This window comes from Poeciliopsis prolifica, unplaced genomic scaffold (assembly GCF_027474105.1).
Source record: "Poeciliopsis prolifica strain line A6 unplaced genomic scaffold, Auburn_PproV2 SCAFFOLD189, whole genome shotgun sequence".
NCBI lineage: Eukaryota > Metazoa > Chordata > Actinopteri > Cyprinodontiformes > Poeciliidae > Poeciliopsis > Poeciliopsis prolifica.
Genome location: NW_026562564.1, coordinates 1 through 237,852, shown reverse-complemented (window position 1 = coordinate 237,852; position 237,852 = coordinate 1). Strand labels below are relative to the sequence as shown.

The 237,852-nt window shown below is 41.7% G+C and overlaps 5 protein-coding genes and 1 pseudogene across 5 annotated transcripts; 3 read left to right on the top strand and 3 right to left on the bottom strand.

The window, feature by feature from the left end:
- Window positions 1-26,547: 26,547 nt before the first annotated feature.
- LOC129356740 (ras guanyl-releasing protein 3-like) lies at window positions 26,548-35,377 on the top strand. Its single transcript, XM_055026296.1, has 4 exons — window positions 26,548-26,659; window positions 27,406-27,442; window positions 27,633-27,782; window positions 35,322-35,377. The coding sequence occupies exons 1-4, from the start codon at window positions 26,582-26,584 to the stop codon at window positions 35,357-35,359; spliced, it is 303 nt and encodes a 100-aa protein (XP_054882271.1). The 5' UTR covers window positions 26,548-26,581; the 3' UTR covers window positions 35,360-35,377.
- A 12,656-nt stretch (window positions 35,378-48,033) lies between these two features.
- LOC129356739 (ras guanyl-releasing protein 3-like) lies at window positions 48,034-59,184 on the top strand. The gene is made up of 5 exons (XM_055026295.1): window positions 48,034-48,045; window positions 50,915-51,062; window positions 51,808-51,844; window positions 52,035-52,184; window positions 59,129-59,184. The coding sequence occupies exons 2-5, from the start codon at window positions 50,940-50,942 to the stop codon at window positions 59,164-59,166; spliced, it is 348 nt and encodes a 115-aa protein (XP_054882270.1). The 5' UTR covers window positions 48,034-48,045; window positions 50,915-50,939; the 3' UTR covers window positions 59,167-59,184.
- Window positions 59,185-61,770: 2,586 nt separating this feature from the next.
- On the top strand, window positions 61,771-63,356 carry LOC129356741 (E3 SUMO-protein ligase ZBED1-like). Its single transcript, XM_055026297.1, has 2 exons — window positions 61,771-61,962; window positions 62,335-63,356. Exons 1-2 carry the CDS (start codon window positions 61,771-61,773, stop codon window positions 63,238-63,240), a joined length of 1,098 nt encoding a protein of 365 aa, XP_054882272.1. The 3' UTR covers window positions 63,241-63,356.
- A 10,622-nt stretch (window positions 63,357-73,978) lies between these two features.
- On the bottom strand, window positions 73,979-117,549 carry LOC129356737 (ras guanyl-releasing protein 3-like). Its single transcript, XM_055026292.1, has 19 exons — window positions 117,465-117,549; window positions 106,263-106,414; window positions 106,059-106,161; window positions 105,712-105,774; window positions 105,301-105,432; window positions 97,935-98,082; window positions 96,713-96,886; window positions 95,972-96,088; window positions 95,512-95,790; window positions 95,160-95,240; window positions 94,563-94,676; window positions 94,334-94,449; window positions 91,567-91,714; window positions 90,784-90,820; window positions 90,445-90,594; window positions 88,762-89,132; window positions 76,936-77,386; window positions 75,439-75,804; window positions 73,979-74,100 (listed from the first exon to the last, which is right to left on the bottom strand). The coding sequence occupies exons 2-19, from the start codon at window positions 106,330-106,332 to the stop codon at window positions 73,979-73,981; spliced, it is 3,042 nt and encodes a 1,013-aa protein (XP_054882267.1). The 5' UTR covers window positions 106,333-106,414; window positions 117,465-117,549.
- A 3,625-nt stretch (window positions 117,550-121,174) lies between these two features.
- Window positions 121,175-189,975, bottom strand: LOC129356738 (latent-transforming growth factor beta-binding protein 1-like; annotated as a pseudogene).
- Window positions 189,976-193,950: 3,975 nt separating this feature from the next.
- Window positions 193,951-237,086, bottom strand: LOC129356742 (tetratricopeptide repeat protein 27-like). Its single transcript, XM_055026298.1, is given in 22 exon segments — window positions 193,951-194,190; window positions 194,355-194,455; window position 195,297; window positions 195,379-195,489; window positions 195,879-196,076; window positions 197,311-197,476; window positions 198,752-198,804; window positions 199,267-199,365; window positions 200,514-200,553; window positions 200,555-200,739; window positions 204,315-204,437; window positions 205,433-205,528; window positions 208,803-208,916; window positions 213,067-213,133; window positions 217,517-217,629; window positions 220,027-220,172; window positions 220,303-220,461; window positions 226,330-226,432; window positions 228,112-228,255; window positions 230,439-230,562; window positions 231,084-231,258; window positions 236,853-237,086. Coding segments are annotated over 22 exon segments (2,535 nt in total). The 5' UTR covers window positions 236,944-237,086; the 3' UTR covers window positions 193,951-194,064.
- Between the last annotated feature and the right edge of the window lie 766 nt (window positions 237,087-237,852).

The window sequence follows — 237,852 nt, the reverse complement described above, 5'->3', positions numbered from 1 at the left end:
GGAGCAGAGGCTGTCGGAGCAGCGGCATAATGAGAAAGAGGAGAAGTTGCTGCTGGAGAAGCGGCACGAGGAGCAGAAGGAGCAGAGGCTGCCGGAGCAGCGGCACGAGGAGCAGAGGCTGCCGGAGCAGCGGTACGAGGAGAAGAGGCTGCCGGAGCAGCAACACGAGAAGCAGAGGCTGCCGGAGCAGCGGCACGAGGAGAGAGGCTGCGGAGCAGCGGTATGAGGCTGCGGAGTATGTCGGAACATCGGCACGAGGGGCAGAGGCTGCCGGCAGCGGCACTAGGAGCAGAGGCTGCCGGAACAGCGGCACGAGGAGCAGAGGCTGCCGGAGCAGCGGCACGAGGAGCAGAGGGCTGCCGGAGCAGCGGTATGAGCTGCCGGAGCATGCCGGGAACATTGGCACGAGGAGCAGAGGCTGCCGGAGCAGCGGTACGAGGAGAAGAGGCTGCCGGAGCAGCAACACGAGAAGCAGAGGCTGCTGGAGCAGCAGCACGAGGAGCAGAGGTTGCCGGAGCAGCGGCACGAGGAGCAGATGCTGCCGGAGCATGCCGGAACATCGGCACGAGGGGCAGAGGCTGCCGAGCAGCGGCACTAGGAGCAGAGGCTGCCGGAACAGAGGCACGAGGAGCAGAGGCTGCTGGAGCAGCGGCACGAGGAGCAGAGGCTGCCGGAGCAGCGGTATGAGGCTGCCGGAGCATGCGGACATTGGCACGAGGAGCAGAGGCTGCCGGAGCAGCGGTACGAGGAGAAGAGGCTGCCGGAGCAGCAACACGAGAAGCAGAGGCTGCTGGAGCAGCAGCACGAGGAGCAGAGGTTGCCGGAGCAGCGGCACGAGGAGCAGAGGCTGCCGGAGCAGCGGTATGAGGCTGCCGGAGCATGCCGGAACATCGGCACGAGGGCAGAGGCTGCGAGCAGCGGCACTAGGAGCAGAGGCTGCCGGAACAGAGGCACGAGGAGCAGAGGCTGCCGGAGCAGCGGCACGAGGAGTAGAGGCTGCCGGAGCAGCGGCACGAGGAGAGAGGCTGCCGGAGCAGCGGTATGAGGCTGCCGGAGTATGTCGGAACATCGGCACGAGGGGCAGAGGCTGCCGAGCAGCGGCACTAGGAGCAGAGGCTGCCGGAACAGCGGCACGAGGAGCAGAGGCTGCGGAGCAGCGGCACGAGGAGCAGAGGCTGCCGGCAGCAGCGGATGAGGCTGCCGGAGCATGCCGGAACATTGGGCACGAGGAGCAGAGGCTGCCGGAGCAGCGGTACGAGGAGAAAGGGCTGCGGAGCAGCAACACGAGAAGCAGAGGCTGCTGGAGCAGCAGCACGAGGAGCAGAGGTTGCCGGAGCAGCGGCACGAGGAGCAGATGCTGCCGGAGCATGCTGGAACATCGGCACGAGGGGCAGAGGCTGCCGAGCAGCGGCACTAGGAGCAGAGGCTGCCGGAACAGAGGCACGAGGAGCAAGGCTGCCGGAGCAGCGGCACGAGGAGCAGAGGCTGCCGGAGCAGCGGTATGAGGCTGCCGGAGCATGCCGGAACATTGGCACGAGGAGCAGAGGCTGCCGGAGCAGCGGTACGAGGAGAAGAGGCTGCCGGAGCAGCAACACGAGAAGCAGAGGCTGCTGGAGCAGCAGCACGAGGAGCAGAGGTTGCTGGAGCAGCGGCACGAGGAGCAGAGGCTGCCGGAGCAGCGGTATGAGGCTGCGGAGCATGCGGAACATCGGCACGAGGGGCAGAGGCTGCCGAGCAGCGGCACTAGGAGCAGAGGCTGCCGGAACAGAGGCACGAGGAGCAGAGGCGCCGGAGCAGCGGTACGAGGAGAAGAGGCTGCCGGAGCAGCAACACGAGAAGCAGAGGCTGCTGGAGCAGCAGCACGAGGAGCAGAGGTTGCCGGAGAAGCAACACGAGAAGCAGAGGATGCTGGAGCAGCAGCACGAGGAGCAGAGGTTGCCGGAGCAGCGGTACGAGGAGCAGAGGTTGCCGGAGCAGCGGCACGAGGAGCAGAGGCTGCCGGAGCAGCGGTATGAGGCAGCATGCCGGAACATCGGCACGAGGGCAGAGGCTGCCGAGCAGCGGCACGAGGAGCAGAGGCTGCCGGAACAGAGGCACGAGGAGCAGAGGCTGCCGGAGCAGCGGTTACGAGGAGAAGAGGCTGCCGCAGCAGCGGCACGAGAAGCAGAGGCTGCCGGAGCAGCGGCACGAGGAGCAGAGGCTGTCGGAGCAGCGGCATAATGAGAAAGAGGAGAAGTTGCTGCTGGAGAGCGGCACGAGGAGCAGAGGAGCAGAGGCTGCCGGAGCAGCGGCACGAGGAGCAGAGGCTGCCGGAGCAGCGGTACGAGGAGAAGAGGCTGCCGGAGCAGCAACACGAGAAGCAGAGGCTGCGGAGCAGCGGCACGAGGAGCAGGAGCTGCCGGAGCAGCGGCACGAGGAGCAGGAGCTGCCGGAGCAGCGGCACGAGGAGCAGGAGCTGCCGGAGCAGCGGCACGAGGAGCAGGAGCTGCCGGAGCAGCGGCATGAGGCTGCCGGAGTATGTCGGAACATCGGCACGAGGGGCAGAGGCTGCCGGAGCAGCGGCACGAGGAGCAGAGGCTGCCGGAGCAGCGGTATGAGGCTGCCGGAGCATGCCGGAACATCGGCACGAGGGGCAGAGGCTGCCGAGCAGCGGCACTAGGAGCAGAGGCTGCCGGAACAGAGGCACGAGGAGAAGAGGCTGCCGCAGCAGCGGCACGAGAAGCAGAGGCTGCCGGAGCAGTGGCACGGGGAGCAGAGGCTGTCGGAGCAGCGGCATAATGAGAAAGGAGAAGTTGCTGCTGGAGAAGCGGCACGAGGAGCAGAAGGAGCAGAGGCTGCCGGAGCAGCGGCACGAGGAGCAGAGGCTGCCGGAGCAGCGGTACGAGGAGAAGAGGCTGCCGGAGCAGCAACACGAGAAGCAGAGGCTGCCGGAGCAGCGGCACGAGGAGAAAGGCTGCCGGAGCAGCGGTATGAGGCTGCCGGAGTATGTCGGAACATCGGCACGAGGGCAGAGGCTGCGAGCAGCGGCACTAGGAGCAGAGGCTGCCGGAACAGCGGCACGAGGAGCAGAGGCTGCCGGAGCAGCGGCACGAGGAGCAGAGGCTGCCGGAGCAGCGGTATGAGGCTGCCGGAGCATGCCGGAACATTGGCACGAGGAGCAGAGGCTGCCGGAGCAGCGGTACGAGGAGAAGAGGCTGCCGGAGCAGCAACACGAGAAGCAGAGGCTGCTGGAGCAGCAGCACGAGGAGCAGAGGTTGCCGGAGCAGCGGCACGAGGAGCAGATGCTGCCGGAGCATGCTGGAACATCGGCACGAGGGGCAGAGGCTGCCGAGCAGCGGCACTAGGAGCAGAGGCTGCCGGAACAGAGGCACGAGGAGCAGAGGCTGCCGGAGCAGCGGCACGAGGAGCAGAGGCTGCCGGAGCAGCGGTATGAGGCTGCCGGAGCATGCCAGAACATTGGCACGAGGAGCAGAGGCTGCCGGAGCAGCGGTACGAGGAGAAGAGGCTGCCGGAGCAGCAACACGAGAAGCAGAGGCTGCTGGAGCAGCAGCACGAGGAGCAGAGGTTGCTGGAGCAGCGGCACGAGGAGCAGAGGCTGCCGGAGCAGCGGTATGAGGCTGCCGGAGCATGCCGGAACATCGGCACGAGGGCAGAGGCTGCCGAGCAGCGGCACTAGGAGCAGAGGCTGCCTGAGCAGCAGCACGAGGAGCAGAGGCTGCCGGAGCAGCGGCACGAGGAGCAGAGGCTGCCGGAACAGCGGCACGAGGAGCAGAGGCTGCCGGAGCAGCGGCACGAGGAGCAGAGGCTGCCGGAGCAGCGGTATGAGGCTGCCGGAGCATGCCGGAACATTGGCACGAGGAGCAGAGGCTGCCGGAGCAGCGGTACGAGGAGAAGAGGCTGCCGGAGCAGCAACACGAGAAGCAGAGGCTGCTGGAGCAGCAGCACGAGGAGCAGAGGTTGCGGAGCAGCGGCACGAGGAGCAGATGCTGCCGGAGCATGCTGGAACATCGGCACGAGGGGCAGAGGCTGCCGAGCAGCGGCACTAGGAGCAGAGGCTGCCGGAACAGAGGCACGAGGAGCAGAGGCTGCCGGAGCAGCGGCACGAGGAGCAGAGGCTGCCGGAGCAGCGGTATGAGGCTGCCGGAGCATGCCGGAACATTGGCACGAGGAGCAGAGGCTGCCGGAGCAGCGGTACGAGGAGAAGAGGCTGCCGGAGCAGCAACACGAGAAGCAGAGGCTGCTGGAGCAGCAGCACGAGGAGCAGAGGTTGCTGGAGCAGCGGCACGAGGAGCAGAGGCTGCCGGAGCAGCGGTATGAGGCTGCCGGAGCATGCCGGAACATCGGCACGAGGGGCAGAGGCTGCCGAGCAGCGGCACTAGGAGCAGAGGCTGCCGGAACAGAGGCACGAGGAGCAGAGGCTGCCGGAGCAGCGGTACGAGGAGAAGAGGCTGCCGGAGCAACACGAGAAGCAGAGGCTGCTGGAGCAGCAGCACGAGGAGCAGAGGTTGCCGGAGAAGCAACACGAGAAGCAGAGGATGCTGGAGCAGCAGCACGAGGAGCAGAGGTTGCCGGAGCAGCGGCACGAGGAGCAGAGGTTGCCGGAGCAGCGGCACGAGGAGCAGAGGCTGCCGGAGCAGCGGTATGAGGCTGCCGGAGCATGCCGGAACATCGGCACGAGGGGCAGAGGCTGCCGAGCAGCGGCACTAGGAGCAGAGGCTGCCGGAACAGAGGCACGAGGAGCAGAGGCTGCCGGAGCAGCGGTACGAGGAGAAGAGGCTGCCGCAGCAGCGGCACGAGAAGCAGAGGCTGCCGGAGCAGCGGCACGAGGAGCAGAGGCTGTCGGAGCAGCGGCATAATGAGAAAGAGGAGAAGTTGCTGCTGGAGAAGCGGCACGAGGAGCAGAAGGAGCAGAGGCTGCCGGAGCAGCGGCACGAGGAGCAGAGGCTGCCGGAGCAGCGGTACGAGGAGAAGAGGCTGCCGGAGCAGCAACACGAAGCAGAGGCTGCTGGAGCAGCAGCACGAGGAGCAGAGGTTGCCGGAGCAGCGGCACGAGGAGCAGAGGCTGCCGGAGCAGCGGCACGAGGAGTAGAGGCTGCCGGAACAGCGGCACGAGGAGAAGAGGCTGCCGGAGCAGCGGTATGAGGCTGCCGGAGTATGTCGGAACATCGGCACGAGGGGCAGAGGCTGCCGGAGCAGCGGCACGAGGAGCAGAGGCTGCCGGAGCAGCGGTATGAGGCTGCCGGAGCATGCCGGAACATCGGCACGAGGGGCAGAGGCTGCCGAGCAGCGGCACTAGGAGCAGAGGCTGCCGGAGCAGCGGTACGAGGAGAAGAGGCTGCTGCAGCAGCGGCACGAGAAGCAGAGGCTGCCGGAGCAGCGGCACGAGGAGCAGAGGCTGTCGGAGCAGCGGCATAATGAGAAAGAGGAGAAGTTGCTGCTGGAGAAGCGGCACGAGGAGCAGAAGGAGCAGAGGCTGCCGGAGCAGCGGCACGAGGAGCAGAGGCTGCCGGAGCAGCGGTACGAGGAGAAGAGGCTGCCGGAGCAGCAACACGAGAAGCAGAGGCTGCCGGAGCAGCGGCACGAGGAGAAGAGGCTGCCGGAGCAGCGTATGAGGCTGCCGGAGTATGTCGGAACATCGGCACGAGGGGCAGAGGCTGCCGAGCAGCGGCACTAGGAGCAGAGGCTGCCGGAACAGCGGCACGAGGAGCAGAGGCTGCCGGAGCAGCGGCACGAGAGCAGAGGCTGCCGGAGCAGCGGTATGAGGCTGCCGGAGCATGCCGGAACATTGGCACGAGGAGCAGAGGCTGCCGGAGCAGCGGTACGAGGAGAAGAGGCTGCCGGAGCAGCAACACGAGAAGCAGAGGCTGCTGGAGCAGCAGCACGAGGAGCAGAGGTTGCCGGAGCAGTGGCACGAGGAGCAGATGCTGCCGGAGCATGCTGGAACATCGGCACGAGGGGCAGAGGCTGCCGAGCAGCGGCACTAGGAGCAGAGGCTGCCGGAACAGAGGCACGAGGAGCAGAGGCTGCCGGAGCAGCGGCACGAGGAGCAGAGGCTGCCGGAGCAGCGGTGAGGCTGCCGGAGCATGCGGAACATTGGCACGAGGAGCAGAGGCTGCCGGAGCAGCGGTACGAGGAAAGAGGCTGCCGGAGCAGCAACACGAGAAGCAGAGGCTGCTGGAGCAGCAGCACGAGGAGCAGAGGTTGCGGAGCAGCGGCACGAGGAGCAGAGGCTGCCGGAGCAGCGGTATGAGGCTGCGGAGCATGCCGGAACATCGGCACGAGGGGCAGAGGCTGCCGAGCAGCGGCACTAGGAGCAGAGGCTGCCGGAACAGAGGCACGAGGAGCAGAGGCTGCCGGAGCAGCGGCACGAGGAGTAGAGGCTGCCGGAGCAGCAGAGAGAGGCTGCCGAGCAGCGAGAGGCTGCCGGTAGCGGAACATCGGCACGAGGGCAGAGGCTGCCGGAGCAGCGGCACGAGGAGCAGAGGCTGCCGGAGCAGCGGTATGAGGCTGCCGGAGTATGTCGGAACATCGGCACGAGGGGCAGAGGCTGCCGGAGCAGCGGCACTAGGAGCAGAGGCTGCCGGAGCAGGCGAGGAGCAGAGGCTGCCGGAGCAGCGGTACGAGGAGAGAGGCTGCCGCAGCAGCGGCACGAGGAAGCAGGGCTGCCGGAGCAGCGGCACGAGGAGCAGAGGCTGCCGGAGCAGCGGCAGAGGAGAAGGCACGGCAGAGCAGAGGAGCTGCCGGAGCAGCGGCACGAGAGCAAGGCTGCGGAGCAGCGGACAGGAGCAGAGGCTAGCAGGAGCAGAGGCTGCCGGAGCAGCACGAGGAGCAGAGGCTGCCGGAGCAGCGGTACGAGGAGAAGAGGCTGCCGGAGCAGCAACACGAGAAGCAGAGGCTGCGGCAGCAGCACGAGGAGCAGAGGGCGGGCAGCGGAGGGAAGAGAACACGAGAGCAGGGAGGAGCAGCAGCACGAGGAGCAGAGGTTGCTGGAGCAGCGGCACGAGGAGCAGAGGCTGCCGGAGCAGCGGTATGAGGCTGCCGGAGCATGCCGGAACATCGGCACGAGGGGCAGAGGCTGCCGAGCAGCGGCACTAGGAGCAGAGGCTGCCGGAACAGAGGCACGAGGAGCAGAGGCTGCCGGAGCAGCGGCACGAGGAGTAGAGGCTGCCGGAGCAGCGGCACGAGGAGAAGAGGCTGCCGGAGCAGCGGTATGAGGCTGCCGGAGTATGTCGGAACATCGGCACGAGGGGCAGAGGCTGCCGGAGCAGCGGCACGAGGAGCAGAGGCTGCCGGAGCAGCGGTATGAGGCTGCCGGAGCATGCCGGAACATTGGCACGAGGAGCAGAGGCTGCCGGAGCAGCGGCACTAGGAGCAGAGGCTGCCGGAACAGAGGCACGAGGAGCAGAGGCTGCCGGAGCAGCGGTACGAGGAGAAGAGGCTGCCGCAGCAGCGGCACGAGAAGCAGAGGCTGCCGGAGCAGCGGCACGAGGAGCAGAGGCTGTCGGAGCAGCGGCATAATGAGAAAGAGGAGAAGTTGCTGCTGGAGAAGCGGCACGAGGAGCAGAAGGAGCAGAGGCTGCCGGAGCAGCAGCACGAGGAGCAGAGGCTGCCGGAGCAGCGGTACGAGGAGAAGAGGCTGCCGGAGCAGCAACACGAGAAGCAGAGGCTGCCGGAGCAGCAGCACGAGGAGCAGAGGCTGCCGGAGCAGCGGCACGAGAAGAAGAGGCTGCCGGAGCAGCGGTACGAGGAGAAGAGGCTGCCGGAGCAGCAACACGAGAAGCAGAGGCTGCTGGAGCAGCAGCACGAGGAGCAGAGGTTGCCGGAGCAGCGGCACGAGGAGCAGAGGCTGCCGGAGCAGCGGTATGAGGCTGCCGGAGTATGTCGGAACATCGGCACGAGGGGCAGAGGCTGCCGGAGCAGCGGCACGAGGAACAGAGGCTGCCGGAGCAGCGGTATGAGGCTGCCGGAGTATGTCGGAACATCGGCACGAGGGGCAGAGGCTGCCGGAGCAGCGGCACTAGGAGCAGAGGCTGCCGGAACAGAGGCACGAGGAGCAGAGGCTGCGGAGCAGCGGTACGAGGAGAAGAGGCTGCCGGAGCAGCAACACGAGAAGCAGAGGCTGCTGGAGCAGCAGCACGAGGAGCAGAGGTTGCCGGAGAAGCAACACGAGAAGCAGAGGATGCTGGAGCAGCAGCACGAGGAGCAGAGGTTGCCGGAGCAGCGGCACGAGGAGCAGAGGCTGCCGGAGCAGCGGTATGAGGCTGCCGGAGCATGCCGGAACATCGGCACGAGGGGCAGAGGCTGCCGAGCAGCGGCACTAGGAGCAGAGGCTGCCGGAACAGAGGCACGAGGAGCAGAGGCTGCCGGAGCAGCGGTATGAGGAGAAGAGGCTGCCGGAGCAGTGGCACGAGGAGAAGAGGCTGCCGGAGCAGCGGTATGAGGCTGCCGGAGGATGTCGGAACATCGGCACGAGGGGCAGAGGCTGCCGGAGCAGCGGCACGAGGAGCAGAGGCTGCCGGAGCAGCGGTATGAGGCTGCCGGAGTATGTCGGAACATCGGCACGAGGGGCAGAGGCTGCCGGAGCAGCGGCACGAGGAGCAGAGGCTGCCGGAGCAGCGGTATGAGGCTGCCGGAGCATGCCGGAACATCGGCACGAGGGGCAGAGGCTGCCGAGCAGCGGCACTAGGAGCAGAGGCTGCCGGAAAAGAGGCACGAGGAGAAGAGGCTGCCGCAGCAGCGGCACGAGAAGCAGAGGCTGCCGGAGCAGTGGCACGAGGAGCAGAGGCTGTCGGAGCAGCGGCATAATGAGAAAGAGGAGAAGTTGCTGCTGGAGAAGCGGCACGAGGAGCAGAAGGAGCAGAGGCTGCCGGAGCAGCGGCACGAGGAGCAGAGAGGCTGCCGGAGCAGCGGTACGAGGAGAAGAGGCTGCCGGAGCAGCAACACGAGAAGCAGCGGCTGCCGGAGCAGCAACACGAGAAGCAGAGGATGCTGGAGCAGCAGCACGAGGAGCAGAGGTTGCCGGAGCAGCGGCACGAGGAGCAGAGGCTGCCGGAGCAGCGGTATGAGGCTGCCGGAGCATGCCGGAACATCGGCACGAGGGGCAGAGGCTGCCGAGCAGCGGCACTAGGAGCAGAGGCTGCCGGAACAGAGGCACGAGGAGCAGAGGCTGCCGGAGCAGCGGTACGAGGAGAAGAGGCTGCCGCAGCAGCGGCACGAGAAGCAGAGGCTGCCGGAGCAGCGGCACGAGGAGCAGAGGCTGTCGGAGCAGCGGCATAATGAGAAAGAGGAGAAGTTGCTGCTGGAGAAGCGGCACGAGGAGCAGAAGGAGCAGAGGCTGCCGGAGCAGCGGCACGAGGAGCAGAGGCTGCCGGAGCAGCGGCACGAGGAGCAGAGGCTGCCGGAGCAGCAGCACGAGAAGCAGAGGCTGCCGGAGCAGCGGCACGAGGAGCAGAGGCTGCCGGAGCAGCGGCACGAGGAGCAGAGGCTGCCGGAGCAGCGGTATGAGGCTGCCGGAGCATGCCGGAACATTGGCACGAGGAGCAGAGGCTGCCGGAGCAGCGGTACGAGGAGAAGAGGCTGCCGGAGCAGCAACACGAGAAGCAGAGGCTGCTGGAGCAGCAGCACGAGGAGCAGAGGTTGCCGGAGCAGCGGCACGAGGAGCAGGCTGCCGGAGCAGCGGTATGAGGCTGCCGGAGCATGCCGGAACATCGGCACGAGGTGCAGAGGCTGCCGAGCAGCGGCACTAGGAGCAGAGGCTGCCGGAACAGAGGCACGAGGAGCAGAGGCTGCCGGAACAGAGGCACGAGGAGCAGAGGCTGCCGGAGCAGCGGCACGAGGAGTAGAGGCTGCCGGAGCAGCGGCACGAGGAGAAGAGGCTGCCGGAGCAGCGGTATGAGGCTGCCGGAGTATGTCGGAACATCGGCACGAGGGGCAGAGGCTGCCGGAGCAGCGGCACGAGGACCAGAGGCTGCCGGAGCAGCTGTATGAGGCTGCCGGAGTATGTCGGAACATCGGCACGAGGGGCAGAGGCTGCCGGAGCAGCGGCACTAGGAGCAGAGGCTGCCGGAACAGAGGCACGAGGAGAAGAGGCTGCCGCAGCAGCGGCACGAGAAGCAGAGGCTGCCGGAGCAGCGGCACGAGGAGCAGAGGCTGTCGGAGCAGCGGCATAATGAGAAAGAGGAGAAGTTGCTGCTGGAGAAGCGGCACGAGGAGCAGAAGGAGAAAAGGCTGCCTGAGCAGCAGCACGAGGAGCAGAGGCTGCCGGAGCAGCGGTACGAGGAGAAGATGCTGCTGGAGCAGCGGCACGAGACGCAGAGGCTGTCGGAGCAGCGGCACGAGGAGCAGAGGCTGTCGGAGCAGCGGCATAATGAGAAAGAGAAGTTGCTGCTGGAGAAGCGGCACGAGGAGCAGAAGGAGCAGAGGCTGCCGGAGCAGCAGCACGAGGAGCAGAGGCTGCCGGAGCAGCGGTACGAGGAGAAGAGGCTGCCGGAGCAGCAACACGAGAAGCAGAGGCTGCCGGAGCAGCAGCACGAGGAGCAGAGGCTGCCGGAGCAGCGGCACGAGAAGAAGAGGCTGCGGAGCAGCGGTACGAGGAGAAGAGGCTGCCGGAGCAGCAACACGAGAAGCAGAGGCTGCTGGAGCAGCAGCACGAGGAGCAGAGGTTGCCGGAGCAGCGGCACGAGGAGCAGAGGCTGCCGGAGCAGCGGTATGAGGCTGCCGGAGTATGTCGGAACATCGGCACGAGGGGCAGAGGCTGCCGGAGCAGCGGCACGAGGAGCAGAGGCTGCCGGAGCAGCGGTATGAGGCTGCCGGAGTATGTCGGAACATCGGCACGAGGGGCAGAGGCTGCCGGAGCAGCGGCACTAGGAGCAGAGGCTGCCGGAACAGAGGCACGAGAAACAGAGGCTGCCGGAGCAGCGGTACGAGGAGAAGAGGCTGCCGGAGCAGCAACACGAGAAGCAGAGGCTGCTGGAGCAGCAGCACGAGGAGCAGAGGTTGCCGGAGCAGCAACACGAGAAGCAGAGGATGCTGGAGCAGCAGCACGAGGAGCAGAGGTTGCCGGAGCAGCGGCACGAGGAGCAGAGGCTGCCGGAGCAGCGGTATGAGGCTGCCGGAGCATGCCGGAACATCGGCACGAGGGGCAGAGGCTGCCGAGCAGCGGCACTAGGAGCAGAGGCTGCTGGAACAGAGGCACGAGGAGCAGAGGCTGCCGGAGCAGCGGCACGAGGAGCAGAGGCTGCCGGCAGCGGCACGAGGAGAAGAGGCTGCCGGAGCAGCGGTATGAGGCTGCCGGAGTATGTCGGAACATCGGCACGAGGGGCAGAGGCTGCCGGAGCAGCGGCACGAGAAGAGGCTGCCGGAGCAGCGGTAATAGGCTGCCGGAGTATGTCGGAACATCGGCACGAGGGGCAGAGGCTGCCGAGCAGCGGCACTAGGAGCAGAGGCTGCCGGAGCAGCGGCACGAGGAGCAGAGGCTGCCGGAGCAGCGGTACGAGGAGCAGAGGCTGCCGGAGCAGCGGCACGAGAAGAAGAGGCTGCCGGAGCAGCAACACGAGAAGCAGAGGATGCTGGAGCAGCAGCACGAGGAGCAGAGGTTGCCGGAGCAGCGGCACGAGGAGCAGAGGCTGCCGAAGCAGCGGTATGAGGCTGCCGGAGCATGCCGGAACATCGGCACGAGGGGCAGAGGCTGCCGAGCAGCGGCACTAGGAGCAGAGGCTGCCGGAACAGAGGCACGAGGAGCAGAGGCTGCCGGAGCAGCGGTACGAGGAGAAGAGGCTGCCGGAGCAGCGGCACGAGGAGCAGAGGCTGTCGGAGCAGCGCATAATGAGAAAGAGGAGAAGTTGCTGCTGGAGAAGCGGCACGAGGAGCAGAAGGAGCAGAGGCTGCCGGAGCAGCGGCACGAGGAGCAGAGGCTGCCGGAGCAGCGGCACGAGGAGAAGAGGCTGCCGGAGCAGCGGTATGAGGCTGCCGGAGAATGTCGGAACATCGGCACGAGGGGCAGAGGCTGCCGAGCAGCGGCACTAGGAGCAGAGGCTGCCGGAACAGCGGCACGAGGAGCAGAGGCTGCCGGAGCAGCGGCACGAGGAGCAGAGGCTGCCGGAGCAGCGGTATGAGGCTGCCGGAGCATGCCGGAACATCAGCACGAGGGGCAGAGGCTGCCGAGCAGCGGCACGAGAAGAAGAGGCTGCCGGAGCAGCAACACGAGAAGCAGAGGATGCTGGAGCAGCAGCACGAGGAGCAGAGGTTGCCGGAGCAGCGGCACGAGGAGCAGAGGCTGCCGGAGCAGCGGTATGAGGCTGCCGGAGCATGCCGGAACATCGGCACGAGGGGCAGAGGCTGCCGAGCAGCGGCACTAGGAGCAGAGGCTGCCGGAACAGAGGCACGAGGAGCAGAGGCTGCCGGAGCAGCGGTACGAGGAGAAGAGGCTGCCGCAGCAGCGGCACGAGAAGCAGAGGCTGCCGGAGCAGCGGCACGAGGAGCAGAGGCTGCCGGAGCAGCAGCATAATGAGAAAGAGGAGAAGTTGCTGCTGGAGAAGCGGCACGAGGAGCAGAAGGAGCAGAGGCTGCCGGAGCAGCGGCACGAGGAGCAGAGGCTGCCGGAGCAGCGGTACGAGGAGAAGAGGCTGCCGGAGCAGCAACACGAGAAGCAGAGGCTGCCGGAGCAGCAGCACGAGGAGCAGAGGCTGCCGGAGCAGCGGCACGAGAAGAGAGGCTGCCGGAGCAGCAACACGAGAAGCGAGGCTGCTGGAGCAGCAGCAGGAGAGAGCAGAGGTTGCCGGAGCAGCGGCACGAGGAGCAGAGCCGCCGGAGCAGCGGTACGAGGAGAAGAGGCTGCCGGAGCAGCGGCACGAGAAGAAGAGGCTGCCGGAGCAGCGGCACGAGAAGCAGAGGCTGCCGGAGCAGCAGCACGAGGAGCAGAGGCTGCCGGAGCAGCGGCACGAGAAGAAGAGGCTGCCGGAGCAGCGGCACGAGGAGAAGAGGCTGCCGGAGCAGCGGCACGAGGAGAAGAGGCTGCCGGAGCAGCGGCACGAGAAGCCCAAGGATGAGGACCTGGACGAATTTGATTCCTTCCTCTTCAATCCTTCTCCGGCTGGAGAAGAGAGTGACGAGGATAGACTTCCCTACCAGGAAGAGTGGCCGGATGATTTCAACTCTTTTCTCTTCAGTCCTTCTCCGGCTGGAGAGGATTGCTCAGAGGATAATCTTCCCTCTGCACAATGGATGGATGATTATGATGTGATAGATGCCTATCTTTTCAGGCCTCCTCCACCTGCGACGCAAACTTCTCCAGCTGGAGAAGTTTGCGTTGCTTCAGCCAAAGATGAAGCGAAAATCATCAGTGTGGAAGAGACTCCTCAGCTAGGAGTCTCTGAACTAAACAAGGAAAAGCCGGAAGAGCCGACATCTTCAACAAAGGAGGACGTAAAAGACATCGATGTGGAAGATGTAAACAAAGAGAAGCCTAAAGAGCAGAAAGCTTCTCCTCCATCAAAAAGAGCCCTGAAAGACTGGACTCTAAAGGATTCTTCTAATGTTCTTACAAAACAAACTTCCCCGGCTGCGGAAACTTTGAAAATCAGGAAGTTTTCACCACTACCTCCCCCACCACCTGTGGAAGTTTGGGGTGAGAAGAAGAAAGTGAAGTTTTTTTTATTGAAAAACGCTAAATAAACGTGCCCACAGCACAACGTTTCGACGATTTTCCGTCTTCCTCAGGCGTTTTGGCATAAAATCCAGTTGCTGCTACTGGTTCTCACTGCTGAAAAGGAATGAGGGGGGAGAGGGCTCACTCCCATTTATAACCTCTCCCCTGCGAGGCTCCTCCCCTACGTTCCTCTTCGTCTGTTTTTCTTTCTTTTCTTTTTCAGTATCACGTCCACTCCTTTCTTTCAATTATTTAATGTAATTGTTTTTAATTTTTCAAATAAAGAAATGAAAATAGAGAAAGATAAAAAATATTTTTTTTCATAAAAAATACTGTTTTTCATGTTTTCGTTTTGTCGTTTAATTAACCGTTACCGTTTACGTATAATTTTTCGCTGTGTTTATATTGTTGTATATATATATGCATATACTGTGCTTTGTTTCAGAAAACGAAATGACTGAAACATCAGAGTAGCTTAAAGTAGAAGAAAGTATTTCCTGCATATTCGTTTTTAGAAAATCAGACGGCAGTTATTCTTTTTCCCCAACTGACCACGAAAACTTAACGTATTCCAGCTCCTTTAATTGAAACTTATTGTATTGTTTAAAATTGTATCATGACTGCAGAATAAAATCAAATGCGCCATTTTAACCAAAGATTGGAATGCACTTCTAAACCAGATGTAATCTGTGCAATAATTTTATAATTATCTTTCATTTAAAACAAAACTAGTCGGGGGAACACCACAGACATTGCGATGAATGAGCCAAGATGATTAAACACATTCAACATCCCTGATTTCAGATCAAAATGGTCCCGACGTTCCACCGACTGGACCCGATCAGTCGTAACACACCACACACTACAGGATGATCGGTTACGATTGTCGGAAGCAAAAAATCGTGTAGTGTGAACTGGGCATGAAGTGAAGCAGTTGCAAACGGTTAATAGTTTGAATGATGCAAAACTGATCTGACTGTTTCTATAGCAACAATCAGAAGCAAGACATTGCCCAGAACAACAGTAGGTATGACCTCATCAATGACATAAGAACCTCTGAGGCTATAAAAACTTGCATCTCAAAACCTCAGCTTTCAGTTGCAGTTCTGTTTAGCCATGGCTTTTGATCTGAATGCGATTGGAGCCACATTTTTTCCCCCGTGTCTTTCGGATTGGTTATTTGGCCACCACAGCCATCAGAAAACTGTAAACCATTTCCTTCCGCATATCAAATTTGAAATACCAACGAAGGATGAGGACCTGGACGAATTTGACTCTTTCCTTTTCAACCTTCTCTGGCTGGAGAGGATAGCTCAGAGGAAAGTATTTTCTCTGAACAAAGGATTGGCGAATATGATGATATCGATGAATATCTTTTCCGCCCTTCCCCACCTGTGACGTAAACTTCTCCGGCTGGAGAAGCTTTGAAGATCAGGAGGATTTCACCACTACCTTACCCACCCGTAGAAGTTTGAGGTGAAAAAAAGTGGTGTTTTGAATACATATGTCCTCCTGAGTGACACCTGGATCACAAAAATGTGAAATTAGTTCTTTCAGGATCTGGTCACGGTGAAGAACAAGGATTTTCTTAATCCCTTCTCTCTGAACAATTGGCTCGTTCAAAGAATCAAATTGTGAAGAAGAAAGCTGTGGAGACAGAGGAAGGGTGTCATCAAGACTGACACTATCTGTGTCAGAAATGTGTCCTGTGAAAAAGGTAACAGTGCCACTGTCTTCTAAAATGTCCCCATTGATTCCTGCATCTAGCTCTTGGACATTGGACAAATCACCCACGTCACCAGTAGAGTAAACTAGGTGAACATTATCACTGCTGCTGTTTGTCAGGACACTGCTGGTTCCAACATGGATGGCATCAATGCTGTCTGGTGCTTTGGATTGAGTCAGTGGTGTGCAAACTTGAGAGTGAGTAGAAAACCTTAAAGTGTCTTGGTCATTTCCACTGGGGTTGTCTGGTTCTGAGTCGCTGCCAGTGTCCTTCTTTTTGGTTGTTAGGTAAAAACGCAAAACAGGTAGTTTTGTCTGCTCATAAAGTTCTCCAACTATAATATGTTCATCAAGTAAATGTTCCTGGAAATCTGTCATGTCAACCTCAAAATCTGTAATTCTTCCATGTGAATTTCTTTGAGACGGGAAAAACAAACCCACTGCCTTTTCAATGAAGTCATTTTTTTCTACAGTCCTTTGACACATCAATTTTTCTTGATCCACCACCTTTCTTTGTCCGAACTTGAAAAAGCTTCCCATCTCAAGAATTCATCCATCCTATCTCAACTTTTCGAACAGTTTTTTTTTTTAGCATTTCTGATGCTAACATTTTCTGAGATCTGCTTTTGATCGTTGCCTTTGTTCCTTGAAATCTTGGCTCTCAATCGGTCAAAAAGTTTTGATTTTCCCTTCGTCTGCAACATCTGAGAAGTGCCAGTCGGTCACCATAAGATGGGAGATACTCCTTAAGCTGCTCATCTGTCATGAGCAGAAGGACACTGGAGTCAATCTAGAAAACAAAAGTTAAAACAGTTTTTAACCTATAAAAATGGGGGCGAAACCCAGTAAAACAGTCACATGATAAAACTGATCTGTCTTCACCATGTCTCTATAACAGTGTTGTATGATAACTTCTAAATGTACTGATTTCCTGAGCAATCTAGCTACCTTGTCCTTTTGCAGTCGTTGTATGACTTCCTCTGAAACATCCTGTGACTTTAAAAAGTCATATCTCATCCATCCTGTGACTATTACACACAATAACTAATGAATAATGTCTAATAAAACATAACATTGCAAAAAATTTATTATGAACATGAGAATAGGGTTGAATGATATTACTGAAAAACATTTCACGATACAAGCATATTTTATTTGTATTTTATATCTGAAATACTGCCAAACTGGTGATGTGACCTTTCCCATTTTATCCACCGCTTTCACACCATAATGTTTTTTATAAACATTTATGAGGCACAGTGGTGAAACATTAAAGTTACTCAACAGCTTGTTGCTAGTTCACCAGTGAGTTAAATGATGCCATCAACCTAGATGAGCCAGCCTGAAGAGGTTGAGAATAGGCCTGTCACGATAACAAATTTTGCTGGGCGATATATAGTCTCGAAAATTATTGCGATGAACAATATTGTTTGAAGACTTTTTTACAGTGATTTAATGGAAATGATGTAATAATGCATGTGACTCCCTGCCAAAGATAAATACTTTATTTTCAAAAGAACACTTAACACTGGAAATGGTTAACAAAATAAAACCATAAATAGAAATAAAATGGACTTTCAGTCTCTGTTACAAAAAAAGCACTTGAATAAAAACTAAAGAGAAGATAAAACCACAGTGGAAATAAAAACTACAAAAGAGTACAGATTATGAAGTCTGTGTATTATTAGATTTAAATAAAGATGGGCAAAACTGCCATTTTATAAACAAAAAGTGCAAAGGAACAAAAGCACATTCTTAAATAAGACCGATGCCTGAACAATCTTTAAGTAGATCTGTAGCTACTTTAGTCAGACAGATTCCGAGCAAGAAATACTAACATGTTGAGTTTGTGTGGCTTAAGGCAGGATCTCTCAGGAGTAGCAATGTTTCCAGCTGTGCTAAACATTTTCTCCGAACTGGTGCTTGTTGCACAAATACACATGTATTTCTTAGCCAAGTTTGCCATCAAAGGATATCTTCTTTGATTGTCACACCACCACATCAAGGATCACAAGAGGCATCAATAGCATCTTCTTGAAGGAACTTTGTCAGTTCTGCATCAGCCTGCTCTCTTTTTGAGTACATAGCCTGTGTCTGAACTGTGAGTTGAGCTCTTCTGTTTTGAAGAAGGTCACTTAGCCTCTTCTTTTTGGTGGGTGGGGCAGCTGTAGATTCATCTTTGTTTCCTCCAGCAGCTTGGCTGGAACCCTCACCACTTACACCTTTTTCACTTACTTCTGGTCCTTTTAAGTCCAGTAGCTCTTGCACCACTGATGTTTGATGTCAACCAATGACCCTGCCTGTTCCATGCTGCCACGGTACCTTGGATCCAAGATGGTGGCCTTTGTCAGGAGGTTTTGGATGGCAGGTGAGGTGTATTTTCCAGTCAGTATCGTGGATATGTTTTTTTTAATACTGGCAGTCAGTGTGCTGTCATCAGGGCCTGGAGAGAGAAGGTCGCCTTTAATCAGTTCTAGCACAGGCTTAACAGAGGACACTGTGACGTATCTTTCTCCTGAAAGGACATCTGTAAAGTCAGCCAGTGGTTTAATAGCTGCGTTGATGGACTCTAACACCGAAACATCCTGCCAGGTTGGGTTGAGATGGCAGTGCTTTCTGTCTTGAACCAGGACTCGTCTAATGGCTGGGAGTGCTCCCAACACCCTCTCCATCATCTTCTTTTAGTGCCCCATCGTGTGACAACATCCTGTGGAATATTGAAAATGTTTTTAGTAGAAAAATACATATAATTATTATGTCACTCATTTAGGGCCAAACTTCACCAGTGACAAGTAAAATATTATTCACCTTATGATGACAAGTAGAAATAACACCAAAATGGCTCTAGCAAAAAATATTATTACTATATAGAACTATTTTTTATTAGTTAATGAATTTCAACTTCTTTAAAGAAATGCTACCAATTCTCCTTAATAATTTGTGTTGCTGTATGTAAAATTATTGCCAGACAACTGTCTTAATTAGATTCTACAGGTCTACATGCTACAAAGAAAAATAAACATGGCTCTGAATATTTTGAGTTACAAATGAATAAATAAATGACTTTAAAAAACCACTCACCAGAATGAGATTGTGCTGAGGGAGATTAGCTTCATTCTGTGCCTTCCTCAGGTCTCTCTTTTTAAGGAAGCTCAGGTTGAAAGTGTTGACCAAGCTTTTACAGAGTCCTATGGCACGTTCTGTCCGTTCTTTGTCACTGTCTAGACCATGGGAAACAGCAAGGTGGAGGTTGTGGCCAAAGCAGTTGAGCCATGGCCAGCCAAGATTTCTTATTGCAGTGACAATGTTAGCACCATTGTCTGTTGTAATGCAGACCAGTTTGTCTTCATCCAGTCCCAGTCTGCTAAAGCAGATTTCAGGTTTTCTTCCAGGATGTCAACAGTATGGTTATCTGGGACATATCTGGTGTCTAAACATTTAGAGTGCAGGGTCCAGTCAGCAGCTATATAGTGAATGGTCAAGCTCATATAAGGGGTCATATTTGAACTTGACCACATATCTGACGTAGCAGAGTAAAATGAAATGTCTTTTATCTCCTTCAGTACGTCGTCTTTAATACTGTTGTACAGTTGTGGAATTGCCGTTTGTGATATGTATGTTTTTCTGGGGATTTCGTAATGTCTATCAAATGTTTGCAACATTTTCGAAATGTTGGCTTTTCAACTATATTAAATGGGAGCATCTCTTTAGCAATTAATCGAACTATGCTGTCTGTGAGCTCGTTCCACTTTGCGCCGTCCTTTTTGTACGCTATTTCTCGATTAATTGCTTCAAAGACAGAGGACTGTCGTGAACTTAAAGACGACACGGGCCACCGGTTGTATTTTTTGTCCCCGGCCTTAAAATCTTTGCTGGATGGTTGTGCTTCAGGTGCACGTGCAAGTTGGTTGTATTGTTGCTCTTAGTTGCTACTGTTTTATGACAAATGCGACATACCGGCTCGCAAAGGTTCAGCGGTTCGCCTCGGTCATTTGGTTTGAATCCAAAATAGTCCCACACTGCTGCAGTTGCATTCGGCTTTGAAACCGGTTCCATTTCGAGCTTTGAGATATTGTTTCTTTGCTTTGCTAACTCCTCACGGGGCTCTAAAGCAATAGAAATACAAAGCGATCCGAGCACTTACTACCTGATGCAATAGTCCACTAATCCTCCCTCCTCATTTTTTAGGAAGGGAGGGGTCAGTGGATAGCACCAGAGTTGAGGCTTCTCATCCAGCGTCATCAATAGAAAGAGAAAAATACAGGCAGAGACGATAGCCGATAAATGAAATGACGTCGATAGTTTTCATTTATCGTTCAATTTCTTGACTTACCGTTTATCGCGACAGGCCTAGTTGAGAAGCCTTGACTGTGCCTGCATCCTCCAGAATGGTATGTGGTTCTGGATCAGAGTTCAGAGAATATTCTATTGAATATTCTGTCAGACTTACTATCTATTGATATCGATCACGTGTGTATCGTGATACATAAACTGATTTATTGTCCAACTCTACAAGACAGATAGAAACTGTATTTCAGACTCAAGCTCCTGCTAAAATAAAGACAATAGACAACAAAACAGCTGTACAGATCTGCAAAAATAAACCAATACATAAAGAAACTACATAAAAGTAATAAAGAAAAATCTACCAGTGTCTCCACAACTAAATGGTAAAGTGTAGAGCTTAGGTCTGAAAGTTCTGATTACATTTTTCCCCTAAAATATTTCAATGGTTGAACAATTGTTAAAATGAAATTTCCATCTTTATAAAAGAGTCAAGTGCATGAACATCATCAGAATATTAGTTTTGATCTCAATTATTTTCATTTAAACAGATAATATAATAAATTGGATTTTCACAAGAGTTGCAACTTACCTCTGTTTAGGTTTAGGTTCAGGTGAAAGGAACCTCCTCTGTCTCTTGTAGGTATCCTGAAAGTTGAGTAAAGTTGAGGAGTTAAAATTTTCAACAGGGCCTGCCCATTTTGGGGGATTTTTTAAGTTTCTTGTTTTTCAATTTTTCTTATTTTAAATTGCTTTTGTAAATATTGTCAATGTAAAGCTGCAGATGTCCAGCATTAGCATAAGTGTACATGAAAATGCTACGAAAACAGTTTGAAAACTGATTCATATTGTACTTCCATATTTTACTCTTGTCTGTGTATCGACAAAAACAATTTAATGGGAAAGATAGTGAATCACATTATGCATATGTAACGGGTAATAGATACAGATGAAATTCTTGCTAAAATATGTTTTGTAATTACTATGTGATGAATGGTTTTTGGCGCCCCCTACTGGTTGCCTATAAATAGAAAGCTAAACCGTAAATTAGACGCAGTCTGTTCAGCGCTCTACTGTGTATGCGGAGAGCTGGTGAACCAGTAGTGGAGCTCACTGTGCTAATTTGTGTTGACCATTTATTACAGAAATTCAACCAACTGGCCTCCTTTGTGTGTATGACGGGACGGGCATAAGGGGAAGCGTTACACATAACAAAACGTACATACAACAAGCTGTGGAGCTTGTTTTAACCTACTAGCTATTGCTTGGATTAATGCCACAAAATAATTATACATATTAACTTATTGAATTTTTGGAGTACAAACTTCTTATCGCACTCTGACATAAAAACAATCTAATTAACGGACTACTTTTAAAAAACCCTGTTAAATATGCTATAACAAGGTTAGCACGATTTGACGGTTAACCTGCAGCTAGCTCATGTTGCTAAAACAACGAACGATGTACATAACACCACACGATCAAAAAGCATTCAAAACGAAGGAATCTAAACAAAATCAAAAAGGCGAACCTACCTTTACTGACTCTTAACGCAGTAGCAAAGGTTGGACCTTGGATTTAAGATCATATTTAACTGGGAGTTGGAGCACGCTGTTATTCTAAGGAGAATTGTATCCAACTGCTCCGGTATCTCATAATTATGACTTTGAAAGTCGAAATTATGACTTTGAATCTCATAATTATGACTTTAAATCTCAAAATTATGACTTTGAAAGTTGATATTATGACTTTGAATCTCATAATTATGACTTTGAATCTCAAAATTATGACTTAGAAAGTCGAAATTATGACTTTGAATCTCATAATTATGACTTTGAATCTCAAAATTATGACTTAGAAAGTCGAAATTATGACTTTGAATCTCATAATTATGACTTTGAATCTCAAAATTATGACTTTGAAAGTCGAAATTATGACTTTGAATCTCATAATTATGACTTTAAATCTCAAAATTATGACTTTGAAAGTTGATATTATGACTTTGAATCTCATAATTATGACTTTGAATCTCATAATTATGACTCTTAATCTCATAATTATGACTTTGAATCTCAAAATTATGACTTTGAAAGTCGAAATTATGACTTTGAATCTCATAATTATGACTTTGAATCTAATAATTATGACTTTGAAAGTCGAAATTATGACTTTGAATCTCATAATTATGACTTCGAATCTCATAATTTTGACTCTTAATCTCATAATTATGACTTTGAATCTCATGATTATGACTTTGAATCTCATAATTATGACTTTGAATGTCATAATTATGACTCTGAATCTCATAATTATGACTCTGAATCTCATAATATGATGAATCTCATGATTATGACTTTGAATTTCATAATTGACTTTGAAGTCAAATTATGACTTTGAATCTCATAATTATGACTTTGAATTCGAAATTATGACTTTGAATCTCATAATTATGACTTTGAATCTAATAATTATGACTTTGAAATTGAAATTATGACTTTGAATCTCATAATTATGACTCTTAATCTCATAATTATGACTCTTAATCTCATAATTATGACTTTGAATCTCATAATTATGACTTGAATCTCATAATTATGACTTTGAAAGTCGAAATTATGACTTTGAATCTCATAATTATGACTCTTAATCTCATAATTATGACTGAATCTCATAATTAAGACTTTGAATCTCATAATTATGACTCTGAATCTCATAATTATGACTCTGAATCTCATAATTATGACTTTGAATCTCATAATTATGACTTTGAAATAATTATGACTTTGAATCTCATAATTATGACTAATCTCATAATTATGACTTTGAATCTCATAATTAGACTTTGAATCTCATAATTATGACTTTGAATCTCATAATTATGACTCTGAATCTCATAATTATGACTTTGAATCTCATGATTATGACTTTGAATCTCATAATTATGACTTTGAATCTCATAATTATGACTGAATCTCATAATTATGACTTTGAATCTCATAATTATGACTCTGAATCTCATAATTATGACTGAATCTCATAATTATGACTTTGAATCTCATAATTATGACTCTGGATCTCATAATTATGACTCTGAATCTCATGATTATGACTTTGAATCTCATAATTATGACTTTGAATCTCATAATTATGACTTCGAATCTTATAATTATGACTTTGAATCTCATAATTATGACTTCAAATCTCATAATTATGACTTTGAATCTCATAATTATGACTTTGAAAGTCGAAATTATAACTTTGAATCTTATAATTATGACTCTGAATCTCATGATTATGACTTTGAATCTCATAATTATGACTTTGAATCTCATAATTATGACTCTGAATCTTATAATTATGACTTTGAATCTCATAATTATGACTTCAAATCTCATAATTATGACTTTGAATCTCATAATTATGACTTTGAAAGTCGAAATTATAACTTTGAATCTTATAATTATGACTCTGAATCTCATAATTATGACTTCAAATCTCATAATTATGACTTTGAATCTCATAATTATGACTTTGAAAGTCGAAATTATGACTTCCTGTTGGTCTTATTTTTCCTTGGCGGAAATGGGCTTCCATATAAATTACTTTTTTTTACCCATATCTTTGTTTTTGCTTCCTAAATTTTCAGCTGAATCCAGTTTTTTTATTTTTTTTTAACCTTCCTGCATAAAATTTTACAGTAAGCAGCTGGTTGTGTCTTTCATTTAACTGATTGTAACATTAAAATCCAAATAGAGCTAAACTACATTGCATAGCCTCTTTGAAAATGATTCATACAAATGAGTCTTGGCAATAATTCCCATTCGTCTGCAGTTCACCGACTATCAGAGCTACGTTTTCAGAAATTATGACTATGACCAGGATGGCTATATATCACAAGAAGACTTTGAGAGTATTGCAGCTAATTTCCATTTCTGGACTCATTTGTGTTTTGGATAAGATCAGTGAGTGTGAAAAATAACTGACGCATCTGTTTGCTGTCATAGCAAATCAATTTAACTAATTTATGAACCATTTGGTGGATTGTGGAAAACGTGTGGCGATTGGTCTATGCTTTACTTACAGTCTGCAGTAATGCTCAAGGAAGATGGAAGGTTTGCTTTTAAAAATGAATTGATGATTGGGATTTCATCCCCTCAGTTTGCATTCCTCATCACCAAACTCAAAGTAATGTTGATTTTGTGGGATTAAACAATTTGTCTGAGACATTCTTCTTTGAGAAAATGGCAAATTTGATGTGTGTTTGCAATCATTTACTAACTGGTAAACTCAGCTGGATTGAAGTTTTATTCATCAGACACAAAGTGACACTTCAACTAGAAACTAGACAGAATGAGAACAGCCTAGAAATCACAAAGGCATAACCCAATGTACGCACTTTTTATCTAAAAAATCTTTTTGTACTGTGGGAGGAAGCCGGAGTACCCGGAGAGAACCCACTCATGCTCATGGAGATCAAGAGGTCTTGGGTTTGAACCCAGGCCAGGATTCAAACCCAAGACCTCTGTTTCGCAAGTTTTTTCACTTTTCATCAAAATGAAAAGTGAAAAAACAAGATGCTACATACTTAAAATCAGGCAGTCAAGATAATCGACAACATGCCTTCTTACTTCTCTTCACTGCCTTCTTATCATCCCAAATTTCCACAGGTGGTGGGGGAGGTAGAGGTGAAAACCTCCTAATCTTCAAAGCTTCCCCAGCCGGGGAAGTTTGTTTTGGAAGAAAAACTAAAAGAATCTTTTGGAGTCCAATCTTCTAGGGCTCTTTTTGATGGAGGAGAAGCTTTCTGCTCTTTAGGCTTCTCTTTGTTTACATCTTCCACATCGATGTCTTTTACGTCCTCCTTTGTTGAAGATGTCGGCTCTTCCGGCTTTTCTTTGTTTAGTTCAGAGACTCCTGGCTGAGGAGTCTCTTCCACGCCGATGTCTTTTACGTCCTCTTTGTTACAGACGTCGGCTCTTCCGGCTTTTCCTTGTTTAGTCAGAGACTCCTGGCTGAGGAGTCTCTTCCACGCCGATGTCTTTTACGTCCTCTTTTGTTGCAGACGTCGGCTCTTCCGGCTTTTCCTTGTTTAGTTCAGAGACTCCTGGCTGAGGAGTCTCTTCCACGCCGATGTCTTTTACGTCCTCTTTTGTTGCAGACGTCGGCTCTTCCGGCTTTTCCTTGTTTAGTTCAGAGACTCCTAGCTGAGGAGTCTCTTCCACACTGTTGATTTTTGCTTCATCTTTGGTTGAAGCGACGCAAACTTCTCCAGCCGGAGAAGTTTGCGTCGCAGGTGGTGAAGGCCTGAAAAGATAGGCATCTATCACATCATAATCATCCATCCATTGTGCAGAGGGAAGATTATCCTCTGAGCAATCCTCTCCAGCCGGAGAAGGATTGAAGAGAAAAGCGTTAAAATCATCCGGCCACTCTTCCTGGTAGGGAAGTCTATCCTCGTCACTCTCTTCTCCAGCCGGAGAAGGATTGAAGAGGAAGGAATCAAAGACATCCAGGTCCTCATCCTTAGATGGCATTCCAAATTGTAGGTTTGGCAGGATAACATTCAATGTTTTCCTGATGGCTGTGCTGGCCAAATAACCAAGCCCAAAAGACACAGGAAAGAAAAATGTCGTTCCAATCGCTTTCAGATCCAAAGACATGGCTAAACAGAACTGCAACTGAAAACTGAGGTTTTGAGATGCAAGTTTTTATAGCCTCAGAGGTTCTTAGATCTATGACATAGAACTATGTCATAGATCTAAGTCATTGATGAGGTCATAGCTACAATGAGCTCACTGTAGTTCTGGACAATGTCTTGCTTCTGATCGTTGCTATAGCAACAGTCAGATCAGTTCTGCATGATTGAACTATTAACCCTTTGCAACTGCTTGACTTCATCATTGGAGGCGCCATGACGGACGTCGGCAGTGAAGGATGGGAGAACTGAACAGAGTGACTTCAGTTATTTATCCAAGTTGTTTTTACCAGTTTCTTGGTGGCTTCTTCTTGTTGGAGTGGAGATAAACTTGTCTGTGAACGTAACAAACCTGATTGGGGATCATAGACGGTGATATTTACAAAAGTTGGAAATTGCTAGCTTCCAAACCGACCCATACTTCCTCCATCCTGATGTGTTCATCAAATTATTGATTTGTCCTGAATTCACACCAATTTATTTATATCACTATGTCATAAATAGAGTTTCCCCTTACACTGGAGCAACATTAAAAACAATCAAAAAATCACCAGAGAGGAGCATTTGAAAGGTCATAAGGTTATTTTATGCAATTGCTTGGCTGCTAGATTGTGGGATGTGTTGCCTCTATTTTTATGCTGCTTAGATTGTATTGATTCCTGCATTTTCTTTCAGTGTGAAAGAAAAAATCTGATTTTTGTTTCAGTGTGAAACAAAAATCATACAACTCTGCATTGATCTAAAGAAGCAAAAGGAAGCAAGCAGAAAAAAAGACTCCCTGTCCCCAAAACAATGAATATTTATCAATTTAAAAGCCAAACACATTTAAACCCACCTGTGTCCTTGTTTCTGGTCAGGTCCCGTCTGGTCACGTCTAGTCGGGTCCTTTCCTCCGTCCAGTCTGTGTGTTGTTTTTGAGGTTCACCAGTTGCCACCAGCAACCTGGACTTTTAGAGTTATTTGTGTGCCAATCAGCATTAAAACCATCAAAAAGAAGCAAGCAGAAAAAAAGACTCCCTGTCCCCAAAACAATGAATATTTATCAATTTAAAAGCCAAACACATTTGCATCACTGCCATAAACTTTGTCCATGACTAAAAGATTTCCAGCTGAGCTGATGCTCCTGTTTCCTCCTCCTCATCTTCCTCTGCATGTCTTCCTCAGAGACGATTGATCAGCAAGGATGAGATGTGGCGTATTTCCTCCGGGCCAACCCTCTGCTCCAGTGTAAGATGGGACCAGGATTCATTCACAACTTTCAGGAGATGACCTATCTGAAGCCAACCTTCTGTGAACATTGTGCTGGATTTGTATGTATTTCAACACAAGTGAATTATGTTTATTGAAACCAAACATGCTGAATGTGTTCAAACATAATGTCATCTTTTACTTTGGAATGACTAAATTACAGAAAACCGGGTTAAAAATGAACAGCTTGTAAAAATGTAAGAAAGGTGGAGCAGGTGATGACAGGTAGGTTCTCTTCTAAGTCCAGATTCTAGCTGTGTTTGTTCACACATGTTGCTTGAAGGGAAGTGTGAACCACCAGAAGGCAGAAGCAGGACCTCTGGCGTCCAGCAGGTGGCAGACTGAATCACATGCACACAATAATCACTGCAGTTCTGCTCATCAGTGATTCTGTAAAAAGGGCAAAAACTGTGGAGATGAAAGCTGATCATCTTATTAACAGGGTCTGAGGATAGATGGAATCCGTCACATTATGACAAAAGTTTGACATATTTGTGAGTTCTCTGGATCCTACATTAGAGAGTTTTTCATTTTCTCCATAAATGACCAAGAGAAATGTTAAAGTCAAATAAGAAATGTAGCTGCAGGTTGGAATTTGGGAGTACTACACTTTGTGTAAGAAATTAGATGTTCTTCTGGGCCCCCTGGTGGCCTGTTGGTCCTAAGCAGCTTGCCAGTCCACTTGTGTTTTCTGACACCTGTTCTGGACTCCCAGAGGTTGGCATGAAGCCCAGTAGACTGCTGTGATTGTGTCTGTTTTCTCTCCATTATGTAACATTTCCATCTTTTTCTTCTTCCGTGTGTGCAGCTCTGGGGAATCATCAAGCAGGGATACAAGTGCAAAGGTGCGTCTGCTGCTTTATTCTAAGAGTGACTGTCATGGATATGAATTCACTTTTTTACATTTCCTCTCTTTTTTTGACACCAAATTTATTAGCAGTAGCTATAATTATTATTCTCTATATATTATTTTTTATTGATGCTGCTTGAATACTGCAGGGATGATTTGAGCCAGGAAATGTGTTTGCCTTGCAGACTGTGGTGTTAACTGTCATAAACAATGTCGGGAACTGCTGGTTCTGGCCTGCAGGAAGCTGATTGGCTCAGGCTCTGTAAGCAGCGGCTCTCCAGCCAGGCTGACCCACAGCTCTCTGCCCAACAGCCCAACGCTGCCCACCTGTAAAGGTTGTTTTCAGATACTGTTACTCATAAGCAATATTCTGGTGTTATCAAGATTGGACTGAATGTTGTCATGAGTTCGCCTTTTCATAAGAGTAAATAAATGTAAGTCTGTAGTGGTGTAGTCCATTGTCCTTCATTTTGCCAGATCGGACGATATTTACATATGAAGCCAATATTATCTACCGATCTGATCAATGAAGGTCTAAAATCAGCCACTGTCCTCTTTTGCTCTGCCATGAGAGGTTTGACTGTCAGCCCCGCCCACCAGGTCACGTCTGCATGTTTGCGTTCACCAATAATCAGCCCCACACCCCACTCTGCTGCCGACTCAACAACTTTCTCACTATATTCATTAACATTTCAGATAAAATTAAAAAATAAATAAATAAATCAGTATCAGAATTGGCAGGTCAGGATTTTAAATATCGTAATCAGCAGTCAGCGTGAAAACTGCAATGGGTCACTCCTCGTCCTTAGAAACAGCTTATTGTATTCAGTGTTAAGTTCCTGAATACTGAGGTGCTGGACTTTAGTTCAGTAGAAATATTAACAGTGTGGCAAAACCATCTCTCTGTTACTCAGAGTTATTTTTGTTCAGTTTGTGTTCAAATTTAATGTGCAACTAGAAAATCTATTTCTCTTTGTAAATCTGAAATATTATCTACTTGTTATCATTTGCATGATAAAAGTACATTTTTTTACATGTGGAGCATTTCAAATAGTTATTTATTGCCTTTCAAAAACCCATCAATATTTGTTTGATGTTTTAAATATGGCTGACAATCAATTAAAATATTGAAACAGGATTCATCAGTAACCTGCCAATTTGAGATCATTTCAAAACAAATAATGTACCTCAGCAAATGTTTTTTATGTTTATGATATTCTTAGCATTGCTGTGTATAAATATGCTTATTTCATTCAAAATTATTTTATTATAATTGCAACAATACCAAACATGATGAATATTGTTGCCAGAGATACTAGGAAAGAAAACAACGTGCAAAGAATGAAATGTAACACAGAACATTACATTTAAAGTGTTGCTAAAGTTAGACATATCCAACAGATCACAGTTCCATTCATTTAAATGAAGTGGACTCACATCTTAAGCTGTGCAGGTTTGGACAGAGTCACTGTTCATTACCGATTTGAAAGCTGTGTGGCACGCTGTAGCTGTATGTTGTTTTTGAACAGAACGTTTTATTTATTAGTTTGCCCCAATTAATGTGCGAGACCGCGCCGAGATCTGAAAAATATACTAATACTACCCAAAATATTCCTCCACCTGAAATTTATTTTAATGGAATCGGAAAAGGGCATAACCTAATGGCTCTACAGCAACCTCCATACTTGAAATAGGCCAACTAGTGAAACGTAAAGAGCTAAAATGTTGGACGTAGTTAAAACTAGAACATAATGTCTTTGGAGGTATTCTCTAAACCCATAAGGAAGTCGGCCACTTTAGATCAAAGGGTCATTTTTGAGCATTTGTGACTTTTTGTTAGAGTTCTCCATGAACTTTAACAAACTTTTTCATGGGACACAGAGCTATCAGTTTCATATTAAGTCAATATGGATTAGAGGCATAGAGGATGAAAAGTTATCAAGAGATTGATAACTTTTCACCAATCTCTTGATAAAAGTGGAGCCAGGCCTCAAAGTTGCTGTTGAGTTTGTGTTTTGCACTTAACCAGAATTTATTTATGACACTTGGGTTATGTACCTAGGAGGCATTTTAACTATTTTTTTTTATCAAGTAAGTTTTGGGATGGCTTTTCACTTCCTCTTGAGTAAAGATATATTGTAATAGTCACATGTAACTCTGTCTTTGTGCACTTTCTTTGAGCAATTTGTGGAAAATTTTGTTTAAAGCTGAATTGGAACTACGGTCTTCTGTGTCCTTAAGAAAGTACTGTTGTGTGAGATTGTGGTATACATAGTGATGATTTTTATACTGTTTAGTTCATTTGTGTTAGGGTTAAACACCTGTTAAACATACATTAACAAAGGCAGAAAAGACAAAAGAGTTAGATTCTTTTTCACTCGCGAGGAGAACGGACAGAGATGTGCTTCACTTACAATCTCCTACAGCATATTTTGTCTGCTCCTCTAATTTATTGTTTCTAGGATCCCTAATCACAAGGACGCTGTAGCTCTAAAGGGAGGGGGCAAACAGCTACAGCGTCAAATGTTATTCACTAACTAACACACAATCATTCTGTACTAGATAATCTCCTTCCAGGCACAAAGATTAATAAAATATGTAGTGATCTTAGCAATGATGGTTTTATTCAACCGAAGCAGAGCTCTTCACCAAGAGGTAAACCTGCAGGAAGATTTTGGAATCAGAGTAAATGAACAATACAAGAAACATTCTTAATTCTATAATGAGATTAACTTAAAGGAAAGCATAAAATAAAGATACATTATAAAGATCAATGAGAATAACAAATAATTGATTAATAATATCACAATTTCTCCAACATTTCCCCCTGTTTATCAAATATTTGTTCTAATTCTCATATCCCTCCTAAACAGCCACTCCAAACGATTTTCAACTAGGAGTTCATTTTAAGAAAGCAAACATGTTTACACTCAAAGTTTATACTCAGTCCAAAACTTAGAATCAGGATACACATCAAAAGAGTCCTCATCAGAGCTTTCTCTGTTAGACTCAGGTTTTCTCGTCAATAAGGGATACATCGGCATCATCTGGTTCCCCATGGGCTAAATTGTTGTAGTGATGAGACGATTAAACAAAGAATGCAGGCAAGGAATACAACAGCATCCCACAAGGTTAGAATGGCAGCAAACAGCCATCGACACTAAAGCAGAGGACACAAGGGTTCGGTTCTTTCCAAAAACATTCATCCAGTCGTCCCACCTGGAAGTATTCACTCCAGAGAACTCCCTCATCTTACCATTAAGGGTACGGAGCCCCTCAATGGCCTTCGTCAGGCTGCCATCAGCCGCTGTGTTGTTGGGTAGAAAAGTGCAGCATCTTTCACCAAAGATTGCACACACTCCCCCTCATTCAGCCAGCACCATGTCAAGTGCAATACGGTTCTGGAAAGCCATCAGTGATGTAGCGGCCAGCTGCTCGTGCACCGCCTCGAAGCCTGCTTGTGTCCAGTTGCCCAGTTTTTGTACATTGTAATGGATGTAATTGATTCTGTCAACGTTTTTGTTTAATGTGCACCACCAACAAATTGTGGACTCAAATCCTGCTGCAGTTTGGTCGGCCAATTTATACTCATCTGGTACACCACGGGGGACACCAATGGCATCGATGTATGTAGGATCATTATTCCACCAGGTCAGGTCTCGTTTCTGCAACTGACGCCACTGCTGAGGTACAACATTAGTTAAAGCATGAATTAAATGATCAGCAGTCACAGGATAAACGCAAACAGGCAATAATAAGAAATTAATGCACACATCCCTGTTACCTTCCTAGGTAATCTATTAAAAGTTTTGTCACCACTGCACCACCACCAGACATCTGCACGAAAGACAAGGTTAAATTCATTGTTCACAGAGAGAACAGTCCGATGTTAAAACATCATTTGTCATATATCAAGTTTAATCTCTGTAGTTTACTGATGTCATACTTGCCCAGGAGACTAAAAAAATGATAATAGAACTAGGTGGAAAACATACCTGAATACCCATCCTCATTCTGTAAACAGTGCTATAAGAAATACATTTTCATTTATGACATGAATTGTTCCCAGATGACAACACAAAATTAAAACAAAAAGATATATTCGCTTGTTATTTTCATTAATGTGCAAGTCCTTCTGCTCCTAAAGACACTACAGGGTTGTGGACAAACTTCACCAGTTTTGAGACGGAAAAACTATTTGGTTTAACCCCCTTTGTAACCTGGACTTTCCCCTGTAGGTCGGTGAGCGTCCTGAGCTTGCTTCCCAATTACTTTTGAAATTAAATTACTTTTTGCAGTGTGTTAAATGTATCCAAGTTGGCTTTTCTGCTGCATCTGGGTTTTTAGTGAAAAGTTCAATCCATTTAGAAAAGCATCAATTATTACTAAACAATACTTTTGTCCTTCACTTTTATTCAATTCTATGAAGTCCATGTGCATTACTTGAAATGGACATTGCAGAGTAGGAAATTTTCCTCTAAGTGATCTTAGATTGCCCTGAGAGTTATGTGTAGCACATATCAAACAGGTCCTACAGAAATTTTTTAAAATAAGAAATAAATCCATAAGTAGTGTAATGTCGATGTATCCTACCATCCCCCTGTTGAGACATGCAAAATGCCATGGCTCAATATTGCAGCCCATTTATACAGATTTTTTTTTTCTTGGTAAAATAGGTTTAGTTTCATATAATTTTCCAATTTTGCTCCATTTTTTTATCCATTTATCCTTTTCATTTTGAGGACTTAATTGTTGCATGTCTCTTAAAGTTTCTTTCATAACTGTTATTTTTTCATCCACATGTAATACATTTATCTCTCCCTCAGCTGCTTTTTAAAAATTATTTTGTCTTCGAAAGCATTCCCTAGGGACACCTTATCTGTCCCTGCAGTGTTCGCACCGAGGTCATGACATGACCTTTACAATCCACCATCTGAACAAAAGGTTTCGTATTGATAATCTGGTAACGCTAACGCAGCGCTTGACAGGAGGGTCTGTTTTAGTTTGCAAAGTGCTTCTTCTGCTTCATCTGCCCACAACAAAGAAGACATTTAAAAAAAAATTTTATACATTAATTTATTCAGAGCTGCCACAATTTCTGCATAATTAGGCACCCAGTTTCGACAATAGTTAGTCAACCCCAAAAAGGATATCATCTGTTTTTTGTTTTTTTTATGGTTTGGGAGATTAAGAGTCATAATTATGAGATTAAGAGTCATAATTATGAGATTCAAAGTCATAATTTTGACTTTCAAAGTCATAATTATTAGATTCAGTCATAATTTCGACTTTCAAAGTCATAATTATGAGATTCAAAGTCATAATTATGAGATTCAAAGTCATAATTTCGACTTTCAAAGTCATAATTATGAGATTCAAAGTCATAATTTTGACTTTCAAAGTCAATTATGAAATTCAAAGTCATAATCATGAGATTCAGTCATAATTATGAGATTCAGAGTCATAATTATGAGATTCAGAGTCATAATTATGACATTCAAAGTCATAATTATGAGATTCAAAGTCATAATCATGAGATTCAAAGTCATAATTATGAGATTCAGAGTCATAATTATGAGATTCAGAGTCATAATTATGAGATTCAGAGTCATAATTATGAGATTCAGTCATAATTATGAGATTCAAAGTCATAATTATGAGATTCAGTCATAATTATGAGATTCAAAGTCATAATTATGAGATTAAGAGTCATAATTATGAGATTCGAAGTCATAATTATGAGATTCAAAGTCATAATATCAACTTTCTAAGTCATAATTTTGAGATTCAAAGTCATAATTATGAGATTCAAAGTCATAATATCAACTTTCAAAGTCATAATTTTGAGATTTAAAGTCATAATTATGAGATTCAAAGTCATAATTTCGACTTTCAAAGTCATAATTATGAGATACCGGAGCAGTTGGATACAATTCTCCTTAGAATAACAGCGTGCTCCAACTCCCAGTTAAATATGATCTTAAATCCAAGGTCCAACCTTTGCTACTGCGTTAAGAGTCAGTAAAAGGTAGGTTCGCCTTTTTGATTTTGTTTAGATTCCTTCGTTTTGAATGCTTTTTGATCGTGTGGTGTTATGTACATCGTTCGTTGTTTTAGCAACATGAGCTAGCTGCAGGTTAACCGTCAAATCGTGCTAACCTTGTTATAGCATATTGTTGACAGAATTTTAAGTTAGCACAATACTGCACAGGATAGCTTTGACACATATAAAATATCACATAGAAAGTTAAAGTACACTCTAGGTTCATATAAATTTAGATGAAACTAAAAACAACGGCTCAATCTCTGAAACGCAGATAAATTCTTAAAAGGAGGATCAGACAGAAGAAACAGAAAACATAGGCCTAGACTCCTTGGATCTCTTGAGATAAGGAGCCTATATGCCAGGCAATTAACAAATTCCTGAGCATGGTTCAAAAGTTCACTAGGATCTTAAAACTTTTTATAAATAATTTTATTTATATTAGAATTAACTATATTTCTTTAAGCATGTTTTTAAATAGTTACTTATTAGATCCAAACTTATAGTCATTATTTAGCATTACATTGTGTGCAAGCTTGGTTAAAATACAAACGATTTTTTTGTGAAAAACAGCTTGGGGAAGAGATAGCGCTGCAGCTGCACTCTATATCAAACTGGACAGCGGCAGGTACGAAAAGAGCCGGGCCATATATCTGCCTTTGGGGCTCTTGAGCAGGAGGTAATAAAATTAACATTAAGACAGCCCACACAAAGAAAAGAACACACCTCCTAATGCATATATTTAAATGATGAGATTACGCATTCTATAAAATGATTTGGTTTACAGCAGAAGTTGGAATCTCTTTGTGCTGAGTGAGAGTTTCCCGGAGGATGCATCTTCTGTCTTTTTTACTCAGTTCTTTGTCTCTGTTCTGTAATGTCTTGGACTTTTGATGTTCTAGGTGAGATGATTATTGTAACATTCTTCTTGCATTGATTTTCTCTGGATAAAACTCTGAATATCTGAAGTCTGACGTCGTGCGATTGCTCTTTTCTCTCTGCACACTTACACAGACACAGGAATTCGGGACTAAGAATTAATTAACGAGCTAAATCAAGTTATTCATCTTTTTAATTCTTAACAATAATTAACAGGGTTTTTTAAAAGTAATCCGTTAATTAGATTGTTTTTATGTCAGAGTGCGATAAGAAGTTTGTACTCCAAAAATTCAATAAGTTAATATGTATAATTATTTTGTGGCATTAATACAAGCAATAGCTAGTAGGTTAAAACAAGCTCCACAGCTTGTTGTATGTACGTTTTGTTATGTGTAACAGCTTCCCCTTATGCCCGTCCCGTCATACACACAAAGGAGGCCAGTTGGTTGAATTTTCTGTAATAAATGGTCAACACAAATTAGCACAGTGAGCTCCACTACTGGTTCACCAGCTCTCCGCATACACAGTAGAGCGCTGAACAGACTGTGTGGAATTTACGGTTTAGCTTTCTATTTATAGGCAACCAGTAGGGGGCGCCAAAAACCATTCATCACATAGTAATTACAAAACATATTTTAGCAAGAATTTCATCTGTATCTATTACCCGTTACATATGCATAATGTGATTCACTATCTTTCCCATTAAATTGTTTTTGTCGATACACAGACAAGAGTAAAATATGGAAGTACAATATGCATCAGTTTTCAAACTGTTTTCGTAGCATTTTCATGTACACTTATGCTAATGCTGGACATCTGCAGCTTTACATTGACAATATTTACAAAAGCAATTTAAAATAAGAAAAATTGAAAAACAAGAAACTTAAAAATTCCCCCAAAATGGGCAGGCCCTGTTGAAAATTTTAACTCCTCAACTTTACTCAACTTTCAGGATACCTACAAGAGACAGAGGAGGTTCCTTTCACCTGAACCTAAACCTAAACAGAGGTAAGTTGCAACTCTTGTGAAAATCCAATTTATTATATTATCTGTTTAAATGAAAATAATTGAGATCAAAACTAATATCATTCTGATGATGTTCATGCACTTGACTCTTTTATAAAGATGGGAATTTCATTTTAAGAATTGTTCAACCATTGAAATATTTTAGGGGAAAAATTTAATCAGAACTTTCAGACCTAAGCTCTACACTTTACCATTTAGAGCTAAGAGCAACAATACAACCAACTTGCACGTGCACCTAAAGCACAACCATCCAGCAAAGTTTTTAAGGCTGGGGACTGTTGGAATAAGAATTTTAAAGTAGCACAATAGTACATAAGTTAAACTTAGATACAGATCCAAACTGGGACAGCTGGTGACTCTCTGAACGCAGAGGAGTAGACAGAAAACAGGCCTAGACACCTTGGATCTCTTTAGATAGGGAGCCTGTCTGCCAGGCAATTAACAAATTCCTGAGCATGGTTCAAAAGTTCACTAGGATCTTAAAACTTTTTATAAATAATTTTATCTATATTAGAATTAACTATATTTCTTTAAGCATGTTTTTAATTAGTTACTTATTAGATCCAAACTTATAGTCATTATTTAGCATTACATTTTGTGCAAACTTGGTTAAAAATACAAACTACTTTCTTGTGGAAACATTTTGAGGCAGAGATAACACTGCAGCTGCAATCATATATCAAACTGGACAGCGGCTGGTACGAGAAGGGTTTTCCGTATATCTGCTTTTGGGGCTCTTTAGCAGGAGGTAATAAAATTAACATTAAGACAGCCCACACAAAGGAAAAGAACACACCTCCTAATGCATATATTTAAATGAGGAGAATACGCATTCTATAAAAAATGGTTTGTTTCACAGCAGAAGTTGGAATCTCTTTGTGCTGAGTGAGAGTTTCCCGGGGGATGCATCTTCTGTTTTGTCTTTTTTACTCAGTTCTTTGTCTCGGTTTTGTCATGTCTTAGACTTTTGGATAATCTAGGGTGAGATGCTTGTTGTAACATTCTGAACTGCATTGAATTTCTCTGGATAAAACTCTGAATATCTGAAGTCTGACGTCGTATGATTGCTCTTTTCTCTCTGCACACTTACACAGACACAGGAATTCGGGACAAAGAATTAATTAACGAGCTAAATCAAGTTATTCCTCTTTTAATTCTTAACAGGACAAAAAAATACAACCGGTGGCCCGTGTCCGTCTTTAAGTTCACGACAGTCCACCGTCTTTGAAGCAATTAATCGAGAAATAGCGTACAAAAAGGACGGCGCAAAGTGGAACGAGCTCACAGACAGCATAGTTCGATTAATTGCTAAAGAGATGCTCCCATTTAATATAGTTGAAAAGCCAACATTTCGAAAAATGTTGCAAACATTTGATAGACATTACGAAATCCCCAGAAAAACATACATATCACAAACGGCAATTCCACAACTGTACAACAGTATTAAAGACGACGTACTGAAGGAGATAAAAGACATTTCATTTTACTCTGCTACGTCAGATATGTGGTCAAGTTCAAATATGACCCCTTATATGAGCTTGACCATTCACTATATAGCTGCTGACTGGACCCTGCACTCTAAATGTTTAGACACCAGATATGTCCCAGATAACCATACTGTTGACATCCTGGAAGAAAACCTGAAATCTGCTTTAGCAGACTGGGGACTGGATGAAGACAAACTGGTCTGCATTACAACAGACAATGGTGCTAACATTGTCACTGCAATAAGAAATCTTGGCTGGCCATGGCTCAACTGCTTTGGCCACAACCTCCACCTTGCTGTTTCCCATGGTCTAGACAGTGACAAAGAACGGACAGAACGTGCCATAGGACTCTGTAAAAGCTTGGTCAACACTTTCAACCTGAGCTTCCTTAAAAAGAGAGACCTGAGGAAGGCACAGAATGAAGCTAATCTCCCTCAGCACAATCTCATTCTGGTGAGTGGTTTTTTAGAGTCATTTATTTATTCATTTGTAACTCAAATATTCAGAGCCATGTTTATTTTTCTTTGTAGCACGAGAAGCAGAGGCTGCCGGAGCAGCAGCACGAGGAGCAGAGGCTGCCGGAGCAGCGGCACGAGAAGAAGAGGCTGCCGGAGCAGCGGCACGAGGAGAAGAGGCTGCCGGAGCAGCGGCACGAGAAGCCCAAGGATGAGGACCTGGATGAATTTGATTCCTTCCTCTTCAATCCTTCTCCGGCTGGAGAAGAGAGCTACGAGGAAAGACTTCCCTTCCAGGAAGAGTGGCCGGATGATTTCAACTCTTTTCTCTTCAGTCCTTCTCCGCTGGAGAGGATTGCTCAGAGGATAATCTTCCCTCTGCACAATGGATGGATGATTATGATGTGATAGATGCCTATCTTTTCAGGCCTCCTCCACCTGCGACGCAAACTTCTCCAGCTGGAGAAGTTTGCGTTGCTTCAGCCAAAGATGAAGCGAAAATCATCAGTGTGGAAGAGACTCCTCAGCTAGGAGTCTCTGAACTAAACAAGGAAAAGCCGGAAGAGCCGACATCTTCAACAAAGGAGGACGTAAAAGACATCGATGTGGAAGATGTAAACAAAGAGAAGCCTAAAGAGCAGAAAGCTTCTCCTCCATCAAAAAGAGCCCTGAAAGACTGGACTCTAAAGGATTCTTCTAATGTTCTTACAAAACAAACTTCCCCGGCTGCGGAAACTTTGAAAATCAGGAAGTTTTCACCACTACCTCCCCCACCACCTGTGGAAGTTTGGGGTGAGAAGAAGAAAGTGAAGTTTTTTTTATTGAAAAACGCTAAATAAACGTGCCCACAGCACAACGTTTCGACGATTTTCCGTCTTCCTCAGGCGTTTTGGCATAAAATCCAGTTGCTGCTACTGGTTCTCACTGCTGAAAAGGAATGAGAGGGCTCACTCCCATTTATAACCTCTCTCCTGCGAGGCTCCTCCCCCTACGTTCCTCTTCGTCTGTTTTTCTTTCTTTTCTTTTTCAGTATCACGTCCACTCCTTTCTTTCAATTATTTAATGTAATTGTTTTTAATTTTTCAAATAAAGAAATGAAAATAGAAAGATAAAAAATATTTTTTTTCATAAAAAATACTGTTTTTCATGTTTTCGTTTTGTCGTTTAATTAACCGTTACCGTTTACGTATAATTTTTCGCTGTGTTTATATTGTTGTAGAATATATGCATATACTGTGCTTTGTTTCAGAAAACGAAATGACTGAAACATCAGAGTAGCTTAAAGTAGAAGAAAGTATTTCCTGCATATTCGTTTTTAGAAAATCACGGCAGTTATTCTTTTTCCCCAACTGACCACGAAAACTTAACGTATTCCAGCTCCTTTAATTGAAACTTATTGTATTGTTTAAAATTGTATCATGACTGCAGAATAAAATCAAATGCGCCATTTTAACCAAAGATTGGAATGCACTTCTAAACCAGATGTAATCTGTGCAATAATTTTATAATTATCTTTCATTTAAAACAAAACTAGTCGGGGGAACACCACAGACATTGCGATGAATGAGCCAAGATGATTAAACACATTCAACATCCCTGATTTCAGATCAAAATGGTCCCGACGTTCCACCGACTGGACCCGATCAGTCGTAACACACCACACACTACAGGATGATCGGTTACGATTGTCGGAAGCAAAAAATCGTGTAGTGTGAACTGGGCATGAAGTGAAGCAGTTGCAAACGGTTAATAGTTTGAATGATGCAAAACTGATCTGACTGTTTCTATAGCAACAATCAGAAGCAAGACATTGCCCAGAACAACAGTAGGTATGACCTCATCAATGACATAAGAACCTCTGAGGCTATTAAAAACTTGCATCTCAAAACCTCAGCTTTCAAGTTCTTTCAGTTAGTTAGCCATGGCTTTTGATCTGAATGCGATTGGAGCCACATTTTTCCCCCGTGTCTTTCGGGATTGGTTATTTGGCCACCACAGCCATCAGGAAAACTGTAAACCATTTCCTTCCGCATATCAAATTTGAAATACCAACGAAGGATGAGGACCTGGACGAATTTGACTCTTTCCTTTTCAACCTTCTCTGGCTGGAGAGGATAGCTCAGAGGAAAGTATTTTCTCTGAACAAAGGATTGGCGAATATGATGATATCGATGAATATCTTTTCCGCCCTTCCCCACCTGTGACGTAAACTTCTCCGGCTGGAGAAGCTTTGAAGATCAGGAGGATTTCACCACTACCTTACCCACCCGTAGAAGTTTGAGGTGAAAAAAAGTGGTGTTTTGAATACATATGTCCTCCTGAGTGACACCTGGATCACAAAAATGTGAAATTAGTTCTTTCAGGATCTGGTCACGGTGAAGACAAGGATTTTCTTAATCCCTTCTCTCTGAACAATTGGCTCGTTCAAAGAATCAAATTGTGAAGAAGAAAGCTGTGGAGACAGAGGAAGGGTGTCATCAAGACTGACACTATCTGTGTCAGAAATGTGTCCTGTGAAAAAGGTAACAGTGCCACTGTCTTCTAAAATGTCCCATTGATTCCTGCATCTAGCTCTTGGACATTGGACAAATCACCCACGTCACCAGTAGAGTAAACTAGGTGAACATTATCACTGCTGCTGTTTGTCAGGACACTGCTGGTTCCAACATGGATGGCATCAATGCTGTCTGGTGCTTTGGATTGAGTCAGTGGTGTGCAAACTTTGAGAGTGAGTAGAAAACCTTAAAGTGTCTTGGTCATTTCCACTGGGGTTGTCTGGTTCTGAGTCGCTGCCAGTGTCCTTCTTTTTGGTTGTTAGGTAAAACGCAAAACAGGTAGTTTTGTCTGCTCATAAAGTTCTCCAACTATAATATGTTCATCAAGTAAATGTTCCTGGAAATCTGTCATGTCAACCTCAAAATCTGTAATTCTTCCATGTGAATTTCTTTGAGACGGGAAAAACAAACCCACTGCCTTTTCAATGAAGTCATTTTTTTCTACAGTCCTTTGACACATCAATTTTTCTTGATCCACCACCTTTCTTTGTCCGAACTTGAAAAGCTTCCCATCTCAAGAATTCATCCATCCTATCTCAACTTTTCGAACAGTTTTTTTTTTTAGCATTTCTGATGCTAACATTTTCTGAGATCTGCTTTTGATCGTTGCCTTTGTTCCTTGAAATCTTGGCTCTCAATCGGTCAAAAAGTTTTGATTTTCCCTTCGTCTGCAACATCTGAGAAGTGCCAGTCGGTCACCATAAGATGGGAGATACTCCTTAAGCTGCTCATCTGTCATGAGCAGAAGGACACTGGAGTCAATCTAGAAAACAGTTAAAACAGTTATTTAACCTATAAAAATGGGGGCGAAACCCAGTAAAAACAGTCACATGATAAAACTGATCTGTCTTCACCATGTCTCTATAACAGTGTTGTATGATAACTTCTAAATGTACTGATTTCCTGAGCAATCTAGCTACCTTGTCCTTTTGCAGTCGTTGTATGACTTCCTCTGAAACATCCTGTGACTTTAAAAAGTCATATCTCATCCATCCTGTGACTATTACACACAATAACTAATGAATAATGTCTAATAAAACATAACATTGCAAAAAATTTATTATGAACATGAGAATAGGGTTGAATGATATTACTGAAAAACATTTCACGATACAAGCATATTTTATTTGTATTTATATCTGAAATACTGCCAAACTGGTGATGTGACCTTTCCCATTTTATCCACCGCTTTCACACCATAATGTTTTTTATAAACATTTATGAGGCACAGTGGTGAAACATTAAAGTTACTCAACAGCTTGTTGCTAGTTCACCAGTGAGTTAAATGATGCCATCAACCTAGATGAGCCAGCCTGAAGAGGTTGAGAATAGGCCTGTCACGATAACAAATTTTGCTGGGCGATATATAGTCTCGAAAATTATTGCGATGAACAATATTGTTTGAAGACTTTTTTACAGTGATTTAATGGAAATGATGTAATAATGCATGTGACTCCCTGCCAAAGATAAATACTTTATTTTCAAAAGAACACTTAACACTGGAAATGGTTAACAAAATAAAACCATAAATAGAAATAAAATGGACTTTCAGTCTCTGTTAACAAAAAAAGCACTTGAATAAAAACTAAAGAGAAGATAAAACCACAGTGGAAATAAAAACTACAAAAGAGTACAGATTATGAAGTCTGTGTATTATTAGATTTAATAAAGATGGGCAAAACTGCCATTTTATAAACAAAAAGTGCAAAGGAACAAAAGCACATTCTTAAATAAGACCGATGCCTGAACAATCTTTAAGTAGATCTGTAGCTACTTTAGTCAGACAGATTCCGAGCAAGAAATACTAACATGTTGAGTTTGTGTGGCTTAAGGCAGGATCTCTCAGGAGTAGCAATGTTTCCAGCTGTGCTAAACATTTTCTCCGAACTGGTGCTTGTTGCACAAATACACATGTATTTCTTAGCCAAGTTTGCCATCAAAGGATATCTTCTTTGATTGTCACACCACCACATCAAGGATCACAAGAGGCATCAATAGCATCTTCTTGAAGGAACTTTGTCAGTTCTGCATCAGCCTGCTCTCTTTTTGAGTACATAGCCTGTGTCTGAACTGTGAGTTGAGCTCTTCTGTTTTGAAGAAGGTCACTTAGCCTCTTCTTTTTGGTGGGTGGGGCAGCTGTAGATTCATCTTTGTTTCCTCCAGCAGCTTGGCTGGAACCCTCACCACTTACACCTTTTTCACTTACTTCTGGTCCTTTTAAGTCCAGTAGCTCTTGCACCAACTGATGTTTGATGTCAACCAATGACCCTGCCTGTTCCATGCTGCCACGGTACCTTGGATCCAAGATGGTGGCCTTTGTCAGGAGGTTTTGGATGGCAGGTGAGGTGTATTTTCCAGTCAGTATCGTGGATATGTTTTTTTTAATACTGGCAGTCAGTGTGCTGTCATCAGGGCCTGGAGAGAGAAGGTCGCCTTTAATCAGTTCTAGCACAGGCTTAACAGAGGACACTGTGACGTATCTTTCTCCTGAAAGGACATCTGTAAAGTCAGCCAGTGGTTTAATAGCTGCGTTGATGGACTCTAACACCGAAACATCCTGCCAGGTTGGGTTGAGATGGCAGTGCTTTCTGTCTTGAACCAGGACTCGTCTAATGGCTGGGAGATGCTCCAACACCCTCTCCATCATCTTCTGTTTAGTGCCCCATCGTGTGACAACATCCTGTGGAATATTGAAAATGTTTTTAGTAGAAAAATACATATAATTATTATGTCACTCATTTAGGGCCAAACTTCACCAGTGACAAGTAAAATATTATTCACCTTATATGACAAGTAGAAATAACACCAAAATGGCTCTAGCAAAAAATATTATTACTATATGAGAACTATTTTTTATTAGTTAATGAATTTCAACTTCTTTAAAGAAATGCTACCAATTCTCCTTAATAATTTGTGTTGCTGTATGTAAAATTATTGCCAGACAACTGTCTTAATTAGATTCTACAGGTCTACATGCTACAAAGAAAAATAAACATGGCTCTGAATATTTTGAGTTACAAATGAATAAATAAATGACTTTAAAAAACCACTCACCAGAATGAGATTGTGCTGAGGGAGATTAGCTTCATTCTGTGCCTTCCTCAGGTCTCTCTTTTTAAGGAAGCTCAGGTTGAAAGTGTTGACCAAGCTTTTACAGAGTCCTATGGCACGTTCTGTCCGTTCTTTGTCACTGTCTAGACCATGGGAAACAGCAAGGTGGAGGTTGTGGCCAAAGCAGTTGAGCCATGGCCAGCCAAGATTTCTTATTGCAGTGACAATGTTAGCACCATTGTCTGTTGTAATGCAGACCAGTTTGTCTTCATCCAGTCCCCAGTCTGCTAAAGCAGATTTCAGGTTTTCTTCCAGGATGTCAACAGTATGGTTATCTGGGACATATCTGGTGTCTAAACATTTAGAGTGCAGGGTCCAGTCAGCAGCTATATAGTGAATGGTCAAGCTCATATAAGGGGTCATATTTGAACTTGACCACATATCTGACGTAGCAGAGTAAAATGAAATGTCTTTTATCTCCTTCAGTACGTCGTCTTTAATACTGTTGTACAGTTGTGGAATTGCCGTTTGTGATATGTATGTTTTTCTGGGGATTTCGTAATGTCTATCAAATGTTTGCAACATTTTTCGAAATGTTGGCTTTTCAACTATATTAAATGGGAGCATCTCTTTAGCAATTAATCGAACTATGCTGTCTGTGAGCTCGTTCCACTTTGCGCCGTCCTTTTTGTACGCTATTTCTCGATTAATTGCTTCAAAGACAGAGGACTGTCGTGAACTTAAAGACGGACACGGGCCACCGGTTGTATTTTTTGTCCCCGGCCTTAAAATCTTTGCTGGATGGTTGTGCTTCAGGTGCACGTGCAAGTTGGTTGTATTGTTGCTCTTAGTTGCTACTGTTTTATGACAAATGCGACATACCGGCTCGCAAAGGTTCAGCGGTTCGCCTCGGTCATTTGGTTTGAATCCAAAATAGTCCCACACTGCTGCAGTTGCATTCGGCTTTGAAACCGGTTCCATTTCGAGCTTTGAGATATTGTTTCTTTGCTTTGCTAACTCCTCACGGGGCTCTAAAGCAATAGAAATACAAAGCGATCCGAGCACTTACTACCTGATGCAATAGTCCACTAATCCTCCCTCCTCATTTTTTAGGAAGGGAGGGGTCAGTGGATAGCACCAGAGTTGAGGCTTCTCATCCAGCGTCATCAATAGAAAGAGAAAAATACAGGCAGAGACGATAGCCGATAAATGAAATGACGTCGATAGTTTTCATTTATCGTTCAATTTCTTGACTTACCGTTTATCGCGACAGGCCTAGTTGAGAAGCCTTGACTGTGCCTGCATCCTCCAGAATGGTATGTGGTTCTGGATCAGAGTTCAGAGAATATTCTATTGAATATTCTGTCAGACTTACTATCTATTGATATCGATCACGTGTGTATCGTGATACATATAACTGATTTATTGTCCAACTCTACAAGACAGATAGAAACTGTATTTCAGACTCAAGCTCCTGCTAAATAAAGACAATAGACAACAAAACAGCTGTACAGATCTGCAAAAATAAACCAATACATAAAGAAACTACATAAAAGTAATAAAGAAAAATCTACCAGTGTCTCCACAACTAAATGGTAAAGTGTAGAGCTTAGGTCTGAAAGTTCTGATTACATTTTTCCCCTAAAATATTTCAATGGTTGAACAATTGTTAAAATGAAATTTCCATCTTTATAAAAGAGTCAAGTGCATGAACATCATCAGAATATTAGTTTTGATCTCAATTATTTTCATTTAAACAGATAATATAATAAATTGGATTTTCACAAGAGTTGCAACTTACCTCTGTTTAGGTTTAGGTTCAGGTGAAAGGAACCTCCTCTGTCTCTTGTAGGTATCCTGAAAGTTGAGTAAAGTTGAGGAGTTAAAATTTTCAACAGGGCCTGCCCATTTTGGGGGATTTTTTAAGTTTCTTGTTTTTCAATTTTTCTTATTTTAAATTGCTTTTGTAAATATTGTCAATGTAAAGCTGCAGATGTCCAGCATTAGCATAAGTGTACATGAAAATGCTACGAAAACAGTTTGAAAACTGATTCATATTGTACTTCCATATTTTACTCTTGTCTGTGTATCGACAAAAACAATTTAATGGGAAAGATAGTGAATCACATTATGCATATGTAACGGGTAATAGATACAGATGAAATTCTTGCTAAAATATGTTTTGTAATTACTATGTGATGAATGGTTTTTGGCGCCCCCTACTGGTTGCCTATAAATAGAAAGCTAAACCGTAAATTAGACGCAGTCTGTTCAGCGCTCTACTGTGTATGCGGAGAGCTGGTGAACCAGTAGTGGAGCTCACTGTGCTAATTTGTGTTGACCATTTATTACAGAAAATTCAACCAACTGGCCTCCTTTGTGTGTATGACGGGACGGGCATAAGGGGAGCCGTTACACATAACAAAACGTACATACAACAAGCTGTGGAGCTTGTTTTAACCTACTAGCTATTGCTTGGATTAATGCCACAAAATAATTATACATATTAACTTATTGAATTTTTGGAGTACAAACTTCTTATCGCACTCTGACATAAAAACAATCTAATTAACGGACTACTTTTAAAAACCCTGTTAAATATGCTATAACAAGGTTAGCACGATTTGACGGTTAACCTGCAGCTAGCTCATGTTGCTAAAACAACGAACGATGTACATAACACCACACGATCAAAAGCATTCAAAACGAAGGAATCTAAACAAAATCAAAAAGGCGAACCTACCTTTTACTGACTCTTAACGCAGTAGCAAAGGTTGGACCTTGGATTTAAGATCATATTTAACTGGGAGTTGGAGCACGCTGTTATTCTAAGGAGAATTGTATCCAACTGCTCCGGTATCTCATAATTATGACTTTGAAAGTCGAAATTATGACTTTGAATCTCATAATTATGACTTTAAATCTCAAAATTATGACTTTGAAAGTTGATATTATGACTTTGAATCTCATAATTATGACTTTGAATCTCAAAATTATGACTTAGAAAGTCGAAATTATGACTTTGAATCTCATAATTATGACTTTGAATCTCAAAATTATGACTTAGAAGTCGAAATTATGACTTTGAATCTCATAATTATGACTTTGAATCTCAAAATTATGACTTTGAAAGTCGAAATTATGACTTTGAATCTCATAATTATGACTTTAAATCTCAAAATTATGACTTTGAAAGTTGATATTATGACTTTGAATCTCATAATTATGACTTTGAATCTCATAATTATGACTCTTAATCTCATAATTATGACTTTGAATCTCAAAATTATGACTTTGAAAGTCGAAATTATGACTTTGAATCTCATAATTATGACTTTGAATCTAATAATTATGACTTTGAAAGTCGAAATTATGACTTTGAATCTCATAATTATGACTTCGAATCTCATAATTATGACTCTTAATCTCATAATTATGACTTTGAATCTCATGATTATGACTTTGAATCTCATAATTATGACTTTGAATCTCATAATTATGACTTTGAATCTCATAATTATGACTCTTAATCTCATAATTATGACTCTTAATCTCATAATTATGACTTTGAATCTCATAATTATGACTCTGAATCTCATAATTATGACTTTGAAAGTCGAAATTATGACTTTGAATCTCATAATTATGACTCTTAATCTCATAATTATGACTGAATCTCATAATTAAGACTTTGAATCTCATAATTATGACTCTGAATCTCATAATTATGACTCTGAATCTCATAATTATGACTTTGAATCTCATAATTATGACTTTGAAAGTCGAAATTATGACTTTGAATCTCATAATTATGACTCTTAATCTCATAATTATGACTGAATCTCATAATTAAGACTTTGAATCTCATAATTATGACTTTGAATCTCATAATTATGACTCTGAATCTCATAATTATGACTTTGAATCTCATGATTATGACTTCGAATCTCATAATTATGACTCTGAATCTCATAATTATGACTCTGAATCTCATAATTATGACTGAATCTCATGATTATGACTTTGAATTTCATAATTGACTTTGAAAGTCAAAATTATGACTTTGAATCTCATAATTCTGACTTTGAATCTCATAATTATGACTGAATCTCATAATTATGACTTTGAATCTCATAATTATGACTCTGAATCTCATAATTATGACTGAATCTCATAATTATGACTTTGAATCTCATAATTATGACTCTGGATCTCATAATTATGACTCTGAATCTCATGATTATGACTTTGAATCTCATAATTATGACTTTGAATCTCATAATTATGACTCTGAATCTTATAATTATGACTTTGAATCTCATAATTATGACTTCAAATCTCATAATTATGACTTTGAATCTCATAATTATGACTTTGAAAGTCGAAATTATAACTTTGAATCTCATAATTATGACTCTGAATCTCATGATTATGACTTTGAATCTCATAATTATGACTTTGAATCTCATAATTATGACTCTGAATCTTATAATTATGACTTTGAATCTCATAATTATGACTTCAAATCTCATAATTATGACTTTGAATCTCATAATTATGACTTTGAAAGTCGAAATTATAACTTTGAATCTTATAATTATGACTCTGAATCTCATAATTATGACTTCAAATCTCATAATTATGACTTTGAATCTCATAATTATGACTTTGAAAGTCGAAATTATGACTTCCTGTTGGTCTTATTTTCCTTGGCGGAAATGGGCTTCCATATAAATTACTTTTTTTTACCCATATCTTTGTTTTTTGCTTCCTAAATTTTCAGCTGAATCCAGTTTTTTTATTTTTTTTTAACCTTCCTGCATAAAATTTTACAGTAAGCAGCTGGTTGTGTCTTTCATTTAACTGATTGTAACATTAAAATCCAAATAGAGCTAAACTACATTGCATAGCCTCTTTGAAAATGATTCATACAAATGAGTCTTGGCAATAATTCCCATTCGTCTGCAGTTCACCGACTATCAGAGCTACGTTTTCAGAAATTATGACTATGACCAGGATGGCTATATATCACAAGAAGACTTTGAGAGTATTGCAGCTAATTTCCCATTTCTGGACTCATTTTGTGTTTTGGATAAAGATCAGTGAGTGTGAAAAATAACTGACGCATCTGTTTGCTGTCATAGCAAATCAATTTAACTAATTTATGAACCATTTGGTGGATTGTGGAAAACGTGTGGCGATTGGTCTATGCTTTACTTACAGTCTGCAGTAATGCTCAAGGAAGATGGAAGGTTTGCTTTTTAAAAATGAATTGATGATTGGGATTTCATCCCCTCAGTTTGCATTTCCTCATCACCAAACTCAAAGTAATGTTGATTTTGTGGGATTAAACAATTTGTCTGAGACATTCTTCTTTGAGAAAATGGCAAATTTGATGTGTGTTTGCAATCATTTACTAACTGGTAAACTCAGCTGGATTGAAGTTTTATTCATCAGACACAAAGTGACACTTCAACTAGAAACTAGACAGAATGAGAAACAGCCTAGAAATCACAAAGGCATAACCCAATGTACGCACTTTTTATCTAAAAAATCTTTTTGTACTGTGGGAGGAAGCCGGAGTACCCGGAGAGAACCCACTCATGCTCATGGAGATCAAGAGGTCTTGGGTTTGAACCCAGGCCAGGATTCAAACCCAAGACCTCTGTTTCGCAAGTTTTTTCACTTTTCATCAAAATGAAAAGTGAAAAAACAAGATGCTACATACTTAAAATCAGGCAGTCAAGATAATCGACAACATGCCTTCTTACTTCTCTTCACTGCCTTCTTATCATCCCAAATTTCCACAGGTGGTGGGGGAGGTAGAGGTGAAAACCTCCTAATCTTCAAAGCTTCCCCAGCCGGGGAAGTTTGTTTTGGAAGAAAACTAAAAGAATCTTTTGGAGTCCAATCTTCTAGGGCTCTTTTTGATGGAGGAGAAGCTTTCTGCTCTTTAGGCTTCTCTTTGTTTACATCTTCCACATCGATGTCTTTTACGTCCTCCTTGTTGAAGATGTCGGCTCTTCCGGCTTTTCTTTGTTTAGTTCAGAGACTCCTGGCTGAGGAGTCTCTTCCACGCCGATGTCTTTTACGTCCTCTTTTGTTACAGACGTCGGCTCTTCCGGCTTTTCCTTGTTTAGTTCAGAGACTCCTGGCTGAGGAGTCTCTTCCACGCCGATGTCTTTTACGTCCTCTTTTGTTGCAGACGTCGGCTCTTCCGGCTTTTCCTTGTTTAGTTCAGAGACTCCTGGCTGAGGAGTCTCTTCCACGCCGATGTCTTTTACGTCCTCTTTTGTTGCAGACGTCGGCTCTTCCGGCTTTTCCTTGTTTAGTTCAGAGACTCCTAGCTGAGGAGTCTCTTCCACACTGTTGATTTTTGCTTCATCTTTGGTTGAAGCGACGCAAACTTCTCCAGCCGGAGAAGTTTGCGTCGCAGGTGGTGAAGGCCTGAAAAGATAGGCATCTATCACATCATAATCATCCATCCATTGTGCAGAGGGAAGATTATCCTCTGAGCAATCCTCTCCAGCCGGAGAAGGATTGAAGAGAAAAGCGTTAAAATCATCCGGCCACTCTTCCTGGTAGGGAAGTCTATCCTCGTCACTCTCTTCTCCAGCCGGAGAAGGATTGAAGAGGAAGGAATCAAAGACATCCAGGTCCTCATCCTTAGATGGCATTCCAAATTGTAGGTTTGGCAGGATAACATTCAATGTTTTCCTGATGGCTGTGCTGGCCAAATAACCAAGCCCAAAAGACACAGGAAAGAAAAATGTCGTTCCAATCGCTTTCAGATCCAAAGACATGGCTAAACAGAATTGCAACTGAAAACTGAGGTTTTGAGATGCAAGTTTTTATAGCCTCAGAGGTTCTTAGATCTATGACATAGAACTATGTCATAGATCTAAGTCATTGATGGGTCATAGCTACAATGAGCTCACTGTAGTTCTGGACAATGTCTTGCTTCTGATCGTTGCTATAGCAACAGTCAGATCAGTTCTGCATGATTGAAACTATTAACCCTTTGCAACTGCTTCACTTCATCATTGGAGGCGCCATGACGGACGTCGGCAGTGAAGGATGGGAGAACTGAACAGAGTGACTTCAGTTATTTATCCAAGTTGTTTTTACCAGTTTCTTGGTGGCTTCTTCTTGTTGGAGTGGAGATAACTTGTCTGTGAACGTAACAAACCTGATTGGGGATCATAGACGGTGATATTTACAAAAGTTGGAAATTGCTAGCTTCCAAACCGACCCATACTTCCTCCATCCTGATGTGTTCATCAAATTATTGATTTGTCCTGAATTCACACCAATTTATTTATATCACTATGTCATAAATAGAGTTTCCCCTTACACTGGAGCAACATTAAAAACAATCAAAAAATCACCAGAGAGGAGCATTTGAAAGGTCATAAGGTTACTTTATGCAATTGCTTGGCTGCTAGATTGTGGGATGTGTTGCCTCTATTTTTATGCTGCTTAGATTGTATTGATTCCTGCATTTTCTTTCAGTGTGAAACAAAAATCATACAACTCTGCATTGATCTAAAGAAGCAAAAGGAAGCAAGCAGAAAAAAAGACTCCCTGTCCCCAAAACAATGAATATTTATCAATTTAAAAGCCAAACACATTTAAACCCACCTGTGTCCCTTGTTTCTGGTCAGGTCCCCGTCTGGTCACGTCTAGTCGGGTCCTTTCCTCCGTCCAGTCTGTGTGTTGTTTTTGAGGTTCACCAGTTGCCACCAGCAACCTGGACTTTTAGAGTTATTTGTGTGCCAATCAGCATTAAAACCATCAAAAGAAGCAAGCAGAAAAAAAGACTCCCTGTCCCCAAAACAATGAATATTTATCAATTTAAAAGCCAAACACATTTGCATCACTGCCATAAACTTTGTCCATGACTAAAAGATTTCCAGCTGAGCTGATGCTCCTGTTTCCTCCTCCTCATCTTCCTCTGCATGTCTTCCTCAGAGACGGATTGATCAGCAAGGATGAGATGGTGGCGTATTTCCTCCGGGCCAACCCTCTGCTCCAGTGTAAGATGGGACCAGGATTCATTCACAACTTTCAGGAGATGACCTATCTGAAGCCAACCTTCTGTGAACATTGTGCTGGATTTGTATGTATTTCAACACAAGTGAATTATGTTTATTGAAACCAAACATGCTGAATGTGTTCAAACATAATGTCATCTTTTACTTTGGAATGACTAAATTACAGAAAACCGGGTTAAAAATGAACAGCTTGTAAAAATGTAAGAAAGGTGGAGCAGGTGATGACAGGTAGGTTCTCTTCTAAGTCCAGATTCTAGCTGTGTTTGTTCACACATGTTGCTTGAAGGGAAGTGTGAACCACCAGAAGGCAGAAGCAGGACCTCTGGCGTCCAGCAGGTGGCAGACTGAATCACATGCACACAATAATCACTGCAGTTCTGCTCATCAGTGATTCTGTAAAAAGGGCAAAAACTGTGGAGATGAAAGCTGATCATCTTATTAACAGGGTCTGAGGATAGATGGAATCCGTCACATTATGACAAAGTTTGACATATTTGTGAGTTCTCTGGATCCTACATTAGAGAGTTTTTCATTTTCTCCATAAATGACCAAGAGAAATGTTAAAGTCAAATAAGAAATGTAGCTGCAGATTAGAATTTGGGAGTACTACACTTTGTGTAAGAAATTAGATGTTCTTCTGGGCCCCCTGGTGGCCTGTTGGTCCTAAGCAGCTTGCCAGTCCACTTGTGTTTTCTGACACCTGTTCTGGACTCCCAGAGGTTGGCATGAAGCCCAGTAGACTGCTGTGATTGTGTCTGTTTTCTCTCCATTATGTAACATTTCCATCTTTTTCTTCTTCCGTGTGTGCAGCTCTGGGGAATCATCAAGCAGGGATACAAGTGCAAAGGTGCGTCTGCTGCTTTATTCTAAGAGTGACTGTCATGGATATGAATTCACTTTTTTACATTTCCTCTCTTTTTTTGACACCAAATTTATTAGCAGTAGCTATAATTATTATTCTCTATATATTATTTTTTATTGATGCTGCTTGAATACTGCAGGGATGATTTGAGCCAGGAAATGTGTTTGCCTTGCAGACTGTGGTGTTAACTGTCATAAACAATGTCGGGAACTGCTGGTTCTGGCCTGCAGGAAGCTGATTGGCTCAGGCTCTGTAAGCAGCGGCTCTCCAGCCAGGCTGACCCACAGCTCTCTGCCCAACAGCCCAACGCTGCCCACCTGTAAAGGTTGTTTTCAGATACTGTTACTCATAAGCAATATTCTGGTGTTATCAAGATTGGACTGAATGTTGTCATGAGTTCGCCTTTTCATAAGAGTAAATAAATGTAAGTCTGTAGTGGTGTAGTCCATTGTCCTTCATTTTGCCAGATCGGACGATATTTACATATGAAGCCAATATTATCTACCGATCTGATCAATGAAGGTCTAAAAATCAGCCACTGTCCTCTTTTGCTCTGCCATGAGAGGTTTGACTGTCAGCCCCGCCCACCAGGTCACGTCTGCATTTTTGCGTTCACCAATAATCAGCCCCACACCCCATTCTGCTGCCGACTCAACAACTTTCTCACTATATTCATTAACATTTCAGATAAAATTAAAAAAATAAATAAATAAATCAGTATCAGAATTGGCAGGTCAGGATTTTAAATATCGTAATCAGCAGTCAGCGTGAAAACTGCAATGGGTCACTCCTCGTCCTTAGAAACAGCTTATTGTATTCAGTGTTAAGTTCCTGAATACTGAGGTGCTGGACTTTAGTTCAGTAGAAATATTAACAGTGTGGCAAAACCATCTCTCTGTTACTCAGAGTTATTTTTGTTCAGTTTGTGTTCAAATTTAATGTGCAACTAGAAAATCTATTTCTCTTTGTAAATCTGAAATATTATCTACTTGTTATCATTTGCATGATAAAAGTACATTTTCTTTTACATGTGGAGCATTTCAAATAGTTTTATTGCCTTTCAAAAACCCATCAATATTTGTTTGATGTTTTAAATATGGCTGACAATCAATTAAAATATTGAAACAGGATTCATCAGTAACCTGCCAATTTGAGATCATTTCAAAACAAATAATGTACCTCAGCAAAATGTTTTTTTATGTTTATGATATTCTTAGCATTGCTGTGTATAAATATGCTTATTTCATTCAAAATTATTTTATTATAATTGCAACAATACCAAACATGATGAAATTGTTGCCAGAGATACTAGGAAAGAAAACAACGTGCAAAGAATGAAATGTAACACAGAACATTACATTTAAAGTGTTGCTAAAGTTAGACATATCCAACAGATCACAGTTCCATTCATTTAAATGAAGTGGACTCACATCTTAAGCTGTGCAGGTTTGGACAGAGTCACTGTTCATTACCGATTTGAAAGCTGTGTGGCACGCTGTAGCTGTATGTTGTTTTTGAACAGAACGTTTTATTTATTAGTTTGCCCCAATTAATGTGCGAGACCGCGCCGAGATCTGAAAAATATACTAATACTACCCAAAATATTCCTCCACCTGAAATTTATTTTAATGGAATCGGAAAAGGGCATAACCTAATGGCTCTACAGCAACCTCCATACTTGAAATAGGCCAACTAGTGAAACGTAAAGAGCTAAAATGTTGGACGTAGTTAAAACTAGAACATAATGTCTTTGGAGGTATTCTCTAAACCCATAAGGAAGTCGGCCACTTTAGATCAAAGGGTCATTTTTGAGCATTTGTGACTTTTTGTTAGAGTTCTCCATGAACTTTAACAAACTTTTTCATGGGACACAGAGCTATCAGTTTCATATTAAGTCAATATGGATTAGAGGCATAGAGGATGAAAAGTTATCAAGAGATTGATAACTTTTCACCAATCTCTTGATAAAAGTGGAGCCAGGCCTCAAAGTTGCTGTTGAGTTTGTGTTTTGCACTTAACCAGAATTTATTTATGACACTTGGGTTATGTACCTAGGAGGCATTTTAACTATTTTTTTTTATCAAGTAAGTTTTGGGATGGCTTTTCACTTCCTCTTGAGTAAAGATATATTGTAATAGTCACATGTAACTCTGTCTTTGTGCACTTTCTTTTGAGCAATTTGTGGAAAATTTTGTTTAAAGCTGAATTGGAACTACAGTCTTCTGTGTCCTTAAGAAAGTACTGTTGTGTGAGATTGTGGTATACATAGTGATGATTTTTATACTGTTTAGTTCATTTGTGTTAGGGTTAACACCTGTTAAACATACATTAACAAAGGCAGAAAAGACAAAAGAGTTAGATTCTTTTTCACTCGCGAGGAGAACGGACAGAGATGTGCTTCACTTACAATCTCCTACAGCATATTTTGTCTGCTCCTCTAATTTATTGTTTCTAGGATCCCTAATCACAAGGACGCTGTAGCTCTAAAGGGAGGGGGCAAACAGCTACAGCGTCAAATGTTATTCACTAACTAACACACAATCATTCTGTACTAGATAATCTCCTTCCAGGCACAAAGATTAATAAAATATGTAGTGATCTTAGCAATGATGGTTTTATTCAACCGAAGCAGAGCTCTTCACCAAGAGGTAAACCTGCAGGAAGATTTTGGAATCAGAGTAAATGAACAATACAAGAAACATTCTTAATTCTATAATGAGATTAACTTAAAGGAAAGCATAAAATAAAGATACATTATAAAGATCAATGAGAATAACAAATAATTGATTAATAATATCACAATTTCTCCAACATTTCCCCCCTGTTTATCAAATATTTGTTCTAATTCTCATATCCCTCCTAAACAGCCACTCCAAACGATTTTCAACTAGGAGTTCATTTTTAAGAAAGCAAACATGTTTACACTCAAAGTTTATACTCAGTCCAAAACTTAGAATCAGGATACACATCAAAAGAGTCCTCATCAGAGCTTTCTCTGTTAGACTCAGGTTTTCTCGTCAATAAGGGATACATCGGCATCATCTGGTTCCCCATGGGCTAAATTGTTGTAGTGATGAGACGATTAAACAAAGAATGCAGGCAAGGAATACAACAGCATCCACACAAGGTTAGAATGGCAGCAAAGACAGCCATCGACACTAAAGCAGAGGACACAAGGGTTCGGTTCTTTCCAAAAACATTCATCCAGTCGTCCCACCTGGAAGTATTCACTCCAGAGAACTCCCTCATCTTACCATTAAGGGTACGGAGCCCCTCAATGGCCTTCGTCAGGCTGCCATCAGCCGCTGTGTTGTTGGGTAGAAAAGTGCAGCATCTTTCACCAAAGATTGCACACACTCCCCCTCATTCAGCCAGCACCATGTCAAGTGCAATACGGTTCTGGAAAGCCATCAGTGATGTAGCGGCCAGCTGCTCGTGCACCGCCTCGAAGCCTGCTTGTGTCCAGTTGCCCAGTTTTTGTACATTGTAATGGATGTAATTGATTCTGTCAACGTTTTTGTTTAATGTGCACCACCAACAAATTGTGGACTCAAATCCTGCTGCAGTTTGGTCGGCCAATTTATACTCATCTGGTACACCACGGGGGACACCAATGGCATCGATGTATGTAGGATCATTATTCCACCAGGTCAGGTCTCGCTTCTGCAACTGACGCCACTGCTGAGGCACAACATTAGTTAAAGCATGAATTAAATGATCAGCAGTCACAGGATAAACGCAAACAGGCAATAATAAAGAAATTAATGCAGACATCCCTGTTACCTTCCTAGGTAATCTATTAAAAATTTTGTCACCACTGCACCACCACCAGACATCTGCACGAAAGACAAGGTTAAATTCATTGTTCACAGAGAGAACAGTCCGATGTTAAAACATCATTTGTCATATATCAAGTTTAATCTCTGTAGTTTACTGATGTCATACTTGCCCAGGAGACTAAAAAAATGATAATAGAACTAGGTGGAAAACATACCTGAATACCCATCCTCATTCTGTAAACAGTGCTATAAGAAATACATTTTCATTTATGACATGAATTGTTCCCAGATGACAACACAAAATTAAAACAAAAAGATATATTCGCTTGTTATTTTCATTAATGTGCAAGTCCTTCTGCTCCTAAAGACACTACAGGGTTGTGGACAAACTTCACCAGTTTTGAGACGGAAAAACTATTTGGTTTAACCCCCTTTGTAACCTGGACTTTCCCCTGTAGGTCGGTGAGCGTCCTGAGCTTGCTTCCCAATTACTTTTGAAATTAAATTACTTTTTGCAGTGTGTTAAATGTATCCAAGTTGGCTTTTCTGCTGCATCTGGGTTTTTAGTGAAAAGTTCAATACATTTAGAAAAGCATCAATTATTACTAAACAATACTTTTGTCCTTCACTTTTATTCAATTCTATGAAGTCCATGTGCATTACTTGAAATGGACATTGCAGAGTAGGAAATTTTCCTCTAAGTGATCTTAGATTGCCCTGAGAGTTATGTGTAGCACATATCAAACAGGCCCTACAGAAATTTTTAAAATAAGAAATAAATCCATAAGTAGTGTAATGTCGATGTATCCTACCATCCCCCCTGTTGAGACATGCAAAACGCCATGGCTCAATATTGCAGCCCATTTATACAGATTTTTTTTTTCTTGGTAAAATAGGTTTAGTTTCATATAATTTTCCAATTTTGCTCCATTTTTTTATCCATAAATCCTTTTCATTTTGAGGACTTAATTGTTGCATGTCTCTTAAAGTTTCTTTCATAAATGTTATTTTTTCATCCACATGTAATACATTTATCTCTCCCTCAGCTGCTTTTTAAAATTATTTTGTCTTCGAAAGCATTCCCTAGGGACACCTTATCTGTCCCTGCAGTGTTCGCCGCACATTTACAGATTGCTAGCTGTTTTGGTAGGTGCATGACTTATAATAATTCTTTTAATAATTCTGCATGTGTTACTTTTAATGTTAATGGGTGAAAAAGAACTATAGGAGCACTAACTTCTACTGCCATAGAAGCAGCAACTACAGCTCTCACACAATGTGGTAAAGCACATGCTACACTATCAAGTTTTGAAGAAATATATGCTATTAGTCTCATTTTATCACCATGCTGTTGGACTAGCACCGAGGTCATGACATGACCTTTACAATCCACCATCTGAACAAAAGGTTTCGTATTGATAATCTGGTAACGCTAACGCAGCGCTTGACAGGAGGGTCTTTTTAGTTTGCAAAGTGCTTCTTCTGCTTCATCTGCCCACAACAAAGAAGACATTTAAAAAAAAATTTTATACATTAATTTATTCAGAGCTGCCACAATTTCTGCATAATTAGGCACCCAGTTTCGACAATAGTTAGTCAACCCCAAAAAGGATATCATCTGTTTTTTTTTGTTTTTTTTATGGTTTGGGAGATTAAGAGTCATAATTATGAGATTAAGAGTCATAATTATGAGATTCAAAGTCATAATTTTGACTTTCAAAGTCATAATTATTAGATTCAAAGTCATAATTATGAGATTCAAAGTCATAATTATGAGATTCAAAGTCATAATTTTGACTTTCAAAGTCAATTATGAGATTCAAAGTCATAATCATGAGATTCAAAGTCATAATTTTGACTTTCAAAGTCAATTATGAGATTCAGAGTCATAATTATGAGATTCAGAGTCATAATTATGACATTCAAAGTCATAATTATGAGATTCAAAGTCATAATCATGAGATTCAAAGTCATAATTATGAGATTCAGAGTCATAATTATGAGATTCAGAGTCATAATTATGAGATTCAGTCATAATTATGAGATTCAAAGTCATAATTATGAGATTCAGAGTCATAATTATGAGATTCAAAGTCATAATTATGAGATTAAGAGTCATAATTATGAGATTCAAAGTCATAATTATGAGATTCAGTCATAATTATGAGATTAAGAGTCATAATTATGAGATTCGAAGTCATAATTATGAGATTCAAAGTCATAATTTCGACTTTCAAAGTCATAATTATTAGATTCAAAGTCATAATTATGAGATTCAAAGTCATAATTTCGACTTTCAAAGTCATAATTATGAGATTCAAAGTCATAATATCGACTTTCAAAGTCATAATTTTGAGATTCAAAGTCATAATTATGAGATTCAAAGTCATAATATCAACTTTCAAAGTCATAATTTTGAGATTTAAAGTCATAATTATGAGATTCAAAGTCATAATTTCGACTTTCAAAGTCATAATTATGAGATACCGGAGCAGTTGGATACAATTCTCCTTAGAATAACAGCGTGCTCCAACTCCCAGTTAAATATGATCTTAAATCCAAGGTCCAACCTTTGCTACTGCGTTAAGAGTCAGTAAAAGGTAGGCTCACCTTTTTTGATTTTGTTTAGATTCCTTCGTTTTGAATGCTTTTTGATCTTGTGGTGTTATGTACATAGTTCGTTGTTTTAGCAACATGAGCTAGCTGCAGGTTAACCGTCAAATTGTGCTAACCTTGTTATAGCATATTTAACAGGGTTTTTTAAAAGTAGTCCGTTAATTAGATTGTTTTTATGTCAGAGTGCGATAAGAAGTTTGTACTCCAAAAATTCAATAAGTTAATATGTATAATTATTTTGTGGCATTAATCCAAGCAATAGCTAGTAGGTTAAAACAAGCTCCACAGCTTGTTGTATGTACGTTTTGTTATGTGTAACAGCTTCCCCTTATGCCCGTCCCGTCATACACACAAAGGAGGCCAGTTGGTTGAATTTTCTGTAATAAATGGTCAACACAAATTAGCACAGTGAGCTCCACTACTGGTTCACCAGCTCTCCGCATACACAGTAGAGCGCTGAACAGACTGCGTGGAATTTACGGTTTAGCTTTCTATTTATAGGCAACCAGTAGGGGGTGCCAAAAACCATTCATCACATAGTAATTACAAAACATATTTTAACAAGAATTTCATCTGTATCTATTACCCGTTACATATGCATAATGTGATTCACTATCTTTCCCATTAAATTGTTTTTGTCGATACACAGACAAGAGTAAAATATGGAAGTACAATATGCATCAGTTTTCAAACTGTTTTCGTAGCATTTTCATGTACACTTATGCTAATGCTGGACATCTGCAGCTTTACATTGACAATATTTACAAAAGCAATTTAAAATAAGAAAAATTGAAAAACAAGAAACTTAAAAAATCCCCCAAAACGGGCAGGCCCTGTTGAAAATTTTAACTCCTCAACTTTACTCAACTTTCAGGATACCTACAAGAGACAGAGGAGGTTCCTTTCACCTGAACCTAAACCTAAACAGAGGTAAGTTGCAACTCTTGTGAAAATCCAATTTATTATATTATCTGTTTAAATGAAAATAATTGAGATCAAAACTAATATCATTCTGATGATGTTCATGCACTTGACTCTTTTATAAAGATGGGAATTTCATTTTAAGAATTGTTCAACCATTGAAATATTTTAGGGGAAAAATTTAATCAGAACTTTCAGACCTAAGCTCTACACTTTACCATTTAGAGCTAAGAGCAACAATACAACCAACTTGCACGTGCACCTAAAGCACAACCATCCAGCAAAGTTTTTAAGGCTGGGGACTGTTGGAATAAGAATTTTAAAGTAGCACAATAGTACATAAGTTAAACTCAGATACAGATCCAAACTGGGACAGCTGGTGACTCTCTGAACGCAGAGGAGTAGACAGAAAACAGGCCTAGACGCCTTGGATCTCTTTAGATAGGGAGCCTGTCTGCCAGGCAATTAACAAATTCCTGAGCATGGTTCAAAAGTTCACTAGGATCTTAAAACTTTTAAAAAATAATTTTATCTATATTAGAATTAACTATATTTCTTTAAGCATGTTTTTAATTATGGTATTAGATCCAAACTTATAGTCATTATTTAGCATTACATTTTGTGCAAGCTTGGTTAAAAATACAAACTACTTTCTTGTGGAAACATTTTGAGGCAGAGATAACACTGCAGCTGCAATCATATATCAAACTGGACAGCGGCTGGTACGAGAAGGGTTTGCCGTATATCTGCTTTTGGGGCTCTTTAGCAGGAGGAAATAAAATTAACATTAAGACAGCCCACACAAAGGAAAAGAACACACCTCCTAATGCATATATTTAAATGAGGAGAATACGCATTCTATAAAAAATGGTTTGTTTCACAGCAGAAGTTGGAATCTCTTTGTGCTGAGTGAGAGTTTCCCGGAGGATGCATCTTCTGTTTTGTCTTTTTTACTCAGTTCTTTGTCTCGGTTTTGTCATGTCTTAGACTTTTGGATAATCTAGGGTGAGATGCTTGTTGTAACATTCTGAACTGCATTGAATTTCTCTGGATAAAACTCTGAATATCTGAAGTCTGACGTATGATTGCTCTTTTCTCTCTGCACACTTACACAGACACAGGAATTCGGGACAAAGAATTAATTAACGAGCTAAATCAAGTTATTCCTCTTTTAATTCTTAACAGGACAAAAAATACAACCGGTGGCCCGTGTCCGTCTTTAAGTTCACGACAGTCCACCGTCTTTGAAGCAATTAATCGAGAAATAGCGTACAAAAAGGACGGCGCAAAGTGGAACGAGCTCACAGACAGCATAGTTCGATTAATTGCTAAAGAGATGCTCCCATTTAATATAGTTGAAAAGCCAACATTTCGAAAAATGTTGCAAACATTTGATAGACATTACGAAATCCCCAGAAAAACATACATATCACAAACGGCAATTCCACAACTGTACAACAGTATTAAAGACGACGTACTGAAGGAGATAAAAGACATTTCATTTTACTCTGCTACGTCAGATATGTGGTCAAGTTCAAATATGACCCCTTATATGAGCTTGACCATTCACTATATAGCTGCTGACTGGACCCTGCACTCTAAATGTTTAGACACCAGATATGTCCCTGTAATGAAGAGGCCTTCATTACTGAATTAATTTATTCAATGTATTGTATAGCACTGTAAAAACATTTGCACTTTCTCACTATGCACTTTATTTAGCACTGCACTTTTAAAATAGATCTATAAATTAACATTTTGCACTCAGGAAGTTTTAATTGTATTTATTGAGTATTTTAGGGATTGGTGTGTAGCCTTTGTTCTGGGCTCTGCACAGCTGCTCCTCATTGGCCAGTGGAGGTGGTTAACTGTGAAGAGAGGATAATTGATACTCAGAGCAATGAGCTATTGGTGGATAAAACTAAATAAATGATGTGCATAATTTATTAGGTATGGAATGTGCTAATATAGTGACTCACCTGTCTTTTTATGTGTCCTCTCAGGATGTTTGGACAAATATTGTCCTAAGGGGCTGGACAATGATATAGGTCCTGGGAGAGACCATTGAGAAGAATGGGAGAGGGGTGTATTGTTTTATGGTGTACTGTTTTATGGTGTTTTAGTAAGGGTAAGGATAAAACATAAAAAATATTTATAAAAAGGAAGTCGATGTGGTTGTAGTTAAATGTTTTTATTCAATTAAGGGGAACAGGGTAAGATGGGATTATCTTATGAATTTTCAGATTGTTTTAACTGTCACAGCTGGGACTATTTAAGATTGTAATTTTCACCTGTGAGACAGATATTGAGACATTGAGATGTTTGTAAGACCAAGAGTGTGGCATTGTTTGTGATGCTGGGAGGAATAAACCTGCTGTTCCACCTAAACTCTGCCTGATATCATCAATCTGCACTGAAAAATCCAGCCGTAAAAGGCCAACCTGTTACAGTCCCAGATAACCATACTGTTGACATCCTGGAAGAAAACCTGAAATCTGCTTTAGCAGACTGGGGACTGGATGAAGACAAACTGGTCTGCATTACAACAGACAATGGTGCTAACATTGTCACTGCAATAAGAAATCTTGGCTGGCCATGGCTCAACTGCTTTGGCCACAACCTCCACCTTGCTGTTTCCATGGTCTAGACAGTGACAAAGAACGGACAGCACGTGCCATAGGACTCTGTAAAAGCTTGGTCAACACTTTCAACCTGAGCTTCCTTAAAAAGAGAGACCTGAGGAAGGCACAGAATGAAGCTAATCTCCCTCAGCACAATCTCATTCTGGTGAGTGGTTTTTTAGAGTCATTTATTTCATTTGTAACTCAAAATATTCAGAGCCATGTTTATTTTTCTTTGTAGCATGTAGACCTGTAGAATCTAATTAAGACAGTTGTCTGGCAATAATTTTACATACAGCAACACAAATTATTAAGGAGAATTGGTAGCATTTCTTTAAAGAAGTTGAAATTCATTAACTAATAAAAAATAGTTCTCATATAGTAATAATATTTTTTGCTAGAGCCATTTTGGTGTTATTTCTACTTGTCATCATAAGGGGAATAATATTTTACTTGTCACTGGTGAAGTTTGGCCCTAAATGAGTGACATAATAATTATATGTATTTTTCTACTAAAAACATTTTCAATATTCCACAGGATGTTGTCACACGATGGGGCACTAAACAGAAGATGATGGAGAGGGTGTTGGAGCAACTCCCAGCCATTAGACGAGTCCTGGTTCAAGACAGAAAGCACTGCCATCTCAACCCAACCTGGCAGGATGTTTCGGTGTTAGAGTCCATCAACGCAGCTATTAAACCACTGGCTGACTTTACAGATGTCCTTTCAGGAGAAAGATACGTCACAGTGTCCTCTGTTAAGCCTGTGCTAGAACTGATTAAAGGCGACCTTCTCTCTCCAGGCCCTGATGACAGCACACTGACTGCCAGTATTAAAAAAAACATATCCACGATACTGACTGGAAAATACACCTCACCTGCCATCCAAAACCTCCTGACAAAGGCCACCATCTTGGATCCAAGGTACCGTGGCAGCATGGAACAGGCAGGGTCATTGGTTGACATCAAACATCAGCTGGTGCAAGAGCTACTGGACTTAAAAGGACCAGAAGTAAGTGAAAAAGGTGTAAGTGGTGAGGGTTCCAGCCAAGCTGCTGGAGGAAACAAAGATGAATCTACAGCTGCCCCACCCACCAAAAAGAAGAGGCTAAGTGACCTTCTTCAAAACAGAAGAGCTCAACTCACAGTTCAGACACAGGCTATGTACTCAAAAAGAGAGCAGGCTGATGCAGAACTGACAAAGTTCCTTCAAGAAGATGCTATTGATGCCTCTTGTGATCCCTTGATGTGGTGGTGTGACAATCAAAGAAGATATCCTTTGATGGCAAACTTGGCTAAGAAATACATGTGTATTTGTGCAACAAGCACCAGTTCAGAGAAAATGTTTAGCACAGCTGGAAACATTGCTACTCCTGAGAGATCCTGCCTTAAGCCACACAAACTCAACATGTTAGTATTTCTTGCTCGGAATCTGTCTGACTAAAGTAGCTACAGATCTACTTAAAGATTGTTCAGGCATCGGTCTTATTTAAGAATGTGCTTTTGTTACTTTGCACTTTTTGTTTATAAAATGGCAGTTTTGCCCATCTTTATTTAAATCTAATAATACACAGACTTCATAATCTGTACTCTTTTGTAGTTTTTATTTCCACTGTGGTTTTATCTTCTCTTTAGTTTTTATTCAAGTGCTTTTTTTGTTAACAGAGACTGAAAGTCCATTTTATTTCTATTTATGGTTTTATTTTGTTAACCATTTCCAGTGTTAAGTGTTCTTTTGAAAATAAAGTATTTATCTTTGGCAGGGAGTCACATGCATTATTACATCATTTCCATTAAATCACTGTAAAAAAGTCTTCAAACAATATTGTTCATCGCAATAATTTTTGAGACAATATATCGCCCAGCAAAATTTGTTATCGTGACAGGCCTATTCTCAACCTCTTCAGGCTGGCTCATCTAGGTTGATGGCATCATTTAACTCACTGGTGAACTAGCAACAAGCTGTTGAGTAACTTTAATGTTTCACCACTGTGCCTCATAAATGTTTATAAAAAACATTATGGTGTGAAAGCGGTGGATAAAATGGGAAAGGTCACATCACCAGTTTGGCAGTATTTCAGATATAAAATACAAATAAAATATGCTTGTATCGTGAAATGTTTTTCAGTAATATCATTCAACCCTATTCTCGTTCATAATAGATTTTTTGCAATGTTATGTTTTATTAGACATTATTCATTAGTTATTGTGTGTAATAGTCACAGGATGGATGAGATATGAATTCTTAAAGTCACAGGATGTTTCAGAGGAAGTCATACAACGACTGCAAAAGGATAAGGTAGCTAGATTGCTCAGGAAATCAGTACATTTAGAAGTTATCATACAACACTGTTATAGAGACATGTAGGGCCTGTTTGATATGTACAAAACATAACTCTCAGGGCAATCTAAGACCACGTAGAGGAAAATTTCCTACTCTGCAATATCCATTTCAAGTAATGCACATGGACTTCATAGAATTGAATAAAAGTGAAGGACAAAAGTATTGTTTAGAAATAATTGATGCTTTTCTAAATGGATTGAACTTTTCACTAAAAACCCAGATGCAGCGGAAAAGCCAACTTGGATACATTTAACACACTGCAAAAAGTAATTTAATTTCAAAAGTAATTGGGAAGCAAGCTCAGGACGCTCACCGACCTACAGGGGAAAGTCCAGGTTACAAAGGGGGTTAAACCAAATAGTTTTTCCGTCTCAAAACCGGTGAAGTTTGTCCACAACCCTGTAGTGTCTTTAGGAGCAGACGGACTTGCACATTAATGAAAATAACAAGCGAATATATCTTTTTGTTTTAATTTTGTGTTGTCATCTGGGAACAATTCATGTCATAAATGAAAATGTATTTCTTGTAGCACTGTTTACAGAATGAGGATGGGTATTCAGGTATGTTTTCCACCTAGTTCTATTATCATTTTTTTAGTCTCCTGGGCAAGTATGACATCAGTAAACTACAGAGATTAAACTTGATATATGACAAATGATGTTTTAACATCGGACTGTTCTCTCTGTGAACAATGAATTTAACCTTGTCTTTCGTGCAGATGTCTGGTGGTGGTGCAGTGGTGACAAAACTTTTAATAGATTACCTAGGAAGGTAACAGGGATGTGTGCATTAATTTCTTTGTTATTGCCTGTTTGCGTTTATCCTGTGACTGCTGATCATTTAATTCATGCTTTAACTAATGTTGTGCCTCAGCAGTGGCGTCAGTTGCAGAAGCGAGACCTGACCTGGAGGAACAATGATCCTACATACATCGATGCCATTGGTGTCCCCCGTGGTGTACCAGATGAGTATAAATTGGCCGACCAAACTGCAGCAGGATTTGAGTCCACAATTTGTTGGTGGTGCACATTAAACAAAAACGTTGACAGAATCAATTACATCCATTACAATGTACAAAAACTGGGCAACTGGACACAAGCAGGCTTCGAGGCGGTGCACGAGCAGCTGGCCGCTACATCACTGATGGCTTTCCAGAACCGTATTGCACTTGACATGGTGCTGGCTGAATGAGGGGGAGTGTGTGCAATCTTTGGTGAAAGATGCTGCACTTTTCTACCCAACAACACAGCGGCTGATGGCAGCCTGACGAAGGCCATTGAGGGGCTCCGTACCCTTAATGGTAAGATGAGGGAGTTCTCTGGAGTGAATACTTCCAGGTGGGACGACTGGATGAATGTTTTTGGAAAGAACCGAACCCTTGTGTCCTCTGCTTTAGTGTCGATGGCTGTCTTTGCTGCCATTCTAACCTTGTGTGGATGCTGTTGTATTCCTTGCCTGCATTCTTTGTTTAATCGTCTCATCACTACAACAATTTAGCCCATGGGGAACCAGATGATGCCGATGTATCCCTTATTGGCGAGAGAACCTGAGTCTAACAGAGAAAGCTCTGATGAGGACTCTTTTGATGTGTATCCTGATTCTAAGTTTTGGACTGAGTATAAACTTTGAGTGTAAACATGTTTGCTTTCTTAAAAATGAACTCTTAGTTGAAAATTGTTTGAAGTGGCTGTTTAGGAGGGATATGAGAATTAGAACAAATATTTGATAAACAGGTGGGAAATGTTGGAGAAATTGTGATATTATTAATCAATTATTTGTTATTCTCATTGATCTTTATAATGTATCTTTATTTTATGCTTTCCTTTAAGTTTATCTCATTATAGAATTAAGAATGTTTCTTGTATTGTTCATTTACTCTGATTCCTTTCTCAGAAGGCCTCACTGACAGAGAGCAGAAACAAAATCTTCCTGCAGGTTTACCTCTTGGTGAAGAGCTCTGCTTCGGTTGAATAAAACCATCATTGCTAAGATCACTACATATTTTATTAATCTTTGTGCCTGGAAGGAGATTATCTAGTACAGAATGATTGTGTGTTAGTTAGTGAATAACATTTGACGCTGTAGCTGTCAAATTGTACTCATTGAATCAGCGCCTCCTGACTACAATTTTTTAAGTGAGAATAGAAAACATAAAAAAGGAGGAGGCGTGGCTTCTATATTTAAAAATACCATAAACTGTAGTAAAATCTCTTTCGGTCATTTCACATCTTTTGAGTATCTTGGAATTCAGGGTAAAGGCTTCAAACGAACTTTGACACTAACTTTATACAAAACTCCAGCATATGTGGAAAATTTCTTTACTGACTTGAATGATCTTCTTTCTCTCATATGCATTGATTATGATTGTTTAATAATTGGTGATTTTAACATTCATGTGGACAAATTCGAAAACAGAGGAGCAAAAAAGCTCTCTGATATTTTAGAAAATTTTGGTTTAACACAACATGTTAAACAGGCAACACACACTCAAGGACACACACTGGACCTGGTTATCAGTAAGGGCGTGACTATTTCCAATGTCTCTGTAATTGATGTCGCCCTGTCGGATCACTTTGCTGTTATCTTTGAAGGTTCTTTATTCTTTGACCCACTTGGACAAACAGCTGCTGTCACAAAACGTTCTTTCACAGAAAACACAGCAGAAACATTTAATCAAATCTACTCTTCTTCCTCACCCTTAAGCTGTAATGATGTAGATCAGTTGTTAGATGATTTTCAGTCTAAAGTTTCATATATCATTGATTCCATTGCCCCAATTAAAGTAAAGGTTTTGACTGGTAGAAAGAAATCTCCATGGAGAAATGCACAAATAGTTCGATCTGCAAGACAAGTCTGCCGCAGGGCAGAACGACAATGGCGTAAAACTCAACTTCACGTTCATCACGACATCTACAAAGAAAAACTACGTAACTATCACTTAACACTAAAACATGGAAGGGAGGCTTTCTTTGCAGATGTCATAAACAAAAACATCAATAATGCTCGAACTTTATTTGCAACAGTTGACAGGCTCACAAACCCTCCTGTGACGTTACCACCTGAATTCCAATCTAATGCTGCCTGTAATACGTTTTCTGATTTCTTTTCAGAGAAAATTCAAAAAATCAGAGGATTAATCTGCACATCAACTTCAAAGCCAGAACCATTGCTGTACCAAAACAAAACAAATACAGAAAAAATTACCCATTTTCAACTACTTAATTATAAAACTCTAGAAGAAATTATAAGTCAATTAAGTTCAAGCTCCTGCTGTCTGGATGTCCTTCCCACACATTTCTTTAAGAAAGTCCTGCCTGTTATTGCTACTGATCTGATCCAAATCGTAAACTCATCGCTTACATCAGGTGTTTTCCCCCAGGCTTTGAAAACAGCAGTCATCAAACCACTGTTAAAAAAGAACAACCTGGACAAATCACTATTGCAGAATTACAGGCCGATCTCAAACCTCCCATTCATCAGCAAAGTTATTGAAAAAACTGTGTGTAAACAATTAAATAGTTTCCTCATGATGACCAACTGCTTTGACACTTTCCAGTCTGGTTTTCGTGCTCACCACAGCACGGAGACTGCCCTCGTAAAAGTATTCAACGATATCCATATAAATACGGACTGTGGGAGAACCACGGTGCTGGTTCTGTTGGATCTCAGTGCAGCTTTTGACACTGTCGACCATGACATATTACTGAATCGACTTGAAAGTTGGGCTGGACTCTCTGGTTCGGTGCTCGACTGGTTTGAATCCTACATAAAGAACAGGGGTTTCTTTGTTTCAATTGGAAACTTTAATCTCTGTAGTTTACTGATGTCATACTTGCCCAGGATACTAAAAAAATAATAGAACTAGGTGGAAAACATACCTGAATACCCATCCTCATTCTGTAAACAGTGCTACAAGAAATACATTTTCATTTATGACATGAATTGTTCCCAGATGACAACACAAAAAAAAAAAAAAAAAGATATATTCGCTTGTTATTTTCATTAATGTGCAAGTCCGTCTGCTCCTAAAGACACTACAGGGTTGTGGACAAACTTCACCAGTTTTGAGACGGAAAAACTATTTGGTTTAACCCCCTTTGTAACCTGGACTTTCCCCTGTAGGTCGGTGAGCGTCCTGAGCTTGCTTCCCAATTACTTTTGAAATTAAATTACTTTTTGCAGTGTGTTAAATGTATCCAAGTTGGCTTTTCCGCTGCATCTGGGTTTTTAGTGAAAAGTTCAATCCATTTAGAAAAGCATCAATTATTACTAAACAATACTTTTGTCCTTCACTTTTATTCAATTCTATGAAGTCCATGTGCATTACTTGAAATGGATATTGCAGAGTAGGAAATTTTCCTCTACGTGATCTTAGATTGCCCTGAGAGTTATGTGTAGCACATATCAAACAGGCCCTACAGAAATTTTTAAAATAAGAAATACATCCATAAGTAGTGTAATGTCGATGTATCCTACCATCCCCCCTGTTGAGACATGCAAAACGCCATGGCTCAATATTGCAGCCCATTTATACAGATTTTTTTTTCTTGGTAAAATAGGTTTAGTTTCATATAATTTTCCAATTTTGCTCTATTTTTTTATCCATAAATCCTTTTCATTTTGAGGACTTAATTGTTGCATGTCTCTTAAAGTTTCTTTCATAAATTTTTTTTTTTCATCCACATGTAATACATTTATCTCTCCCTCAGCTGCTTTTTAAAAATTATTTTGTCTTCGAAAGCATTCCCTAGGGACACCTTATCTGTCCCTGCAGTGTGCGCCGCACATTTACAGATTGCTAGCTGTTTTGTAGGTGCATGACTTATAATAATTCTTTTAATAATTCTGCATGTGTTACTTTAATGTTAATGGGTGAAAAAGAACTATAGGAGCACTAACTTCTACTGCCATAGAAGCAGCAACTACAGCTCTCACACAATGTGGTAAGGCACACGCTACACTATCAAGTTTTGAAGAAAATATGCTATTGGTCTCATTTTATAACCATGCTGTTGGACTAGCACCGAGGTCATGACATGACCTTTACAATCCACCATCTGAACAAAAGGTTTTGTATTAATAATCTGGTAACGCTAACGCAGCGCTTGACACGAGGGCCTGTTTTAGTTTGCAAAGTGCTTCTTCTGCTTCATCTGCCCACAACAAAGAAGACATTTTAAAAAAATTTTTATACATTAATTTATCAGAGCTGCCACAATTTCTGCATAATTAGGCACCCAGTTTCGACAATAGTTAGTCAACCCCAAAAAAAGGATATCTGTTTTTGTTTTTTTTATGGTTTGGGAGCTTGGAGAATTGTTGTTTTTCTATCCTCCACTATGGTTTGGCCTCCTTCACTCAAGTTATGACCCAAAAATTTCACTTGTCGTTTACACAGTTAAAGTTTATTTTGTTAACCTTATGACCTTCTTTAGCTAAATGTTACAGAAACACTAAAGTGTTTTGCTTACAGGTTTCCCTGTTTGGAGAAGCCAATAACATCAACTATGTACAACAAAACTTGGCTCCCTCCTGGGGTTGAAAAGTTGACATACTTGACTCATTACTTGAAAGAAAATTGTAGGGCTTTCACAGTAGCCTTGAGTAGTCTGGGTGTACGTGTATCTTTTCCCTTCAAAAGTAAAAGCAAACCAAAAATCGCTCTCTTTTTCAATTGGTATTGAGAAAAAGGCATTACTGATGTCAACAACCATGAATACTTTTGCATCTGATCTAAGAGAATTCAACAATGTGTGTGGATCAGGCACATGTTTGTGTCTGTGTACAGAGAGGTCACAGTTATCTTGGCTGGGTGACCTTGTTGAGTCTGGCTCATAGTTCCTATCAGGCCCAGGAACTGTTTGAACCAAAGTGTGACATGCAAATCATCAGGAGACATTTGATCCTGTAGGGCAGAAATGGCTTTATTGGAGGCCAGCAACTCAACCGAAGCAGAGCTCTTCACCAAGAGGTAAACCTGCAGGAAGATTTTGTTTCTGCTCTCTGTCAGTGAGGCCTTCTGAGAAAGGAATCAGAGTAAATGAACAATACAAGAAACATTCTTAATTCTATAATGAGATTAACTTAAAGGAAAGCATAAATAAAGATACATTATAAAGATCAATGAGAATAAACAAATAATTGATTAATAATATCACAATTTCTCCACAATTTGACTGGAATAAACTGCCACCATCATTATTAACATTATCTAAATCCAATCAAGAAGCTCAGTGGGAGGAAGTACTGGATTCTGTCAGGCTGACTACAGGACAGAGAAAGCATTTCTCCTCTATCAGAGCTTCTCTTCACCAGCACCAGCTTCCACCATACCTGAGAACTTCCAGTCTCCAGTGTGGATCCTTCTGTCCTGCTAACAGCAGCTTCAGTCCTGAGCCTCCAGGATGATTGTAGCTCAGGTCCAACTCTTTCAGATGAGAGGGGTTGGAGGTCAGAGCTTAGGCCAGAGAGGCACAGCCTTCCTCTGAGATCAGGCATCCTGATAAGCTGTCAACATAATTATAAATACATGGGGAGAAGTTGGAACATGACAAAATTCAGAAGAAAAACCAAGCCCCAAAACAGCGGTGCTTTATATATATATATATATATATATATATCCAGAAGGATCCATCAAAGGGTCCAGTCCCACCCAACTACCGACCAATAACCTGCCTCTCCACAACCTGGAAGCTCATGTCAGGCATCATAGCGGCCAAGATAAGCAAACACATGGAAAAAACACATGAGCACGGCACAGAAGGGTGTCGGTGTAAATACCAGAGGAGCCAAACACCAACTCCTCGTAGACCGCACAGTTGCCCGAGACTGCAAAACCCGACACACCAACCTGTGCATGGCTTGGATCGATTACAAGAAAGCCTATGACTCAATGCCGCATACTTGGATCATTGAATGCCTACAGATGTATAACATCAACAGGATTCTGAGAGCCTTCATTGCAAACTCGATGAAGCTGTGGAAAACCACCCTTGAAGCCAACTGCAAACCACTTGCACAAGTGTCCATCAATGTGGCATATACCAAGGAGATGCTCTGTCCCCGCTACTGTTCTGCATAGGCCTGAACCCCCTCAGCCAAATTATCAACAAGATGGCTACGGATACCGACTCAAAAATGGGGGCCAACATCAGTCACCTCCTCTACATGGATGACATCAAGCTGTACGCCAAGAGTGAGCGAGACATCGACTCACTGATCCACACCACCAGGATCTACAGCACTGACATTGGGATGTCATTCGGACTAGAGAAGTGTGGTCGGCTGGTAACAAAGGGGGAAGGTGATCCGCACAGAAGGAGTCTCACTCCCACAAGGAACAATAGCAGACATAGAGGACAGTTACAAGTACCTAGGTATACCACAAGCAAATGGCAAAATATATAAAAATATATATATAAAAATATATATATATATATATATAAAATATATATAAAAAAAAATATATATATATATATAAAAATTCCCTTCTCACCCACCGCGGGTGGTTCTTATCCTCTGAGCTCAGGTCCTCTACCAGAGGCCTGGGAGCTTGAGGGTTCTGCGCAGTATCTTGGCTGTGCCAAGGACTGCACATTTCTGGACTGAGATGTCTGATGTTGTTCCTGGGATCTGTTGTAGCCACTGCTCCAGTTTGGGGGTTACTGCCCCGAGGGCCCCGATGACCACAGGCACCACTGTGGTCTTCACCTTCCAGGCCCTCTCCAGTTCTTCCCTGAGGCCCTGGTATTTCTCCAGTTTCTCGTGCTCCTTTTTCCTGATGTTGCAATCACTTGGTATTGCTACATCTACCACAACGGCTTTCCTCTGTTGTTTATCCACTACATTTGTTTAATTGGATAACAAATTTTTTGTCGGATAGAAAAATAAAAGTTAAGATCGGAAATGATTACTCAAAGAATTTAATGTTGAAAATGGAATTCCACAAGGTAGTGCAATTAGTCCAATACTATTTAATTTATGATAAATTATATCTTTTCTGAAACAGAAGAATGTATAAATCTGCATTATATGCTGATGACAGGGTTATATGGATGAGAGGAAAGAATACAAGATGTTGTAGGTAAAATTAAGAAAATATTAATAAAGTAGAAAAATTGTCATATAAATGGGATCAACAAGTAATCTTGTTATATGGTTTTTACAAATAAGAAAAATATTGATATAGGGACAATAACATTATATGAACAACCATTGGAAAGGGTAACAGAATTTAAATATCTGGGAATATGGTTGGATCAATCATATATGTGGAAAACATATAAAAATCTGGAAACTAAATGTAAGACAGTTATAAATCTACAAAAGGCTGTGGCTGGAAATAACTGGGGTGCAGATAGACAGTCATTACTAAACATATATAGGGCTCTCATGAGATCAATAATAGATTATGGTAGTTTTATATATGGAGTAGCAGCTAAAACAACATTACAAAAAATAGATACTTTACAGAATAGGGCTTTACGTATATGTACAGGAGCAGTGAAAACGACACCTATTAATGCCCTTCTAATAGAGACTGGAGAGATTCCAATGGAAATAAGAAGAATGAAATTAGCTCTAACATACTGGATGAAAATAAAAAGTAGTAAGCAGGAAAATGTAAATATTGAAATATTGTTGGGAATACTCAAAATTCCAGAGTAATGGATTTGGATGGATCATAAAAGAAGGATTAAAATATGGATTAGAAGATGAAGAAATAGCTCAATTTAACCCAATTAGCGTTAGCCCTTCATGGATTTTTCCGGAAGTAAATGTAGACATGAAACTCCATAAAATGAAAAATGATTGGAATTTAAATGAAATAGGTGTAAAGACTGATATATTTAAGAAACTCATATTATAATTATATTAAAATATATTCAGATGGGTCTAAGAATTTAAAAGGACATGTGGAAATAGGAATATATATACCTGAGTGTAAAATTTACATTTCTAAAAGATTATCTGCTCAACTATCTGTATTCACGGCAGAAATGGTGGCAGTTATTATCAGTTTACAGTGGGTAGAGGAGGTTCGTCCAGACAGAGAAGTCATTTCCACTGACTCCAAAGCAGTAATAGAAAGTATTCAGGGAGAAGGAAACAACAGGAAAGATCTAGTACTAGAAATTCAACACAGCTTATTTAGATTATACAGGTGGCATCGATATTTGGTTCTGTTGGGTACCAGCACATGAAGGTGTAAAAGGCAATGAAAGGGCAGATAAATCAGCAAAAAGGGCTTTAGATCAGGCAATAACGATTAAAATACCTATTGGGAAAGGGGAAGGGAAATCAATTATTAAGAATAAAGAAATGGAAATATGGCAAAAAAGATGGAATGAAGATAAGAAAGGAAGGAAATTATATAAAATTCAGAAGTCAATATTTAGTAGAAATATTAAGGAGAGAAATAGAAGGGAAGAAATAATAATTAGATTAAGAGTAGGACATACATATTTAAATGATACTTTATATTTAATAGGGAAGAAAAATAATGACAAATGTGAAAAATGTGGAGAGAAAGAAAAAGTAGAGCATGTATTATTGAACTGTAAAACATGAACGTGAAAGGAGAAATTGAGAATAGTTGGAAGGCCAGATCAAGAATGGAGTTTGAAAGGAATACTAGGAAATGATGGAAATATAATGGATATTTGCATATTAAGGAAAGAACTATTTATTTTTCTTCAAACACAAAATTAAAAAATAGAATATGACTGATGTGGAATACTGTTGCTACACACTCGTGTACAGTAGGTGGCGGTATGCACCTTAAAGTTGCTTGCGATCCGCCATAATAGAAAAGAAGAAGAAGCTTTTAGCTTAGCTGCTAGTCCTCCGCGACAGCCGCGCTTCTGCTTCCTATCGCGCCGTCTACGACGTTTCCATGGGCGTCCTGTGTTTGTGGGAGGGACCCCTGTTTCGCTAGCCGCTTGGCGAAGCAGTCCGAGGCTAATGAGTACGGTCCGCGTTTCCGTGCAGATGGAGTCTAGAAGCCCTGATTTCCTGAGTCTAATTATATTCTTACGAGCGTACACTATTCCAACACTACGACGCTGCGTTGTCGGTTGGTTACATAGTCACTACAGCCATCAGAAAGACCATAAACATTTTCCTGCCAAACGTCGAGTTGAAAGGCCATTGCGGGACGAGGACCTGGATGACTTTGATTCGTTCATCCACAATTCTTCTCCGGCTGGAGAGGACTACGCAGAGGAAAGACTTCCCTTCCAGGCAGAATGGGTGGACGACTTTAATGCTTTCCTCAACAATCTTTCTCCGGCTGGAGAGGATTACGCAGAGTGAGACGCCCGACGCTATTGGACGGAGGTTGAGAGCGAAGACAGGAAAGTTTGGATTTGCGTTTTGACGGATAAATGGGACTTAAATTAAAGTATGGATGAGATGGATTTTGGGAAAACTGGCGGAAATAATGTGGATTGTAGTGAAGAGGAAGGGATGGATGATCAAAATGAAGGGAAAGAGTGGGAGAAGGTGGAGAAGGGTGGAAAGAAACAACGAGCTGCTGAAAGGAAGAGAAAAGATTTTTTTTATTTTTAACAAAACATTTATTTACAATAAATAATCAATTTTACAATATTCCTCTGACATTCATTTTAATAACACATTATAATAAAACATTGTTAAAAATTAATTTATTATTCTCTGAAATGATGCACAAAGCTTCGTTACATCCCCATAATTCTACAAACCTTTGCACATTCCCAGTGGCCCTGGGAAAGCAAACTCCAACCTCAGCCTCGCCTTGATATTTACCTTCCACAAAGCCACAGCATCAACTTGAGGTCCAGTCTGCATCTTGTCTTTACGAGTTATGTATATTGCTAGTTTCGCCTCGGCTAATAAATAATTTAAAAGCCGTGACTTAAAACTAGTCGCTTTACTGTGCCTTACACCGTTAATAGATAATGCACTGGTAAAAGGCGTTTTAAAAAGGCTAAAGGCGGTTGATAAAAAACTAAAAAAGAGTTAAACGTGTGCAATCTATAAAAACATGAAAAACACTCTCAGACGATTTACAAAATGGACACTCATTTATAAAACCAGAACTAATCACTGATAAAAACGCGTTAGTGGCTATAGCACCGTGGAGTATTCTCCACTGGAGGTCCCCAATCCTTTTCTTGATCGGCGGTTTGTATAGTGTCCTCCAGTGGATTGGTTCTCCTTTCAGTTTTTCAGTCCATACACTGACGTCTCTCTTTCGGAGTGTTCTCTTATTTACGATTTTCACACAATTCTTGTATAATGTCTTTGAGGCCACTTTACACAACTCCATTTCTGAGTCTATGTTCTTTAGCAGAGAACCTCTGTCCTCTTCAAAGTCTGGGCTCAGAAGAACTTTCGGAAAGGGGTCTGTTTCCTTTGGCAGACATTTCCCTTCCTCGTATGCCTGCAACAGCCTCTTTTCCTCTCCAGTCATTCTTATTTTTATTTTTAACAGGACACGTTCCATCATTCTTTTGGACTTTACTTTCATTGCGGCAGCAACCTGCTGGGCATCGCTAAAGTCCGCTCCAGACGCTCGGATCAGCCTCTTTAAGGTTACTATGCCGGCTCCAGACAGCGTCTCCGTCAGTCCCAGGAACGTGTCCTCTCCAACATCCAGTCTTGCTCCGTACACCAAGGGTTCTTCTAATAGCCAATGCAGAGAATCAGCCGTTTCCACTTTGCGCAATTTAAAAAGAGCACATGATTTAAAAACGCTCTGATAAAATTGCGGAGTTCCCCTTAACCTTAAAAGACTAAAATTTGTTAAAAACAAAGCAGCATCCAACCCAAGGAATTCACGCGTCTCAGAATGCAGCTGGCTACATCTCTCCACACAGGAGATCCTGTCAAATACTTTTGTAGGAATTGTATCCTAAACACCACAACTCTACTAGCCAGGTGGACAAGGCCCTGGCCCCCCTCTTCTCTAGGTAAAAACAATACCGACTGCGGCACCCAGTGACGATTATTCCAGAAAAAATTTACCATTTCTGTTTGAATTTTTGCCATCAGTCCTGATGGTGGATCTAAAACAACGAGCTTGTGCCATAGCTGCGATGCGACCAGATTATTGAGCACCAACACTCTTCCTCTGTACGACATTTTTTCCATGTAACCATTTCCATTTTGCGAGCTTATTTGTTATTTTTTGCTCTAGGTTTTCCCAGTTTTTTTCCACAACCTTTTTCTCGCCTAATACACTCCTAAATATTTTAGGCCGTCTTTCCTCCAGTTTCATTCCTTTGGGGAGATCCGGGAGTCCGTCGGGCCACTCGCCAACAGCCAGGGCTTCGCTTTTACTTTGGCGACGGACAGCAAGGAGAACTTTCTTATGATTTCTGTTAAAATGCTGATGTCTCTTTGATCCTTAATAAAAACCACGAGATCATCAGCGTAGGCAGATAAAACCAAATTGTCTTTAAAACCGGGTAAAACCAAGCCATGAATCTCTGCTCGCATCTTCTTTAAGAGGGGTTCCAGGGAGAGTGCATAGAGCATCCCCGAAAGCGCACAGCCCTGTCGGACGCCTCTACACACTCTAAAAGGAGCACACAGGCTACCATTGATCTTCAGCATACTCTCAATGTCACTGTACAATACCTGGATCTTGGCGATAAGACCCTCACTGAACCCAAACCTCCTCATTACTTTCCAGAGGAAGTCGTGTTCAACGCGGTCAAATGCCTTTTCTTGATCTAATGCAATCAAGCCTGTCTGTAAACCCAGTGAACCGGAGACTTCCAAAATATCCCGAATTAGGTGGACATTGTCTACCATGGACCTGCCGGGGACGCAGTAGGTCTGGGTCCCGGTGGATGACCTGCTCCATGGCTCTTCCTAGTCTCGTGGCCAGGGCCTTCGAGAGGATTTTGTAATCCGTGCAGAGGAGGGACATGGGGCGCCAGTTCTTGATCTCCTGATGGTTGCCCTTCTTGGGCAGCAGAGCAATAACTGCCCTGCGACAGGATAAGGGGAGCGAACCAGTGGCCAGACTCTTGTTATACACTTCGAGCATGTCTTGGGCCAGAAGATCCCAGGAGGCCTTGAAAAACTCCACTGTGAGCCCATCAACGCCTGGGGACTTCTGGCCCTGCATGCTCTGGAGGGCTGTGTGGAGCTCTTGTATGCCCAGCGGGCGCTCCAGATCGATATTGATCTCTGCAGAGATCTGAGGCAGTTCTTTGCAGAACTCCTCCAGCAGTTCCTCATTCTCTTTATATTCCCTCTGGAACAGAGAACGGTAAAACTCCACAGCCCTCCTCCTTATCTGCCCGGTTCGCTCAGATGCTACCCCGTGTCCGATAGCAGGGAGTGGATCATCTTCCTCTGACCCTGTTTCCTCTCTAGGCCAAAGAAAAAGCCAGAGGGAGCATCCATCTCTGTGATATTCTGCATCCGGGACCTGACCAACGCGCCTTTAACTTTACTCTCCAGCAGGTTTGCTAAAATTAGCCTTTTAGATTTGAGAGCTTCAAAATACTCTTGATTTCCTGTGGTGTCACTAAGCCGCTCCAAATCCACTATACTCATCTCCAGATTTCTGATAGATCCGGCAATGTCACGTGTGACATTGATAGTGTGCTGCTGACTCAGCAGTCTAATTTGGACCTTCCCATAGTCCCACCACTGCTTTAGTGAACTAAAATCAGCCTTTGTTCCTCTAAAACCGGTCCAGAAATAAGTTAAAACCTCTTTAAAACTCTGATCGTAGGTTAATGCAGAATTAAAATGCCAATACGCACTTCTCGGTAAAATGTTTTCAAATAAAACACTCCCTAAAAGTAACATGATCTGGCATGTTTTAAACACATTAAAATGGTACTTAAAATAATAAAACGATCTAAACGAGCTAAAGAGATTTTACCTTCCTTGATGTGGGACCATGTAAACTGCCTGGAGCCTGCGTGCATCCTCCTCCATACATCCACCAGACTGTGAGATGCAACCAGCTGTTTCAAGACGCGTTGGGCCATCGGATGCGGCTCTGTGTGATTTCGATCTAAAAACTCATTCTCAGTGCAATTAAAATCCCCCTATAAAAACGCTTCTTCTCTGCATTGGCTATTGGAGCATAGATGTTGATTAAAACCATATTAAAAAGCTCAAATTTTGTCTTTATTAAAAGACACCGCCCTTGTACGACATGCTCGGTCTCTATGCTAAGTGGGCTAAAAGCTTTAGAAAAAACAAACCCTACTCCTGAATTCTTTGAGATACCATGACTCAAAACTATTCCCCCCCCACTCCTTGACCCAGTCTGATTCTGTCGTTTGATCACTATGTGTTTCTTGTATAAACAAAACATCAATTCTTTTCTGGTTAATCATCTGATAAACAAATGCCCTTTTATTAGCCTCCCTTGCCCCGTTAAGATTTAAAGATGGAATCTTAAACGAATTCATTATGAGTAAAAGGCTAAAAACTAAATACAAAAAGCAACCCATGAGTAATGTTAAAAAGCTATTATGCATAATTAAAACTGTTTTCTAACTTTCGTCATTATTTTCTTTAACCTGTAAACTTCTGTGTCCGTGAATCCTGACACTTCTTTGTGTTTTACATAATATCTTGCTGAAGAAAAAAATATTCTTAAGTCAGGGAAATAGCTTTCTATTTTTATACCTCTAAGTCCTTTCGTTTGTTTCATGAACGTTCTGAAAGTTTCTACTGGGTATTTTGGTTCCTTATTGTCTTGTGACCGAGATCTCGCTGGTGTCAGAGAACCAACTCTCTTCATCACTACTCTCAGACATTTCTTTTCTCTCCAGTTATTTTGCTAGCCTGCCTACTGGCCTGTTCTACAGTCACCTTTTGCTTTTGTTTCTCCTTTTGCTCCGTCTCCTCGCCGGAGTGCACACTTCCAAGTCCATTTCCTCCTCTGCCTCACCCTTTTCCTTTTTTGCTCCACTTGCTACAACTGATTTTTCACTATTTTTTAATTTCACTTTCATCTGCTTGTCATCCCTTCTCCTCCCTTCTCTCCACACACTAGATGTTCTATATTCTCATTTACTCCTTCCTCCTGTCTTACCTGTACATCTCCACTTTCCCCTTCTACATTCTCACCTCCATCACCAGTCAACCCACCACCACCACACACCACCGTGCTCTCACTCTCTCCCTCACACACGCTCCTACTGCCTCCCTCTACTGACTCAGCACTCACTTCCTCCACCACTTCCCTATCTGCCCATTATTCCATTGCTGCTGTTGAAACCATATCAGCGGGTTCCCCCCCGCCGCTGTCGCGGCGGCGGGCTCCTCCGTCACTCCAGCATAAGCACTTTCTTTACCTCCAGCGGCCTCACTGCTTGTTTCTTCCTCTCCTGCAGCAGTTGTGGGCTTCTGCTTTTCGGAACCTGGCCTAACTAGTTCCGTCTTTTCAGGGCACATTTTAATTACATGTCCCTCTTTCCCGCAACCGAAGCACCTCATTTGTCCCGATGTTGCAAACAACACATAATCAAAATCATCAATCTTAGGAGAAAGATTGTAGAGGAAAGCGTTAAAGTCGTCAACCCATTCCTCCTGGAAGGGAAGTCTTTCCTTGCGTAATCCTTCTTCTTCGTGTGAGAGGGTGTGTGGAGAAGAGCGGAGGAAGAGTGAGTGAGAGTGCAATTGTATCTTTTCTATCTTTGTTTTTCTTACTGTTTTTTCACTGGGTGTCTAGTTTACTTGTTTAATTGTAATTTTGTGTTAGTTTTATCACGTTTTAAGGTTTGTTTTTTTTGTTCGTTTGTTTGGGGTGTGGCCGTCGGGCGTGCCTGGCTTGCAGGCGTCTGACGGCAACAATGGTGGGTGTTGTCGGTGGTGGGTCTTTCTCCACGCTGACACGGAAGAAAGGCATCAAGGTGGGTGCTGGCTCTCCGTGCAGCGTGGAGGAAGTTTGTTTGGCTGTGGGTGAATTGATTGGGCACGGGAACATCAGGTCAGCGGCACGAATGAATGGGGCTGTGGTTTTGTTTGTTGAGAAAGTGGAGCACGCACAACAGGTGGTGGAGAAGGGTATATCGGTTAATGGTTTATTTTTACAGGTGTCACCTCTCACTTTACGGAGCACTAGGGTGTGTTTATTACGCAGAGAAAAAACTTCCCTTCCAGGAGGAATGGGTTGACGACTTTAACGCTTTCCTCTACAATCCTTCTCCGGCTGGAGAGGATTGCTCAGAGGAAAATCTTTCCTCTGAATGGATCGATGATAATGATGGGCTGACCGCGAGAGGACATTTGTTTGACGCTGCGACGACAGAGGACGGGGTAAAAGTAGGAGGAAAGCGGAAAACAAATAACATCAAAATTGAAAAAAGACGGATTGAGCATAAGCTGGTATGTGAATGGTTCAGTTGGAAATGGAGATAGGAGATGAGGAAGACATGGGTTATGATGGTGGACGCCAGTGGGGAGAGGAAGAGGGAGAGGACATGGAAGAAAAAAATAGACGAAGGAAAGGGAATTGGTGACATTCAAGGAAGTAAAAGAGAATTGGAAGGAAGTAGTTCAGAGGAAGAAAGGATAGTTAGGAGGAAAGTTGTGTGGGAGGAATGTAAAATAATATTAAAACTTAAGAATGAGGAAGGACAAGATAACATCAGCCCCATTGTGGTATCAAAAGAAATAAAAAAGAAAATTGGAGATGTTGAAATGGTAAAGATTTTGAGAGATGGAAACCTATTGGTAGTTTGTAAAAATGAACGTGGAGAATATATGTAAAAAAAAAATGTGTTGGAGAAAAGAATCATCAGAGAAAATAAAAAAAATTAGAGGAGTGATTTATGGGATCCCTCTAGATGAAAACCTTGATAAAATCAAGAAAAATGTAGTTGGTGCAAAAGTGAATAACTTAAAAAGACTGTCCAAAACAATAAATGGGGAAAGAGTAGGGAGTTTGTCAATCCTCATTGAATTTGAAGGGAAAGAATTGCCACAAAACATAAAAATAGGTTACCTCAGTTTTCAGGTCAGACCTTATATCCCTCCACCACTTCGTTGCTTTAAATGTCAAAGATATGGACACATTGCAGCAGTATGCAAAGGGAAGCAGAGATGTCCAAAATGTGGTGAAGATCACAAATTGGAAGAATGTAAAGAAGTACAAGAAAAATGTTGCAATTGTGGAGGGAAGCATAGAGTTACATATGGAGGATGAAATAAGGAAGAAAGCAAAAGAAATCATACAGATTAAAGTGTCTAAAAACATAAGCCATGCAGAAGCAGTAAAAATGTGAAAGAACAGAAGAGAGATTGAAAAAACGGGTCAAATTTCACAGCAAGTAAGATAGACAGAAGAAAAGGTCACGATACCAGTAGAAAAACTAATATTATTCATGGCATATATGTTATCAACTGCACTGACCAAGCCAAGAATAAAACCGAGAAGATTAAAATTATAGTGAGAGGAGCTTAAAAGTTTTTGGGGTTTAAAGAAGGATCATGGGAGAACAAATAAAAAATTGGAGGTAGACGGGAAGCCAGGAACATCTGGTGGAAATAATTCATGTTAATATTACAATGGAATGCAAGAAGTTTGATTGCTAATGGACAGGAACTTAAAAGATATATTGATAGTCTTGAGGAAAAACCAGAAATTATTTGTGTCCAGGAAACATGGCTAAAGCAACGTTAGATTTTGAGATTAACGGATATGGTAGTGTAAGAAGAGATAGGCAGGAGGGAGGAGATGGATGTGAAATATTTATTAAAAAAGGGATACAGTATCAGGTATTAGGGAAAGGGAAAGAGCTTGAATATATAGTAATTGAAATGTGGGAACAAGATAGTAAATTTAAAATAATAAATTTTTATAATCCATGCAAATCATTATCAATTGAAATAATGGAGGAGTTAACTGAATATTTGGAAGGGAAAGTAATTTGGTGTGGGGATTTTAATGCTAATAGTACATTGTGGGGTAAATGTAATGATAAAAATGGGAAAATAATAGAAGAAATAATGGAAATTAAAAATCTTGTATGTATTAATGATGGGAGGGGAACTAGAATTAATGTAAGAACAGGGATGGAATCAGTTATTGATTTAACAATAGTCTCAAATGTGTTAGCTGGTATTTGTGAATGGTTCATTAATAAAAATTCAACAATAGGTAGCAATCATTATCCCATTACAATAAGAGTAGGATTAAATATAAATAATAAAAATATAAAGGTTCTGGCTCCCCTGCTAACGGGTGTCGTGACAGTGCATCAGCGGCTGAGTTACACCTACCTGGTCGGTACTGCACGTCAAAGTCCAAAGCTGCCAACTGTGCTACCCATCTCTGTTCAATAGCCCCAAGTTTTGCACTTTTTAGGTGACATAAGGGATTATTGTCTGATATCACAGTGAATTTAGAGCCCAGCAAGTAACCACAAAACTTTTCCACTACTGCCCATTTAAGGGCAAGCAGCTCAAGTTTCATGCTACTATAGTTTTTATCATGTCGCTCTGCATTTCTCAGCCGTCTACTTGCATATGCAATGACACGTTTTTTGTCACCTTGTTGCTGACACAAGACAGCTCCTAAACCTTGACCACTAGCATCCAAAATGAAAGAACAAGTGAAATCTGCATAACCCAAAATGGGAGCAGTCACAAGCTTTTCTTTCAATGTGTCAAATGCAATCTGACTTTTGTCATCCCACAATGCATTTAGTTTTTGACTAGCTTTAGCTGTAGTAGGCGCTCCTCTACACTGATTCACAAGGTCATGTAGTGGGGCCGCAATCTTTGAAAAGCCCTCAACATATCGTCTGTAGTAACTACATAAGCCTAGGAATGACTGGAGTTCCTTAACAGTGCCAGGCACCAGCCACTCCTTGGCTGCTGCTACCTTGGAGGGATCAGTTGCGATACCCTCTGCAGAAATTTGGTATCCAAGGAATTTTACTTCCTTCTGCAGAAAGTGACATTTTTCCCACTTCACTTTTAATCCTGTCTCTCAAACGCTTAAGAACTAGGTCTAGCCATTTCAAATGAGACTCCAAGCTTGGTGAGCACACCAAAATGTCATCCAAATAGACTAACATGATGTCGAATATCAGATCGCTAATAGTTGCTTGATCAACCTTTGAAATGTTGCAGGCCCATTACACACCCATGGGCATGCGCACATGCTCAAACAGCCCAAAAGGCGTAGTGAAAGCGTATGTCGGTCTCGATCATCCATGGCCACCTGATCATACCCACTGGCAAGGTCAACTGTGGAAAAGAATTTGGCACCTTTCAACGCATCAAAGCTCGCATCTTTTAAGTAGACAAAGAGGTCTTCTACCACATCACCATCAGCTTTGTGTAAACACACCTCCTCCAGAGCTGACCCTCTTAACAGTGACAGCACAAAATCGAACTGTTCAGGTGCACTGATGTCTAGCAGAAATAACTCTTTCTACTTCTTCAATACGGGGCAATGGAAATGCATCTTTTTTTGTTTTTAGATTTAGCTTTTGATAGTCTACACATAAGCGTATACTTCCATCACTTTTGCAGACTACCACAACTGGTGAGGCATAAGCGTTTTCACTTTCCTGTGTAATTCCCTTTTTCAAAAGCTTAGAGAGGTGTTGTACTTCCTGGTATTGGTTAGGAGGTATACGTCGATATGACTGTGTGACAGGTACGTCATCCACCAGCTTGATCTCATGTTTCACTTCATCTGTGTAACCCAGATTCTCGTCATCATCCGCAAAAACATCAATGTAACGGGATAGCAATGCACAGAGAGCAATATGCTCTTCCTCTGTGCCTCCCATGTCAAGTCTTTCCAAAATGGCTTGCACCTTGCTGTCAGTTTGCAGTGTTTTAGTGTCAACTGAAACTTGTTCAACGTCGGCAGAGACACGCTGAAATTTTACTCAGCATGTCTGCTCACTCTCAACAGGCTCAACCTTTGAGATTATGCCTAGCCGTGTTCTGGGGCCAACCACACTTCCTCTGCGAGAAATTAACTACCTGAAGCGGAAGAACATGGCTGGTCCTTGTGACAAGTGTTGGGATAACTGCTAATCCGGGTGGTAGAGGAGTGGTCATTGGTTCAATGAGCAACTGAAAGGCTGCATCTGAGGTTTTAGCGTGACCTTTTACAAACACGGTGGACACCCGAGGATGTAGGAACACGTACTTTGTTTCTGCCTGCAACCCGAACTGTGGCCTGTCTCTCAATGCAACAGGTCTGTACCTGTTGAAAAGCTGTCCTCCAACCAGAGTCTAAGGATCCACCCAAAGTGCGGTCAACTCTGTTGTCACCAGCTGCCTGCATCTGTGAATGACATTCATACCAATTATGCATTCTTCAGAAACAATAGGATTCGCTGAAGGCTTCAAGACCAAGAAGCCACAGTTTGGGATCTTTAAACTCATCGTCTCAACTTCCAGTTCAACATATCCCTGGTAAGGGATGTCATGTCCATTTGCAGCAGTTATTTTAAGCCAACTATTTGTAGCTAGCACGCTCTCATCATCACCAATATGCTTTCTGAAAAAACTCATCTGTCAAAGTACTGACCTGGCTCCCAGTGTCCAGTAAACAATGAGCTGACCTGCCATTAAGTGTTAGATCAACCACTGGACATTTTCCTATGGCACGCTCAATGATTTGTTCTCGTGTAATCTCTACTCTAGGGGTCTTTGACATGACCCTGCATTACCCGACTCACTGCAACCAGGGTCTCTCGTTTCCCGACTGACCGGAAACAAGCGACTCATCAGAATTTTTGTGTCTTTTCTGGGGACATTGTTTGGCAACATGACCAGCAGTTTGGCACTTGAAGCATATCGGTTTACCGTCGGAGGTAAATCTTGGAACAGTTTTAGTCGTATATGGTGTCTGGTTACTAGAGTTGCTGCTCTGAATTGTCAACTCTTTCACAGTTTTAGTGAGTTCTGTTATCACTTTCCCTTGCTCAGTGAGCATTTTAAGAACATCATCGAGTGAAACTGACTTCTCATTAGGTCCAGTTAGATTAGTGACTTTGTCTTGCTCTTTAAGTTTTCATCACATCCCCCCGATACATTGGATTTCCTATCTCTTTAACTGCACAGCACTGTGCTTCTGCTGTAAAATTACTGCAGGTCTTCACTTTACTCCTAACCATTTTTGTGCTAGGGGCTTGGTCTAAGGACCACAAGTAAGCTTCCTCACCCACCTCTATAAAAGTAGATGCAGGTTTTCCTCTTACATATTTTCGGAGTTCTCGTTTCAGTGAGAGGTCTCAGATGCCCTCAATGAACTGGTCTCTCGACACTGTGTTCTCATTAGCCATGGCATTAGGATGCTGTTTCCGTACAAAACTAAAGGCCTGAGATAATGAATGTGAAAAGTCATGTATGTCTTCATCCTCCCTCTGTTTACAGTTGTGGAAGTTTTGTAAAAGTTGGGAAACACTGCCTTTATCTCCAAACGCATCTTTTAAGTAGACAAAGAGGTCTTTTACCACATCACCATCAGCTTTGCGTAAACGCACCTCCTCCAGAGCTGACCCTCTTAACAGTGACAGCACAAAATCGAACTGTTCGGGTGCAGACTGATGTCTAGCAGAAATAACTCTTTCTACTTCTTCATTAAACTCATCTACTCCCCTTCCATCTTTGTCAATGTCTCTGCTAAATGGTGAGATGTGCCTTTCCCTGGGTACATAGACATAAGATCTGGTAGGTTCAGTATTTAGTGATTACATGACTGTCATTACTTCTTCTTGTCTTCTGGCTAACTCACTTAATTGTTGTAACACCCCAGCTTGTTCAAAGTCATTTTGTTCATTGTTCTGTCCACCATCTTGTTCATTATCCTCATTATTATTCACCTGTTCATCCATCTCCAAGTTTTCATCCTGGTAAGACATGTTCTGATTTTCTTATTTTTTAATCAGTTCACTGAACAGTCAGTAGAAATTTAAATAGCAAAAGATAAGTTGGTCGACATCCCGAGTCCACCGGATCCTCCTGGGCTGTTCCAAGACCGCAGCTGGGTGATGCTCCCTCTCCCGCCTGGAAAGTGTTCTGGACCCACGATCACCTCGGCTGAAATCTCTTACAACCACGTCCAGCAACGTCCTCCTCTGATCCCAAAACAGATGCCGCCACACAGGCCCAATACGCAGGTCCGCTCTGGTCTAGGCCACTTCTTCACCACTGCCGTATAACAAAGCTAACGCTGCACCGCCATATATACACCCTCGCGGAGAGGAAAAATGAAAACGAGACCCCACTCCTGGCACCAATATTTGAAGCCGGGAGTAATGCAACACACAGAGCTTCAAATTAAAGGGGTTCTTTATTTCTTTAGATTAATATTTTTCTTTCTCTCTCTGATGTAAACTTTAGTTTCAATTATTAGCTTCCGTGAAAATGGCGGGCTGTAGCTTTGCATCAGAGCTAAACTCTAACACCAACAAACAAACGGCAGTGGCAATTCTAAAGGAGGACAAACAGAAAAAAAACAACATTAACATCCTCTCCCTAGAGCCGTTAACGAAACGTAGCTTCGACATTTCTTTTACCGAGGACTCCGATCTTCTGGTCAGGTGGCCTGTAGTCTTCCAATAAGTGGTGCACAAAATGCCCTTCTCTTCCGTTTTAGCGCTACGATACATAAATGAGGTTTTTCTATTTCCGGTCATTTTAGACCTCTCTGTAACAACAGCACCACATGCTGGCAAAACAAGAATCACAACCAGTCAGTGAAATAAAACAAAACATGGCTTTCAAATACATTTGGCATGTACCCAGTTTTCACCTGGTTACACATACCTTCCAGATTCAGTGTTAAAGACAAACAATGTTTTTGGTGCAGAACCATCACTAAACTGTCAAAATATCATGTTTTGAGGCATGAACAGAATATTTATTACTTTGTTAAACAACGTTAAAGTAAGTTACAATAAAAGGATAGGTTTGTTTGTTTTGTCTTAACAAAATAGTAAAATATTATTAAAACACCTAGAGTTTGAAATATTACATAATAGAGCCTAATTACTAGACACTATTTACAAAGTACTTACAAATAATATTGAAATGTATTTGTAAAAATATCCATATAACCTATTTGAGAAAATTATTGTGTATTTACAATATGCATTATATATGCAGTATACCAAAATACATTTTTAAAGAGTACTCGAAGCATGTTTTATAAAAATGTATTTATTTGTCATTTTTGGTATAATCTTAATCAGCATACCCTTTGATAACACACTAAAACTGTAGTTCAGAAAAATATGGCATATTTAAAATATACTTAAGTATACTAAAGTATGCTGTCTTTACACCAGGGAAGTTGCGCAGGTCGGTTGTTTACAATGCAGGTAAGCTTCATAACACTGAACCGTTGCATGGTGAACATCAGGGACAAACGTTAGTGATTGGGAACATTTGAAAACTCCAACCCGGCCCACGCCTCCAGGAAACAAAGGTTTTCAGCAGCTGGGAGCCCAGACCCCCTGAAAGAAACTGGTTTTTACCTGGATAGAATAAAACACAAGTTTCGTTGAACCCTTTACAACTAGTTGGATTTTTATTGATCCAGAGGAAGTAGGACTGGACTGTTTGTTACCTTAACTCCGAATCTGAGTGAACTGAGTCGTCCTGGAATGAACCAAGCTTCAAAACCATCCGCAGAACAACATTGCTATTGATAAGAGTAATAATTTCCCTTTATTTGCACCACGTTATAAAGACGTTATGTACATATGTGCTCAGAGATATCAACCTCTTCAAAAGGAAACTTTGACCTTTCATTTAGGGTGTTCTCTGTCCAAAGCTTTTGAGTTTTAATTAAAGACTGATCCACTGAGTTTGTGTCCGAAGCACGCTTCTCTAGCTTCCATTTCACTTGTAAATCCTCAGGTGTGTCGTCTTTTCTGGAGCCTTCAGAGCTTTCCGTAGTCTCAAGATTTGATTCACGTCAGGCGTTCACAATCCACTGAGCTTCTCCTGGTAGCAGCCACATGCCTACCCGGGGTCTAGAAAGGGTGAGATAACTTCAAGTCACTGAATGGGGACTTGAAGCATCCCAAGGTCTTCCCCAGTGAGAAGAACCTCCTGCTCCCTGTGGTCCTGGTGGTCCTGGAGGTCCTGTGCTCCCGGCCTTCATTGTTGTGGCCAAGTCAGCTGTCCTTAAGAAAACCAAAGGTGAACGAAACGTTATTTCTCTTACTGCCATCCATATTTTCCACTAAACAGTTCTTCTGCACCCTTATCTGCCACAAGACAGTCAAAGGCGCTCATTGGTTCAATGACATACTTTGCCATGCTTTCAGAATGATCTAACTGTTAATAAGGACGTTTGACACTTCAATAGCAATATTATAAAATAGCAATAGAAGAAATATTAAGTGTAGCTCAATATTTGAATTATTTCAGTAATTCAGTTCAAAAAGTGTAATTCAGATATTGCCACATCATATTACGTTACATCTAAAATTATAGTGCATTAATATTTATATATACGTAAACATAGATTACTTTCTGATTAGTTCTATTTTATGTTTTCTTGCATCACTTCCCTTAGGGGGCGCTGTAAAACAAGAAATGAGGCATAAGTCTTGTGTGGCCTGTCGGCTCATTTTATTTGCTAGTGATGAAAATATCTGGACCGTGTGGTTTCATTACCTCCATCGTGTTTGTTTCTCCGTTTCCGTCCCTCACAGATGCCGGGCTCGTTTGATAATTCAAATAGTTCTGAGCGGAAACTCCGTGCTGCTGCCTATTACTGTGGTTTTCCCAGCTGGCAACACCTGGACGTTTAGACGCTTTTCTGTGAGTCCTGTACTTCATTTTAGGAAACGTGTGTGAGCCGCTGTCTGGGGACCCCCAGCCCACATCAGACCACAGGGGCTCGGTCTGTGTGGCTTGGCTGGTGGTGGCCCTCTGCAGGCGCACAGATATCCTTTGAGCCGAGCCGGTCATCAGGGTGATGGACTGAGGATCCGGAGCTGGACCTGCCAGGGCGACAGCTGGAAACTCAAAGACATCGTCCTCGTCTGGAGAAGGGAACATAACGGGAAATACATGAATTAGCTCTTGCCAAATAAAAGCAAGCAGTGAGGATGAGTGGATGGCCAAACAACACAGAAAACACAATAAATAAAACGTTCTGTTCAAAAACAACATACAGCTACAGCGTGTCACACAGCTTTCAAATCGGTAATGAACAGAGACGCTTTCCAAACCTGCACAGCTTAAGATGTGAGTCCACTTCATTTAAATGAATGGAACTGTGATCTGTTCGATATGTCTAACTTTAGCAACACTTTAAATGTAATGTTCTGTGTTACATTTCATTCTTTGCACGTTGTTTTCTTTCCTAGTATCTCTGGCAACAATATTCATCATGTTTGGTATTGTTGCAATTATAATAAAATACTTTTGAATGAAATAAGCATATTTATACACAGCAATGCTAAGAATATCATAAACATAAAAAACATTCTGCTGAGGTACATTATTTGTTTTGAAATGATCTCAAAATGGCAGGTTACTGATTAATCCTGTTTCAATATTTTAATTGATTGTCAGCCATATTTAAAACATCAAACAACTATTGATGGGTTTTTGAAAGGCAATAAATAACTATTTGAAATGCTCCACATGTAAAAGAAAATGTACTTTTATCATGCAAATGATAACAAGTAGATAATATTTCAGATTTACAAAGAGAAATAGATTTTCTAGTTGCACATTAAATTTGAACACAAACTGAACAAAAATAACTCTGAGTAACAGAGAGATGGTTTTGCCACACTGTTAATATTTCTACTGAACTAAAGTCCAGCACCTCAGTATTCAGGAACTTAACACTGAATACAATAAGCTGTTTCTAAGGACGAGGAGTGACCCATTGCAGTTTTCACGCTGACTGCTGATTACAATATTTAAAAATCCTGACCTGCCAATTCTGATACTGATTTAATTATTTATTTTTTTAATTTTATCTGAAATGTTAATGAATATAGTAAGAAGTTGTTGAGTCGGCAGCAAAGTGGGGTGTGGGGCTGATTATTGGTGAACGCAAACATGCAGACGTGACCTGGTGGGCGGGGCTGACAGTCAAACCTCTCATGGCAGAGCAAAAGAGGACAGTGGCTGATTTTTAGACCTTCATTGATCAGATCGGTAGATAATATTGGCTTCACATGCAAATATCGGCCGATCTGGCAAAATGAAGGACAATGGACTACACCACTACAGACTTACATTTATTTACTCTTATGAAAAGGCGAACTCATGACAACATTCAGTCCAATCTTGATAACACCAGATTATTGCTTATGAGTAACAGTATCTGAAAACAACCTTTACAGGTGGGCAGCGTTGGGCTGTTGGGCAGAGAGCTGTGGGTCAGCCTGGCTGGAGAGCCGCTGCTTACAGAGCCTGAGCCAATCAGCTTCCTGCAGGCCAGAACCAGCAGTTCCCGACATTGTTTATGACAGTTAACACCACAGTCTGCAAGGCAAACACATTTCCTGGCTGAAATCATCCCTGCAGTATTCAAGCAGCATCAATAAAAAATAATATATAGAGAATAATAATTATAGCTACTGCTAATAAATTTGGTGTCAAAAAAAAGAGGAAATGTAAAAAAGTGAATTCATATCCATGACAGTCACTCTTAGAATAAAGCAGCAGACGCACCTTTGCACTTGTATCCCTGCTTGATGATTCCCCAGAGCTGCACACACGGAAGAAGAAAAAGATGGAAATGTTACATAATGGAGAGAAAACAGACACAATCACAGCAGTCTACTGGGCTTCATGCCAACCTCTGGGAGTCCAGAACAGGTGTCAGAAAACACAAGTGGACTGGCAAGCTGCTTAGGACCAACAGGCCACCAGGGGGCCCAGAAGAAACATCTAATTTCTTACACAAAGTGTAGTACTCCCAAATTCTAATCTGCAGCTACATTTCTCATTTGACTTTAACATTTCTCTTGGTCATTTATGGAGAAAATGAAAACCTCTCTAATGTAGGATCCAGAGAACTCACAAATATGTCAAACTTTTGTCATAATGTGACGATTCCATCCATCCATCCTCAGACCCGGTTGATAAGATGATCAGCTTTCATCTCCACAGTTTTTGCCCTTTTTACAGAATCACTGATGAGCAGAACTGCAGTGATTATTGTGTGCATGTAATTCAGTCTGCCACCTGCTGGACGCCAGAGGTCCTGCTTCTGCCTTCTGGTGGTTCACACTTCCCTTCAAGCAACATGTGTGAACAAACACAGCTAGGATCTGGACTTAGAAAGAACCTACCTGTCATCGCCTGCTCCACCTTTCTTACATTTTTACAAGCTGTTCATTTTTAACCCGGTTTTCTGTAATTTATTTCCAAAGTAAAAGATGACATTATGTTTGAACACATTCAGCATGTTTGGTTTCAATAAACATAATTCACTTGTGTTGAAATACATACAAATCCAGCACAATGTTCACAGAAGGTTGGCTTCAGATAGGTCATCTCCTGAAAGTTGTGAATGAATCCTGGTCCCATCTTACACTGGAGCAGAGGGTTGGCCCGGAGGAAATACGCCACCATCTCATCCTTGCTGATCAATCCGTCTCTGAGGAAGACATGCAGAGGAAGATGAGGAGGAGGAAACAGGAGCATCAGCTCAGCTGGAAATCTTTTAGTCATGGACAAAGTTTATGGCAGTGATGCAAATGTGTTTGGCTTTTAAATTGATAAATATTCATTGTTTTGGGGACAGGGAGTCTTTTTTTCCGCTTGCTTCCTTTTGCTTCTTTAGATCAATGCAGAGTTGTATGATTTTTGTTTTATACTGAAAGAAAATGCAGGAATCAATACAATCTAAGCAGCATAAAAATAGAGGCAACACATCCCACAATCTAGCAGCCAAGCAATTGCATAAAATAACCTTTTGGCCTTTCAAATGCTCCTCTCTGGTGATTTTTTGATTGTTTTTAATGTTGCTCCAGTGTAAGGGGAAACTCTATTTATGACATAGTGATATAAATAAATTGGTGTGAATTCAGGACAAATCAATAATTTGATGAACACATCAGGATGGAGGAAGTATGGGTCGGTTTTGGAAGCTAGCAATTTCCAACTTTTGTAAATATCACCGTCTATGATCCCCAATCAGGTTTGTTACGTTCACAGACAAGTTATCTCCACTCCAACAAGAAGAAGCCACCAAGAAACTGGTAAAAACAACTTGGATAAATAACTGAAGTCACTCTGTTCAGTTCTCCCATCCTTCACTGCCGACGTCCGTCATGGCGCCTCCAATGATGAAGTCAAGCAGTTGCAAAGGGTTAATAGTTTCAATCATGCAGAACTGATCTGACTGTTGCTATAGCAACGATCAGCAAGACATTGTCCAGAACTACAGTGAGCTCATTGTAGCTATGACCTCATCAATGACTTAGATCTATGACATATTTCTATGTCATAGATCTAAGAACCTCTGAGGCTATAAAAACTTGCATCTCAAAACCTCAGTTTTCAGTTGCAATTCTGTTTAGCCATGTCTTTGGATCTGAAAGCGATTGGAACGACATTTTTCTTTCCTGTGTCTTTTGGGCTTGGTTATTTGGCCAGCACAGCCATCAGGAAAACATTGAATGTTATCCTGCCAAACCTACAATTTGGAATGCCATCTAAGGATGAGGACCTGGATGTCTTTGATTCCTTCCTCTTCAATCCTTCTCCGGCTGGAGAAGAGAGTGACGAGGATAGACTTCCCTACCAGGAAGAGTGGCCGGATGATTTTAACGCTTTTCTCTTCAATCCTTCTCCGGCTGGAGAGGATTGCTCAGAGGATAATCTTCCCTCTGCACAAAGGATGGATGATTATGATGTGATAGATGCCTATCTTTTCAGGCCTTCACCACCTGCGACGCAAACTTCTCCGGCTGGAGAAGTTTGCGTCGCTTCAACCAAAGATGAAGCAAAATCAACAGTGTGGAAGAGACTCCTCAGCTAGGAGTCTCTGAACTAACAAGGAAAGCCGGAAGAGCCGACGTCTGCAACAAAAGAGGACGTAAAAGACATCGGCGTGGAAGAGACTCCTCAGCCAGGAGTCTCTGAACTAAACAAGGAAAAGCCGGAAGAGCCGACGTCTGCAACAAAAGAGGACGTAAAAGACATCGGCGTGGAAGAGACTCCTCAGCCAGGAGTCTCTGAACTAAACAAGGAAAAGCCGGAAGAGCCGACGTCTGCAACAAAAGAGGACGTAAAAGACATCGGCGTGGAAGAGACTCCTCAGCCAGGAGTCTCTGAACTAAACAAAGAAAAGCCGGAAGAGCCGACATCTTCAACAAAGGAGGACGTAAAAGACATCGATGTGGAAGATGTAAACAAAGAGAAGCCTAAAGAGCAGAAAGCTTCTCCTCCATCAAAAAGCCCTAGAAGATTGGACTCCAAAAGATTCTTTTAGTTTTCTTCCAAAACAAACTTCCCCGGCTGGGGAAGCTTTGAAGATTAGGAGGTTTTCACCTCTACCTCCCCCACCACCTGTGGAAATTTGGGATGATAAGAAGGCAGTGAAGAGAAGTAAGAAGGCATGTTGTCGATTATCTTGACTGCCTGATTTTAAGTATGTAGCATCTTGTTTTTTCACTTTTCATTTTGATGAAAAGTGAAAAAACTTGCGAAACAGAGGTCTTGGGTTTGAATCCTGGCCTGGGTTCAAACCCAAGACCTCTTGATCTCCATGAGCATGAGTGGGTTCTCTCCGGGTACTCCGGCTTCCTCCCACAGTATAAAAATTTTTTAGATAAAAAGTGCGTACATTGGGTTGTGCCTTTGTGATTTCTGGGCTGTTCTCATTCTGTCTAGTTTCTAGTTGAAGTGTCACTTTGTGTCTGATGAATAAAACTTCAATCCAGCTGAGTTTACCAGTTAGTAAATGATTGCAAACACACATCAAATTTGCCATTTTCTCAAAGAAGAATGTCTCAGACAAATTGTTTAATCCCACAAAATCAACATTACTTTGAGTTTGGTGATGAGGAAATGCAACTGAGGGGATGAAATCCCAATCATCAATTCATTTTTAAAAAGCAAACCTTCCATCTTCCTTGAGCATTACTGCAGACTGTAAGAAAAGCATAGACCAATCGCCACACGTTTTCCACAATCCACCAAATGGTTCATAAATTAGTTAAATTGATTTGCTATGACAGCAACAGATGCGTCAGTTATTTTTCACACTCACTGATCTTTATCCAAAACGCAGAATGAGTCCAGAAATGGGAAATTAGCTGCAATACTCTCAAAGTCTTCTTGTGATATATAGCCATCGTGGTCATAGTCATAATTTCTGAAAACAGACTGTTAGAAGGAAAACAAGTAATTAATATCATATGACATTATGTAGCATCATGCAATATCAATTATCTTTGCTTTGTTTGAAGGCATTATTAAAAATGGGAAGGTTTACTCACTTCTACTAGTTTGCGAATGTGCTTACTGACCACAGAAGGATCTGGTTTGGTGGTCACCCCAGAGGCCCAGTCCAGTGGGGCCAAAGGTTTGTTGGGAGTAGTTGGAGATATAGGCTGAGGATACAGAGTCAGTATAATTTCATTCATCTCATAATATTTAAAATATAAGTTTATGTTCCACCTATATTTTGACAATTTATCTTTGGTTATAATTCCAAGTGTCAGGTGGCTCGTCCTTGAGGACTTGGAGTTTTACAACCACTAATCTATAACTCCTTTCTGATGTTTTCTATAAGACTCGAGTTCTCTAGTGCTCCAAAATGCTCATATCACTTAGTTATAAAACATATTGGTAAAATTTAAACGTTGCCAATAACCTAAATATGAGGAAATTCGCAGACTGAACATGCATGTTGACAATAGACCAGAGATAATCAGAACAACTGTTTAAATATGAATATGGATATAAAACCTTCTTTGGCAGCTGCTCACTGAGACTTGAGCCCCACTAAACTGGCCTCATCCCACCATAACAGCCAGACTTTTACCAGCATGTGGTGTGTTTCATGCAGAATCGTAGCTTGAATAGAACTTTACCTGCGATTTTGGGTTACGTGGTTCCCTTAGCAACGACAGCTCATAAATCTCATCTTCTGTGTAATAAAGGTCAAGAGAAAGCTGAAAAATATGAGCGTTCAGGTAAAAGTCATAAAACAATCACAATGATGGCCAAACCCCAACACGGAGGCTTAATGAATTACAGACAGAGCTGGTAGATATAAGAACATCATGATGCTTTTTGAGGCAACTTTGAACTGAGACCAACTATCATTTCTGGTGTTAGATTCCATTTCTAAAGTCAATCATCTCGGATGAAGCTTACTGTGAAACCTATGTTCTCTATGTGCTATATAAAATTAAGAGGTCTGAAGCAAAGAGCTGCCCTCACCGTCAGAAGGTAAATGAGGTCCATGTTGGGCTCCACTTGGGATACCACACTCTGTAGTGACACCAGCTCATTGAACGTCATGTACAGCTGATGCATCTTCACCAGGTTCACCATGGTGCCGTCACCGACCCAGTCAGGAAAGACGACGTGCACCGCGATCAGATCCTTCAGGTGAACGCCCAGGATGGGGATTTTGAACCCTCTGCAGTCATTGAAGGCCTTTCTGTAGTTGGAGTAGTTGTTGTTGGAAGAGACCAGCTCTGTCATCTCGCTCCAAATCTGGGACAGCAATAGGAAAACAGTATCATGTAATGAATAAGTCACAGTCGTTTCTGGCAGATCATGTGATATAGATGGGTAAAAAGATAGACCAGTTGCAGACGGGGCTCAAATTTTCTTTTGTTAATGTAAGTGAAGACATCGGTGTGAGGAATAGCACAGCATGGCCCGTGTTCAGTACCTTCAGAACTTCTGGCGCCAGGTAGGCCTGGGTTTCTTTTAGTCGAGAAATGGAGCTGTGGCTCAGGCCTCCCACCACCGCCATCAGAGTGTTGAAGTTCTGAAGATGCAGCAGTTTCTGAGAAACAGAGGGGAGTGGTAAGATGAACATTGTTCATCAGAGATCAGCCAGTGCCATGGTCTGTAATAAAACTCTGAAAAAGATGATCCTGCTCATCTGCTTCTCTTAGCCCAAAGTCTCATGTTAACTTGGTGTGGCAGAGATTCTGTTGGTTGTTTTAAAATATTTATCACCATCAACCAAATTGGCTGGAAATGTTTATCAGTGACAGCTGGTTTATTTTAGTGACAGAAGAACCTTATTAAGTGCACAAGTTTCATGGTGCATTCAGGTACAGTTTGTAAATAGTTTCCCTTTCATTAAACATGATCTAATACCCACTGGGCTCTTTTCAAGACAGTTCAATAAATGAAATTATGAAAAATGCCAAAAGTGTCAGTTTCTTGCTTCCATAAAATGTGCTAAATAATATAATCATGTTATCAGAAATCATCACCACATTATGCAGTAGTTAGTTGCTACTTCAAACGTGTTTTTATTCTTGCGTCTCTGGATATAACCTTCCTCTGTTTATATTGCAAAGTTTTGAATAAACAGACAGAAAATCAGCTATTCCTTCTTGTTTTTGAAACGGGTGTTAAATGCAGTTCATCTTTGTGAACAGCCTGTTGTAGGAGTTACCTGAGCCACGTGGATGTATTTGGCGATGACCTCAGCTCGGGTCTGAGGTGTGAGTTTGCTGAGCACCATCAGCTGGACCCACTGTGAGATGCCGTTGAAGAGAGCGATGGAGCGCTCCAGAGTTGGATTTTCCACAAGACAACCATGGATCACGTAGCTCTGATAGTCGGTGAACTGCAGACGAATGAGAATTTTTGCCAAGACTCATTTGTACGAATCATTTTCATAGAGGCTATGCAATGTAGTTTAGCTCTATTTGGATTTTAATGTTACAGTCAGTTAAATGACAACCAGCTGCTTACTGTAAAATTTTATGCAGGAAGATAAAAAAAAAAAAAAAACAGGATTCAGCTGAAAATTTAGGAAGCACAAAAAATTTATGGGTAAAAAAAAAAAAGGTAATTTATTTCCTTGAATTTTAGACAACAGCATTTCTTTGATGTAGCAACATCAAAGAAATGTGAGAGGATTTGATTGTCATTTTTTAATTACAATTCTATATTTGGAAAAAGTTTTATATGTGATCTGGAATGTCCCGACTTCCTGTGCAGGCGTGTAAGTTCAGTTCTGTTCACTTAAAAAGTGGATTACTCTGACAAGCAGCAGGCTTCTCTCATCACTGTTACATTTCAACTGAAAACACTCCAGCGTCATTCTAGATTGTCTCCGTTTTCTCACTTTGAATACACTAAATCCAGATATTTCCATTATTGTGGATATGATTTGTAATCAGTCAGGTCTGGGAAAATGAGCAGTTTTCCATAAGATCAGCCAGCCTTTGTGACAGGTGAGCAACTTCCCATGACGTTGCTCATGTTGACCAAAGTCCTCTTCATACAAGGTTTATTTTGCACTATGGTTGGCTTCTACCATCACAGCTGATAACATTTTCCCAAATACAGAAACTTTCTATGAATGATGAGTTCTGATGAGGCTCATCTGTCTGTAGACTGAAGTTATTTTCTTGAAAATAACGTTGAACACATTTGCCATTAAGCCCACATTAAAATGTATTAAAATTTTTCTTTTATTGGTCTCATTTAACATTCTAATCATAAATGTCATGTTTTTATTAGCTGTTATCAGAAAATCAATCATCAGAAAATTAAGGCTTGTGTGGGATTTTTTTTACTGAGTGAACCGAGTTACTGAAATAACTTTTGGATGATTTACTGGAAGAAATTTCTGTGCATCCGCTATGAGTTTCAGAGGATTCACCCACCGATATCCTCCGGATGGACTTGAACTCCAGGAAGGTGAGATGCTCTGCCAGCTCCACAGGCTCCAAGTGGTCAAACAGCAGTGATGCTTTCCCTTTCTTGGCTTGTTTCTTCCTCTGGGTCAGCTTCCGCATCCAATCATATGATGGGCTGTAAGGAGATCAGGTCAGAAACAGTGAGCTGGCAGTCTGGACTCAGTCCAATCAGCAGGAAGGTTCTGGTTTAGGGGTATTTAAGACGATGGTTACTGTAGCGTCCCGGTTGAATGGATGATCTCTCAAATTGATGGTTCACAATGTTTTATTGAATGCCTTTTTATTGTGAACACACCGTAAGAGCTACAAAACATACAAATTAAATACATTAAAAACTCAAACAGTGTTGTTTTCATATTGTACTTTAACATATAAATCATTTTTCTTACATTCTGCAATTAAACCTTCTGTCATGAAATAAAGCGCAACATATTAACTATTAAGGGTTAATTAACGAATATTCGTGCCATCTAATGAAAAAATACAACCGTCACACCCAAAGCAAATTACATTTTACAGTAAAACTAAACATATATTTACATATTAAAAAACTCTCACCTTGTTCCCCATCAACCAAGCGCCAACCAACTGACAGTCTACACTCTAATCTGAACCACTCCTTAATTAGTTTTACTCCGACCTTTTTTTTTTTTTTAAACAAACTTTATTTACAAAGAAGAATATACAGAATACAGAATAATGAATATACAGACACAGACAATAGAATGCTCGAGGTACTAGGTTAACAATTTACAGATTTAACTCTTCACTTAAAGTTAGAAGTTTTATAGCTTTAGCGTTGGTGCACATTTTCACAGAGTCCAAAAAACATCTTAAATAAGCTCTAAAAAGAGTGAGGTTGGGTTTTTTTAGCAAATTTACAAGCATGCATATGAAATTTAGCCAGCAGAATAAGAAAGTTTATAATATACTCTTTTCCAAACAAACTATTATTGGAAACAAAAAGGGTGATACAGGACATCCTTGACGAATCCCACGTTCTATTTGAAATCTATTTGTTGTTCCATTGGGTAATTTTATTGAGCTATTTCCATAAGTATATAGAGTGCGGATTGATTTTTGAAAATTCTCTCCAAAACCAAATAGACTGAGGGCTTTGAAGATAAATTCATGTTCTATTGAGTCAAATGCTTTTTGAAAATCTAAGAATAAAATAAAGCTGTTATCTGAAACCATTTCTGAGAACATCTTGTAAAGTTCTGATGCAAGTCCATCTGTGCCAGGGGATTTATTTAAGACTATTAATAGCTTCTTTAATTTCATCAAGTGTGATTGGAGAATCACATAATATTTTGTTTTGGTCACCAATTATTCCTGTGCCACTTAAGGAGTTAAAGAAAGAATTGTGTTCCTCAGGCGAATGTCTAGACTCCTATAATGATTTGTAAAACGTTTCACATATATTTGCAATTGTTTTGGGGTCATCAATAATTGTGCCATTTGAGTTAAGTTTGGTAATACCATTTTTTGATTGTCTTTGTTTTTCAAGTTTAAAGAAATAACTAGAATTTTGTTCCGCTTCCTCTAACCATTTGGCTCGTGAACATATAAATGCTCCTTTTTCTTTTTTAATATAAATTTGATCCAGTTTAAGCTGAAGGGTTTGTAACTTGGCTCTCTGTTGTTCATCTAGATTTTCAGGAGCAGAGGATAATGAAATCAACTCAGATACCAAGCCGTTTTCCTCCTTTATACTATTTTTAATTCTATTTGCCCCAGCTTTACTTAAGATCTTTCTTAACTCATATTTTAAAAGCTCCCAGTAACTTCCGTAATTGTTTTCAGATTGTGCTAGCTTTATGAGCTCTGCAATTTTGTATTTAATTGTTAAACAGATAAATTTGTCGTTAAGAAGGGATATATTCATCTTCCAATATGCAGGATTCCTTTTAATAGTTCTATCAGGGGAAATACAAACCTGTAACGAAATGCCTTTGTGATCAGTAAGAGGTGCTTGAATAATCTCAGCTTTGCAATTTGAAAGTTGTAAGGAATCAGAAATTAGCCAAAAGTCAATTCTTGATTGTTGTGAGCCAGCTTTATTTTTCCATGTAAAGTTTTTTGTGTTAGGATTAATTACCTTCCAAATATCAATTAAGCTTCGTTCATTCATAAAGTCAACAATCTGAGAGTTTATTCTTTGCCTACTAGGCCAACGGTCAACCTCATCATTCACAGTAATGTTGAAGTCTCCTCCTAAAATTATTTTAATGTTATTAAATTTTTTAACAAGTGCATCAATACTGGAGTTCAAAGTTTCAAACAGTGTGACATTTTCTTTTGCGTTGTTATACCCATAAATGTTGCCAATAAGAAAGATAGAATTATCACATTGGATAACTGTGAGAATGTAATGTCCAGCAGGGTCGGCTTCAGTGAAGATGACGGTGCTATTGAATTTGTGTTTCAATGTTAATGTACCTGCTGTACGGTGAGTTCCATGGGCCATCCATAGGTCTTCTCCCCACTGAGCTTTCCAAAGTTTATAGTCACTGTCAATGGAGTGAGTCTCTTGAAGCAAACAAAAATCAGCACCACAATTTTTTGCAAACAGAAATAAAGCTTTTCTTTTAGTGATATCCCTCAGTCCTCGAGCATTAACTGAGAAGAGTTTTAACATAGTAAAAAGAACAGAACAAAGAAAACTATAAGTGTCTTGAGTTTTAGTTGAACTTAACTGGGAACATAGAACTTTTCCTCCAAATTGGGTTGAATGGGATCCAACGAAACAGTTATTCAACTTCCTTGCGGTCCACAAAAGCTCTTCCTCCTACAAAGTATGCGATCTTTTTATCCTTGCGTGCCTGTTGGATTATTGGCCACAACCTGTTCCGTTTCTCGCGGTCTTCCACAGAAAGATCTTCTTTAAACAGGAGATTTCTTTGCTTCAAGTAGTCAGAATTCTTTGCCATTTTCCAGATCAAGATTCGGAAATGCTGCATGGCGAAATGGATGATGATGTCTCGGGGCTGTGGTTTGTTAGGGTGTTTTCTACCAAGCCGATATACTGAATCAATCACTTCCAAAAGCTTCTCTTTGTAGTCAGGGATTATATTCTGACATACCTCCATCACCTTGACCCTAACATCTTCCGACCCTTCTTCGGGCATGCCGCGGAGCCGCAGATTCCACCGTTTTTCTCGCGTGCTAGCTCCAGCACTTTGGTTTCCAATGCTTGAATCTTTTCCTCAGCTTTGCTGACTCGGCTGACCGTGGTGTGCAGTGTGCTTTTAATATCTTGTATGTCAGCGGAGAGAAAATTAATTGTAGACTTCAAGTCCTCAATGGATTTTCCAATAGCTGTTCCTTGCTCTTCAATAGCTAGCTTTAGCACCGCTATCACGTTCTCTGCTGTGGCTTGTTCCATTTTACCTTTTTGGTAGATGATGTCTTCGTAGGAGTAAGTACAAGATGACCTTCGGTTTTACGTTTTGATGTAGAGGTTGAAGACATTACAAATATACCTATTCCGGCAGGAGCTGAATAAAGTTGAATAAAGTTGGAGGAGAGTTCCGAACAACGTCTAAAGGCTAGCCGCCATCTTGGCTCCTCCTTGTACTCCGACCTGAGCGCTCTCTCTTTCTGCGCGATGACCAGCAGTTAATTGTCAGTTAATTGTCTAAAGTTGGCGTCACACTTCACCACTCTTCCGTTTCAAACCCTTTCAAAATAAAAGCATAAATTCTTATGCTAACAAATACTCGTTTTAAAATGAGGAAACACAAAATACTAATAAGGTCATTTTCAGTTACAGCCCAAAAAATAAGGAACAAATCATTTGTTTTATTTTATTTGCAGAAAGCTGTCCAGCTTACCGTTGATCTCATGTCCCAGATGGTCAATGTTCTGTTGTTCTGTTCTGTTATTAATGTGTTGTAGAGTTTTTCTATTGTACATTTGTGTTTACTGTTGCAGGTGTTGAATCTTGAATATTGAAGCAGTCAAAATAATGTTGAGTCCCGTTGTTCTGCCCATTTGGGAAATGCTGCAGTTTGTTCTCCGCTGGCTGTCAGCCCTGCGGCTCCCGGTTTACTGTCCCGGTAGTTGCAGCTGGTCTCTCAACAGCGTCTCTTTGCACCTCAACTTCCGCCTTCGGGGAAAAGCGGCTCGATCGTTTCCGATCTATTGAAAATGGCACTTTATGCTGGGTATCTGCAGGGCTTTTCCAATGTAATTAATTTAATAATGTACATCTAACCGAAGCCCCAACAAGTAAGCCGGAGAAAGGTTTTAAGATGTTCCCCTCGTTATACATTCACAGATACGAAGGTGAGTTTTACTTTCTTCAAACTTTGTGGCTAACATTAGCTTTAGCTTATGCTACTAAGCAATATTCTCAGACAGTTTTCTTGTAAAAATCTGCTATTTAAATATCTAAACATTTCTCATCCATTCTAACAGACGATGTTTGTACCTTATTTTCAAGTATATTACGTGTATTTATTGTTAACGACAATAAACAGCTTACGGTTCAGGCTTTTTGCTTGAAGCCTGAAGAAGCACAACAAGCCGTAGCTTTACAGTAAAGCGGTTCTGATGTCAGAGTTCGAGTTCAGCTGACTGTTCAGGTTCAAAGTAGTTACTTTTAGAAAAATATGGCCGTGTTGCTTAAGGCCAGAGGCTCTTAAACTGCTGGACTTCCCAGAACTACATTTCCCATCATGCCCAGGCTTTGACGTGTAAATCAGGTGATGTGGAAAAGTCTAGAAATGCTTCATTTGACCCTCTGAGCTGTAGATTCTCAGCTTCGTGTTAATATTTCTGTTGTAATTGATGGTCGACGCTTTATTATTGTTTTGTATTTTGATGTGAATCCGATCGGTTCTGAAGTCCCACTTGTATCTGGCTCTGTGGAGTTCAGTAGCCTTCACAGAGTTCAACTCTGAGATGTTTTTTGTGTTATTTTGTTTTATTACTTTTGCATGCTTCTTGTGAAGGGCTGAAATAGGACTGTTTACAGCAGTGTGTACAGGCGGATCAGTTGCTTGGCTGTCCGGCTCTGCTGACTTGTTCCTATATACTCGCTCTTTCAGGCTGAATACAGAAGCAATTTAATGGAAATAACACACAACGGCTCCTATACCTTCGTCTTCAGGTTGAAGAAGCTGCTGAGTGAAGTGAAGGCTGCAAACTTCGCTGTGCAGCATTAGCTTTAACTGGTAGCGACCAATATTTACAAGCCAACGTCTTCTTAATTCAGGACCGTTTGGAAATCCATGAAATGGTGCAAAGAGCCTATATACTGTGCAGTGAAGTTTCCCGCTTGGCCTTCTGACATGGACGTCGTTTCTTCTGGAACTGGATTCTATATGAAGCTCTTGAAGCGGTTTTCCTCTGTTGCGCCTCGTCAACCCGCTCTGCCAGGCCCTGTACCTCTGTGGCAAAACTGTCCAGCTTACCGTTGATCTCATGTCCCAGATGGTCAATGTTCTGTTGTAGCTTTGCATTATCCCCCTTCTAGACAATCTTCAGGTCGTCGATGTTTGGTCCAGTCTCTCAGCTTCTGAGCTAGCCACATGTCACTAGCTTGATACAGACATGCGTTAGCTTCAGCAACACGTTTATCCTGAGCTTTGGGCATCTTTGTCAATATTTTAATGGCTCCACATGTTTCTCCTCTTGTTGATAAGTTATTTAGTCGAAACAATGACGTTTAATGAGTTTTGAACTGGATATTGTTATACTAAGGTGTTAGAGGTTCTGACACACCGTCTACTCAGTTTGCTTCACCTGAAGTCACCATGTTGTTTTTGTAAAATAATTATTCATTTAACTTAATGATAGTCAGTTCTCATTGCAAAAACAATAATATTTTCTAATTTCAATATACTTGCCCTGATTCTTTGCATTTAACATACATAGAAAGTACATCAGTTGATGAAGAGATTCATTGTGTGCTAATGGGTTCACAGGACAGAAAACATAAAAACTGTGACGTTTCTTTCTCCAGCAGAACTGAATTTAAGGATGTGCTCAGCTTTAAGCCTCAGACATTCAAACTTAAGCTGGATTTCTATGCGCCGTTTTCTACTTTGCATTTGGGAATTCCAAGCTACTCATTCAATAGGAATTTTATTCCAGTAAAATAGTGAAATCGTAAATATAAATGTAACAGAGAAGGAAATCTTATTCTTGGCAAGACAACTTAGATTGTTGAAAAGTCTGTTAATCACCCCATAAATGACGACACATTTCTAAACACAACTCATAAAAGGTTCAGTTCACCTATTTTCTACCAGGCAAAGAAACTACTTCCTATTCACAATGTTAATGTTATGAAGTGCGATGAAGGTGGTGAGGCAAAATGCAGCGGACCCAGGTTGCAATGATGTAAATTATGGTTTTAATGTTGATTGGCACACAAATAACTTCAAAAGTCCAGGTTGCTGGTGGCAACTGGTGAACCTCAAAAACAACACACAGACTGGACGGAGGAAAGGACCCGACTAGACGTGATTAGACGGGGACCTGACCAGAAACAAGGGACACAAGTGGGTTTAAATACACAGGGAGACAGTCAGGAGAAACAAGAGACAGCTGGGGACACTCTAGGGGTAGAAGGGCCAACACAGAGACTCAACAGAACACAGAAACCTAAATAACACACAAAAAACACAAATTACTCCATTTAACCTCAAAGTATGAAAAGAAACTAGTTTTAGCACCAGATGTTGGGAATGTGGCAAGACAGTTTTTTGGTAGAGGCGGTGTGATGGTGTGGGATGGAGTTTTCCTTTCTATGAAAACAAGGCTTTCTGTCAAAATGGAGACGAAATAAAAAAACTAGTGACACTATAATATCTGTTGTCTTTAAGACTGAACTCAAGCCCACAAAATGAATGAGAGAAGAAGATCAGAGGTCATGCAAACAGTCCAGACTTTAGCCCCACTGAACACTTGATCAGCTGTTCATGCAAGAATGACAAACATAACTACATTGGGTAACTCGCAACAAATCCTGGGTGAAGCATCGGATGCAGTTTTTTTGCAGTGTGTGATCAATCTGGTAAGAATCATAGTCATAACAATTGTCCTACTGAGACCCACAGTCCAACAAAAGAGACTAGAGAGAGGCGTTAGTAACAGTGAGCTGCTGTTCATATCCTCATACTTTCATCCAAAATATACATAGAAAATTTAAAACAAATTCAACTGTAACGAGATCCGTTGTCAAGAAGCAACAATCAATCATTTTAGTTTCTACAGTGGTGTGTGTGTGCGTGGGCGTGTGTGCGTGTGTGTGTGTGTGTGTGTGTGTGGGGGGGGGGGGGTGTGTGTGTGTGGGTGTGTGCGTGTGTGTGTGGTGGCTTACATGGCTGAGATGTCGATGAGTTTGAAATGGTCCTCACAACCAAGTTGAGCGGCCGCCTCCCTGAACTCCTCTGTGATCCGAATCAGGCCCAAATCCAGGTTGAACTCTGCAGGGAAGGTCACTATCCAGAACCTACATGTGCATATTCACATTACCAGGCGTTAGGGTGCAGGAAGGGCCCGGCTGAACCTGTGCTGGACCTGCCCTCATCCATCTAAAACCCAGGATGTCTTTGACTTATTTAAACATTAATCATTAAGAAATGTTATAAAAACATTGAGAGAGACTTTAAGTCTTAAAAATACAAAGTGTGAAAACATAATTAGGTGGAGTTAAACTGAAGTAATTAAAGACAGTTTTGTGTTGAACAGCATTGTTTCCTAGGAGTCTGAAATGTGTTTATTTCTTTACCTCATGAAATAGCAAATCTTCAGCCTGGTCATCCTGCTGCTGTCTTCTTTGCCATCACGGTACGTAGACTTTGGTTAAGGACTTTATGGTAAAAATAGATCAACTAAAAGGAAACTGGTTGCAGGTCCACAGATTGGTCATTGGTACAAAATGTAATCTTACTAATGTCAACTACATATAACATGTCAATGTGCATTGAGGCCCACCAGTGTGTTGGTCCTAAAAACAAACTCTTTCTGGGCAGCTGTATGGAAAACCATCCATGATAAAAGATAACTTGTGCTAATATTTGAAGAAAAATAAAAAGCATAAGGAGTTTTGTTCTGCAAGACGGGAAGATGGGATATATCATTAGTAGTTTTCCTGCCAGCTCAGAGGATGTAACATACCAGCGATGCATTAGCAGCATGGTACGAGGGAGCGGGTTGGCATGGAGATCACCGTTATCATCTGTGACGAGAGGAAGTCACAGAATAGCATGAAATGTAAACTACCATGAAATAATGACAACCCATCACAAAACGTCAGCTAAGATGTGGTGCGTCTCTCACCGAATGCGTGAACGCATTCAACTATCAGCGCATCGAGAGACGCCGCCTTGCCCAGAGTGGAGGATCCCATCGTGCCGCAGCGGTGGGAACGCAGAGTTCAGCTCGCTCTGCCTTTCAGGGCTTTCCTGGCAACAGCAGATAGACAGCAAACCCTAAAGGTTGAGGAGAAACAAGGATCACCATGTCAACAGAAAACTTCTTTGGAAACACATGTGAAAATGTCTACAAGACTAGTGGTAAATGACTGAATCATCAACCAGTAATACTGGCTTCTAATCCAGTGGTATCCAGAGTCGGTCCACGAGGACCGGTATCCTGCGTGTTTTGGTTCCTCCATGGTGGCAGCAATAACCTCCTCAGCAGGTCAATGTTCTTCTTAGACCTTCAAATGAGCCATCATTGGATCCAGGTGTGTTAAACCCAGGAGAGAACTGAAACACGGAGGATCCGGGCCCTCGAGGATCCGGGCCCTCGAGGCCTCGAGGATCCGGGCCCTCGAGGATCCGGGCCCTCGAGGATCCGGGCCCTCGAGGACCCACTTTGGGCGCCACTGTTCTCGACAACATGCTGACCACTTTCATCACTCTGCTGTCTTTACACCCTGTTATTTAGCTGCATGCGTTGATGTTTCTAGCCTGTGTCCTGTCTGTCTTTCCTGTGGTGGAAAGTACACACCTGACCCAGCCCTCTGTGTTTGCTGCCGTCTCTCTGTCCCGGCCCAGTAGAGGCCCTTCTGCTAATGCCTAGCTAGGCTCTGCTGAACATTTCCTCCTTTTAGAAGGGAGTTTATCTCCGAACAGGTTTTTCCTTTACACTCTGCTGCCTCTGACCTAATGTTATAATGGCTTATAATGGAATGGACTTGGCTGCATGAGCTTAAATGTGAATGTAGTTCATTTCTGGACTGAATTTGTGTGGCCCTGGACAGCATGCTAAGAGCAGCACGAACCGTCTCTTCGATTTATTTAACACAAAAAGCGGAAGAGAGCAGATATGAAATTGGTTAATATTCCTGTCCATACCACAGTGTATGTCTGGTCACCTAGCAACCATAAGCCTATCTAGATTGGTCAGCCTATTTGTGTGAAAGTGTGATTGGATAACTACTAGTTATGATGAAACTAGTATTATCATAACTAGTTTCATTTTTTTTGTAACAATGTCCTGATTGTTCTGTCAGGAGTTCAGTTGTTGCTGGTGTCTTTGGATTTTCAGATGTCTGTGGTTTGTTTCCACAAAATGTGCATATTTTTAATCTTTAACATCTTGAAGGTGTTAAATCATCTTTACCCGTGTTTCCATCCAATTCTCATAAGAATTTTGCTCTAACTTTTGAAAAGCCACTAAACAAGAAAAACTCCCATCTCATCCTGTGCTGCCTCTCGCCGGCCTTCCCTCCTGCCTGGATGTTTGGACTTTGGTGTTTTTTCTAAGGGTCATGCCTCTGGTCGGCACAGACCCACCGGTGGATGGAACAGTGTGTCAATTTTTGGTCTTATTAGGCAAATGTGTTTCCATCTCACCTTTTGGAAACGTGAAAAAACACCTGACGTGAGTACAAAAACGTTTTCACAAAATCCACAAAGATTTTTTTTATTAAAATTTTTGCTATTTACATCAATGTTTTCCAACGCAATGCTTCAAAAATATGCATTGAAAGTATTGATCACAGCTACTGCCATTTAGAGAAATGCACAATCTAGTTTAAATAACACTTATTCAAACACTTGGGAGGCACTATAAATGTTGAACTTTAATCCCCGAATGGTCCTTTGACATATCAAACAACACGGTGATGTGACTCAACAGTGACATGACTGAACAAAAGCGGTTACACAGACACTTTCTAAAAACACAGCACCCGTCCTTCCCTCATGTTCAAACCCCAATACGACAAAACACACGGCAAGAGACTCATTGTTCTCATTCTGACTGAAACCCTGTTGTTTTAAACCATGTCCCAGCAGATGGTGCTTTACATGCAGCGGTTAATAAACAAAGTGCACTGGGAAACCAGAGAGCTTTGTCACTTATTCTGTGAAAATAACCAGATAGAGTGATGGAAGGGAAAACCTAGAAGGTCCTCAATGTAATAACTGCACAATCTGATAAGCTTATCCACCATTTTTATATTCAAATGAATGTGTTGAATGAATTAATCCATTCAATTTCAAATCTCAAAGGTGTGCACTTAAAAGCATCCATATTTTGAGTTGTTGAAGGATGCAGCAGCATCGATGAAAACACCAATCAGGTTATTTCTGTCTATAAAATTTATAGAGACATATATATATTGTCTCTATCATAGATAGATAGATAGATAGATAGATAGATAGATAGATAGATAGATAGATAGATAGATAGATAGATAGATAGATAGATAGATAGATAGATAGATAGATGTAAGTAATTTAAACATGACTGAATATACACTAATGAATAAAATAAGCATACACATGCAAATACGTTAATTGTTAATTTATAAATATGTCACATATAATCTACAAATACATCAATCTATGTTAATCTATAATTAGTCTAAGCTATTCAACAGGAGCAATATTCCCTCTCATGTAGGGAGGAATGAGAATCTGTTCCAACACAGTAAGGCGACCAGAACCACCTCACTAGATCTTAAGGTGGCAACACAACGTGGCCCAAGCTGCAGGGAAACACGTAAGGAAAGACTAAAAAACCTGAAACACCTGAAACAGGATCTGCTGGATCAACTAAGATCCAGTAGTTGATTATCCGCTGTTTGCATCTTGAAGATTAAACAATATTTTCTGTCTGCCAAACTGTTATCTTTCATATTCCATTGGGTATTTTCTTGACATAGCCATTGAATCAAGTCATTTCTGAGATTGATTTATTGTCTATATATCAATGAAACCCATTGTGTCTATATGCTATAAAGTCTTTTAGCTTCCTTTATTAGACATTCGCTTATGTTTTATATCTCTTCAGACGTACCAGACATGTTACTATTTGATTCATCGCCGAAAAATAGAGTTGCCTCAAAACCACTAACATCACCCTTCTTAACCAGTCCTTGGTGGATTTACTGGTCCCCACTGGACAGAATACGCACATCGAATTAAAAGGCACATCCTTTTTATTGTGTTTCATTTTCTATTTTATGTGAACTTTTGGCTTCAGCGTGGCAATAAATTGGACCTAATTGTGTCCTGCAGAGCCTTGAGATGACATAGGTTGTGTACTGGAGCTACATGTTGGCCATGATTCATCTTTGTATTCTTTGGGATCTATTTGGATTTGCAAAAACATGTTTACTGGGTGCTCCTTTTTATAGCTGATCATTAAAGTAGGGCTCTTCAATCTGTGCTTGAAGTGGATGAGAGGAAAACAGTCCAGACACACGAGCCGTCCATTCAGACCAGCGCTGGCCTCTTACCGGATCTAGACTTTCAAAAGCATTGGAAGTGACTTTCTTCAGTGAAATGTTAACTTGAGTTAAAAATGAATCCAGCCTCAAATATACATATTGTCTAACGCAGCGATTAGAATAAATGAGCAGCTCTGTGTGGTGGAACAGTGTGACACAGACTCAGTCAACAGAGAGGCTGTTTTAACAGCATTCTCTTTCATTTCCTCTGTTGCCAACATCACACACTCCGCGCAACTGTTTCCAACATTCATGCGTTTCATATTGTGTGTTGTTGCTGACTCCTGCCTCTGAGTTCACAGTTCGGCAGCATGATGTGGCGACACAACTTGGGTCTGTTTCTGCCCCGATGGAGGGTCACCGTGTGTCTCCCCGAGGCTCAGCGGCATCACTTAATGCCCCGCGGCAAACAGGAAATAAACATCTCTTATTACTGGTCCTCAGGTTCACACAAATAAACTCCCGTCCTTTCTTCTGTTCTATCAACATGATGTTCCGATGCTTGCACCCAACTGTGAAGCTACAAGCAGAAGCTTAAAGTCAAATCATCTTAAAACTTCCACTAAACTCTGTGGAGGCATCAAAGGACAGATCAACCGTCATCATTTCAAGCTTCAGAGTCGAGTCTTACCTGTTAGACCGTCACGCTTACGCAGACGTCCAGGCTGAGGATCGGTGCTGTTAGTGATACGTCCAGCACTGCTGCATGCTGCAGGCTGCTGCTGGCTGACGAGCACAAAGAGCCTCCCATGGTGGAGCCACTCCACTGTATGACCTCCTCCTCCACCTCCTCCACCTCCTCCTCTTGTTGGTAAACACAGCAGCCTAGAGCAGCAGCAGTTTTCCATGTGATCTTGGGTGCGCTTGCACACACACACACAAAGAGAGCCACGGAAAGAGAGCGAATTTGGCTTTCTCACAATATCAGACACTTTAACTCGTTGTGCTGGACCAAGTATGTGATTTAATCCGAAATGTAGGATTTAGGAAGACAGGATGGATCGAAGCGTGAGCTGTTGTTTCCTCTGTGCCCTCAGAGTTTTATCATTTTTGCTTCGAGACGCAACCTTTAGTACCAGATCTTAAGTTGTGTCACAGGATGATCTCAAGGATACATTTTGCTATTGCTGACAGTCGCCTCACTGGGCCAACGTTTCCATTACATGATCCTCCCAGCGGCGCTCCTCGCCTTTTGAGTGCCCAGGGTGAACCACCTTTCTAACGTGAAAAACTGTTGATAGATTACGTTATGACTCTTTATGAAACATCCACACAGTTTAATTACATTTTCAGGGAGCATGTCTGTGTCACTTGTCATTCAGTTTGTGTCTGACGTGAGGGGAGCGTTTATCAATACTTTCCTCCAAGTATTTAAAATAAGGTGTAAAATCTATCATAAATAATAGAAAATTACGGCAATTTTGTTACACACATAAAAGTGTGCAGCAATTATTTTGGACGTGCTTCAGTTAGGTACTGTTGAAATCCAGATCCTCTGGGTGGGGGGATTTGACAACAGAGGGAAGGGCCACCCCCAACAAGATGTCACCCTGGGCAGTTGCATATGTCGCTCATATCAGAAGCCTCACTCGTTTTTGTAAAAAAAAATCATCATACACTCAGCCGGATGGATAATAGGGGGTTTGGGGGATTCCACAAGGCTTTATTCTTGGGTCACTCCTTTTCTCTTTGTACCTTCTGAAAGTTTTAAGAAACATGGGATTCCAGTCTTACGCTGATGACTGTCCAATCTATTCCTCCTCCAGCAGCGAGATGTTCTTTAAACTCTTCTTTAACAGAAAATTACAGATGCCCCAAACAAACGCAAAACCAAAGTAATTTCATTAACCACACAAATAGTGTGGCATTAGTTTTAGATCTCAGACGTCTTTCCGAAACTAAAAGTTTTCTTCCAGACATGACCCAGAAGCAGTCATTTTTTAGAACCTGTCAGGTTCTGTGTTTTTCTGTGTTTAATTCTGAGTTTCTGTGTCCTGAGTTCTCCTCGTTGTCCTGTCTTCCCCTTGATTGTTCCCAGGTGTGTCACTGATTACCCTCAGTGTATTTAGTCCCTCCTGTGTCCTTTGTTCCTCGTCGGGTCCTTGTCTTTGTTTGTCGTTGTCGTTGTTTGTCGTACTTTTGCCTTGGTCTGCCGTTTTGTGTTGTTTAGCCGCCTGTAAGACCAGTTGCTACCGGTGTGAGCCCTGGCTTCCGCTCAGCCGTGCTGCCTGGCCGCGGACTCCGTTTATTGACTGAGTTTTTGTGGACTATTTTGTTATTAAATTACACCACCGTCAACTTACCTGGGTCTCTAGCGTCTGCCTCACCACCTCCACCACCTCACACTCCATGACAGAAGGACCCGACCAGAAATACGGTGAGGCTCGCTGAATCAGATCATGGACCCAGAGGGTTTAGAGGAGCTACTCCGTACTATCCGCGAGTATGAGGAGGCAAAGAGTACGTCCACGTTCGCCCTGAGACGGCCAGGGTTCGCGATACGCCTGTGCCTGCTACTGGACTATTGGGTTCCTCGTCTCCCGCACCCCGCGCTGGTGGAGCTGCAGCGGGAGGTAGAGGAGATACGCCGGAGAGCCTTTGCGGCCTGGGATGCTAAACCTCTGCCTCCCAGGCCAGACATCTGCTCCGCCAGCCCAGCCCCAGCTCCAGCCTCGGCTCCTGCTCCTGCTCCGCCGGATTTCGCTCCGGCTCCTGCTCCGCCGGATTCCGCTCCGGCTCCTGCTCCTGCTCCGCCGGATTCCGCTCCTGCTCCTGCTCCGCCGGATTCCGCTCCGGCTCCTGCTCCGCCGGATTTCGCTCCGGCTCCTGCTCCTGCTCCGCCGGATTCCGCTCCGGCTCCTGCTCCTGCTCCGCCGGATTCCGCTCCGGCTCCTGCCTGCTCCTGCTCCGCCGGATTCCGCTCCGGCTCCTGCTCCTGCTCCTGCTCCGCCGGATTCCGCTCCGGCTCCTGCTCCTGCTCCTGCTCCGCCGGATTCCGCTCCGGCTCCTGCTCCTGCTCCTGCTCCGCCGGATTCCGCTCCGGCTCCTGCTCCTGCTCCTGCTCCGCCGGATTCCGCTCCGGCTCCTGCTCCTGCTCCGCCGGATTCCGCTCCGGCTCCTGCTCCTGCTCCTGCTCCGCCGGATTCCGCTCCGGCTCCTGCTCCTGCTCCTGCTCCGCCGGATTCCGGCTCCTGCTCCTGCTCCTGCTCCGCCGGATTCCGCTCCGGCCTCCGTGGACTCTGCTCCTTCCGAGATCCCCTAGTGCTCCTCCAGTGTCCCCTAGTGCTCCTCCCGAGTCCCCTAGTGCTCCTCCCGAGTCCCCTAGTGCTCCTCCCGAGTCCCCTAGTGCTCCTCCCGAGTCCCCTAGTGCTCCTCCCGAGTCCCCTAGTGCTCCTCCCGAGTCCCCTAGTGCTCCTCCCGAGTCCCCTAGTGCTCCTTGGCGCCGAGGACGCCCTCCGGACCTCCCCCGTGGGGTCTGCCGCGGGCGCCGAGGACGCCCTCCGGACCTCCCCCGTGGGGTCTGCCGCGGGCGCCGAGGACGCCCTCCGGACCTCCCCCGTGGGGTCTGCCGCGGGCGCCGAGGACGCCCTCCGGACCCCCCTCGACGCCTCTGCCCTCTTTCTGTTTAGTTTTGGACTCTTGGCCCCTCCTTGTGTTTCCGCCCACCTTTTGTGGGTAGTTTTTTGTTTTCTGGACTCTGGCCCTCCTTCCGTCGCCCCTCCGCCCACCCTGGTTTTTGGATTTTGTTTTTGGGCGTCTGGTAGCCGCCCTTTAAGGGGGGGGGGGGGTACTGTCAGGTTCTGTGTTTTTCTGTGTTTAATTCCGAGTTTCTGTGTCCTGAGTTCTCCTCGTTGTCCTGTCTTCCCCTTGATTGTTCCCAGGTGTGTCTTGTTCCCCTGATTACCCTCAGTGTATTTAGTCCCTCCTGTGTCCTTTGTTCCTCGTCGGGTCCTTGTCTTTGTTTGTCGTTTGTCGTACTTTTGCCTTGGTCTGCCGTTTTGTGTTGTTTAGCCGCCTGTAAGACCAGTTGCTACCGGTGTGAGCCCTGGCTTCCGCTCAGCCGTGCTGCCTGGCCGCGGACTCCGTTTATTGACTGAGTTTTTGTGGACTATTTTGTTATTAAATTACACCACCGTCAACTTACCTGGGTCTCTAGCGTCTGCCTCACCACCTCCACCACCCCACCTCACCTTATGACAGAACCACTCTGTCGTGCCTTCAACTCGCTTAAAAAGCGGCAGAACAACATTTAACCAAGCAAGAGCACATCAGCACGGAGTTGGCCTCTTTGTAATGGATGCGTCTTCATTTTAGGATTTAGATCCTTTTACTGTTTTGTTTCCTAGCGGATTCCAAGATGAAAAATAACATGACGTTTGCAGACAAGATCAGTTTTCTACATTTCTAAATTTCATAGTACCTGGTGTAAATGAGTGTCAGTCCTACAAAACCATTTTCTAGTTGGATACATTGTCTGGTTGAACCTTTACTTGAATATATTTACAAACATGCTCACAGTCGATTTTGTTGCAGGCGAGAAAAAAACTGCAAAAGACGAGGCGTTGACAAAAAAAACCGTCCCCAGATGGAACCCAGCGACATTCTCTGGCCAGTGGCTTTCAACAGTGTGAAAGATGAGCTTCGGTCATAAAAAGTACATGTAAGCTGATTTATTGTTGCGCAAGTATAAGCTGGAAGACAAGAAAATGGAGATGATTCAATGCAGAGGCACAAGATATCATTTTGGCCTCTGGCCTGAACATGTGAACCAGAGTGAGGAGTCAGAACGCATGAATAATTCAGAGTTTTTAACCATTTGGACGTCATAGATTGTTATTTAAGAGGTGAATGCAGACCGACGTCCTCACCAGGCTGTTGTTTCATGAAAAGCATTTTCGTCTAAAGAAAGGCACATTTTTCAGATAGGAGAACCACACCTGTTAATGTCGATGGTCTAACGGCCTGAAGGCACAATGTCTGAGATTGTTGTTGACCAAGATCTTCTGAAAAATCATTCCAGAGAATCAGGACACACTTCTCACTCAAACCCTTCGGTGTGAAGGACTTCAGTGCGAGTCTTGGGACAACCTGCATTAAATCGTATTGATGCTGAAGGTAAACAGCTGGGCTGCCCCCATCTTAACCCTGACGATGTACACACTGAGAAAAACTCAAAGAATAATCAAACTGACTTTGAAAAGATTAGGTTCTAGAAAACAGATGGGAACTGAGATAAAAACATGTTGCCTGTTTCTTTGCGTATCTGTTTAATTTGCCTCGTTAGTTTATAGTTAGATTGAGCCTCAGCAGGTTGGAAAATCAGGAAATGGGGACATAATTGGAGGAGGGGTTGAGTTGATTCGGTGCAGTAAAGGGTGAGGTATAACTGGGACGTCAGTGTGTCTCACATTTACAGATAAAAACAGGCTGACCTCTGATGACCCATCCTCTGGATCAAACAAAAAAACAGATGCAGGATAAAAAGTGACAAGCAGGCGTGATTGTGACAGACTACTATTATTAATTCATGCCAAACGTGCGGCAGAGTGAGGCATATTCACAATGACGACATGTACAGTGTGTACGCTTCCTCTATCAGGCCTTTCATGCAACCACTTGACATTCGGCAGAGTGAGGACACATTGTTGTACATCGGCCTAATGGACCTGGAGCACACTGATGGACTTCATTAGTGGACTGAAGCACCGGCTCTTCACTCCACAAAGACGAGGACGCACGTCAAGAACACGCTGTGCCGCAGCTTCCTTCCTCGCCCGTGGAAGCGCAGACCGATGCAGACATGTTTTCATGAAGGCTCCACATCTAGAGCTTAATATTCTGAGCGAAAACAAATGGGATCATCCTCACGTAGACGGGCATAATTCCCAACACAGAAAGGATTGGTTTTGTGAAACATAAATACGATGTGACCAACTATATCAAAGTTTTAATTCTTGAGACAAAATTGATATATATTCAATCTGCTGCGATAGAAGGCCAACCTGTCCAGGGTGAAGCCCCGCCTCTCACCTGTTGACCGCTGGAGATGGACACCAGCAACACTGAGGACTCTGTCAGGGACAAGTGTGTAAGAAAACAGTTGGACGGACGGACGGGTGTCCAGTCTGTTCCTTCTTGGTGTTATGTAAACAGAAGATAGCAGGTGGTATTTTCAAGAACTTTCTTAACAGTGCTACTAATTGGCTTTACTGTAAATTAAGGACAGGATCAGAGTCAGATATGTCTGACAACTCACAGGGATGAATGGAAGATCTGTTTTCCTACAACTGAACTGAAAACCGATTATCTGACAAACACATTCACCAGCAGCGAAAAACATCAGACATCCTGCATATTTCCACCAACTCAAATCAGTTAATCAGTTTTGGTGGCTAACAGCTACCATGCGAACAGAGAAGGGGAACCACTCGCCCGGGTCTCTTCACACCAGCCATTTTGTTGGATTTCTTCAGGGCGACGTTTGCTTTCACAGGGGGCTCAGCTGACAAAGCCAGCGGCCCGATGAGTCAATGGACACAAAGACTCAACGCTCTAAAAGTTGGTTTTATGAAATGAATTCACTAACACAATCACGTTTCTCTTTTTATTCATCTCCACCTGCTCAGCACTAAGTAAACAATCATGTCATTGATCAATAGAGAAACTGCCATCCATTTTCTATACACCCTTGTCCCTGGTGGTGCTGGCAGCGGCGGCGGTCTGTCACAGTTGGAGCCATCCTCCTACTTGAGAAAAGAACTGCATGTCTATTTAGGAATCAATGGTCGAAAATAGTTTTAGGTGTTTCAAAAACCAAAATCGACTGCTAATCTAAGAGCAGTCTCCGACAGACTCGCTCACATGTCATACTGTGTAGCAAATGTCAAAAGAACTTGGTTCAGGTCGTAGTTGGAACATGTGGGAAAGTGGAGTCCTGGTGGGTTAATTATTAAAGGTGATAACACCAGCAACTGCTGATGACTAAATGGAGAGCTTTCAGGTACAAACAGAGAGAGGAGTCGGATTACCATCAGTTCGCTCCATGCATGTGCACAACTAACAGGTCAATGAGAAATTATTCTGATTAGTTGATGCAATGGAGTTGGTGCTGCTCTTCCTAAATGTCTGCAACTCCTGCACTGCAGGGACGAGTTGTTGTGTTTTCTGATTTCTTAAAACCACATCAGTGTGTTACATGTACAGCCTCCAGTCACAACATCCAGTCACTGTCCTGTTGGCTGCTGCCCTGCCCTGGGCTAGAGACGCAGCCAGGAGCATTTCTGCATGCATGTCGCTTCAGTTTCCATTCCACTGTCTAAAAATATGGATTCTCTCTCAACTGATCACTTAAAATTCCCTTGTGTGTTTGGTTGTTGGTCCTGTGATAGAGCAGCAGCATGTACCTGCCTCTCCCTCAAAGCTGACAGATATTCACTTTTAAATCACACTTCCATCTGCTTTTGATACCAATGTGTATCATTTGATACACATTGGTATCAATGTGTAGCATGCAGAAGAAGAAGTCCTGCAATAGTCACACACCCTGATGTCACTGCGAGAGTAAGCCTGGACTTACACAGCCACCAAGAATAAAAAAGATGTCAAGTCCAATTCAATCTTGGTTGAACTGGTTCTGGGGAAAAATGCCTGATAACACAGTAAACATGCAGATTTGAACAAACCCAACATAAAAGACTAACTGTAAAACGAAGATGTTTCTCAGTTGGTATCTCAGCCAGGCAGACTGAACTAACTGCAAGTCATAATCATTGCTGAAGTTTACACGTGCAGCTTACCTCGCTTTATACCCGGCAGCTATCCACACAAGTCATAGACGCAGCCTTTCAACATGTCCAGGGGTCCAACAATTTCCTTTTTCTCTCAGGCCTAGCTTAAAAAGCAGAATCCAGTTAAATCTAGTAGACCTCTCCATTCAGCATAGCTCCTCTCTTCAGATGGTCTCTCAGATTCTCTCATCTGAAGTCTTTGTTTTGTTCAGCTACACATACTGATGTGTATTCAGCCAGCGCAGAGCTCTGTGTGTGAGCTTTGTTTGTCTAAATGACCACTAGACTTCCTTCAATTCTTTCCCAACTTAGTTTTCCTGCCTGAGTTAAGGGAGGCTAAATATAGAGCTCACACAAGGCGACGTGGAAAAAAAAAAATGTGTGCAGGAAATGTATCACAACACACTCGTGAGCATGTTCATCTTTGTTTTTGTGTGTGTGTGTGTGTGTGTGTCTTCCTGCGGCAGATTCCAAAAACAGTTCAGGAGAACGTTGCTCTGTGAATGTGACACAGTGTTGCAAGCTTTCATTTGTTTTTGCGTTCTCTCAGAGTGATAACCGACAGGCAGGGTGGAGCCAGGCCATGTGAGCACCGCTGCATTGTTGTTGAGGGTCAACCCATCCTATATTCCACTCCGATGACGTTGTACACATTGTTTTTGTCTCTGGGCTTCTAAAAAGGTCTGCCTAAACAAAAGCACTGGCAACACATCCTGCTGTCTGGCTGCACAAAAAGAATCCAGCTCCAGTTCTGATTGTTTCACACACATTCAGCTGGCAGCACAGCCGCCGTGCGGGAATCTGGTGTCTCTTTTATGGAAATGTCTCACGGTGTTGGGAATGGGGTTCGGGTTTGATTAGATGTTTACTGGAAACTGCGGTGAGACCGAGAAGACTGGCTGGTGTTTCACTGAGATCTCCTGAAATTCACTCATGATCAATATTTGAATTAAGATAAAAGAACAGCCATGGTGAGATTAAGCTGTCGTTCTAAAGCCACTGACGGGAACCTAGATTTTGTCCAGTCGTTAATGTTGGATATGGTTTGTCATGCATCAGTTCAGCGGCTGTGAAGCCTGCGTTGCAAACAACTTTCCCTCTCTGCGACGAGAGAAGCACTGAGTCCAACTATGTCTCTTGCCAGCAATAAAATGCCTTAAACTTTCCTTTTAATCCGACTTCAGTTGCTCAATATTTGGAAGTGTGACCAACATGGAAGGAATGGCTTTGCTCATTTCCTCCGCTGCCATTAATAAAACTACAACGGCAGGCAGGCCACGTTTCTAAAACAGCTCAGAAAACCGATGCTGTCGTTCTCGACTCCTCCTCCTGTTCACTGGTTGAAATCCAAGGAGTTGAGCTCAATGGAAGAAATTCCAGATGAAGAACTGGAGAGAGATGAGAATTGAGTGGCCAGGCTAGAATAATAAGATCAAATGTATAATAGCTGTGGCAGTACTGAGCAAACCAGTGATTCAGTAAGATGTGGCAACTCTCTGGCTCCGATGATGTGACGGTTCTGTGAGAATAAGCAGAAAGCAAACATGAAAGTAATTCTGCTGTTTTTCAATTGTTTCATTTTTAATCTCGTCTGCAGTGGAAACATTCTGCATCTTTTCTTTAGAGGCAGCATCAAGTGTAACATTTATGTTGGTAGTATTGCGTTTTTTCCTCATTGTGCTGCATTAGCAATGCTGGGAATACGAAGTGAGAGTCCAGTCGGGTTTGTTATTTTGGGTTTTGCTGCTCAGTCTGTCCGTGGCGATCCACACCAACCCTGGACCTAACATGTGTTTTGTCACACTGTGACCTTTGACTCCGTTCAGCAAAAGCTGACTGCAGCTTGATGCTGTGCTACTCCCAAACCACCACTCACTGCTGTCCATGGAAAACAGAAATAGAACAGATACTTCCTCAGAAGCATGACACAGAGAGAGAACAGAGTTACTTTCTAGATACATAATCAGAGAAAACACAGCACACACAGTATTAACTCTAAAGTTGTGTGTGAACAACGTACCTCATAGAAATCCAGGCAAGACGTGCAGACCAAGATCCTGGTCTATCAGAGGATACATGGGTCACTCAGATAATGGTTAATAATAATAATAATTATTATAGCAGTAGCTCAGATGGACAGTGAGTGAGCGAGTGAGACATAGAGAGACTCAGTCTATGAATAGACTTTGAGTTTACTGGAAACACGGTCGAGGTTCAGGGGATCCAGCCAACATCTCTCAGTGACAGTTTTACTGAAACACAAAGTCTGACTGAATCTGATCCTCAGCACAGAAACACATTCAGCACTTTATTCCTGCAAAACTAAAACACACAGTAGATCCAAGCTTTGTTTGAAAGGCTCCTGCAAGCTCACCATCGTCATCAGACACTCTGGCCGTCACACACACACACACACACACACACACACACACACACACACACACACACACACACACACACACACACACACACACACACACACACACACACACACACACACACACACACACACAGCTCTCAGAGAAACTGAGGCTGACAGATGAAGTGGCAGTTCTACTTCTTGATCCTTATGAGCATCTTCATGTGGTTATGGGTCAGTGGCATGTCTTGTTCTGCCTCCATCAGACCTACAGGTCCAGAGATATGCTGAGAGCTGCCATCTTGGTTCTCATGGCTTCTTCCTGATTCTTCTTGGCGTCCATGATAAGCTAAATAAAATCTGGGGTTTTAGTATTCTGCTCCTTCTGCATGTCATGAACAACAAAGCACTTCAAATCTACAGGATCTTGTTACTTCAGACATGTTTAAATGGCTTCTTGAACACTTGGAAGCATTCTTATCTTTCAGTCTCGCCACATTATCACATTATCGCCACATGTTTTAATGGCTGGAGTCATTTTTTGTTGAAATCTTTTACTCCTGAAACGGTGCTTTTGTGCTGAGGTCTATCCTGACCAGAGCAACAGTTATTGAGCCGAAAGACACAGAAACATCAGGGAATAGTGTCCGTGTCAGGGACAGGGACTGGATTTGTCTGCGGTCATATGAACTTCGCTAAGTTGCAACAGATGTGGCAGAGACAAAACCACAGAGGCCAAGATGATGGGAGTCAGTAAGTTCTGTTCCTGGTTGACATAAAGATACATGAAATTGAACAGTAATGTTTTTTAGCTGCTTTTTTAATGAGTTTCATCAAAGCGATGTCTCTTTTGGGGAATCTATAATCCAATCATTCTTTCCGCAGAATTTTAAATAAGTCAGGGTCAAGGCTTATTCCCCACTGATCACCGAAACTGAGTATTCAGTTTGAATCCAGGGTCACTTTAAAGATGCAATACTGTGAGTTCCCCTCAGGGAATGGGGAATATTTTTTCTCCCCACATTTTTGTGATTTGTGAGACCTTTATCTGATTTTTGACATAAAGGACATAAAGTCCTTTTTATGCATTTGGATCACCCTACAAAACTACAAAACCTGGAACACTTCAAAGATGGACAAGATCATAGTATCGCACTGGATAAATAATTTGAGCAAAATGAAAAGAAAAATCAAAATAGGCAAATTTGATATGAGAAGATAGTTAAAACAATAAACATTTCAAACTTGTAAACTTTTTTATTTCACAGCTGGGTGGGTATGGCAGGCAGTTATTCAGTATATCTCATAATCATATTAATTAAATGTTTAAAGATGGGGAATAAAGGACCAAGAAGTACCATTAAATAAAACAATTTGTGGTTTATTACCAATGGGTTTAATGTACATTATGTTATGAATTCACAGAAAAAGCCATTTGTTCATGTACAAATTACAAATACACAAGCTATTCTCTCTACTCTTTAGTAGAGCTGTACACTGGGTTCTCCTCTCCCATTACTGTCCCACAACAGCATCGCAACCCGGCAAGACTTTTGACTTGAGTGAAACGGAGTCAGGAAAAGACGGTCAGAGTCTCTTGAAGACGTAGACGGAGGGAGCAGCAGCTCGCGTAGAAAACATGAAGCAGTTTAGTTCTGTGTTTTGCAGGCGTCTGATTGCTTCCGACGGCTGTTACACGTCGAAAAGAAAAACCCGAGGAACTTTCATCAGCTCAGACAAAAACTTCCAGGCTAAACGGCCTGATGGTGCTGTGGAGTGATGACGGCAGCTGGTTCCCAGAGGTCAGAGGTCGGAGACAGGAGTGGACCGGACATGAAATATTCAACGGTGTTTTCGAAGTGCTGTGAAATATGACAGAATCCCCCAGCATAAATCCATATGTTGGGTTTGTCAGGAAGCTGAAAGAGCAGATCCACCTGATGCCTCATAAAGCACCACTTAGAAACAAATTCAAGAGAAAAATAAACAAACATACTTTCTTTTCCATGTCTCACTCCCAGAAATAAGCTTCATCAAGTAACTTTATAATTCATCTTCGCCTAATGTGTTTTCTTTATACAGTGTTGAATATAGTGGATTCAATTTTGCGTGTGTGTATTTGTGTGTGTGTGTGTGTGTATTGTGTCCTGGACTTGCTGGTTTCGTTCACTCTTCTCAGATCTAAAAAGCACCTCAACTCTTTACTTCCAGGAAATCCACACTTTAGCTTACAGACAAGCCGACCGGCTCTCTGATAGTCGTCCAGGTTTTTGTAACTTTGGGAGCAAAACGTGTATTTATATAGAGGTTTTCTAAGGATTTTCAAAGCAGGTAAGTGGAAACAGGAAGACCAGTTCACTGCTCACATTGATCCCATCGACTGATTGGACTAAAACTCACGTAAAACAAAACAAAACAAGTAAATCAGAACCATCGGTCAGCCATATGCGCCATTAGAGTGGAAATAGAAAGTAATTTTTTTTGTCCGGCTGACCAATAATTTACCTCTCAGGCATAATAATTTAATTGTATAAAGACAAAAAAAAGACAGCTGGCATATATGATGCTGTTGGCGACACAATCTAACAGTCCATTATAAAAACGATACAGAAATATTTGGGATCTGATGAGTAAAATGAAACTTGGTTGGGTTATGCTGAAGGACAGGAAGCCCTTTGACCCCGGTGCTCCTCCTGCTCCGCGCCGACAGTCAGCTGCGCTGCAGGATGTTCACGATTCGATTGCTGCCGACAATTTTTCATTGGCCCAACTCGTCAGTGGATGTCCTCACAAGTATAGTGTTATGAGCTTGTGCGTGTGGTTTTTGTGGCCCTGCTGGTCTCTGCCTCCTCTCACTGAGTGTGTGTGGATGTTGCTGTTTGTCTGTCTTCACGCAGTAGTTGGGTTTGTCGGAGACCCTGTAGCCCGGCAGGCACTCGCAGCGGTAGGAGCCCACCGTGTTGACGCACTTTCCGTTTCTGCACAGCGACATCCGGCTGTTCAGCTCCGAGCATTCGTTCACATCTGCACGAGGAGAGAGGTGCCGGCGTGAAACAGAGGAAAGGTACGGCGGGTTCTTTACGTGACGGCGAGCGGCCGCCTACCGACGCAGGTCATGTGGGACAGGTCCAGGGTGAATCCCGCAAAGCAGTCGCACATGTAACTCTCCTGAACCCGGACACAGCGGCCGTTCTCGCAGCCGTTCAGGATCCCGCACTCCTCGGCTCGCAAGCCCTCGAAGTTGCTGTAGCGATCTGCAGCACAGGTATGAACCAAACACAACGCCAGACCAGTTAAACCAGGTCTGAGTATAGATTGGAGCGCTTAACAAACCCACCTGCCTTACGTCATATGATCAGCGTTGGAAAACTTAACATGATATTATCACAGAATCACCTCAGACCTAACGTCTGAAAAAACACAAATCACTGCCTGGCCACAAAAAAGGTTCCCACCAAAACAAAAACCAAAAGCTCACACTCTCATGTTTCATTGGACTGCCTTTAAATTGATGATAGCACACATTTGTGTGTTTGAGGGGATGTGGGGGAAACAGTTAAAACTAACATTAAAATGTGTTTTAAAAAGTTTTTAATGTGATCAAGCTGCAAGACCAAAAATTACTCATCCTCCTCCTTTTCCTCCTCTTCCTCCTTCTTCTTCATCTTCAACACCAACAACATTCCACAGGAACACGCAGTAACAAAAAAACAAACGTTCTGTAGGATGTGCTGTTCATATGTAACTTAATCACAACATTTAAGAGTCAAGGGAGTAACTAATGAATAAATACAGTCTGTGATACGTTTACACTCATTATGAGTTTCTAAAAGGTTTCTAAAAGACGGAAGCGGCGCTTTCACCTTGCTGTGACACAAGATGGCAGCAAACTGCTTCCAAACCTCAGTGGGTCGAGGCCTCTGAGCTGCAGCGTTAAAGACACTGGCAGGTGAATTAGTCTAATCTGATCATCTCAACCGCAGCTCAGCGAGGCAGCAGCTCTACAGGCAGCTGAGACATGAACATCCTCACATCATCCTGGAGCTTCTTGGTTTTTTCATCTCCTCTGGTTTGGAGACGGAGCCGCTTAAAGCATTCTATGGTAACTAACTGAATCCTGCAGTGTGCAAACCTCTTTTTATTTCATATTATAAAGACAGAAACAATGTTGCACTCCTCTTCCATAACATCAACTTATTTTCACTGAAATCAATTAAAGGCAGGCGTCGTTCTACCTCACCATATCCTTTAGAAAAGTGAAGTAAGTATTACTAACCTGAGATACTAGTGAATTAAATCGACGTCGGTGGAAAATAAGATGAAAAAGTAAAAGAACTGATTTTTAAAGTAGAAGTCAAACTTGAGCATTAAAGCTACATTTTTCAGTTTTTCAGATAATTTCTTCTTAATGGATTTTCTACATTAATCAACATGGAAACATACATTACCTGACACAAAACATAACTTTTCTGAAAATGTCAAATTCATTTGAAGTACTTTAGAGTTTTACATACGTAAAATTCAACCAAACATTTCCGGAACCACTGAAGAACTAGTAAAGATGAAATATCAAGTCGATATTTTATATCACATAGAACTGGTTTTAAATCAAATAGCATTATTAGCCATGTAGCGTTTTGGTTCCCTGTTTTGTTTATTATTTTTCCATTTTGTTCAAACCTGCCATCCTGTCTGTCAGTAGAAGCTGCTCCCCAAAGACAAATCCTCTCATAAAGGTTCTCAGTCATCTGATCAAACAAATGTACGACTCAAGTTGTGTCTTGAAGCAAAGGCTAAATACTTACACTCTTCGTTTTCGTAAATGTTGCGGACATGCTGCTCTTCATGCGATGTCAAGTAGTCTGGGCTCACTTCATATTCGTGAACCGGACCGGCAACCAGGGCATCGTGGCCGTAAGGCTGTCGCCTCCCACCAGAGGAATATTGCACATGGATGCATAGTCCTCTGAGGACAGAAGAAAACAGTTTGTGCAGAAGAGAAACTAAAGAGTAAGGTTCCAACCTCCTGTATGACTAAAACGGTTCGTACTTGAACAGCACTTTATCAACTGGGTAGGAGCCACAGCTGCTCTGACAGGCAGACTGACAGAGGCTCCACCTGTTCGGCCCTCTTACCACCACCAGCAGGTCAGCCGGGACTGAAGTGTCTTGCCTAAGCCGGGACTGAAGTGTCTTGCCTAAGGTCATAATGTCTGAAACCGAAGACGAAACCAGCAACCCACCGACTGTATGACAAACTTCTACCTCCGTCTCTACCATTGTCCCCATCGTCAACTAATGACAGTTATCAAGATTGCTCAGCGGAATTAAACTTAAAAATATACTGAAACTTTAAAATACAGGCAAGTAAATTTCAGCATTATTCTCCCCACTTGTGGGAAATGTTGAAACATTCTGTGAGGATGAGAGGTTCTCTGTGTGTGTTGCAGAGTGTGTCTGAGTCGCATACCTGAGTTTTTACGGGGACACAAGGCGCACTCCATCCCCCAGGCCTCTCCGAAGCGACAGCAGCACTCGGTGAAGGTCATCTTCCCGTTGGGCCCCAGGGGCCGCGTGCACGTATTGGTTTCTGTGACTGTCTGCCAGCAGATCTGATAGTCCAAATACTCCATCTGTTGTTGCTCTACAAATACAGCCAGTTTTACTATCTAAAATGAACCATACCCTACAGGCACTGTTTGAACGCAACTGTAAAATTATGTTATCAACTGGAATATCATATGCAAATAATACCAAAACTGCCAATTATTAGTACCATCTATCCATCCAGGGTTGCTAGTTTCTAGAATCATTCATTTCCTTTGTTGCTGGGGAATAGGTTTCACTTTGCATCCATAGATTTTATTTTTTATATCTTCAGACATCATTCTGCTATGGAGCATCTGTGTCTTTACAATAGAGTATTATCTGTTGTTGAGATAAGATCATAAGACAAAGAAAGCTAAAAAAAAAAAGAAAAAAGAAAGAAATAAAAAGCCTTTTGTGATGCACTGCCTGCAGCTTCTGGAGAGCAGTCTGTTTGGATCCAAAGTGGTGGCATTATCATAATCATCATTTTAATAATCATATTTTTCAGCTTTTGTTTGAATTAACTGCGTGGGTCATTGTGAAAAAGTTAGATTTGCATCACATTTGGGCAAGAAAGCAAAGAAAAAATATTAGACTTGGGCTGCATTCGCCTGCTGAGTGAACGTAGTCTATGTTGCTCTGTGATGACCTTGTGACCTCTACAGGCTGTACCCTGCCTCTTACCCAATGACCTCTGCAACAGGGGCACCAGGCCTTCCTTGTGACCTTGTAAGGATAAGCAGATGTAGATAATGGGTATTGTGGTGCATTGAGTTAATGCATTTTCAGGTGTGTAAAAAAAGTGAACAGCTCCTGCTTTCTGGTTACAGGAATAATGTAAAAATCACATGAGCTGTTCATAGTGAAACTGAAATTTTTGCTTATGAATCCATCTGCTGTATTTGTAGGTTTGTTTTGGGATGCAGAGGGCGCACAACTAGTGATTTATTGAACTATCAATATTTCATTGTTGAGAAAGTTTGATTTCAAGTTCGTTCATGTAGAACAAGTATTTTGTTGTTACTTATTGGTCCAGCTATCTACTGTCTATGGTCACTTATCTATGCAGGGCTGGAGGGGCACACACACACACACACACACACACACACACACACACACACGCGCACACACCACACACACACGCACACACACACACACACACACACACACACACACACACACACACACACACACACACACACACACACGCCAATGCATGCATGCACACACACATTCAACCTGCATAAGCAGATCAGAGCTTTACGAAATCTGGGATCAGAAATAAATCCTAAGGCTCTGATAGGTTTTTCTGAACTGATGTGTTTTGTAAAAGATGGATAAATGTCCCTTTTTTGTCCACATTTCTTATTTTGCACTAAAACTGTTTTGAAATACAGAGACTTGAATGAAAAAACTGAACTCTCACCAGCCAGCTGGGGAAGCACAACACAGCGGTTACTGTTGCGGTCCAGCACCATGGGGGGTCTACAGAAGCAGTTGAAGGAGCCGTCTGTGTTCAGACACTCTCCTCCATCACAAACGGACTCATCCAAACACTCATTGACATCTAGAGAACCGCGAGACACACAGACCAGAGTCATGAGTTAGACGATGAATCGGAGCCGTTTGACTCTCTAGCACACTTCTCAGTTTTACTGACCTGTGCACTCCAGCTTGACGGGGTCGTAGTAGTGACCGCTGGTGCAGTAACACTCATAGCTTCCCTCTGTGTTCCCACAGTAGCCGCCTTTACAGACCTCCTTATCAAACAGTTTGCATTCATCTGCGTCTGGAAACAGGACAAAACATGGTCTGTGTGATCACCTCTGAAAAACTAATCTTTGTGCATCTAAACACGCTTTCAAAGCTCAACAAGGAAGGCAAGCGGCTGTTTAACATATACTGCCTTGGGGAAGAACCTCCTTCGGCGCCATCGATGAACCCAGCCCCCACCTGGCTGGGTTCATCCACCCTTTTCCGGTTTGCAAAGATGGAACTTTGACAAACTTCCCATCTGCTTGTTGCTTAAAGCTGCAGTACGTAACTTTTACAAAAAACAGTTTTTTCCATATTTATTAAATCTGTCATCGTGTCATGAGACAGACGACCTGTGAAAACAATTGGATCTCCTCCACCTGTTTCTTGAGCTGCTATTGCCATCTAAAGAAATGCACCACTCCCAGTCAAAACAACCAATCAGAGTCAGGAGGAGTGCTGTCAATCAACCTGTCCACTTGCTGCTCAATGTGCTAATGGTGGAGAAACAACTCACTGTTACAGGAAAACTCTTTATCTGCCGTCATGGCCATGCTAACTAGCCTGAGCTTTCATGACAAACTGTGTCATGGGCCAACTTGAGCTCCATCCCTCTGGGTTCAGCGAAGTCGGCACGACCAATCAGATTTGTTCACCAACTTCCAGGAAATCCTCTCAGATGTGGGCTTAGTGATCTAACCCTTCTCTGTGTCAGCAGTTGTTCAACACAAGGGGGCACTGCCTCCTCACTGACTGCACATGCATCACAAAACCCAAGACTGAAACCCACCACTCACACTTGACCAAGGCCCAATCAGATCGCTTCACTCACAGAGGATTTCAAGCAAGTGAAACTTATTCAGTTTGCAGGAGAAAAAAAAAAAAAAACAGCTACAGAAGCAATAAGATGGTGGTTGGTGCGTGCAAAATGAAAAGAGCTGTTATTGTTACCAGATAACATCTTCAAATATATCATGCCTTTAAATTGGATCAGAGTAAACTATTTCCACTTGCCTTACCTTTGTAACTGTTTGAGAACATTACTCCATACAGCAGGTCTTCGCTGGGAACAAAACCTCTTCCAGATGGACACATCTGGGTGAACTGGTCTAGAAGAGAGCAGACATGGAGGATCCCAGGTTATGCTGCTCTGTTCGCCACAGCTGGTTTCTATAAATACAGCTACATACTGCTGCTGCTTCCTGCAGGGACCAGACTCTCTGCACATACAGTCTTTTGGAGGAAAACAGTCAAAGCTTTTGTGATGGATCTCCACGGATTGGGTTTCCATAGACTGGGGACTTGTGGATGGATATTATTGGAAACCAAAGATTCACACTGACTTCTAATCACGTTCCTCAACCGTTTTCTAATTGGGAGTTTATCTTTGTTTGATTTTAAAGCCGATCAACCTTAACAACACACTGTATGGAGGCGCAGGTTGGAAATGAAAGGCTTGGAGGGATTCTGATCCACCAGCTCACCTGTGCCATTAACAGGACAAGGGTAAACCTCACAGTTGTCCCCCCAGCCGGCTCCAAGAGTGCAGCAGCACTCCTGCAGCGTGATGTGGCTGCTCAGCACACTCTCACAGAGGTTCTCGTCACTAAGATGATAGTAGCAATCCTTTCTTTCCACTGAAGGCGCTGAAAGGAAAAAAAAAAACAGAAAAACATGAACTGAAATTGTAGCTGATCTTCAAACAGGGTTTTAAAGCCTAAACAAGCTTGTCGAGGGATTTTTTCCAGCAATCTAACTCATGATGGCAAATGTCGCTGGACGATAAGTTGTCCCAAAAGTTATTGCGATAAACGATAATATTGCTGTTTGGAGACCATTTTTGAGTCACACCATATTGATAAAGTTTAATTTTGTAAAGAATAATTAACTCTGGAACTGGAAGATACTTTAAATAACTAAAATAAGACATCACAAACAAAAACAATAAATAAAATGGAAAAAAATAACTTAAAACCAAAACCATAAATAAAGTGGATTATAATAGATGATGGAAATGATTGGGTTCATTTTAATTCATCATTAATTGAGTCATTGCTTATTGTGAGAGGCTTAATGCCAACTAGGATGGACTTTGACTGGACTTCTGGAAAACCTTTTTTGAAACATACGCTCACATATATGATATTTTAGGATAATTTCTTGAAGCTCTCAGACTGACGACCTCACAGTTAACTTTAGATTATTTCATTTAAATCATTGTGAATAAAATTAAACATCTTTAGTGTGGAGCCACACTAAAGGTGGTTCAGGCACCACGTCATAATTACATTGTACCATGTGCAGATTTTTATAAACATGTCTGGACGAGTAGAGCCTTAACGCTAGAAGGGATTACATTTATGAACCATATGTCAGTTTAACTGAGTCTGTTGTGAAGAACAGGACATGGTATAGACCAAAATGAACAAGATGAAGAAATCAAAAAAATGCATTCTTAGCCAGCTTTCAATTGGCAATGCAAGCTGACAGCAAAACTGAAAGAATCTATAAAAAGTAAAAAAATCCAGTGAAAATAAGTCACTGGATCAGGACTTATTTTCATAGATCAGGTGTTCAGCTAATGAAATCCGACCCGTCTGAGGAATGAAAGAGACGCTGTGCTGAGGGTGTCAGAGTGGGTTACCTGTTTGAGTGGGCTCACACTTGGCAATCATGACGTTGTAGTCCAGACCCTCGGGACACACGCAGAGGAAGGAGCCGTCCACGTTCAAGCACTCGGCCTCTCCACACACACTGCTCAGCAGCTCACACTCATTCACATCTGTGGGAAAACACATGGAGCTTTTGATGAAGAATCTGAACTGAAAAATGAGTGAGTTCAATACAACTTAGTTTGTGAAATAATGACGTTTAGCAGCCAGAGCCAATTGCAGGACAAGGATTGTACAAATAGGGGTTGTCTATTAGTTCCAATTGATTATTTATTTCAACTGCAAGATGTCAAACAACAGCATTTGTAAAGTTTTATTTATATATTTTTTATTAATCCTGCTTCTGTCAAGACATCAAAGTTCAAATAAATGCTTGACTGAGCAAGTTCACTGGAAAATCCTAAACATCGTGTGTAAATTTCTTTCAGTATAATCACTATGTCAATAGTGAGGATAAAAAGTAAAGTATGCAAAGTAAAAACAGAACAAGGATGACGATAAACTGGAGACATTGTTAAATAGCTTTGTTGAAAAGAAGTAAAGTTCACTTTGGTTGGAGGGAAATGACACGATTAAAGGGGAGAACAGATTGAAAACGCAGAGGAAACAGACGGTGCTGGCTGATCAGCAGCAGACCAGGCTGGAAAAGAGGAAGAAAGTGAAATAACACTCATTCTAAATGGTTAGTGGTAAACCACCGCTGTTGGCTTCCAGTCTGTGTGTTTGTGTGTAAGTGATTCCATGTGTAAAGGCCACAGTGCAGTGACGGTTTGGCAGCTGGGTGGACTGAACTCGGGTGGGACCAGGAAACTGTGCCAAGGAACAGATGGCAATTGTGTTAAAATGGGCACGCAGCAAATACTGTATTCTAAGTCTGGAAACAAAATGTGTGTTTTGGTGGCATTGCCCACTAAGCGTGCATGCATGTGTGTTAACCAGTTTTCATATCCTTATTTCTGTCTGCAATGTGGGGCCGTGGGGATCTGCTCCCTGTGGGGACATTTTCTTGGTCCCCATGAAGGGAAATGCTGTTTTTGGGGTAGGGGTTAGGCTTAGGACTCAGGTGTGAATTGACTTTTGATGAGGGTTGGGGTTAGAGGTATGTGATGGTTAGAGGTATGGGTAGGGTTATTGTAGGCGAGCGTGTGTGTGTGTGTGCGCGTATTTGTGTGTAGTTGCTGGGAATAGGTTGTGACAAACCATCCTGCTGGAGGAAATCAAATTAGATGGAAACAGCATGGAGCCTTTCAGCTTCTCCAAGTCAAATCTGAACAAAACCAATGGTTTTCAGCCTGATCTCCATGTCCTTCCAATCCACTGGGATGCATTATTATGCTCATTATTCATGCTTTCAAATCTTATCTGAAGTCTCTGCTATAGCCAAAGATAACAGAGACAAACTGCTTCAGAGATGGTTTGGCTGCTCTGCTATCCTTCCTGAATACAGAGTCCAGGTTTCACCAGGAAAGCAGTAAAGCTGTGTAGGGAGAGCAGCTTTAAGTACAGCCATTTTGTCACTTTAGAGCCGTAACTTTGAGTTTATTTTATTGGAATTTAACGTGGCAGACCGAACATAAAGCAATATGTCATTGTAAAGTGGAAAGTAAATCCACAGGTTTTCGCAATTGAATCCTAATAACATGGCACGGATTTGTATTTACCTCACTTTGCTTTCATACCCCTCAGTAAAATTCACTGCAACCAGTTACCAGCTGCAGACTTACCAAAGCATGGATCCACCTAATCTGTCAGGGATGGCAAGAGAAGCAGGAATAAGAGAAGCAGCCAAGAGGCACATATTCCACATACACAAATATTACCAGAATGCACAAAGCATTAATTTAGCACTTGGTTAAAAACATATTCACAGAACTCCGATATCGCCTAACTCACTCTTCGGTTCTCTAGCAGCAACTTGTTGAGTATCTTGCGCAGCAGCAGTTTCAGGTTTCGCCTGACAACAACAGCGTGAAGTGAAAACTGGATAAAACAGGAAAAGGTTGCACCACCACTTTGGCTGTATTTCAGATATTTAAAGCAAAAAACTGATAAATAATTATGGATATTGACAATTATCAATATGACTGATTTGGAATGCTTATATCATGATGAGTTTTTCAATCCAGCCCTATTACAAGGAGTATGAACACTGAGCTTCCCGGTGCCTTTCTGGATGTGTCAGCTCCTAATCAAACTGACACGGTCCTGACAAGTCTGCATGTGGGCCATATTTCATCTGGGCCTGGAACTGTTTTCATCGGTGAGTCCAACCCGACACACACTCGACGGGAGCCAAACACTCACCCTGGCAGGCGTGGCCGTCCTGCGACTCCTGGTAGCCTTGGTCACAGAGGCACTGGAAGGAGCCCAGGCGGTTCTCACAGTAGCCGTGGGGCCCGCAGCGCGTCTCGTTGAGCCCGCACTCATCAATGTCTGAAAACAGAAGGAGCCAGAAAAAAGCTCAACAACGGCACCGCTCACATGCCTTAACGTTAGCCTTTCAGTTTTATGTTTCGTATTTTATGAGGTGTAAGAATGAAAAATCTGACCAAACATCTGCCTTTCCTCACTTTCCCCTGGAGACACATTAAAACCTGCAGCACTAAGAGTAAAAGAGGAATAGTGCACTGTAATGAATGCTGGTATGCTTTACAACTAAAGGACCCGTCGTAAAAAATATACACTCAGACTGCTACACACGCACGCATACTGGAGTCTGAGTTTGCATAAATCACAAGAGAGAGGTCAACAAATATTCCTGCAAGTCTAGACAGCAAGCTTAAAGTCTTCCGTCTGCTTCTCTTCCTGTTCCTCTTGGGTTTTCAGAGGTAACAGAGGGAGCATGAAGCAGCTTTGACACACAGCCCTGGACTCCCTCCACGGCGCTGAAAGCTGGGGCAACACATCTCAAGGAAATAGTTGATATTCTTCTCATCTGCCGTGTCCCCCAAGTGTCTCAGAGTGATGGAGATATAGAATAGGGTGATGAAAACCAGGGCAGACATGGCGACACAGAGCTGTTGTTTGCCTTAACAACTGCTCTGGAGAGCTCTCAGCACCTGAGGCATTCCCAATGTGAATCTGAATAAATAATGGTGCCTGCAAGTCAACGGAAATATTGCGAGAAGCGCCTGAAGTGAACAACATGTGTATGAAAACCAACCGGGATTCCAGAAATGACTATTTTGAATGGAAGAATGGAGATGAATTTATTGTAGATCCACACAATAGAAAACAATATGAAGCTATGAAGTGTTCCACAATAACACTGTTCCTATGGCTTAAACTGTGATCTGTGGTTTTTCCTGTGAAGTATTTTAAGACTTTGAACAGAATTATAAGTTTATAGGCTTCTACCAACAATTTTGAGATGACAAACATGACGAACAGAAAAAAATAAAACAAACCTACATGCATTGTTTTCTAAATAAAGTGCAAAAAAATAATCATTTGAGAGAAAATCGAAGCAAAATCTTTTCATCAAGTTGAGAAATTACAATACCAAAACGAAATACAATTTAAGAGGGAAACTGAAACTAAAGCTTGCCATGCTAGTCTTGGTGCAATACTGACACACACTTAGTATTTCTGTTTTGCATCGATCCATCGACCTCTAACTTACACTGCTAGAGGATACTCAGTCTTTTCAATAGATGAGTCAAAGCTATTATTGATATCAGGTTTAATTTTTTTCACTTTTATACATCTTCTGCATTCTAAACAGAACAAGGTTCGACAGAATAACACCCCCCTTATTTTTAAAGGTAAATTAAAGTATCACATTTATTTTGTGGAACTTCTGATCTGATGTGATTTCCCAGGGGTTATAACAAAGGGCAAATTCTATTTATTAGGTATATTTACCAAGCATATTTATCCTTCCAAAACAATCGGTGTGTTTGTGTATGTACAGTTGTCTTACCATCACAAGAGGGCGCATGGAGGCTGGCGGTGAACCCACTGTCACACACGCACACATAGGAGCCTTCGGTGTTGAGACATGCACCATGAGGGGAGCAGAGCTCGGCCTCCTCCACACACTCGTCCACATCTAGGAAGTGACAGGCCGAACCAGCACAGAATAGAGTTTAAACAAGTTCATCTAGTATTACTGAGGGAGCAAAGATGTTGGAGTTCCATCCGCTCAAAGAGGAACTTCAACCTCAAAACTCATAAACAATAGCAACCGCATAAAGCAGTGTAACTCGTCACCTATACAGCTGGTGCCATTGATCTGCCTGAAGCCCTCGGGGCAGGTGCAGGTGTAGGAGCCCATGTTGTTGACACACTCTCCCACAGACACACATGGAGAAACCTCCTCCTGACACTCATCCACATCTGGATTGTAAACACAGGAGGAGGAAGTGTCAGTTTGTTTGGTCTACTTTTATCGATTGGGATAGGAAAACTCATATTTGCCGCATTATGTATCAATATGCCAGGTCCGGATTCAGATAAGCACTTGTTTATGTAAAATAAAGGAGGAAAACAGACAAAAGAAATAAAAGCCACTGGTCACCATAAGTAGTTTGCAGAGTGTACTTTGGTAAAAACAAGAAGAAGTTATTAGATTATCTAATTCAGTGAAAGATGCAGAAAAAGAGAGTTTCTGTCCACATTTAGAGATGCTATTAAAAATAAACAAATTAGTTCTAAAAACATTTTAGATTTTGATTCCTGACCAATTTATCCAAAACACAGGTGCATTTCACAAGGTCATAAAAAAATTTTTGCACTTCAATTCAAAAAGAGAAATGCAAATAATAAACAAATTATTGGAAAATCTCACTCAGTTTCATCGATTTATTTGTTTTCATGTTTAGGGTTTGTGACAGCTGTCCCTGCTGTCACAGAATAAATGTAATTATTTTCTGTTCTTCTTTAATATTACTTTATATATTTGTTTGAATAGTTTAGATTTTCATTTTTAAATTTGTCTTCATTAATTTGACCAATTTAGTTAACTATGTGTAGTGCACCCATTTAGTTAACTTTATTTGTCAGTTCTTTATAATTTTTGTTAAATGCACTAAATTTCTTTTGTTTGAGTTTACCAGTTTCCCCTGGAGCTACAGATGATTTCCAGCTGATGCCCACTGGTGGTCAACTTCCCAGTGGGCCATTCCATCTGCTCACCAGGGGAGGGGGAAATTTGTTTTTTAGTTTAGTTTCATTATTTCTTTAATGTTTTTTCTTTTGAAAGTTAGTTCAGTTCTAATATTTATTTAATTTAAAGGTTTAGTAATGTTTCTTTGTATTTGTTTGTGTTTTTTGTGTGTGTTCAATTATCCTTTTTGTGTTCAGTAGTGGTCTGATCACCCACTATTTAAGTTCTCTTCATGTCTTGTTAGGTCAGTTTTTTGATTGAGTCCTTTGTGTTGCTACCTGAGTTGTAGTTTGTTATGTTGACCTCAGTTTTGGGCCCGATTTATCATTTTGAAATTATTTGTGGATTTTTTGTAATAAATAAAAATTTATTTTGAACTTCACTCAATACTCTCTGGCTGGTTTGTGGGAAAACCTCACAGGGTTGTAATCCTCTCAAAGCTGGGTTGTTTCTGTTTCTTATCACACATTTTCCTTCCACTCAATTTTTTACTCACATGCTTCACTACAGCGTTCTGTGACCAATTGTATCCCAGCTTTTCGCTATTATTGTGTAGATAAAATAATAAATCTATATCACGAGTTTTACTCTGAATATTAAAAAAAAAAAACATTTCAGTGACGTTCTACCATACGGAGACACACCTGCACATCGACCACTGATTAAGTAGGTGAAAGCGAGAACCTGATTCAAGCTGAATGATTAGCAGTTAAGTCTAAGTGATAAATACAAACCATCACACTGGTCCCCAGCTGATGACACTCTGAACCCGGATCCACATTGACACAAGAACGAGCCGTCAGTGTTCAGGCAGTGACCTCTGACACACACTCGCTCATCACGGCACTCATCTATATCTGGAAAGACGCAAAGGTTTGCACATTGTCAACGAAGAGTTAATCATTGTTATGTGATATTGCATAAACAGTGTGTTTTTTCTGTATTTTCTTTTCAGCAGCTAATTCTCACACAGTCAATTCAGACAAATCTGAGAACTGATCCAGTTCAATGCTGAGGTTTAAACTTCTACAATCACACAAAATAAAGAACTTTATGTTTGGTCAATATTAAAGTGATGTGCTAAAGCAGAGAGCAACAATATTTAAACTCTGGTATGTTAATCCACAACAGGAAATTTTGACGTTCACATAAAGGAACTATTGATCACATTTTAGTAAGAATCAAGCAGTCCTAGATCATGTTGGTTACAATAACAGAGTATCAGTGAACATAAGGAATCAGACCTACCAAGGCAGCGACCTCCTTGCCCTACAAAGCCAAGAGGACAGGAACCACAGCTGTAACCTCCAGGCTCATTGTAGCAAATACCTGAAGGACACACTGTCCTGTTTTCACACTCATTGATGTCTGTGAAGAAGAGACAAAAGAAAAGCAGACAGCTGTGATCTTGTGTCCACTTTCAGCTCCTGTATGAATGGCGCTCTTGAAGAGCTCCTCCTTCTGCAGCCAATTAAACTGCAGGGAATCATCAGAGACACAATGCAGCTAGCATTTGGACTGGTTCTATCATTCCCAGAAGCAATCAGGAGATGCCTCTCAACAGACACTCCCACTGAAGGCACATGCATCAAAATAAAAGAAAACTTGTTCAGGACGCAATGGACAGAAAAGTTATGTTTCTGGATAACAAGGCATCTTACTATCTCACCTTGACGTTTACGTAATGTAAATCATAGAATTGATCCAGTTCAGTGTGGAGGTTGTTCACATAAAGGAACTATTGATCACATTTTAGTAAGAATCAAGCAGTCCTAGATCATGTTGGTTACAATAACAGAGCATCAGTGAACATAAGGAATCAGACCTACCAATGCAGCGACCTCCTTGCCCTACAAAGCCAAGAGGACAGGAACCACAGCTGTAACCTCCAGGCTCATTGTAGCAAATACCTGAAGGACACACTGTCCTGTTTTCACACTCATCGATGTCTGTGAAGAAGAGACAAAAGAAAAGCAGACAGCTGTGATCTTGTGTCCACTTTCAGCTCCTGTATGAATGGCACTCTTGAAGTGCTCCTCCTTCTGCAGCCAATTAAACTGCAGAGACACAATGTAGTGCAGCTGTAAACTAGCATTTGGACTACGGTAATTATATCATTGCCAGAAGAGGAGATGCCTCTCACTGAGTTCCCCCTGAGGGCACATGCCAACGTAAAAACAAAAGATAACTTGTTCAGGGCATGAGGGACATAAAGTTTATGTTAATGGAGAACTGACCCAAATCACTGATTTTGTTCTCATTCGGCTTCCAAACAAAAATGTGTTTATCTCTATCCTCATTGCCAGATGAGAAACAAACTGAGCCTGATTTTCTTTATTGACTCCAGGCCGACAGGAAAGAGGATAATGAAAGAGGGGGGAAGACATGCAGCAAAGGTCACCAGGTCAGGAACCTGCAACAGCCGCATGAAGGACTAAGGCCGCCATATGTGGGCTGTGCCACAGCTGTGTCAGATGCAAATAAAATTAGCTCCTCCAAATCTAACAATACAGAAAATGACTTAAAATTGTTCCTCAACCAAAGACACATTTTACTACTGTGAAGGGATGTGTAACAATTCAGAGAAAATCCTTCTGACACTGTTGGTGACGATAACAGTTTTCTTGTGAGATCTGAGCATGTTGTTGTTGTTGCAAATATCAAATCTTCAAACATGACATTTCCAGGGATCTGTGACTGTGAGGAAGTTATTAGTCCTCAATAGCATCATCTGTTGTTGTGGTCAAGGCTGGTTTCTAACTATGCAGTTATTGGCTTTTATAGAAATTATCTCAAGTCAAGAGAAAAATATATATAAATATATAAAAGCAATGTCAGAAATTTGCTGAGAAGATGGATGATAAGCATTCATAATGTTAGTTTATGTTCATCGTGATGGCACTCAGATATTTGTGATATAATTCTGCCGTGAAAAAAAATACTTCTACAGCCCTTAGCAATCAATTTATTCTTAAGAAAATTGATTGCTAAAATTAGATCAGCCCACAATTTTGCTGAATTCCTCTCAGAGGAAATGTGTCATCATGAGAGTCTGCAAGAAAGTTTTGTTACCTTTTTCCCTGCAATAAACACAGAGATTCAATAAATGTTGCGAGACTAAGAACCATGTTTTTTGGCATTTTCATGGTAGAGAATGGTTTGAAATGACAGCGCTGAAGTTTGATGAAGCCGGGCCTTAAAAGTGCAGGAAAAATGAAGTTTACTCATTGGAGACTTGCTACGGACTTGGACAAGGAAAAGCAGACACTCACATTTGCACCGGGTCTCAAAGGTAGAGCTGCAAAGATTGCTTTGGAAAAATCCATGATCTGCGTAAAGTGAAAAACGGTACATGGCCTGTACTTGCTTTATCCAGTCCAGAGTCCAAAAGTGCTTTACACTACATTCAGTCATTCACCTAAACACGCACGCATTCACATGCTGATGGTGGTAAAAAACAGCCCGTCTAAAATTCCTTCTATTTAGTTGATTTCAATTTAAAGATGATCATGGGATGCTGAGTGGTTGGCTGCATAAACAAACCAGGATAGAAACCAAACCTGTCATTTAATTGAAAGTTTTCACTGAGGAAAGAAACAGGTGATAGAAATCAGCGGTCAATCATAACGACTGTCAGACATCTGAGTCATTGTGGATTTTCAGCAAACGCTTTTCACAAGGTAAGAAGATTAATGTTCACATATTTTATAAGAGATCAAATATTGAAAGATATCACATATTGCTTCATGGAGAAGGTAAGCGTGTAACCATTAGTAACCATGGAGATAATCTCCACCATCATGTAACTTAGCATGTATGGAAAAAAACTGATTAGCATCAAAATTTGTGCACATTTTAATGTTGCTCCAGTGTAAGGGGAAACTCTATTTATGACATAGTGATATAAATAAATTGGTGTGAATTCAGGACAAATCAATAATTTGATGAACACATCAGGATGGAGGAAGTATGGGTCGGTTTGGAAGCTAGCAATTTCCAACTTTTGTAAATATCACCGTCTATGATCCCCAATCAGGTTTGTTACGTTCACAGACAAGTTATCTCCACTCCAACAAGAAGAAGCCACCAAGAAACTGGTAAAAACAACTTGGATAAATAACTGAAGTCACTCTGTTCAGTTCTCCCATCCTTCACTGCCGACGTCCGTCATGGCGCCTCCAATGATGAAGTCAAGCAGTTGCAAAGGGTTAATAGTTTCAATCATGCAGAACTGATCTGACTGTTGCTATAGCAACGATCAGAAGCAAGACATTGTCCAGAACTACAGTGAGCTCATTGTAGCTATGACCTCATCAATGACTTAGATCTATGACATAGTTCTATGTCATAGATCTAAGAACCTCTGAGGCTATAAAAAACTTGCATCTCAAAACCTCAGTTTTCAGTTGCAGTTCTGTTTAGCCATGTCTTTGGATCTGAATGCGATTGGAGCCACATTTTTTTTCCCCGTGTCTTTCGGGCTTGGTTATTTGGCCACCACAGCCATCAGGAAAACAGTAAATCATTTCCTGCCGCACATCAAATTTGAGATTTCGCCCAGGGATGAGGACCTGGATGAATTTGATGCCTTCCTCTACAATCCTTCTCCGGCTGGAGAAGAGAGTGACGAGGATAGACTTCCCTACCAGGAAGAGTGGCCGGATGATTTTAATTCATTTCTCTTCAATCCTTCTCCGGCTGGAGAGGATTGCTCAGAGGATAATCTTTTCTCTGAACAATGGATGGATGATTATGATGTCATAGATGCCCATCTTTTCAGGCCTTCCCCACCTGCGACGCAAACCTCTCCGGCTGGAAAAGTTTGCGTCGCTTTATCAAAAGAGAAGTTAAAAGGCAACGCTGTGGAAGCAAAGGATTCCTCCAGTCGGCCATTTTCCTGTGACTTTTCAGAGAGTACTCCAAGTTATGAGATACCTATGTTTGGAGTCATAGAACGTAGTACCAGTTCTTCAGAAGAGACTCCCTTGGAAATTTCCCTGGCTGAGGAAGTTTACCCTGATGAGCAGAGAGCCGAGGGTATAGCCTCAACTTCTGCTCCGTTGGAAACATTAGAAGTCCCTCTTAGCAGACTTCTAAGAACCCCTCCTCATTTGCAGAGGAGGCGTGCTCTTGAACGTTCCCTGGCTAGGAAACATTTAAATTTTCGGAAGCTTTCACCAAAACCATTTTCAAAAGGTTTGAGTAGAAAGAAAAAAGTTAGATTCGAAATTGATGATGATGATGCTAAACAGAGTTGTTGTAGGATAATGTGATGAACAGCATGTTACATCTGCCTGATTTTTAGTTTCCCCAGAGAAACTTAGTCACCATGATATGTTAATGGACAGTGAAAAAACTTGCGAAAAGTGTAAGAGAGCGTAATTACAACTGTCCATCCATTTTCTTCTGCTTAACCAGGGTCGTATCACGGGGGTATCAGCTTGTTGAAAACCTTGCAGGATCTTAGCTTCCTCCAGTCTGCTTGGTCCCTTTTTATAGACGCTTCACTGTCCAGTCTGTTGTCCAGATGAACACCAAGGTTTTTAAATTCTTCTCCCATGATGGAAATTCCACAATCCACCAAATGGTTCAAAATTAGTTAAATTGATTTGTTATGACAGCAGACAGAGGTCTTGGGTTTGAATCCCTGCCTGGGTTCTTTATGCATGGGGTTTGCTTGTCCTCCATGAGCATGACTGGGTTCTCTCCGGGTACTCCGGCTTCCTCCCACAGAACAAAAAGATTTGTGCACATTAGATAATAAGTGCGTAGTTCTCATGTAACGTCCACTTCCATCTTGGAGAGCAGTTGCTATGACAACAACAAAGACAGAACTAGCTCTCCCATCCTCCAAACTTATAAACAACATAAACTCATAAACTATCATTCAATAACAATTTCTGAGTTCTCTTCCCACCTCTGTGTAATATTATAATAAATATCAGTGATATTTATTGCAGTATTTATTGGCAAACTAGCAAAATGATCTAATCCATCTTTTATCTGCTAACTAAGATAATTATGTAGTCTATGTGTATGTATGGAAAAAGGTTCTGAACTAGGGTCTTACGTGCAAAATGAGTGCATACTGGCAGCTAGAATCAACTAACATGTAAAGGTAAAGGTAATTTTATTTATAGAGCACATTTTCAGCAACCAGGAAACACAAAGAGCTTAGTGCAGTGTGGTATGACTCTAACTGGCAAAAAATTAACTTTGCATAATGGTGAGAAACAGTTATTCACCTTTTAGTGCACAGACCTCAAATTGTATTTCATTTAGTATATGTAGGGGCACACACTGGTTAAACCAGTGTAAGCTGAAGTTTTAGTTGGCACATGCATATATGACAGTTGAATAAACGTTGCACCACATGTTCCACCACAGTGTGGTGTTTCTCTTTCTAGGATCCCAACTATGTCTCAAACCATCTTCTTCTCAGTATGTTTCTCTATTATTCCTGTTAATATATATTTTGGTTGCATATAAATAAGCTCTGTCCATTTTTTTTTTACAGAAAAATAAATGCAATCCCTTTTCCTCCACAAAGACGGAGATGAGATTTTACCGCAGCTGCGAGGAAACAATCATGAGGCCAGCTTGCCCAGGCAGCAATGGTTCAGTGTCGTTTTGGTGGGCAGGGAGTGCTGGGCTGAAATGGCAGGAAACCACATAATGATAGAGTGAATTGTATTTATGTCCTCACAAGAGTGGTGAGGCTAGTGGGTGCACAGACTAGTAACACCCTGATTGCTGGTTTCTTCTAAAATTCCACTGATTTATAAGTCCTGTTAATATCAAGATATTTACCTTGACTGAACATTTGTTCTTTTTGGAAGTTGTGGTTTTGTCTATCAGGAGGCAATTTGTTCTTAACTCTATTGTCATAATTTGACCATCAGATCAGTAAATTCCTCAATCACCAGACCTAAAGAACTCCTTCACCAATAGGAGTCTTCAGGGAGGAAGACAGCAAATTCCTGAAAAAAGGAATGGAGACTGGAAACAACAATGAGACATACAGGAAGAAAGTAGACAGCAAACTCCAGCAAAGCAATATTAGATGTGGATAACCAGGGAAGAAAAGAACCTCAGGCCTCAAGCAGAAGAAGGAACGGGTTGATGACAGCTTGGACAAAACCAATAAACCGAACACATTCTTCACTTGTTTCAGGTGAAGATTGTCAAGATTCTCTCATTATTTTGATTTTCAAAAATAAGATACCATCAGTCAGATGTATTGTTACAGGAGAACTGATCTTACATTGATTGGAAACAAAACTTCAGCTGCATGTGTCTGCTGATCCTTCTGAGCTCTCTAGTTAAACATGCATCCCCTGACGTGTTTCAGTCGACCTCCCTTGTTCCATCCTTACCTACGCAGGTGCTTTGGTTGCCATCCAGGTGGAATCCCCATCACAGTGGCAGATGTAGCTCTCAGCTGTGTTGTAACAAACCCCCTGCCCGCATATGTACGGGTAGATCTGGCACTCATCCACCTCTGAGAAAAACAGGCATTTATAAATTGAATGACAGACTAGTTACTGCGATAAAGAAATATCTTCGGCACATAGCATCTATTGAAAAGTAGCCTAACATTTGAATGACATTTGGCAAGATTTGTCTTTCAAAATGTTGCACAGTGAAACCGTCAGGAAACATGAGACCCAATCAGGCAGGATACTGACCAGCTAACTGAGTGGGTGCGATGTCCTGACCCGCATTGGATGGGAGAATCTCCACCGGAGCAGGAGGAGATGTCTTCTCCACAACTTCTATCAAATAAAGCAAAGGATGCACCACTATAGACATTTATCATCCACACAACATACGTATATAGAGACAGGCATTATTGGAAAATATTTGAAGTTGAACATGAGTATATTGATACAGACGTTCATGACTTTAATTGAAGACTTTATCAGATTTCTTAAATTTTTTAAAATAAATTTTAACATTGTGAAAACAATTCTGCATTTCTTATTTGAATATTAGTCAGAATTTGTTTGAATGAATGCTAGTTCAGTGTGCAGGGCTTCCTTTATTGCACACAAGCACAGGTAGAGAAGCATGATCAGAATGCCACATCTTAATATGAAAGCAAAGGTACAGAGGGTAACATAGCTTCAGGTGCAGAAACCAAGGCCAAATAAGACATTAATAGCCTTCAAACCCCATTACCCACGACAATCACAGTTGTCGGCCATGATTTTCATACTAATAACTTTCATGGTACTATGAGATCCTCATCTTTCCTTTTCTGACTGCGACTTGCAACAGAACATTCAAAGTTTGCAGGATTTTTGGTTCACTTAGGGACAAGATGTGATTTCTGAAAGAAGGTGTTTTCTTTTCATGGAGGTCGCCAAACGTGGTTCATAACCAGGGCTGGAACAGCTGAAGTTGATCTCCTCTTAGCCAGGTTTCACCGCCCACCAGCCCTCACCTGCAGGCTGCTGGGCTGAGCCGTGTTTGAACTGAGCCCACACCGAGCTAAAGCAGTTCAATCTTTCCCCTAATGAAACACCATGAGGGCTGTTTCTGTTAGGATTCATCATCCTGCTCTCATGCCAGAGGAATCCCAAATTAAACTTTCCAAAGCTACATTGAAGTTTGCCAATGTTGACAAAGTTAGTATTTAACCTATAGTACCATATTTTTAAGAGTAATAAATAGAAAGCACTGAACAAGACAGAATAGGTCTCGTAGCATCCATCCTTTAGCCTCTTTGTCTTTACTAAAAATGCAGAAATCATCTTTTTTCATTTTACTGCCAAATAAGTTTGGCTTGCCTGGTCACCTTGAAGCACTCCAAGTGGAAAACAGATGAGGCAGATCTGTGGATAACACTCGGTCTAACACCAAGTCTAGTGTCAGACTTAGAAATCAAAATTTCTCAGTCAGAGAACCAAATCTGAAGGAAAGCTTGTCTTGGTTCTGTGAGGATTTATTTTGCTTCTTAGAGACACTGCAATAACATTAATGTGAATTAAAGGACTACAATAGGAGAGAATGGAGTAAATATGATGACATATTTGTCATCATGTGTAAATGATGGATGGAGATAATACACATTTTAATCTAAAATATTGTAGTTCCAGTAACATGACCAGTCAGCCTGTACACCGTGTGCATGACAAGAAGATTCTTTCTTGAGCAGCTCCTGCTATAAAAAGAGAATGATACTCTGATTTAAGTTTTAACAATGCAAATAATACTAAACCATGCATGATCAAAGAAAAGTCAGGACTGACAACAGGACAAGACCAGCACACACAGAATGTTAGAGAGAAAAACATGTAAGCTGTCAAATTTTCACTCCTATCAATCCTAAATGAATAAACTCTGACCTGGAAGAATCTCTTCCTGTGTCCCAAACGCCTCCACTGGTTTCTCTGGTGTTGGCAGGGGTTGCAGAGGTAATAGGTCAACTGGCTCCTGGAAATCGGTGACTGGCTTGTTCACAGGAGGGTTTGGTAAAACGGTGTAGCCCATTCCACCGGGACAGATTTCTTTAAACAAGGCTACAGACGACACAAGCACAGGCAACAAAGCATCCCATCATTATTTTCAGTAAGTAAAATCATAATGTTAACTGTTATACGCAAATTCAAAACTATGTCACCAATGCTGATAGTTTAACTCCTGTTAACATAGTCAGATAAACATTAAAAGACACATATAGCAATAATTCCTAGAAAGAAAAAGACATAAGAATAGAGTAGAATAGAATAGAACTATTCCTTATTATTCCCCAATGAGAGAATTCAGGTGTTTAAGTAGCAAAGTGGCAGCAGATATGGACTTACATTAAAGTAAAAATATAAAACCAGAAAACAATAGGAGAAAGGAAGGGAAACTTCCAGCATAGGGAAAAGAAACCCATTAATAAAAAGCAAACTGAGAGCAAAGAAATATGTAATTGAATGACTTTTTTTTTAAAATTGTACAAAATGTGAACATATATTTGAATATATAAGAGAATATATAAGAGAGGAGCAACTTCCTCAAAGACATGGAAAAACAGTCCAGCTAACAGCAGGACATAAGGATGCAAACAATTAATCAACATACAATTAACTGATATACAATACAATTGACATACAATTAATGGTTTCATAGATTAAAATTAGTTCCAATCAATTAACTAGTCACATCTGCTTAAACCTTCTGTTGTAGTGTGGTCGCCATCCAAAAGAGGGCGCTGCTGGTCACCCAAAAGCAGAGCAAGTTGCAAGAGAAATAATAATGGCGGAAGCTTTCCAGAATGGGATGGTGGAACAGTCTGGTGTGGGATTCGAGACCTCCGCACCTCCTGCGGTTTCTGTTTTGAAATATAAACACTCGACAAACTCCTTTCTTTTTTCCTTAGCTTCAACTACTTAATCAAAAAATACTGAAGTGCTGTGAAGGGGAGGAGAATGAGAGCAAAGAAGAGGGGAAAACACAAAATAACTAACCTGATGGAAGAAAAAAACCTGCTGCCAATAAGCACAGTGGTGACTGAAGCTTTAACATTCATCTGAGAGTAACCATAACAACCCGCTTAGTGGTGCTACAATAAGAAAGACGCTGAATTGAAAACGCGACTACCAGCACAAAGCATCGCTCGCACCACTGACTGTAGGCTCAGGTTTCTAAGAAAATGGTTGCTTATCAAATAATCGTCAGTCGACCGATAAGATCAATCGACTTTATATGAATTTATTAATTAATGATGCTCATAAAGTCATACAGCTGCTGGGAGGAAGGACCAGTGGTAACGCTCCTTAGTGATAAATACTCTGGGAGCCTTACCTGTTCCAGGCGGGGGGCATTTGTCACAACGAGGGCCCCAGGCTTTGCCCACACTGCAGCAGCAAAGTTGCTTGCTCAGCTGGGCAGATACTGGGTGTAAGCACTGCCTCGCTGAGCTGACCAAGCGGAAGCAAGCGCCCTTTTCTTCCGGGATGGCAGGTGTGTTGGCTGAAGAGCAGAACCAGGAGGAGGACGGAGAACGTGGAGGTGTAGGAAATGGTAGACCAAAGCGTAGGAGACACATATTGAAGAGAGAGGACAAAACGTGAAAATAAAGCAGTTCCCTTCACCAGAGTAAACCTTCCCTGGCCCACAAATCCAAAAACAAGACCCCGGCACATAAACAAGCATTCTACTGGGTTCTCCACAATGACTTCTTGTGGTTTTGCAGAAACCCATCATTGTATCTAAACAATCAAAGCTAAGAAAAATAAAAATAAAAATAACGCAGAAACATATGTCCACAAAACAAAGAAAAGATTGCAAGTTGGAAGAAAACAAGAAAAATGCCATTACGTCATGCACTAACACACAAATGCTGGCTGAGTTCAAGGCATGCAGGAGGTCACTATTAAGAGGACAACAGCGAAAGAGTGGCTTTTTGAGGTCACCAGATGGTATCGACACAGCAAGCAGTTGCTTTGGCTTGCCAGGAAATACATTCCTGTTGTTTCGCCAAGAAGTGTAAACACTGAGTTTGTTAAACTCTACCGGGACCTAAACTGGAATTGTGATTTTTGCTTGGTGAACACACACTCAAGGCGGATCTAAAAGATGAACCACAAAATGGCTTTGGAAAGAAAGCTCACTAGAGGTTGTGACGCAGAACATAACAATCAAACTAAATCAGCCCAGAAATGCTTCACCAGTCATAAAATCGTTTTTTGTCATCTCAGTTCTCAGATCTGAATCTTATGCAGCAGGGGTCGCCATGTCAAGTCCTCAAGAGCTGCTGTTCAAATGTGTCCCAACACAGCTGACTCAAAAAAATGACTCATTACCAGGCCTCTGCCAAACCTAACGACACGCTGAAGAGGCAATTCAGTCTCCAACTTTGAGGATCGTTCTACAAGAATGTTCTAAGAGCTGTGCTGCTGGAAAAGGGGAACTGCGTCAAATTTTAAAACCAGTGATGATTGCCAAGATTTAAGAATGAATAGAGAAATAGATTGCTCAGCAAATCAGGAACTGTGTCAATAAATGCAACAAAAACAATAATAACATGAATCAGGAATTCACAGAAATACTAAAGAGAACAGTGATGAAAACTTAGGTTCTATTATGTCTAAATCTTTGAAAGCCACACACACACTCACTGTCAAAATGATTAGTTTTTATCTTTTTTTTACTGTAATTTGATGAACAAACCTATGTTGTCTCCATATGTTTCAGGAAGCGTTTTGTTGTCAAATTGTGGGAGGAAATATCAACTTCAAAGAGCATGGAAACAAGCCAAACTTAGAGTTCATCACCAGTTGCATTTCCATTTACCATAAAATTGCGCAAAATGAACGTGCAAAAAATAAATTTGCATAATGGAAACCTAGCAATTTAAAAAAATAGTTTTCAATGAAAAATTTTTGTTCCGGGATGAGGTAGGTTTTTTGGCCATATTTATTTAGATATTTAGATGATTTAAACTACAAAAGACACACTTTTGTTTTTTTTTTTGCATCATGTGATCACGAGATGAACAACTGGATGTAATTACTGGCAAAAACCTAGAAGAGAATGACAGGAAGTGGTGGTAGGATGATGGTTTGTTTTTGTTTTGTTTTTTCGAACAATGTGCATCTGGCTCCACCGGAGCTCTCACAGCATCGCACAGTTCATAAAAACTTGTGTGTTGAATCCATCATTCTTCTGTTAAATCACAGACTGCATTTTCCCCAAAACGCTACATACATAGCCTCTCCCAAGAATAACAGGCTTGTCGCTCCAATGACTGAAGAGATGGCTGAAGGCGGATAAGATGATGAGGGCGAGCGCCGTGGCCGAGTTATGAATGTACCTCGTTTAACTGTTCACATCCATCGCTGCCATGATTTTTACCGACTTATCCTTTGAGCAAGTGATTTTAGTTTAATTTCTCATTTAATGGGAACACAGCAAATGCGAAATGTGTTTTTAGACATTAGCAGAATAAGACCCGGACTTGCACACACTTATTATAAAAATGCAGCCTCTGGTTACGATGGATGCATCAAACAGAGGAAACCACTGGAGTTGCAGACCGGAGGACTTACGGATGCAGTTGGTGAGAGTGGCATCGGGGGCATATCCAGGTTTACATGTACACATGTAACTGCCCACAGTGTTCAGACAGTCTCCGTTAGGACAAATGACCTGCAGCTGGCACTCATCCACATCTGTGAGTCGGTAAAAATGGAAAACATGTTTAATCGAGGGAAGATAATCACTTCAGAGAACAATGAAGTGATCTGTAAGATGCAGAGTTAGCTGTTCATCAAAATGTTGAACCACTTTAGGTCTTGTCTCCCATTAGGATCCAACATGTTTAGGAAAATCCTTATGCTAAAACATGCATAAACAAACAACTCTAAAACATCATTATCTTCACACTTTGCCACATTTTTAAAATTTCATATGAAAACAATCCACACGTTTTTATATGACATTTCATTTGTCAAACACCATAAGGTGTCAGATTTTTTAAAAAGTCAGAGAAAACAAATTGGGTAAAATGTATTTGCCTTATTTTATGTCACATTCATCTTCCTGAATGAAGATGTTTTTTTATGCTTTTTCCCTATGAAACCACAGCAAAGTGATTTCAGAAATATAGAAATACTAAAAACTAAAAAATAACTAAAAGGTGAAGCTCTTACCTTGGCAGTGAGAACTGTTGATCTTCTTATATCCCAGAGGACAGTCTATCAGAGGGATAGCTGCAGAAGCAGGAGCTGGAAGTGAGCAACTTCATATAACTACACACACTAGCATATTTTATGAGCATCTAAATGAGTTTCTAGAACTGCACATACTTTCTACAATGAACAGAAAGCATCTTTAAAGTCTAGTTAAGCCACAGAGATTGTCATTCGTCGTCATTTGTAGCAATTTGTAAATTTGACCACTTTGGTTTACTGTCTTATGTCAATAGCTCATTTAGATTTTTAATGTCTTTAAGCCGAGAAAGAGAGGTGGGGACACTATAAGGATGGTTAAAAAAAGTAAACTGGTATCATCTTTGCAGTATTCAACAATCACTTTCCAATATCAAAGTTTCTGATACTGTGCAAATCTAGATCAGTTTGAGAAATGGGTATATTTAATGGTATAAAAGCTGCTTTTTCAAGAATTCCATTCCACATCGATCAGAGGTGCTGGTTGTTTGTTAAATCGTAGTCCAAAGCATGATTGAGTCTTTGTAAAAAATGATAAAAGACCCAACCTCAATAATAACCGGGACGACCTGCAACCTGGATCTGAACCTGGAACGGGGTCAGGCAGGTATGAATGACATGCGTAAATATTGATCAGAAAGTAATACGACTTCCAGTGAGTGAATGCTGCTCTGAGAAGTTCATTTCTCTGCTGTCGAAACTGAAACCAAGCTTTCCCCGCCTGCTGGATAAGGCCACCAGCAGGGAACTGGTACACAAATACCTGCAAGCAGAGGCTTTGTTCTGTGGGAGACAACAAAGCAACATTTGTTTGACCAAGAAAGCCAAATGAACTACCAGCTACAAGACACAATGGACTGTTTCACATTCTACTGTAAAACAAAGAGGGGAAAAAATGTCAGAACTTAAACCTTTGCCTTTCCAGCAGAGAAAAAATCAGACAAATCCTCTGATGTGTAATACCTCCCTCTGTATGTATTTATTGCAAAGTGCTTAAGTACTTACCACTTAAGACAAACTCTTCAAATATCCATTAGAAGAAAATGTGTGAAATCTGAATTATTCGCCTAGAGTAACATTTTCTCAGGAGTTAATGATTCCAACCTGGAAAATAGATCTTTGGTTCAAGTTGTAGCAATGAACCACAGAGAATTATGAACCAAACCTTTAGTTTTTATCAGCATCTTTATCTTTATGTTAAAATGGAACGGCCAGATTAAAATGCAAGCGCAATCAAGCTGTTTTACAACCTTGCAGGGGAAGGAGTTTTAATCAAATCATTTACTGTAGTTTCAATGGAGCCTTTCTGGGTTTACATTGTGAATGTTGGCTTTAAAGCTACCATCCATCTATAAAGGAGTAGTGTTGAATAGCTTTCTGCTACATAAAAAGACTGACAGGACCTTTCATAGCTCCCCCTCACAACTCTGTATAACGCTATATAAAGAGCTGAGAGGCCAGGGTGACACCACACGCCACCATGGCATTCAGTCCCTTTCCTCTCTGGAAATAACTCCTGTGGTCAGAGCAAACCTGTGTGTTAATATATAAAGCATGTTTCAGTGCTTTAGTTTTTATTAGGAACCAGAATCAGGATCAACTTCATTGGTCAAGATTGCGTTCACAAAATAGGAATCTAACTTTGGTTTGACATGTTCAGGCGTACAGACATTAAAGCTCTCGTTCCTCTGAGTGAACAGCAAAGGTCGGTGTGGTATGCTGTTCAGTCTGTTTCCATAGTCAAAGCAGTCAATACAAACCGACCTTTACGTACCACACCATTCCTATTCCTCCTTCAGTTGTAGGTTCACAGGACAATGGTACGATAGAGTTAATACGACAGAAAAATGTCAACAACACATATGAATGTTTTTTCTAGAGTGTGGCGGTAGAAAATGCTCTCCTGAAAACGCGTAAAATATGGAACCGAACGGCACTGACCCATGTTGTAGCTCAAGTGGAAACAAAGCATGAGGTGGCCGGTGGATGATTAGTTCTGTCCCACTGTGAAGGCGACAGTCTAAAGGTACATTTCAAGTAAAGCTTCTCCTGAAATTGCAGCTGTTGCCATATACTGAGTTTTGCCAAAATAACTGCAATAACTAAATAATTTGGAGATAAGGAGTCATTGATAAAAGGAAAAATAATCCGATTTTAAAATTATATGGAGATATACTACAAATACAGTAACCCGACCTGGAACAAAACTTCAGAGATGCACTAATAGGCGCCGTAAGAGCGGTTGAGGATGGTACCATTGGTGAGTGTTAGACCTTGCAAGGTGCAAGCAAAGCCTGGTGGTCTACTTATAGTGCACTGGGGGAAATCCTGCATAACTGCTTAATGACCCAACACCTACAAATCAGACCTTCTTCTCATCTCTTATTGTGTCTGTAAACTTAGAGTCTGTGCATCCAGGACACACAGGGTTAACAGGTCTTTAGTCTGGGTTGAACATTTGTACTTACAGGGTTTATTTGGACACTTCTGGCATTTGTGGAAGCCCCAGGAGGTCCCAATTGTTGCACAGCATTGATCAGCTTGGTGAGGCCTGGTAAAGCCTTTCCACACTGCAGATGGAAGGAATATGCATTATTTTTATCTCATAAAGAAAAGCACAAAGAGCATCTGTGCTCAACTTTCTCTTCATCCCCAGATTATTTAACGTCGAACGCATTTAAACCTCCACCTCTCTAAATCATTGTGATGCTTCTCCTCTTCTGCCCACACCAACACTTTATCTTTATGGCAAAAACAACCTCACAAAATGTGACCCGCTCATCACTATTTCAGACTTGAAAACCTGGTGGAGTGATATTTCTTTACACATCAGCCAGCGAATCTGTTCTTTTTTGTCTAGGACCTGATGTCAGTACCATCCACTGGACTCAGGTTGTATTGTTCGGCAGTGGACACAATAAAGATGTCCATTTTAACAACCTGCTGTTGTCTGTCTGTGCAACCTTGGTTTTGTAGATCACATTTCAGTGGAAGAATCTTTACTTCGTCTGGTGTGTGAAGGTTACAGCAGGTTGTAGTCTGCATGGAGCAAACTCCATGCAGATATTTCCTGTTAGTTTCTAACCTGATGTTTGCTTCTTACTGCTGCTCCTTTTACATCACCTGCTTCCACCTCAGCCTAATTGCAGAACCTTCTTTTCAGGTCTATTTGAAAATGCACACAGAATCTTGCCAATTTCTGATCACTTCAATTTGAGAGATGTTCCCTGATTTCAAAAATTTTTGCTGCCACTTGCAATTCCAGTCTCCAGTGGGGCTGAAGAGTGTAAACCCAGCCTCAAGATTAATATCAAAACTCTCAGACAAAATGGTAATCCATGTCTGTGTGTATGATTTAAGTGTGAGTTACATGTATCTGCTTGATGTGTGGTTTTATGGTGTGGATTTTCTGTTCGGCTTGTTGAATATTAATTAAACTGTTTGAAAATGAAATGCAGTTGAGTGAAGTATTGTCATTTTGAAAAAATTATAAGATTATGATGGACTGTTGAGTGTGTACCTAGAGGGATTCTACATTTTTTTTCATTTTTAAGCATTTGCAACTGAAACATCTGACAAAATTACGCTTTGCATGGCCTGATTGATTCGCTTCATACTAATTATTAAAAACATCCCTAACGAGCATTTTCTTTTTGGCGAGACTGACAGGACTGACAGAATGCAGAGACCCTATCAGAACGGGCATGTATTGAAATCATACTGCTACCCTAAACTAAATAAATAAGCAAATCTTGTTTTATCACATAATTTCTCTGAAATTAGGGTAATCTGTAAACAGTCAAAACATATTAACACTCTAGCATGCAACAACTTTTTCTGTTAGGACATACATACATACACAGACAGAGTAAAAAGCTGCCTGTTGTGTAACATGACGGTAACTCATAGCATTGGTCTCTGACAGTCTACCTGACCAGCTGCTGTTTCCTGGAAGCAGCGACCCAGGGTGTTCTTGGAGGCGACGGGCTGGTAATGGGGAACCTTGTAGCCATGTTGGTTGGGGTGAACCATGTTGTAGCCGTGCTGCTGAACCTTCTGGCTGCTTCAGAGTGGTGGTAGCTGTAGCTGCTGGATGAAGAGGAGCTTGAGTGGGACCCTTGTTGTTGGTGCCCATTGTTGGTAATTGTCCAACTGGACACTTGGTGAACCTGAACTGAGGCTTCTGGGGGGTGTTTGATGTGGATGTTAACAATGCCTGGGTTGAACATTGGCGAGATACAAGAGATGGATATTACAGTTACGGCTTTAAGGGAAAGAAGGAAAAATGGAGTCTAATAACCAACAGATATCAGGAGAATATTATATTAGCCTTTGAATATGTCTAAGTTAATCTAAAAGTCCTACACTACCATTATGAATCTTCTTCATATTGTTTGATCTAATCAAATCAGTATCCCAGCTAAATGAAAATAAATTCAACACAATTTATTCTAATTCTGCTTGGTTCCATATGTTCAACTATGGCTCAGTCAGATTCCATCCATTCACCCGCTCCCTAAATGTAGGACAGATGGCTCCAGCCACCATGGATGCATCTTTTTTCTTTCTTTTTTTTTTTTTTTTTTTACAAAGAAGCAAAGTGAGATAAAGTGAGGAAATGGGGCTGCATCAACTAAATTACCCATGATCCTTTTTGTCTATACCAGACAACTATAGTGAACAGAGAAACATACAGACGTTCCAACGCTGCACTAGAAATTTAACCAGGTAACAGAAAAGAGAATCACTTAAAGTTAATAGCATTTAAAAAATACTAATGTTTTGATAATGACTAATGTTTGAGGAAAAAAAATATTTTTTGAAATGTTTTTTCAATTTTTTTTATTCCAGGTCTGGAAGTAAAAGGCTTTGGTCATTACAAGCTGCACTTCACATAGTTGATCTGGACCACTAACCAAGGCATAGAATGAATCATTAAAATACTTGGTTCACAATCACAGAGGAATGGTCTGCAAATCAAGAGTTGAAATAAATAACCAAACACTCAGTTTTTAAAAGTAGAACTGACATAATAGTAGTGTGTACTCACCAGGCGTCTGTCCATGGCTGTATGTGAGAGGCAGAGTATGTGTAGAGACAATCTGAGTCTGGCCATAGGCCACAGACGACTGCTGGTGCTGCTGGTGTCCATTTTGAACGGGCATTGGCAAAACTTCCCAGCAAAGTTTGGGGACACTGGCACTTGTCCCTGGCGCTACATTTACCACCATTAATGCACGGCAGGTGACACACCACTGAGGACACAGAAAAAATAAGATATTAGAGCAGGAACTGTTGGTAGAACAATCCTCTCAGCGTAAAAAAAAAAAAAGATTTGATAGAGTAAATGTCTCTTAATACTGACAACCATCCAAATTAAAGACAGTTCATAATAATTAAGGATGTACATTTATCTGACACGAGAAAAGTTTATTTCTGTCCAAAGACCACAAGGCTTCTGTAAGAGCAGGTCTTCTTTAAGAAGACAGATGAAATCGATGTTTGGATTGGACATTTTGGAGCGATGTGGTGGTGGACGTCTGTATGAAAAAATCCCATGAAATTACTGAGATTTTCCCCAGTAATTTAATGTATACTTTACATTATTATCAAACATTTCTATTATTATATAGATATATATAGATATATCTATCTATCTATCTATATATCTATATATAGATAGATAGATAGATATCTATATCTATCTATATATCTATATTTATATATATAGATATATATATATAGAATCTATCTATATATATATCTATATATTTTATATATAGATATATATAGATAGATTCTATATCTATATATATATATATATTTCGCTCTATAACCTTACTAACCTCTACTAACCACTTTTAACCTTTATTTTGTATTGTTTATTTTATATGTTCTATATGTTTTATTTTATAAAGCATTTCAAAACTTTTACTTCACAACACTTTGCATTATTATCAAATATTTCTATTACACAAATATTAACTCAAATATAAGTGTTGCTTTGTCTTAAAGTTGAACTGTATGCCTCTGGCATTGCTTAACATTTATTTCATCTTAGTTCATGCGCATCCCATGCACATGAACTAAGTATTCCAAAATCACATGTAAACATGTGAAAATTTGTGTGAACCACATGTGCATTTTTTATGTGGTACATGATTTTCAGATGTGATTTTTAACCACAAAATTAATTAGATTTTTAATACATATTAAGGATAATCACCCAATCTTTACATGGAAAAAAAAATCTGATCATATGTGGTGCACATGTGAGAAATATGATTACTGGTGATCCCGTGTTGAATAAACCATGGATCACATGAAAAAAATATTTTAGATTTTATGACATGTGAAACTTGGGAACCACATGTGAATTTCAATGGGATTTTTTTGTAAGGGTCAGAACGCATCCTTTTCCCTCATTGTCGTTATGTGGTTGTCTGAAAACATAAATAGCAATAAACCTCACAGGCAACATTATTGTGAATACTATTTCAGCAACAGCAGTATAACAATTGACGCCTCTTGCTTTAGAGATTTTATATTTCCGTTTTCAAATCGTGTGTTGATACTGGGATAGTGTTGGTTTTACTTTAGGGAATTTATTTATTTTATCAAAATCACGCTGCTGAGCACAAACTTCCTGTTTGGGCCTGTTTGTGCTGAGCAGGCGCAGCCATCACGAACACAAAGTTTCCTTGAAGCAGGATCACCTCAACTCTCTGAACAGCTGTAAACATTAGCTTCCTTCTGAAAACGGTCGGACTGGAAATCCATTAAAACGTCAAAAGAAATGTTTAAAAGCACCCCAGAAAGCCAGCAGAACCATTTCTCAAGATGACTTTTAAAGATTCTAACAGGTTCTGGCTCAGTGCAAGCACAATCCTGTGGAAGATAAATTGAAGCAAAGATCAGGTTTCCACTGTCTTCCCAGTTCCCTCTGAATTCTCTACAGAGGAAACACATTTGGCCTCCATCAATAGACTTGGATGTTTCACAGGAAAGTTGTTGAATGCTGCAGTCAACCAAAAGACGTCAAGTTTTAAAGCACTATAAACACCTGACAGCTGGAGGAAGAACTGGGCTGCCACTGTTATCATTCTTCAGCTGATTATCAAGTTAAATGCCTCAGTATCAAGCCAATCTACAGGCTCACAAGATCTGGTGTGAAACGGAAGTTTACTGAACAGTGATTGCTTTGGATGAATATTAGAAGGACCATGTTAAATATTAGGCCATGTTTAAACTTTTATCACTTTCAATCGTCAAAATTTCTTGAGACTTGACAGAAATTCAGAACTTGTGGTCATAACAACTCTGACAGGAGATGTGAAGAACATTATTATGGAAGTGATATGTTCTTAGATTTTCTTTAATGGTCAATGTAAATGATGGTCAGAATAATTTTCAAGTCATAAACTATTACAGTATAAATCAAATTTCACTGATCGAAGCTCCCCAGGAGAACAGTATTTTTTTCAGAATAAAAAACTCAAAATGTACTGCTCCAAATTATTACGCACAGCAGATTTTCTAAACATTTTATAGATTATAAAAGAACTGCAAACGGTCATTCTTTGAATGTGCAGCATTAAGTGGTCACATGTATTAAGCCAAAAGCTAGTTAAGTCAAAAACATCTTAACAGTCAGAGTCACATGTTAAACATAGCACCTTTCTTTGGTTTCACCTGCACAATTCCTGCCTCCATTGAACTTGTGAGTGTGTGGATAGTTTCTGCTTGAATTTCTTTGCAGGATGTCAGAACCCCTTCCCAGAGCTGCTGTTTTGATATGAACAGAGTCCCACTCTCAGATCTTCTGCTTGAAGAAACTCCAAAGGCTCTCAATAGGGTCAGAGGTCAGAGGAGGATGGTGACCACACCATGAGTTTCTCGCCTTTTATGCCCATAGCAGCCAATGACACAGTGGTATTCCTTGCAGCATGAGATGGTGCATTGTCATGCATGAAGATAATTTTGCTACTGAAGGTGTGGCTCTCTTTTTAAACCACGAAAGAAAGAGATCAGTCAGAAAGTCCTTATACTTTGCTGAGGTGATTTTCACACCTTCGGGGCTCTGAAGGGGCCGACCAGCTCTCTCTCTCTCTCTCGCTCTCTCTTTCTCTCTCTCTCCCTCCTCATAATTTCAGCCCACCTCCTTGCTGACGTCACAACCGTGTTGGGGCGTGGTGGCCATCCACCATCAGTGAACAAGTCTGTTTGAAAATTAATCTTCATGTATGGCTGGCCCACTGCGACCGCTTTCTGCTTGTGAGTACTGGTTAGTGGTGACCTAATGGTAGGTTCATCCCTGGAGGATCCTCCACCTTGAGGTTTCAGAGGCACCAGCAGCTTCAAATAACTGTTTGCTGCTTTGTAAGGGCATTTTAACAGCTGCTCTCTTAATCCATGAATTTGTTTAACTGAAACCTTCCTCATTATGTCTTTATCTGTACAAACCCATCTTTGGGAGTACAACCAGATCCACCTTTTTGCTTTCAGTACATCATGACTCATTTCAGATTCCTCTTTCTCTCATAACCAAAGTATGATAACATAGCAAGTGTGATTTATTTTGTTGCACTCCCTTTAGCTCAGTTTAGTTTTCAGATAAACCATTGTCTTTGTCAGTTCTGCTCATTTTAAACAGATGAGAGAGACAGCAGAAAGAGGGAGAAGGGTTTTAAGGAAGGGGCGGGAACAAGAGCAAGCCTGGGCAGGAACACAAGTCATCAGCTTTGCTTCTGAACATATGCAAAGTGCAGTGTGGATCTAAACATTAAGACCAGGATATGGAGCGTGGCTAGGTAGCATCGAGGTGGTTTAACCTGGAGGGAAAACAGAGCTGAGGATGTCCTTGAAATGTCCATGTTGCTGAAAAAAAAAAAAAAAGAAAAAAACATTCTCTGCAACAGGGTGGCTTTAAAATGTATTTTGAAAAATAAAGCCCATACTTGGAATAGTTCTAATAATAAAAATGACTCCAGAACTTAGTAACTAGAGGAGGCGACAAAGACATCATCACCACCACTATTATGTTTGAATCTTCTATTATTTAAGAGTAACAGGCTGAATACATAATGCTGCAGGCAGTTTAGATTTTAGAAATTTTAATAAAATATTGTCACACAAAGAATGTTACCATGTTCATCCTGCCATGCATTCTGGGTAAATGACATATAATGTTCAACTGCGTTAGAGCTGTCCAGCCAAAACAGCAATGAGTAACGTCATTAAGCTTTTTTAAATATGAACCGGAGCACAATGAAATCAAACAAAATTTGTAATCACAAAAGGTAATGAAGATGAGGAGGATCAAAGGGAGGAAGAAGACAGAGTTGGCTATAAGAGCTGGTGTTTTTCTTCTGCTGCCACCTTTCAGCTTCCTAAATGAAACAAAAAATGACACATATCATATCTGCCAGACTGTGTGATGTGGTCAGTACTTCTGTGACCGGTCTCCCTGTGTAAACGGGGCAGCAGTAGAGCCGCTTATTCTACCGCCACAGAGCTCTGTTAACATTAAAAGAGCTTCCAGCACTGTCTGATGTTTCTACCTCAGTTTTTTTTTATCTCTACCCAGTGGCAGTGGAGTTTAGGCACTTTGTTACCTTAACAAGCTAAAAACAAGAGCCTTTGTCAGTTTTGCTTGTACAAATGACAAAGTCTTCTGGAGAGAAATGTTGAGAGCATAAATGTATGTCCTTCTCTATCAGATCAGTGCAGGCTGTCAGGCTGTGCTCTTCTTCTGTTAGAGAGGAGATTCATGTCGACACAATCACTGGATAAACAGTTGCACCACATCATGTCTGAGGACCGCAGCATGAATTATCAAGATGATTTATTATTAAAGGAATATATGATTCAACAGAACACTGAACTTCCGGTTTAATAATCTTCAATAAGAAGCAGATATTTCAGATAAATAAAAAAACAGCTCAATGAACAGCATGTATCAAAATGACACAAAAACACCTTAATGGTTTTCACAAACTATTTGTAGATTAGAGTTTGTGAACTCTAATCCACAAACTTCAACGGTCTTGGCATTTCTTAAATGATAATAATTGTTATGATATTCACTTAATGTTGTCTTAGTTTGTTTGTTTTTCTTAATGGCTTTCATTTTCTATTCTTGAATAGGAAGCTATGGAAACTGAAAACGCAAAATGTGTATACATAGAGGTGATGTAGTGGAGCTGTTGTTAATAACATTAGTTTTGCATTACATTTGGTACAGTAATATTGAACTGAACATGAAAGGGATGAACTCCCTGGTTCATCCAGGGTTAACAGCATTTTTAAACCTTACATTAATCCAGTCCCAATAATTTCTTCCGCTGAGTCAGAGCAGAATTCAGCTTGTTATGCTCCAACACTCGGAAGTCCTTTGTTCAAACAGAGGCAGGTTGAGACAGAGTTTGCTGAATTCATGCAACAGTACTCCCATGTAATGGCATCCACAGCACTGAAGCTGCTTCATGAGATCAGGTTAGAGTCAGCTTCAGGATGGTCACAGCTCACAGTTGGCTGACTAGATACCAGATCAGTTCAACCAAAAACAACTAAAATTTCATAAGGTATAGAAGTGGAGCAGCAACTTAGCCTCCAGATTCAACCCTCATCCCATCCCAAGCCTCCAACTCTGACCCCAAAGGAGATCCTCTGTGGTTGTAAAGCTTCTTGTGGCGGCTGGGGAGAAAATAATTCTCTGAATGTCTGGCCCAGTCTGCTTCGTTATGTGATCAAAGGAAAAGTTCTTCAGAAATGAATAATTCTTTCACATGGCTGCAAATACATGAATACCATTCTATCCACTTCTCTACTATATATTGTGAATACGTCTAAGCCAACATGTCCCAGTAGAGACACAAAGGCACAATGAGAGGAGAAAAATGCAGTCACCACTCATCTAAATCAAAAACACATTTCCTCCTTTTATTATCAGTGGCACAAAATAACGAAAGAATAAAGTTAGTTTCTAAAGTACTCTGCTACAAAGCAATGTAGGGAAGGCAAGGGACATAGAATCAGAAATATAGAACCACCAGACAGAAGCTAAAATATGTACTAAGCTGCTACCAATATGTCCTTCTATAAATACTCTTTCAGTCCTCTACTGTCTCTTTGTGCAGAAATCTGACATTGTGTGCTTGTATATTGTATATTGGCTTCGTTAACTTAGAAAAACAGGTGAGCTGCAGCTGATCTTTCACTGGTTCTTTGCACCCAGAACACTTGCTGCTTTTGTTGTTGAGCAGTGGAAAAGTCATGACTAATATAGAAACTTGTAAGACTGATTTTTTTGAGATGTGCCTAGACGTAGCTGACCACTTGAATCAGCATTGGGAAATGTTGATAAAGCATTTGCAAACCTGAAAATGAGGGTCTACTGACTACACAGTCAGAACGGGTAATTAGGCAACTTGCATTGATCATACTAATATCTGACATAAAACACTTAAGGCTGTTTAAGTTCTTAATGTTGCCATGGTTTAAACTTAGAATGAAATTCTTTGTAAACTCCAGAGCAGTGAAACAGTGACTGCTCTCGCTCACACACAGTGTGACTTCGCCTCTGCTCATGATAGACAGGCTGTCTAAAGCTCCCACATTTGCAGTAAGTAAAACAATGACTTTTCTAGCACAGTTTGACCATGATTTTATTGTTTGAAATTAATCCGATACAAAAAATACATATTTTAACAGAATGCACTTTATATTTTGAGGTGTGCAAATAAAAAACAACTCCTTGTCTTGGGGGTTATGACTGAACTAGTATGAAAGATTGGCTTTAGATTTGTCTGAAAACGCTGCTGGATTTGTGGTCTTAGTGTTTCACAGACGCTTTAGCATAAAGGCAACTCAATTTCTGATCCATACAAAAAGTAGAAATAATTATATTTGCATATTTAAAGTCATTGCATTTTGTTCTTAAAAAGGGAAATCAGAAGCAGTTAAAATTGATTTTGGCAGTTCACGGCTTGAGAACATCAGAGACCGCCAATCATTCACAAATCTTCTGAGCAATGTCAACACAATTCAAATACTTTTCTTCCGTTAAGCTAAACCTTTGTTTAATGATTAGAGACGAGACAATGATGGCTGATAATGGTGGAAACCAGAAGCAGCCAGAGTCAGAATCACCCACCTACTCTGAAGTTCGGCGCTGTCAGCGTGTCTGTGGCGTGGCCGTTCTCACTGATGATGGTGGTGGTGTTTCCCCTCTCACAGCTGTTGTGACATCTGCTTCCTACGCAGGTCACTTTGCAGATGGTGGGTGTGAAGACCACCTTGATCCTTCCTGTTTGGTTCCCCAGCGCTGCTGACAAAACGGAACAAACCAGAAGGCGGGAGAGCAGGAGTCTTGTTAGAGCCATAAGAAGCCGAATTACTCTCCAGTTGAATCTGCTCACTCAGAACTGCAGACACCAGTCAAAACAGTGAACTAAACTATGCTGTCGTTAACATTTCTGGAAAACTTCAGAATGTGGATCCTCCTTCAAAGAGCTCGTGTTACTCCTCCCTCTCCACTGAATCCAAAAGCGTCTCCGAAATGTGAATGAGACGCAAGGAAAAAAGAAAATATGTGGGTGAGATTAGCAAACAAAACTCTGGGCTGTTGCAAAATCCGTCATCAGAAGACTTGGACAAAACGACGAGCAACTTCTGCCCCTGTGTGCACACTTCTCCTGGTGCCTGTTCCCCCCTCTGGTTTTATTTCAGGTTCACCTAACTATCCTCAGAACTTCTTCCCCTCACATAAAGACTGAACGGCTCATCCTGAAAGACCGGGAAGAGCTTATCAACTCGTTCCTCCGTCTGCAGCGACTTTTCCCCACCCTCAAGAATACCAGCCCACAGAACAAAAGGCCAGAAGAAAAGATACCTGAAGGCACATCACATCTACCTCAGAGTTAGTCACAGTTCGTCTTTCTTCCCATTTTAGCATCAAAGGGTTCTTTGTTCTATTAAGTTTGTTTAATTCTCTGCTTATTTAAAAAATCTGTTCCCTGTGCGCGGATTCCAGGGTTCTGTGTGCCGGGTCCAAACCCCTGTCTCCACGGAGCTCTGCTGTGTCTGCGCCTGTCAGCTGGATCACAGCACAATTATAAAATCAAGTCAAGCAGCCAGAGGAACATTTTACCAAATATTATGCAGTATTTAGAGAAGGATGCCTGCAGCGTATGTGTATGAAAACACTTCCATGGTTTAAACATGATGTGTACAAGTGAGATCTTTACTAGAACAACACACAGGCCAAACACACCAACCGATTTTCATAACACACATTGGAATCACAAATTATTCTCAAGCTCATAGTTTGTTGTTTTTTTCCACTGTTTTTTTTTTTAGAGATCTCAAGCCTCTAAAAAACATTTAGTCTGGTTTGCTGTCTGTCGACTGGGATTTCAAACCTGCACTGCTTGTTCTTAAGCCTATTTTAACACTTTATAATCTTGGAAGAAAAGCAAACTAGATGCTGTGTGTTATTTTAACAATTAGTCAAATCTAATATTTATCCTCACAGGAACAAAAGTATTAATGTTTTAAGAACGATCGTAGAAGCAAAGTGCCTGTGAAGGTGACATTTCAGAATAAATCAAAGTGCTTTTTTAACAACTCCTCATCTCTACATACTGGAGTTGGAGATTTTCTCCTCACTAAGTCATTTTGGAATTTTTATCACTAAAATATGTAATTAAATTAGTTACCTAATTTTGTTTTGTTACATTCATTTATCTTCAGTGGGCAGTGATTGTATGCTTGTTAACATTTTATTTTTTGTTTTACACTTATTTACACTTCTTTTGCTTCTAGACCAGTGATTATTAGCTGAATATGAGCTTTGCATGTGGAGTTGCTCTTTATTTCTTGTTTCTCTTAAAAAAAATAGTTCAAGTTTTATGACAAAAGACAAAAAAAAAAATTAAAAATGGAAACAATTTGTTTAAAAAGATTTGTTTTTTTTATACTAAAAGAAACACTAGGTTCATATATTTTTAAAGATTATTGCCACTATCTAAAGAATATGTAATTGTTTGTAAAAGTAGACATTACTTCTCTTCTTACACATTGATTTTATTTATTTTATTTCATTCATTTATTTTTAGTTTAAGTGCATTTCAACAAAAGTTATCTCTCTGACTCCCAGCTGTCAGCCCAAAATATAAACTTTTTTGCATAACTTCGATCTCTTTACCAAAGTACTGTGCCTCCTATGTTATAATATTTAATTAATTTATTCATGACGGTGTCAACTTTTTCTGTTTGTGAACAGTAAATGTTCTGAGACCGCTGCGTGAAACTGCCAGACTTGGCTCAGGATTCTCTTGCAAAAGAAATGTTTGTTCTTAGTGGAGTTTTACTGGTGAAATAAAGGTTAAATAAAATATAAAATATGGTCCAGAACAAGATTTCATTTTTGTGATACGAGACAAAAGAAGAAATAAATGTAGGAAATCCCAATAAAAACAGAAAGGCTCACAATGAGATCAGTTTATTCATTTGATCTTTCTCTTGTCTTAGCGAGGTGTGTCCAAACTCCAGTGTGTTCTGCTCTGTCTGTGCCTCTCAGCCGTTTCACAGCACAATCACAGAGTTTTGAAGCTGGTGGCCGTAGGAGTTTTGGACCCCGGCACAAAGAGGCCAGCACCTTCTCAGGGGTCAAATACTTTCCCAAAACCATTTTGAAATAAAACTGTGTGAATAAGTGAACATTTAGCAGCATCTTTGTTGGCCAAGTCAACAAAGCCAATGTGTAGGAGACAGAGCTGACTGGTTGGGACACAATCAGAGTGGTCATGTTTATCTCTCGTACTAAATTCTGTCTGTGAAATGTGCTAAACCTCTCTAGATGAAAAATATGGAGCTGTAATTAGGTTTGTCAGCAGTTCTCCAAGCAGATTCCCGTCCTCCCAGTGACAACATGTCAGAAGTTCTTCTCACCACAGCAATGAGAAAACTTCCTCATCTACTAATTTCACATCTGTAACTGTGTAGATTTGCAGACTGTCAGCCTTGTCAAGCATATGGAAAGGAAGTCAGCAGAGTATCTCAGACAAAAACACAGACATCAGAAGTTGAGAGCAGAAAGGATCACAATGAGGTCCATCCAGTCTGCAGCGAGCAGACTTCCCTTTGCACAAGTCTGGAAGAAATGTGTTTGGTGTTCTCTGGTACGTTTATCGCTTTAGAGGTTAAAGGAAAAGTAACAGATCCGAGCCAATGCCTTCAAGTAATTGAGAATCAACAAGTGTGACCAGTTTGATAAAATGTTCTGTAAGGTGTGTTGGCAGGGTAAGACATCATCAAAGACCTGAGAAGCAAAAGATGTTTGCCATCAGCAAAAATGAACTCCACCATTCAACAGAGAAAACCAGTGAAAACATGGTGAACCTCTGCCAATATTGTCAATAGTGGACATCCCAGAAATAGACTGCATGTCAGACAATAAAATGTTCAAAGAAACCATAAAAAAAGCTAAGGGATACAGTCCAGACTCTGCAGGCTTCAGTTCTGATCTTAAAGCTGATAACAAAACATTTTAGGAAATATTGAGAGATCCTCCCAAATCATGACTGACTTAAAGACACTTTCAGGTCAATCAGCGCACAGAAGAAGTTGTGAACAATAACGTTTTTGTACAAAGCTTATTTTATTCATTTAATAGATTATTAAATAGATTAATTGAAGTGGCCCAATTAAGTTTTTTTTTCCAATTTCAATATAAAATCGAATTGCTGGTGTTCATAAATCCTGCCTCCTGTTTGCAGTGGCATTTATAAATACCAATCATTGATCATAAATGCTTGTCAATATTTCTGAAATGTTAAAAACAACAAACATCACACTGTGTGGTGCATATATGGAGAACAGCAGCTTAGGAAGCACAAAGCAAACTGTCTGATATTCCTGTTGAAATTTGGTTTCCATGTATAAAACGAACCAAAACACTAAAAGCAGAAAGAAGAGGACCTGCTCACCATGGATGGAGTTGTGTCCCACCGTCAGAGGATGGGCCGCTCAGGTTGGGGCTGAACATGCATCTGTGTGTGAGTGGTGTGTGTGTGGTAGTACTTGGGCTTTATGACGTATTGCTGGTTCTGTCCAGAGTGGATCGGCACAGGCCGGATTCTGGAGAGAGAAAAAACAATAAGAACACAAATAAACAGAAAGACAATAGTGCATAGAGAGAGTTAAAACAAATTCTACACAGAGTAACATAAATAAAACTAAGTTACATGCAGATTTTCCTCAACAACATCATAAAGCAGGTGTTTTAGTTGTGATGGTGGAGAGAAAGCAGCTGCACTCACAGCCGTGATCAGCGACCAATCCACAGCAACATCCGTTTAGTGAAACTTCTCCATATTTAAAGAATGCAGTTCTTTACCTTGAGTTAGATATTGTCAATTACTGAATAATCACTTAGTCAAGAGTTGCTAAATTCCTCTGGTTCTTCCAACAACAGTGTCACCAAGCTTAATTTCAGTCCAAGGACTGAAAATGTTATCGAAACGAACGACAGAACAGAAGCAAAGAGCTCAGTCCTTATACATAGTAAAGTATCTAAGGACAAATACCAAACCCCATAACCGTGCCAGGGTGCTGTGTGTAGTTTTTTGTGTGTGTGTGGGAGTGTGTGTGTATGATAGACCAAGAAACTAAAAATAAGAGGTAAAAAACCCATTGATTAGGGATTTAATAAAAACACGAGGAAAGGAGAGACATGTTAATGAAGTGTGAAAACATTAGGCTTTTTTGGGTGGAGGTCAGCAGCAATGACTCCATTATAAAGCAGAACTGGCAAATGTGTTGGAGATGAGGCAGAAAACATGCTTAAAGTGAATCTGGTTGTCCTGCACCTTTAACAAGGAAATAATCAGGTTACATCAACATCAGCATTAACTATTAACTCTGAGAAAGCAACAAGATCCAGCAAAGAGAACCTCAGCAATATGTTGCTCAAAGGATACATTAGAATGGCTTGAGAAGGCTGCCCTGCGACGGACTGGCGACCTGTCCAGGGTGACCTGTCCAGGGTGACCTGTCCAGGGTGACCTGTCCAGGGTGACCTGTCCAGGGTGACCCCGCCTCTCGCCCGAAACGTTCGCTGGAGATATTATTAAGCGTTAAGCGACAAGGTGTTTCCCACTCTTACTCCTCTCAGTCAGGTCACACAGGCCTTACACACACTGTCTGTTAGCTACACACTGGATGCCAGGGATTTGCTCAGCCAAACGGAGCATGTGCTCTGAATTGTGATCATGCACTCATGACATTAATGGAGATAAGCAGCTTATCTCAACTTAGTTACAGAGATCAGTCTCAGCATGTATGGTGGGAAAGAGTGATAGCCCATATTCAGGGGAACCTGCGCCGTTGCCAGTGGATGTGAACAGTGACTGGCCGGTGCATCATCCCTTCATCAAACAAAGAGGAAGTACATTATTGTGGAAAACATACAGAGATTTTCTGTCAACTCTAATCTCAACACTCAACCATAAACCCATTCACCTCACAAACGTTATGAGAGCATATGTTTCCATCAGAGTACTTATTTCATATTTCATCTCTGAATATTTGACCTAACAACACAGGAAGGTTTCACTCCTTAAGCATATTTCATATCCAATCATATGAATTATATTTAAAGGGCCTTTCATTCATCTTAAACCATTTGTAAAGTGTCCATTAGTGTACATGTAGAGTCTTCTAAGGACACAACTTCTGGTAAAGGAGTTGAAATAGTAGGCAAGGAGTATTAATCAAGTTGAATCCAAGCTCACACATCACTCTATAAGTTTCCATCCTACTGTTGTGTGAATGTTGAGCAAACTTTGAAAAGGTTGTGAAAAAAGAATATGCAAATTAAGCATTTAACTAATAAACCAGGCGATGCAAAGTGTACTTTCATCAGATGTTGACACTAGACATGGCAGCAACAAACAGGAAGTAGATGTTGGAAACTAAGCCTGGTTCATACATCTCAGACATGGAGAGAGGTTTTCCGAAATGTGTTGCTATTCGGCAAGTTGTCATGTCAACTAGAATTGGTGATGTTTCATGCTGATAAAAAATTTACGCATGACTGATGGAAACAGCTGGTCAAGATCATGTGACAGAAATTTATATTACTCAGCAAATGTATCTCCATCTCCCCTTTCGTGCATTAACCAACTAAAGAAAGCATGAAGACATTTTTGTGGAGCTGAGAAAGTTTCTTCAAATTTCGCAGTTTCTATCAACCATAATGCGACATTTCAAAACACACTGCTTTTGTTCTAATGCAAGAACAAAAGCACTGTGGGCATGCAGTTTACTGTATTTATTTTTCTGGTTACGGTATGAGGGTGAAAGATTCTATATTCAGACACAAAGCGCAGATGGTTGCTTTTATTACCTCAGTTAACAAGATAACCATTCCCTTCCCAACCGGATCTCAACACTTCAAAGCCAGCGACAGAGGAAGTGAGTAACATCGTTTCACTGACAGCCTGGTTGAGTTCTTCAGAGTTCTTCAATTTTTGAAGGTCTTTGACATGATCCAACTTCCTAATATAACCAAAAACCCTTAATGGAGAGTTTAAGAGAGATTGATTCAGCAGTCCTACTATAAGGCACTAAAGATAACCCTGGGAGAATTTTATTCCTACATTGAGCAGGTTTTAATGCTAGCACTGCAATTGGATTTCACAACTAAGAAAAGCTACACATTATTCCCTAAAACACTTACTAACCAACCTTCAGACAGATAAATTAAATGACCATCCATTTCTAATCCACAGGGTGTAAAGTAATGGCAGCCATCCCTTTGTGGCTGTAACAGCTTCAGCTCTTCTGGCAAGTGTCTTTTTTGTTTGTTTTGCTTTTTTTTCCATTCTGTCTGAAACACATCTGTGAAGCCACATACTGAAGTTGAACCAGAAGGCCTAAATTCTCAGATTTAATCATTATTAAAGGTTATCTATCAGATTGAGGTAAAGACTGTGAAGGCCAGTCGAGTTCCTCCACTAAACTGGCTCATTCTTGTATTTATGGACCTCAATTTATGCAACCATAGACAGTCAAGTCAGAACCAACTCTCCAAACCAGTGTGTTATTCTAATTGCTATATCTTGTGACCAGGGTAACAAAAAATTAGCATTATAAACTATTCAGTTGGCTAACATAGCTCTAGATTTTTGGTGTTATGTTGGAAGAACAGGTTCATAAATAGATAGAAATTGACCGAGTTTTTAACGGTGCGGCCATCACTACAGTCTGTGCGTGACATCCATATTGGATTTTTAACAATGAAGGTTGGTGGAAAATGTTATGTCAAAATTTCACCTCACCATCACTGTTTTAATATTGAATGGATCTTTGCAGCACTCCGGAGCAGCTTTCATGAAAAGCCAACTCTGCACCTTCAGACTTCTGTACACATAATTGTCCTAAAGCTGCAGGCAACAAGTCAGTGCTTTTATTCTGGTGGGAAATAGAAGCAGGTTATTCTCACCTTTAATGAATGAATGAGCACACACACACACACACACACACACACACACACACACACACACACACACACACACACACACACACACACACACACACACATACACACACACACACACACACACACACACACAAGCGCACACACACACACACACACAACTGCAGGATTTGACTCGTGCAGCTGAACCAAAGTGACAGCCATTATAAAAGCACTAGCCTGTCGCCCATGATTTATGGACTGGACGGAGATCTTTGAGAGGCATTCTTCACCACATTCACCCCCACAAGCACTCAAAACCAAATGGGAGTTGGTTTAGAGTGGCACCAATAGCTCAGTGTAATTGTCGATCCTTGTGCTGACACAAAACACTTTCCCTGGACATTCACAACCTTTCTACTTTTTCTAACTGCTGGCCAAACATTTTTTTTGTTCCCTTGACCAGTGAGTTAAAAAAATATTGTTTGAAAAGTGATTCCAAATGTTAGAAATGTACAGGCTTAAGTTACTCTTGGACCACAGAGGAAAATCTCAATGAATGAGATATGCATTAGGTAGTTATGGTAAGAGGAAAGTACAATAAAAAGCATTTGTTCTTTCCAGGTTATGAAATTATTTAAATCTAATTCAAATGTTTCTTAGCGTTATATATTAAACAGATAAAACCAAAATATAAAAAGCTCTATTAGAAGAACTAAGAGTGACTGTTCTTTGCATTTCTGTAGTTTCTGTCCAGCTCTCTTAAGGCTATTGATTTAGTTCAGAAGACCCAAGACGTGAAAGTTACCAGGACATATTCTATTTTTAAGAATATGTGATTTTTGTGAACAATAACATGAGGTTTTTTTAGGGACTGGAGTGTTGGGAATTGTTCCACATTTCTTTAAATGCTTTCTTAACTATGTTTCTGTTTGTCTTCTACCTCTGCCTCCTTCCTCCTTTAAGGCATACATTTGAGACAAATTGTGAGTTTTTGTGCCTTCAAAGACAAATCCATGGAGGAATAGATCTACTGGGTACTGAGCTCTACCTGTGGTACCTCAGGCTGCTTCATTTATTTTTTATTATTTTAGTTGGGAATTTTTATTATAAAGATTTGTATTTTGTGTTTTGCTAGCAATGTACCGAAGCAGCTGTGAAACTAAGTGTGCATTCACACCAGCCCAGTTCAAACTTTAGCTCCTTTGCCTAAGAAAGTCCAGTTGTTTGCTGAGGTGTGAACGTGCAATGGAAGTTGACAAACTCTGGCTCTCTTACAAAACTAGGTCTCAGTTGGGTTGAAGTGAACTCTGATGCGGTTTGAGGGCAGGTGTGAATGCCAAACGGACTGGAGACCCCTCCAAAAGCGCAAAGCCGACTACAGGGCATTCTGGGTTAACCCAGCCAAAACAAACACGTGTCTAGCACTAGCAGGAGAAAAGGCTTGTTGCTTTTTGCCAAAGACAAAACAACCACTAAAATGTGATGCTACTCCATTTATGTTTATATTTTCTGAAGAAGGTTGCGCTCAGTGTTTTCTCCAAAGGTCTTTGTGTTGAATAAATGTTGCAACTTCGATCGCCAATCGAACTGAGTCTATTGGACTACCAGGTGTGAGAGCTCCCTAACTGAACCCTACAAACACTTCAGTGCTCTACAGCTACTGTCCCAGACCTCGTTAAACAGCTGTTCACTCACTTATTGTACAACTTTTCTTGCAAAAGACGGATTTTAAAAGGTTAGCAACAGTAACACAGGACACTCTATGCTGGCCAGGAATTTACTACCTGGCTGAAACATTATCCCGAGGAAAGGTTTTCTAACAGTTATTGTCAGGAGTTTTTACAATAAAACACAGGGAACATGTGCTCTCTGTGTGAAATAAATCTTTTCTGCAAACAAGGAGCAGCTTTCAGCCAGATCTGGTAGCGATTACTTGTGCCTTGTACGAAACCCAGAGATCTCAGAACACAGAAATCACATTCATCCACATGCTTCACATCATCATGTGATGTGTGCCAGCATTAATGAGACACCGCGCCGGGTCCCTGACAATGTTTCCATTAACAAACTGGCTCAGAGCAGAAAAGTGGGGAATTGCTTTTGCACCCATTACGTCGACAAACTGGACCTGACAAGATGTTGGAGCATTTTCACCGTGCACACTCTCCAGTCATCTGCATTACTTACAGTCAAAACAAACCAACAGCTAACCGCAGCAGGAGCTAATGGCACTTCAGCTCCATGTGTGAAGGAGCGGAGAGCCTATTTTAGCCCTGATGGATGATGAAATGAGTTGGCAGGCTAACATAGTAAGACAGCCCAGGTTATAAAAAACTGAACTAAATATTCTCTGTGCTTCTATTAGCAACAGCTAGCTTGCATTTGCAGTAGTCACCATCTACTGGACACCATGCTGAAATCCAGAGAAGAAGCTTGATGTCAGCAAGAGGTGACATCTGTCTGTGGCAGAAAGGTTTTGAGCTGTAAATCATTTTCTTCATACCAGCTCATAAGTTCCCTGACAATATTTAATCTTCTTCTGTCAACTGCGTCTTTTAGGGGTCACAGCAGCAGATCTGCTGTCATCCCATCCTGCCCCCTCTGCATGTCCTAAGGTTTAATCCCTTCCGATTAAACCTGAACATCTTCAGCTTTGCTATCCTTTCTCCAAATCATACATTACAGTAGGTCGTATTAACATATAGTAAATCCTTCCACTCTTGCCGTTAATATTCTGTCAAAAATCCACCAATTATCATACAAATTCAAACAAACTTTTGAAATGCTGCAAAAACAATATTAGGAGTGCTTCCATTTACTGGATTGAAGCAGAACAACTAGTCTACTCAAAGCGAAGGCTCTCATCACCAAACTGGAGGGTTGAACTTAGAAATTTCTCTACGTTTCAAGCCTCTGATAAGGCACAGACTTACCAGTAGGTGGGAAAGTTAAGAACATCAGAACTTATTCCATGTCAACTTTCTTTGTGGAAAAGCCAAAAACCTCCTCAAGTCATAAATTGAGAAGTTATTTTAAATTTCTAATGCATAACTTGAAAATGAGCACAGAAAAATAGTTAATGGAAACAGCCTGCACAATCATCTTCATCCCTTATCCTGCTTTTTGCTTTATATGACTGACCTCAGGGAAAAAACCTCGTCCACCATTAACACCTCAGCCTAACTGAGGTGCCTCCCTCTCATTCACACACACTTTTTGTCCTGCTTGTCCTGCAGCTTCCTCCTCTTACTGCAGATCACAACATAATCTGTAAACATCCAAGTCTCTCTGGACTCCTGCCTGACCTCATGCTTAAACCTGCAAAAGTACACCACTCAGTCAGAAACAACCAATCAGAGCAGTCACTTTCCTGCTCTCTGCTTTGCTGCAGCTGGTTTACCACAACATAGCCTGGTACAAATGCTTAGGCTAGTTAGCAAAGCTACCGATGATGGCAGATAAGTGACCTTTCTGTTACGGTGAGTTATTTCTCCACCATTACTACATTGAGGCTCCTACAGGATGTTGAATCCTGGCTCTGATTGGTCGTTTTGGAACTCGAGTGCTACATTTTTGCAGACTTCAGTAGTAGCACTGGAAGTGCTGGATTTCTCATTGAATGAGACTGTTATTCTCATATCATAATGTCCCATGGTGACAATTTTAATTACTTTTGTAAAAGTTACATACTGCAGGTGTGAATAACTAAAGGTAACGGTGAGCATTTATTTCAGCAGTAAGTTTAATAGTGAAAGACTACACTGAATTTCTTCATGAGTCAGTAAGTGAAACTGTTGAAGATGATAAAGTACTACAAGGAACACAGCATAATAAAGCTTAAATCAAAGAGCAATACTTACTGCTGCTGGATATGTTGCTGGATGTATTGGGGTCTGACAAACTGGGGGGCCGCCTTGACGGTTAACTTCATCTGGGCCAAGTTATTGGTGGAGGTGTAGCTGTTAGGTGGCACTTGCTGAGGTATGGGCCTCTGTGGCACCACATTGTTTCCAGTTGTGTGACCGTTAGTGTGGCCATTGGTGGGTTCGCTCCCAGGCACCACTGGAATGGAGTGAGCCGGCACCAGGGTCTGCTCGCAGGCCTTCCCCTTGGAGCCCGGTTTGCAGACGCAGAGCTGGGGCCTGAGGCACATTCCTCCGTTCTGGCACGGAGGGAAGCAGTTGGCTGCAATACAGAAGGAAACAGACCAGAGGCAGAGAGAAAAAAGAACGGATGAGATTGAGTCAGGATGGTAGGAGATTGTACACCGAAAATTACAAGATACAAAACACTTTCACAATGATTTTGTACAATCTATATAAATGTGCATCTTTCTTTCTGCTGATAAAACCAGTTTGTCTTCATCAAACCTGAAAATGAAGGTACATACAAACAAACTAAATCTATTTATGAATCCACTGTTCCTAAATCATCTTGTCCATTTGATCTTTTGCAGATGGCATAGTTTGTAATAATAGTGAGATTCCCTGAGCTTTCCTTCCTATCCATCATGTACTTTCACTGTGTTCTCACCGTTTAATCAATGTGATAGACGCTGTTGTCTGACTTCTTTATACTCTAATCATATATTGAAAAATATACATTAGTCAATTTTAGAACTGCACAAGATGATGAATCACTACATTGCAAGTGACATGCATTCAGGCCTGGCAGATTTATGATATATCTGGCTACTTAGGGCCTTAACTGATTTTTATACACTCTGTTCTGCTTGTTCCTAAATTTGTGCTGTTCTGAGACCTCAGATTTTTTTTACAGGTGTCTGTTTGAACCACTTCTCCTGTCTGGGTCACCTGGGTTTCTCAGCTTTAGATGAGCCCTCTGTGTTTGGACGCTTTATGCCGTTCCCTTTCCATGACGTTTCCTACATTTGGGATGGCTGCATCGATCATAATCTCTGATGCTGATCAACGACCACAATGCCTGCTAAGGATCTCAGAAACTGAAATAAAGCAACTTTTTGATGTCAATTTTATGTACTTAACAAAAACCGGATTATATGCATCTCTGAAATTGTCCTCATCTACTGATTAATGAAAAGCATAGATCCCACAACTTTAAACCCACTACAGAAATCATAACCACTACTACTAACTGATTGTAGCTATGCAGTACCTGTTATGAAATTTTGGGCTTATGTGTGCATCTGTGTGTATGTCACGGGAGACTAGCGGAGAGTCTGTAATTACTAGCAGCTCTACTCTCCCCAGGCAGATTATAGGGGTGTCCATTTTTCAACTACAAAGCCAATCTCACCAGACGACATGGCAGACGTTCACACTCCAACTACACAAAGAAAAGATAAAAGATAGCCGCCTGCACAAACCTTACTATTCACTGCAAATGAATATTAACTAAAGCCATCATCCCTGAACTAACGGGCAGGGATTCAGGAAACCTCCTCACCACACAAGCCTTCAATGAAATGATTTTAATGAAGACTAAAACTGGGAAACACCCTTTCAAGTCAGCAACCTCTAAAAGGTATGACTGTGTGCTTGAAGTCAGCAAGAGGAATGACTCAGAAAGAGCTCGGTCTGCCTCTCTCTCCCACAGGGGTGTGTCACCCCACACTGGGCTTGTTAGCCTAATTGGTGACGTTGAGATTTGTGAAAATGATTAATGAAGGGAAAAATAAATAGCTGCAGAGAGACATCTGGCGAATGAACAAAGTTACTCCCTCTGCAGTTGGACTCCTCCTTTTCTGAAGCCTCAGTCTGATGAAAGCTGATAAATGTGTTCCAGTTTTCCCCACAGTTAACCCGCCACAGGAAGCAGTCCAACCGATGAGACGCTCTGGATTTTTGGCGTACGGTATCTGAGTGCAAAGTGATAGCAATATGGGCTGCAAGCAGGGTGGGAAGTTCCAGTGTAATTAAGCAATGAAACTCCACCCGGGTTTGTAGCCTGTATGAGGCAATTTCCCACTGAGCAGCAGCAGTGTGTCTGAGTGTGTCTAAGAACAAGCAGTGATACACCAAAGTACTCTGAGGAGGTCTGGAAGCACAGTTCCTCCTTGGTTTGGGTTGATTTGCACCAGTCAGTCTTTTTTAGACCCTACTGGTTTTCAATGTTCTCTGAAAGTTCACCTGCTGGGTCCTGATTTGGTCACTTTCAGTTTTAAGGACTATAATACATCAGCACAGTCCAACTATAACAACAGTAACTGGAACAACAAAACCCCTGATATTTAACAATAGTAAGTAAAGAACGGTGTTGCTAAACTAAAATATTTATTATTGACTCTAAATCTTTATTTATGCAACTGAGTCCAAATAAATGTTTGTCTGTTAAGACAATAATCCATTATTGTTCGCACCTCCAAAAAGGCATCCAAATTTGGAAATAACAGTGTGTGAGGCCAACAGGCAGGTGCAGGAATGATACAACGGATGCACTCCCTTTGTGCCCACTTACACAGATCGACTGTGAACCTAGCTTAATCATTTTTGTAACTGTGTATAAAAGTCCCGGTCTGAAATAAACAGCTCTTTAGCCTGGCGGGAGGGCATGTAAAGCCTGGTTTCCTGCCAGGCTTATGATACACTAGGGGAAACCCTGTTTGCATCATCTGTAATAATAGTGAGAAATTAAAATTGCCCTCTGTCACTTTAAGAATCTTTAACTCTCCCAACACTCCCTCTTCACATCATCACAACAACTCTTCTCATTAATGCTGTTTACAACCGTTCTTTGGAGTGTGGTAGTTTGGATGATGGCAAAACCAAGGGAAATAAATATTATGATTTCTAAACATAGAACCCAGTGACAGAATGTATAATTGAGACCAAGAATGGATCCCTGAGGTACTCCGCAACAAATGAGTTGTGAGGAAGTGAGGAAGAGGAATATTCTCCCATAGACACAAAAAAAAGACCGATGAGATCTGGTTCATACTAAAACTAAACTATTGAGACCAACAGCGTTGTCCAGGTTTGATACAAGAATATTGTGATTGACCGTTTCAAAGGCACCACTTTGGCCTAAAGGAGCTGAAGCAACTGAGCGTCCTGAGTCGATAGTTGAGAGGAGATCATTAAAACTCTCAGCAGTCCTGGCTCTGTGCTACAGTGGAATTTAAAACCAGATTGAAATTCTTCGCCAACCCTATGAGCATTTAAAAAAGTCTGCAGTTGATTAAAAACAGCCTTTTCTACAATCCTGGACAAAAAAGGTAATTTGGAAATTGGCCTGTAGTTACAAGGAACATTAGGACCAAAATTCAAACATGCTGCACCACAGCATGTTTGAGTGCAGCTGTTTCACAGCTGGACAGCAAAACGTGTTTTAAAATGTGAAAAATTGTCAGACCGGTGATGTGAAGAATCCCTGACAGGACAGGCAGATGTTAGGTGACACTAGTTTGTAATTTGTACTGGAAGTTTTTTAATATTCTCACGTTTGAGAGTTTGCAGTATAATGTTTCTATGTTCTGTTTGTGAGTTGTTTAATGATTACCAATGTTAGATATTTTTTGATACATTATTTAGGGCTGCAACTAATAATTTTTCAATTGATTATTCTGATGATAATCAAATTTAAAAAATGAAACATTGAAAGATTATAATAAGAAACATTTTTTGCATAAGACACAGCAACAGCTAATCCGTAAGTGTACTTTTGGTCATTTGTAGCACAGTATGCATAAACGAACCCTTCTAACATAACAGGTGAAAAGCTCAGCATTTCTTTGTTGCTTGACTTAACATAAATCCAGGGCTGATCTGTCTACTTTTCTTCTTTTTTTTAACAGTTTATCAATTGGGTAACAAAAAGTGTTTAATAGGAACTTTTTTAATTTCATTTTAGTTTTTACCAAATTTGAACCAGGTGAAACAAAACCTGCCACTTGAGGAGTTCTGGGTGAAACATTTTGGCAAAGCTTTTTTTTTTATTTTTATTTTTTTATCTTAAATGGAAAACTTGTGTATTTTTTGTACCTGATTGTGTTCTTTCAGCAAAATGGCCTCTTTTTGAGTCTGTAGTCTGTATACTCCCAGTTAAGGATAAGTGGGTGTGGATGATCACATGCGCCTAACCTGATTTATCTGTGGGAATAAATGTGAACTTTAGATAATTTGTTCATTACCGAAAATCTTCAAGTTTTCTTAATTCTTCAGTATCTGTAAATGTTGTTTTAAAAAGTGCAAATGTCCAGATACGTCAGAAAAAACTGCAGTTCCACTGAAACAGCAGGAGTCCGTTTGACCCTCTGCTTTCTGTCTTCAAATGAGAGATAATCATTCAAACCTCCGAGAGGTTTTTCTATTTTCGGTCTCTTGAAATAATCCGCACATAGTGTCTGGATGTTCTAACAAGGCTCAAACTATGAGGAGATGGACAAACACTGAAAGGTACAACATTTACAGTTCATTTTAGAAGCAGCTGCAGCTCAGCAAGAATGTCTGCTTGTGTTTTCAGGATAGTTGGGTTACACCCATCTTTCACAACAGGATTACCTCAAAAATTAAAAATGACCTCACTGCTGTGGATCCCCCAATACACCCTCTGATTTACATTAATATTTTGAAATAACAGTGCTGTAAATGTTCCACCTTGGTTGAAGCCTTTCTTCTCTGGCTAATGTAAATATTTTTCCCCATCCATCCCCAGAGAAGTTATGAGCTGCTGGGCCCAGTCTCTCAGGTCGGCTACATAAAGGCTCCGCTTGGTATTGATGGGGAACAGTATGGACTGGTAATTAGCTCGAGACAGGAAATGCATCAAGCCACTTTTGATGGTTGTTTTAAATGTACAACGGCTTGATGTTCTTAAGAACAGGAGGCAAAACTGCTCAGACTTTGGAGCAAATACAACAGCCTGTTTCACCTTGCGTGTGGCGGACAGATGTTTGCTGAATTCAAAGTAGGAAGAGGGGGGAGATATGACATCAATATATGAGGTATTGAATTCCATATTATCTGAGTCACTGCCGGCCCCCAGGAGCTCAGAGAGACCCAAAAATAAGAGCGCCTGTTGAGAATTTCTGTGCTTCATTAAAGCTCTGGATGGAGGAAATGCTTATCTTCCCACCAGACAGGAGTGACCTTATAAAACAAAATCTAAAAATAAATAAAGCTCTTCTTTTGTTAAAGACTGTACTCCCATGATGTCACATAATAACATCATGTTTATGAGACAATGAAAACCAGGATTTGGCTAATAGAGTAGTATAAACACAACAGACAATAAAAAGTAGTCTATAATCTATTTGAAATAGAATTACAAAACAGACGAAGAAGAAAGAGAAGAAAAAACCTGGAAGTGAGGAGAGGATCAGCTTAGAGTAAAAGAAAAGCTGAAAAACGTTTGTGGTTCCTCAGCAAACCTTGAGTCCCACCTTGATGCTGTTCCTACTGGGAGCCTAAACTGGTTTAGAGCCATTTTTGTCAGTGAGTATACTTTCTGGTCTGGTTTAGATTGATGGTTTACAATGTGTTTGTGTTGAAGGCCTGGGAGCAGCATTTTGTGGAATAAAAAAAAAGAAACTAACACCCAAACTATCCGAGTTAGTCTGACTCAAAAACCTCTACAAAGACCCTGAAATAAAGAATACTTTTTAATTCTCACCATAGAATTTAGAAACATCAAGAAGATGTTCCAGGGAGCTGACGCAGGACTGGAATCCATACATTATTTACCTTCAAAACAACTGTTTCAGTTCCACCACATCCAGCTTTTTTCTTGATACATGTTCATGACATGACTAAATTACCCCAATTTGACAAAGTGCTATTCTTTCATCCAACTCAAATACTTGACGCTGCTTGACTCCCACCAGTATGGAGGAGCCATCGGAGCATTTCCAGAGAAGCTTCTGAATCTGATGAGCCACATTGTTCACTGCTGCCACACAACAGTGAAGAGCAGGAGAAATAAATCTCTGTGTAGAGGAATTTTCCAAGACATATCTGTGGATTTCTAACTCATTTGTTTGGTCATGGAGGACCACTGGAAGACTCCTTCCTGAGTTCCTTTAAATGTCTGGCCATGGCGAACGTGACAACGGATGCAGCAAGCGGCTTCATAGTCCTCTCTGGCTTTATCAGCCATTTTATTTTATTTTTGTCGCATAGTTTGGAAACAAATTTTGAGCTACCTGGACTGGACTTCCACTTTCTTCCACTTGAAGAAAAACCAAGTGTAGGTGAAGGGAAGATGTAGGCGCTGAAATAAAAATGAAACCAAATCCTAGAACATCACGACTGTGAGAGATAAAGACATTAAGCGCAGTGATGTTCGCTATGGGGCGGGTATATCTGCTTTGCTTATCACATTAGGTGCTTCTTACCTCAGTATATCACCCTGGTATAAACCAAACATCAGCAGCTTTCTTCAGATAAATTCCACAGAGGTAGTCAAATTAGATTTAGACATGTAAAATAAAATCGTAACACAATGAGTTGATTATAAAAGGTGCGTGTGAGGACGACAAACATCAACCACTGCAGTTACACGCAGAGGTAATGGCTGTGCAGTCGAAAAGATCTGCAGAAAAACCCAATAAAACGATTCTATAACTGTAAATCGCTGACTGATGCATTTTTGCTTCCCACATGCACAGTCATGCAGCATCACTTTGCACAAAAGACAGCCTTTGTGCTTTCTTGTGCAAATAGGATTAAATATCTGGAGGAATTAAAAGAGCAACGCGACTTCTGTTGCAGATGTGAACCATCTCACAGCATGGTGTGGCCTTCGCATGATGGTTATCTGTCTCAGTATCCCAACTACATTACCATTATCAGTCTGCGGAAGGTTAATATCACAAAGACTGGAATATAGATAAAATGATTCCAGTTTTCAAAATACAGTGGTGTGAAAAAGGGTTTCCTGATGTTCTGTATTTTTTTTCAAACTTAAATGTTTCAGTGCATGAAAGCAATTCAAATATCATTCACAGATTAAACAAGTCAACACAAATAGCAGCTTTTAAACAAAGGAGTTAATTATTAAGGGATATGAAAACAACCTGCATTGTTGTGTGAAAAATGGATGACTCCCCGTGTTAAAACATAACTGTGATTTATCACATCTGAGTTCACTGACTCTAGGCAGAACCGGGTTGGTCTCAATCAAGACATCATTGAACAAAACTCTGAATGAAATAAGATCCTCACAATCTATATGTCATGCCAAAATGCAAAGAAATTCAGAATAAAATGAGAAAGTAACTGATATTTACCAACCTGGAAAGGTCTATGAAGCCGTTTCTAAATCTTTAGGACTCCCGTGAACCACTGTGAGAGCCGTCATCCAGGCGTGATGAAAACATGGAACAGTGGTAAGGCTGGTACACCAAAATAACCCCAACAGTGCAGCCATGACTTCTTTGAGAAGTTGCCTAAGACCCCAAACCAACATCCAACGGACTGCAGGCCTCACTTGGCTAAGACAGTCCTGTAGTGGAAGCCTCCCACTGCTTTCATTGCAAAAGGTCTCAGTTTTTCCAGAACAGATTTTGATGATTTCCAAGAATTTTAGAAAAAATTCTGCAGATTGATGAGACGATGGTTGGACTCTTTAGAAGCTAAGTAAAACGTGGTGTTGGCAGTGTGATGGTCCTGGGGCGTTTTGCTGCTTCAGGACCTTGGAAGACTTGATGTGATAAATGGAACCATGATTTGTGCTGTCAACCAAAACATCCTGAAGGAGAACATCCAGCCATCTGCTGGTGATCCCAAGTGGAAACCAACTTGGCTTCTGCAGCACGACGATGCAGAACACACCAGGAAGTCCACTTCTGAATGCCTGAAGAAAAATAAGTCATTGGAGTGGCCTAGCCAAAGTCCTGACCTGAATCTTGGAGAGATGATGTGTTGGCAGAGAAAATGGAGGGATAGCCATGAGGTAAAGAAACCGAGGACAGAGTGAAACTCAGGCCTGCCATGCTGAGTTCTGCCCGCCTCGACCACTGCACCACCCAACACCCCAAAAATGATTTATTTTTTTAAATCCTAATTTGCATTAAAATGACTCAAACTGAGATCTTTTCATAGTCCTGGGTTGCACATAATCCCACACAGAAATGCTGCAAACCCTCTGACGGTCCCTCCACTCCATGCTGCAGTTCTCCTGCACAGTGCTATTGAAAATCTGCTAGCCTGTGGTGGCAGTTTAAAACCTCGGCAACACGGCAGGTACATCTATGGCATCTATGGAAAATGTAAGAAAAACTGTTGCTTGAAGGGATTTTCCCTATAAAGCAGAAAAACAGCAAAAGCCTAAAGCCAGAAGTTCCTATGCGGGCTGAACTACGCAGCAGTGGCTGAAAAGCCAAGAAGCACTGGAAACTTGGCGAGCCTTGATGTAGACCAACAGTCTGATGTTTATGAGGAATTTAGAAAGTCAGTAAATTTCCTGTATCTGCAGCAGAGTGGGATTAAACATGCCGGACAGCAGCGGGTAGAGGGTGATTCTGTCGTGAAGTTACAACACAAACGATGGTCCACAAGTGGATGATCGTGCAACTATCCTGGATGATGGTAGCTTTTATACTTTGTTCAGAGTAAAAGTTATCATCACTGGCTTTCATACCTCCCTTTTCTATCCAGAGTCTCTGCAAGAGCATCTCCGGCAATTAAAGTATGGTTCCAATGAGGCTTGTTTGGAAGTATAAAGAAGCTTTTATAAAATACCGACATTTAAGCAGGAATAACTGTTTTTTTGTGAAATCTCCATTTCTGCATTAAAAGTGTATTTTATTAGTCTGATGTAATATTCTGGTTCTGAATGTCATGTTTTTCATTAGTTGTAAGCAGAGAGTCAGAACAGATCAGTCTGTGTGGAATTGATCTAAAATGTTTCACTAATAATACCATTTATGTGTGACTGCACAGTAAAATATGAAGTGAACAATATTATTTTGTATAGTCACATGCAATATTATTACATACTTCGTTTTTATTAACAATGTGTGAGGCAGCTGGGAGCAAGACTGAGACGATAGACAAAAGCAGCAAAGATTCTTACTTTCCAACATGTTTTTGTCTTATTACAAAGTCTGGCACTTACATGTGAATTTAGTTCCACTGAGCAACATCAGACCGTACTGGCCTGTGAAACCTCACAGAACGAACACCGTCTCTTTAGTCGGTGCATTGTGCCAGGAAAGGAGCTCCAGCTGTCGGTCATGATAGAACAATTTATATGATTTACACATAAAAATTCAACTAAGAAGGGGGCTGTGGTGCTAAACTAGCAGATGGGAGCAGCTGAATATACATCAACCAAAATGGAGCTCAGAGAATGAAATTGCAGCACCTCCAGCAGAGAAGCTGCAGTGCAACTAGTTACTGCCACAGAATGGTGAGCTCAGGAGGATACAAGCTGTTTGTTTTCCACCGGTCAGTCATGCAAGCCAACAAAGCTGTTCTTGACCGAGCAGAGCACATTCTTCAGGCTGGCTCTTTTAAATGGTTTCTGGTAACAGAACCTCTCATGGCTTCATTTCAATAACATCCTTCTTCTTGCTACTCTGACATAAAGTCCAGATTCTCCAACCTGAGCTATGCAGCTCCTTCAGAGGTCATGTAGGGCCCCGTCAATTTTTATTTTCTACCTTTTTCCATTTTTATTATTTTGAATTTCACTTTTTTTTCAATAAACCATATTTTGAGGTCCATAAACATATTTTTTACTCACCCCAAAGTACACAGTTAAGGTGTGAACAAAAAACAATTTAACATTTCCGTTACTATTATTCTGCTTCATAAAGCAAATAGCTCTGGTTCAGCAGAACATTAGACGGTTTTACAAAGGTGTTCATTTAGTTTTGAAGACCTCCAACATTACATACAAAGCAGAGAATCTTGTTTTAACCAGATTTTAACTCTATTTTAACTACATTTTTTAGAGTTTAACTCAACCCCAAACTATTTGCCACATAAAAAAACAGGAAAAAGTGAAAGCTTTGCTCATTTCCATAATAATCAGATCTTTGATCATTTTTTTTAATTCTTCCATCTGTCAAAGACACCTCCATTGAAGTAATGGCCATCGGTGTTATAAATTATTTAGAGATGTTGTAAAGAGCATGTTATGTACATTAAAAACAGCATTTAATATTGACAGGTGATTCAGTGTAGACTTACGTTTGGTGCACCGCTGCGACCCCTGAGTTTTACTCCAGCCGTGACAGCACTGGCCTCCACAGACATTCACCCTGCACACCAAAACAAGCAGAGAAAGTCACAGTGCTGCAAACACCTGGCAACAGCAGCACAGAGGAGCATCGGCTCGTTCGTGCAGAATTACGGTCATTTGTTCAGCTCTTTTTCTACAGCAGCGTTGTGTTTTAAGTCCACTGAGAAACTTCACCTCACTCTGCTTGTGTAATCTTTGACACTCGGAAGGATGTCGTTTCAGTTCCCCAGCACTGACCCGACTCACACATGACAGGATCCGTTCATCGGGTATGTTGTTAATGTATTGCATATTCACGTCTCACTGCAGGGCCCTCGGCTCGCCAGGCAAGCCGTGAAACATTTTCAAGACAGAAAAAGACCCTTACTGGATTCAGTTAGCAGGACCCCTGATGTAACTTTCCATTCAGGAGGTAATTAAAGACACAATGTTAGCGGATGTAAGACGGGGAGATCTTTTAAAGTATATTAAATAAGCACGGAATAAAAAATTACAAAAAACATAAAACCATGCTGACATTTCACTAAGACTATTTTAACATAAAACAAAAAAAAAGTCATTCTGTAAGCTCCATCATGATTCTGAACCTTTTGGAACCATTAGTAAAACCTTTACTAACCTCAAGCTCCACTGAATACATGTGGAATCAACCTGGCCAGTGTGACCAACAAAAACACAGTGACTGACCTGCAGCAAACTTTTCTTAAAGAACTGAATGGCATCCCACAGCAGTGTGTGACCATAAGGAGGAGCAGGCTGCAGTTTCTGCATTGTTCTAGTTTCAAGAGAACAAAATTTAAAAAAATAAAAATAAATCAACCAAACATCAATCGCCTCAATTTTGTTTTTCTAATTTTACTTGTTTTATGGTCTAACAAGTTGTAAGCAATAAACCTGTAAATGCAAAATACGGCACATAGTTTAAACATGTTTTGATAGTCTGATGAAATGTCAATGAGCGTCGAAAACACGTCCCAATTAGCAGAGCTACACTCCCCCAGATTTCCTTTTATTTTGTCTCTTTTAAATAAACATCATTGTTCATATCCATAGCCAAATAATAGCTTTTAATTTCTCTGTCTTGCCACGTACACTGGAATATTAGATCATATCATCTGTGTTAAATGGGTGTAAATGCAAGGAGAAAAAATTAATTTTATGTGACATCAAGCCCAATGACTTATGTATGTTTCTTCCACAACAGGATCAACAGGTGAGATGGACCAGGAGAATCATTTGAAGCTCTTAAATCCTCCACCCTGATGAGGCTGACGAGAACACAGGCGGCCAAGAGCTCTCCACCAAAGATCCTCTCTGGAAGGATGTCTCACACACACAAAACACACACACACCAGAATCCCGACTGTAACTAATCATATGAAGATTAAATTAGTTTTAAACACTCGATATGGTATAAATAGAAGCCGAGAAGATGAAGATGGACTGAAGAAAATTAAGAATTGCGGCAAGAAAATCTGTGACGAAAAGGCAATGAGACACAACAGAGCTGTTTAATTGAACTCTAGTTTGTTTGGTTAGAAAGTCTGGTACGTTTGCGGAGATGTGAATGCATAATCTGACTCTAATGCGGACCAAAAAAGCCTAACTTGTTTCCACCTGAAAACCCCGGTCTTGGCTTTATTAAAGTGAACGCTGGTGATTATGTGAACACCAAATGGGCCTGAGACCGCTCCAAAAGCAGTGAGGGGACAATAGCGCTGGGCATTCTGAGTCAATACAAACAAAACAAACGTGAGAATCTCACGCTTAACTGGAGAAATGGCTCGTCGTCTTTTCCACAGACAAAGGAGAAATTCGACAACCGCTGAAATCTGACACCATTTCTGTTTATATTTTGTGAAGACAGCTAACTTCAGTGTCTTCTTCAGGGTCTTTGTTTCATTGAATTAATTTGTTTTTGGTGCAGCGCCCCATGGGTGAGGTTTTTCCATTAGTTTGGATCGTTTGATTCAGAGCAGTGTGAAAGAAAGCCGCAGCGGCTGAACATGTAACAACTGTTGCAATTTTGGTCCTAATCAAACCGAGTCTGCTGGACAACCAGGTGTGGAATAAAAACTAAAGTATCTCAGTACATTTTGCTGAGTATCCATTCAAAACACAGTTCAAAATATTAAGCAATTATTAAAATTGTGCCCAGTATATATATAAACTGAATTGCTTTACCATGCGGTACCAGTTGCATTCTTTCATGGGAAGTCTTCAGTGAGAGTAAGATGAAGGGGAAAAGCAGCAGCAGCAGCAGGCTGTGTGTGGTCCAGTCTGGCCCCAGCTGCTAAGTCTGCAGGTAGAATGTTTTAGTGTGTGACAAGTAGACAGTCGCCCCCATCGAAGAAATGGTTGGGGTCATTACCAGCTCTGGAGGGGTGTGTTCATGTCATACCTGTGCAACAGTCTGCTTCCTGTTGTGTTCATGTGGCACTGCAGAGCCAGGGCTCGTGCTGCCTGTTGTTTCCTGGTTTTCTGGGCTGCTTCTTTTCCTTTTTCCAACTGTTTCTGTCGCTTGTGTCACATCTGAATGGACATTCATAAGTTTGGTATGTGATATCGTAACAACGCCATTGCAGGTTAGATATATCTAGCGGTCTTGAGGACATCAGGGCTGACTTTGACTGAGGGCACTGAAAGATGTTGGACCAAATAAAATCAGATTGACTTGTATGAAGGGAATAATAAAGACATCTCTGTCGAGAGGTTTGTTTTTAATCACATTACTATTACTTGAAAGAACTTTTATCGTTGTACTGAAGCTTCCTCTAAAGCTGTAGCTCAAATCTAAACTGACCGACAGAAACTTCAACCTGTTGATTGGCTGAGGAGATGTCAACTAACCAACCAGAGGCACATGGGTGGGTGTTCAAAATCCACACAATCACGAAGCACCCCACAGCATCCTATGATTCAACACAACTAGTCACGTATCCTTCTGTCCAGTGTCCATCTATCTGTATCAGATAAACGACTACACGCATTTTTAAGTTCCATTAAAAGGGAATCCAATTTTTTTTAACATTTAATGAGCTACTTCTATAAAATTGTAACTTGGTCAAGTTTTTGAAGTGGTAACTGCTAAGTAGAGATGGACAATATGGCTGAAAAATTTATCACGATATCACCGTTTTATATCAGTGGACATCGATAATCAGTGGGTTACTTTTGTTTTAAGCATCTGGAATATTGCCAAACTGGGGACATTACCTGTATTAACCACAATTTGGTCTCAAGCTTTCACTCCATGCCATTGTTGTTTTTTTTTTAAGCCGTTAGGAGGAACAATGGCAAAACATGAACCAAGCAACTCAAAAGGTTGTTGCCAGTCAGCTGATGCCGCCCACCAGCTTGTCAGGCCATGAGAGAAAACATTTCCTCTGCCTACGTCTCCCAGAATGCTGTGGGGTTCTGGATTGGTGTTCAGTAAATCTATTGAACGTTGCATCAGACAATTGACACTGATCATGTATTTATTGTAATGGAGACTGTTAGTGATGTGTTAAGCAGCCCTATTGGTAAGTATAACTAATGACTTTTTTCAGATCGTCTTGTTCAATAATGTTAAACGCTGGCAACAAAATGCAAAAACTGGGTTTTCTTGATTAAATGACAAAATTCAAAAGGATGGAGAGTTATGTTTCAAAGGTTCCTTCATTTCTGACTCAACATCAATATTTGTTACAAATTTTAAAAAACTAAACCCAGCAACACATGGAACTAATTCTGAACTGAAAGAAGAGAAGGAGAAGCAATGCTTTCTTAGACTTTTGGATAATTGTATGTTTTCCACCAGAAAATGACTCTCTAGATGCATGGTCGCCACAGAGCCCGGAGGTGTTCAAAGAAACCATTGTGCCAGCTTCAGGATTCCAGTCCAAAGACTGGTTCCATTGTACACTGGAAACAGAAACTTTAAATTCTTTAAGCGAAACTTTTCCTCTTCAAATTTTCAGATCCATTCTCCTTTCATAAATCCAGCAGCAGCAACCAGGCGGCGTTTGGCATTTCACCTTTCTGGTTCACTTTGAAGAAAACATGTAGCAGAACTGATCGTCCTGAAATCGGCTTTGTGTGTGTAAATCTATAGAAATCAAAGAGGCAGCACATCTGTTGGAGGCTGATAGTTTAAATTAGCAGAGCGGTACATACCCGCAGCACCACAGCCCGAACCACAGCCGCAGCCAGACGACCGAACCCAGCAGCTGCGGCGCAGGCGTCCCACCAGCATCTGGACACGGCATCAGATACTTTATGTCAGCGTCTCATCGGCTCTCGTTTCCATTTGCCTATTGTAGCTGTGTATTGGCGAGACTGAAAATACAGATCATAACCGACGTGACGAACCAAACGCTGCATAAAAACTACACTACTCCGATTGTTACTGGAGCAGATCAGAGCTGACCTTGGTCACAGTTGGGTCGAGTGTCAAAAGCCCCACTTCCAAGCCACAAAAATGTACTACCACAGCGCTCCTATGGTTCTACTAAACCACATATGTGTCACTAAATATGAGATCTCAGAAAAATCTGGACGCTAATGCAGTACTGCCCTTCCCCCACTTTGCTGTGACGTGAGCTGTCTGAAAGATCAAGCATCTCACACTGTTTCCATCTCTTGTGAGAGGTAATGTGGATGTTTGGAAATCTCTATGGCCACAAAAAATACAAAAACAAAAAAAACACACTTGGCAAGCCAGGAGGGCATGTCTGTCCAGGAGCCGAGGTAGAGCGGCTGCCTGTCCAGATAGTCCAAATTACCCACAGTTGAATATTGTGTTACTTTACCAAAAGCAAAAAGTTTCAATAATGTGTGCAGTGAGTATTTAGAAAGTGCCAATAACTTGGCCTGTCAGAACAACACATTTTGCTGTGTTGTGCTGGGCAACAAATGAAAATGTTGTCGTTTCGAGAAGATTTTCAAGAGATAATTATGAAGGCATAATAATGCGGGGGCACATTCTCAAAGACAAACAAACGTTCAATTCTAATGAGCATCTCACACTGAAACTGGAAGACATTTCAAATATCCAAAGTAAGCAAATAAACAGAAACAACAAATAACTCTCCATAGACAAAACTCTCCTTCAAAAAAAAGGGGGCAGTTGAGACCAGAGCACCAGACCGACGAGTTTTGTCATCCAATTTTGGGTAGAAAGAGAAACAGATTCATAGAGTTATTGCTCACTGCAGCAGGCCCACCAAAAACATCAGCGGCTGTTCATCACTGTGTTATTTTAGCGGTGCAGATGTTATCATCTCTGCTTTCCGCTTTGAACAAAGTCATTAAATGCATGTTTGGAATCTTTTTCTCAACTGGATCATACAATCATACTAAGACCATCCAGCCCACCCGGACGGAAGCCGGTTGTGTGTTGAAACACCACGAAATAGATTTGGACAGCAGCTTGCTCACAGCAGAATCAGATTTTCTGTGAGGAAGTGAATGTTTCTGCATGTTTATTTAGGTTTCTGTGTTGTGTTGAGTCTCTGTGTTGTCCCGTCTTGATAGAGTACACCTGCTCCTTGTTGCCCCTGATTGTATTTAAACCCACCTGGGTGCCCCCTTGGGTCCTGGTCAGATAGTCTTGTTGTCTTGCCTGCGGTCAGTTGACTACCAGCTGCTACCAGAAATGAGCTCCCAGCTTCTGCTCACTCTGTGCTGCCTGGATTTCTGCATTTTTCATAATTAAATCTTCATTCACTCTCCATAACCTGGGTCTACCGCGTCTGCCTCACCACTCAGATACCACAAATCATGACATTTACATTGAGTGTAAAAATACTGAAAAGAAAAAAAGTACAAATGTGAAAAACAGTTAAATATTTTTCCTGCCAGGTGCAGAAAGTCCAAGCAAAGTCACATAGGCTGAACCACGGATGGCAACATTTATCCCCCATTTCATCATTATTTCCTTCTGTACTAATGAAGTCATTTAAATTCACACCTCTTTAGTTAAGAATGCAGCCAATAGGATGTCCTTAATACGATAAATGTCGGTTGATTTGTCTTCCTGGCATATTAAGGTTGCTATTAGGAGAGATTTGACACCAATGTAGAAGGAAAAATGTGAATGACACGTGGCTCATGAAGGAGGAAGCGCATGATCTGCCGAGCGCATCAAATTTTGCTCATAAATCCAGAGAATAATCTCAACTCTGAGCTAGACTGTACAATTAATAATATATTTAAGTTGACTAATATTGTGACAGACTGGCGACCTGTCCAGGGTGACCCCGCCTCTCGCCTGAAACGTCAGCTGGACATGGGCACCAGCAGCCGTCCTGACCACACTGTGTTTGGGACAAGGGTGGGTGGGGTGATGGATGGATGGATGGATGGGTGGGTGGATGGATGGATGGATGGATGGATGGATGGATGGATGGATGGATGGATGGATGGATGGATGGATGATGGATGGATGGATGGATGGATGGATGGATGGATTGACTAAATATGTTCTAAAACAGAATTAAAACATGTGAACAAAATGCTAAAAGGTTTTATTAAACTTGGGTATGACAGTTTTTAGACACACTAGGCATTTGAGGAATTAAAATGAGCAACACTAATATTAAATAGTACTGTAAGAAATGTAGATATAATTGTAAATATTTTATTATTATTATTATTTATTATTATTATTATTATTATTATATTATTATTTATTATTATATTCTGCAAATGAAATCTTCCAGGGCAGTAAGTAAAAGCATAAGTGAATATAATGGATTGATGATTAATATGGCAAAAAGAGGGCCTGGAGTTATTTGGACAGCACAGCAAAGATTTTGCAGTATTTTAAAAACTGTTAAGAAACACATATTGATTCAAGTTCAAAGTCTTTTTTTCTTTTAGCAATGTTTAACAGCATCAATAAAGTGGCCTACTGAGAATGAAGTCTGTTTCTTTCCTGAACTGTCTGGTGGTGCTAATAAGCATCAACCTAAAAAATGTGCATTAATGGTGAATGTCATGTTACATAATGCAACATCTGGTTGACAGGAAACATGTTCAGCATTGAGGGTTTAATCTTCTGTTGATGCACTTAAGGCCAAAGAAGATGGAGATGGAAGTTCTGAGTATTGTTTGATTGGAATCTGATTGATTGGTTTTGGATCTGCCATTGAATCAGGTTGATCATTACAGATGAAAAGGAAAACTTGTTATTAATATTATGTAGCATGAATATAGTGGGTGTGATCAGAGAAACGCAGTTATCAGTGTTGCGGGTTTTTGGACCTGCTGCTCTGATCAGAACTAACGGGAACGAACTCCTTCGTTCCGACCCATGAGTCTGCACAGCTGCAGTTCTAGATGCTGCTCAGATAAAAAGCTGGGAACAAATCCTGGAGTCTCCGTGAGTTCCTCTTACCCGGACAGCTTCATCAGTGGTTCTGCTGGTTCTGGTCCTGTGGGGCTGGAGCCGCTGGGTTCCCCATCCTGCGGTTCCGAACCTGGCTGCTCCCAAAGCTTCCTGTGAGGTCCACGTTATAAACCAGGGGCTGTCCGACGGGCCGTGGCGCGTGGAGATGGAGCTGAGGCGCACCCCCCGGTCCCCAGGAGCCGAACCGGGCCCCGCCCCGGTCCCGGTCCCGGCCCCGGCCCGGCTGCAGCACGTACAGCCTCCTGAAGCCGCTGCGGCTCCCGAGCCGCTCCACCGACTCGCAGCCAGGGGAGAGGAGCGAGGAGAGAGGGGCCCCATATAACCCACAGCATGTCCACAGCTGTCCGGGCAGAGGAGAAGAAGTTCGTCCGAGTCCGGTCCACTCCCTTCACTTCAGCGAAAACTTGGCTCTTCCTCAGTGTGTCCAGGTAAGCAGCGACGTCCAGCCAAAGGTTCGGTTCCTCCAGGGGACGGGAAAGTGTCTGTTACCAGAGGAAGTTTGAAGTGAAGCAGGACATGCAGGTCCAGAAGAACTCTGGGCTGAAGAAGCGCCGCCTGTCTTCTTTAAACTCGAACTAAAGTCAGAGGAACCGAGGGGAGCCGAGGGGAACCGAGGGGAGCCGAGGGGAGAACTCCAGCAAAGTTCCAACCTCAGTTGGAGGTGAACGGTGTCAGCGGGGGCGCGCGCAGCCTGCCTCCAGACATGACGTCAGGAGGGGGGGTGGGAGCCTGCGCGCTAACCCCAAGAACCAAGAACGCTTTTTTGGGAGTTTCTTAGGGGCCCGGGAGTCAGGGACCCGGACCGAACCGAAAGCCCACACCCACACAGACCGGACCCTCCCCATCAAAGCGCCTACCCGCATGCGTCCATGTCTCTGTAATGTGATCTGACTCCCAGCAAATCGGCGAAAAAATAACTGGGAGTGAGGTTCTTCCCAAAAAACGTCACTGAAGAATGTTCTGGGTCAAGACTGAGCAGGGACAGACAGACAGACAGACCTTTGCTGTAGTTTCTTTACCTGTAAATTCTTTTCTTTCTAAAACGTCTCATGTGGCAAAGAGTCAACAACTCAAGTGTCATGCAAATCAAAATATTCTGCAGCCCTCACTCTAACAAACACTGAATCCTACATACTAGAATGATATTAGAAACCAAAGTGCAAAAGTCTTCAATGATGAACATGATTGAAGACCAAGAATGAAATGCAGGACAGAAACACAGGCAAAGCAATGGGACTGACTACAGCGGGGGGAGATCAGGTTATGTTATGGAAGGAGACAGTGAAGGCCGATGAATCCAGGGAGCTGTGCACACGCAGAGACAAGGTGGATCATGACCTGGGCAGCAGGCAGCAAAACTTGGCAGGACGATGGGAACAGAGGCACACAGGCGAGTGAACATCCTGTTCAGCTTTGCGCTTCTTTCTTGGCAGTGGAGAAAAGCAATTTGTGGTAAGCTTCATAGCGTTGAACTGGTGCATTACGTATGTCACAAGCAAACCTTAGAGTTCTCCTGACCAGACTCCAGACGCTCTGGACAAAGCAAACAGCGTAGTAGAACAAGTTGCTGGTTTTAACCAGGCTGCATTCAGGTACAACTGGTAACCAAAACCCCTGTGGGTTCCATATTGGCTAACTTCTGATATACTAAAAAAAGCTGATGGATCAAATTTATTGTCAAATTATTGTATTTTTTTGTTGTTGTTGTTGTTTACTCATCATTGACAGGTGGAGCAGATCTTTGACGGTGTGCTCAAGGCAGGACTTTCTGAACTGTACTGGGACATTTACCGACTCAGACCAAGGATGAAAAGCTTTTTTAAAATCCCACAAAACCCCAGAAATCCAGTCACCTGGACCTCCAGCGCTCCACACTCTCTACTGGACACTGGAGACAGAACGGTGAGCAGTAGAGGTGTAAATAGGTTTAACATTAAGAATTTTGTAACATGTCTGGGAAGTCATGTTGATCTGAAATACATGTCTTCATCCGAGTTTTGTAAAGCAGGTCGTTTTCTAATGGTGCAGAACAGCTCGCATCATTCGCCCTGGGTGTGAACTGCTTATCATCCGTCCTTGCATCCTATTTACTAGATGACCAGCAGTGAAGGAACAATGTCCTAGTTAAAACATAGGCACGTCTTCAACAGAAGTGTCAGCACAGCCACGTTTCCTGGTTGAAAACTGGACTCGTTTGTGCTGACCTCTCTCAGTTATCACCGTGATGTCATGGGATCTTATTTATGGCCGCATGAGAAAGTTTTTAAGGAAACAACTTCCTGTTTGCACATTCCTCCATGTTTGCTTCCTGATAGTTGGAAGCGTGTTGGGCGTATCTTGGCGGCGGGCCCGGCTGCCGGACGTGGAGCCCTGGAGGTTGAGTGTAAGCAGAAGCCGGTACCGACCGGGTCGCAGCTTTCTAGGGAAATAAGACAAGAGGCTGCACAAGCACTTTGCCAACCTCGTGTAGAAAGATACAGCATGCCTCCGAGGAAGACTGGAGCCAGATGATGAAATATTTTCCTCTTTTAAAACGTGGTCAGAGTTCATTTATTGGCTCAGAGACTAAATTCGTTCTTAATAAACATATTGGAGAAAATCATCCCCCAGAGATACACTCTGGATTTTCTGACAGTTCTACCATCTGATGGAAGATGAATAATCTGGACTGCAAAGAGGAATTTTTTTTTAGATTATCCAGAAAATATTTTTGTGAAGAAAGTGATACAGGCCTGTTTTCTTTTTTTATGCAGCCTAGTATTCCTTCTTTAGATTGGAAATATCCTCTTAAGCTGAAATTTCTTCTTTACATTTTCTTTGGAGCAGAATGAAAAAACGTCTTCCTCATGAAGTTGAATGTGTTGGACGTATCTCCCCATGCTGTCCATCTGTCCCGTTTGTTCTTTGGATGGCGTTTCTGTACAATGAGATTGATTTGGATTTCTTAAATGGTAGATGATCCCACACCGACTGGCCTTCCTCCGACTCTGACCTGCTGTACAGAAAGATCTGAGAGTGAGGATGTCAGAACCTCTGAGGGAACATCAGGAATGTTTGGAGGCTCTGTGGAGCAGAACAGGCAAAGCTTTGTGTCCTGTTATTGGAGCGCTCTGGACGATGACAGAACCGCAGTAAATCACTCTCACAGGATTTATCCAAGAATAGCCTTCAGGAAATTTAATTATAATAAGGAGATTAGTCACTCGTGCTTTATGAGATATAATGTGGCGATGAATGAAATGACTTGAATTAAGGACTTAATGAACCTTACCTGGATGTCAGAGTTTGCTGTGCTGTGATCGGCCTTAGTAACGGCTCAAACCATCGACTTCAAGCAGCATTCAGGACGTGTTTGTTGCACGGTTTTTATTTTCCTCATGCTAGAATGAGACCTGTTTCGGTTTTGCATAATGGCTTCATAAATAGCTCTTATGTCATCTCTATCAGTCAGCTGCAGTACTGTCCATCTTGGCAGCAGAGGTAGAGGCTCTGTGGACTGGGACGTACACGATCCAATAACAGAGAAATCCAGAGAGCTTCCTCCTGCCAAAGCTTCGGAAGGTGGAAGTGGATCTAACTGCGCTGGAACAGACCTCAGAGAGCAGCCCGACTGCTGGAAGACTAGAATGGATTTGGCCCAATCCTCCAGACAGAACTGGTTTTGCTTGTGACTTTTCTAATTAGTTGGGTTATATGTTCTTGCCTCTTTGGTAGCCTTTTGGTACTGGGTCCAATCTTTACCTTCTGGGTTGAGCTGTTGCTTCCATAGTCCAACATAAGTTGTCTTACTCGTGATGGTAAACATTCCAGCATCACCAAAGCAAACTTCTCTCTTGGACACAGAACCCAAGGTTTCTCCCAGTGTAATATAAGACTGGCAGGCCAACAGGCTTTACTTGGCCCCCCCCACCAGGCTAAGTTTTTTATTTTAAGTAGATTATAATTTTTTTTAAACAAGTGACAGTGACAGTAAAGACGGCTTAACCTAGGTTCATAGTTGACACATTGAACTTGACGTGAGGCTGTCGCTGCACCTCACCGTTGGATATGTTATTATATCCAAATTATGATTTCAACTTATGCACCTCAGTTTGCAAATTTGAGTATTTTAAACACAAAAAAAACACAAACTGGGGAACTCAACTAGGGAAGGTTGGGCAGATTTTGTAGCAAGTATTTAATATTCTGACATTCAGTAAAGGAAAAGAAGCTTGATATCTAAAACAGGAACCGTTTATCCTGATTTATGTTTATCCTTTCGTTTGTCAATAACTGATTTCGACTTCATTATTTGCAGAATGAAGAATTCACACAAGAAGCATTTAATTATCAAGTTTACTTCTTGACCCCTTAAAACAACCATTTACATTATATTGTGGACACGAAGGTATAAAAACGTCATGACAAAGATGCAGTTTGCGTCACTGGGGCTGGTTCCGCAGCCTCCCACTCAGCTCCTGCAGATCTGAGATCAGCCGTTCCAGAGCGGCAACGCTGTCCTGTAGATCGGCATGGACTTCGCCCGTCGCAACATCTGTGTGGATTTGCTGCAAGACCAGAATGCAGAAAGCATCAAAACATGCACTAGTCTCCTTGTTGGATTACAGACAATCAGCTGCGTGCTACGGTCATTCCAACCCACACTGCAGCTGCTGAAGTCAGCACCAACTCATATTAAGTGTCTGCTGACTGCATGAACTCAGGAAGGTACCTTGGCTTTGGTGGCCAGACTCCGGAGGCTGAGGCGGCTGGACGACAACATCTGGAGAGATTCTGCAGGATTCGTCTTCTTCTCACTGCAGCTGATGCTCACTGAGAGACAGAGGCAGGGAGAGGTCACAAATGGTATTAATGAAGCCTGTTGCATCTGAATTGGAAATCAGTGCTTGAATACAGTGGGCACAGTCTATCTGGTAAGCGGCTTTGCCTGGAGGGTGTCCATGGATTACCAGTAGAAGTGGGGACCAGAATATGTATTTATTATTCTTTTGGACTATTGTAACTTTTGATCCAAATGTTGTCAAAAGTCACTCAGGTCTTTAAAATCTTGCAGGTTTGGGGGACTTCCTGTAAAATTATTACAGGAATTAATTATATTAATTTCTAATTCGTCGGTTTACTAGTGACTGATGGTGTATTGAATGTTACAATGAAAGGCAGATCTTTAAGATTTTAAATCTTAAACTGATTAGGTTTTGTGTTCTGCTGTTGGGCCAGAGCTTCATTGATTCCTAGAAGGACCCAATCGGAAATTTCTTGCCAAACCAAACAAGATATTATTAGTACATGAGCAGATTTATCAATGCAGTATGACAGCATGGAGGCCAGCAGGTCATCATACAGAGAGGAATCCGCTAAAATAACCACCTGCCTGTTAAATAGGAACCAACACAGAAAAACATTGTAACAAAAACAAAAACTATCAATGATATTTGAGTTTTGTGATAATTAGAAGATGCCAATCTGAAGCTGAGCTTTTAGCAATAAGCCTCAGAAAGATCAATCACTGGAAAAACCAGATGAGAGAGCCAGGGATGTTGGCCACCTGGGGATCATGGATGAGTCTGAATACATCAAGTTCCTGCTGTTTTATACAGAAGAGGAAGTTATGAAAAGATGTGTGTGGAAATGAGACATTTATTTTCTCCCTGACCCTTTCATCTGCATTCTGGCCTTTTAAGGAGTGGAAAGTGTGAACAGCGGTGATGTACACACACAGCTGAGTGTGTTCTCACCTTCTCCATGGTGATTGCTCTGCTGATCACCTCCTTGAAAAGAACAGGGTCCTTCTCCCAGCCGCTGGCTTGAACCTCACAGCGATGAGCTTTGGACAGGAACTGCAGAGCCTGGAGACAAACACAAGCGGCCCCTGCTGTCCTCATTACACTTTTTTTTTTAACAAGTTCTCTCTGGCTCTCAGAATTATTGTCCGAGTATCAAGGTTGATGCCCAAAAGATTTACTTTCACCAGTGGAGCATTACAACTTTCTATCTCTCTTTATCTCTAATGGTGGAAAATACCAATCAAATGTTGTGCAGAGTTGAAATCAATGGATTGGTTGACTCCCACTTGTAGCCCTTTAATTTTAAGATGGACTACAAAGTTTTTATAATGTGATGATAAAACAAAACAAAAACAACGACTGACCCAATTATTTAACACGAAGAACAAAGAAAAGCTGAGGAAAAATCCAGCAGTGAAATATTTGGAACAAAGCACCAGCATGTAACCAACCTTGTCGTTGTCGTCTGGGTTTGAGCTGCGGCCGCCACCGTACAGCATGGCGTACTGCTGCCATATTTCAGCGTCGCTGCTGTGGCGCGCACTGACGCGGCCGAGGAGTTCCTTCAGTTTCGGGGTCAAGGTTTCTGCCTGCACCCCCTGGCTGTCGGTCAGATTCTCCACAACCGCCCTGACCAGGATCTGGAGAATCTACAAATGGGAAAAAATTTCAGGCCAAATTAGAGTATAGGGAACGCAGTATCACATGGCTGCGGGATCACATCCCTGACTTCGAGCAAATCTCAACGCCACATTCATTTGGAGTTCTGTAGTGATTGACCTCTTCGCACCATGCGCTTCAGTATCCGGTGACCTCACTCCGTCAGTTTACGTGGCCAGTAACGATCAGTGTCTCAGTCACCTTAAAGTCAAAGTAAGACGCTGGAAATGCTTTCCCAAATTTACATATTTAAGCCCAATAATTTAGCAAATAAATGAGGGGCAGAGAACAGATGTTCGGCCACCGACTATGAAGTTAACTGGTGGCCTCACCAATTAACCAATTAATGAAATGAAATAGTGAAGAAATTTCATTTCATTTCATTGTAAAGCAGCAATGAAGCTTTACAATGTGTACAACATACTACAGGGAAGGAAATAGATTTGTTTCTGTATTCTGACTGAGACTATGTCTTTGTCTCTGAGTCAATGTATCTAAGCTAAAGAGTATGTTGTTATGTATAGAATGCTCAGAATTGCAAACTCTCCAGAGAAAACACCTGGAAAACACACAAAAACTACTAAAGAACTCTCTCGGTGCTTGCCGTAAACGCGGCACGCAGAAATCGGCAAGTTTCGGTGTTTAGGAGGTCAAAGGTCAAGCTGACATCCTGGCTCTCTACAGAAAGCCGCTGCTTCTGTAGTGTTAAACACAGCAGCAGCAAATTTATCTAAAAAGTTTCCCACGAAGGCCTACATTGTGCTGCTGCTCATACTACTTACTCCCTTATGCAGTAGAGCTGTCAAGTAAAAGCACTCTCCAAAAACAACCGTTTCTGGAGTTTGGTGATGTATGCCTTGCATGCAACCGTTTCTGGAGAGCAGATGTGAATTTACAAAGCTGCCGGTTCAGGGTTTTGGTGACTGCTCCGTTTTACTTATTCGGGCGTCACAAAGTTTCCACTTAGAATGCAACCACTGTTACGGGAGTAAGAGAGGCGTCTCCTTCAGCTGCTGTTTGGCCTTTGCATCATGTAACCGCAATGCACAAGATTCAGTTAGGACAGGACACACAGCTTCTTTTCAAACCCAGGTTTCGTCTGACGGCTGAGTCACACAGACAATATGGAGGGGAACCCAAATCTAATCGCTTAGTTCAGAAATTAAACATGCAACTTTTAAAAACCAATGAGAAATCATTCTTGCTGGGGATGAAGCTCTTTACCTGGACATCTTTGTAGTTTTCCCTCAGATCCATGAGACGGTGGTACGCCTTGATGGCTTCAGCGAAATCCCCGATGTCGATGCTGACCACAATGAAGTTCTCCCAGATCTGCCAATGCTCGTAGTTGCATTTCAGGGCCTCTTGCAGGGTTCGAAAGGCTTTGGTTCTGACAGCCAATGAAAGGAGGGAGAAGAGCCTCAGGATTCAACTTGACAGGTTGGGAGAAGAAGTTCAAAACAACTTCTACAGAAAAATAATCAACCTCAACTGCTTCTTTTGTTCAAATTATGTAATCAGGATTTTTTTTTTGTTGTTTTCAATTTTTCAACCTTGAAACTACAACGGTGTATTCGGGACTTCCACCAAAAAATCTTAGAAAAGAGTAAATCACAATAAATCTTTCAAAACACACAATTTAAAAGGTTTATAGAGGTTGAAGAGAATCCAGAGAGGATCTTTAAAGATCTGCTTTGTTTCAGGGAAAACTTTCTATTGGCTGGATGGTTGTTGTGAACTTCAGTTTCAAACCTGTTTTCTGACACATTAGTGCCATTTTAGACCGAAAAAAAAAAATAAAAAAAAAAATAGGAGCAGTACATTTCCTAGAGAAAAACTTGGACGTTTCAAATGTCACGTTTTCAAAAACATCTGAGACTGATCTCAAAATTTCCCAAAGTTGTTTTCCTTTTTTTTTTTTTTTTTTGTCAGAAAGCCTTTTAAGATGGTGTATTTTGAAAACTTGGTCGTGATGAACTGTTATCTAAGAACGTGAAAGCCAAAAAAAAAAAGAAAAAAAGCCTCTTCATCATTCCACACAAGATGTCGAACAACAGCTGGTCAAAGCAAACATCTGAGGTGAGGTCAGAGTGTGTCTGACGCTGCTGAGTTGGAATTTCAACACAATGATCTCAGAAGTTTAGAGAAAAGCTGCCAAATGAACTCTTAATGCTGCTGGTCATTTGCGGGAGGGACAGCTGCAGCTTCGCTTGCATTCCAAAAAAGTCTCAAACCAAAAATGTTTTTTTTTCTTTTTGGATTACGTTTTTGCTGTATTTGAAGTTTGATCGGTTCTGAACCATTAAACCCAGACCCGTTTGCTGGATTGCCAGACAGAGACTGATCCTTTTGGTCGTTACCTTTCGCTAACAAGTATCCGAAGCCTGCTGCCGTATTCTACATCGTTTTTATTTCCGTCTCCAATTCTTCTATTAGTGTGAACCTATCTCCGTGCATTGCTGTTTTATATGCTTTTATGGAATTTTCTTCCTCATCGCTCTGTGCTGCAGCAGTAATGCATACATTCCTCCTGGGGAACAAAGGGTCATTCTATCCTATTATCTTGCCTGCCACCTGAATATCACTGATGCTCCTATGAATACTGCAAGTTCAAACATGTCTTGCCTGAGCAGACATATTCAGCAGCTCCCAGACTAATACTCACTTCATCTGGAGGCGAATGTAGGCTGTGGAAAGGTTGTTCCATGCCTCTGCATTCTGAAAAAGGGTGAGTGAGCAGGGAGAGGGATGGAGGGAAAGAAAAGAAACATTAAAGATGGTTTGAGGGCAAGGCAGAACCATTTCCCGTCTAGAACACAAATTCTGAAACAGGTTTTTGAGAATCTCAAAGGACGTTGGAAAAATAATGTGGAGGGCATGAAACCAGGAAGCAGCACTGGTGAAAACGTGTTTCAAAACAGATTTGTTTTTTATTTTTGTAGGTGGTAAATGCTTGTTGTGTTGGCTGTAACACTGCTGTAACACCTTGGGGATATCAAGGACACCTTGAACCTTGACCTCAGGGTTCACTGCAACAACTGATTAGAGCATCGGGCTGGGGTGAAGGACTTAGAAGCTCAATCACACACAGAAAATAGTCCTATGTGTATGTAGGATGGACCAGGCCTGGAGCCAGGAAACCAACAGGTCATGATCAGTGTACGATGTTTATACACTTACATCTGGCTCCAGTCCCACACACCTCTGAAAGGCTCTGGCTGCTCCCTCATAGCCCTCAAGAGCGAAGTAGGCACAGCCGAGGGAAAACCACACGCCGAGCTGCAAGAGGAGGGAGAATGGGAAATCAGAGGAGGCAGTCTGAGCGTTAGGAGTGACAGACGTCTAACGCACAGTCACCTCTGTCCGATCACTCTGAGGCTCCGTTCAAGAAGACAGAAACAAACTGGTTTTCAAAGCATGAAAGCAACGTATTTCATCGTTTGATGAAATAAGTTTTTCTAGAAACATGTTTTTTTAAAGAAATGAAGCCAAATGCAAAATCAATGGGTAAGAAAGCACCCTGTAGACGATCCTTCAGCATCAGCCGCTGTCAAGCTTTTATGTAGTAGCAGAGAAACTGGACCACCTGCTGTTTGCCCAGTCTGGTGGTATCATGTCTGCTCACTGCTCTGCTGGTGTGGGGTCCTGCTGTTGGCAGAATCTGAGCATAACATCCTGTTGATGACCCAGTTCTCGTTGTCATGGAGACAAATCACCCTGCTTTATAACACTAGAATATTTTGGCTTTCAAAGGGCATCATGGGAGACTCAATGACAGCGAGGTGACCAGATCATCACCCCTCTACCACTGTGATCTGCAGTATCTTGGTCACAGAGCAACCAATAAAAAGCTAAATAGTTCAACAACAATGTCACAAAATGGTCAACTTGAAAATTGTTGCATCATATAATTAGATTTGTTTTAGGACTTTTAAATAGCAGACAATTTGCAAAATAAGTAATTAAGCTGCATGACTAACATGACTTAATGACCACAAAAATAAAGTTTAGCTGCAAGCAAGCAAATGATTAAATGAATAATGTTTACGACTAAGCTATTAACTAAAGATTTTTACACTCCGCTTTGGAAAATGACGTGCCAGTTAGGCCTGTCGCAATAGCAAATCAAACTGGACGATAAACTGCCCCGGAATTTATTGCGATAAATGATAATATAGTTGCTTTGACACAATTTCAAGCATCATAACGGTAATGGCATAATAATGCCATCATTGTCAAAGAGGAATAAACTTGAATTTTAATGAACATTTAACACTGGAAGTGAAAGATATTTTAAATGTCCAAAACAACAGAAAAAAGCAACAATGAAATGAATTATGAATTGAACTCGTTTTAATTTATCACACGATTCATTGATGTATTGTTTGTTTGCAACAGGTCTAATGTCAGTAAATGTCTCCGATTACCTGCATGGTGTTGATTTTCAGCGACTGCTCAAAGCAGTCCACACTGCTGGAAGTCCTTGGCCCGGAGGTGGAGCAGAGCCTTGGAGCGCATGGCTCTGGCGCTCCTCCGCCCCGACAGCTCCCACGCCCGGTCGTAGTACTGGTGCTCGTTCAGGATGTCTCCGAGTAAACAGTACAGACTCGGAGTCTCCTTCTTCTCCAGCTCTCTGCGCACAATCTCCTCAGCCTGAGCAAATGGCGGGAGGAGAAATGTGATATGGAAAACAGGAGAACAATGGCTGGTCTGCAAGGTTAAAGAACCAGCGTATATTTAACAACAGAGCTTTTGTCTGATGAACATCCAGCATCGTTACAATGAAAGAGCAAAGTTAATTATAAGATGGATGTTTTCCTGTATCAGCCCCTCTGGGACTTCAAGATTGTTTTTTGTGATTTCTTTGCAACCAAAATCAATAACTATGTGAAACCACTTTAGAAATATTTGCTATAAATTTTGTCATGGCTTTTTTTTCTCGTTACAAACCCTTTCTCAAATTTACGTATAGAGGAAAAGATGTGAATAAAACAGTTTTAAAACTTAAGTAGCTCGATTTTGTCACTCGTAGACTAAAGATTTGACGTCAAGTAAGACTGAGGGAGCAGTGTCAAAGAACTAAGAAATCGTGCCCTGTGCAGGTGGGGGTTGGCATTCACTTCAATGTTTTTTGATCAATTTTTACAGGAAAATTGCAATAAACTCACAATTATGCATTAACACAGAGAAAATGTGGGATCTGTTGATTTCCACCATCATGGAATTGCTAAGAACTGGAGGGACTGCTCTTTGGATAAAGTTATGAGTTTGATGACTTTGTATGGTAAGCTGGTTTAGAATCCCTTGCTCTAAGATTTCAGACATCTAATCTTCTTAAACCTTGAGGTAAATATTTTCAGAAAAAAATTCCAACTTGTTATTAGAAGTACTGGGAAGTGGTCTTAATAGTTTCTTCTCCTTCATTGTGCCAGTATCAGTTCGCTGATTTTATTGCCGCTTTCTGGACTATCACTTGTTTGTTTTTATGAAGTTAACTTGGTTGTAAAAATCTTTTCAACAACCATATCTGTTAATACCGCAAAGATAGGAAGAGAGGAGGAGTCCCGAAGACAGAAACATGACATGACTGCAGCGCATTCACAAAGGTCATTCTGTTCCTCTGGAGTTGATCCAAACCTCCATCCAATACACAGAGCTGGAGGAAGATACAGACCGCTGAGCAGTGCTCAACATTTCTATTGTCCAGGAACATTACAGCTCGCTACCATGTGTCTGAGTGAAAGAAGAGGACAGCAGTGGAAACAGGAGAAGCAACATTGGATGGAGACCAAAGCACTCCAGAGAAATGGATTACCTTGTTGCTTTGGAGCGCAGTCGGAGCATAACAGACTATTGGCTGGGAACACCACAGCCGGGGCAAAAGGGGGGAAAGGAGACTTTCATTATGAGCCAGAGGCAAGCTGGGTAATCTAATTGGAGAGACAAGGGATGGTGTAATTAAATAAAGAGAGCTGGCAGAAAGCCCAGATGGCACCAAGGGCTCCGGACCTGAGTCGTCAGACTGAGGCCAGAGATCAGAATCAGCACTTACGTCACGTCTGCACATCTGCACTCTGAGCCTGCGTCCGACAGACAGAGCACTTCCACCACGAGCTGACAACAGCCCCACGGTCATGCTTTTCATTTAAGTAGATGTGGGAATAAAAGCCTGAATCTTTACCGAGGCCAGGCAGCAGAGCAGAGTTCAGGTTGGTCTCATATCTACCGGTCTGAGTGATGTGTAAGTACTCTGAGCTCTGCTTTAAAAACAAAAAACAGCTGCAACAGCTTGAGACCAGTCTGACCTGAACAGCTGGCACTTCAAACACAAAATCTGTGGGAAAAGATCTCACCTGTTTGTTGAGTTTTTTTTAATCCAACAGAAATCAATGTGGATTTAAAAAATACAAAGAAAAGATGGTGATGTGATTAATAATACCAGAAGAACTTCTCAGTAAGGACGTCGTTTTCAATTTCTAAAAGATCCAGAGAAATATGGGCCAAAAAAAAAAAAAAAAAAAATCAAATCCCAAACAACACCACCTGCACCGAGCTATAAGACCCAACTGCTATCGGGTCTTCCAGCTTGGTGCTTTGGATGGTTCCCGTAGCGCTGTGCATAACCAGCAAGACAAGATCGTCCCACTGAAAATGTTTTTTACTGTGAATGTCCTTCTTAAAGCCATCTCTACCATGTGGTGGCTCCCAGCAGCCAACTACAAATGTCCAAAACAGCAAAATCACTGGATGGCCACAAAATGTCACCACCTGGATTTAACTAAGCTTACATTAACAAGCCTCTGATTGGAAATCACTGCCTCTTTCGACTGGCAGTAAGTGATTTATAAGTTATTTATACAATGAGTATCTTCTCATTTCTTACACGACCCTGTAGAAAGGGTTGTGTAAGAATGTCATGGAGAGTTTCTTGGTCAGATAAATATCTAAGGAGAAGCAGGAAGTAAACAAAAAAGGTTAAGAAATATCCAGCACATTATGAGAAAATGGAAGGAAAGATGCCGACCTGCATCTTCCAGATCAGACAGCACATTAAGTTGTCTGACTTCCTGGCCCCTGCGTCTCAGAATGGGTGCGCTGAAAGCAGCAGGGTCAGGGAGAGGAGCGGTCCCGTCTGACAAAGTGTCGGGTATTAAACGCTCCTTCGGCTCCACCAGCCACGACACAGAGACAGCTCCCCGGAGGGCAGACGTCCAGCTGGGTGTGATCTGATTGGACAGGTTGCACTAATCCTGCTCAGCACAAATACCGAGCTGCCTGGGATCTGACCCATGTTACAGGAGTTCATCTAGCTTCAAACAGGAACAAAGCTTTTTGTGTGTATTCAGTGTTGCAAAACAGAAGATTATGCATGAGGTGTAGCTAAAAATAATTTGAATAAATGGCCCAATACGATCTCATAATGATGGTCACTTCAAAAATATTGACTTGTCTTCAAGCCGTTTTCTAACTAATGTGGTGGTTTGTTTAGGGTCCGTCTCCGTTTAGAAAGCCCAGCTCTGGCCAAGCTTTAATTGCCGGTGTACAGATGTCAGAGATGACGCCTGTGATGTCATCTCTCTTACTAGGTCTACCGTTCCATCCTGCACCAAAGGTCACCATGACACTGCCACCACTGTACCTCTGCGTTTTCTCTGGGTTTGAAAGTTTGTTTTTTTTATCCCCATGTGGTAATCACTTGCACATGGCTTTTAATCCTATTATGCTATTTTTTAGTAGCACAGTCAGACAGAATTATTATTTTTAGGTTGAAAAGGTGTCCCAAATGTACAGTCTTATTCTTTATTTTCACTGTTTGTGTGAATATGCATTTCCCCACCGTGGGACAATAAAGCATATTCTATTCTAATTTGTCTGCAGGGCAGTTTTTAAACACTCCTCAAGTCATTTTGAAAGTAAAGGAAGTCGTTCTATAGTTGGGTTGAGAGATGAAGATACTTTTTGAGGGGCTTTTAAATCCTTATGAGAACCTGTTTCTGTCCACAAAGTGGGGTTGTGGGAACCGTTGCTACTTGTGAGAACATTTTCTTGGTTCCCTCAGGGGAAATGCTGTTTTTGGTTGGGGTTAGATCTGTGATGGTTCAGTTTAGGATTATAGTTAGAGTTAGTTAGAGTTAGAGTTAGGCTGTAAAAAATTAATGGAAGTCAATATAAAGTCCTCACAAGTCATAAAAACACGACTACGTGAGTATGTGTGCGAGACAGCTTACCTTTCCATGCTGGCCCAGCTTCTCGTAGCAGACCACGGTGTCCTCCCAGAGCTGCAGCTCCTGGTAGAGCAGCAGAGCTGAGCTGATGCAGCCCAGGTCTATCAGCAGGCTGGCCAGCAGCTTCTGCAGAGCAAAACCAGCTCAAAGCCCATCACTCCACTCATTAAACTCTACTCCTCTTTCTGTCAACAGTAAGCACCAGTCATCCTGATCTTTCACCAAACTATCAGCAGTAATAACACATCCTATGTTGCATGCACAGAACCATGATATAAGAAAGCCAAGTGGTACAGAAAGGAATGATGTTGTCCTCTCAGCCATAAAAAGGCCTTTGGTGCTTTGTTCCATGCCTGCTGCAGCTGATTGCTGCACTGCTCCCCCTCAGCCTCTGTCAGGTCCCCAAACACCGATGCACACTCTTCCATTCCAGCTTTATTGCTGGATCAGTTATTACATGCTGCCAGTTGCTGCCTCTTCCACTCCCCACGTCCTCCCCTTCCTTTTTTAATCTCCTCGACACGTCTTATTCCATCTATCACAGATTCTGCTTACTGCTCTTATTTTACTGCCTTTCTTTATTCTGAGCAACGTAAAATTCCTCTCTGTAGCTCTGCTGCTACATTAAGGTTCAACAAATCTCTCCTTACACTTCATGTGTGCAGCAGAGCCTCATCGCCGCCTGTTAGGGTCACGAGTCAATTCAGAAACGATTTTTAACTCAGAAACCAATTTACCTGTTCAATCGGTCTAGAGATTCTGCTTAAATTAAAATAACGGGAAAAGGCAGTGTAACCAAATGTACTGATTCTAAAAGGTGCATCAAATACCATCAGATCATTTTTAAACTAGTTTTCTGCATGGAATTCTGTAACTTAAAATACCTTCGTTGCGTTAGCTTAGCTACCTGGCTTCTTCTTAAATAAATAATATCAAATAATTAATACACTGTGGGCGAGACGGTGTTCCACAGTGGCCAAGTGGACGCATTATATGATATGCATTACACTCGGAAACACGAGTGGCGAAGACGAACAACTTAAACAGATTTTAAAATGGATTTTTGAGAATTTTGAATCGATTCATATTTCAATTTGTTGAGGTAGTTTTGTGTGTGATACCTGGACGGCCCATCTGGGCGGTACTTGGCAGCAGTAGAACACTTTGAGGCGCTCGCTCACAGGACAGCTCTGCTCTTCGAAGTGATCGACTATTGCCTGCAAGAGACAAGAGCGAAAATGTTCTTCAGGGAACTGGCAGCGTAGGATTTACCCTGCTACAGTTACAGTTTGAAACAGCAGCTTATTGATTAAAGAGATGATTGAAGCAGATTGAGAACCAGTGAACTTGGAACCCTCACTGCAGTGGCTGCTGAGTATCGACGGGTTTCAGGGTCATTAGGTACTAAATGGCTGATGATCGGGAGAATCCACGGAGAAAACAGAACAGTGACGACTCTTTCAGACTGCAGCTGCTAAGAAGCTTCCATCTCATCTTTTAACACTTCCTGCTTTGGAAATGCATTATATTTTTACGGATTAAAGATCTGCTTGATCCATAAACTGCCACACAAAGGTTTCTGAGAACACATGAATTCTTCCATATGACACATGCAAATATCGGGGAATCTTAAGTACAATCATTTTGACCTTTTTGCCAATTTTTCAGAGGTGGATGCTCATCAACTCCCCTCTGGGTCAGAGCAGGTGGTGTTCAGAGCCTTACCATCTACCAGGGATGTGATGTAGGCACTTAATCATTTATTATATTTTTGTGACATTGCTAAAAATGATAACCATTTTAAAATGCTCTATTTACCACTACATTTGTCACTCCATGCATGTCATTGACTATCAAGAATTCAACAGTGAACAATTGGAATTCAAACACAGTTTACCATCTTAAAACATCTGAAATTGTCATTTAAACACGAGGTGATTTCTTCATGACTTAAACCAGTATTTCGCAAAAAAAATAAATAAATGTTCAATTTGTGCAGATGACTTGTTCCTGCTTTTGGTGGCCAGCTGCTTATTTTTCAATACGACGATGACTTGGGATTTTACTGCACCTTCTGGTCTCCATACCAACATTTTGTAGATTCAAGTACAAAGACCATCTGTCCCAAATTCAAAGTTTACAGAAATTAGATTATGCAAACAGTGAAGCTGAGTATTCTAGAGTTGGTGGTAGGCCACCATTTTTCCATAACTATATGAAAAAAAAAAAAAAAAGGAAAGTAAATAGTACATTTTCCTAACGCATGCAGTTAAAATGGCTTGGTGTCAGATTACAAGAACCTCTGATCCACCATCTTGTAGGAGACGATATGCAACCTTTGATCTGACAGATATGGACAGCAGTGTTGAGCTGCTGTTTTAGCATGCATTTGTTTATTTCATTAATTTACAGTTTAAAAGTTTTGAACAAAAAGGAGTGGTTTGAAGAAGAAATCTTGTAGTTTACCCTTCTTTTAAAACAGATAAGAGAGAAAAAAATTTATATTACCTTTGTAATCATACAGATTTCTAGTGGTATACTTCATTATACACTATTGTTTTCTTAAAAGTGAAATTTTATATAGAGAAGGCAAATGCTGAACTCACAGCTGCTTTGATAGAAGTGAGCAGGAGAGACGAGTGGTGAGCAGAAAGCACTAAGATGTGAAACAGCTTTGGGCAAACAGCTAGAAATAGAAAGCAACTGATCACTGCACACTGACAGAGCAATCACAACAAACAGAAGTGGCTTTGTTACCAATGCACTTCAACACAGAGACAACTACAATTAAATGAGTTGGAGAAAAGCATAAAGTTGGAAGAAAGTGTGTTTCATGTAATCCTGGAACAATTCTGTAATCCTGGAACAATTCTGGGAAACAGCACAGAAAACAGCAGAGCTAATCAAAAGCTCTGTGCAGCATCAGGCCTCAGACTGGACAGGTCTGAGGAACAACCCAAACCAATTTGGGCTTCACTTGATCCAACTGGAGCACTATAGCTGTAGTCCTCAGCTCTAGCCTAATAAATCCTTCAGCAGGTTTTTCATAATCCCATCCCATGTCTGCCTTCGCCATTTCTGGGATATTATTGATCAACATCGAAAATAACATTTGGAGCTGTGGGGGATTAATGATTTTGTTTGTGTGCAGGGTTGTCCAGAAACAAGGAGCAAGGTTACTCAATTACTCATCGGCACTGCTAGCCGAGCGAAGCACTGTAACGCCATTGGTAGCTTTCTGAAGCAGACACACACGTACACACCAACACACTCAGGAAAACAGATGTCCAAGAAGCAGCATTTGCTTGAAATGCACTGTGTGTCCATGGAGCATAGTTCTTTTTTTCCCTGTTATTCTGTTTTGCTGCTGAATGTAACATATATGTGTGCAAAAAGTATGCTGCACACTCACCGAAAGTATGCTCCACACTCAAGAGGACTTTCTTGTTCTGTTGAAGAAAAATGATGGAAAGAAGGACTAAAAGGACTGATCCATGAATCAGCAGATTGCTGCCATCAGGGTGTTTCACTGTGCTAAAGAACCGACCCTGATCTGTCTCACACATCTTACTCCTCTTGCATTGAATCGTTCTGATGGCTCACGATGACTTCTGATTATCAATCTCATCCAGATGTTGGTAGTAAATGACAATCAGTTGCTGAAGGATTTTACAGACATCTGCTGTCATAACCAGCCTGAGCTGAGATCTGGTTTGAGTGCCAGGAATTAACACTGAAAGTTGTCTTTTGGTAACTGAATCAGCCAGGATGGATTGGATGGCAAGTCATAGTTTGGACAAGGCATCAAATATTAATGCTGTGTTCAGACTGAATGCGTCCAATGTCTCAAATTGGACGCTTGTGCACTTTGAAGTCGGACACTTCATATAGAGTCATATTAAACTCTTCGTTCCAGACGTGTGAACGAGCAAAGTGTGGAAAGATCCGTGTTTGTTTTCCTCTGCTGGTCTCTTTGCACAATCATTTACTGAAAGAAAGAGAACGTTGTCGGGCGACTCACAGCTGTATGGATTCACCAGATAATTCAGAAGCGTTCTGAATTTTGTGAGCTTCACCACCTACTTAAGCAGCGCGCTGAAGAGGATTGCTTTCAGCTCTATTTTCATCTCATCCAAGCCCAGTTTGACATGGACGCCCATGTGTCCTGCCAGGATACCAACTATGTCACATAGTGGAGTCTCTGTGATTGGTTGATGTCCCACGTCCAGCTGCAAATGTTCATATTTTCCAACTCTAGCGACATCCATCGCAAAGCACGTATAATTGTTTCGAAATACAATAGTATCTCTCTAGAATGCTCTGTACCTGTGCTGGTAGACGGGTTGTAGAAAGTTACTGGACCGGTGATAAACCAGTACTGGCGCTCTCATCTTGATGTTATCGATGCTTCACCATGAGGCACATTAGATGTCCCAAGTCATTTAGTGTCACTTTCCTGCTGAATAACAAACCACTTGGCCGGCTCCTTACCTGGGTTTGCATCATGGCTCTCTCAACACACCGAGTTCTTCCTCTCTCTAGTTTGGTCCTGAGGCAGAGTGCTGTGACCTCCACGGACCAGAACTTTGGCTGGGACAGAATACACTGTTCCAAAGACAAAGAGACACAGAAGATTGGAGTTATTTCAGTCATTCCTCACGTGAAAGGAGGAAGTTCTGGAGTAATCTGCCGATCTGTGACAAACTAGATGAACTCTTCTGGGCATTTTTTTGTCAACGTATTTAATCAACCTTTCAAAAGATGGAACTATGAATATTTAAGTAAATAGGAACAAGCTGTTAGGGTTTCCAACAAAGAGATAAAACAAAGATATACTTTTTATGGAGCATGTTTGATGTACTTTAACCTGATGGTCACATTTTATAGTTGCATTATAATGGAAAACATGTGCCAAACTGTGGAGTTTTTACTTTTGACAAAACATTGCTACTGTTGAGTAAAAACTCTAAACACTTCCCTCCTGTCATGCTGAAGAGTAAAGAAAAAACAAAAAATGCATCAAACTCAGACACACCAAGAATTTAAGTTAAAGGGAGACTTCATGTTTGTACACAAGCTTTGTTTTTCTAATGTCTCTGAGCCATTTGGAACTGGAAGTACTTTGCTCTGTTCTAACATACTCTATATTTGCATTGCTGACTTGGGATCGTTTGGTTTTATGGTTTTGTTTTTCCTTTAATTATTACTTCTGCCTGGATTTTTTACAAAGTAATTATAAACATATTTTGTCCATGTAGGTCTTATGGCAGATTTTGTGCCCATCATGACATTTTTGCTGGCCTAATGATAACGTATTTCTCAGCTGAAAAAAACTGGATAGTATTTACTGATACCCACATTTTTTTAAAACCATCTGTCTGACAGGATTAGCCTGGACTGAACTGATTTTGGACTGACTTTGATTCCATAGAGCTGGATATTCAGTGGGAGGACATGCGTTGCGAACTGGTCTTTTGCAAACTGAACCAAGACAAAATACTTTGAATGTGTTTTCCTGATAAAATGAACAAGGAACGTTTTAAAAGGTTTGACCTGAGCTGTCCAGCAGTCAGACATCTCGCAGCTAACCACCTGACAGCACGACCAGGAAACAGAACCTAGTTTTCATTTGCTTCGTTCTCTCTGCACTAAAGTCAAAGACTTCTCTGTAGTGAGAAATCGACAAGCAAGCCTCATTTAAAACACCTAATTATTAAAAGCTATTAGAGCTGCAAAGACTTTATCTGGGCACTTCGGTGATAAGGTGGTGTGTAATAGCCGGGCTAGCTCTGGGTTTCAGCTCTCAAAGAGCTGATAAAAGGGTAACAGGGAACGGTGCCGACATCCAGATGATTTACCCACAGATAGACACGTCAGAAAAGGACTAATGCCAAAATCATCTCTAATGATCTGCACACAGATTATTGATGACAATGTGAATGTCTCATGAAAGTGATTGATGTCAGTAGCAGTGATGAACAAGCACTGATCTTGTTTGTGGATACTTAGCAGGTCTCCTCAGAGTCATTAGTGCAACAGTAAACTGTCCTAATTATGCAGTTATTCTATAGCTATATAAATCACTGAGTGATTAAAATCAAATGATGGGACATGATCAGCATTTGTCACCCTGCTGTTAACATAAATGAGAACAGGGAGCTTTCCAGAAGCAATCAGAACTTTGTGAATGGAACATTGAACGTAAAAGCCCGTACATTATAGCTCTGATTTACTGTAGCATTTACAACAATGTAAAAGTCGGAATACAAGAAGCTTTTAGCATCAAGGACTCTATGGTACACACTATATCAATAGACCAGCATTCCTGTAAAAAACAAACAAACAAAAAACATAACATATCTCTGCAGACATTTGGTTTGTTAAAAACATGAACCATGTTTTTTTCCCACAAGTAGAGTTTGTTTCTTTGACCTCTTTCACTAGCTCAGCATTGCAGTGCAAATATAACTTTTGAGTTCAAATAAAATCCAATTTTTCTAAATACTTCCCGTGACTCTTCCTTTTCATTTGTAGTATCCAAACTGTTACAATTCAGGGCGTAGGTTTTTCTGTAAACCCAACTCATTTAACTGTGTTTGTCCTCAGTCGGGTCTCATTGTCAGAATTGCACCGGAGAGCAGTGCATGATGTTGAAATCAACATTGTATTATATTCTGGGGAGGCCACAGAAGCAAAAGAAGTGCTCTGATGAAGATGGCCGGCCACGTGACAACCATCTAACCAGCCTGCAGATTCCTGGATCTACATGTAGGCTGGGAAGATGCCTGCTCACAGAGCCAGCCGCTGCCTGGCCTGCAGCAGCTTTCCTTTCCACTCAAAACACAGCAGCCGCCATCAATGACGGTCGGCTGCTGAAGACTGATGACGACGCTCATTTGAAAAGCTACTTAAAAAGCTGCTAGCGCTTTAAAATTGTTTGTTTGCCAGCTTTTTGGTAACTTCACTGGAAAAACTAAGTTGAAAAACAACACTGAGAGTACCGCAACTGGTTAGCCGTTAGCTGCTGCTTCAAAGCTCGTCAAGAAAACCAACACTTAAAAAAAATATATATTTAATGTTAATGTTTATTGAATTACCAATGAGACAAATAAGTAGTGCCTATGTTTTTCTCCGTAGGTATTTCAAATTGGGTTACTAACATAAAACATTCAGAGCCAATAATAAGCCCCTAAATGGTGAGTAGAAAGTCGAGCAATACAGAACGATATTGCCCCAACTTCCCATCTCAGTGGTCATACCGTTACGCCTGATCAGTGTATACGGCCTAAAGTAAAAGTGCTTTTCAGTAATAGACTGTCGGCGCTTTGAGGCTGCAGGTCACAGTCGGGAAACAACGGCTGCTTTTTATCCAGCTCAAATTGCTATTCATGAGTGGTGTCCAAAGCACTTTTCATCATGTTATTGTCCCAGTGTAGCATTTGTTGTGAGGCAGCGCAGCCCTGAACTGCTTCCCATTTCTGCAGCACATTGAGCTCGCCTTTTCACTGATTAGATATTGATTCCCTGATGCTGAGCCTTTGAACCAGCTCTGAAGCCTGACTTCTCCCCCTGTCCCCCGTCCCATAAGTCTTAGTGCAACAGTAACACAGACAGACACGTTAGATGGTGTTATCTAGAACAATGCTTTGCATTTGGATGATTTCATTGAATTTCTTGCTATGATTGCAAAGCATTTTGGATCTCTAAGAAACCTGTGAATACATTTTCCGGAGCCCTTGGTGTGTAGCCTTTGTTTTAATGCCTTCCAATTTCATCTCAAGCCTCAAGGTTAAGGAGGAGTAAAACAATGAAACATTGACCGATCTTGACCAAAGCTCTGTGAAATGGCTGTGCTCTTTCTGTTGGAAGCTGGTTCCAGTTCGACTGCTTTGGGCTGTTATTGTTTGGAGTCACTGAGCCAATAAACCAGAGTCTTTTTCCACCTTCTTTGCCAAACAGCTCATTTAATTAGAGAGTGTTGGGTTTTAGTATGTGGTGATGACTGATGCTTCACACCTTTACCTCTTTTATCCCAAATCAGCTTTCTTAAGACTTTGACCTTGACTTTACAGAGAAAATAACAGGAAAGTAAAGATTTAAAAAGTAAACCACTCACAACTACAATAGTCCACATTCAATTCAGTTTAGTTCAGTTCATTTCAAAATACTTTTGAATGTCATATCGTCTATCATTAAAGTATTAAAAGAGTTGTGGATGCCGATGCGGTGGATTTGAAGATTTCTGGTAGCAGTCAGTTAGGCATTGAATCTAAAGAAGCCTCTGACTGAAGACTGGTGCTGTCAGACAGTGACAGTTTCCATCCAACAGCCATGCAAATTTCAAGCACCCTCCAAACTGGAGAGCTCAAATTAGAAATATTTCCAAGCTCCGTGCCTCTGGTAAGGCACAGTGGATGAGAAGGTTCAGAACAATTGTAGGCGAATGTATTTCCACCATCTCTTTAGAGTTTATGTTCTTTTTCAAATAATCCACAATCAATCATCGTCCCAAAACTTGTTTTGAAATAATGAGAAAGTAATTTTGTATTTTGCCATTTCCATCAATTTTTTCCAACCAGAGGCGTCAAAATGTGCACAAAAAACATAGATGGAAACATAGACGGTCATGCATCAACAAAATGCATTACATCCACTTTACAAACATTCTATTGAGCCATTTTAGAGAATTCAATGTTAAATTCAATATTATTGGGAACCAATTCATTCAAGTTAAAAGAACAGTAAAAGGACTTACAGAAGTGAAGGCCAGCAGCTCTTCTGCTGTTAGTTTGTGCACAGGATTGTTCTTCTGAAAGTCGGTGCTGGAAGAGAACAGAATAGATCAGAAGGACAAACTCACCAGCCGCTCTGCAACCTGAAACGATGAAGAACTGAACTAAAATAAGCTCATTCATGAGCAAACACATGAATGAGCAATTAATCGATTAATGAAAGAGCAAAGGACCAAAAAACTTAAATGTTCAAATATTCATGTTTTCATAAGTAAATGGTCACTGTTCAAAACAGAAAAACTGCTGTCGATTAAGCCGTAAAAATGATAATGGGACAAATTCAGGACCAAATGTTCTCTGCGGCTCATATTTTAGCTGAACCCTGTGAATGATACATGTGGTTGTGAAAACCACTGTAAATACTCGATGGTTCCTCTCCCACAGAAACTGCAGCGTTAATGAGACAAAATGCAGATGTGCAGCGAGGTTCTGTCTGTATTGGAGCTTTCTGACCCAGATCAGGTCATCACACTGCAGAACATCAAATAAACCAGGCTGCATGCTAACTGAACGCGCCAGGATGATGTCACACACTTTCCCCAAGCGTTCCTCCAGCCAGCGCAGACCCAGCTGTGGTTCGGGAGCCTGGTGCAGCGCCTCCCTGTGGCCTGTTCAAGAATATATGCGTCTTCAGTTGAAAGGCCTCGAACTCCAAAAAAAAGTAAAAACCTTTGCTGGTAGAATAATATGGAGCAGCAGGTGTTCCACCTTTAAGAGCTCTGTCAGTTTTGAATGTTAATTGATAATTACATGCCTTAAAATATAAAATTAACTTCGTAAAGGAAAGAGAAAAAAAAGTTCAAGTCAAAAAACCTTCCAGTTCTCTGCAACGCGACCTCAGATTCCCAGCCCAGACCAAAGAGCTGCTTCTGATCTTGTGGTCAGGCTATGAAATGTTTGATCCAATCGCTAAAAGTCGATCTCTCTCTCACGCACACAGCCCCCTCCTGAGAAAGCCTGAGCTCACGGCTTTCTGAAACGACTCCCGTTTCAGAAGCTAAATTACATTTTTCAGTCAGCCTCTATTTGAACGTACATCAAACGCACAATAAAAAACAATCTGAATGATCGTAATTTCCCGACCCGGCTCGGTTTCCTCTGCTGCGCTGAGAAAGTCACACACACCTGAACATCGTCTCAGAGCAGGTGTTGGATTTAAGAATATCCCACATTCACATGCAAAGAGAATAATCCAGAAATGAGCATGAAAATGTCAGTGCAGCCATTTTCAGGCATATTGTCTGATGCTAGGCGGCCATTACGTGGAACACTCTACATCGACCTCGCTCAATTCTACTCCCTTTAGTTTGAGAGATCCGTGTTATAGGAGGGTTTTGACAGAACAGATTTGTTCTAGTGGCTAATGAATAAATAAACAACAGAAGCTAAGCAAGCAAGAAAGAGAAGCTAAACATCAGACATTTCTTTTAGGAAGGAGCATGAAGATGGAGCACAGCTGTGTTTAAGCTGAAGGCAGCTAAAGAAGCCAGCTCGGCTTTTAGATAAGAAGACAAAGTTTCACACCGTTTCCAACGCGCTTCAGTTCCCTTCAACCATAAGCCCCAACTCTGGATCCTCCAAGGGTTCCAGAGGCTGTTACACTGTTATCAACACAGCCAGAGGCTGAAATCATCTGCCGGTTTTTTCAGTCATACCGAGTACCACAGAGGAGGAAAATCATTTTCTTTTCTTTCTCTCACTCTCGGTGTGTTCAATGAACAGAGCGAATCGTTCTGGCAGCTCATGCTGAGCTCGCCAGGCGTTGCCATCTCTACCAACTAATCCTCCAAATCCTGACACCTTAAATGAAATCCATTTTTCAGTAAAGGTTTCTTTTTAACACCAACAAAGAATAAGGAAGCTCAACTGAAGTTCTGTCTCTGAAAAGTCAGAGTGAGAAGTGGAAAATGTTTGCAGAAACTCCAACAGGAAGGAATTGGAAAGGATCAAAGGAGACGCAAAGCACACACACAGACACACACACACACACACACACACACACACACACACACACACACACACACACACACACACACACCACACACAGACACACACACGCATATACACACACACACACACACACACGCATACACACACACACAGACACACACACACACACACACACACACCCACACACACACACACACACACACACACAGACACACACGCATATACACACACAGACACACACACACACACACACACACACACACACACACACACACACACACACACACCACACACATATACACACACAGACACACACACACACACACACACACACACACACACACACACACACACACACACACACACACACACACACAATTGGTTTCTCTAAGTCCTCCGTAGGTGTGCGTGCCTCCATGTGTGATTGTTTGTCCAGTCCAGGGTGACCCCGCCTCTCGCCCGAATCGTTCGCTAAAGATAGACACCAGCACCTCCTGACCCCACTAGGGACAAGAGTGTTAGAAAATGGATGGATAGATGGACACCATAGCAGTAATTATTAGTGTATAAGTAAACGCCTCCACTTGCCCTTTACTTCAGTTTGAAGTGTGGAGAGCTTTGCATCAACATCATCATGATAACATGAGGGTAAATCAGAGAGACAGTTCATGTTCTCAAGGCTCTCTGGGTCCAGCAATAACAAATAGGACCTGGAATGAAAAAAATAAAACGAATAAATCTGATGAGTGGCTTTTTGGAGGACTCAGAGGTCTAATCTACTCCTGTCTGACATTACCTTGGAGCTACATTCAGGTGTGCAGATAGGGCTTAATTTAAACAGAGCCCAATGCTCATCAATCATCTCCCTGCAATCTCACTGACTGCTGCGTCGCCCTTCACTTGACCCATCCGGCCTCCACCGCGCGGCGAAATTCATCACCGACAGGAACAGAGCGCTGGTATTAAACCGAGTGTCTGTTGGTCACCCTGGTTCTGGATGGAAACAGCTTCTGGTCATGGACGGGTCACTGCCCCAGGAACGGCTCTAAACACCCGTCACATCATTACAAATACAGCTTTAATGAAATCACACAAACCCTACAGTCCATGTTGCTATAACGATAACAACAATCAGTTTCTTCATAACGAAGTGTAGAGCCGGATGAAAATAAATTAGACTGAAGGATTGCTTTATTTGCATTTTCTTCTTCTGCAAAATGACCCCAAATTAAACTGTCAAGTTAAAAATCCTTATGAAAAATTTAAATGTTTGATGCAACAATATAGGGTGTAATTTGATATTATGTAATAAATAAAAGAGATTTATATAAAAAAAAACTGTAAAGAGGTATCTGGGGCTGGGAGAATTTGGTCTTCATGCATTTGTTTTAGGGTGCGATTTCTTTTACTGTGGTTTGGATGCTTGATGATCACCTGATTTTTACATGTGAAGTCAATCTTATCCACCAATGTCATCAACCTCAGCAGAGGTTTAAAAGTCAACCACTGTGCTTTTCTTTTCTCCTGTGAGAAATGTGCAGACATGACCAACTACATTTAAAAATAGTCACCCCATTGTTGCCAATTTCAGCAACGTTCTTGATATATTGAACAACATATATCAATATATTTAAAAAAATGGTATCAATCTAAATCAGAATCGGTAAGGTAGGCTTTTTAAAAGATCATTAATTGACAATCGGCCAGAAAACTACAAATGGTGTACCCCTATTTTACACATATTTTATCATCATTTTATTAGTGATCAGACACTAGATTTTAGGCCATGTTGTTAAGGGCAGACACAACCGGAAGATTGCTGATCTTTTGAAAATCACTGAAAATACTTGGATCTGCAGCTCTGCTTCTGTCCTAATCACACCCAGTTTAACAATAAAGTTTGATTTGACATTCAACCCGATTTTTTATTTTTTATTGATAACATCAGAAAAGTGACATTTGATTATATACACAGAACCCACAGGAAGACCAGTTTTCATTTAGTCCACTGTTTTGTTGGTAATGTCTCATTTTCCAAATTTCCTGTCAACTTTTTATATTTTTAACATAACCGTCGATTACCACCGCGCTAAGTTTTCTTGGGGGAAACTCCAGGAATGTTTTATTACAGTTAAACAAAACCAAAATAAAAAAATAAACATTGAACAAAACTATCTGCTGTGATTCATACGACTAAAAATAATTTTAAAAAATGTGGCAGATGAGTAAAACAAACTGGTGATTACCGTACAAAAATAACATACTGCTGAGACGCTCGTCTCTCAGAGTCAGTTCAAAGCATCACTTGAAGGTGGAAGAGATCCATACTATGCGAGAAATGCTTGGAAGTTTTTACACTCTAGTTCTGCCCCTATTTCATTCTGTCCAGATCAACAGTAAGTAGTCCTATAATCACCAGGTCATATTTTAAACACACAGACAGAGTGGGGGGAGTTGACCTACCACACGCCCAGGATGAGGGCCTGCTCTTCAGCACTCAGGTCGGGCAGCTGGTACAGATCGGGCTCAGCTAAAGTGATTCGATCCAGCAGCGTGTCGTCGTCCAGATGGTAATCCTGTCAACAACAAAAATCTCCAGTCGCATATGTCCACGTCTGATAAAACTGTGGGTTGTGAGAGAAGATTTATTTTTGCAATGCACAGCATAGGATGGCAAGGGCTGCAACAAGAAGAAAAATGTATTACATATAAACAAGTTGGGACAAAAAGTCAGCATAAGCCTGCTGTACTTTAATTGATGTGGAACATACAGAATGTTAACTGTACAGTTACAAAAACAAAACCACCTCTGTCTCTGCTAGTCCTGGTTCTGACATGCCAGATTATGGTCTTACAAACAGCTGGACAAAAGCTCAGAGACATCAATACAAATTCACATGTGATGTTTCTGGGTCTGGGTGTTAGGGCAAGACTTGCTGCTGCTGTGTTGACCTGAGCAGTCTGAGCTTGATGCCATCAGATTGTCATTCTTCTTCAGGATTTTCTGCTAGAGAGAAGAATTCATGGTTAATGGAACCATGAATATCGCCACCATGCTGCTTGACTGTAGGCAGAACGTTTTTAGTTTTTAATCCTCTGTTGGCAGCAGTTTTGGCCTCGCATGGAAGAAGTTTTTTTTTTTTTTCTGCTGTTGACTTATTAACTCTGACTAACTCAGATCTACAAGCCAGTCTGTTTCCTTTAGAGACCTCCTGGATGAGTCATCAGCATGCTCTGATATTGAGTTTTTCTTCATTTGGAGTTAATGGCTCTCCAGTCCAGGCATTATTGATTGATGCCCATTAATGCTTCTTATCCTTTCATTCATTTCCTTAGAATGAGGCGCGATGTGTTACGTTTGAGGCCTACTTTATATTAAAAGACAGATTTAAGAGGTTTGATCCCGCATCGACGGTAAATTAAATTAAACCATATAAAAATGTTGTTACTCATTGTTGACTCCTGTCTGAGCAAAGAATGGGCATGTATTTTCACATCAGGTCAGGTTGTTTTGGACTAACGGTCGCTTAATACACAAGGTTCCCTTCAGTGTGTTGCAAGCCTGGCGGGCCACCAGGCTTTCCTTGTTTATTTAAGATTATTTTTTAACAATTGACTTTTCTTAAGGACTTTATAGTTGGCGTTTAGGCATTACTGTTCCAAGTCTTTCAATAACATAATTAAGTGATATTTTCAAACTTCCCGTCAACTATAAATATTTTTTAACTCAAAACCACAACCAACTGCTGCATGACTGCCTCAGAGAATCAAGCACTGGCCTTAGAAAGTTTTCTGGGAGAAACCCTGTTACTATGTTAAATAAACCTTTGAAAACTATACTTTGCATTTGTTCAGGTTGTACTATTGACATGGGTTTGATTATCAAAATCCTCCAAGAGAGATAAAACGCAAAAGCAGATGAAAATATGAGAGGAAACCTTGTTTACAGCGCTGCAGTTTGATGCATCGCTGCATCAAACTGCTTTTGTTAAACTGCTCCAAACACTGATGTTGCCCCTGCCCTTAGAAAATTGTCTACAAGGTGACAATCCAACATCAGTGAGGATTATATAGTCCTGTGAGACCAAGAGGCAGAGCCCCTCCCTGGTTGCTGGGGTTCTGGCTCAGTGATGAAACATGACCCGTTTCTCTTCTCTCCTCCCATCATTATAAAATGAGTCGCTGAGCTCCGGCTAATGACAGTCTTGATTGAGTCCATTTACTGTCCCTCCCTCCCTTAATGGAAGCGTGATAAATTTAAGCACTGAAAAAGAACTGGAGCAAAGCAGTAAGTGTGAGACCTCTCGGGACACAGCCCAGCAACCATTAAATACATTTAGAAAATATTTAAAAGACGGACATTAAACCATCAACCACAAATTCTTTAACAATAACTTGGCAGGAGATCTGAAGAACTATTAGTTGAATTAATGTTTTAGTCCTAAAAGGCCGGATCCTTCATTGGGCTGGCAGAGAATTTGAAGATGCACAACTTTAGCATTCATAGCAATCCCTATAAATATTTATAGGGATTGCTAAATGTTTAAGTACATTTATCAATAAATGTGCTTAAACGTCGTAAACTGTCAATTCCTATATGTGGAGCCTTCTTCCCAACATCCTGGCTGGTGTGAAGGTCATGTGAAGTGATGTTCTGGTGCCTTTGATGGAAGTTTACTTCTTTTCATCTGAACTCTTCCAGCAGTTCAGATGAACATTGTTAACTGATGGATGGTAGGAGCTTCATACAAAAATCATAATTTCACTTCATTTCATGCTGATTCCAAATGGTCATGTTAAACTTGTGCATCAATTACTAAATCATTCTGGAGGCTCCAGCCTCCACAGAAACTGCAAACAGTTGAAGCTTTTCAATAAGAACTGAAATCTAAAATAGGTAAAGCAGTTGTAAAGCTAAGCTAAGGAACTCAACCAGACAAAAGCTACTGTATGTAGATAGAGACTGTTCCTACTTTGGGTAGGCTGGCCTGTGGCGTCGGAGTGGGACTGGTCTCGCTGATCATCTGATCAGCCTCCTCCTTCCCCTCTTGCCTTTTCACCTCAAGGAGGAGCTGAGCCAAAAACTTTTCCTGGAAGCGGGTCCGTTTCCCGAGAGCACCTGGATTAAACATCACATCAGGACAAAGAGTTCAACCTCAACATGACCAAATATTCTTAAGAATCCCACATTTTTAAAGAGCAGAATTCTATGACACAGAACTCATATTTTCACCCAGTCTCTCACACACCTGTCATGTTGATGTGGAGCCCGGAAAGCTCCTGGGCCTTGTTGATGTGCTCCTTGGCTCCCCCGTACTCGTAGTAGGTCAGACTGATGTAGGCACACTCCAGGTGGAACTGGATGGCCAGGCTCCTCTGGTCCGACAACGCCGACTGGCATTTCAGCACTGCAAAAGAAACAAATTATGTTTCTAAGAATGCTTCTGTCAATAATACTATGAATCAATGCTCTGTACAAGGACCATACTGAACAATAGCAAAACCACTATTCTTAGCTCATTTTAACTTATACCTTACTGTTTCCATACTAGGATTATGCTACTGTAGATTAACACACTAGTAATAGCTCCCATGCTAACATTAGCATTTTAGCTAAAAAGAGCATTTTAGCTAATCTAGGCTGAAATGGTGTAAGTCATTCTTAGTCAACATGTTATTGATAGCATTTTAGCCTACTTATGAAAAATAATTTGCATTTATTTATTTCAAACAGATTTAAAATCAAAACAAGCAATAAGTAGGAAACCTGAAAACATGTGCATACATAACCAAACAAAATCATTTTTCCTACTATTTTCCTGTTTGAAAAGGAGTAGGAAGAAGTGAACACTTATTAACCCTACTCCCCATCTCACTTTAATAAACATTTATATGACATGCAACAAAGACAGACATAAATTAATGCTTAAAGCTGTATAGGCTTGATGCTCAAAATTAAGGCCCACAAAACCCGACTCAGCTCGAGAACTCCTGATTCTGGTCCAACAAAATCACAGGAATAGATTTACATGCAAGATGTCAGAGTCACCTTTAGAACTGCCGCTTTCACATTGAAGGAAAACACACTTGATTTCAGCTAATTAAAGGGTAAACCATGTTCGGTAACAGTGTGATGTACTTCAGGATGCCGCTGGTTGTTCAACTCAAACAGCAGAGTCTTTCCAAACATCACAGTTCACTGGAACTGCAAGTAACAAAACACACAGATGTGTTTTTTTTATCATAAAAACACATCTGTCAATAAAATCAATTTTTTCTACTCCCAACATCTTGTTTCTCATGGGAAACACTAGACGGCTATAAAAGGGACAAGATATCCACACTGCTCTGGAACGGGCATCAGTAAGAAGCTTAAGGAGAAGGTGACACATGTAAAAGTAATAATTCAGAAAAATGTGAAGTATTCAAATCAGTCAAAATCTTCTCTATAGACAGGTTGAGATTATAGAAAATGACCATATTTGTTACATGATTACGCACAAATTGAGAAACAGCTTGTAGCCGTAGTCAAGTATGGAGATATGAACTACCATCTTTTAGTCTTGTCATGAGAGCACCATCTGCATTTTTTCTATATGAATGAGAATATACTTTCAACAAAACATATTAATACCTGGATAACACAACAAACTATCAACCTGTTTGCAAGTGTCATGTCTTGACTGTAGTAAAAAAGGAGAAAAAAAAAACACTCAAAAGTTTGCAACTAGACAAACAAGGTCTTGACCGCTGAAGAGAAACTGATTCCACTAATGATGGTTAAACTAAAGCAGCAGCAGCACATTCAAACATCAGTTAATTAAAACTGTTAAAGTGCTAATAGACATTGTGATTAAAAAGAGCTGAGGAAATGAATTCAGCAGCACCTTACCCCACAGAGCACCAAACCAATCTAAAGTGAGCCAGACATGATGACAGCTCCGGCACAGTGCAGCAGCTTCCACCTCATCCCCCACACCTCTCTGTTCACAGGACGTTAACATCCAGCACATACTGCCCCTTCTTTACCACTGCTAACCGTTATGTCATATTAAACAATAGCAAACCTGTTGACTGGTTTTAATCCAACCAGCATCACAACAACTGTGGAAAAGTCAACTAAATGTTTTAAATGTGCTCTAACAACCGTCTTGATGGGACACTAAAGGAAATAGTAAGTACAGGAAATAACCTAGATCCCATGCTGGCTCCCTGAACACTTTGGTCCTATTCCAAAGACATAAGTAGGTGTGGGTGAAAGAAAAGTAGTAATCGACGCACTGCAATTAATTTTTCTTCACTTCAATATCAATTCCTTGTGAATGTATTAAATCCCTTTTGGCCAGTGGGTTCACACACACATTGTCTGGAGACGTCTGAGTTTCATAGTTGAGTCAATGCATCGCTTCCTACATTTCCCACACTTTGTGGCCAGGGGGAAGAAGAAGGGCTGTGGATAACAACAAGTATGATGAGCTAGTTTAGCAGCTAAATTAGCTCATCAATGGATGCTGCCAGGCATCCATTGCAGACTTGCCACTGCGGCGCACAGTGGCCGTCCTGAACAGTTGGATGTGACGCCACCTTCTTCTTGAGTTTATCAGAGGTGAATCATTTGGTACGAATTACCACCACCTACTGGTGAGACATGTGGCTCAGAATGACAATTTTGTTCATATTATGCGAGTTACCTCTGTTTACACAAGAAGAATTAACTTTTACATGCACACTACTAAATCAACATTGTAGTGTTTAAATCAATATTGAATCGATCCCAAATTGAATTGTGAAGCAAAGAACCAAATTGGAAATGAATTGTGAGGTTCTCAGCAATACTCGCAGCGAGAAATAATGGGGAGATATTGCATATTTCATCAATGTCTTCAATTTACAGCAGCTTTTCACTGTCAAAACTACTCCACTTCACCCTCCCACAGCCTTAAGAATCCCTTGGACTCTATGAGCTTTTGACTCCGCGTGTGGTCTACAATACAACACGTTTAGAAGTATAAAAACACATTTGTTTGTTTGGTGACACCCATGAGTGTGGTGGGGATATTGATGCCTTTGAGTCATCAAGATATCTGTCTTTGCAAATATCCATGAGAAGGCGTTCTTGGTTTTCCACACAAAACAGTTCACATGGTCACAAAATACCAGAGGTACACGCCACGGTGTGAAAAATTTGCTCTGCAGACACAGCAAGAAGGGGCATGGTTGGTTGCTGAAATGAGGCAATTTGACCATGTGGCACAGCGCTGACCTCACGTACACATCAAGCATACATCAATTTTATTCAATCCAAATGTTTCCATAGAGCAGAACTAAAAGCAGCCACAGCTGACCACAGTGCTTTGTGAATGAAAAAGACCTTCACCCTCCTATTTTGCCCAAAGACAAGAGGTGACTTGAAAATGAAATCCCGACTCAAAAAACAGAAACATTCTTTTCATAAAAAACTCAATTTTCCACCAATGTGCAGTTGGATCAGGAAGGCCTGGGTCACTTGAACCTGAACAAAGCCCTGCTGCAGGGGAAAACAATGATGCCTATGAATGCCTTCCTGTTTTGGTCAGATTCCAGCTGTAAAGATGATCCATTGGACAAATTCAAGTTCATCACAATTCAGCTTCTACCTCCCAACAAGGTTTCCCCCAGAAAACATATTAAGCCCAGTGGTTGGGTGCTTGGGCAAAGTTGACAGGAAATTTGAAAATATCACTTGACGATTATGTTATTGAAAGATTGGAAAATTAACACCTAAACACCAACTATAAAATCTTAAAAAACACAAACATTTAAGATTTTATAAAACCTAAATAAATAAGCAATGCTTATGTGGGGGCACAAGTAAAGCCTGGTGGCTCATTAGGCTTATAATACACTGGGGGAAACCCCGTCCCAACATTACTCCACTTGTGCAGCCAGTGATGGGGTAGCGTTAACCGGTAAGTAGTGGAGTTGGTGGAAGACAACACAGATGACGAAACTACTGAGGAAGTGAAGCACAGACTGAAGAAAATTTCTCTGGACTGATTCCTTCATGCAGAATGCCTCAGGTCAGAGAGCAGCCATGAAATCATAACAGAAAGGATTTGTCCTTCCAAAGAAAATTACTTTTCCCCTGGCCCCTAAAGCATCTCCATAATTCCAGCCATAACTCCTAATAGAGGTGTCTGACTCACAGACACAGTGTTCAGTGTCTATTATTCATTCCCTCATTGATATTTTACAATGCAACACTTTTGGCAATGCTTTCAGACAGGAATAATTCCTCTTGTGAATGAAACTATGAGCTTGTGCGTTGTGCACATTTAGAGGCATTTGGGTTTTGTTGAATATAGACTGTGGGGCAACTGTGGCTGTATGGTAAGAGTAGTCTTGCGATCGGAAGGTTGTAGGTTTGATTCCAGTTTCCTCCTGCCACATGTCGATGTGCCTCTGGGCAAGGCACTTAACACTGATCACACATATATAAATGTGTGTGTGTTCTTCCTGAAGTCCTGGCAGGAATTGGTTAAAATTTGCAGAATCGGAGACATATCTAAAATTATGAGATGGTGTGCCTATGACTCAGATTTTGCACCAAACAGAACTGATAACAGATTCAAACTATGGACCTCAACAGGACTAACTACATACTATTCATTTTCCCACAAAGGAAAATTTCAGAGTTTTGAAACCTTACAGAAGGATCACGGATTGGGAAAAGATGATTTCTTTAGGTACCTGCAGGTGAGACATTATTTTAATACAAATTTTAAAGAGGGGTTGAGAGAAAGTGATTCCAGTTTCATGGGTGTATTCCTATCACTAATTAAGCCTGGGCCAGAAAGCAGAATCATCTCCAAATTATATAACGTTATACAGCTATCTAAACAGGGAATACAGAATACATAAAGAGGAAATGGGAGAAAGAAATGAAGACAACAGTCTCACAAGAGGACTGGGAGGGTATATGTCAGTTGCAATGGGTCTCGACCGGATCAAATACATGGCGGGAGTTTTGCTGGAAAAACATTACACGATTTTTTGTTACACCCATTCAGAGAAGATATCAAAGCAATGGGGACTCCTGCTGGAGACTTTGTGGGCTTAATGGTGCCAATCATTTCCATATTTTTTGGGACTGCCAGGTAATAAGACCATATTGGGAAGAGCTCCATAAACACATTGAAATATATTTAATGTGAACATTCCATTTAAATGTGAAACGATGTATCTGGGCAACTTGCGGTTGGACAATTGGACCAATTCAGACAAAAAGCTGCTGGCTATCCTACTGGCAGCCACTAAGAAATCCATCACCAGGAAATGGCTGAAACCGGACCCACCTACTATGGATGAATGGATTGAAATAGTTTATCGGATTTATGCTATGGAAAGGATTTCTTTCTCCCTTCAACTTGAAAAAGGTAAATTTTATAAGATCTGGACCAAATGGACTGAATATGTAAAACCAATCAGATCAGACTTCACTTGATTGTTCTTGTGAATTATGTGTACTACCCTTCGATATTCTTGAGATCTTCTATTGCTTGAAGTGGTGCGATTCCCAATTTTTATTTTTTATTACTTTTTTATTTTTATTTATTTTGATCCACAATATATAAAAATATATTGTTTGTTTTGTTTTGTTTTGTGTGCAATTTTGTTCAAATTTATTACCGTTTACAACTAAAACTGTTAAAAATACCAGAAAGGCAATATGGACAAACCACCATGCCATGCTTTCACCACATGTACGACCTCAAATGGGTAACGCTATAATTATTGTATGTGATTGAAATTTGTCTTTCTAAATAAAAGAAAAAAATAATAAAAAAATAAATGTGTGTGTGTTTGTGAGTGCGAATGAGTGAATGTGACTCTAGTGTAAAGCGCTTTGAGTGGTCAAAATGACTGGAAAGAAACTATTTAAGTTCAGTCCATTTAAAATTTACAGCAAATGGCTCAGATATCAGCTGCTTTAGATATCCTTTTTACAGGTACCTTTTTGTGACTTGCAATAGTTTGTGTTATGTCAGTGTGCATTCTGACTTTTTGTCTACACAGTCAAATTTCCTGCTGAGGGGCAATAAAGGTTTTAATACAAATTCTTGGACATCTCCAAAATCCTTGTGGCACAATGACTCACCGGTACTCCGAGACTCCATCTAATAATGCCCACAACTGCCTATTTTGATAGTTTAAACACAAAATGTGCCTTAATATGCACAGCTAACCCTAACCCAGTGGAAACCAAAGCTGTTAAGAAGAGCCGAGCTTCTACAGACCTCTGTCCATGCAGCAGTGAGCCAAGCTGAGCAGTTGTGGTGAGCGAGCCTCCAGGATCTGCTGGTGCAGGTTGATATAACGAAGAGTCCACCAGGGCAGGAGCTGCAACCCAGAAACAGATCAGGTCAGCCATCTTCAAACTTCTATAAAATGGACTCTTTTTGCTTAAGTCAATAAAGCTGGAATAAGTCCTAAAGACCGATGCATTCAACTACCACCACTGGTGACTTGGTTTTACATGAACCGTTTAATGCTCCAACAATACAACCTCATGTTCAAATGTCCTGGATTATTCTGAAAGCCGTGAGGAATAAATGCCAGCGTTGCAGAAGGCGTGAAAGGCTGTGAGGCCAGAAGACGGGGCAGCGTTTGGAACAGAGTTCACCTGGACACGGTGATCTTCAGGCCCTATCAGCACAAATAAAACACCAGCAAACACAAAGACGCATGCCGGAGGAAAAGTGCTGAAGACGCAGTAAAAACAGCAAACTGCTTTGCTTTTTCCATCTGACTACGACAGAAAGAACCGGCGATGTCTCTCAGCCAGTCAACGGTTTCTCCTTCTGCCCCCCTGCTCCTGTTCAGCACTAGAGGAGAGGAACCAGACCGTGTCAAATCTTATTTGCGAGTCATTTTGCGGGTGCCTGCTGCATCTTCCACTAACGGCGCAGCACATCCTCTGTAGCATGGCTGCACGAACCTTTAATAGTCTGTCTCGCTGAATCAGTGTCCTGCAGCTTGTATTCACACATGCAGGCCAGCCAAGCATGCTCAAGGGGCAATTAGCTGCGTCCGAACACAGCCTGTGTGTTTCAACAGGGAGCAGGAGGAGAGATGACCAGCTGAAGAGGAGGAGAAGAAAAACTAGGCAAGTTCACCATGCCCACTATCTTGAGAACAAGGCTGGTAGTTCACTCTCTTGTAAGCCATTAGCATTTAAGGAGTCTATTTTGACTAAAACACCAAACAGTAAATGGGCTTTCTGAGTGTCCAGATCCAGCTGATGATGTTGGCTTCTGAGGCAAAACGTCTGCTGGTGTTAGTCTAAAGGCCAGTCCCTTTTTAAAGAGCTTCTCTTTCAGTGGAGTGCAGAGATGGATCCAGAATTTATACTGTCGCATTTAATTTTCAGCTGCTGATCAAAAGGTTTATCAGTTTGACTCCAGACACATTATCTTCTGAAATGACTCTAACTCAAGGTTCCAAAACACACAACAGCTTTGAACTGCCGGCTTTCGTCCAGCCTGGCAGGCCACCAGGTTTTACTTGCCACCCCCCACCAGGCTAAGTATAGTTGTTTATTTTAAATAGTGTTTTTTATCTATGCGCTTACAAATTATGATTATGCTTTTTGTGCACCTTGGAATTTTTGAAATGTTTAAAAGTCTTTAAACACAAAACAAATGGTGGGCCGCTGGCGGACAGCTCTGGCGCCCCACCACCAGGCTCAGCAGGTCTTCTGGTGGAAACTCTGACTCGATGTTATTTAACACAAATATAGACAAGCTGTGTGTGGAAACACTACCAATCATTTTATAACTTGTAGAAAAACATAGAAGGGTCCCACAAGAAAAAAACCCCTCCAACATATACAGGATTAATTTGTCCTGTCATGACGAAATTTAAGACCTGTGATTAATGTATTTAAGGCCAACATATTTTTTCATGTACTTAAAACATTTGTAGGCATTAATTTAAGACGGAATAATTGAACAACTTTTTAAGACTTTGTAAGGATGCGCGGATGCTCCAGTTACGAGGTGAGAGAAAATCTGATGTACCTGAAGACGTTCCATTTTGGCAGAGCACTTGGTGAGAATGACCCTGGCCAGCAGCAGCAGGAAGGGGTTGACCACTAGGCTGTACACTGACTCACCGTCCAGCAGCAGGCTGGAGAGGGTCGCCTCCGTCAACAACTGGGGACTCTAGAAAAAAAATATTCCAAAACAGGTGAGGAAAAAGTGTTGTGATTTATTATGCAGAACTGTCACTAAAGATGAGAAATTGATCTGAACAGTAAGCAAAACTGTACAGAAAATATAAAGATTTTTCACATAAGATTAAAAAAGAAACTTTTGTCTGTAAATGTGGTCTACCAAAAACTCCTTAAATGCCATAGTTTCAGAAGAAAAAAAATGGCTTAAATGAAATGTGCAGAATGTACCAAGTCTTGCATTTGATTAATGGTCAGAACGATTAATTGAGAACTAAAATAATTGCCCTAATGCAGATATGATAGCGTTGGCTTTACTTTGAAAATATTAAATATTATGTTGATATATAAAAGCATTAATGATCTACATGACAGAAACTCCCTGCCTCCCAGTTGGTCATCCAGACCTCAGTCTGGATAAGTCTTGAGAAGAAACAAACTTTTGGAGCAGCACCGCCTGCAAGGGAGAGAAATCTTCCGTGACTGACTTGAAAACAACACTGATGTCTAAAAGTCATTCAGAAAATTTTATTTTATTACCCTAGCATGAAGTTCATAGCATCCAAAATTAATCCTACCCTTGGCAGTTTAGGTTTAGAGTAATCTTTCAACAAAATGTTTGATCTGAGTGGAAGCGGTGTTAAGATTTTAGAGTAGCAGTTTGAAACTGATTGGGAATCTGTGTAAACTCTCAAAAGAAAAAATATTTCCTATTAGAAGCAATCGTGTTGGTTACGTACGCATAACTACTGAATATAAACATGAGAGATGCCCTCCTATGTTGGTGCATGCATGTCTTGTTGGTTGCTTGGAAACAGCTGGTGTGGCGGTACATTAATCACGGATGCTAAACATATGAACGTGATAACTGCTGCGGCGTGCCTGGATATGAGGCTCTCTGAGGAAGCAATATCTTGAAAGCATCTGTAATTAGGATCCAGGAGAGGCTTCCGTTCTGGGAACCTGTCCCGTGTCTCCAGATCGTCCTACATCTGTCTCTGAAAACTCTGGATTAAATATCCACAGAAAAACTAGGACTTAGCAAAGATAGCAGATAAGAAAACGGAGGAGGTGGAATGAACAGATCTGACGTGTTCACAACACTGGTGTTGTGAACATGGTCAGTTCAAGGCCATGTACAGACCGCCTGGTCAGTGACGGCATGAAATCACACTTCCAAAGAGTGGAGCGACGCACACACACGTCCTGAAAACTCAGGATACGTGTGATTGATTTTGGAGGCCAGGTCTGCTGCAGCATCCATCATCCTGCTGATCGGTCTGGCAGGTCTTCCAGAGCAGGTGGTGTGTCTGGGCTCTCCATTAAGATTGGGCGACTGGACAAATTCATTGACAAGCGGCAAACCACTTTGGCTGCATCTGTACTCGAATTATGGCAGAAAAATTCCCCCATACTCATGTTCCGAGAGGAGCTGTATTTTGTTGCACACAAAAGTTTAGAGGTGGAACCTTTCTATTGTGTTTCTGGTACACCTGTAAATCGGACACACAAGTGAACAACGGCGACAGACGACACAGCCACTTCTCTTGACCTGCTGGGGGTTCATTTGTGGGACTCTGGAAAAGACTATTGTTGTACATTTAGCTCACCAGACAGGTGAGCTAAAAGGAGAAATAGCATCTCAATGCTAAACATGTTGCAGCAGCACAGACGTCCCAAATGTCAGTGTCCACAGTCCATATTTCTAAAGAGACTGGAACGATCAGAGCTTCCTGGAACACTGGATGGCTAGAATAGTACTTTGCATCAACCTGATGGTTGAAGAACCTGAAGAATTTTATATGAACTCATATGTCTATTTATTCAACAATTTATCAGCAAAAACAGGTTTTAAGCTGAAAATGTTGCTTATTTTATCAATATACAGCTTTTGATTAAAATACAATTAACTGCAATGGACTAACTACAAACCCTGTAATTAACTCAATTAAAATTTTTTAATTAAGTCCCACCACTAGCTGAAATAAACAAAGTTATAAAAACTAAATTCAATAAGCCAGCAGGAAATGGTAGACCGCCAACACAAGTGTGATCTAAAGCCTTTCATATTTCAAAGACTCACTGCTGTTGACCGAGTAAATAAATCTCCACCAATCACACAAAAACAACAAACAGATTCTGCAGGAAGGACAAGATGAAGGAACGGCGTCGTACCCGAGAGGACAGCAGAGCCGAAGGCAGCCGGTCCCACATGTGGAGAGAGAGAGGAGGTCCGGTCCAGTTGCTCTGAGCGAACAGGTGGAGACAGGAGACGGCCATGGCCAAGACCACAAGCTCCCTGCAACACAACAGCTGGAGTTACTCACCACCGCTTTAATAAAAGGCTTTTCTCACTTAATAAAATGCTTTTATAAGTGTCAGTGAACAGACGCTTCAGGAGGTTCTAAAACTGTCACTGTAGCTTCTACACAGAATGAAGAAATGTGGAATCTGGAAGAGGACAGCAGAGAGACGAAATGGACAGGAACCAGGAGAAGCTGGGACCTAATTCAGAAAGTAGTTCTTCAACACATCAGAATCACACCCTTCAGTGGCTTTTACTGAGATCAACCTACCAAAGTTGAGAACAAAAAACAATGAAACAACGGAAGACAAAAAAACAGTAGTTTAAATTTTTTTAAACAATGAAAATCAGAAAGCGGTGGCATTCGTTTTTTCCAGTTGTACTTCCACCTTCCTCCAGTCTCAGCCACCGTTTCTCATTTCCCCAACAATTGAAAAGAGAACATGTCTAACCACCAGATACTGGTAAAAATCTAACATGAGTTTGGCTGATCAGCAGCATTCGTGCTGGGCTACCTGTTGTCGTCACCGTGGGCAGTCAGATACAGCTGCAGGCGTCTCTCCAGGTAGGCCTCCATGTCCTCCCCTTCTCTGCAGCTGCCGTCTCCAGTCAGCACATCTGCCACCTGAGGGCTGAGCAGGACGGCCTTGAAGTCCCCGTCCAGAAGGGCCTGCAGCAGGGGCCCCGCTTCTGCAACAAGACCAACAAAGCAGCTGAAAGCAAGATGGACGACACAGCCAAAACTCAGACTCTCTTATTTCATAATCATTGTAGGGCTGTTACAATAAGCAACAATAAATGAATCCCACAATCAGTTAATATAAAGTCATAATTCATTTGATTTGTCTTTTGTGTTATTTATTTTTGGGATATTTTGATTATCTTCCAGTTGCCATTACCATCATATTACTCGGTAACGGACTACAAACAACATAATCGAATATTGCAATAATTTATGTGCCAATTTATCCCCCAGCAAAATATAATAGGCCTCGTTGATAGTCACTTCATAACCTTCGTATACCTGTAAAAAGTTTGGAAAACAAGACATTTGTCTTTTTTTTGTTGAAGTGGCTATGCATTATGGAGATGAATACTCAAATCTCATGTGTGCAAAAATAACGCATAAAGTCTGCAGTGTGTGAACTGCAGACATCAAGTGATCGGGCCAATTTCAGTTCTATGAATACAGAAACTGCTTTTCAAAGCTTTCTTCAAGAATACAAACAATATTCCACCAAAAGATTATAAATCATGAGATGATCAGACTTAAATATATCATCAAATTCCACAGACCTGCATAATGTCTGTTTGTCGCTATGATAAAATGTTTTAAGACATATAAAATTACAAAACAAAGTACATGTCTCATGTTCTATCATTTTAGGTTCAAAGAATGATAATGCCAGCATGTTGGCGCGACACAGACGGCCAGCTGGTGTCAAACACGGATGGAGAAAGAAGGAAGTACAACAAAGGAGTAACGTTGCTCCAGTGAAACTCTCCTCGTCTTTCATTAGGTTTTTATTTGCGGAGGGAGCCGGCTTAGCTCATTAGCACTGATTGCATTCTGTTCCCCGGTGGAGACAACAAACAAGAAAGGAGGAGGAGGAGGAGGTGTAGAATAGAACCTGGCCACATTAACAAACAGTGCCCCCCCCCACCCCACACACACACCTACATGAAAACATCAATTAAATTCAAGGCAAGAGCAGACAGCTCAGCCTGCCAAGAATACTAAAGCTAGCAACATTTTGTTTAGGGCTGAAGGAAGTCCAGGGCTGGTCTGACCCGACAGATCCACCTCACTGCCGTCTTCTACGAAGCATGGTGGACTTTTAACAACGCAAGCTAACGGCACGCTACACAATGTTGCTTCATGCATGCACTACTATATCTGAGTTAATCAATAAGTACTTAGAGATGCAGACAGAAGATTGGCTTTGCTTCTGAACTTCAGGTAGGGAAATAGGGACACACCGACATGAGTCTTAATGTTGATGGGATCAGCAATATTCAGACTCTGACAAGTATACTGTTATGGTCACATAATATATTAACACCAACATCGGCATAGACCAATAGTAATTTTTCATCACACTATCGCTCTGGGGGAAAAAAAAAACTAGGCCAAAAATTTTAAAATGTTATTTATTTCCATTTTGTTGGTGTTTGTTTGAGGAGGTGGAGCAGAGGACATTGGTCCCCTGTGATGGTGATACAGCAAAGGATTGTGGGGAGTTTAACTGAAGCAGTGAGAGATATATCACCGTCACATGACCAAACAGAGACCTCCTCTACTCCGCCTCCAGAAACTAACGCCAGCAAGATGGGAATAAATATGTTAAATTCCACACAATTTTACTTGTCGGAACAATACATGATCAATCCCTACAGCAAAGGGTCTTTATTTATTTATCATGGTCGTGGTTTCTTCTGCCATTTTTCCATTTACCCCCCTCACACTTTGAAAGCAGGCCGGACAACTATATGTTCTCAATATCTACACAACCACAAAATGCCCGTTTAGAAAACATAACCACATCTAAAAAAGGTCTGATTCCAGATACCAGGTTGGGGTTCCCTTTACGTGACTCCAAAGGTCAAGACCTGATCCGTGTTGTAGACCTACCAGCCTTCTGTCTCTGAGTCAAAGTTAGCCTCTCCCTCTGTCATGAAGTCAGATTCTCTGCCTGCCTGGGGACGCCTCCATTAGTCAATCAGACGACCCCTTCCCAGTACCCTTGGCTTTAATAAGGTGCTGTTGGCATTGTAAAGGAGCTGCGGAGATTCTCATCTCACTGCTGATCTAATGAAACCCAGGGGCCGCCATGAGAGCAGGAGGAAGTGGGTGGGGGGAAGTGGTGACAAGCAGGAGAATGAGCCGGCACCGGCTTTATGAGAGGGGAAATGAATAGCAGTGGTACGGCCACACGTTTAATGAAACCTCAGCTCCTCTTCAGGCGTGCCGATGAAATGGCAGCAATTATGGAAAACAAAGAAGGGGCCCTCAAATGAGTTCATAAGTCATAAAAGGTTAGTGAAATAAGCTGCCATTAATTAGGCTCACTGTGGATGGAGTCTGCAGAAGCGCACAAGGCTGGGCAACAATGCAGACCCAAGATGGCTCACGAAGGCACAGCTGGGAATCCTGCTGGAGGTCTGTGGTGGGAAATTGGGGTTGGGGTCAGTTCATTTCCAGAGGTTTCTGCTGCCTTCATAATGCTCTGCGCTGACTTAAAAAGGCCTCTCCTTTTCACACGCCACTGAAATTAAAACTGACACGACTCATATGGAGCTTCAGGGAAATAACACCGGGCTGTTTAAAGCAGGTCCAAACAGTCCCACTCTGTGTAATCTGTTCTCCTGCTGAGCAATTACCATAATGTTAGTAAACAACTGGAGTATAATGGTAATCTGATAAATAAGAGGTCGACAGAAGTAATTACAGGCAGTGCTGTGAGTAATTCTGGTTTCAAATGGAGCTTCTGTATTCTGCACTAGAGATAAAGAAATTACAATATGCAATTTTCAAAGCGCTTGCTGGAATAATGATTTATGCCTTTAATTAAGAACATTATTTCCTCTGTGAAACAAGAAATTTAGAACAAACCCTCTAAAAGTGCAAACAGCAGAGCTGGTGTTTTAAGATCTGATTCTTGGTAAAACTGAATGTTTTTTCACACCATGTTGAAGTGAGCAACAGACAGCCATGCATGCATAGAGTAAATAAGCCAACAGTCATGTTTTTAGATTGCATTAGGAAGCCAGATTATCTGGGGAGAACAAACATATGAGCAGTAGAGGACATGCAGAATGACCTCAGGCCAGGCCGGGATTTGAACCCAGGACCTTCTAGCTGCCCACTGCGCCATCATGCAGTTGTGCATATCATAAAGACTGCCAGTAACTCTCCTCTAAACCCATCCAGCTTGGGTGGACAACCCATCCCTCTCCTTTTAATTACACCTTATAGGCCACAATGGTGCAGTTTTAAAGACGGCTGTAAAAACCCACTAACTGGTGTTACTGGTTCCCTCCCCAGCCACTGTGCCTCCACATGTCCTTGACAAGTCACTGACCCAACCACTGTCCCCAGTACGGTCACTGGTGTAGGATTCTACATAAAACAACAAACAGCTTCTGGGCTATCAGTTTTCATATGATAGCCGCAAGCTCAATTTTTCTCATGTTTATAGCAACCGCTGTAAACTCCCTAAACAGTTCAACAATTCAAAAGTGCAAGAACACTAAGGTCAATTTCACATCCGATAGTCCAGTACAAACGGTTCGATTGGGACCAATTTGACTCAGAGACAGAAGGCTGGTAGGTCTACAACACGGATCAGGTCTTGACCTTTGGAGTCACGTAAAGGGAACCCCAACCTGGTATCTGGAATCAGACCTTTTTTAGATGTGGTTATGTTTTCTAAACGGGCATTTTGTGGTTGTGTCATTAGAGTAGATATGGAGAACATATAGTTGTCCGGCCTGCTTTCAAAGTGTGAGGGGGGTAAATGGAAAAATGCCAGAAGAAACCACGATCATGATAAATAAATAAAGACCCTTTGCTGTAGGGATTGATCATGTATTGTTATAATTTCAGAGGCTGTGGCTCTCCTTCACACTGCACTGAGTCAAACAAACCAAACCCTTTCAGTAACTTATCCCCCTTCTCGCCTGTGGTCGCACTGTACCAAGGACCACAGCAGGAAACAACACAAACTTTTGAACAGGACATCAAATTTCTCACCAAATGGAAACATAAATTGAGTGGAATCAGATTTGAGTGGTTGTAGGATTTGTCTTTTGTTTTTGACAAAGAACAATGAGTCATTTCTCCCACTGAGACTCAATGAGACTCTTGCCTCTGTTTTGGTTGTATTTACCCAGAATGCCCTGCACTGTAGTCCACTCCTGCTTTTGCATCCGTACCGTTCACTTCAACTGAACCCAGAAGTCACTTTGTAGGTGGACCAGAGTTTGCTTGCTTGGTCCGCATCAGAGACAAATTTTCTAGGCAAACAATCTAGGGAGTCCACTGAGCAGCTAACTTTGCACAGCCAAACATAACATTACATTTTTAACATTAAAATCACAGGTGACACCATTAGCGCTGCCAGTTTAAGGTGATGAGCTATGAGGTCATGGTGTTTGGAAGGAGGTCATGATGGACAATAGCAAACAGCAGAGAGAACAGAACGTCACAGTGGCCAGCACCGACTAGTCACCCACTGACCCGCGCATCGCATCCTATCAGCATTCTGTAATCAGAGGGAGAAACAGGAATCGCTTGACAAATGCAAGGAGACTCGAGATGTTTCTGTCCACGGGGGTCTAAACCAGGGGTGTCCAAAGTCAGTCCTGGAGGGCCGGCATCCTGCATGTGTTAGTTCTCTCCCTGGCGGTACCAACAACCTGCTCAGCAGGTCAATGTTCTTCTTAGACCTTCTAAGGAGCCGTCATTGGATAAACCAGGGAGAGAACTAAGACATGCATGATGCCGGCCCTGGAGGACCCACTATGGACACCACAGTTCTACACCAACTTCTTGCCCTGGTGACAAAAAAAAAACAAAACAAAAGTTAGCTGCACCCCAGTTTTTTCTTACTGGGATTGCAGGTAGAACTGGGACTTCCTTGGCTCATGGTGAATGAGAGAAGAAGAAACTGATTTTTTTTCCTCCACTGTTCAGGCGCCACTGGGTGACCGACTGATTCCAGAGAACACCTTTAACACGAGAATCCAAATGGGATTAAAAGTCGCCAAACGAGGGACGTGAGGACCATGGAGGCACAGCTCGGCGCCAGACACTTTCTAATTTAACTCCGGTTCTTCACTAAGGCTCCGTTCCCTGACGTAGCATGTTCCCACATCTGTCCCTGGTCCTCGTGCGCTCGCGGTCCGGCTGAGATGCCGCGCGAGAGCGCAGAGACTGAGCACGAGACGGCCAACAGGGTCTCTGACCGTTAGCTCCGAACCGTCCCGTACAAACAGAACCGACCCGAACAGAACAGACCGGCTCAGACAGACGGTGCTGCCTTCACAAACCCGAAGTATAAACGTCTCTCCAGTTGACTGTATTAAACACAGCCCGGTTTTTAAATGTTGAGTTCACCCTCAGCGCTGAGCAAACAGAGCTAAAGACATTTAGCTCCATCCTGTCATGGTAACAAAATGTCAGCCAGTGATGTTGGGAAACAAACTGAATGGCCCTTAAAGGCATCATTACTCGGACACCGAGGCGGAGTTAACCCCATGAAATGAACGTGTGGAGGTCTCACCTGCATCAGTAACGATGTTTTGTGTCCAATTCGTCGCCTCGCCGGCAGCCAGGAAGCCTCTCAGCACCGGGAGCTCCACGCTGAGCAACATGGCTGTCCGTGTCTGCTGGATCTCCCGTGGACAGTCCCGCAGCAGACCGGGATCCACGCAACCGGGCTGCAGAGGCGAAAGCACAGAGATTGTTTCTAGCTTTCCATGTGCCGAAAGAAGCGTCAGTAAGCGGCCATGACAGATGCGCGTTGCATTCTGGGAAAAGCTCGGGAGCAGAGGCGGGTCCAGTTCTATCCGGGCTCAGGGCAAAAAAACACTTTTTCACGCTTGTCCTGCTGAAAAGCAGCTCTCTGCATGTTTACATGTTTTCTCTGCTGCTCATTGCTACAAGTTAGGGTTTTGCTTGATTTGATGCAGAGTGAAAATGTTTTCAAATGATTTGTTTCAGGTTTTCTGTGTGTGCACAGCACACAGTTAAATTATAAATATATAAGAGTGAGAAAAGCAAAGTCATCTGTTTAAAAACGGGACAAAATAAATAAATGTTTGGGGGTGAATGTGGTTTTCACTTTTTTTCAATCCATTTTTGATAAAAACATATGTGACATATTAAAGGATGGGAAGCAGAGACATATGTTGCATTCTACTTGTGGTCAGGACTTTCAAAAATAATAACAATTTTTTAAATCAACTGGAACAATCCTCTCCCCGAAGTCAGACTTCCCACTCAGAATATATGTACAACCAGGAAATAAAAGAAGCTTTCAATTCAGATTGTTTTAAATCCTGAAATAAAAGAAGCTTTCAATTCAAATTGTTTTAAATCCTGTTTTTATATTTTTATAGGAACATTTTTCACACTGACTTTAAGAACTAATATGGCCGCTCCCCGTATCAACAACAGTAAGATGAGGTAAAAACATGTTTACCAAGTGGACTACTTGTAGTGGGCTCCACATACAGGGAGCGACAGATGGTAGCAAAAAGCAACAGTTTCACCTATTTGAT

Bases quoted from the DNA above. Each gene is read 5' to 3' on its own strand.
- LOC129356741 (XM_055026297.1), top strand. From the start codon at position 61,771: ATGGCTCAACTGCTTTGGCCACAACCTCCACCTTGCTGTTTCCATGGT. The intron at 61,963-62,334 runs GTGAGTGGTTTT...AATATTCCACAG, and splicing joins CTCAGCACAATCTCATTCTG to GATGTTGTCACACGATGGGG.
- LOC129356739 (XM_055026295.1), top strand. From the start codon at position 50,940: ATGGTGGCGTATTTCCTCCGGGCCAACCCTCTGCTCCAGTGTAAGATG. The intron at 51,063-51,807 runs GTATGTATTTCA...CCGTGTGTGCAG, and splicing joins GTGAACATTGTGCTGGATTT to CTCTGGGGAATCATCAAGCA. The intron at 51,845-52,034 runs GTGCGTCTGCTG...TTTGCCTTGCAG, and splicing joins GCAGGGATACAAGTGCAAAG to ACTGTGGTGTTAACTGTCAT.
- LOC129356740 (XM_055026296.1), top strand. From the start codon at position 26,582: ATGGGACCAGGATTCATTCACAACTTTCAGGAGATGACCTATCTGAAG. The intron at 27,443-27,632 runs GTGCGTCTGCTG...TTTGCCTTGCAG, and splicing joins GCAGGGATACAAGTGCAAAG to ACTGTGGTGTTAACTGTCAT. The intron at 27,783-35,321 runs GTTGTTTTCAGA...CTCAACTTTCAG, and splicing joins AACGCTGCCCACCTGTAAAG to GATACCTACAAGAGACAGAG.
- LOC129356737 (XM_055026292.1), bottom strand. From the start codon at position 106,332: ATGGGATCCTCCACTCTGGGCAAGGCGGCGTCTCTCGATGCGCTGATA. The intron at 106,162-106,262 runs GTGAGAGACGCA...CTCTCGTCACAG, and splicing joins TGAATGCGTTCACGCATTCG to ATGATAACGGTGATCTCCAT. The intron at 94,450-94,562 runs GTGAGTAAACCT...TCCTTCTAACAG, and splicing joins ACATTCGCAAACTAGTAGAA to TCTGTTTTCAGAAATTATGA.